The 288,358-nt window shown below is 36.8% G+C and overlaps 3 protein-coding genes across 5 annotated transcripts; 2 read left to right on the forward strand and 1 right to left on the reverse strand.

Annotated features, from left to right (window-relative positions):
- Positions 1-49,980: 49,980 nt before the first annotated feature.
- LOC140154997 (uncharacterized) lies at positions 49,981-68,437 on the forward strand. The gene is made up of 7 exons (XM_072177666.1): positions 49,981-50,125; positions 54,591-54,895; positions 58,829-58,990; positions 62,934-63,106; positions 64,125-64,214; positions 65,075-65,123; positions 67,249-68,437. Exons 1-7 carry the CDS (start codon positions 50,098-50,100, stop codon positions 67,462-67,464), a joined length of 1,023 nt encoding a protein of 340 aa, XP_072033767.1. The 5' UTR covers positions 49,981-50,097; the 3' UTR covers positions 67,465-68,437.
- A 22,016-nt stretch (positions 68,438-90,453) lies between these two features.
- Positions 90,454-242,137, forward strand: LOC140154998 (uncharacterized). 3 transcript variants are annotated; one of them, XM_072177667.1, is made up of 9 exons: positions 90,454-90,831; positions 152,174-152,885; positions 175,028-175,300; positions 229,150-229,431; positions 230,319-230,456; positions 232,232-232,369; positions 233,817-233,953; positions 234,854-235,069; positions 237,117-242,137. In XM_072177667.1, the coding sequence occupies exons 2-8, from the start codon at positions 152,783-152,785 to the stop codon at positions 235,043-235,045; spliced, it is 1,263 nt and encodes a 420-aa protein (XP_072033768.1). In that variant the 5' UTR covers positions 90,454-90,831; positions 152,174-152,782; the 3' UTR covers positions 235,046-235,069; positions 237,117-242,137. The 3 variants fall into 3 exon arrangements, with proteins under 3 accessions (XP_072033768.1, XP_072033770.1, XP_072033769.1); XM_072177669.1 differs by having other exon boundaries at positions 90,454-90,753; XM_072177668.1 differs by lacking the exon at positions 90,454-90,831 and adding an exon at positions 143,876-144,061.
- A 27,122-nt stretch (positions 242,138-269,259) lies between these two features.
- LOC140154999 (transcription factor Sox-14-like) lies at positions 269,260-271,543 on the reverse strand. The gene is given in 3 exon segments (XM_072177671.1): positions 269,260-270,748; positions 270,751-271,161; positions 271,164-271,543. Coding segments are annotated over 3 exon segments (810 nt in total). The 5' UTR covers positions 271,357-271,543; the 3' UTR covers positions 269,260-270,542.
- Between the last annotated feature and the right edge of the window lie 16,815 nt (positions 271,544-288,358).

Consider the following 288,358-nt stretch of genomic DNA (forward strand, 5'->3'; position numbering starts at 1 on the left):
GAAACTCGTGGGGTCAAAGGTCACGCAGGGGTCATAGGGGTCAAAAACGTGATTTCAACTCAAAATGCTTCTTCTCCTACAGATTACGTATGACGATGACCCCACTTGCACACATGCATTACTATTACCCAGTGTCTATGGGGTCCTCACAGATTTGGGGTCAAAGGTCATTAAGGGGTCACTTCCGGTATAAAACGAAAAACCTTCAAAAATTTGTATTTGCTAACAAAAACATAGGACAGTAACGGTATGTTCACACATAAATTGTAATTACCCTGTGTATACGTGTTATTTTTGTATTTATGGTCAAAGGTCATTAAGGGGCCACTTCCGGTACAAAACGAAATACCTTTAAAATGCTTCTTCTCCCACACATTACGTAGGACAGTAACACCACTTGCATACATGCATTGTTATTATCCAGTGTCTATGGGGTCCTCACAGATTTAGGGTCAAAGGTCATTAAGGGGTCACTTCCGGTATAAAACGAAAATCCGTCAAAAATTTTTATTTGCTAAGAAAAACATAGGACAGTAACGGTATGTTCACACATGAATTGTGGATACCCAATTCATATGTGGTATTTTTTTATTTGGGGTCAAACGTCATTAAGGGTCACTTCCGGTATAAAACGAAAAACCGTCAAAATTTTTTATTTGCTAAGAAAAACATAGGACAGTAACGGTATGTTCACACATGAATTGTGGGTACTCAATTCATATGTGGTATTTTTTTTTTTTTTTCAAATGTCATTAAGGGGTCACTTCCGGTCTGAGACGAAAAACCTTCAAAATGCCCCTTCTGCCACAAGTAACATAGCAAAGTGGTGCCACATGCACCCATGCATTGACATTAGCCAATGTCTATGGCCGTTTTCATATATTTTGGGGTCAAAGGTCATTAGGGGTAACAACACGGCTGTGTTCGTGGGTTAGACCACAGCTTAGTCTAGTTCTTCTTTCTTCTTTCTGCCGACCATTACATTTGCTCTAGCACTTACATGCTTACACCGATTTTGACCTAACTTGGTCACAACCATCATTGACCATGCCCCTACATGTCATATGAAACTCGTGGGGTCAAAGGTCACGCAGGGGTCATAGGGGTCAAAAACGTGATTTCAACTCAAAATGCTTCTTCTCTCACAGATTACGTAGGACAGTGACACCACTTGCACACATGCATTGTTATTATCCAGTGTCTATGGGGTCCTCACAGATTTGGGGTCAAAGGTCATTAAGGGGTCACTTCCGGTATAAAACGAAAAACCTTCAAAAATTGTTATTTGCTAAGAAAAACATAGGACAGTAACGGTATGTTCACACATAAATTGTAGTTACCCTGTGTATATGTGGTATTTTTAATTTAGGGTCAAAGGTCATTAAGGGGCCACTTCCGGTATAAAACGAAATACCTTTAAAATGCTTCTTCTCCCACAAATTACGTAGGACAGTGACACCACTTGCACACATGAATTGTTATTACCTAGTGTCTATGGGGTCCTCACAGATTTGGGGTCAAAGGTCATTAAGGGGTCACTTCCGGTATAAAACGAAAAACCTTCAAAATTTTTTATTTGCTAAGAAAAACATAGGACAGTAACGGTATGTTCACACATGAATAGTGGTTACCCAATTCATATGTGGTATTTTTTTATTTCGGGTCAAAGGTCATTAAGGGGTCACTTCCGGCCTGAGACGGAAAACCTTCAAAATGCCCCTTCTGCCACAAATAACATAGCAAAGTGGTGCCACGTGCACCCATGCATTGACATTAGCCTATGTCTATGGGCGTTTTCATATATTTTGGGGTCAAAGGTCATTGGGGTTACAACACGGCTGTGTTCGTGGTCTTAGACCACAGCTAAGTCTAGTTAGTCTAGCCGAGCGGCGGCTAGACTCCTGTTTCCCAGTAGTTTCTTTCTTCTTCTTCTTAGTCCAGCCGAGCAACGGCTGGACTCTTGAATCCCAGTGGTTTCTTCTTACCTAGCCGGGACACCGGCTAGGTCTTGTGATGCTATCGGATCTTTCTTCTTTCTTCTTTCTTTCTTTCTGGCAACAAATTTCAAACTGCTTCTTCTCCTACATGTTACATTCTACAATGACGTCACTTGCACATATGCATCGGCTATATCCAGTGTCTATAGGATATTCACAAATTTGGGGTCAAAGGTCATTAAGGGGTCATTTCCGGTATAAAACCAAATATCTTCAAAATGCTTCTTCTCCTACATGTTGCATCCTACAATGACGTCACTTGCACATATGCATCGGCTATATCCAGTGCCTATAAATTATTCACAGAATTTGGGTCAAAGGTCATTAAGGGGTCATTTCCGGTCTGAAAGCTAAAAATATTCAAAAATCACTGTTTTTACAAATTACATAGCAGAGTGTTGTCATTAGCACACATGCATTGCTACAAACCAGGATCTTTGGGGTGTCTACAGTTTTGGGGTCAAAGGTCATTAAGGGTCGCTTCCGGTCAAAAACCAAAAATCATCAAATATGTTCATTTTTTATATCTCAAAACGTAACCAGACCAGAGTGACATAAACTTCATATATATGCATTAGTGTTACCCGATGAATGCACGGTATTTTTTATTTTTTGGTCAAAGGTCATTTAGACGTCATTTCCGGTTTTAAGTTAAATAACTTCAAGAATTTTTATCTCCATAACTAAGCATAGTAGATTTTTTTAATTTTAACTGTAACAATGCATTTTCGCGGTGTGTATAAGGTTTTTTTTATATTTGGGTCAAAGGTCATTAAAGAGGTCAAAACGTCAATTTTGCAAAAAATGTTTAAAATTACGGAAAAGTAGCTGTATTTCAGCCTATGGAAGATGGATAAAGCTCCTACATGCTACAGTGATGCACCATTAAAGGTGTGAGATGTCCATAATAGCCGGTAAAAGGTCAAACTTTAAGTTAAGACTGGCATTTCCGGCCCCGGCTAGGTCCAGATCTGTAACCAGATCTAGTTCTTTCTTTCTTTCTTTCTTTCTTTCTGTCAACATTTAACATAATTGGCTCTAGCTCCCTAATTATTTGACCGATTCTGACCAAACTTGGGCAAAGGCTCCACTACACCAGGCTTTACATTTGACATGACCCATTTGGGGTCAAATGTCACGCATGAGTAATTTTGGCTAAAAATGCGATTTTTACCAAAAATGCTTCTTCTTTACAGATTACATGGTAGCGCAATGAGACTTGGTCATCGGCATCGACTATAGTTGGAGTCTATGGGGTAAACACAGATTTGGGGTCAAAAGGTCATTAAGGGATTTTTTCTGCACATAACCAAATACTTTCAAAATGCTTCCTTTCCTACAGATTACATAGTACAGAGATGAGATTGACACATATGCACTGACATTAGCTGGTGTCTATAGGGTAAACACGGATTTTGAGTTCAAGGTCATGAAGGGGTAAAATAGGGTTGATTACTGAAAATCACCTTAAAGTTCACTTCTTCCTGCATATTAAGTTCTGTGATCATCAGAATAATGCCAAAATGACTATAGCATTGGGTGCATATAGGGTTATTATCAGATTTGGTTTGAACATGGGGAGGGTCTGTTTTGGGGTCAAAAGGGTAATATTTAAAAGTTTATCCAATTTGAATAAAAATTGTTATTTGTAATTCTAGTATGATTCAAAATATAATGGAGGTCTTTTCAAGGTCACCAGAGGTCAACCAAAAGGTCAAAAGGGGTAAAATTGAACATTTTATCCAATTTGAATGATTTAAAATGAAAATTGCAATTTCGCAAACCAGACACTTTCTAACGGTGATTGTAAAACAATTTGCCTAACTTAACAGCCAATATAACAGAGTTAGGCACTAATGCAGGCTACTCTACACACCGTTAAAAATCATAAGATGTATAGTTAGGCAAAAATGTGAGAGCATACTGCACTAAACGACAGAGTAGATCACAAGTTATTGATACTGTTACATAATCATCTTATAGACAGCTATTCATAGAAGATAATCTATGAATGTAGATTGTCCCGCTTTGGTAAACAGATAATTGTCCTTTCTATTCAGAGGTTCTATTTACTCTTGGTCAGTCATGCATGTTAATAATACTAAAGAAACTGACTTGATGCACTTTATTTAAATCCCATACAGAGTGCTTGCATGGAAGGTCATTAGTTCAAATCATCCTCCAGACACGCTCCAGAAGATATGCAAATGCATGGAGTACAAAAGAATTACTTTGATCAATACCAGTTACACAGGTGATTGGTATTGTGCTGCATGCATTTGCATGTCTTCTGGAGCGTGTCTGGAGGATGATTTGAACTAATGACCTTCCGTGCAAGCACTCTATGGCACTGACCGATTACCATCACATTATTAATTTTCTAAAGTCGGACCAGGAATAATAGACAAAGGGATAGGCATCCTAGTCTGCTGCCCTCTTTCGAAATATGTATCCTAGGTCTCACAATAGGCGGATTAGCGGCCATTTTGTCTTCGACATGATTTTATTCACGTGTCCTTATATTTTAGTACACAAATATATAAGTTAGCAGGTTTACTATTTTAAAATTATATTTTGAGTATAAATAGATCAAATGACGATGATTGTTTAGGTATTATATGCTTGATAGAATTAAACTGTTTGACCAGCTAGTATTCTCCTCCGCCGTCAGTGTGATTCCAGACACTCCACGTACCGTGTTGCGAAGGTGGAGGAGACTAAAGCTGTATTGACGAACACGCATGCGTTAAAAAATATGTAGCCTAGGTCGAACAATAGCGTGACGTAGTTTCCGGCATTGTTCCTATGCACTTTCACCCTCCTGGTCGGACGCCATGGTACATTTTTCTATTGCAACACATTGCTATACATGCTATGAGCTCTCGTATAAGGTATGTACATTTTGGCTGTGTTCTTTTTATACCGTCTTTCAAGGAAAACAACAACACGATTACGCCTTATTATATTAATGTTAGAGATATGTATGTTATAAAAATCACAATAATTAACTTCATTATGACTAAAGAATTAGCGTATATGGGATCGGAGGCACCAATTTCAAACACTGCATGTCAGATAAATGTGAAGTCACTTCAAGGTCACGGCTGGACTTCGCAGCCTTCTGAGGATGCAATATATCTAGTTCTTCTTCTTCTTCTTACACAGCCGTGACGTTAGTCACGGCTGTGTCTTTTTCTTACAGGTTCTTACAAGCCGACGACGAACGTCGGCTTGTACTGTCTTCTTGGCGTTCTTACAAGCCGACGACGAACGTCGGCTTGTACTGTCTTCTTGGCGTTCTTTCTTTCTTTCTGTCGACCACATTCGTACGTATAACTCAGTCACGGGTTGACGTATTTTTACTAAACGTTGTCAGAAGGACCGTTGGCATTGCCCGCACATGTCATATGACTTTGACTTGCATCTGACCTTTGACCTAGCTACAATGGTCAAAAACGTGATTTTTTGCTTTTTCTTAGCAAAACGTGACATTTGCGTGATTTGCCACGTTTCGCCCTAGCTCTGCTATGCTTTGACCGATTTTGATCATACTTGGTCACAAACACCACTGACCATGTCCCCACATGTTACATGACATTGAACTCCATTTGACCTTTGACCTGCTCACAATGGCTAAAATGCGATTTTTACTATAAAATGTATCTTCTTCCACAAATAATTCTTTCTTCTTTCTGTCGACCACATTCGTACGTATAACTCAGTCACGGGTTGACGTATTTTAACTAAACGTTGTCAGAAGGACCGTTGGCATTGCCCGCACATGTCATATGACTTTGAACTACGTGTGACCTTTGACCTAGATAAAGAGGTCAACAATGTGATTTTTCTTCAAAATGTATCTTCTCCTACAAACAACATGCGATGATGACACGGTTTGGTCACATGACTTGTCTATGGTCGGTGTATATAGGGTGTTCATTGATAAGGGGTCAAAGGTCATTAAGGGGTCATTTCCGGTTACAGTCTGAAAAACTTGCAAATAATATTCAAAAAATCACCGTCTTTACAAATTACATAGCAGAGTGTCGCCATTAGCACACATGCATTGCTACTAGACAGGGTCTTTAGGATGCCTACAGTTTTGGGGTCAAAGGTCATTAAGGGGTCACTTCCGGTCAAAAACCAAAATTATCAAAAATGTTCAAAAAATTTGTATCTCAAAAGATAAACATACCAGAATAATATAACCAATATACATGAATTAATGTTCCCTGATGTATGCATAGTATTTTTATTTTGGGGATCAAAGGTCATTAAGGGGTCACTTCCTGTTTTTAGCTGAATAACTTCAAGAATTTTTATCTTAAGAACTAAACATGTCAGAATTTTTTAATTAAAATTGAAACAATGCATTTTGTTGGTGTACGTTAGCATTTTTTTTCATTGAGGTCAAAGGTCATTAAGGGGGTCAAAAGGTCAATCAAAAATTTAAAAAATCAAAATCCATGTATAAGTTCCGATTAAGCTGAAATTCACCAGGAATCTTTCTTATGACATCCTAAGCGCAATGCAAGAGCAGTTGACCCCATCCGAGACCTAAGGGTCAAGTTATAGGGGTCAAAGGTCAAATTTCGAAATTGGTCCAATCGAGCTCAAATTCAACAGGAATTATTCTTACGACATTCTAAACATGTTAAAAATATTTATGACCCCAAAGGTCAAAGTTTAGGGGTCAAAGGTCAAATTTCTAAATTACTCAAACTTGACCCATCAACAGGTCGGCTTGTGTGTCATGTCTCGCATGACAATTTCTATATAGCTCTTGTTTCTTCTTTCTTCTTTCTTTCTTCTTCTTTCTGCCGACCACTTCATTTGCTCTAGCACTTACATGCTTACACCGATTTTGACCTAACTTGGTCATAACCATCATTGACCATGCCCCTACATGTCATATGAAACTCGTGGGGTCAAAGGTCACGCAGGGGTCATGGGGGTCAAAAACGTGATTTCAACTCAAAATGCTTCTTCTCTCACAGATTACATAGGACGGTGACACCACTTGCACACATGAATTGTTATTATCCCGTGTCTATGGGGTCCTCACAGATTTGGGGTCAAAGGTCATTAAAGGGTCACTTCCGGTATAAAACGAAAAATCTTCAAAAATTTTTATTTGCTAAGAAAAACATAGGACAGTAACGGTATGTTCACACATACATTGTAGTTACCCTGTGTATATGTGGTATTTTTTTATTAAGTGTCAAAGGTCATTAAGGGGCCACTTCCGTTACAAAACGAAATACCTTTTAAATGCTTCTTCTCCCACAAATTACGTAGGACAGTAACACCACTTGCATACATGCATTGTTATTACCCAGTGTCTATGGGGTCCTCACAGATTTGGGGTCAAAGGTCATTAAGGGATCACTTCCGGTATAAAACGAAAAACCTTCAATTTTTTTTTATTTGCTAAGAAAAACATAGGACAGTAACGGTATGTTCACACATGAATTATGGGTACCCAATTCATATGTGGTATTTTTTTATTTGGGGTCATATGTCATTAAGGAGTCACTTCCGGTCTGAGACGAAAAACCTTCAAAATGCCCCTTCTGCCACAAGTAACATAGCAAAGTGGTGCCACATGCACCCATGCATTGACATTAGCCAATGTCTTTGGCCGTTTTCATATATTTTGTGGTCAAAGGTCATTAGGGGTAACAACACGGCTGTGTTCGTGGGTTAGACCACAGCTTAGTCTAGTTACACAGCCGTGACGTTAGTCACGGCTGTGTCTTTTTTCTTACAGGTTCTTTCTTCTTTCTTCTTTCTTTCTGCCGACCACTACATTTGCTCTAGCACTTACATGCTTACACCGATTTTGACCTAACTTTGTCACAACCATCATTGACCATGCCCCTACATGTCATATGAAACTCGTGGGGTCAAAGGTCACGCAGGGGTCATAGGGGTCAAAACGTGATTTCAACTCAAAATGCTTCTTCTCTCACAGATTACGTAGGACAGTGACACCACTTGCACACATGCATTGTTATTATCTTGTGTCTATGGGGTCCTCACAGATTTGGTGTCAAAGGTCATTAAGGGGTCACTTCCGGTATAAAACGAAAAAACTTCAAATTTTTTATTTGCTAAGAAAAACATAGGACAGTAACGGTATGTTCACACATAAATTGTAGTTACCCTGTGTATATGTGGTATTTTTTAATTTAGGGTCAAAGGTCATTAAGGGGCCACTTCCGGTATAAAACGAAATACCTTTAAAATGCTTCTTCTCCCACAAATTACGTAGAACAGTAACACCACTTGCATACATGCATTGTTATTACCCAGTGTCTATGGGGTCCTCACAGATTTGGGGTCAAAGGTCATTAAGGGGTCACTTCCGGTATAAAACGAAAAACCTTCAATTTTTTTTATTTGCTAAGAAAATCATAGGACAGTAACGGTATGTTCACACATGAATTGTGGGTACCCAATTCATATGTGGTATTTTTTTATTTGGGGTCAAATGTCATTAAGGGGTCACTTCCGGTATAAAACGAAAAACCGTCAAAATGTTTTATTTGCTTAGAAAAACATAGGACAGTAACGGTATGTTCACACATGAATTGTGGGTACCCAATTCATATGTGGTATTTTTTTATATGGGGTCAAATGTCATTAAGGGGTCACTTCCGGTCTGAGACGAAAAACCTTCAAAATGCCCTTCTGCCACAAGTAACATAGCAAAGTGGTGCTACATGCACCCATGCATTGACATTAGCCAATGTCTATGGCCGTTTTCATATATTTTGGGGTCAAAGGTCGTTAGGGATAACAACACGGCTGTGTTCGTGGGTTAGACCACAGCTTAGTCTAGTTCTTCTTCTTTCTGTCAACATTTAACATAATTTGCTCTAGCTCCTTTATTATTTGACCGATTATGACCAAACTTGGGCACAAGCTCCACTACCCCAGCCTTTACATTTGACATGACCCATTTGGGGTCAAACGTCATGCATGAGTAATTTTGGCTAAAATGTGATTTTTACCAAAATGCTTCTTCTCCTACAGATTACATGGTACAGTAATGAGATTTATACATTGACCTTGGCTATAGCCGGGGCCTATGGGTCCTCACAGATTTGGGGTCAAAGGTCATTAAGGGGGTATTTTCGGCACATAACCAAATACCTTCAAAATGCTTCTTTTCCTACAGATTCTATGGTACAGAGATGCGACTGACACATATGCATTGACATTAGTTGGTGTCTATGGGGTCCTCACAGATTTTGAGTTCAAGGTCAAACAGGGACAAAAATGGTTGATTACTGAAAATCACTTTAAAATTCAATATTTTCTGCATATTACGTGCTGTGATCATCAGAATAATGCCAAAAGGGCTCTAGCATTATGTTCATATACGATTGTAATCAGATTTGGCTTAAACATGGAGGAGGGGTCTGTTTTGGGGTCAAAAGGGTAAAATTCTAAAGTTTGTCCAATTTAAATGAAAATTAGTATATGTGATCTTGATATGATTCAAAATATATTGGAGGTCATTTCAAGGTCACCAGAGGTCAACGAAAGGTCAAAAGGGGTCAAATTCTAATATTTGTCCAATTTAGATGAAAATTAGTATATGTGATCTTGATATGATTCAAACTATATTGGAGGTCATTTCAAGGTCACCAGAAGTCAACTAAAGGTCAAAAGGGGTCAAATTACAAAGTTTATTCAATTTGAATGAAAATTAGTATATGTTATGTGGATATGATGCAAAATGTGGTGAAGGTCATTTCAAGGTCATCAGATGTCATTTCAAGGTCACGGCTAGACTTCGCAGCCTTACTAAGGATGCAATATATCTAGTTCTTCTTCTTCTGTCAACATTTAACATAATTTGCTCTAGCTCCTTTATTATTTGACCGATTATGACCAAACTTGGGCACAAGCTCCACTACCCCAGCCTTTACATTTGACATGCCCCATTTGGGGTCAAACGTCATGCATGAGTAATTTTGGGTAAAAATGTGATTTTTACCAAAAATGCTTCTTCTCCTACAGATTACATGGTACAGTAATGAGATTTATACATTGACCTTGGCTATAGCCGGGGCCTATGGGGTCCTCACAGATTTGGGGTCAAAGGTCATTAAGGTGGTATTTCCAGCACATAACCAAATACCTTCAAAATGCTTCTTTTCCTACAGATTCTATGGTACAGAGATGCGACTGACACATATGCATTGACATTAGTTGGTGTCTATGGGGTCCTCACAGATTTTGAGTTCAAGGTCAAACAGGGGACAAAATGGTTGATTACTGAAAATCACTTTAAAATTCAATATTTTCTGCATATTACGTGCTGTGATCATCAGAATAATGCCAAAAGGGCTCTAGCATTATGTTCATGTACGATTGTAATCAGATTTGGCTTAAACATGGAGGAGGGGTCTGTTTTGGGGTCAAAAGGGGTAAAATTCTAAAGTTTGTCCAATTTAAATGAAAATTAGTATATGTGATCTTGATATGAATCAAAATATATTGGAGGTCATTTCAAGGTCACCAGAGGTCAACGAAAGGTCAAAAGGGGTCAAATTCTAATATTTGTCCAATTTAGATGAAAATTAGTATATGTGATCTTGATATGATTCAAAATATATTGGAGGTCATTTCAAGGTCACCAGAGGTCAACTAAAGGTCAAAAGGGGTCAAATTACAAAGTTTATTCAATTTGAATGAAAATTAGTATATGTTATGTGGATATGATGCAAAATGTGGTGAAGGTCATTTCAAGGTCATCAGATGTCATTTCAAGGTCACGGCTAGACTTCGCAGCCTTACTAAGGATGCAATATATCTAGTTGCACAGCCGCCATCGGCGCTGTGCATTCTTTTTACCGCGTTCTTCTTCTTTCTTTCTTCTTTCTGTCAACATCATTAAATCAGCCATCGTAGCCACATGCTTTCAGCCATGTTGATCATAGTTGGTCACTAGGACTATTGGGTGGTGCCACAGATGTCACATGATCAACTTCCGATCAAATGTCATCCACTTCCGGTCAGTGGCAAAAACCATGATTTTCACTCAAAATGCTTCTTCTTCCACATTTTACATAGCACCATGACGTCACTTGCACACATGCATCGCCTATCACCAGTGTCTAAAAGTCCTTCACAGAATTGGGATCAAAGGTCATTAAGGGGTCACTTCCGGTAAAAGTATGAAAAATTTGTAAAAAATATTCAAAAAATCACTGTCTTTACAAATTACATAGCAGAGAGTCGCCATTAGCACATATGCATCGCTACTAGCCAGGGTCTTTAGGATGTCTACAGTATTGGGGTCAAAGGTCATTAAGGGGTTACTTCCGGTCAAAAACCAAAATTATCAAAAATTTAAAAAAAATTTATCTCAAAATGTAAACAGACCAGAGCAATATAACCATCATACATGAATTGGTATTACCTGATGTATGCACGGTATTTTTATTTTGGGGGTCAAAGGTCATTAAGGGTTCACTTCCTGTTTTTAGCTAAATAACTTTAAGAATTTTTATCTCGACAACTAAACAAAGTAGAATTTTTTAATTAAAATTTGAACAATGCATTTTGTCGGTGTATATAAGGTTTTTTTTCATTGAGGTCAAACGTCATTAAGGGGGTCAAAAGGTCAATCATAAATTTTAAAAAAATCAAAATCCATTTATAAATTCCGATTAAGCTGGAATTCACCAGGAATATTCCTTATGACATCCTGAGCAGTATGTAATATTTTGCGGGGTCAAAGGTTATTAAGGGATCACTTCCGGTTATCAACAAAACCGCCTGGTGGCTGTGCTCGCGGTCGCAGGTGACCGCAACCAATCAGATCTCGTTTCTTCTTCTGTCAACATTATCATAATCGGCCATCGTAGCCACATGCTTTCAGGCATGTTGACCATACTTGATCAGTAGAACCGTTTGGTGGTGCCACAGATGTCACATGATTAACTTCCGGTCAAATGTCATCCACTTCCGGTCAATGGCCAAAACTTGGATTTTCACTAAAAATGCTACTCCTCCCACATATTACATAGCACCGTGACGTCACTTACACACATGCATCACCTATAGCCAGTGTCTAAAAGTTCCTCACAGAATTGGGATCAAAGGTCATTAAGGGGTCACTTCCGGTAAAAGTCTGACAAATTTGTAAAAAATATTCAAAAAATCTCCGTCTTTACAAATTACATAGCAGAGAGTCGCCATTAGCACACATGCATCGCTACTAGCTAGGGTCTTTAGGATTCCTACAGTTTTGGGGTCAAAGGTCATTAAGGGGTTACTTCCGGTCAAAAATCAAAATTATCAAGAAAGTTTAAAACATTTTTATCTCAAAATGTAAACAGACCAGAGTAATATAATCATCATACATGAATTAGTGTAACCTGATGTATGCATGGTATTTTTATTTTGGGGGTCAAAGGTCATTAAGGGGTCACTTACTGTTTTTAGCTAAATAACTTTAAGAATTTTTATCTCAACAACTAAACAAAGTAGAATTTTTTAATTAAAATTGGAACAATGCATTTTGTCGGTGTACATGTGGGGTTTTTTCATTGAGGTCAAAGGTCATTAAGGGGGTCAAAAGGTCAATCATACATTTAAAAAAAAAATCAAAATCCATGTATAAGTTCCGATTAAGCTGAAATTCACCAGGAATATTCCTTATGACATCCTAAGCACTATGTAATATTTTTGCGGGGTCAAAGGTAATGAAGGATCACTTCCGGTTCTCACAGATTCGGGGTCATAACTCATTTGTCACTGCTGGCTGTGCATGCTCGCGGTCGCAGGCGAACGCAATCAGATCTCGTTGCACAGCCGCCATCGGCGCTGTGCATTCTTTTTACCGCGTTCTTCTTCTTTCTTCTTCTTCTTCTTCTTTCTGTCAACATCATTAAATCAGCCATCGTAGCCACATGCTTTCAGCCATGTTGATCATAGTTGGTCACTAGGACTATTGGGTGGTGCCACAGATGTCACATGATCAACTTCTGATCAAATGTCATCCACTTCCGGTCAGTGGCCAAAAACGTGATTTTCACTAAAAATGCTACTCCTCCCACATATAACATAGCATCGTGACGTCACTTGCACATATACATCACCTATAGCCAGTGTCTGAAAGTCCTTCACAGAATTGGGATCAAAGGTCATTAAGGGGTCACTTCCGGTAAAAGTCTGAAAAATTTGTAAAAAATATTCAAAAAATCACTGTCTTTACATATTACATAGCAAAGAGTCGCCATTAGCACACATGCATCGCTACTAGCTAGGGTCTTTAGGATGCCTACAGTTTTGGGGTCAAAGGTCATTAAGGGGTTACTTCCGGTCAAAAATCAAAATTATCAAAAAAGTTTTAAAATTTTTATCTCAAAATGTAAACAGACCAGAGTAATATAATCATCATACATGAATTAGTGTTACCTGGTGTATGCATGGTATTTTTATTTAGGGGGTCAAAGGTCATTAAGGGGTCACTTTCTGTTTTTAGCTAAATAACTTTAAGAGTTTTTATCTCGACAACTAAACAAAGTAGAATTTTTAAATTAAAATTGGAACAATGCATTTTGTCGGTGTACATAAGGTTTTTTTATCATTGAGGTCAAACGTCATTAAGGGGTCAAAAGGTCAATCATAAATTTAAAAAAATCAAAATCCATTTATAAATTCCGATTAAGCTGGAATTCACCAGGAATATTCCTTATGACATCCTGAGCAGTATGTAATATTTTGCGGGGTCAAAGGTTATTAAGGGATCACTTCCGGTTATCAACAAAACCGCCTGGTGGCTGTGCTCGCGGTCGCAGGTGACCGCAACCAATCAGATCTCGTTTCTTCTTCTTTCTGTCAACATCATGTCAACATCATTAAATCAGCCATCGTAGCCACATGCTTTCAGCCATGTTGATCATAGTTGGTCACTAGGACTATTGGGTGGTGCCACAGATGTCACATGATCAACTTCCGATCAAATGTCATCCACTTCCGGTCAGTGGCAAAAACCATGATTTTCACTCAAAATGCTTCTTCTTCCACATTTTACATAGCACCATGACGTCACTTGCACACATGCATCGCCTATCACCAGTGTCTAAAAGTCCTTCACAGAATTGGGATCAAAGGTCATTAAGGGGTCACTTCCGGTAAAAGTATGAAAAATTTGTAAAAATATTCAAAAAATCACTGTCTTTACAAATTACATAGCAGAGAGTCGCCATTAGCACATATGCATTGCTACTAGCCAGGGTCTTTAGGATGCCTACAGTTTTGGGGTCAAAGGTCATTAAGGGGTTACTTCCGGTCAAAAACCAAAATTATCAAAAATTTAAAAAAAATTTTATCTCAAAATGTAAACAGACCAGAGCAATATAACCATCATACATGAATTGGTATTACCTGATGTATGCACGGTATTTTTATTTTGGGGGTCAAAGGTCATTAAGGGTTCACTTCCTGTTTTTAGCTAAATAACTTTAAGAATTTTTATCTCGACAACTAAACAAAGTAGAATTTTTTAATTAAAATTGGAACAATGCATTTTGTCGGTGTACATAAGGTTTTTTTCATTGAGGTCAAACGTCATTAAGGGGTCAAAAGGTCAATCATAAATTTAAAAAAAATCAAAATCCATTTATAAATTCCGATTAAGCTGGAATTCACCAGGAATATTCCTTATGACATCCTGAGCAGTATGTAATATTTTGCGGGGTCAAAGGTTATTAAGGATCACTTCCGGTTATCAACAAAACCGCCTGGTGGCTGTGCTCGCGGTCGCAGGTGACCGCAACCAATCAGATCTCGTTCTTCTTCTTTCTGTCAACATTTAACATAATTTGCTCTAGCTCCTTTATTATTTGACCGATTATGACCAAACTTGGGCACAAGCTCCACTACCCCAGCCTTTACATTTGACATGACCCATTTGGGGTCAAACGTCATGCATGAGTAATTTTGGCTAAAAATGTGATTTTTACCAAAAATGCTTCTTCTCCTACAGATTACATGGTACAGTAATGAGATTTATACATTGACCTTGGCTATAGCCGGGGCCTATGGGGTCCTCACAGATTTGGGGTCAAAAGGTCATTAAGGGGTATTTCCGGCACATAACCAAATACCTTCAAAATGCTTCTTTTCCTACAGATTCTATGGTACAGAGATGCGACTGACACATATGCATTGACATTAGTTGGTGTCTATGGGGTCCTCACAGATTTTGAGTTCAAGGTCAAACAGGGGACAAAAATGGTTGATTACTGAAAATCACTTTAAAATTCAATATTTTCTGCATATTACGTGCTGTGATCATCAGAATAATGCCAAAAGGGCTCTAGCATTATGTTCATATACGATTGTAATCAGATTTGGCTTAAACATGGAGGAGGGGTCTGTTTTGGGGTCAAAAGGGGTAAAATTCTAAAGTTTGTCCAATTTAAATGAAAATTAGTATATGTGATCTTGATATGATTCAAAATATATTGGAGGTCATTTCAAGGTCACCAGAGGTCAACGAAAGGTCAAAAGGGGTCAAATTCTAATATTTGTCCAATTTAGATGAAAATTAGTATGTGTGATCTTGATATGATTCAAAATATATTGGAGGTCATTTCAAGGTCACCAGAAGTCAACTAAAGGTCAAAAGGGTCAAATTACAAAGTTTATTCAATTTGAATGAAAATTAGTATATGTTATGTGGATATGATGCAAAATGTGGTGAAGGTCATTTCAAGGTCATCAGATGTCATTTCAAGGTCACGGCTAGACTTCGCAGCCTTACTAAGGATGCAATATATCTAGTTACACAGCCGTGACGTTAGTCACGGCTGTGTCTTTTTTCTTACAGGTTCTTTCTTCTTTCTTCTTTCTTCTTTCTTCTGCCGACCACTACATTTGCTCTAGCACTTACATGCTTACACCGATTTTGACCTAACTTGGTCACAACCATCATTGACCATGCCCCTACATGTCATATGAAACTCGTGGGGTCAAAGGTCACGCAGGGGTCATAAGGTCAAAAACGTGATTTCAACTCAAAATGCTTCTTCTCTCACAGATTACGTAGGACAGTGACACCACTTGCACACATGCATTGTTATTATCCAGTGTCTATGGGGTCCTCACAAATTTGGGGTCAAAGGTCATTAAGGGGTCACTTCCGGTATAAAACGAAAAACCATCAAATTTTTTTATTTGCTAAGAAAAACATAGGACAGTAACGGTATGTTCACACATAAATTGTAGTTACCCTGTGTATATGTGGTATTTTTTATTTAGGGTCAAAAGGTCATTAAGGGCCACTTCCGGTATAAAACGAAATACCTTTAAAATGCTTCTTCTCCGACAAATTACGTAGGACAGTGACAGCACTTACACACATGCATTGTTATTACCCAGTGTCTATGGGGTCCTCACAGATTTGGGGTCAAAGGTCATTAAGGGGTCACTTCCGGTATAAAACGAAAAACCTTCAAATTTTTTATTTGCTAAGAAAAACATAGGACAGTAACGGTATGTTCACACATGAATTATGGGTACCCAATTCATATGTGGTATTTTTTTATTTGGGGTCAAATGTCATTAAGGGGTCACTTCCGGTCTGAGACGAAAAACCTTCAAAATGCCCTTCTGCCACAAGTAACATAGCAAAGTGGTGCCACATGCACCCATGCATTGACATTAGCCAATGTCTTTGGCCGTTTTCATATATTTTGTGGTCAAAGGTCATTAGGGGTAACAACACGGCTGTGTTCGTGGGTTAGACCACAGCTTAGTCTAGTTCTTTCTTTCTTTCTTCTGCCGACCACTACATTTGCTCTAGCACTTACATGCTTTCACCGATTTTAACCTAACTTGGTCACAACCATCATTGACCATGCCCCTACATGTCATATGAAACTCATGGGGTCAAAGGTCACGCAGGGGTCATAGGGGTCAAAAACGTGATTTCAACTCAAAATGCTTCTTCTCTCACAGATTACGTAGGACAGTGACGCCACTTGCACACATGCATTGTTATTACCCAGTGTCTATGGGGTCCTCACAGATTTGGGGTCAAAGGTCATTAAGGGGTCACTTCCGGTATAAAACGAAAAACCTTCACAAATTTTTATTTGCTAACAAAAACATAGGACAGTACCGGTATGTTCACACATAAATTGTAGTTACCCTGTGCATATGTGGTATTTTTTTATTTAGGGTCAAAAGTCATTAAGGGGCCACTTCCGGTATAAAACGAAATACCTTTATAATGCTTCTTCTCCCACAAATTACGTAGGACAGTGACACCACTTGCACACATGCATTGCTATTACCCAGTGTCTATGGGGTCCTCACAGATTTGGGGTCAAAGGTCATTAAGGGTCACTTCCGGTATAAAACGAAAAACCTTCAAAATTTTTTATTTGCTAAGAAAAACATAGGTCAGTAACGGTATGTTCACACATGAATTGTGGGTACCCAATTCATATGTGGTATTTTTTTATTTGGGGCAAAGGTCATTAAGGGGCTACTTCCGGTATAAAACGAAAAACCGTCAAAATTTTTTATTTGCTAAGAAAAACATAGGACAGTAACGGTATGTTCACACATGAATTGTGGGTACCCAATTCATATGTGGTATTTTTAATTTAGGGTCAAAGGTCATTAAGGGGCCACTTCCGGTAAAAAACGAAAAACCTTTAAAATGCCCCTTCTCCCACAAATAACATAGCAAAGTGACACCACTTGCACACATGAATTGTTATTACCCAATGTCTATGGGGTCCTCACAGATTTGGGGTCAAAGGTCATTAAGGGGTCACTTCCGGTATAAAACGAAAAACCTTCAAAAATTTTATTTGCTAAGAAAAACATAGGACAGTAACGGTATGTTCACACATAAATTGTGTAGTTACCCTGTGTATATGTGGTATTTTTTTTATTAAGGGTCAAAGGTCATTAAGGGGCCACTTCCGGTACAAAACGAAATACCTTTAAAATGCTTCTTCTCCCACAAATTACGTAGGACAGTAACACCACTTGCATACATGCATTGTTATTACCCAGTGTCTATGGGGTCCTCACAGATTTGGGGTCAAAGGTCATTAAGGGGTCACTTCCGGTATAAAACGAAAAACCTTCAATGTTTTTTATTTGCTAAGAAAAACATAGGACAGTAACGGTATGTTCACACATGAATTGTGGGTACCCAATTCATATGTGGTATTTTTTATTTGGGGTCAAATGTCATTAAGGGGTCACTTCCGGTCTGAGACGAAAAACCTTCAAAATGCCCCTTCTGCCACAAGTAACATAGCAAAGTGGTGCCACATGCACCCATGCATAGACATTAGCCAATGTCTATGGCCGTTTTCATATATTTTGGGGTCAAAGGTCATTAGGGGTAACAACACGGCTGTGTTCGTGGGTTAGACCACAGCTTAGTCTAGTTCTTCTTTCTGCCGACCACTACATTTGCTCTAGCACTTACATGCTTGTACCGATTTTGACCTAACTTGGTCACAACCATCATTGACCATGCCCCTACATGTCATATGAAACTCGTGGGGTCAAAGGTCAAGCAGGGGTCATAGGGGTCAAAAACGTGATTTCAACTCAAAATCCTTCTTCTCTCACAGATTACATAGGAGAGTGACACCACTGGCACACATGCATTGTTATTATCCAGTGTCTATGGGGTCCTCACAGATTTGGGGTCAAAGGTCATTAAGGGGTCACTTCCGGTATAAAACGAAAAACCTTCAATTTTTTTTATTTGCTAAGAAAAACATAGGACAGTAACGGTATGTTCACAAATAAATTGTAGTTACTCTGTGCATATGTGGTATTTTTTCATTTAGGGTCAAAGGTCATTAAGGGGCTACTTCCGGTATAAAACGAAATTCCTTTAAAATGCTTCTTCTCCCAAAAATTACGTATGACAGTGACGCTACTTGCACACATGCATTGTTATTACCCAGTGTCTATGGGGTCCTCACAAATTTGGAATCAAAGGTCATTAAAGGGTCACTTCCGGTATAAAACGAAAAACCTTCAAAATTTTTTATTAGCTAAGAAAAACTTTGGAGGGTGATGGTATATTCACACGTGAATTGTGTTTACCTATTGTACATGTGGTATTTTTTCATTTGGGGTCAAAGGTCATTAAGGGGTCACTTCCGGTCTGAGACGAAAAACCTTCAAAATGCCCCTTTCTGCCACAAATAACATAGCAAAGTGGTGCCACTTGCACCCATACATTGACATTAGCCAATGTCTATGGGCGTTTTATATTTTAAGGTCAAAGGTCATTAAGGCGTCAAAACACGGCTGTGTTCGTGGTCTTAGACCACAGCTAAGTCTAGTTCTTCTTCTTTCTGTCAACATTTAACATAATTTGCTCTAGCTCCTTTATTATTTGACCGATTATGACCAAACTTGGGCACAAGCTCCACTACCCCAGCCTTTACATTTGACATGACCCATTTGGGGTCAAACGTCATGCATGAGTAATTTTGGCTAAAATGTGATTTTTACCAAAAATGCTTCTTCTCCTACAGATTACGTGGTACAGTAATGAGATTTATACATTGACCTTGGCTATAGCCGGGGCCTATGGGGTCCTCACAGATGTGGGGTCAAAGGTCATTAAGGGGGTACTTCCGGTACATAACCAAATACCTTCAAAATGCTTCTTTTCCTACAGATTATATGGTACGGAGATGCGACTGACACATATTCATTGGCATTAGCTGGTGTCTATAGGGTCCTCACAGATTTTGAGTTCAAGGTCATACAGGGGGCAAAAATGGTTGATTACTGAAAATCACTTTAAAATTCAATATTTTCTGCATATTAAGTGCTGTGATCATAAGAATAATGCCAAAAGGGCTCTAGCATTATGTTTATATACGATTGTAATCAGATTTGGCTTAAACATGGAGGAGGGGTCTGTTTTGGGGTCAAAAGGGGTAAAATTCTAAAGTTTGTCCAATTTAAATGAAAATTAGTATATGTGATCTTGATATGATTCAAAATATTGTGGAGGTCATTTCAAGGTCACCAGAGGTCAACCAAAGGTCAAAAGGGGTCAAATTACAAAGTTTGTTCAATTTGAATGAAAATTAGTATATGTTATGTGGATATGATGCAAAACGTGGTGATGGTCATTTCAAGGTCATTTCAAGGTCACGGCTAGACTTCGCAGCCTTACAGGGATGCAATATATCTAGTCTTCTTCTTCTTCTTCTTCTTCTGTCAACATTTAACATAATTTGCTCTAGCTCCTTTATTATTTGACCGATTATGACCAAACTTGGGCACAAGCTCCACTACCCCAGCCTTTACATTTGACCAGACCCTTTGGGGTCAAACGTCATGCATGAGTAATTTTGGCTAAAATGTGATTTTTACCAAAAATGCTTCTTCTCCTACAAATTACATGGTACAGTAATGAGATTTATACATTGACCTTGGCTATAGCCGGTGCCTATGGGGTCCTCACAGATTTGGGGTCAAAGGTCATGAAGGTGGTAATTCCGGCACATAACCAAATACCTTCAAAATGCTTCTTTTCCTACAGATTCTATGGTACAGAGATGCGACTGACACATATGCATTGACATTAGTTGGTGTCTATGGGGTCCTCACAGATTTTGAGTTCAAGGTCATACAGGGGACAAAAATGGTTGATCACTGAAAATCACTTTAAAATTCAATATTGTCTGCATATTACGTGCTGTGATCATCCGAATAATGCCAAAAGGGCTCTAGCATTATGTTCATATACGATTGTAATCAGATTTGGCTTAAACATGGAGGAGGGGTCTGTTTTGGGGTCAAAAGGGGTAAAATTCTAAAGTTTGTACGATTGAAATGAAAATTAGTATATGTGATCTTGATATGATTCAAAATATATTGGAGGTCATGGCAAGGTCAGCAGAGGTCAACCAAAGGTCAAAAGGGGTCAAGTTCTAAAGTTTGTCCAAGTTAAATGAAAATTAGTGTATGTGATCTTGATATGATTCAAAATATAATGGATGTCATTTCAAGGTCACCAGAGGTCAACCAAAGGTCAAAGGGGTCAAATTGCAAAGTTTGTTCAATTTGCATGGAAATTAGTATACGTTATGTGGATATGATGCAAAATATGTGGTGAAGGTCATTTCCAGGTCATCAGAGGTCATTTCAAGGTCACGGCTAGACTTCGCAGCCTTACTAAGGATGCAATATATCTAGTTAACATTGTTTATATAATTTTATTATTTTATCTTGTATGTGTCTTTTTTTCATGATTCTTTGTTTTTATCGTTTCATTTTAGAGTAACTCAATCCATTCAATCAAATGTTGTAATGAACCTATTTGATTGTATAGGCATTTGTTATGTGTGTGAGACGAACTGTCGCGTGCGACAAGTCTTTCAATTCGCGCGAGTGTCCATGCCTATGCATCAGTGGTCATAAGAGGTATATCATTTTATTCGAAAGGGGGGGTCCCAAATATACGGGGGTCATAAAGTCTTGGAAGGAAATAATAGGAGGGGGTCATAAAATGTTTTATGACCAAAATGTAGGGAGTCACACGATGACCACAGAAAGTGTGTTATTTTATTCAAAAAGACTGATTTCAATACAATTTTGGGGTTTGGGATCATAAAATTTTGTTGCCGAAATTGGGGGTGCGCAAATTGACGCAGACTTTTTGTAAATTTGGGACCCCCTTCCGAAAAAAATGATAGCCCTCTAAGAGGATTCAAAAGATAACCTCTGCCCCAATAATCCGTAGCTATATTTGTTTGAAACTGTTCCACGGAGGATGTATCATAATAGGCTCAGTCTTCAAATGATATAAATAAAATTTGAATGAGTGAACGAACAAAATCATACAACGACCAACTGAATAGAGGCTGTGCGTATGACGTATCATCCCGTAAATATGGCGGACTACTCAAACAAAAGCATGATTGCATCTACCGCGACAGTTCGTCTCACACACATAACAAAATGCACTACGATCAAATAGGTTGATGACAACATTTGATTGAATGGACTGCACTGCGCCATGATTACGGGGAAGAAACCGGTTCAAATTCTTTGTTTGGAGCCAATCGATAAACCCAAGGCCTCTATAGCTATCATTGAATACTGGCTAGGATTCCACAACACAATGAGAACATGTTATAAGGCGCTTTGGAAGGCACACAATATCCCAATGGCTTTCCATATTATGTGCACTCAACAACTATTCAGTATCGAAGCCCGGTATCGAAGTTACGTAATGTTACTATGTCAACGGGATCACGCGAAAAAGGCAAAACAAAATAGCGTGATCGTAATGATCGCCATACAAACAGTGCTTGGTTCCGATACCATCACGGAGTTACGTAACTACTTCGTGGTCTGATAGTTATATGATCAATGGTCTGATCAGAGTTTACATCTTCTCTGGTCTGATCTACTTGGGTTCGATCCTTTTAAGAAAAGAAAAAATAGCTGATCATTTATAATGCATAAATGAATAAAGTAATGTAGTTACACAATTTGAAACATTGAGGCCGTTCTATTTTTCAAAGGTCATTTAACTGTTAAATGTAGTGGAATATATCACGCATTGATAGGTAGCAGGTGGAGCAAATTTTGTCAGCGGTTTTTGTTGCCGTTTGTTCGCAGTGCCTATTTATCTAAAAAAAAATAAGAAAATTAAAATCAAATTAAAAAAAATTCACAATATTCGTTCGTAAAATGGGGACAAAATCCAAAAACATTTCTTGACCGTTCTTCACATAAAAGTGGGGGCAGAAATCAAGATTCGAACAAGTACCATTCACCGTTCAAGGCGCACCCTCTACCGACTGAGCTAACGGGTCAGACAATAGAAGGGTGTAATTTTGAACTGAAGAATATTAAAAAAATATGAAGAAATTACAATGTTATAAAAAGATTTACCAAAATGAGTTAGGTATAACGTATGAATCGATTTGCAAATTAAGTCCAATGGCACTTTGAGAAAGAATACCTGAAGAAACCCCAAAACATTTGCTGCTCTAGTAACTAACCTCGTGACCTTAAGTATTGGGTCATGTCACGATATTTTTTTCTGAGGCATTATGTCCAGGTTGCTCAATTTAACATACACGTATCCTTAATGCTGTTGAGATTTTACAAGGATGGCGCTCTCACATTTCTAAGAATCCAAAAGCGCCATTAGGCGAACGTTTACGGTATTACAACTTTTACCCCACTTTTTACACGTTTATTTGATTGAAAACAACAACAGACACACTTTTTTTAAATTTTGTTGTTGTAGTTTTATTCACTTTTTATGCGGTACAAAATATTTTACAACTTTATTGTGGCTTTAGGCCTATAATAGGCCTATGACTTTTGTACGTGTTTGATATTCCGTAAAAGTTAAAAATAAAATATGATAACAACAAACAATTACAATAACAAAAACGGAATATTGAGTAATGCGACACATCAGAATCTCTTAAAATTTTACTTGGGATTCCTGTGGTGTAGGCCTAGCTATAACGGGCGTTAAAATGCCTATCTTTGGCGCGGACGGGCCGCTGTGGTGCCTCTCAAGCACCAACTAAAAAGAAAAAGCACCGAGTAGTAACAACATCATGTTTGCGGTTCAGAAAAGGACAATGAACATAAAAATGCAATATTTGTCAACACCAAAAAACGATAAATTAAAAACATTGCATTTTAAAGCATAATTATGAAAATTAGTACAAAACAGAAATCGCAATTATCATCATGTATGTCTCAATTTATTCTTCATTTCATAAAACTTCCTGATTATCTGCTAAATAATTGCTTGTCAGTTATTCTATGCTAATTTTAATGTTCTGATGTCCGCACATTTTAATACAGAGCATGATCTTTTTTTATACGGAAATTGTGCTTAAATAATCATGGTTTCGTTCGCGGCAACACGACCATGCACTGTGCAACTTATTCGCGTAACCTGTCTGTCTGTCCGCGCGCCCTGTCGCTCCTCAAACGCCGACGCGACGTCGCGACCTTGCCGGAAGCTCTGCTGCACCATGGAAACAAGACTGGAGTAAATAAAATGGCTACACCATGTGGATAAACATCTGCCGAATGTGCACGGATAATTTTGTCATATTGTATATTTTACCTTCTAAATCACCAAAAAGATGCCAATCTGCTGCAGTTGGACGCCCCTTCTCATTTTCTAACTTGACCAAACTTCACAAGTCACCGGATTATATATTTATGGAATAATCTTCAAAAATGGACCTAAAATCCGCTGTATTTTTCTAAATCGCGATTTTCTGCAAGTTAACTTTTAACCACTTTTAACCATTTTTGGTCCGCCATAGCGTCTAAATGAAGCATCACTGAGGTAAGTTGTTAAGTCAAACGTTTAGATATGGCCAAAATCTAGATAGTGTTTTTTCATTTTTTTAAATTAGGGCCTAGAACTTTTTTTATCACCCATGATTCAAAAATTTGGACACGGGTCACACGTTTTTACTGATTTTTTGCCTATATTTTAAAAACTAAGCAAAATTTCTAAAAAATAAAAAAACACTTTCTAGATTTATTTGTCTAAATTAATAAAATTAATGTTTTACAGTTTTTGATTTTCAAATAATTTTTTTATGGCGTACCAAAAATTTTTGGTCAAAAAGCCGTTTTTTGGGATTTTCTCGAAAATTGTACTTTTTGACCCAAAACTGACATTTTAAATGGATTTATGAGCTCATTTCCGTTCAAAAAATGTATACTTTTATATACTTTACATAAATAGTTTTCGAGTTATGAGGTGAATAATAATGGATAATTAGTGATCCTGTGTGCCTCCTTAATTATGTCGTATTTACAAAACATTGAAATGTCTGCATCACATGACGACGTATTTGCCGATCACCATATTGCGCAAGCCCAGTTTATCGTATCTGCAATTTTAAGAAGTTGCCGTTTCACATACTGACGTACTTGCGCGACGTATTTGCGCGACTCTGTCAATGCACGGCAAAATTGCTGTTTTGTCCTTTTCACATAGGCTACTGACGTATTTGCGTAACTGTTTCACTGACGTATTTGCGCGATGTATTTGTCATTTGAACGGCGAAATTGACATTAGTCCTTTTCACATAGTGACGTATTTTATTTAATATTGATTTTTGCAGAATAAGTTATGCTCTGATAAGTGAATTATATTGAAAATATGGTTTATTTGCATTAATATTAAACTGGTTTTAATCGACAATAATATTTTAATCAAGATTATGCAGCAAATGAAAATCGCTAGATTTTCAAGTTCGATTTTTCGAAATGCGTATTTTGCAAATACGTCAGTATGTGATACGGCCGACGAAATTACGGGATAACCGGAAAATTTGCTACCAGGAGTTTTCCCGTAGGGCCTACTTTTACGGGGAACGTTAAATTTACGGAATTTAAATTTTACTTTGAGTGTGTTCAAGCAGGATTAAGAGGGGGTTAGAGAGCAGCTTTGAACAATACATGGCCCTCCGACATGCACAATACATATTTGACTGTACGTGGCATTATGGTATACACCAATCCGAGAAGCGTTTACTGTATTTGGCCCTCTAGTGACGGCAACACAGATGTATCAGAGCGGGAGATTTAATTCGTAATTCAATACGCATGATTGTGTATTGAATATCACTGTTGTGTACAATTCCCGGGTACAATTCTGTATATCACACAATAAATAATGAATGGAACCCCCGACCTCGGGACACCTCAGTTTTACATCGGGGACACCGCAGTAATGGCGAAGTCGGATAGGTGTATATGTCAGTGCAATGTATAGGGTGCCTACCATTTTTCTTGTATAGCCGTTGGGTTTTTCCATTTATTTCCATTTCCTATATAGAACCCCTAAGTTTATTTCAGAAAATAAAAGATTAGATTACCATAAAAACAACAGTAATATTTGGCGGGGTTCTATGTAATTTTTACACAGATTTTTCACGATCTTTTCAGTATTCATTTTTTTGGCGTATATAAAATTCTCTGACTCCTAAACGACATCACGAATCGTTACATTCATATATTCTTTTATACATAGGATGCTTCAGTTTTTCAAATATTTCATTGAAAACCCTCCTACTTGGTGATTTCAAAAAGGTAATCAGGCTTCCTTACCATGTGTAATAAATTTGCATGAACACATTCTATAGAAACTCTTGCAGTGTGGCATGGGCCGCTGTGAAAAAGCCCAATAGTGCTCAATACAAATGCTACTGAATTAAAATGTCAACCGAATATGACGGGACACTCAGTGGACGGGACAGAGATATGGGAAGCTAGGTCCGATTTTAGAAGCAGGAGGAAAATCAGAGCACCCGATTGTGAGGACGAGCATGGTTCGGCAACCGAACTCACATGTGGCAACTTGGTTGAACCCGGGACTCAGTGGTGAGAAGCGAGAAGGCCACTACACTAACCCGTCCGTATTATTTTATGGCATTTTAATGTAAAGTGTGCTGAGGCTTGTGGATCAACGTCTAGGCATTGTGCCTGTGCGTAGCGTAATATAAATCACGGCGCTTTTTGAAGCAGCGCCCGCAGGCGATGCTTCCCTATTTAATTTCACCGAAATGGCTTGCATACGATAGGTGATATGCCTCAACTTTTGTTGATACACCATTCAAAATACATACGATAATCGAGCTCAAATGCACATTCTGTATTTGCTATGAGTTTGTTTTGTATGGCAGTACATGACTGAGAAAGAGATTAACGTTATTGGTCTTTTTAACAGTCATTTGTAAGGGGTTTGTTTTACATATGTCAGTAACTGACTGAGAAAGAGATTACATAAGAGTGAAACCCCCATAATGCATTGCGAGTCAAGGATACTAGCGACTGATCAACAGCTGTTACGTCATCATTTTGATGTTGGTCGTCACTCAGCATGGTCAGTTGATTTAATTAGTCTTATCTTTCACAACTCCCGTATTTTGCGTGTGAGTATAGGCCTAGATGTAGTTCACACAGTATTCAGTGAAATAAACGAATTCACGGAGTCGACAACAGGGCTGTCAACTTACTTTGATAGAGGACGGGAGTAAAAACTTTGATTAAAAAGTGTTATAAACACAAGGAAGAGCAAGGTAATCCGAAATATTCAATTCTCATGATCATACACGATACAAAATACACGTGGGGAGGGGGTCTCCCTGGTTGGAGGTATACGGGGATGTGCCACGGTTTTAGGGTATGGGAGAGCGGGGAGTGTTCGCCCTATATTTTTCTGACCTGCCTAGCGATGTCAATTTTATGGTTAGGGATGATCTGATTAGCCCATGTGAAAGCCCTATGTCTTAACTATATACGGCCACAATCCCTGAACTATAGGCCTTACAATAGCAACAGGATAGAGCAAACAAAAAAGTTTTGCAAAGTGGCGAACTTGCCCCATACGGTGAGTTCGCCCTAATCACAAATAAAAATTCCTTTAAAAAGGAATGTGGCGCCCAATGTGAACTTGGACGTGATATGGTGAATTCCATGGTGTGTAGATTTGGTATTATAATGATTTTTCTAGGGAAGAGTAGAAGATGATCAAATGCAAGAGAAATGTGTTTGATTGGGGAAGGTGTTCTGACAATCCAAATATAAACTTAGTCCACCTCAAATGACCTGTAACAATTTGTGATTGACATTACTTAATTCACCTCGGATGACTTTGATATGACATTCAACATTTTCGCGCTTACACCAATCATATATCCATAACAATTTAACTCTTATACAACTTCCTGTCAACTCTCTAATTTAAAACTTTAAATCTCTGTCTGTTTGCCTTTTCTGTCTTGTGCCATTTAGTACACTACAGTTTGTTACAATAATTAAGATAAGCAAACATTGCTGGATAGATAACAGGATTTAGTTATTTACTTAATCCAATCATGGAGTAACCGCTATATAGATTCTATGGTAATTAGCAAACAAAAGCCATCAGTTTAAGAAAGCTCGTTAATTGATCTTAACACTATGGACCATAAGAGTCTCATCCCAATGGCATAGTCCAATAACCTCAATTACATAATCATAGTGCAAAATTTGACCTCAAGTTGCAGAGTATGAGTTTGTGTACAAAGGATGAATGTACAAATGTATTAGGGTTTAAGAACTGTTCCCATGATAGATGAGCATGTTGTGGATCCTAGTGTATGGTCAAATGTCACCGTCTATCGGGTTCTAAGGCACACGGTAAACTGGTTGAACGCATACAAAGGTCAGGATTTATTTGGTGTTTTTATAAATCCTAATTTTGTATTTTAAACAAAGAATATACGCTCACCATTTTATCCCGTGCATATCAGAAAACAATAATAAAATAAAATCCAAGCAAATTGTGGTTTTATTTCTGAGCTGGGCATAATTTTAGCAAAACAATTGCGAAGGCAATCTAGCAAGAGTGAAATTAGAAGCCGTTCACAAAGACATGCCTATACATAGTGTTAAGAGGGCGCCACAAAAAGGCTTAAACATTGCATAGCAATAACATATTAAATGCAAACATTTACAGGGCATTCATTATCTTCTGGGGAGTCATGAATTTGTTGCAGGGGTCGGGTCAGGGTAAAATGTAGGGGTCCAAAGTGGGCTTAAACGTATATCATGTTTACAACTTCGGGGAGATTATGGATTAGGACATAAACGGTTTTATGAGTAATACGGATACCACATAACTTTAAAAACATGCTTTTCAGTATAGTTTTACCTTGTTTAATGGTATAATTATAAATATTTTGCATAATACGCTGATGGGGCAGGTCCGGTAAGTCCGCCCGGGGAAGATATAGGGCGAACATGCCCCATCCTCAAAAGGGCGAACGTGCCCCTTGTGTACATGTTGGTATTTTCTTCAGGGTATGCAAAATACAAATCGAATAAGGAGTTTATAACTGCATTAAATCTTTGACAAATCCCATATGTTCCCAATACAGATTTCCATTAAAACCATCTGTATTTATGTATCAATGATAATACACCATTATTAATGCAAGAAAAAATGACGTTTTGGTGTAATTTTTTTGTTTTGGCTGCAGTTCGATGAACACGTCCCTATATGTGGCGTAGCTAATATGAGAAGTTTATAATGACCTATATGTCACCTAATTTTACCATCACTTAATTCCCCGAAGTGCTGAGAAACAAGGGGTGGGCGAACCTGCCCCTAGGGCGAACACTCCCCGCTCTCCCCTACCGTACCTTTTCAGCGATTTTGGTATATGATTATGGGTGGGTTTTAAGTGCATTGCACCAATATTTAAATGATAAATCCTTGGCGCTGCTTAACCCTTTAAAAGGGTTTTTTTTTTTTTTTTTAATGAAAGAAATTCTAGCAATCAAGGTGTCATTAGGTGGCCGAACCTAAAAAAGGTGGCGGCATCGGGTATGACTTTTAAAAGGAGCCATCGGGTATATTCAACTTCAAAAAAAAGGCTTGCTGACAGCCGGGATTGACAGGCATATAAGCATACCGTAACTCAAACAATGTAAACGAAGTATAGAAACAATCTAAATTCTACCAAACATTTAGCAAAGCAATGCTTTTTTAAACACTTGAAACAAATTGAGAAACACCTGGAAAGTTATAAACTCATAAATAAATTTGTTTCGGAGAATGAAACGTTACATGTCCAGTACAAATTATTGCAGATTTTAATAAATATTTTGAAAACATTTGGGCCCTCGCCATCACTGTTCATCATTCAGGCAAAGATTTTTCTTTCTACCTACAACACAGTAAATATAAAGACTGTAAATACAAATGAAGATGCAATCTTAAGCAAATTTGGTAGTTAAAAAAATTTGGTAGTTAGTTGAGAAAAGTGCTGGTCATGATGGTATGAAATTATTTCTCTAACGATTCAATTTTTTACCCTTTGGTTTTTTACAATTTTGACATTTTTCGTCAAAAGTTACTTTGCTCCCCAGCCACCTATGAAAAAACCCTGGATATACTATACCGGTAGATTAAGTAGTTTAAAATACTAAAAGGCCCAAATGCTATGTAATTTGCTCTCAAACAGGTTATGTTTTCATATAAATTTGTTATCTATATAAATAAAAGGAAGTCGCTAAATCTTGTGCACGAATAGACTCAGAGATGATTTCACTTTCAGCTCTGATTTATTCGTACATTGATCAGGGTACATATTGCCATTAAACCATCTGAGGTTCATTTTGCAAAAATTGATGGTAACTAAGAGAATAACATAAAAACTCTGTCGTGTTGCTATGCAAAATCGCATGCAGTGGCATTGTGGGTAATAAGGACAGTGTGAACCGCGTAATAATATTTCCATTAAAAAACCATACGCAGAGCAACGTTGCCCTGTTTTCTGCCAACTGCGAGGTGGCCAAGAAATGATTCAGGCTATCTAGATGCACAACATCGCGTACTTTAAGAATGATCTTACGAGCTTTTCGCCCCTACGCAGAGCTACGCACCCCATTTTCCGCCACTGCACCGAAGTTGGCAGCCAAGAGATTAAGGCTACGTCGCGTGAATTTTATTATTTACTAGCGGGACACCCGCGCTACGCGCGGGTCCCCGCTAGGTGAGTAAATGGGAGCGTTCACTAAAACGGGAGGAATTACTGAACAGGTAGAATCATTGAAAAGGTAAATTTCATTTATCTGAGTCTGACCCTCGTTAAGCCTAAGTTTCCATTTTAGCTTCTTTCTTTCTTTTTAGTTTCTTCTGCATGGGCCAATTTTGTTCCATTTTTTAAAAACATTTTGCTGCTAAGCTTGCAAATTTCCGTTACCATGTTTTTTATTTACTCAATCCGGTTCCCATTATTTTCTAAATCTGTCCTTTCTTACATTTCCCTGTTGACTTCATTTTTTATTTGCTGCTTAGCTTGTGATTTCCCGTTTTCATATTATTTATTTAGTTCTATCCTCAGTTTAATAGCTTTTTTAATTTAAATCATCTAATTTTATTAGATTTTATTATTCTTTCCTTCTTTAGCCTATTTTATTCCCGTTTTCATTTTCTTACTGTGACTAACTATAGGCTAACCCACATACTCGTAGGCCTACCTGTTTATCCTCATTTTGTTTTCTTTTTTAATTACAGTAGGCCTACCTCTTCATGTTGTTTGTACTTTTTAACACACATCTTTTCCCCGTATTTATTACGCCTTCGGTCGTTCACCCGTATTATCATTCATTGCGCGACATGGCGTAGTGCTGCGTTACCCGCGCGCTATCGCTGCGCTACGCGAGCGGCTTGGCATTAGATACGCCCGTACGACGCGCACGGGCTAGCTTGACAACTGACTCCCTTTTTTGTTTACCCAGCATAGCAACGTACCACATTTTCACTGATTTTGAGGCCAATTCTTGACCGTTTTCAACCAAATAAAGTTTAAACACGTTCCCGTATATTCATCGATCTCCCGTATGAATTTGGCGACATTTGGATCGAAACTGACGGAGCCTTTATAGCATACATAGATAGATACATACAACATTTTCCTATTTATAGTAAGACTAGCGGGATACCCGCGCTTCGCGCGGGTCCCCGCTAGATGTTCACTATAAGAGGAATAATTACTGAACAGGTAGAATCATTGAAAAGGTACATTTTATTTATCTGTTCACCCGTTATCATAATCCCGTGACCCGTCCATATACCTTTTTGTCTTTTATTTTTCCTTCTTTCCGTATTTCCGTATTATCATGTCCACTGGTCTCTGGCTCGCTAGTCGCGTGGCTCTGCGCCGTTTACGCGAGAATTGGCGTAGTGCGCATTACGCACGCGACGCCGACGCGCTGTCTGCCAGCTGCAGTGACGCGTAGGCTGACAACCGATTTTCATAACAAAAACCCCGTTTTTACTCATATTTTCACTCTTTTTGCAGCCAATTCTTGACCGTTTTCAACCAAATAAAGTTTAAACACGTTCCCGTATATTCATCGATCTCCCGTATGGATTTGGCGACATTTGGATCGAAACTGACGGAGCCTTTATAGGCATACATAGATACATACATAGATACATACAACATTTGCCTATTTATAGTAAGATTCTAGGCCTATAATGAATCGTCGTTTAGTTTTACAGCCACATTCATACGGGAGATTGAGGAATATACGGGGAACGCATTACACTTTATTTGGTTGAAAACGGTCAAGACCAAGAATTGGCCTCAAAATCAGTGAAAATATGGTTAAAACCGGGTTTTTCCCGGGATTTTTGTTGTCAAAACTCAGTGGTAGCGCGTACCGTAACTAACTGGCAGCAGGGGGTTGGCGTTAGTACGTCGGCGTACTGAGCAATGTGACGCGCACGTACGGGGTGCATAATATGCACAGACCAACTTTCCGTGCCAGAGAAATAGGAAAGAAAAGAAAGGAAAACAAAACTGAAAAGGTAGGCCTATGGATGGGTCGGGTTGAGGATACGAGAGGAAAGAAGGAAGCTAAAAATGAAAGAATAAATAAATAAATAAATAAATAAAAAAATAAGAAAATAAATAAATAAATAAATAAATAACTCATGTAAAAAAACTAAAATAATGAGAACAGAATTAAATAGATAAAATTCAAACGGGAAATCACAAGCTAAGCAGGAAATATGAAAAATGGGAACAAAATGTAGAAAAAAACGCCAAAACTAAAAGGAGAAATGTAAGAAATGGTAGATTTATAAAATAATGCATGGGAACGGGGCTCAATAAATGAATAACATGGAAACGGAAATCACGAGCTAAGCAGCATGGGAACAAAATAGACCTATGCGAAAGAAACTGAAGAGAAAGAAAGGAGCTAAATGAATAGAAAAAAAAGAAGAAGACAAAAAAGGTAGGCCTACGGGTAGGCCTATTATACAGGTTATGATTACAGTAACTAAATGAAACGGGAGCAAAATAAAGAGGGAAAGAAAGAAACTAATCAGGAAAATTAAGGGAAAAAAGAAGTTAAAATTAGAAACTAATCTCGAAAAATAAGAAAAATAAATAACAACTGAAGGAAACGGGAAATCACAAGCTAAGCAGCTGATAAAAATGAAGCTATAAAGGGAAACGTATAAGAAAGGATAGATTTAGAAAATAATGGGAATGGCGTTAGGCCTAGATAGATAAATAACATGGAAACGGAAAATCACAAGCTAAATAGCATTTTGTTTTAATGGAAACAAACTAGGCCCGTGCAGAATAAACTGAAAAGAAAATGGAAATGCAAGAAGGGACAGGTTTAGAAAAATAAAATTTACCTTTCAATGATTCTACCTTTTCCGTAATTCCTCCTGTTTTAGTGATCGCTCCCATTTACTCATCTAGCGGGGACCCGCGCGAAGCGCGGGTATCCCGCTAGTTAATAGATAAAAACAGAGATAAAAGATATACTTACTCGGAGCAGACTGCTGATTACAAGAGCTGATGACGGTTTACGTAGTGAAGAATGTGTTCATCTGATAGAGAATTGCGTTAGGACTATATTTGGTACAAAATATGATATCAATATCCTATAGTAACAATATTCAGCTATAGATATGATATGCAATCATCCATAATAAAAGACTGCCGTAATGGATTTCATTATTGATTTGATGAGATTCCATCACGAGTTTGTTTGTTTTGCTATTGCTATTTCTTTTGTTTTAACTTGTACTTATATATAGGCTTATATGAGTAACTATGAAACACTATTTCAATATAAATATTAAAAACATTATTGTGTGAAAAATCCAGAGAGTTTTTTGTCTGTCTACGGTCCGTCCATCGTTTCGTCTTTCTCATTTTTATTTAATTGCCTCAATTGCAATGAGTAATTACAAATTGAATAAATATATAAGTTATAAAAACAGTCTCGTTTCTTTTTATGCTTTTATATTAGCTTATGTGTTTATATATTAGATTTTTTTGTTGGTTGGATGATGATATAGGGTAACAAGACCTCTCTGGTAGTGCAGGCCGTAAGTAGGCGTTGAGCGCATTTTTTGACAGCAGATGATGCGTGATGTCGCAAAGGGCCTATAATGATTTGCAAATCACACCGTAAATTCTACCTTGAGTATATAACAAACAAACAACAAACATGTAGTAACAAAAAAAATATACCGAATGAAATTTCTGACTTTTATGATGGTATCATCAGTAGATAACAAAATATTGGCAACCGTTCTTACTTACTTTCTTTGTATTTTATATAAAGAATACTATCTTGAGAAGATAGCGGAAAAAACAAACAACAAACATCAAAAACAAAACTTTCCTAACAGATGTTTTCTAAATTTGTGAAATATTTTCTGTTGTTTTATCAGGCCCGCAATGCTATCTTCAGAAGATAGCCGTATGCGCACGCGTTGCGAGAAAATGATGCAGATCGTAAATAATGCAAGCCGTAAATGGGCTCGCGCGTGTTCAGAGAAGATGATGCATGTCGCAAGGGGTCATTTGCAAATTGCACCGTAAATGGTATCTTGAGTAGATAAAAAACAAACAAACACACAAACAAACATACAAACAAACAAACAAACAAACAAACAGACAAACAGACAGACAGACAAACATAAAAAAAATATACCAAATGATCTTTCTGACTCGTCTCATGCTAAGTCTTACGATTTCCTTCTTTTTTTTTGTATTATTTCATTAAGTTTAAAAATGCTATCATCAGTAGATAGGCCTAACAAAATATATTCAACCTTTCTCAATTTCTAAAATGACAGTACTGAAAAACTTTTGTTCACAATCCTAAGTCAGAATATTATTAAATTATAAATTGTGTACGACAGCATTTCGTTTATTTCAATCAATATTTTGCTCTGTTGCTATCTACTAAAGATAGCTCAAATTTAATGCATTTTGCGTGATTAGTCCGCCAGAACAGATTTATTTTTTCTGCACATAATTTCATAAAAACCATCTCAGGTTTAATATAGCATCAAAGAAACGTATTTCAGACACACATTGGCTGAAAAATGAAACAAATAAGCTCAATTTCGACGTATTACGGGGACTATTTTACGGGTTGCACTTTTTGATTGCGAAATCTTATACGTCAGTGGTGTGCCTTCTTATCTCGTTCAGCAGATAAAGACGACAGCCAACTACGAGTAAATTTGAGCTATCGGCAGTTGATAGCAAAAACACACGAATTCAACATGCGCCAAATTAAAAACAACAGATAGAGAAATCTTATAGCTCTGTTTCAAAGTTTGTTTCAGCGTCATACGATATTCCTTTCTTGAGATATTTCAATTTTAACGTTCACCGTGCAAGTCAATGCATTAGCTTAATAGACACCGGGTACCAAAATCGAGCAAATTGCGGCATGTCTTGCGACATTTTCTTTCTTTAAAAAATCACGGTTAAATTCGTGTTTTTACTATCTTCTGTAGCTTAAATTAAATATGGTGTAATTTTGGTCTCCAATTGTGCTATCTGCTGGAGATCAAGTAAACATTCAAGCAGTTAGGCTTGCGGAGTGTTGCGACATTATTTTGAAAAAGAGTAGGCCTAGTCCGTACGTCATACAAAGCGTAAAATGGATGTGCGCATAACGCGTGGCACCAAAGTCGCGCGTTGTTTTTACGCAGTCGCTCGCGCCATTCGATCAATCTGCAGTAAACAGCAAAACCAGCATGAGAAACAAAACAGCAGCTTTGACTAAATGAAATGACAAAAATTTTGTTCACAATCCCAAGTCGGAATTAATATTATTAAATTAGAAATTGTGTACGACTGCATTTTGTTTATTTTAATCAATATATTTCTGCTTCATGCGCTAAAGATAGCTCCAATTTAATGCATTTTGTTATTTCCTATAACGAAATAAATCGATGTTTTTACTGTTGTAATAGTGGTGCTATCTACTAAATATAGAGAAACAGGCAGATGCGAATTATAAAATCGGCATTTGGCCTATATGCCAAGCTATAAGAAAAAAAGGGGGAAAAGAGGTAAAAATAGAGAAACAGGCAGATGCGGAAAGTGATGAGTCTGTAATATCGCTTTTTAACTTTCTAATCGGGACTGATGTAATAGAAAGAAGAAATTCGCCGCTACATGATGAAGTAAAAATTTAGAGAAAATAATGTAAAACATTACTTCCAGAGTAGAAAGATGCAATGAATCGGGATGAGATTCTAAATATTATCATCAGTACCGGTAGGCCTAGATAAAGCGAAAACAAATCCTAAAACGCGCACGGTTACTCTGCGCGAATTAAATGGTTATTTTTTATGTTTATTGCTTGCTATCTTCTATAGCAATTTTTACAGCTTTGTCATTTTAACATTTCTTTATAGCTTTGCATTCGGCCTAATGTCGATTTTTCTCTAAGCGCGCAGCCCCGGTCAATGCAGTTTTGCCATTTCGTGCCGTACTGAATCATATCATGTACAACGCGTGTTAGGCAATGTTTTTCTTCTTCATTTTTTTTTTCTTCTTTTTAAATATTATTATTTTTCATGTTTTTTTCTTTTTATCTTCTGAAGATAGCAATTTTGGTCAACTTCGTCATTTTAACATTTCTCTATAGCTTTGCATTCGGTCTAATGCCGATTTTTCTCTAAGTGCGCAGCCCCGGTCAATGCAGTTTTGCCGTTTCGCGCCGTACTGAATCATCATAGCGCAGCCCCGGTCAATTAGAGATTCTTAGTCAGTGGGAGTGGTCTAGTTCGTAAACACATTTTTGATTGGACAATCGCAAGATTTCGGGTGCCGTTTATCAGGCCGTAGACGACCCCACGTCATCATGCGTCTTGATAATGCCTTACACGCTTGTAGAGGTGCGCGTATGTATTGCGCTGTAATGCGTAGACTAGTGCGGAATACGCGACGCGCTAGCAGTACGCGCAGCAGAATACGTGAAGTTGTAAACAAGTTTCGTTCATTTTATAATGAGGGGAGTTTTTATGACGGTAACTTAGTTTTTGCTTTAAAAAAATTGTTTACAGTTATTAAAATAATATTTAACTGACTAAGAATGAGAATAAACGATAGGAATTTTTATTTTGCCTATCCTCTACCTATGATAGACGACAGGCAGGTCCCATATTTTTATCGTAGTGGATACCGGCTGCGCCGGCATCCACTACTCAAAATATTGGACCTGCCTGTCGTCTATCACACGGTAGAGGATAGGCAAAATAAAATTCCTATCGTTTATTCTCTAAATAAACGATAGGAATTTTTGAGTAGATAGCGGAAAAAACAAACAAACAAACAAACAATACACATCAAAAACAAACTTTCCTAACAGATGTTTTCTAAATTTGTGAAATATTTTCTGATGTTTTATTAGGCCCGCAATGCTATCTTCAGAAGATAGCCGTTTACGGGCGCGTTCCGAGAAAAGGATGCAGATCGTAAATGATGCATGCCGTAAGTGGGCTCGCGCGTGTTCACAGAAGATGATGCATGTCGCCACGGGTGATTTGCAAATCGCACCGTAAATGGTATCTTGGGTAGATAAAAAACAAACAAATAAACAAACAAACAAACAGACAAACAGACAGACAGACAAACATAAAAAATATACCAAATGATCTTTCTGACTCGTCTCATGCTAAGTCTTACGATTTCCTTCTTTTGTTTTTGTATTATTTCATTAGGTTTAAAAATGCTATCATCAGTAGATAGGCCTAACAAAATATATTCAACCTTTCTCAATTTCTAAAATGACAGTACTGAAAAACTTTTGTTCACAATCCTAAGTCAGAATATTATTAAATTATAAATTGTGTACGACAGCATTTCGTTTATTTCAATCAATATTTTGCTCTGTTGCTATCTACTAAAGATAGCTCAAATTTAATGCATTTTGCGTGATTAGTCCGCCAGAACAGATTTATTTTTTTTGCACATAATTTCATAAAAACCATCTCAGGTTTAATATAGCATCAAAGAAACGTATTTCAGACACACATTGGCTGAAAAAATGAAACAAATAAGCTCAATTTCGACGTATTACGGGGACTATTTTACGGGTTGCACTTTTTGATTGCGAAATCTTATACGTCAGTGGTGTGCCTTCTTATCTCGTTCAGCTGATAAAGACGACAGCCAACTACGAGTAAATTTGAGCTATCGGCAGTTGATAGCAAAAACACACGAATTCAACATGCGCCAAATTAAAAACAACAGATAGAGAAATCTTATAGCTTTGTTTCAAAGTTTGTTTCAGCGTCATACGATATTCCTTTCTTGAGATATTTCAATTTTAACGTTCACCGTGCAAGTCAATGCATGAGCTTAATAGACACCGGGTACCAAAATCGAGCAAATTGCGGCATGTCTTGCGACATTTTCTTTCTTTAAAAATCACGGTTAAATTCGTGTTTTACTATCTTCTGTAGCTTAAATTAAATATGGTGTAATTTTGGTCTCTAATTGTGCTATCTGCTGGAGATCAAGTAAACATTCAAGCAGTTAGGCTTGCGGAGTGTTGCGACATTATTTTGAAAAAGAGTAGGCCTAGTAGTCAGGGAGTGAAAGCAATTTAGGTAGAATTAATTCCTCAGTCGACGATTTTTGTACCGGTGGATGTAGAATATATTGTAGTATTGTATAACAAAAATCGACTAAAATCTACTTTGGGCAAAAAAAATTACAAGCCTTTGAAAATTGCACTTATTCTAACTTTGAGCAAGTTTAATTCCGAAGAGGTAAATAAAAAATACTTTTGCGAAGCGTGGTCGCATCGGCTATCGCGACGGCATTACTCGCTGATACATGAGCGTCAAATTGCGTATATTGCGCATACACCGTGTTCCGCGCTGACTCGCATTTTATTATATTTATCCTTCCGCTGACACACGGCACGTAGCATTAATTGCATATATTTTGCCTTTCATTGACGGTGGACTGTTTACGTTTGTTTTGCCAATGAAATGCGGATTATAAATTGGGATCTTCAGCATTAATAGCTTACAGGATATTTCAAACGTTTTGTATTTAGTATTAGTGTAAATAATTATAAATTATTATGCACCTACGCTGCCTGCTATAGCCCTAGGTCTATTATTTGAAAAAAGAAAAGAAAAAAAAAAACACGTCTCTCGTCCTCGGCTCTAGTCCGGGTCTTTAAAAACAAAAAAAGAGGAAGAGCTGATTTTTTATTTCTTACAAAAATGATCTCAAAATTTGTGCAAATAAAAATAAACTTTTATAAATTTATCTGTCTGGAAAAAAAGACAAGGGCTTAGTTTTTTTTGTTCTGGGAGGGTAGGGCCTCTCTAATTAGGCTAGCTAGGCCTATGTGAGCACAAAACCTTCCATGATGTTGGATTCTTTTATTAAAAGGTATAGGTATAGGCCTACGGTCCACTTAAAAAAGTTTTAAGTGGATCGTAGGCCCAGGCCTATTCCGTCAACTTTCGCTTAGAAATAAAATAATATTTGAGCAAGATTTAATGATAATCCGCCATCGATTGTCAGTGACTCAATTTCATGGAGCGATAACATTTACAATCAACCCCCCCCCCATCATATTGATCTAGCGACGCCCCTGCGTTCACGTTTAATAACTCTTGCATACATTTCTTCCCGAAAACAAAATAACATTAAATCACCATAAGGACCTATTAAACTGATATATCGGATGATATTGCAAACAATTATTTTAATCAACAGATCAACATTTAGGCCTATAGTACCGGGTGTCCCAAAAAAGGTTACATGTAGATTTTTGAAAATAATCTAAGTTAATGTTAATAAATATAAATGTCCTTTTCATGACATAATCTATGTACCCTCTACTAGTAACCCTGTGAATGTCAAGTTCACAACGTGCGTATTTAGCCCGCATTCTACGAATTCCTGAGCAAGCTGTTTACCACCATGTTTACATGCTATAACGCAACAAGAGGTTGGCGCTGCCCGCATACGGCGCACAGTGTATTTGGTGGGCCATTTAAGTAGGTCCAGTCATAGCATGACAGGCGCAGTATATTATTCTGTTGAATAGATAATTTGTTCAGTTTTATTCCGAGAATTCAGTCAACAAATGGACAATATTCTTAGAGTATAAAACACAGCAGTGATTTCAACTCAACACAAGCCAAAGTCTAAATGCAAATTGTTATTAATTTCATTAAGTTGATGGTAGGAGATACAGCGTGTAGAAATGCCTTCACCAAAAAACGTGTTCTTCTCTAATGACCATCTTCCTTTTACCACCAAGAGTGACGAAGTTCTACAAAAGATATGCAATATTTAATTCTCAATATGGTTCTTTAGTGCAATAAAAAGAAATACGAGCAAATAAAAAGCAATAAGCAAAAATAGAAAACAAAGATGTGCCTGAGTTTAACTTTCGTTGTACGATATTTTGATGATTGGTCACTGTTGATACCCCTGTCTTCTTGCGCTCATAAGTTAAGTTGCTTTTCAGATACGGAGCTGAAACTTAGCAGCCAATTACAAGAAGGATGAATAAATAATACCTGAAAAAATGACAGTGTTTTGCCGTACCATCGCAAAATGCGGTTCACTTTCTACATGTAACCTTTTTATGGGACACCTTGTATAATCATGGATAATGGTATAGGCTAAGTATCAAACACATGCGATATCACATGTGTAGGCTCAGATATACAATGACGTAGGCCTATAGTCATACTATTAGGACGTCAGTTTATAATACATTAGGAAAATAAAAACACGATAAATCTACTGCATTAGCAAAATAATTGCATATAGCCAACCAGTTAGTAGGCCTAGACCTAGACCAAACTGTTAGCAGACTAAATGCTTGTCGGACAAAATCATAGGTTTGTAGACCAAATGGTTTGTAGACCAAATGGGTTATTAGACCAATCTAATAATGGTTTTAGACTTATTAGGTACCGGTATTAAACTAAATGGTTATCGAACCAACTGGTTAAAAACGGAATAAAGGTACACGGAAAGAATGCAAAAAAGAGGGAATATGAGATAGAGAAAGCCAATCCACGGAGATATACTTTAGGTCTAGATAAACTATTAATTTCCGTTGTATGCTTCTTATTATGTCTGATATAGGCCTACCGATCAAGTCTGGCCTATACCATGTAGGCCTAGGCCTATAATATCTTTTTCATAACAAAGTCCCATACTTTTTCTACAGAAAACAATATAGGGCCTACATTCTTGTCGACCGTTCTGATAAGTTTGTATTTATTTAGGATGTAAGTGTTAAGCCCTATGTGCTTATAGACCTATATAAGGTTTAAATTGATTAGACGTTTAGTAGGCCTATAATATAATGACGTATAGGCCTAGCTTTAATGACTAGGCCTAATTACAATTAATTGATGAATGACATCAATGTATTTTATACATAAAATGTATTACAAATATTTTTTTTTTCATATCCATTCAACAAATAGGGACATTTTAATTCAGGTATGACAAACAGGTAAAAGTTGCAAAAACTTCAAACATGATTATCTCAAAATGGCCATTTTTGTGATATGCCACTATATCATCCGAGCTGTAGACATTGTTTGTCTTGGATCCGAGCGACAAGTTAGATGCACAAGGTGGCGATCAATTAGACACCGACTTCGTGTGGTGTATGATGTGACGCTCTGGTTTACGCAGTATGCAACGCCAATATACGCTCACTTGTTGCGCGAACGCAAATACAAAACAGTAAGCGTGGACGCGTTAACCATGCTGCGTAAATGCGGCTTAATAGTCGGAAACGTTCGTGATTTGTGTATTTTTACTGTAAAATAGTGATTTTCAAATGCCTGTAGATTTTTTTGCCCAGGGTGGATTTTGGTCGATTTTGGATATGTGATAGAAAAATTGAAGCCACGTCTACCAGTACCAAAATTGTCGATTGAGGAATTAATTCCAGCAGACAGCCTTTCCAGAGCTCTCTCTCCCTCACTATAGTCCGTACGTCATACAAAGCGTAAAATGGATGTGCGCATAACGCGTGGCACCAAAGTCGCGCGTTGTTTTTACGCAGTCGCTCGCGCCATTCGATCAATCTGCAGTAAACAGCAAAACCAGCATGAGAAACAAAACAGCAGCTTTGACTAAATGAAATGACAAAAATTTTGTTCACAATCCCAAGTCGGAATTAATATTATTAAATTAGAAATTGTGTACGACTGCATTTTGTTTATTTTAATCAATATATTTCTGCTTCATGCGCTAAAGATAGCTCCAATTTAATGCATTTTGTTATTTCCTATAACGAAATAAATCGATGTTTTTACTGTTGTAATAGTGGTGCTATCTACTAAATATAGAGAAACAGGCAGATGCGAATTATAAAATCGGCATTTGGCCTATATGCCAAGCTATAAGAAAAAAGGGGAAAAAGAGGTAAAAATAGAGAAACAGGCAGATGCGGAAAGTGATGAGTCTGTAATATCGCTTTTAACTTTCTAATCGGGACTGATGTAATAGAAAGAAGAAATTCGCCGCTACATGATGAAGTAAAAATTTAGAGAAAATAATGTAAAACATTACTTCCAGAGTAGAAAGATGCAATGAATCGGGATGAGATTCTAAATATTATCATCAGTACCGGTAGGCCTAGATAAAGCGAAAACAAATCCTAAAACGCGCACGGTTACTCTGCGCGAATTAAATGGTTATTTTTTATGTTTATTGCTTGCTATCTTCTATAGCAATTTTTACAGCTTTGTCATTTTAACATTTCTTTATATAGCTTTGCATTCGGCCTAATGTCGATTTTTCTCTAAGCGCGCAGCCCCGGTCAATGCAGTTTTGCCGTTTCGCGCCGTACTGAATCATCATAGCGCAGCCCCGGTCAATTAGAGAATAAACGATAGGAATTTTAGAGTAGATAGCGAAAAAACAAACAAACAAACAAACAATACACATCAAAAACCAACTTTCCTAACAGATGTTTTCTAAATTTGTGAAATATTTTCTGATGTTTTATTAGGCCCGCAATGCTATCTTCAGAAGATAGCCGTTTACGGGCGCGTTCCGAGAAAATGATGCAGATCGTAAATGATGCATGCCGTAAGTGGGCTCGCGCGTGTTCACAGAAGATGATGCATGTCGCCACGGGTGATTTGCAAATCGCACCGTAAATGGTATCTTGGGTAGATAAAAAACAAACAAATAAACAAACAAACAAACAGACAAACAAACAAACAAACAAATATGAACTATAAAAAAATATACCAAATGATCTTTCTGACTCGTCTCATGCTAAGTCTTATGATTTCCTTCTTTTTTTGTATATGTCATTAGGTTTACAAAATAATGCTATCATCAATTAGATAGGCCTAACAAAATATATTCAACATTTCTCAATTTCTTTGCATTTTACAAATAAATACTATCTTGAGTAGATAGTGGGAAAAACAAACAAAGACAAACAAAAAACATCAAAAACAAACTTTCCTAATAGATGTTTTCTAAATTTGTGAAATATTTTCTGTTGTTTTATCAGGCCCGCAATGCTATCTTCAGAAGATAGCCGTATTCGCACGTGTTGCGAGAAAATGATGCAGATCGTAAATGATGCAAGCCGTATTAAGTTAGACTCGATCCTGCAGTCCTCGAATACTCACGCACGGCCGCTCCACTGTGCTGTAATAAGGCAACGTGAAGGATTGTGGGTAAAAAAGGCGCCGCCATTAGAGGCCAGAAGGATTCAGGCTAGTATTAAGTGGGCTCGCGCGTGTTCACAGATGATGCATGTCGCAACGGGTGATTTGCAAATTGCACCGTAAATTGTATCTTGAGTAGATAAAAAACAAACAAACAGACAAACAGACAAACAAACATGAAATATAAAAAAAGTATACAAAATGATCATTCTGACTCGTCTCATGCTCAGTCTTATGACTTCCTTCTTAAAAAAAAAAAATTTCATTAAGTTTACAAATGCTATCATCAGTAGATAGGCCTAACAAAATATATTCAACCTTTCTGACTTTCTTTGTATTTTACAAATAAATACTATCTTGAGTAGATAGAGGAAACACTAACAAGCAAACAAATAAACAAAAATCAAAACAAACTTTCATAACAGACGTTTTCTAAATTTGTGAAATATTTTCTGTGTTGTTTTATTTAAAAGCCCGTAAATACTATCTACTTTCCTAACAGATGTTTTCTAAATGTGTGAAATATTTTCTGTTGTTTCATCAGGCCCGCAATGCTATCTTCAGAAGATATCCGTTTGCGTACGCGTTGCGAGAAAATGATGCAGATCGTAGGATGCAAGCCGTATGTGGGCTCGCTCGTGTTCACATAAGATGATGCATGTCGCAACGGGTGATTTACAAATTGCACCGTAAATGGTATCTTAGGCCCGTAATGCTATCAGAACAGAAGATAGCCGTTTGCGCACGTGTTGCGAGAAAATGACGCAGATCGTAAATGATGCAAGCCGTAAGTGGGCTCGCGCGTGTTCACAGATTATGTATGTCGCAACGGGTGATTTGCAAATTGCACAGTAAATGGTATCTTGAGTAGATAAAAAAAAAACCAAACATACAAACAGACAGACAAACAAAAATACCAAATGATCTTTCTGACTCGTCTCATGCTAAGTCTTATGCTTTCCTTCTCTTTTTTGTATTATTTCATTACAAATGATATCATCAGTAGATAGGCCTAACAAAATATATTCAACCTTTTTCAATTTCTTTGTATTTTACAAATAAATACTATCTTGAGCGGAAACACCAACAAGCAAACAAACAAACAAACAAAAAACATCAAAACAAACTTTCCTAACAGACGTTTTCTAAATTTGTGAAATATTTTCTTTGTTGTTTTATTTAAAAGCCCGTAAAGCCTTCTGCGAGTTCTGAGAAAATGATCATTAGAGAATGAATTTGGAGAAAATCTTCCGATAATTACAAACACTCGCTGAGCAGCAAGACCTTCCTCTAAGCTTTTAATCCGATAAGCTGATTATCTATTTGTTTTCATGAATTGGAAGACATTCTTTGATGTATTACTGAGATCAGTCATCTGAAATTACTGGAGCGTGAGCCACCCAGGCTGGTGGATCAGCATAGTATTTTATTAACAGAAGGTTTTCTCCAATTCGTTTCCTAATGCATACTCTGCGCTGCTTTTTATATAATATAAGATTTTGAGAGAATTATACATATCTTTATTTAGCGCTTTTACTAGATAAAAACTGATATCAAAATAAGTCAGTTTTATTGGCAGTCTTCTTTCTGACTATAATGGACTTTATTATTGATTTGCTTAGAATTGTTTATTTGCTTATTTGTTTTTATTTTTATTTTTACAGTTTATGTTCTGTTCTTCTCTAATGGAATTGATTTTGAGCTGTATGCATGGGTATCGTTGTTATGTGAAACAATTACGTGAACGGTTTCATTTTTTTCCTGCCTTTATTTATTTCCTTTGTTTTTACATCTTTTCAACAAAAAAGAAAAGAACAAAATGGGTGTTACGCTCGTATAACATGTATAAGGGCCTGGTGTACTTCTGTGTCTTATCTGGGCTTCCGGAAAAATCACACAACACAAATCGGGAAACTTGAACTGCTACGAAAAACACTTGTGAGTTTTACAAGCTTCTATTTTGAGTGAAAACATTACAAACATTTACATCCAAACTGGGATTCAAACTTTAAGCAAACTTTTAAAATTATGTAAACCTAAAAATCATGCCAAAAGTTATGCTTTCCTCTTAAATTATCATGTACAAATATGAGTCGAGCAAATGTTATAATGGCTTTCATCAACTTGGGGGTGGGGCTTGTCCACCCTGACAGAGAGGGCTGGCTACGCCCCTGGATATGACTACGCTGCCATTTCTTCGTTTGCAATGATCATACTTGGCCAGTTTTCTCTTCTTAATCATTTTCAAAAGTCCTCTGGCACTCCGATGCTTTCACTATAACCCCCTCCTTTGCTTTCCATTGTCAGGACAAAGTAGCTAAGAATGAGACATGTAGGCCGCCCTTGCCTATTGAAGGCTCTGAAAAGAGCCGTTGACTGAAGACTGTCCCTTATCAAAATATATTTTCTACTCGTAAAACGTGTTTGTTCTATCTATTCTTTTTGTATTATTATTGTTATTATTATTGAATTTGTGTGTTTTGCTATCTACTGAAGATAGCTTAAATTTAATGCATTTTGTTATTTTTATCTCCTGAATGAGATAGACAGATATTTTTAGAATCATGTTTGTAGTGCTATAGGGCCTATATCTACTGAAAATTAAATCAAAAATTCATGTTCTGATTTTCTTTCGGTATAGGTAGTCGATGACAAACCTAATTGTTTGAACAACTTTAATTTGATTTGGTTAATAGTACGTTTTCCGCCTTTCAGTTTATTTTGGGCATTCGTATTTAGTTTATAGGCACATGAATACTGTGAAAGAATAATATTAAAATTAGTGTAAGACGGTATTTTGAATATTTCGATCAATTATCTCCAAACGTGTTTGCAGCCAGTCTTTTCGTATTATTATTGAATTCATGTGTATTTGCTACTCTAGCTAAGATTAATGCATTTTGTTATTTTTCATCTCTTAACGAGGTAGAGATATGTTTTTAGAATCGTGTGCATGTGTTAGTGGGGCTATCTACTGAAAATCACTTTAACATTTCTAAGTGCATGTTGCGATATTTTCTTTTGGTATGGATTAAATTCATGCGTTTTGCATCATCTGAAATAAAGGCATGTTGTCTCCTTAACGACATACATTGATATTTTAGAATCGAGAAATTATCTGCTGGTGCTACAAAAATGTAGGCCTATCTCTAAGATCAAATTAATATTTAAATCATGCAGTAACGAGCTTGAATGATGTTTTAAACATGCAAAACTATAAAGATAATCATTCTGAACGAGACTTTATGAAGAATTGAAGTTCAGGTACGTAAATTATAGGTGGCTACATTATTATAGATAATAGGCTAATGCTGGAAGTGATTTACTTTCTTTCTTTCTTTCTTTCTTTCTTTCTTTCTCTCTTTCTTTCTTTCTTTCTTTCTTTCTCTCTTTCTTTCTTTCTCTCTTTCTTTCTTTCTTTCTCCCCCTCTCTCTCTCTCTTTCTTTCTTTTGCTCTTTCTTTCTTCGCTCTTTCTTTCTTTCTTTCTTTCTTTCTTTCAATCTTTCCTTCGCTCTTTTCGTTCTTTCTCATTCTTTCACTCTTTCTTTCGCTTTTTTGCTTTTGCTCAGTTTTGCTCTTTTTACTTTTCTTTCTTTCTTTTTTTGTTCTTTTTCTTTCCCTTTTTCCTTTGCTCTTTTGCTGTTTCTCTCTTTCACTCTTTCTTTCAGTCTTTCGTTCATTTGTTCTTTTTTCTTTTCTTTTATACGTTGTTGTTGTATAAATGTTCCTTCAATGTTCCTTCATGATGACACCACGGAATCACTGTAAAATGGCACTTGAAAGTTAACCTCAGTTTACCTTATTTGGTCAAATTAATATTTGCAGAACTGGTTCGAGGTCAACTAAAGTTAGCCGAGCAAGCAATCGATCTATTGAAAATAACGTTACTGTCGATGTCATGACTTTGGGCGTTACTTTTGGGCGCAACTGCAACTGCGTCTACCTCGCAAGGAGATTGCATGATCATCATTTGCCCACATAAACCTCCCTTCGCAGTTGGCCTATAGCTACATAAAATGCCACTTGAACCTTTCTTTTTCATCCGCCATACGTTCGACAGATTTGATAGTTCTCTTAGTGGAGAAAATATTCCACGCATGTAAGTTACTGGAAGTAGGCCGACATCGTATAGGTCCCTAATAATTTTCCAGTAGGGATAGTGCACTTACGTCCACGGGAAATTCACCGTGACCTTTCCAGCCATAAACCCGCTTATTGAAGATTAAACCGATGTATGCAGTACTAAACCATTATATAGTAGTGTCCAATGCAAATTTATTGCACCTGATAATATTGATCAAATGAGCGACCGAATTGTCCGCTACGGACGACTAATCCAATCGATAATGACGCTATTGACGTGTACGAGCGGAGCTCCACTGACCGAGTTTTGGGATATTTTTCACTGGTTTGCAGCTGTTTGCTGTCATTTACTCATCAAGGCGGACCAACGTTCTTATAAGGACTATGCCAATTATTTAAATATTGACATGTAGAGAATAAGCCATTATTGATTGACAGAAAGTACTAAATTTGTACCTATGACGGTTTTTATGACACCAATCTTCCAAATACGACCAAAAATGGCTGCCCGGTGAAGCAAAATGTGCATTGGAATAACACGGCGAGTTTGGATAGATGGTAGGATTTCTTTTTAATAAAAATGTATGTTCCCCCGTTATTAAAGCTTTTACCGGGTTGAAGATTCAGATAGGCCTATTTGGAAAAGAATAAGTATTTGAAACATAGAGCAAGTACTAAAATCATAGCTTTTATACTTTTTGATATGTGATACTAACTAGTTCATCCCATATAGCTACAACACAGCGCTACCAGTAGGGTTCAATTGCCTATGAGTGCCCCTTTGTTGTGTGCATAGGCCTACATGTAGTTAACAATAACTGCATGATGGCCTAAAATTAAAATAGGCCGAAGGTCAATTTGATACTCAGCTTACGGAAACATAAAACCAGTGCAATCAGTAGGGCCTAGGCCTAATTCAAACTCATGTTAGTTTCTCCATATAATCGACGGTCCAAACTTGTCCATAAATGCTCTTTGGGGTTATGCCTCAAAAAAAAGGGGGGGCAAGAACAATATTTCTAAAAACATTTTTTTAATGTAGGCCCTACTGGGTGGGTGGGGGACTGGGCACTGTGAATTTTCGGAGTTAAAACTTTTTTACTCCGTACGGTAGTCAAAACACAACAATATGATCAGCACTAACTGCGGCGAACTTGAGGTATCCAGATCTTTTAGGCTGTTTCAGCCTATTGTCGTTTTCATCTGACATCACAATATCACTTTTGCCCTGATCTCTTTCCACAATATGGTATCCATAAAGGGTATAGACCCTACACGTATGGAAAGCTCCTGTAATAATTTATTTGCACGGAGCGCGACATTTTTTACATGAACGCTACCAGTTTGGAATCGAAGGTTAATTTTTGTACTTAAACGCGGGACTTTAATTCATATACGGGTACCGTAATTCTCAATTATAATTATAGTTAAATGCGCGCCAAAGTTTTTTATCAATATTTGACCCCCTTCTATAAGGAGTCAAACCTTTTTGGTCCTCCCCTTTTGAAGACCTAAAACTTTTTGACCCCCTTAGGCCTAATGCCCAGCACCCCCCCCCCCACACACACACACAAAGTAGGCCTATTTATGAATACTCCCAAGGATTCTCGAGTAATAATATACCCCATATACTATGGTACTCAGTCCCTCCCGGTACTCCCTAAAAGATTATGGTTGTTTGAACCAAGCTTGTTTGAACCAAATAGACCATCTTTTTATCTCTATGTTTTGAGTCAAAAATAAAAAATTAAATAGTTTGCAATTCTCGGTTTTGGATGCAGGAGGAAAACAGGAAACCCCGGGGGGGCCACTGGTCATTGACAAGGGGGTATCATGCGTGGCCACAAAGTTTCAAATAGCACCCAAAACAAGTATTTACGAGGTCTGAAAATGCACCCCTAAACAAGTATGACAAGTGCAATTTCATACCCAAAATAAGTATTGACATTATTTTTGCCCCCATTAGAAGCAAGTAAATCAGTCATATTTTGACTCTAAAACCCTTCATGATAACTGGGAAAACGCAAATTCAAAAGTTCATAACTTTTAACCCTTTATTACATACTACATTTGTCTCAGAGGACCCTAAACACTGATTTATTGTACATGGTATACCCTTTTTCTCAAATTTCCTTGTTTTAGATACCCTATTCACGATACGTAAGTACAGTGCCTGATCATGAAAAAAGACCCTTTTTACTTGAATCTTTGGCCACGCATGATACCCCCTGGTCAATGACCAGTGGCCCCCCTGGGCAGGAAACTCATTGAATGAAATTAAAAACTGATACGCCCAATTTCCAATAAATCGATATCATTGACAATAATTTTAAATCTGTTCGGTTGACGCCAGTGCAGTGTAAACGAAGTAGAAAACGGACGCTCTGCATAGCGTTAGTACGTGGCGGGCATAAGCTTACATACATAGTGCAAACAAACCTCCACTGAAAATGGATAGCAAAATTGACATGAGTCTTGGTAAGAGTCCTATCATTTCTTTATATGATATTGTTAAGCCTGTGGCCATGGTGATACTCTGCCTTGTGTATCGCCCGGCCTCATTTCATCGTGAGTAGTACAATACGTTTTTGAGCCGTGAGGACTTGCATTTTGCTTGTTGTTCTTGTTCTCAAGACAAGTCAAGTCATGCAAGTTGAACTTGTAAGTTGTAGCAAGTGCCATACGCATGCATAGGGTGTCTCCAGTGTTAATTGTTTTCATTATAAATGTAGCAAAATATTAATATTGTCTATTGACAATAATTAACCTGTTTGACCTCTATCATCATTATGCACTTATCAAGTCTTTCCCCGGCCCTGGGGGACCCGGGACATAGCAGGGAACATGCCGGGACGTAGCCGGGGATGTACACAAAATCATTGCTCCGCAGGCGGGGAAGTTAGCCGGGACTTGGCCGGGGATGTACAGTAGATCGTCCCCGCTATGTCGGGCCAATCATTCATGTTAGTGGGGGCTTTTGCAGGGGTGTACAATTTTTTTTCCCCGCACTGCCGAGACATAGCTGGGACTTTCACGAAGAAGTCACACCATTAAAAAACATCAGTATACCAAGAACGGCCGATTTTGCATACTCATCTGTAATGCGCTATTTTCACCATTGTGGCGCTACAAAGGAAACTGAGGAATGTGGTAATTACTTGTTTTAAGTAACCAATATTATATTAAAACCAATTTCGTGCATCTATAAATGAAAGTCTACTTTTTTAAAACACTTTATTTTGTTTAAATCCTTATGCGCCTGCATGTAAATTAAGGCTCAAACATGTTGATGTCTTTAAAATTATCGGCATGCACTATTAAATCGGCCGTGTCATATACGATCACTGCTATCCAAATAATCCAATCGATCTTTTTTTTATTAGACCTATATTATGTCGTCATTCAATAAGCGACATCGGGTATATCGCGGCTGCGCTGCAAACTTTAGCACGTGCTATTAAAGTCGTTGCCCACTCGCCCACTACTGACAAAATGCAATATTATTGCCCTAAAAGTTGAATTAACTTTGAACTTTTCTTCTTCTTCTTTTTATCTATTCTAGGCATGTTCATAAAATTTTGAAATTTAATAAATTCATCTAAAATTGCTTTCATTAAAAAGAGAATCAAAAAAAGAAAAAATGAGGGGTCAATCATGTATGTAGGCCTATAATTGGCAATGTTATGAGGAAAAGTATGCTCGCCTGAATGTCCCAAAATGGGCCAAATTGTGTGTCCCAGCATTATCAATGGCTTCCTATGTCATAACATGTGTGTATGTACTTTATGGCTAAATTTTTGAGCATGAAGGGCCATTTTACAAAACTTTCGCAAATGTTTCATGAAATGTGGCTTTCATTAAGTACTTGATAGTATCAAATATTATTCAAATGCAGATTTAAAAAAAAAAAATCATGCTACATTGGAGTTTTGAGGGTCAAAATCCAAATTTTCTTCATTTTCCTATTGGATTACACAGTTAAGACAGGATCTTGGTGCACAAGTAAGCTTAATGAAGCCCGCCCTCACATGTTCAAAATGTGATCATGTCTATCTATGCCCGTATACCGTATATTAAACTCTGCAAGATAGGCCAGGGCATAGACGGGATTGTACATTGTTTTAACGCAAGTCCCGCCCATGGGGTCGGGATTGTGCCGGATTGTCACACTGTAGCCCGCTAGCGGGGGCCGAGTCATAGCAGGGGATGTACAGAAAATTTATGCCCCGTAGACTGGGACTTTAACGGGTCAGTGCCGGGGATGTCACGCTGGCAAAATGTACTTCCCCGGCTAAGTCCCCGCTAGTCCCGGGTCCCCCAGGGCCGGGAAAGACTTGATAAGTGCATTATATTCATACATTGCTCACCTTCTTATTCTTCTTTCTTCTTTTGGTTTTAGTTGGTATGCACAATGTGCATATCACACCAACTGAAATGACCTGGTGACTCGCATGAAGATTTAGTGACTTGAGAAATGCTTTGTTGCGTTGACTTTGAAGGCTTCCACTGTCTTAAGGTTCATTCATACTACCAACGCATTTGCGATGCGTTGCTATGCGGTGCGTTGTCGCACCGCATCTACTGCATTGCGATATCGCAATAAAGTTAAATACATTTTAACCTGGAAATGCGACGAGTTGCGTTTAGTTGCGGCATATGTAATCGATATATCGGCATCGCAAAGCAACGCATCGCAAATGCGGTGGTAGTATGAACGAACCTTTAGAAACCTTTGTTTTCAATTTCATATCATATTTTCATTTTGTGACGAAAATGATTACAGTGCATCTATCGCTGCACATGCGATGTTTGCACGCCTTAGGAAGAAGATAATGAAATGTGTAATTTTCAATCAGTTATGAATTATACATGTCTACTTGTAAAATGTAGCCGTTCTTCCGTGAACGGCTGTCTACTAAACTACAGCGTCAATAATTCACCAGCGAATGTTGTCGGTTTTCACTCATTGTTAAAAATGTGACATGCACATCCCGGATGCACATCAATTACAGCCCTCGAAATGGTCTACATGTACTTTGTCGAACATTGAGGAGAAACGCCATGAGAAGACTCACATACATGTACGACAAGCTTTGAAGCTCAACAAGTACCCTTATCATGCTTAAGTTGAATAAGTTCTAATTAAGTTTGTCCATGACTTTACATCCTGACCTGCCAGGACTGACACGACTGCGGACTGACGATTCTAGGCCTAATGTTACAGTCATCTTGCCGTACGTACATAGCTGGGACCTCTGAAGCTATACGGTACCGTACGCGAAGTTCTTCGGAAGAAAAACCTTTGTGTTTACTTCAAAATGACCAATACGCTAAAACAGCAACTTGTACACCCCAAGGATCCTATTCCCAAGGATCTCCAGCCAGTAGCTATCTATTCTATACCTTGTGTATCTTGTGACCAAGTTTCATTGGTGAAACTGGCAGAACTTTGAGGAAGAGAACTAGTGAACACCAAAGAGACACTGACTCTGGCAACACACAAAAATCAGCAGTCGCTGAGCATGTGTGGCAAATCCAACACACCATTGACTGGGACAATACCAAGATTTGAACTTGAACACCAAGTGGTCTGAAAGGAAGTTCATGGAAGCTTGGCATATATCCATTCTACTCCAGACAATTCAATAGGGACAAAGGAGTGGACATTCCTCCTGAATGGAATAGATTATTCAAAAGGACCTCTGATCAAGTTAATTAGATGTTTGTTTTCCACAGGAAGTTTTCCCTTTTTTGACTCATTGACACTTCCTGTCAATCATTTTGACATCCCCATCTTGACACTTTATGTCAATCACTTTGACATGTCCTATTGACAGTTCCCCTAGTGTAGGCCTATATAAAGGCGCATCTCTTGTTTATTTAGTTGCTCTGAAGATGGCACTCGCTAGAGTTCCGAAAGCTAAAGCTGAGTGCAAGGTGCAATAATGCAAAAAAACAATTTTTTGAGAACGAAGTTAAATATTTCAAGTTTTCAAAGTTTACAATGCTACATTTGTTCGTAACTTGTGAAAAAATAAAGTGAATTGCATTTAGGGCTCATATTGAAATACCCTACCACGCTTTCACACAGAAAGAAGGCAGGATTCCTCGCTAAGCCCGCGCCTCAGGAAAGCTCGGTCATAAAACGGATTATAAAGATGGATTATATGCATCAGTGATACACCCTGCCTTTTGAAGTGGTCCATGACGAATGGGAAGAAAACAAACTGACTATGGCTCATCGCACAACCCAGAAAAGCATGCTCCTAATTTAAGTGGCTAATTGCAGTGTTATAATCATACAGGATTTTAACAAAAGAAGGCTAGCATAGGAAAGCTGCAGGATGGCGCACACCTTCCTGTGTAAGGGAATTTCAATATGAGCCCTTAACATTCTTTTTTTATGAACCTTTTTATTTCGAAAGCTGATTTTGCTATTTGTCCACGAAGTATCTGAAAATTGGATGAGAGCTGACACGTTACATTAAACATGTTTAAGACACATAGATTTTAAGCTGACTGAAACTTAGCATTTAGCTTTATTTCTTTATAACTTTCTCTTCATGTTCTTACAAAGTTTGTCTCATTTACTTTAGTTTCTGAATCCTTCATTCCTCACACAACTCCAGCTCTGCCCTCCACTTGGTGACCCTGCATGGCAATGCATCTCTGGGCTCTATACCCCATAGAAATAACAGCCCTAGCTGACATCCTGTTGCAAATGCCCAAGTGATTCTTCTTCTCTGTTGCTGTACAGACGCCGTGGTCCTGGTCTGTATACAATGTCCTTCAAATGACCCCACAAAAAAATCCATGGGTGTCAGGTCCGGAGATCCTTGCTGGCCAGTGCCCATGCCTGAAATTTAGGAGCAAATTATTCTTAGCCCAGATTTCTTCCAAAGATAATTGTATGATTTGGTGATTTTCATCCTCAAATCCACAGATGACATCATCAAGATAGACCGTAAAGAGAAGAGGAAACAGATCAAGGGGCAGCGTCAACAGAAGAGTGTACCCAAGAGGGGCAAACAACAAGCCCAACGCAAGCCAAAAGCTACTGGAAACCAGCAAAACAGACAAAGAAAACCACAGAATGTTGTTTATGGGTCAAAGGTCAAACAAAACAGAGGACAGATTGGGGGTTACAACAAAAAAGTTGGTGGCACGAACCAGGGAACAAAGAAGAGGTTAAGTACCACACAACAAAAAGCTGCACTGCTAAAGAAGAAAGCAAAACAGGCACAGCGGGTAAGTTCTACTTATATGTACCATATTCATTCCATTAACCGCTTAGGGCACTTAACAAAGTCATTTTTGGTGAGCTGAGTGAACCAGGGGTAGTGCTAGAACTAAACACTCCAGTGTCCGCAGGGACCCCCAACTTGCAGTAAATTAAAAAGTAGGGGGTCCGGAGTTTGGTGAGTCCGAGTTGCACAAATGCAGCATAAATAGTATGTCTGCAATAAGCCAAATCGGCATTAGAAGTTTGCAATGCATTTTTAGGACACTTTGTCCTTTGACCTTTCACGAAAATTCCGAAAAATTGGTTTTTGTGCATACAAAATATAATTAAAAAAAGTTTTACTAGAATAAAAACAAATCCAAAAAATATATTTATTATATAAATTAATTATTTAAATATTTTTAATGATAACATTATTACAATAATAAATAAATAAATAATAATTAGAGCAATTTCCCCGGTATGTCAGAGGTCAAAGTGTCCCAAACGTGCTCTCAAAAACCGGAAGTCACAATGGCGATTGGGCTTATAGCGCTAAATTGAAAAACTGGGGGTCTGCAGGGACCCCTGAACTTGCAGAAAATTTAAAAACGGGGGGCCCAAACCAGGGTCTTAGCTAGAAATTGAGGGTTGCCCGTCATTTGAATAAAATTGCCTGTCCTAATTTGACCTTTAAAACATTAATACCAGACATCTATAACCCATTGGGGGTTCAAAGAGTTAAAATATATGCTGATATGGCCTTGTTCTACAAATTGGGTCTACTGTAAAGGTCAATTAGCTTCTCAAAACATACAATTTATAATATAGCATCTGTCAAAGGCATTAATTTTGCCTGTCCCAGGAGCAAACTCCCCGTCTAAAATGACGGCCAGACGGGTGGCTAGCTAAGACTCAGGTCCAAACTCTATTTTGGTGGGTCCAGGACCCCAAAAAGCAACCTAGCGCTACCAAAAGTCACTTGATGGATGCTTACAGGGGCATAGGCAGTTAATGGAGCGAATACGGTAATTACTAATCACTATTAACATGATTAACAGTTTTTGTTGGGCAATTGTGTAAATTATGAAACCAAATTATAGCAAAATGGTCAAAATTTGAAAATTGTTAAAAAATATGTGGAAGGTGTTATATCAAAGGTTATAGTCTGCAGTTTCTTGAAATAACACTGAATTAGATCAATGTTTCACATCTTTTTGATACTGAAAAACCAAATATGGCGTGTCGGACGTTTACTCCCAAAATTGTAATTTACAATAACGCAAAACTTTTTGAAATAGCTAAAGGCTGATGAAAACATCTAGCTGTGTGATCTTCATAGGATCAACATCACATTCTGATAATTACAATGTATTTAACTGAAAATTTGTGAATTGTTAAGACTACAAATTTCAGAATTGAACAGAAATTATTGGAAAAAAAGACAACATCCTATAACTTATAAGTTGGAGCTTTTGGGAAGTATTGAAATATTTAAAGATTAAATATGAAAAAAACTTAATATTCATAAAAAGAAATTGGACATAAAACATGCCTGATCCTAGTAGTATTGCAAACTTGGAATCAATTTTTAGGATTTCAATATTATTTTGCACCACCAATTAGTAATGGTATTTCAAATTTAAGTTAGAGCACAAATGCATTGTTTTAGCTGTGACCCATTGACCCATTGTTTCACACATTGGTTTTCTGCTCAATAATTGAATTTTGATAGAATAGACTAGAACAAAGAAATGTGGTGTTACTAAAGAATTTAATAGCAGGGTTGTACATGCAGGTTAGAATTAGTTTGCACAAAAAGTAACTCAGCTGTTATATATGTACGCTTATAGATTCAGAACTAATAATTGTTTTCACAATATTTTAACATAAAAAGAAGAATGATTTATTTACGCGCATTTTGATACCCCATTTGTTCAATTTTGTTCAATATTGACAATACAGCAGTGTTTTGAAAGAAAAATACCCTAATTTAAAAGTTGCAGTTATTTGTATTGATTTGAAGTAAGCGCGGAAATAATGGCAGGCTTTACGTGTTTACAGTGCTGGCATTATAACCATTGATCGCTGTAAACTGCAACTTTTAAATTCGGATATTTTTCTGTAAAAGCACTACTGTGTTGTTAATATTGCATGACATTTGACGAATGGGGTATCAAAATGCGTGTAAATAAATCATCCTTCTCTCTATGTTGAAATATTGTGAAAACAATTATTAGTTCTGAATCTATAGGCGTATTTATAACAGCTGAGTTACTTTTTGTGTAGACTTTACATACTGCATGTGTTTTAACAACTTTATTGTAATTGTCACATGAACTGTGTTGACAGCTTGTACAATTTATATTGTGTAACATTGATTGGCTCAATTAAAGGTGTATTTATAATTTCAACACCTTTTTTCAGTATGGATTGATATAATTATAACAATGACAAAACCTTATTGCCAATATTTCAGTTGGTTCCGATTTTGTGTTTGCAAGCTATGCATAAATACATTACTCCTCTCCATATCATGCATATAGGCCACTGCATTGTAATTACTGTCTGTTGACAGACAAAATACAAATTGAAGCATTCTTTCAATGGCAAACAACAGAATATATAAGTTTATGTGCATACATTTTGTAGTTCAACGTTTGTGATGGTATAAATATCTCAAGTTTCTTGGAGGTAAGGGAGGGGAAATGCAAGTTATTGTTCAGTTGCGTACAAACATGTACCTTATGGCATATTTCTTGAGTACCCTCTGATCATGATGTGGGTGGGGGTATAAGAATATGCCAGATGAAATATTAATAATAAATGAATACAATTTATAAAGCGCCTTTATAATGCAAAACAAAACTAAAACGCTGAACAAAATAAACAATACACTAAAATATACACTTAAATATATCTTAAATTTACATCAGTAACATCATACTAAAACCATTAAAAGTCAACCACAAGATTAAAATACACTAAATACACATACCTTAGATTTACATCAGAACATCATATTAAAAAAAAGGATTATAAGTCAACTGCAATAATATATAGGCCTAACTTATGAACAACTTTCACCAAAGCTGATACAAACTGAAAACGTTTTGTATTTAGAGTTTAGACAAATAATGGCGTTATAACGTGGACAGAGGTGGGATTTTATTTCTTAAATGAGTAAACTTGACACAATTGTTAGTTTAGTGTCTGTGATGCAATTTCTCTCAGTAGAATTCAGTGTAAACCATAGAGCCTTGAATGTAAATATTATCTCAGATGTGTGCACATCTGCAGTGCAAATTAAACCATATTAAGGGTATGTGCATAACATTATTATATTATATGGCAATACATTGCTCTGATTAAGCATTTGTTTGTCATCATGAAGATCTATCATACACATAATATACTTCATATACTATACTACACTTGATTTAAATTATTTGTAGCATAAAGCCTTACAGCTGCTGTTACTGGAGGCCTCATGGACTATATTGGCAATGCAAGGAAGCCATTGAAAAATCTCTCGAAAATATTTTAGTTTTGCTGTAAATAGAAATACAAGAGGTTTAACAGCCATATCTCCAAATCAGTATTACCAACATTTGTCTAATATTGTTTGTCTACCTTTTTTTCAGGGGGGTGCTAAGACTGCAGTAAATATTACATTATTTTTGTTGTTATGTTAGAAACTATTTTAGCTCTTCTTTACATCTTTTCACTCTTTCATTTTCACTCAGGCTTTTTTTTTTTTTGTAATTAAATGTAGGCCAATATTAAGAGCATACTCCCAAACCAAAAAACAAAACAAAACAATAAAAAACATCAGACAATGGGGTTATCTATAAACAGACATGCTCAATATACTCCAAGTGGACTATTGAGCAGTCTACAGAATTCAATTGCATTGTGCACTTTTAATTTAAATTAACATCCCTCCTTTCTCATTTCAGGTTGGTAATCAGAGGATAGTGCCAGGCAATAAAAAACGACAGAATCAAAAACAGCAGAGAGGCGGTGGTGGTGGTGGTGGTCAGCAAAAGCGTTTACAAGCTAAAACTCTACAGATCAAAGATGCAAGGGAGTTGCTGGTCAACCAAAGAAGGGGATTACAGGTATAAATAATGAACTGTTATATTCTTTTGGAGTTCAACTCCACTATATTTTCCTCGCCATATAGGAATCATAAATCTGTATAAAGAGAACACACATTTTTGTAATTCCTGGCCCATGCATGAGAAAATCTATAGAGATGAAGGCATAACACAGTTGATAGTCATGATGATGTTGTGTACAAAAGATGAGAACCCTTCAAGAATTCCAGGGGCTCTCGCATATTAAAAAGGCCTGCCTTATTTTGAGACCTCAACATTTATTTATGATTTTGACCTTTGAACCAACAAAAAGCCTTATTATGGATTTACATCATGATCATGCCGGCATACTTGTATTTGACAGTCAATTTTGCTTCAATGTGACTTTTTCATGATTGATGAGCATGGAAAGTGCCCGGGGGCCACTCGAATGGTGAAGGGGGGTATCAGGCGCGTCCGTAAATTCACGTAAAAAGGGTATTTTTTCAGACTAGGGCACGTTACGTGCGTAACGCGAATAGGGTATCAAATCCATGTAAAATTGGTGTAAAAGGGTATGTTTTTGGAGCTCTTACGTACTTAAGGTAGTTTTGCCCCGGGGTTTTGCCAACGGACTCAATTCTTTTGACACTAGACACTTAACCCATACCAAACTGGCAAAAATATACATCATTTTTCTCCCGACCTTCGTTGATGCATGCACATTAAAAATTATTTATTAGGTTTACGGAAACCATCTTGTTGTAGCCTACAACAAGATGGTTTCCAAATAATTTTCTCCTGCACATTAATATTTTAATAACCATCTAATACTATGTCTTCTGAAGGTATTCAGTTAACTATTTAGCTCTAGTGGTGCAAAAGAATAAGCCTACAAGATGGTTTCCGACTGCGTTATTCTCCCGACTTTCGCATGATGCATGCACATTAAAATAATTATATGGCTAGGACTACAAGATGGTTTCCGAAATAATGTTCTTCCGACTTGCTGATTTTTCATGCACATTAATATTTTACTTAAAACCATCTGATGCTATGTCTTCTGAAGGTATTCAGTTAACTATTTAGCTCTATTGGTGCAAAAGAATAAGCCTACAAGATGGTTTCCGACTGCGTTATTCTCCAGACTTTCGCATGATGCATGCACATTAAAAAATTATATGGCTAGGCCTACAAGATGGTTTCCGAAATAATGTTCTTCCGACTTGCTGATTTTTCATGCACATTAATATTTTACTCAACCATCTAATGCTATGTCTTCTGAAGGTATTTAGTTAACTATTTAGCTCTATCGGTGCAAAAAAATAAACCTACAAGATGGTTTCGGACTTTGTTTTTCTCCCGACTTTCGCATGATGCATGCACATTAAAAAAACTATATAGGCCTACAAGATGGTTTCCGAAATGATTTTCTTCCAACTTGCCGATTTTTCATGCACATTAATATTTTTTATTAACTATCTTACTGCTACACATGCATTGTCTTCTGAAGGTATTTAGTTAACTATTTAGGTCTATTTGTGCAAAAGAATAAGCCTACAAGATGGTTTTCGACTTTGTTTTGTAGTGACTTTCTCATGGTGCAGCACAGGCACATTAATATATTTTTCTTTAACCATGCATAGATAACTGCTATCATAGTATTCTAATTGACATTGACACTTGACTGTTTTAATGATGTATTGATCAATGATTTTCTGAAATTAGTGGGTTGCCAGTCCTATTCATTTAAATTAATAATTGATAAATACTAAAAACGATGTTTGACCACTTTACTGATGTCCTATTAATTCAAAACCTGGTTGTTTGTTTTTTCGCAATTTAGCCAGTTGCCAAATTGAATAAATTAATAAATTTAGGACTTACTTTTTTAGGGATTTTGCCAACTCAAATTTTGAGAAAACATAGTTGTGCATCCTTAAACTATTGTTTTAATGGAGGCTACTACTAGGCCTAGTACTATAGGTAAGCTCTGTGAATAAGTGACTTGTGATTAAAAAGCAAGCTCTTGGAAACCTTATAAATTTCTCTGTCAGACGGCAGAGCTCTGTCCAATTTTTGCTGAACCATGAAATGGTATCAGCCTATAAGTGTGTATGTTACTAGGTTACTAACTAACCATTTGGTCTGAAATGGACATATCTCTAAATGCCACGAAGGTATGACCCCATGAGTGGTGTCATATGAAAGAGGAAAACATAAGGAATATAATAAAAATATTTCCAAACGTCAGAGGTCATCCAGGGGTCAAAAAAAAAAAAAAAGGTCATTTAAACCAAAAATGCTCCGATTGAGCTTAAATTTAAATGCAATGATCCTTATGACATCCTAAACATGTTGCAAATAGTGTAAAATTCATTTAAGGTCATTAAGGGGTCATAAAGGGGTCAAAGGTCAAGTTGTTCAAAATGCTCCAATTGAGCTGAAATTTAAACGCAATGATCCTTATGACATTCTAAACATGTTGCAAATATTGTAAAATTCATTTAAGGTCATTAAGGGGTCAAAGGTCAAGTTTTTCAAAATGCTCCAATTGAGCTGAAATTTATATGCAATGATCCTTATGACATGCTAAACATTTTAAAAACATTTTAAGAATCATTTAAGGTCATTGAGGGGTCATAAAGGGTCAAAGGTCAAGTTTTACAAAATGCTCCGATTGAGCTGAAATTTAAACGCAATGATTCTTATGACATTCTAAACATGTTGCAAATATTTTAAAATTCATTTAAGGTCATTAAGGGGCAATAAAGGGGTCAAAGGTCAAGTTTTCAAAATGCTTCAATTGTAGGTATAGGCCTACCACAATATACTGCCGAAGCCACATGGTTCAGCTATGGTGCGGTTATCGCTCTAGTTTCAGAAAAGCTTTATTTTAAAGAGCTCTATCTCTTGATACAGTTCATATGTACGTAGGGGGCTCAGTTTTCAAGTTATGAACCTTTGAAGTTGAAACTTTTACATTCAACATGTTCAAACTTTTCATAACATGCATTTATTTAATAAAGGATTAAGCAAAAACACGTTTTTGGTCCAAGTTATTTCCAAAATTGACCAAGGCAACAGCTTCTTACTTATTTTATGGTTAAAAGCACCTGTTTCTTAGTGTTGTTTAGGGGTAATAATTGCATCAATTGTTTAGGGGTAGAGAAAAGACAACTACTTGTTTAGGGTAGCAAATCACGCTACAATACTTGTTTAGGGGTGCAAATTTCAGTCTCAGCAATACTTGTTTAGGGTGCTTTTTGTGAGTCCACGGACGCGCCTGATACCCCCCTTCACCATTACAGTGGCACCCCCGGGGGAAAGTGTACAGTTGTTAGGCATTTGGCTCAAAATTCATGATGTCTGACAGTTTAAAATATTTTTCACATCGAGAAAAAGTTTTTCTTTTTTCTTTTTGAAATTAGAATTTTTGTACTATAGCTTTTAGTCGGGTTTTAAAGAAATCTTCATATTTTTGGGCCTCACTCTATTTGGGCAATTCCATGTGAAATCCATACACCCCCTGTGGAACATATCACCTTAATCCCCCACACAGGGGGTGTACATGTAGATTTCAAATGGTTTCACCTATTCAGGTAATCCCATTTGAAAGTCACACTCCCTGTGTTTGAGATTAAGGCCATGTCTTCCATAGGGATGGATTTCCACTGTAATATCCCATTTGAGCTCCTTGTATGCTCCTTAATCACTTTCATCTGTTTATATATCATCTGATCATCTTTTTATCATCTCAGCACAAGATGCAAACGGTCAATATTTGTTTTGTTGTATGACATGTAAGTTCTTTATAATAATGCATCATATAATGCATCAAATATAAATGATATTTGTTTTGATATCAACAGGAAGTCTGCATGTTACTGAATAATTTTATTTGATGGAGTGTGTTATTTACCTGTCATTTTTGATAAAAGAAAATTTTATATTCATCTTTGTATATGTGCACTATTGTTTTCAGGTTCAAAGCCAAGCAAGAGGAAGGGGGAGAGGAAGAGGGAGAGGGAGAGGTGGTGTAAATAGACAGCAATTTGCAGTGACAGGTAGACAAGGAATGGTAGGGAGACAAGGAATGGTTCAGCAGCAACAGCAGCAGCAGCAACTACAGCAAGGCCAACAAAACAAAAGAAGAAGGTATGACACAAATTCAGTGAATCATGTAATCATGATTGTTATACCTGGTACTAAGTACATTTTCTGTGTTTTATTTTTCAAGGCACATGATGGCCCTGAACTGGATCCTGTTTCATAAACAATAAGATATTTTTTATGTTGAGCTTTATGAAACAGGACCCTGGGCAATGAATTAAACTGAAATATGCCATATGCATTGCACACCATACAAAAAAAGGGGAGAAAAAAAAGGAAAGAAGCACTCAAAATTTACTAGTGCATCTTCTATCTGGCTTGTGATCATGGGCCAAAATAGTGTATAATCCAAAATGTTCTAAAATCCAAGCCCTTTTTGGAGCAAGAAGACTTCACACAAAAAAAACCCAGTATACTTATGCATGACAGATAAATGGATAATACCAGCCCAAAATTATACACACTGAGAAAATACAGTCATCTTTGTGTAACCCCATCAAAACCGGACGGACGTTTTAATATACCCCTCTGACAACCAAGAAAACTGGCTACACCTGTTGGATAGGTGCAATGCTCAATTATAAAGTTTGAAGCAGTCATTTCATATTGCCAAACTTCTCCTACTCAAATTCTCCTAACAACAACTATGGCGCAGTTTACATTTGGGAGAGCGAGCGAGTTGCCACAGATGTTGCATCCTCGCCTTGTACCACTGAGTCCCGGGTTCAAGCCCTTCATGTGCAATTGGGTTTTCCCGCAAGTTTTCTCCGGGATCTCTGTTTTTCTCCTGTTTTCAAAATCGGTGATTAGTTGTTTGGTCATCAAAAACTTCCTTCACCCAGTGGAAATTGGGGAGCTGAACAGATAATTGGTGGATGTTACAATCCATGTGCGGGTCAGTTTGCACCAGGTTCGGCTGCAGGTGACCTAATTGATGCAATCTGATTCTGAAGATTCACCAGTGGTAGTGAAATTACAGAGCCTTGAATCCTCTGGATAAATGCGCTCTATAAATTCAAATTTATCATTAAATTTTATTATATTTTATTTGTGCTGTTTTCAGGTGGCGTGGTAACAGAGGAGGGCAGCAGCAGCAAGGATCAGGACCAGGCATGCTCACCATGACTATAGCGAACCCTGTTGGAGCACCAAAGTATGTATCCTATAAGCAAGGGATGTGTGGTGTTAGAGCCTTTTGTTTGAGCTGGTCCCATCAGGACCCAAGCGTGTCTCCACACGGAGCGGCCGTTTAAACAAACAAACAAACAAACAAACAAATGATCCCTCCAACCCTTTACTGTATTGGACTATTCTAGTTGAAATCCATATGCCCCCCTATGGAAGACATGTCCTTAATCTCCCACACAGGGAGTGTATATTTCAAATGGAGTCTATTATATGTCCCATTCAGGTAACCCCATTTGAAATTATCACTCCCTGTTTAGAAGAATAAGGTCATGTCTTCTATAAGGGGTATATGGATTTCAACTGGAATAGTCCATATTTACAACAAAGCAAGCAAGAACCATGCACATTTAGATTGACTTACATTGCAAAGGATTCATAGAATGCAACCCAATTCTTGTAAACACTAAACAGTAGTTTGTTCAAGTCCCGCATTTGTTAGATTTCATATATTAATTAATAATTAAGTTCTCTATGTTTGGGCACACTTAATTCCGTGCAAATCCATTAGAAGACACAATCTCAAAGATAGAGGTTACCTTTCAGTTTTCTTTATATTTTGTTGACATTTCTGAAAGAAAGTGGTTTAGGGTATTACCCCGATTTATCAACCATTATAAAGTGTCTTCAGTACAGTTTCCCGATTTTTTGGTCCTTGCAGATCTTTTAGAAGTTCCAGGCATGTAACTTGTATGGACAAATCACAGTGACAGATTTGAAAAGGGGACATTGGATTGGAATATAATATATTGGATATAATTTGAATTCATGTTACACTACACATTATACCGTCTAACAACCCTGTTAATCATGTTTTTGTTCCAACAGACCAAAGCCAGTGAAACTCAACCGTAACAAAAATCTGAAGCAACCACAGGTAGGTATTAGCAAATATTCACAGAGTGATTAAACCCTGCTTAGACATTTACAATTTCCATGAGGCATTCTAATTCAGTTGGTGCATCTTGTCAAGAATACACGCAATTTGATTGTTTTTCACCTATCCATTATGACACGATAGCGGATAGTCATATAAGACAGTGAGTGCGCCGACACGCAACGGCGGCACGCTTGTAGATCCTCAATGATTGCGCGATAATCAGGGTTTTCTTTAACGCACAAAACACGCGTATTTACGCGTTCAGGCACTTTTCCGACTCCTTCAAATCCATAGTCCCAAAGTCCAATGCGTACAAAATCTTGAAAACGTACGCGTTCAGAAGTTGCAAAATTTGAATAGAGAAACACCCGATATTGTGCATTTATTCTAGGCTTTTGGCATTTAGGACCTACTCCCGATATGTAGGGCCCGTCACATTTTGTCAGCATCAATCCATGTATGTTTTAGTGATTGCGAGTCTCTAAAATTGTATAGTGTCAGTTTGAAATCTTACAAATTGTGCACTTTGGGGGCTGAAATGGCCAAATATGAGGTTAATTGGGTCAGAAACCCACATAGCTCCACATACAGGCGTCAACATTGGGGGATGATTATATGGACCATCTCCCTGGCAAAATATTGTGGGAGATAATAATATTATAAAAATACCCCTTGGACAATGTTTTTGACTCCTTCAGAGGAAAAATTCACAATTAAAAGGGTAAAAAATTTTTGAAAATACCCCTTCAGCAAAATGCTTAAAGAAAACCCTGGCGATAATACGTTCGCGTAATACACGTGCCCAAATTACGAACGCATTTCTGCAGCTTTGATGTTCATAACGGTTTTGTTCATAGCAAGTTTACTTTAAAATTATACTTTAACTGAATTAGAATGAGAATAAAAGATAGGATTTTGTCTTTTTGCCTATCCAATATCGTGTCATAATGGATGGGGTGGCCATCTACTCAAAACATTGGCCAACCCATCCATCTGAGGAGTTGAAAATTACCATATTTTACCCAATAGAGGCCTGCATGCTTTTATCGATTAGCTCAAAGGATTTGAACAGGTGTCCTTCACCGTAATCATGACGCAGTGCAGTCCATTCAATCAAATGTTGTCATCAACCTATTTGATCGTAGTGCATTTGATATATGTGTGAGACGAACTGTCGTGGTAGATTGCAATCATACTTTTGTTGAATGCATGTGAGTAGTTCGCCATATTTGCGGTATGATACATCATATGCACAACCTCTATTTGGGTATGTTCATATTTGCCTGTTGCCAAGCTATATTTTGACCCAATAACCCTCAAAATGATCCCATAGGGTTGTACCGGTGTCAAAATTTATATATTGCTTATTGCTTTGTGCCACTGATATAATAAAACATTTGTGTCTTGGTAAAATAAGATTAGCTCTTTAGTTGGACAGAATCAGCATCAGTTAGTTAGTCCTTTTTCTTTTTCATGTAGCATTCTAGGATGTTTAAAATCCCATTGAAAAATGAATCTTATGTTGGTAATTTGATAAGATGTATAAAACCTCAATTCACATTCTTTATTATCAAAATACAAGAAAATGTAGGTTGCCTGAGACGCCCGGGGGGTACTCAAATTTGATTTTGGTAGGGACATGCCGCTGAGAATTTGAAAGTGGACCCATAAATATACCAATTTTTCAAGAAATTTGGACCAATTGATATACCAAAAGTAACAATTTTCAGCCAAATTGAACCCAAATTGTCTTAGTTTTTCCAAATTTCCCCATTTTTTTGGGCTAGATTGAGGCAAAATTGGGCTATTTTTCGGGGAAAAAAATGAAAATTTAGAAAAAGAGGTAATTGATATACCAAAAGACCGAAAATGCTACCCATATTTGCGGCACGTCCCCGTATGGCCATTTGTACTAAGTATCCCCCCTGGGCTGAGACGCCTGCAGACAACCTGATTAAGTTGTGGCAAACAACTTATTTTACTTTATTGTATCTCATATATTTTACTAAAAGTATTATTGTTTGACATGAAGTTATAAAAAAACCTTGCAAATATAGAATTGTGATAAAGTAATTTATATGTTTTGCAGCACAATTTTAACATTTTGTTTTTCTCTCCTCAGATGGGTAAGGCCAGTTCACTTAGTGACCGATTTGGACGTATTCACGCATTAAAGAACGCAGTAGGACAATCCAACAGAGGGGGAAGACAAGGAGGACAGAGAGGACGGGTGGACAGAGAGGACGCGTGGACAGAGAGGACGCGTGGTCAGAGAGGACGCGGTGGTGGTGGAAGACGGAATACTGGAGGAGCTGATAGAACTGTTGTCATTTTATAACCTTGGCATGTTTTTTTAAAAATATTTGGGCATGTTTTATGTCATCAAAACTGTACATCAGGATTTTGTTTCTTAGAAGGGACGTGCAGAGATATTCTGTAATATATTGTTTACTCTACAAATTGATCAATGAGCATAAGACATGGTCTACACTAGTGTGTGTTTTTCCTGTCAATTACTATCTTGTTACAATCGTATAGTATTTTGTGTTCGCTCAATGTCATCAGTATACAACAATTGTGTCGTCATTCATGAATGATTACAATTTCCATCATTGGGCTGGTTCGTAGCATGATCGTGTCGGAATTGCCGATGAAATTACCTGTGTGTATGCATTTTGACATTGTATCATGTTTACTCAATTGATTTTGTAATTGCCGGGGCTTGTGTATAACCAGAAGTGATTACGACACGATGACAAGGTGCTGAGTGTGTACACGCTCTCATCATTCATATTATCATGTCATAATTGGGAAATTACGACATGATGACAAAAAATACTAGTGTGGACTGTGTCTAACTTGATGGAATAGCTTATGGTGTTACATGAATTGGCTCATTGGTGTTGCATAGTGGTTTCTACTTGTGTATATGTGTTGATAATGGTTTGTGAATTTTGACTGCTTTGCATATGCTGGAAAAAAAGTTCTTCACTTTAAGGAACCAATAGTGTACTCACTGGTATACCTTCACTGGTGGAATACTTACTTCATCTGTTACAGACTGTTATGCATGTAAGAATTCTGTTGAATAGTTTTTGTTACAAAATCAGAATATGCTGATTATTGATATTGTCCAAACCATCTTTTTAGTAGGACCAGGCTCATGGTGTACCGATTGTGTATTGCTGTTGTGAACTTCACTTGATGGTACCATTGTACCTCTACCTGTACATGTATGGGAAGGCAAAGGTGTATCACATATGTAGATGCTGTATGTATAGGACATAAAATGATTTTAAGCCCAATCACACTGTACTACACCCCCTGATCAATTTTGTGACAAATTTTACATTTTTCTCAAAAAATAACTACACACTGGTAACAAAAGTTATGTATATTATAGGAATCCAATTACTTCACTTAAATTTCAGTGATTCAAGACAAGTGGTTCATTATTGATGTTAAGAAATGAGGTACATTCTAGCGGTACCTCTTTTCTTATCATAAATAACATACCGCTTGGCTTGAGTCACTGAAATTCCAGTGTAGTAAATGGATTCCTTGCCCCTGTAATATGCATAACTTTTGTTACCAGTGTGTTATTATTTTTTGAGAAAAAAATGCAAAAATATTCACAAATTTATGAAGGGGGTGTAGTACCACCTTAAAGTGTGAATATTGTACTGAATTGTTTAGACAGTGATCTTAACTACAGGTCGTGATTTGGCATGAACAAGAAGTGTATTATATCACAAATTATCCATGAATCAAAGAAACATGGATTTAAAACAAGATCAAAATAAAAGCGGTGCTAGAGTGTGTTTTTCAAACTTCACCTTAACTTTTTTATGAATAGCATCATTTGTAAATATGTAAGAAAATGGGAAGTATTGGAATTTGATTGGAATTATACATGGTTTGTACTGATAGCACTGTCAATGATGCACAAGTTAGTTGGACAATAAATGATGCCTCAATGTAATGCCTAATATTTCTCTATGGTCATTAGAAACAAATGGCATATATTTCTAATGGCATGTTGTGGATAGGGTGGCTAAACTTATAGGAAAAACCAGCGTATCGATAAGTTTTGAGAAGAGTAGGATATTTTAAGTTTTAAGAAGAGTAGGGCATTTTAATACCCTACTCTTCTCGAAACTTATCGTTGCGCTGGCTTTTAAAAGCCCTGACCATCCCAACTCATGTGTTCATGTTCACATGGATCCCAATAGAATAAACTTAACAAAAGCAGGCATGATAAATTGAAACAGATTTCAGCAGGGTTTTTTAGGTGACCATGTTTTACAGCCTATTTTGGAATTAATACAGAAAATAGTGAAGCAACATGGTTTCCAGTGTTTCATGTCCGCAAGAGGCTTTTTTGGGTTATCCAGGGTTGTCAAACCCAAACAAATCAAGTCAAATCAAAATCAGTACAAACAAGGTACAGGACTGACCATTTTGGTGTAAAAGCCTTCACTGTAGAAGCGGGGTATGTGCACACCCGTCACTGCACGCATTTGACAAGTCTGTCATGTGCAGTGGGTTGAAGGTACAGGATATACCAAAAAGGTGGAGTGGCTTAAGTATTATTAGTAGAGTTGATGATGACGGTTTACTGTACAGATCACCCATAGAGTGTGATGTGGATTCCATTGAATTAACCAACATGAAAGGATGAATAAATATTGTCCATATTCTTACAGATGTTTAGTGATATGACATCCAAGATGTCAAAACTGTGTTCAATTTGTCCTTGAATTAGATTTTACCAAGTGTGTGTACATTTATATTTGATTAAAGATAACTAAAATTTGTGCATTTTAAAGAAATAGAAAGAAAGAACAAATGTAACCCAAGTCATTTCTTACAAGATTTTTATGATGGTTTTTGTATTTATTGATAACAATGTATCTGAAAAACACTTAATTATGCAACATTGGTCCTTTGACAAATTCTGGTTATACGTGTGAGCACAAAGATTACGGCTATTGTAAATCGGATCATTACTCCATCTGAAAACATGTGTACGCTACACAATTGCAGTACCACAGGCATACATGGAAAACATTATACTTTAACAGCTACCACCATTGTCTTAATTAATGACATTTTGGTCATCACTCAGGTTTAATCAGAATTTAGAAATCGCCAGGTCAAGCATGAATAATGTACTTTTTTGTGATGGGGAGTTTATTAAGACTGTGCATGCAAGAGAATATTTAGGCTACGCAATTCCAATTCTGCACACAATTTTGATAATTTGATGTTTGGGAAGTCAACCTTTAAATTTCAGTAGTTTTTCACACACTTTCATTATTTCATTTCATATATGTGATGCGATCAAGCAAAATCGGTCGGAACTCAGAAAAACTGATTTTGAGATATAGCCAAACAATTTTGTTTCCTCTTGTTTTGGAAACTCCTTAATTGATCATATCTTTGGAAATGGTTGCTCAATTTTAATGGGGTTTTCTGCAAAATGCAGCTTTGTAAATGCTTTTTACTATCTTATAAGAAACTGAAAATTTAATATTTCCAAGTTCCGACTGATTTTGCTTGATCGCATCACATATTGGTGTACGTATTGATGCATCTGTAATTTTGAATTGCACTATTATTATGATATTGGATTATAAAGCAACAGTTAAATGTCCATGTGATTATTTCCAAATTATTGACTTGCTTTTCCTTATAAAACAACAGTAAAGTTAGATCTTGGGAGTCCAGTAGATTTGATCAATGTTTTCAAAAGTGACATGTACATGCAGACACTTAATCATTCTCTTTCTAACTGGTGTATGTTTTTGTTAGTGGTCATTGTATACCTTGTATACATTGCACAGTCAATACCAAAACATTTTGCCAAATTTCCATGTGAACATAATGTATTTTTGCAAGTTTTATAGTATGCTTGGTACATATTTTCTATCATATAAAGGCAAACCTTGTCAATTTGGGAATATATCGACTGCTCAGTGCTAGAAGTGGGTAAGTGCAATAGTTGCCCTGTGAACATTGGGCAATTTACACACAGTATATAAATGCATAATTGCATATTGTACTTATATACACATGGCAGCTACACATGGCAGCTATTGCACTTACACACTGGCACTGAGCAGTTGATATTCGAAACAAGCTGAGATGTTTGCACTGAGGCTGGTTTTAGTGCACATTGTGTAAATTTGAAATTTTCATCACTTTTTCATATTGTTCATTTGAGACAGTAGATGCTGCTTGAACAATTATTATTTGCCCATCTGGCTTTGTAATTAAACAAGTATTTTGGTGATGTTGTCAAGAACATCAGTTTGTTAATATTTGTACTTGCAATGTTCCTCTAGTTACACACTTTTAGTATAAATTACCGGGATAAATTAGAAGGAAGAGGAATATTGCACCACTTCACAAAACTTGGTCGTAAACTTACAACAGTAATTTGTCATGCATGAATAGTCTATTAATCTTATTTGAATACATGTATGTACATTGTGTGATATGTTCATTGCGTAGGACATACGACTGTTGTAAGTTTACGACCGAGTTTTGTGCAACGGGCCCTGTATATTTGTATACTTTAATACTGATTTTCATGATAATTTGAAATAATTTTGATACATTTTACTTTAATTTTGACAGTTTTTGATCCCTGACAACCCCTGGACCATACCTGTAAAATGTGTGTCAGTGTTGAAAACACTTTGTGAAAATTGCTTAGAATACAAAACATACAGAGCCACTCAGCTCACCTTTTTGCAAAGAAATAATGAGGAACAAAACAGAGACACAAAAACATGTATGTTTGATGTGGCATTATGATGTAATTCTGCTGATCATGTCAGATGGAAAAGTGTACATTTTTTTTCATTTCTTAATGAATTTTTTCAATATGTTGCCTTCTAAACATGCATGCATGCACAAGTTGTACTTTTATTATAGCTGTTCTTTTTCACCCCAGTTAATGCTTACAAGGGTTTGCTTCCATGTATATTTCATTAAATCTTGAAGATTAATGAAATTTACTGTGCCAACTTAAGCTACATTACATGCTAAACAATTCACAAAAGGACGTTCACTTCCATGTGTCTGGCTGTAGGTTTATATCTAATAAGATTGTTAGTGTGTTATTACACATGGACCATCTACTACTGTCTGTCCAATTAACTTAGAGTCTTGGTTTTTATTATTTAAATATATATATATGTTTTTGAAACAAAGTCATGAAAGAATAGTTGTTTAATAGTGACCTTCAGACCTAAGATATTTTTCTAGTTCCAAAGATAATTGGTAACATTATAACCACAAAGCTATTTAAATTTGAGCAACTTCACTGCAAATTTGAAAATGATCTGCAAAACATAAGGTATCAATACCGTATCATTTATCAAATACATATTTTGACGGTTCAATTATTTTACTTTGAAAGTAGAGTCCTGGGTTGCAACAGTCAAGTAAGAAAAAACATTTTTGATCAATATAGTACACTGGTAGATAATTAGAGGCCGTTGTCTCTTTTTCTTTAGAGGACAAGCAGAACATTTCTTTCATGGCTGTTTTTAACCCATATATTTTTTCAAAATAATAAAAACCGAGTCTCTAAGTTAATTGAAGAGACAGTAGTATATGATATGTAGCAGTAATGCAATCTCTACACCTGTTGTACTTGGATAATATTGTCTGCACACCTGTTTAGGAAATGAACAGGTGCATGTATTGTAATTGATGACCATGGCAGTGGTACATTGACATGCAGTAAATGGCTCTTTTGTCATTGGACAATTTCATGTAGAGAGAGTATGCATATCCATTTTGCACTTTGTATTTTATCAATTGTCATTTTACTCAAATTGTGAATACTAGTATTTCTGAGCCATGCCTATTAAGGTAATTGCAGGAAATCAACTTGGCCACACGTCCAGATGTTTCATACACAGAGCTTTATAGCAGCAGCTTAGGTAACGGTGTGAGAAACTATGACGCTGTTCTTTTTTGTGTACAAAGTAGTTTTGTTCTGTTAATAAATAATAAGGGGTCTTATTATTTTTGATAACAATATTAACAGAGCAGAGTAGACTTGGTTACAGTTTAGTAGACTTGGTGAATTCTTTTGCTGTAGTATTAAGCTTCAATTGGTAATTTTGAATTATATTTATTCTTGTTTTTATATCATTCTTTTGATGCATGATGTAAATATAGTTTGATTTAAAGGTTTATGATTTGACTTTCAATTTTAGTGATTTATGTTGTGTTTAAATTAAATGATTTAATCAATTTCTTATCACAATCAGTTTATTAATTATTAGATGCATGTTATGTTAATTATTTCTAATGCATCTGCATAATTTTCAAGAAATATTCATAAATATAAATGTGGTATTCAATACCTTAGTGCAGTAATTTTGTTTTTAGTAAGTATTGTCTTTTATGTTATATTCTGTTGTGAATGTCCCTCAAACTCTATTTCATATTATTTTTAGTCACTGTGAGTGATGGTTCTTTTTATGCACTTTCAATATAAAATGTAGATGTTTACTTGAGTGCTCACATAATACTTTGATTATTGTCAAACAGGCAGGAAGTGTTAGGGTTTTGTATATACTAAGGCTACAATGTAGACACACTTTAAGAGCTATAGAATTTGACCTATGTGTTCTATATTTTGCGTATAAAAGAAAGCAGGTAATGTACAGGGCATGAATTATTTTTCTTAATACTTTTGATGAGATGTCACAAGAACATTCTCCCATTGAGCAAAAAGTTCTGCCTGTTAGGATTGATCAAAGTTAAGTTTTAGTCATTGATACGTGGCCACTTCACAAATGGGCCAGAAAATACTACCAGAATTTGATATTGATGTAGCAACACTGCTGCAAGTATTACATTGAATCAATGCTCAAAAGGACATTGCCACGGTTCTGGGACAAAGCTAGGTAACATTAGTAATCAACACTGTGCCCTCTTCTCTTGTACGCGAAGCAAGTCGTATGTTATTCAATATCATTTCAAGGTCTATACTTTAGGTCTTGTTTCTTGGTATACAATTAGAATATTCTTGCTTCATTTATGTGAGAGAGGAAATAGTGTTGGCTGCTCACATTACATAGCTTTGTCCCAAACCCATGTAATGACCAGGCCCAAAACATCTCTTGTTTTTTAAAGTAATTTTTGTATCTCAGGTTTATGTATATTGTTCAAAGTTGAATGTAGAAATAAAGCATGACAGTCTAGTCGAATACAAAACGTGAATAAATGTTGATTTATTTATTCTAATTTTTTTAATAATTTACATCATCGTATTGTGATTACTGTTATCTGGTCAACCAGAAAACGCACTTTTTGGTTAGACTGAATCACCAACGTTGCGACCAAAATCTGAATGAACTAGGGGGTTCTGTGGTCAAATGCACATACACTACTTCTTTGACTCCCTTTTGAAACCACTAGGGTTGAGGTTCAAAATGATGTCGTCAATATCAAAACTGTGACCATCGAATTCTACAACGTACTCAGGAATTGGCCTGACATAATTCACTATAATACAATACTGAGTTGGAAAAGCCGGAATATTTTAGGGTTTATAGCAAGAAAATGCAGCGTTTGTTTTCTTTAGCATAGTGTCCATCTGGAGATTCAAGGCTGTCATGTGGTCACCCCGGGTGGTCACAAACCAAGCACCTTGGCCTTAGTGATGTATAATAAATAATTAGTTTGTAATTCTCAACATAATTTTGAAAAAGCTTATAAAAAGCTTTTGAAATGGCTTATAACACTTGGGGAATTCCAGTTCAAAGTTTAGCAAAAACCAAAATATGAATTTTTGAAAAATCCCAAATAATTTAGTCATTTTGGCTCAATGTTAAAACAATTCATAATTGAAAAAGGAAATGAGATTGTTGATCAATTCTTTTAATATGAAATTCAGTTTGGAAGGTCTTAAGACTGACACACTAAACTAATTACAAACTGGCACACGCATTAATAACAAAATCAACGAAACTTAAATGGGCATATAAAAAGTGTTATTCTCAGAATTTACTTTGTGGACTTCGCACGTTTTGCAACTTAACTTTTCTATTTAGAATTTCAGGGACACATGGCTTTACTGATGTAAGTTTGCATAACATAAAAACAGCATAAGCTTCCCATTATAATGTAAGCATGTAAGATGGCAACCTGTCGCAGTCACAGGGATTAATACAAACTCTCCGAAACAACAGCAACTTTAGGATTAATTGCATTGCTTTTAAGATATTTGTCCTCGATATCCCGGATCTAGAGATTAGGTTTACTATAGCACTAACAGTTCTTATTTGTTGATGCCATTTTCTAGGTTCTGTTCTTTGTAAGTCCTTGTCAATGTCACGTTTCACAAAATTCCCAAGTTTTCTCCACTGATCTGGTCTTGTTCTTTGGAAGTGAGATTTGACGCTCAAGCTTTTTTTTATATGGGGGTGTTATCCACGGCTTATAGTTGTTGTTTGCGGCGAATAAACGGCTTTAACCAGTCGGTAATAACCAGAATATACAATCTTCCTGGAAAACAATTTATGTGTAGTCCATAATGTTTGTTCGTGGGGTTTCAGAATGTGCTTGGAACAATTGAAAGCGGAACTGAAAAAAGTTACGAAGAACTGATTCATTGATAGTAGTTTGTGGGAACATATATTGTTCATTTTTAAATTTTAGGTTGGAAAGTGTTGTGTTTTATATGATAAAGACACTTTTATTGACTTTTGGGCATATATGTTGAAGTACGTGAAAATTATAGCATCTATTCCTAGTTTAATATAGTTTATTGCGGCATTCATGAAATGGGAATCTAAGACATGGGAATTTATTGTAAATAATGTGGTAGCAGTAAATGAACCGATACACATGACACATCACACAAAAATAGCATATTTCCGGGAAAAACAGATTGTTTTGTGTTGGTAATATGATATTGCAATAACAAAGCAGCATTGAAATAATCATGTCCTTGATGTGTCACAACAAAAGGTACTAATAATTTAGGTGAACTTTGGATTTGAACTAGGACTGAAATCAAGCTTTCAAGAATAACAATCCAATGTTTTAGCCACGAAGAACTGTGATACAGCGATGCGAAAGCAGAATTTATAATCGACACAATCGCCTTGAAAGAACAAAGTAATTCCCAAAATGCATTTTTCTGCAAATTATGCCGGCTCAGTATGTTTGTACAGAGGGTCTATAGTTAGATCAACTCGTAATCGGCGGGCCTTATGACATCGCGGATTATTCAATATATTTTATTTCGAGAATTGTGGCATATCTCCAGAAGCATCCCTTTATTAATTCAAGTCCTCTACTTGATCTACTTTCTATACGCACATTATAGACTATACAGGTCAACTATATCACTCTTAGCACGGGTTTACTTTTTGGCGCAGTGGTAAAAGCCTAACAAGTCCCGCCGATTACCAGCTGATCAAAGTATAACGATATAGGCCACAATTGAAAGCAAAACTGAAATGTTGATGAAGAACCGATTCGTAGATAGAGTTGGAGTTTGTAGATAATTTTGGCTATGTAAAACCGGTGGAATGAATAGAAAATGGGTTTTTTTTTCAGACAATGATTGACTGTATGATGTCACTGCAAATTACTCTCAACAATAATATTCAATTTGGATCACATACAGCTTATCTATGATTCTAAGTTTAATTGTGTGTGTAAATGTAGTCCCGCGGGGTCTGATACATTTTATTAATAGTCCGTGTATGAAGTGTGATATCTGTAAAGGCAGAATGTGAATGCAAACTTGATATCAACGTCGACTTTCCAGGATCAGGTCCCTCGTGTATAAAGTGTGCTATTTGTAACTGCATTATTTAAACGCAAGCTTTATATCAACATTGACTTTCCAGGATTAGGTTCTCCGTGTATGAAGTGCGATATCTGAGTAAATGCAGAATGTGAATGCAAACTTGATATCAACGTCGACTTTCCAGTTTCAGGTCCTTCGTGTAAAGTACCCGGGTAAAGTGTGCTATTTGTAACTGCATTATTTAAACGCAAGGTTAATATCAATGTCGACCTTCCAAGTTCAATTACTCCGTGTATAAAGTAAGCTAACTGTAAAGCTTGATATCAATGTCGACTTTCCCGGATCAGGTTCTCCATGTATTAAGTTTATTAATGTTGATTTGATATTGTATGATGTTTGCTATGTGTTCAATGCATACTTTAATGCAAGCTTGATATCAATGTTGACTTTCCATAATCAGGTTTTTCATATATTTAGTTTGCTATCTGCAAATGCATAATTTGAATGCAAGCTTGATATCTAAGTCGACTTTCCAGGATCAGGTTCTCCGTGTATAAAGTTTGCTATTATAAAATACACAATTTGGTATCAATGTCAACTTTCTAGGATCAGGGCCTCCTTCATAAAATTTGCTATATAATGCATAGTTTCAAGCTATAATGTGCGATTTGCACACAGCGACACCCTTAATTTTCCTTGAATTTCTACTTTTTCACGATTGTAATACTCAATGATGTTAAATGCCATATGGAAGACTAAATCTGAAATACTTTAATTGCAGTAAAAATTTGGCGTTTTTTATATATTAAACCGGTATCCCGGTTTTATTCACCAACGCATTGATACATACAGTGGACGATATAGGCGCTGGAATGAAGTAGCGATTCTCTGTTTCACTTCATTTGTTCGGTCCGATATCAAAAGAGGACATCTGATAGTAAAACTAACAATTTGAAAAAAAAAAAATACAAATCGCACATTATTGCTTTAATATGTAAGCTTGATATCAATGTCGAATTTTTATAATCAAGTTTCCTATGTATTAAAGTATGGTATCTGTAAATGCATAATTTGAATGCAATCTTGATATCAATGTCGACTTTCCATGATCAGGTTTCCCATGTATTAAGTTTGCTATTATTAAATGCATAATTAGAATGCAAGCTTGGTTGCAATGTTGACTTTCCATTTTCAGCTTCTCCATGTATATATTAAGTTTGCATTCTTTTAATGCATAATACATGTATATTAATGAGGACTTTCCAGGATCACGTTATTCGTGTATAATATTTGCTTTCTTCACTGCTAAAATAGAACGTAAAAGTGATAAAACGTATGCACACTCATCGACGTGAAGTAATGGAAACAATATATGCACTTGGAGAAGAATGTATTATGTTCAAATCAAAATCAAATCAAACCAAATCACATAGGTGTTTGATGTGTGTGTGGTTATGGTGGTTGATGTTAAATTTTCTCAAAAAACATTGTAGGCCTATAATGTTCTCTTCTAGACCTGGACAATACCAACAACTATCACACTAATATATTTCCAGCCCTTTTAACACACATTTTATTTTCGTTTCTTTTCCAACTTAATCATCTTTTACTGCTTCTTTGTGGTATTTTTTATTCTATAAACTGTATATTTGTGTGAAAATTGAGGGCGCTATTTACTTATATATAAAATTCAATTTAGCCAAATTATACAAACTATGCCTACAATTTTGTTTCGTTGTTATTTATTTCTCTTTTTCTGATATTTTAATGCCATTATACCAGTGTCTACCCTATGTAAATCGGAAAACATGATTTAAGATAAATCATCTTTTCTTCTTTAAAATGACGTAGTTGTACATGCTATAAAGCAACCGTGTGTGTGTGTGTGTGTGGGGGGGGGGGGGGGGGGGTTCTGAGTGAGTCGGTGTGTTTTATCACGAGTATATTTTAACTAATAATTGAACAAACATTTGACAGTAGATTCCTATATTTTGACACGGTTGCTCGACACAAGAAATATTTATACATGCATTATGCAACATTCTGTTTATACAGCAGATATGACCTTTTACTACATTTTCTTTACGAATGCTGAAAAAATCAATTCTGTCTGCAGTAGACATGATGCCACATGGATGTAACATTCACTTTAAGGATATTAAATATCTTTTGCATATCATGTTATTTGCACTAAAATCTTATTAAAGTGCGCAAGGCTCTCAACTGTAAAGCTTACTATTGAATTCATGCCATCTATTTGCACATGATATTTGAACATCTGCACTCTGTCTGTAGCTGCCATTACTTCGTATGTATTCTATCTGTACCATTATAGTAGTCATGATAGTAGACATTATATCGCTAGATTTCGAATTAACAAAAAACAGACAACGTCCATATCATGTAATCAAATGCGATGCTCACCTTCATCCCTCCACTCGTCCCCTATCAAAATAAAATTTGCTCAAATTTTAAGCTTGACATATAATTACTTTAGATGGAATGAACAATAAAGTGGTCTCTAATAAACAAAATGATATTTCGTTATAAGTCTATATGTAATGCGCATCAAAAGATTCATCCTTCTTCTAATTTTTTTTAATTGTTTCTTGGTGATGTTTTGCCATAATAAGTACCACGCCGATTGAATAATTCAGAATGGCATGACTATTAAATTAACAACCTTACTATTTATACCAGCAGTTGGGAACCATTAGCTATTAATTTAACCAACATGAAGAACTAGATAATTATTCCGTTTATTTCTTATTAGTTTATATATGTCGCTCTTTTAAATCACTTATGGTATGGATTAGACATTAATGTGAACAAATAAAGTACACTATGGGGAATGATTTGTGTATTACATGGTGTCATTATTTCCAGATGGAAATCTCTTAGTTCAAGTAAAGTGTTCTAAAATGTTCATTTTACGGCTAATTAATAGATCTTTAATCTGTTAATGCATAATTTGAATTCAAGCTTGATATTAATGTTGAGTTTCCAAGATCAGGTTCTCCGTGCATAAAGTTTTCTATATGGAATTGTAAATGCATACTTTCAAGCCATAATGTGCGATTTGCAAACAGCTACGCCCTCCATTTTCCTAGAATTTTTACTTTTTGCAAGATTGTAAAGCCCGTACCCTGTGAAAGACTAAGCATAATATTCTTTATTACAGTATGAATTAGGAGTTCTTACAGTGGGCGATATGGGCGCTGGAATGAACAAGCAATTCTATGTTTTACCTTATTTGTTCGGCCCGAATTTATTTTGTTTTATTATATTGTTTTAATTTGTAAGCTTGATATCAATGTCGAGTGTACATAATCAGGTTTACAATGTATTAAGTTTGCTATCTGTAAATAATTTGAATGCAAGTTTGTTATCAATGTCGACTTTCCATAATCAGGTTATCCATGCAATAGGTTTGCTATTATTAAATGCATACTTTGAATGCAAGCTTGATAGCAATGTTGACTTTCCATTTTCAGGGTCTGCATGTATTAAGTTTGCATTCTTTAAATGCATAATATATTAATGAGGATTTTCCAGGATCATGTTATCCGTGTTTAATGTTTGCTTTCTTCACTGGCATAATTTGAACGCAAAAGTGATAAAACGTATGCACACTCGTACTCATCAACGTAAAGTAATGTAAACAATATATACGCTTGAAAAAGAATATATTATGTTCAAATCAAATCAAAACACATTTGTGTTTGGTGTGTTTGTGGTTGTGGTGGAGGGGTTTTGTGTGGGGTGGGGGTGTGTGTGTGGTTCTGAGTGAGCCGGTGTGTTTTATCACGAGTATAATTCGAGTGAATCTTAATTAGTAAATGAACAAACAATTGACGATGGATTCTTATATTTTGACATGGTGGTATATATGGAATATTAAATGTCTTTTGCATATCATGTTATTTGCACTAAAATCTTATTGAAGTGCGCAATGCTCTCAACTGTAAAGCTTACTATTGAATTCATGCCAGCTATTTGCACATGGTATTTGAACATCTGCACTCTGTCTGTAGCTGCCATTACTTCGTATGTATTATATCTGTACTATTATAGTAGTCATGATAGTAGACATAACGATGGATTTCAAAATAAGAAAAAAAAAAGTTTTTTAAAAAGACATAGTCCATAGCATTGAATGTGATGTTTGCATCATTGAGCGGGCAAAACCCCCACTCATCAAAAATGAAATTTGCTCTAATTTTGTCGTAGCCCACTCAAATCTTAAGCATGTCATATGTTTAATTTGGATTGAATGGGCGACAAAGTGGTCTCTAATAAACAAAACACTGTTTCGTTTTAAGTCTATATGTAATGCGCATCGAAGGATTCACCCTCCTTTTAATTGTTGTTTTTTAATTGCTTCTTGGTGATGTTTTGCCATGATAAGTACCACGCCGATTGCATAATTCAGAATTGCATAACTAATTGGCAACCTTACTATTTATACCAGCAGTTGGGAACCATTAGCTATTAATTTAACCAACCCGAAGAGCTAGCTAATTTAGTTTATTTCTTATAAGTTTATATATGTCGCTCTTTTAAATCACTTATGGTAAGAATTAATTAATATATTATCCAATGTATAATCCATAATCAGGTTTTCCATGTATAAGTTTGTTATCTGTAAATACATAATTTGAATGCAAGTTTGTTATCAATGTCGACTTTTTCCAGGATCAGGTTATGCATGCAATAGGTTTGCTTTTATTAAATGCATACTTTGAATGCAAGCTTGATTAAATGCATACTTTGAATGCAAACTTTCCATTTTCAGGTTCTCCATGTATTAAGTTCTTTAAATGCATACTGACATAATTTGAACGCAAAAGTGATAAAACGTATGCACACTCGTACTCATGAACGTAAAGTAATGTATTTTTTTTTTTTTTTATTTTTTTATTTTCCATGCCAATACATACATATTATTACACACATTTCATTGGTTAACATGTCACTAATTAGGCATGGCGGAGCTGTCCAAAAGGCCAAAGGAGGCCAGAGGTGGACAACACCTTCCATCTTACATTACATTACATTACACCTATGTTAAAGCAAAGTACGAGGGAACACAAGGACAGAACACATAAAATTATGCCGACAAACAATTGAAATTACCATCACATAACTTAAAACATGCCATTATAATAGTGTATTGATAAGTTTTTTGAATAAATATATGAAGTATATGAAGTAGTTTTAAATGATTTGAAAATTTGTACCTTACTCATAGAGACTTATTAAATCTGATTTAAGTTTGGATTTAAATATGTTAGTAGAATTAGAATGTTGTGTCTCATGAGATATTTTATTCCATAAAATGGGACCCGATGATCTTATTCCTCTGGATGAGAAAGCCGTCTTATTTCTAACCAACTGGTAATCGTTCTTTCGTCTTGTGTTTATGGTATGGACATTTTTTCTTTTCATAAAATAACATTCAAATAATTTTGGTAATAAATTAACAGAATGCTTGTACATAAAGATTCCAAGATAATATTTATACATGTCAGAGACAGTGAGAATCTTAAGACTCTTGAATAGTGGGGCTGAATGAGCCCTAAAATCACTCTTAGAAATGTTTCTTACGACTCTTTTCTGTAATTTGAGTAATTTGTCTAAATAAATCATATGTGTATTTCCCCATATCAGAATACCATAGCTCAAATACGGCATTATCAATGAAGAATATATACAATACATTATTCTTTTAGGAATAAAATATTTTAACTTATGCATTATACCTACATTTTTAGAGATATTGTTAGATATTGCTTCAATGTGATATTTAAAAGAAAGATTTTCATCCATTATAATGCCCAAGAATTTCGTTCTATTTACTCTTGGAAGAATACTTCCATCGAACATTACGTTTGTATTGCTTTTGAAATGAAATGTTTTTTGAGGTGTACCCATAATCATAAAGTTTTTTTTTGAACATTTATTGATAGCTTATTCGCTCTAAACCAGTTTGTAACTTTTCTTAGTTCGATATTAATCATTTCTATTTTGTCTGTAAGATTTTTGTGAGAATATAGGATGGTAGTGTCATCCGCAAACAGAACGAATTTCAGAGTCGATGATGTAATAATAATATCATTTACATATAATATAAACAACAGAGGCCCAAGAATTGAACCTTGAGGAACCCCACATGTGATATTTTTCAATTTAGAATTACATGAATTATAACACACATACTGAGACCTATCACATAGGTAATTTTTAAACCATTCTAAGCATGTTCCTCTAAAGCCATAATATTCAAGTAACATAATATTCATGTAAACACACGCTTGAGAAGAATGGATTATGTTCAAATCAAATCAAATCAAATCAAATCACATTTGTGATTGGTGTGTTTGTGGTTGTGATGGAGGGGTGTTGGGTGTGTGTGTGGGGATGGGGTGTGATTCTGAGTGAGTGGGTCGGTGTGTTTTATCATAAAATATTTTTGAAAATTTTGTTGTTATTTGTTTCTCTTTTTCTGATATTTTAATGGTATTATATCAGTATCTACCCTATGTAAATCGAAAAACATGATTTAAGATAAATAACGCCACCAGTGTTCATCTTTTCTTTAAAATGACGTAGTTTTACATGCTATCAAACAACCGTGTGTGGGGGTGTGTGCGTGGGGTGTGTGGGGGTGATTCCGAGTGAGTCGGTGTGTTTTATCACGAGTATTCGACTGAATCTTAAAACTAGCATATTGACGGTGGATTCATATATTTTGACATGGTTGCTTGACACAAGGAAAATCTATACATATGCATTATGCAACATTCTGTTTATACAGCAGATATGGTCTGTTACTACATTTTCGTTAGGAATGCGTTAAAAATTCAATTCTGTCTGCAGCAGACATGATGCCACATGGATGTAGCATTCACTTTAAGGATAATTAAATTTGATGCTCACAACATGGAGCGGGCAACACCCCGACTCATCAAAACAAAATGTGCTCTAATTTTGTCATAGCCCACTCAAATCTTAAGCATGTCATATGTTTACTTTAGATTGAATGGACGATAAAGTGGTCTCTAATAAACAAAAAGATATTTCGTTATAAGTCTACATGTAATGCGCATCAAAAGAGTCACCTTTCTTCTAATTGTTGTTTTTTAATTGCTTCTTGGTGCTGTTTTGTCATAATAAGTATCATGCCGATTGCATAATTCAGAATAGCATGACTAATTGGCAACCTTACTATTTATACCAGCAGTTGGGAACCATTAGCTATTAATTTAACCAACATGAAGAACTAGAATTCAGTTTATTTCTTATTAGTTTATATATGTCGCTCTTTTAAATCACTTATGGTATGGATTAGAAATTAATGTGAACAAATGAAGTACACTATGGGGAATGATTTGTGTATTACATGGTAACATTATTTCCAGATGGAAATCTCTTAGTTTAAGTAAAGTGTTCTAAAATGTTCGTTTTACGGCTAATTAATAGATCTTTAATCTGTTAATGCATAATTTAATTTGAATTCAAATTTGATATTAATGTTGATTTTCCAAGATCAGGTTCTCCGTGAATAAAGTTTTCTATATGTAAATGCATACTTTCAAGCCATAATGTGCGATTTGCTAACAGCTACGCCCTCAATTTTCCTAGAATTTCTACTTTTTGAGCGATTGTAATGTCCGTACCCTGTGAAAGACTAAGCCTGAAATGCTTTATTACAGTAAAAATTAGGAGTTCTTACACTGGACGATATGGGCGCTGGAATGAACTAGCAATTCTCTGTTTACCTCATTTGTTTGGCCCGAATTTATTTTTAAAATGCAAATCGCACATTATTGCTTTAATTTGTAATATCAATGTCGAATATACATAATCAGGTTTTCCGTGTATTTTAATAATTTGACTGCAATCTTGATGTCGACTTTCCAGGATCAGGGTTTTCTTTAACGCACAAAACACGCGTATTTACGCGTTCAGGCACTTTTCTGACTCCTTCAAATCCCTAGTCTCAAAGTCCAATGCGTACAAAATCTTGAAAACGTACGCGTTCAGATATGGCAAGAATTGAATAGAGAAACACCTGATAAGTGATATTGTGTATTTATTCTCGGCTTTTGGCATTTAGGACCTATACTCCCGATATGTAGGACAACGAAAGGCTTTATGGACCGGCATTTCACAATTTTCAGCTTTTCAACTGTTCAAATTTAAATTTTACACAGTAATACTAGTGCCAAAATGGTCCACCAAATCGCTTCAATTAGGTCTTCATTTTGCAAATATTTCCAAGTTCTAAGGGGGGGGGACATCACCCTGCGTAGTTGATAAACAAATGGCCACTTCCACTTCTGCTTTCGACATTTACCAATTTATGTTTAACACAATTTATAGGCCTACCATAATAGGGAAAACTTGCCGTCCACGAAAGACTCCATGGACTGCTCATTTCACAAATGTTCGGCTTTTTTAAACTAAAATTTTACACATTAATATTGCCAAATTGATCCACCAAATTGCTTCAATTAGGTCTTCATTTTGCAAAAGTTTCTTACTTCTCAGGGGGCATCTTTGAATATTATTATTTTCTTCTAAAATTGCCCCCACCCCCTTCTGACTGCTCTAGATCCGCCACTGCTCCAAACAGTGGCGTAGATTTCTTTTTTGACTCGGGGGGGGGGAGGGTGTGTCTTGAAGTATAGTGAATCCAGCACCTTTTGGAGAAAGAATAAGTTTATGGTACAAAAAATTTGCCATTTTGAAGCTAAACTGTTGAATATGGTGCAAAAGTGGAATAAATTCGAGAGAAGCGCGCAAAAATGTGCACTTTTGGGGCTAAAATGGCCAAATATGAGGTTAATTTGATCAGAAACCCACATACAGGCGTCAACATTGGGGATGATTGTATGGATCATCCCCTGGCAAAATATTGGGGAGATTCCCCCCACCACTAATCCGGATCTACGCCTATGGCTCCAAAAACACACATATTGTCAAAAATGTCTTCAAAAATAATATTATAAAAATACCCCTTGGGCAATGTTTTTGACTCCTTCAGAGGAAACATTCACAATTGAAAGGGTCAACAAAATTTGAAAATACCCCTTCAGCAAAATGCTTAAAGAAAACCCTGCAGGTTATCCATGCAATAGATTTGCTATTATTAAATGCATACTTTGAATGCAAGCTTGATAGCAATGTTGACTTTCCATTTTCAGGGTCTGCCTGTATTAAGTTTGCATCCTTTAAATGCATAATATATTAATGAGGATTTTCCAGGATCATGTTATCCGTGTTTAATGTTTGCTTTCTTCACTGGCATAATTTGAACGCAAAAGTGATAAAACGTATGCACACTGTTTTGCCCTAATAAGTACCACACCGATTAAATAATTCAGAATTGCATGACTAATTATCAATCTTACTATTTATACCTGCAGTTGTGAGCCATTAGCTTTTAATTTAACCAACCTGAAGGCCAGCTAATTTAGTTTATTTATATGTCGCTCTTTTAAATCACTTATGGTATGGATTAGACATTAATGTGAACAAATGAAGTACACTATGGGGAATGATTTGTGTATTACATGGTGTCATTATTTCCAGATGGAAGTCTCTTAGTTTGAGTGAAGTGTTCTAAGATGTGCGTTTTCAAGACTAATTAATCATGTTAATAGATATTTAATCTGATAAATCTCGAATACCAAATTAATGCTCCGATATTGATCAAAGTCTCTTAGTTGAAGTAAAGTGTTCTAAAATGTTCGTTTTACGGCTAATTGATAGATCTTTAATCTGTTAATGCATAATTTGATTTCTAGCTTGATATTAATGTTGATTTTCCTAGATCAGGTTCTCCGTGCTTAAAGTTTCCTATATGTAAATGCATACTTTCAAGCCATAATGTGCGATTTGCTAACAGCTACGCCCTCAATTTTCCTAGAATCTCTACTTTTTGCGCGATTGTAATGCCCGTACCCTGTGAAAGAATATGCCTGAAATGCTTTAATTACAGTAAAAATTACGACATGGGCGCTGGAATGAACTAGCAATTCTCTGTTTTTCCTCATTTGTTCGGCCTGAATTTATTTTTAAAATGCAAATCGCACATTACTGCTTTAATTTGTAAGCTTGATGTCAATGTCGAATATACATAATCAGGTTTTCCATGTAGTAAGTTTGCTATCTGTAAATGCATAATTTTAATGCAAGTTTGATATGAAAGTCGACTTTCCATGATCAGGTTATCCATCCAATAGGTTTGCTATTATTAAATGCATACCTTGAATGCAAGCTTGATAGCAATGTTGACTTTCCATTTTCAGGTTCTGCATGTATTAAGTTTGCATTCTTTAAACGCATAATTTATTAATGAGGACTTTCCAGGATCACGTTATTCGTGTATAATGTTTGCTTTCTTCACTGGCATAATTTGAACGCAAAAGTGATAAAACGTATGCACACTCGTACTCATCAACGTAAAATAATGTAAACAATATATACGCTTGAGAAAGAATGTATTATGTTCAAATCAAATCAAAACACATAATGTGTTTGGTGTATTTGCGGTTGTGGTGGAGGTGGTGGGGTGTGTAGGGGGGGTGTGTGTGTGTGGGGGGGTGATTCTGAGTGAGTCGGTGTGTTTTATCACGAGTATTCGAGTGAATCTTAACAATTGATGGTGGATTCTTATATTTTGACACGATAGTTCGACACAAGGAAAATCTATACACACATACACACATGCAACATTCTGTTTATACAGCAGATATGACCTTTTACTACATTTTCTTTACGAATGCTGAAAATTCAATTCTGTCTGCAGTAGACATGATGCCACATGGATGTAACATTCACTTTAAGGATATTAAATGTATTTTGCATATCATGTTATTTGCACTAAAATCTTATTAAAGTGCGCAATGCTCTCAACTGTAAAGCTTACTGTTGAATTCATGCCAGCTATTTGCACATGGTATTTGAACATCTGCACTCTGTCTGTAGCTGCCATTACTTCGTATGTATTCTATCTGTACTATAGCAGTCATGATAGCAGCCATTATAACGCTGGATTTCAAATTAAGAAAACAAAATGTTTTTAAACAGATATATTCCATAGTATGTAATTAAATGTGATGCTTGCAACGTTGAGCGGGCAACACCCCCACTCATCAAAATAAAATTTGCTCTAATTTTGTCATAGCCCACTCAAATTTTAAGCATGTCATATGTTTAATTTGGATTGAATGGGCGACAAAGTGGTCTCTAATAAACAAAACACTATTTCGTTTTAAGTCTATATGTAATGCGCATCGAAAGATTCATCCTTCTTCTAATTGTTGTTTTTTAATTGCTTCTTGGTGATGTTTTGCCATAATAAGTACCACGCCGATTGCATAATTCAGAATAGCATGACTAATTATCAATCTTACTATTTATACCTGCAGTTGTGAGCCATTAGCTATTAATTTAACCAACCTGAAGAGCCAGCTAATTTAGTTTATTTCTTTATGTTCATGTATGTCGCTCTTTTAAATCACTTATGGTATGGATTAGACATTAATGTGAACAAATGAAGTACACTATGGGGAATGACTTGTGTATTACATGGTGTCATTTTTTCCAGATGGAAATCTCTTAGTTTGAGTAAAGTGTTCTAAAATGTTCGTTTACAAGACTAATTGATAGATCTTTAATCTGATAAAAACTCTAGAACGCTCACCACTCGCACAACATCACACAAACCCCTTATACATCCCCAGACCGGTGACGTGACCTACACCCACTTACTTACTTACTAACACCTAATAATTAATTTCTCTGAATTAAATTTTCAGTTAAGTTTCATAATAAACGAACCAATTAAGTATATAAAATGGCAATTTATATATATCTAAAATGGTCGGGCTCAAATTTAAAAACAAAATAAAAATTAAAAATGCTCCGATTTTGATCAAAGTGATCTCAAATTATTCCTGAGATATAACAAACTATTCTTTGTTTAAAATGTTGTTCCAATTTGAAACCACTTTGATCAAAATCGGAGCATCAAGAATTGAAATTAGAGTCCTACATTAGCGGCCATTTTGAATATATGCAAATTACCATTTGCACTATGTTCATCTTTGTCATTTTGGGATTATGTTGTTCAGGAGGATGTTTAGGGTCACTAGTAAGCAAAAACATTGACGTTCCAATTTTGTCAGCTCAAACGTAAATTAACTCGTCTATGAACAGATTGCATTACTTTTCATGGGAGAAAAAAGAGGTAATCTGGCAACATACATTGTCGGAATGATCTTCACCATAATCGTTTACTTTTACAGCTATAAGGCGACATATTTTGCAAAGCTAAGGAACCATAATGAATTGCTGTGTCTGTAAATACAATCGAATTAGATGTAACTATTCTGTAAGAATTTGTATATTGCACTGAGGCGTTAATCTTTGAGTACTTTGTTTTTTAACCCCCTGAGCACTACCTGCCGATCTAAAATTACCTCTGATTGGTCAATTACATGATATCTTCACTTAAATCACCAATCAGAATGGAGCTTTACAAATAATTCACCCCCATTTTTTGCGTGGTGAAATTATTCTAACAATGTTGCTGATTGGGCCAATTGATAATGAAAACCTCTTTTTGGCCAATCGGCAGGTAGTTCTCATGGAGTTAAAGATATTTTAGTGAAAGAGTGTTGCGTGCGACTTGTAGCTGCTTTTACCATGTTTACAGGTACTGCCAGACAATTGCATCGGCTCGTTGATCTCAACTAGCTCAATACGTAAAGCCCTACTTCTTCATCTGTAAAGATGATAACTGAATCGCCAATAATGACCTCATGATTAGCCAATGAGATGGAAGATCAATAATTTGCTGGAAAGAACACTTCAGTTCATTGGCCAAAAGAAGCAATTGGTCATCCCTAATGTTTGTACTATAAATTTGGTGTTTGCTTTAACCCAATCCGCGCAGATTTCAAGTGCAATCGCCATGTCCTTGCATTTTAATAAAATTTCAAATATGCTGAAAATGTATAAAATATTTTCAATAGCGTTTTTGAAAATCTAAAAACATGGTATCTGCTGAACATGCACCTAAAATTAGAAGTAGGACAAATGTTCGTACATATGGTTCGTTCATTTATTATCTATATCTTTTTGGGGTGATTTTTGTACGATGTTACTCGTTCTCGCACGCATAGCATTATTACTAAACATCGCCTGAGATCTTGCACACGTCACTTACAAGAAAAAAAAAAAAAAGCAGACGATAGTTTATTTTCGCGGTTTTTTCTTCAATACATACACATAAATATTATTGAATTTAATAAACTAATCAATACTTACATTAATATAATTATTAACAGTATGTCATTACATATTTTGCATAAGTCAATCAAAGTGAGATGGCTTGATTTTCATTGACAATATGTAACACACACTAGCAAAAATTTGTGCGTAAAAATGAACGACGCATTAATAGATTCAAGCTAGCATCGTGTTTTTTCATACCAGTCTACTTGTCGATGTGACCGTAGTGGTGCGACGTGCCTGGGTGATGTCGTGATGCTATTATATTTTTTTCTTACAAGACATTGTGTGTTGCAGCACCACAACGAATGTGCACGGATAGATTAAGCTGCTGCTGCTGCTACTGATGTAGTGCAAAGCTTTTTGCACGGCAACGTAGCTCAATTCTGTGCAATACAGATTTGTACAAGGTGCTTGGTTTATTTCGTCTTTAGGTGCTGGCAGCAATAAAATAAGTTGCAAACCACCTTCAAGGACGAGTTACCCAAACCTCACCTGACAAGCTTCAGGAATATATTGACATCAATCCAGGTGAGCTGACCCAAGCAAGCTAACCAGCTTCCGTAGTCAGAGGCATCTTTTAGCCTATTTTGCCAATGCAATAACGAGGTAAGATATTATTACGTAAATTTTAGCTTCAAATTCCTCACCGGTACAATATGCTAGCATATTTTAACATCAGGTCATATTAAAAACAATACGGATAATAGTAATGACACATATTGACCATATTGGATATTATGCATTACCCAGCGAAGCGGGTTGAGTAGCAACAAGCAATTGTTTCTATGGTTAATGCATGATCATTTGTGTACACATACATAAGGCTAAGATGGATAGACCACCATCTTCAGTCGACTAAATAGATGCAATTGCTCGCGGGTATAATCATAGCACACAATATTAGTAATTAGGGTGGAAGAAGATGGTAGTGAAAGGTTCTTATTTGAGCAAAGTAGGTGAGGATAATTTGCGATGTGTGTTTTAAAAAGACAGTTGACGAAAATGACATAATTAATTAGGATGCAATCGGGATTTGAATTCATTGTAATTAATACCTGACAGATTGAAGCATGTATAATTAATTTATGTCATTGTTCGCAGGAGATGGTTGATATAAAAGATGTGAAATCAGATTAATTATAATATATTTGTTGTAGATGGCTTTTGCTGTAGATTATAAAATCTTTGCCAATGACGATGATGACGATGGTATTGATTAAGATGATGATGATAACGATGTCAATAATGATTATTATTACCATTATAATGACGACGACGAAGCCCGGCGACGAAGATGATAACATTAATATTAATGTTCATTTTCTTTCTATACAGAAGAGCTGCGCAGCTCATAAATAATGATAGGATATATTATTGTTAATGTAGGCTTACCACTTCGTGCCTTGGTACAACTACCTTGGCACAACTCCATGCCATGGCACATAAAAAGAACTTACTAACTAAAATTATTATTGTCATAGTCAAGACGTCGGTTTAAAACATTTTCTGTGTCACACATAAAATGAAACAAAATTGAATGTATACATATTTTGAAACACTGAGTTACGCAGATAGTTTATTACCACGATGCTGATTCTGATGCTGTTGCTGCTGCTGCACTCTCTAAGAAATAAAGGTTTTAAAAAGGTTCTAAAGTTGTCCCCTCAGAACCAATGGTTCCAAAACCGTCGAAAATGGCCCCAGAATGGGATACCGAACCGTTTTTGGTTCTTTAGAGAACCTTTAAGGGTTCTCCAAAATTAAAGAACCTTTTTGAGAGATTCAAGAGGGAGGGTTCTCCTGAGAGGACAAAAAAGGTTCTATTTAGAACCTTTATTTCTTAGAGTGTGCTGCTGATGATCACGATGATGGTGATGAAGATGATAATGATGGTAATAATGATGGTGATAATGATGGCGATAGTGATGCTGATGGTAATAGTCTGCTAACAGTTTTTTCTACTTGAGACATTATAGAACCAGGGATATGTAGAAATAACATGTTGACCAAACTAATTCAAAACCATTAGGATTGCACAATATAATACATAAAAGTAAAGTCTTTACATGCGTTAATGACATGACAGCATCAAGGGTCTGCATTGTTTTTGACACAGACTGATTATTAACTTTAGCCTACATGATTATGTCTAATTATATTTTAATAATTAATGTATTATAATTATGATGATGACGACTTCGACGATGCTATTAAAGAACACCAGTTCTCAGAAAACTGCACAGTGCACACTCATATTATAATAGTGCATGGCAATATTCTTGGTAAAGTAGGTTTACCACTACGTGCATTGACACGTGAAAATAACATAGTGATAACACATTAATGACGGTAGTAAACTTGCCTCAGCTCATAGTTGCACACAGTGAATTAGAATTTCATAAACTGCTGCATGCGTCGGTTGGCAATCTCTGTGTTTGCATTATTAGCTAAATTATTTTCTATATTAGATGTGCAATAATACAGTACAGTTTATCTTCGTTAGTTTTGTTTGATGGTGATAGTGAGTATGATGGTGATGGACATGGTGATGGTGCTAATTGTCTTTATATACTTGAAACATTGTAAAATTAACATGTTGATTAAATACCATCAGGATTGCACAATATGATACATAAAAATAACCTACGAACAGTAACATGTTGACCAAACTAAATAAAAGACCATCAGAATTGCACAATATGATACATACATAAAAGTAACTTACTGATGTAGGTTAATGACATGATAGGCCTAGTAACTAGTGATGCATTATTGTTGACAACGACCAATCATGCTAATTGCTAATGTGTATATTCATTCAAGTGGAGTAGCTACACGTGTAATGATATAACACTTTTACATGTCTAATTATATTAATTATTATAATGATGACGGCATCGATGATGCTATATAGACACCGGACACAACGTATTCTATACATGTATTATTCTCTGAAAAGCTGCACAGTGCACACTTATGTTATAATAGTGCATGACAATATTCTTGGTAATGTAGGTTTACCACTACGTGCATTGACACATGAAAACAACATAGTGGATTAATACATTAACGACGGTAACTAGGGTAACCTTGTTTAAGCTCATAGTGTAGTTGCACACAGTAATTTAGAATTTTATATTAAATCTGGCTTGGAGTCTCTGAATTTATTAATAATTATCATGATATTGACGACGACAACGACGATAATATCAACAATCAAATTATTTTCATTTCATTTCTACTCAGAAAGACTTACTATAATTCCATTATTATTAACATGATTAATGAGAAGTTGCCGCTCCGTGCGCTGGCACATATGATGCTGAGTTGAATGGCAATTGTATAAATGTATGAGTTTAGGCCCACCATTCTCTCGGTTTGCTCATAAAATGGACTAAATATGAATGTATACATTTAAATATTGAGAGGTGTTTATTATGATGATGATGATCTACTCAAAAAGGTTGCTCATAATGTGCATACTGATCTTATATTATTGCTAATGTAAGCTTACCACTCCATGGTTTGACACCTAAAAATAAGTGCTAATTTACCATTCTCTGCGTTATACATAATAAAAAAGAACTGACTTATACACATTTTAAAGATGCATTTATCAGAACAATAATGATATCAATAATAATCACCATCATCATCCTAATCATCACCATCATTATATTTTTCATTTTACAGATTTTAATAAAAAATATCCAAAGACGTTACTGTAATTTTCATAATAAAGCAATGATATACTGTGGCGTATTCTGATGGTTACTATGATTAAAGTGATGTCAAAAATCATTTGCCATGGTCTTAGCTTACGTTTGCATCGACCCAGAGCATCGACCCAGCCATGTGTTTAATTGGTAGCCAGCGATAGGCCGGTTTTTCTCACCTCAGATTTTGCGGTCATTTCTTGTTAACGATCATATCAAATTTGCATCAAAATACAATCAGCTTGTTCTCGGGAAGTTTGTATGGAAATACGAAGACCTTGAGAATTTGTTTTACCTGCGATGCTGAATCCACGTATTGGAAGTGACGATACAAAATGCAGAAAATTATCATTTAAATTATTATATTCAATCACTTTGGGCATATGACTATATTATAAGTACGGATTCATTAATGATTAATGGTTACACTACACCTTTCACTCGATGACACGTACTCAATTATGAAGTAAAATGAAACACTTTCAAACCTCAGTATGGTGCTTAATATTCGTCATAAAATATCTGAAAATTCTGAATAAAATTTTCTTGATTAGATATATGTTTCAGTAGCTTTATTAGCTATTCCTGACGGAACTAGCTCTGGTTGAGTTGAAAATTTCATTTCCTGTCCAACTATTTTGGATATGTAGTTTGATACTTTAAGTGCACGATGATAAATGCGAAAATCCAAGCTGGCAGAAATGGGATGAAAATGATATTAGGAGTAGGACTCGCAAACAAAAAAGGAAAAATATTTTACTTAAAATTTGCGAGCGTACCTAGAAACTACCTTTCGTATTGAAGATATACATTTTCCCCCAAAAAACCCTAAGCAATTTAGATCTTTTTGTGAAAAAATGATGGACGCCTTTTCCTCCGAGCTACATACATTAATATCAATTTTTTTTTTAAAATCAATTTTTAATAATTTGTCATAAAATTACGCCATTATTTGTCATAATTATTGTCATATTTGTCACTATATCATGAATTTCAAAAAATCAAAATTATTTGATATCAGAAGGACATTCCTCGTTGTCAGAATGCAATTTGGTGTGTCTGATGTGCTCTCATGTCCCATAAAAATACTGTGCGAACGTTGCTGTGCAATTCCTTAACTAATCGTATGAATCTACAAAAAATGCTTTGCACACAAACTTTATCTAGCCAGAAGCCGATGCTATAAAACATCTTAACCCTATTTCAGGAAAGTGTTTTATTGGTCCATCTACTTGTAGTTCTCAAGCTCAGTTATGAATAGTCCATTATACTGTACATTGCTACAATATTTATAATGGATTAATTTTGTAGTACGATTTACTAGAGGTCAAACCTTCGGTACCAATAAACCTCAATTCACCATGATCATGATGATCTCAATTAAAATAATTGTCCAGTCATTCTGCTCTTCTAATGAAAGTGACAAATGGTGTCATGTGGTGTTCACTGAAGGAGTATAACACCTACCCACCACACATACACACCCCACCCACCCCTATTCCCACACCACCTACACCCCCACATACCCACCACCCACACACAACTGTCTCCATTTCATGTACATTATGATTGAAGCCAGTTTTTACAAAAAATATTATCTGACATTTATTAGTTATCCCTATGAGTATAGCTCTAATCATGATTTGAATGTCGCAATTAGTCTTTAACTGCGTCATTGCTCATAAGTTTCAATACTATACATGTACACACGATATAAAATGAATGATATTAATGCGAATATAAGAATATTTTTACATTTTGAACTGTATATCATTAATGAAATGGCGACTCTGTGACTGACAATGATGGACTAGATCTACAAGTACATCTATATTAGCTATAGGGCTTATTGATCAAAGTTAATTCAATAGTTTATACATCACTGCATGTCCACTTCACCAAATGAAAGAGTATACTGTCGTCAAAACGTCAACATGGTCAACGAATTGTACACATATTTCTAAAAACAATCAAGGCGTACCTTAAAAATTAAAATTGTTGTTGTTGTTGTTGTTGGTTTTAATTCATTACCATCGGCAGTACTTACCATCCAGACCCAGAAAATGCTTTGGTACAGTTTAACAATATGCCTGAAACATTTATTTGCGGTAATGAACATTTGATATAGTATTAAATTGGTTATTTTGAAAAAAAAATTTGATAATATTTGACACAAAAACTGCTACATCTGTTTAAAACGACTTAAAAAAAGCTGGGTTCGTTTATTCATGGACAAATGGGAATGCTTGAAAGACCTTTGATAAATAATATACATTGCTTTATGGTTGAGAACGCTTTAAAAAAAAAGAATTCTTTGTGAGTTAAGGGCTGGGGTATGGACAGTATTTATTGTGGGACATTAGAGCACATCAGACATATCGAATTGCATTCTGAATACGAAGAATGTCATTCTGATATTAAATAATTTTGATTTTTGAAATTCGCAATTTAATACACATTTTATGGCAAATCATTAAAATTGATATTTTTGATATTTAACAGTACTTGAAGTAAACTTTATAAATCTGATGATTTATACTTAAAGTGTATGTAGGTGGGATGAAAAGCCGACGATCAATTGAAAATTTTGACCTTTCGTATTGAAGATATGGATTTTTTCCCAAAACACCAAAAAAAAAAATTAGGTCTTTTTGGGAAAAAAATCCATATCTTCAATATGAAAGGTCAAAATTTTCAATTGACCGTCGGCTTTTCCTTCCTGCTACATACACTTTAAGAATATGTCATTAGATTTATATAATTTACTTCGAGGACTGTTATATATCAAAATTTGAAAAATATCAAATTTTTATAATTTGTCATAAAATTTGTATTATATTGTGATTTTCAAAAATGAAAATTATTTGATATCAGAAAGACATGCTTCGTATTCAGAATGCAATTCGATAGGTCTGAGGTGCTCTCATGTTTCACAAAAAATACTGTCGAAACGCAATAAACGCTCATTTTAGATCCCTTAAGGAACCCTCGATATTGTAAAACGTATACACATTTTTTATATTTTCTGCGTTGTCCGCTCGTTAAATTCATACGTGCAGGATCATCAATACTGGCATAATAAACGATCTCCCTCGGTCATAGGAGAGTGATTTTGAATAGTTGGACGATATTTGGGAGCCCCTGTGGCACACGCAGTGGATGGAACCCGGCAGACACGCAATTCCATTAATTTCAAGTGACCCCCTACACACGTCTGTGGTAAGATATTGGTACCTCGTTCGTCTAACCAAATGTCTCTGGGCTGACGTCGTATGGGGATCGCAACCTCTTTTTTTATAGCCTACCGAGCGCAAAAATCGCCAAACTCCAGCGACTTCAGAATTCTGTTGCCAGATTAACCCTAACCCTACCCGAGGTTTTTTGGCTATCGGAAGGGAAAGAAGGAACGAAAAAGGAGAGAAGATGAAGAAGAAAGTCACTTGGCACCCCTGGGATTCGAACCTCGGACCCCTCGCATGCCACGCAGAAGATCCCCAGCATGTAGCTACACAGGTGACGTTGGCCCGGCCAACGATTCCCTGGGTATATATGACTTGGTCTGATTGCGTCATCAAGTCCCGTGGAATCCGTGCACGCAGAGCGGTTTTAACAGTGAGCTTTAGTGAGTCCTAGTTCTGTTAGGGTTAACAAGGCATATAGGGAAAATATGCATGGTCACTAACCCTAACCCTACCTGAGGTTTTTGGCTATCGGAAGGAAAGAAGGAACGAAAAGGAGAGAAGATGAAGAAGAAAGTCACTTGGCACCCCTGGATTCGAACCTCGGACCCCTCGCATGCCACGCAGAAGATCCCCAGCATGTAGCTACACAGGTGACGTTGGCCCGGCCAACGATTCCCTGGGTATATATGACTTGGTCTGATTGCGTCATCAAGTCCCGTGGAATCCGTGCACGCAGAGCGGTTTTAACAGTGAGCTTTAGTGAGTCCTAGTTCTGTTAGGGTTAACAAGGCATATAGGGAAAATATGCATGGTCACTAACAAGGCATATAGGGAAAATATGCATGGTCACTAACCCTAACCCTACCGGAGGTAGTTTGGCTATCGGAAGGGAAAGAAGGAACGAAAAAGGAGAGAAGATGAAGAAGAAAGTCACTTGGCACCTCCGGGATTCGAACCTCGGACCCCTCGCATGCCACGCAGAAGATCCCCAGCATGTAGCTACACAGGTGACGTTGGCCCGGCCAACGATTCCCTGGGTATATATGACTTGGTCTGATTGCGTCATCAAGTCCCGTGGAATCCGTGCACGCAGAGCGGTTTTAACAGTGAGCTTTAGTGAGTCCTAGTTCTGTTAGGGTTAACAAGGCATATAGGGAAAATATGCATGGTCACTAACCCTAACCCTACCTGAGGTTTTTGGCTATCGGAAGGAAAGAAGGAACGAAAAGGAGAGAAGATGAAGAAGAAAGTCACTTGGCACCCCTGGATTCGAACCTCGGACCCCTCGCATGCCACGCAGAAGATCCCCAGCATGTAGCTACACAGGTGACGTTGGCCCGGCCAACGATTCCCTGGGTATATATGACTTGGTCTGATTGCGTCATCAAGTCCCGTGGAATCCGTGCACGCAGAGCGGTTTTAACAGTGAGCTTTAGTGAGTCCTAGTTCTGTTAGGGTTAACAAGGCATATAGGGAAAATATGCATGGTCATTAACAAGGCATATAGGGAAAATATGCATGGTCACTAACCCTAACCCTACCTGAGGTTTTTGGCTATCGGAAGGGAAAGAAGGAACGAAAAGGAGAGAAGATGAAGAAGAAAGTCACTTGGCACCCCTGGATTCGAACCTCGGACCCCTCGCATGCCACGCAGAAGATCCCCAGCATGTAGCTACACAGGTGACGTTGGCCCGGCCAACGATTCCCTGGGTATATATGACTTGGTCTGATTGCGTCATCAAGTCCCGTGGAATCCGTGCACGCAGAGCGGTTTTAACAGTGAGCTTTAGTGAGTCCTAGTTCTGTTAGGGTTAACAAGGCATATAGGGAAAATATGCATGGTCACTAACAAGGCATATAGGGAAAATATGCATGGTCACTAACAAGGCATATAGGGAAAATATGCATGGTCACTAACCCTAACCCTACCCGAGGTTTTTGGCTATCGGAAGGAAAGAAGGAACGAAAAAGGAGAGAAGATGAAGAAGAAAGTCACTTGGCACCCCTGGATTCGAACCTCGGACCCCTCGCATGCCACGCAGAAGATCCCCAGCATGTAGCTACACAGGTGACGTTGGCCCGGCCAACGATTCCCTGGGTATATATGACTTGGTCTGATTGCGTCATCAAGTCCCGTGGAATCCGTGCACGCAGAGCGGTTTTAACAGTGAGCTTTAGTGAGTCCTAGTTCTGTTAGGGTTAACAAGGCATATAGGGAAAATATGCATGGTCACTAACAAGGCATATAGGGAAAATATGCATGGTCACTAACCCTAACCCTACCCGAGGTTTTTTGGCTATCGGAAGGGAAAGAAGGAACGAAAAAGGAGAGAGATGAAGAAGAAAGTCACTTGGCACCCCCGGGATTCGAACCTCGGACCCCTCGCATGCCACGCAGAAGATCCCCAGCATGTAGCTACACAGGTGACGTTGGCCCGGCCAACGATTCCCTGGGTATATATGACTTGGTCTGATTGCGTCATCAAGTCCCGTGGAATCCGTGCACGCAGAGCGGTTTTAACAGTGAGCTTTAGTGAGTCCTAGTTCTGTTAGGGTTAACAAGGCATATAGGGAAAATATGCATGGTCACTAACCCTAACCCTACCTGAGGTTTTTGGCTATCGGAAGGGAAAGAAGGAACGAAAAGGAGAGAAGATGAAGAAGAAAGTCACTTGGCACCCCTGGATTCGAACCTCGGACCCCTCGCATGCCACGCAGAAGATCCCCAGCATGTAGCTACACAGGTGACGTTGGCCCGGCCAACGATTCCCTGGGTATATATGACTTGGTCTGATTGCGTCATCAAGTCCCGTGGAATCCGTGCACGCAGAGCGGTTTTAACAGTGAGCTTTAGTGAGTCCTAGTTCTGTTAGGGTTAACAAGGCATATAGGGAAAATATGCATGGTCACTAACCGTAATACTACACGAGGTTTTTTTGCTATCGGAAGGGAAAGAAGGAACGAAAAGGAGAGAAGATGAAGAAGAAAGTCACTTGGCACCCCTGGATTCGAACCTCGGACCCCTCGCATGCCAAGCAGAAGATACCAAGCATGTAGCTACACAGGTGACGTTGGCCCGGCCAACGATTCCCTGGGTATATATGACTTGGTCTGATTGCGTCATCAAGTCCCGTGGAATCCGTGCACGCAGAGCGGTTTTAACAGTGAGCTTTAGTGAGTCCTAGTTCTGTTAGGGTTAACAAGGCATATAGGGAAAATATGCATGGTCACTAACCCTAACCCTACCTGAGGTTTTTGGCTATCGGAAGGAAAGAAGGAACGAAAAGGAGAGAAGATGAAGAAGAAAGTCACTTGGCACCCCTGGATTCGAACCTCGGACCCCTCGCATGCCACGCAGAAGATCCCCAGCATGTAGCTACACAGGTGACGTTGGCCCGGCCAACGATTCCCTGGGTATATATGACTTGGTCTGATTGCGTCATCAAGTCCCGTGGAATCCGTGCACGCAGAGCGGTTTTAACAGTGAGCTTTAGTGAGTCCTAGTTCTGTTAGGGTTAACAAGGCATATAGGGAAAATATGCATGGTCACTAACCCTAACCCTACCTGAGGTTTTTGGCTATCGGAAGGAAAGAAGGAACGAAAAAGGAGAGAAGATGAAGAAGAAAGTCACTTGGCACCCCTGGATTCGAACCTCGGACCCCTCGCATGCCACGCAGAAGATCCCCAGCATGTAGCTACACAGGTGACGTTGGCCCGGCCAACGATTCCCTGGGTATATATGACTTGGTCTGATTGCGTCATCAAGTCCCGTGGAATCCGTGCACGCAGAGCGGTTTTAACAGTGAGCTTTAGTGAGTCCTAGTTCTGTTAGGGTTAACAAGGCATATAGGGAAAATATGCATGGTCATTAACAAGGCATATAGGGAAAATATGCATGGTCGCATATAGGGAAAATATGCATGGTCATTAACAAGGCATATAGGGAAAATATGCATGGTCACTAACAAGGCATATAGGGAAAATATGCATGGTCACTAACAAGGCATATAGGGAAAATATGCATGGTCACTAACCCTAACCCTACCCGAGGTTTTTGGCTATCGGAAGGAAAGAAGGAACGAAAAAGAGAGAAGATGAAGAAGAAAGTCACTTGGCACCCCTGGATTCGAACCTCGGACCCCTCGCATGCCACGCAGAAGATCCCCAGCATGTAGCTACACAGGTGACGTTGGCCCGGCCAACGATTCCCTGGGTATATATGACTTGGTCTGATTGCGTCATCAAGTCCCGTGGAATCCGTGCACGCAGAGCGGTTTTAACCCTAACCCTACCTGAGGTTTTTGGCTATCGGAAGGAAAGAAGGAACGAAAAAGGAGAGAAGATGAAGAAGAAAGTCACTTGGCACCCCTGGATTCGAACCTCGGACCCCTCGCATGCCACGCAGAAGATCCCCAGCATGTAGCTACACAGGTGACGTTGGCCCGGCCAACGATTCCCTGGGTATATATGACTTGGTCTGATTGCGTCATCAAGTCCCGTGGAATCCGTGCACGCAGAGCGGTTTTAACAGTGAGCTTTAGTGAGTCCTAGTTCTGTTAGGGTTAACAAGGCATATAGGGAAAATATGCATGGTCACTAACCCTAACCCTACCCGAGGTTTTTTGGCTATCGGAAGGAAAAGAAGGAACGAAAAAGGAGAGAAGATGAAGAAGAAAGTCACTTGGCACCCCTGGATTCGAACCTCGGACCCCTCGCATGCCACGCAGAAGATCCCCAGCATGTAGCTACACAGGTGACGTTGGCCCGGCCAACGATTCCCTGGGTATATATGACTTGGTCTGATTGCGTCATCAAGTCCCGTGGAATCCGTGCACGCAGAGCGGTTTTAACAGTGAGCTTTAGTGAGTCCTAGTTCTGTTAGGGTTAACAGTGAGCTTTAGTGAGTCCTAGTTCTGTTAGGGTTAACAAGGCATATAGGGAAAATATGCATGGTCACTAACCCTAACCCTACCTGAGGTTTTTGGCTATCGGAAGGGAAAGAAGGAACGAAAAGGAGAGAAGATGAAGAAGAAAGTCACTTGGCACCCCTGGGATTCGAACCTCGGACCCCGCATGCCACCACGAAGATCCCCAGCATGTAGCTACACAGGTGACGTTGGCCCGGCCAACGATTCCCTGGGTATATATGACTTGGTCTGATTGCGTCATCAAGTCCCGTGGAATCCGTGCACGCAGAGCGGTTTTAACAGTGAGCTTTAGTGAGTCCTAGTTCTGTTAGGGTTAACAAGGCATATAGGGAAAATATGCATGGTCACTAACCCTAACCCTACCTGAGGTTTTTGGCTATCGGAAGGGAAAGAAGGAACGAAAAGGAGAGAAGATGAAGAAGAAAGTCACTTGGCACCCCTGGATTCGAACCTCGGACCCCTCGCATGCCACGCAGAAGATCCCCAGCATGTAGCTACACAGGTGACGTTGGCCCGGCCAACGATTCCCTTGGTCTGATTGCGTCATCAAGTCCCGTGGAATCCGTGCACGCAGAGCGGTTTTAACAGTGAGCTTTAGTGAGTCCTAGTTCTGTTAGGGTTAACAAGGCATATAGGGAAAATATGCATGGTCACTAACCCTAACCCTACCCGAGGTTTTTTGGCTATCGGAAGGGAAAGAAGGAACGAAAAAGGAGAGAAGATGTGGTGGAAAGTCACTTGGCACCCCCCGGATTCGAACCTCGGACCCCTCGCATGCCACGCAGAAGATCCCCAGCATGTAGCTACACAGGTGACGTTGGCCCGGCCAACGATTCCCTGGGTATATATGACTTGGTCTGATTGCGTCATCAAGTCCCGTGGAATCCGTGCACGCAGAGCGGTTTTAACAGTGAGCTTTAGTGAGTCCTAGTTCTGTTAGGGTTAACAAGGCATATAGGGAAAATATGCATGGTCACTAACCGCGACCCCCGTCGTGTAGGGGAAGAGGCCATCTGGGTGGTCGGAAGGAACGAAAAAGGAGAGAAGATGAAGAAGAAAGTCACTTGGCACCCCTGGATTCGAACCTCGGACCCCTCGCATGCCACGCAGAAGATCCCCAGCATGTAGCTACACAGGTGACGTTGGCCCGGCCAACGATTCCCTGGGTATATATGACTTGGTCTGATTGCGTCATCAAGTCCCGTGGAATCCGTGCACGCAGAGCGGTTTTAACAGTGAGCTTTAGTGAGTCCTAGTTCTGTTAGGGTTAACAAGGCATATAGGGAAAATATGCATGGTCACTAACCCTAACCCTACCTGAGGTTTTTGGCTATCGGAAGGGAAAGAAGGAACGAAAAGGAGAGAAGATGAAGAAGAAAGTCACTTGGCACCCCTGGATTCGAACCTCGGACCCCTCGCATGCCACGCAGAAGATCCCCAGCATGTAGCTACACAGGTGACGTTGGCCCGGCCAACGATTCCCTGGGTATATATGACTTGGTCTGATTGCGTCATCAAGTCCCGTGGAATCCGTGCACGCAGAGCGGTTTTAACAGTGAGCTTTAGTGAGTCCTAGTTCTGTTAGGGTTAACAAGGCATATAGGGAAAATATGCATGGTCACTAACAAGGCATATAGGGAAAATATGCATGGTCACTAACAAGGCATATAGGGAAAATATGCATGGTCACTAACAAGGCATATAGGGAAAATATGCATGGTCACTAACCCTAACCCTACCCGAGGTTTTTTGGCTATCGGAAGGGAAAGAAGGAACGAAAAAGGAGAGAAGATGAAGAAGAAAGTCACTTGGCACCCCTGGATTCGAACCTCGGACCCCTCGCATGCCACGCAGAAGATCCCCAGCATGTAGCTACACAGGTGACGTTGGCCCGGCCAACGATTCCCTGGGTATATATGACTTGGTCTGATTGCGTCATCAAGTCCCGTGGAATCCGTGCACGCAGAGCGGTTTTAACAGTGAGCTTTAGTGAGTCCTAGTTCTGTTAGGGTTAACAAGGCATATAGGGAAAATATGCATGGTCACTAACAAGGCATATAGGGAAAATATGCATGGTCACTAACCCTAACCCTACCTGAGGTTTTTGGCTATCGGAAGGGAAAGAAGGAACGAAAAAGGAGAGAAGATGAAGAAGAAAGTCACTTGGCACCCCGGAATTCGAACCTCGGACCCCTCGCATGCCACGCAGAAGATCCCCAGCATGTAGCTACACAGGTGACGTTGGCCCGGCCAACGATTCCCTGGGTATATATGACTTGGTCTGATTGCGTCATCAAGTCCCGTGGAATCCGTGCACGCAGAGCGGTTTTAACAGTGAGCTTTAGTGAGTCCTAGTTCTGTTAGGGTTAACAAGGCATATAGGGAAAATATGCATGGTCATAGCCCTAACCCTACCCGAGGTTTTTTGGCTATCGGAAGGGAAAGAAGGAACGAAAAGGAGAGAAGATGAAGAAGAAAGTCACTTGGCACCCCTGGATTCGAACCTCGGACCCCTCGCATGCCACGCAGAAGATCCCCAGCATGTAGCTACACAGGTGACGTTGGCCCGGCCAACGATTCCCTGGGTATATATGACTTGGTCTGATTGCGTCATCAAGTCCCGTGGAATCCGTGCACGCAGAGCGGTTTTAACAGTGAGCTTTAGTGAGTCCTAGTTCTGTTAGGGTTAACAAGGCATATAGGGAAAATATGCATGGTCACTAACCCTAACCCTACCTGAGGTTTTTGGCTATCGGAAGGGAAAGAAGGAACGAAAAGGAGAGAAGATGAAGAAGAAAGTCACTTGGCACCCCTGGATTCGAACCTCGGACCCCTCGCATGCCACGCAGAAGATCCCCAGCATGTAGCTACACAGGTGACGTTGGCCCGGCCAACGATTCCCTGGGTATATATGACTTGGTCTGATTGCGTCATCAAGTCCCGTGGAATCCGTGCACGCAGAGCGGTTTTAACAGTGAGCTTTAGTGAGTCCTAGTTCTGTTAGGGTTAACAAGGCATATAGGGAAAATATGCATGGTCACTAACCCTAACCCTACCCGAGGGTTTTTGGCTATCGGAAGGGAAAGAAGGAACGAAAAGGAGAGAAGATGAAGAAGAAAGTCACTTGGCACCCCTGGATTCGAACCTCGGACCCCTCGCATGCCACGCAGAAGATCCCCAGCATGTAGCTACACAGGTGACGTTGGCCCGGCCAACGATTCCCTGGGTATATATGACTTGGTCTGATTGCGTCATCAAGTCCCGTGGAATCCGTGCACGCAGAGCGGTTTTAACAGTGAGCTTTAGTGAGTCCTAGTTCTGTTAGGGTTAACAAGGCATATAGGGAAAATATGCATGGTCACTAACAAGGCATATAGGGAAAATATGCATGGTCACTAACCCTAACCCTACCCGAGGTTTTTGGCTATCGGAAGGAAAGAAGGAACGAAAAAGGAGAGAAGATGAAGAAGAAAGTCACTTGGCACCTCCGGGATTCGAACCTCGGACCCCTCGCATGCCACGCAGAAGATCCCCAGCATGTAGCTACACAGGTGACGTTGGCCCGGCCAACGATTCCCTGGGTATATATGACTTGGTCTGATTGCGTCATCAAGTCCCGTGGAATCCGTGCACGCAGAGCGGTTTTAACAGTGAGCTTTAGTGAGTCCTAGTTCTGTTAGGGTTAACAAGGCATATAGGGAAAATATGCATGGTCACTAACAAGGCATATAGGGAAAATATGCATGGTCACTAACCCTAACCCTACCTGAGGTTTTTGGCTATCGGAAGGGAAAGAAGGAACGAAAAGGAGAGAAGATGAAGAAGAAAGTCACTTGGCACCCCTGGATTCGAACCTCGGACCCCTCGCATGCCACGCAGAAGATCCCCAGCATGTAGCTACACAGGTGACGTTGGCCCGGCCAACGATTCCCTGGGTATATATGACTTGGTCTGATTGCGTCATCAAGTCCCGTGGAATCCGTGCACGCAGAGCGGTTTTAACAGTGAGCTTTAGTGAGTCCTAGTTCTGTTAGGGTTAACAAGGCATATAGGGAAAATATGCATGGTCACTAACCCTAACCCTACCTGAGGTTTTTGGCTATCGGAAGGAAAAGAAGGAACGAAAAGGAGAGAAGATGAAGAAGAAAGTCACTTGGCACCCCCTGGATTCGAACCTCGGACCCCTCGCATGCCACGCAGAAGATCCCCAGCATGTAGCTACACAGGTGACGTTGGCCCGGCCAACGATTCCCTGGGTATATATGACTTGGTCTGATTGCGTCATCAAGTCCCGTGGAATCCGTGCACGCAGAGCGGTTTTAACAGTGAGCTTTAGTGAGTCCTAGTTCTGTTAGGGTTAACAAGGCATATAGGGAAAATATGCATGGTCACTAACCCTAACCCTACCCAAGGTTTTTGGCTATCGGAAGGGAAAGAAGGAACGAAAAGGAGAGAAGATGAAGAAGAAAGTCACTTGGCACCCCTGGATTCGAACCTCGGACCCCTCGCATGCCACGCAGAAGATCCCCAGCATGTAGCTACACAGGTGACGTTGGCCCGGCCAACGATTCCCTGGGTATATATGACTTGGTCTGATTGCGTCATCAAGTCCCGTGGAATCCGTGCACGCAGAGCGGTTTTAACAGTGAGCTTTAGTGAGTCCTAGTTCTGTTAGGGTTAACAAGGCATATAGGGAAAATATGCATGGTCACTAACCCTAACCCTACCTGAGGTTTTTGGCTATCGGAAGGGAAAGAAGGAACGAAAAGGAGAGAAGATGAAGAAGAAAGTCACTTGGCACCCCTGGATTCGAACCTCGGACCCCTCGCATGCCACGCAGAAGATCCCCAGCATGTAGCTACACAGGTGACGTTGGCCCGGCCAACGATTCCCTGGGTATATATGACTTGGTCTGATTGCGTCATCAAGTCCCGTGGAATCCGTGCACGCAGAGCGGTTTTAACAGTGAGCTTTAGTGAGTCCTAGTTCTGTTAGGGTTAACAAGGCATATAGGGAAAATATGCATGGTCACTAACAAGGCATATAGGGAAAATATGCATGGTCACTAACCCTAACCCTACCCGAGGTTTTTGGCTATCGGAAGGAAAGAAGGAACGAAAAAGGAGAGAAGATGAAGAAGAAAGTCACTTGGCACCCCTGGATTCGAACCTCGGACCCCTCGCATGCCACGCAGAAGATCCCCAGCATGTAGCTACACAGGTGACGTTGGCCCGGCCAACGATTCCCTGGGTATATATGACTTGGTCTGATTGCGTCATCAAGTCCCGTGGAATCCGTGCACGCAGAGCGGTTTTAACAGTGAGCTTTAGTGAGTCCTAGTTCTGTTAGGGTTAACAAGGCATATAGGGAAAATATGCATGGTCACTAATTAGCCCTAACCCTACCTGAGGTTTTTGGCTATCGGAAGGAAAGAAGGAACGAAAAAGGAGAGAAGATGAAGAAGCACCCCCGGGCTTCGAACCTCGGACCCCTCGCATGCCACGCAGAAGATCCCCAGCATGTAGCTACACAGGTGACGTTGGCCCGGCCAACGATTCCCTGGGTATATATGACTTGGTCTGATTGCGTCATCAAGTCCCGTGGAATCCGTGCACGCAGAGCGGTTTTAACAGTGAGCTTTAGTGAGTCCTAGTTCTGTTAGGGTTAACAAGGCATATAGGGAAAATATGCATGGTCACTAACCCTAACCCTACACGAGGGTGTTTGGCTATCGGAAGGGAAAAAAGGAACGAAAAAGGAGAGAAGATGAAGAAGAAAGTCACTTGGCACCCCTGGATTCGAACCTCGGACCCCTCGCATGCCACGCAGAAGATCCCCAGCATGTAGCTACACAGGTGACGTTGGCCCGGCCAACGATTCCCTGGGTATATATGACTTGGTCTGATTGCGTCATCAAGTCCCGTGGAATCCGTGCACGCAGAGCGGTTTTAACAGTGAGCTTTAGTGAGTCCTAGTTCTGTTAGGGTTAACAAGGCATATAGGGAAAATATGCATGGTCACTAACCCTAACCCTACCCGAGGTATTTTGGCTATCGGAAGGGAAAGAAGGAACGAAAAAGGAGAGAAGATGAAGAAGAAAGTCACTTGGCACCCCCTGGGATTCGAACCTCGGACCCCTCGCATGCTACGCAGAAGATCCCCAGCATGTAGCTACACAGGTGACGTTGGCCCGGCCAACGATTCCCTGGGTATATATGACTTGGTCTGATTGCGTCATCAAGTCCCGTGGAATCCGTGCACGCAGAGCGGTTTTAACAGTGAGCTTTAGTGAGTCCTAGTTCTGTTAGGGTTAACAAGGCATATAGGGAAAATATGCATGGTCACTAATTTAGCCCTAACCCTACCCGAGGTTTTTGGCTATCGGAAGGAAAGAAGGAACGAAAAGGAGAGAAGATGAAGAAGAAAGTCACTTGGCACCCCTGGATTCGAACCTCGGACCCCTCGCATGCCACGCAGAAGATCCCCAGCATGTAGCTACACAGGTGACGTTGGCCCGGCCAACGATTCCCTGGGTATATATGACTTGGTCTGATTGCGTCATCAAGTCCCGTGGAATCCGTGCACGCAGAGCGGTTTTAACAGTGAGCTTTAGTGAGTCCTAGTTCTGTTAGGGTTAACAAGGCATATAGGGAAAATATGCATGGTCACTAACCCTAACCCTACCCGAGGTTTTTGGCTATCGGAAGGGAAAGAAGGAACGAAAAAGGAGAGAAGATGAAGAAGAAAGTCACTTGGCACCCCTGGATTCGAACCTCGGACCCCTCGCATGCCACGCAGAAGATCCCCAGCATGTAGCTACACAGGTGACGTTGGCCCGGCCAACGATTCCCTGGGTATATATGACTTGGTCTGATTGCGTCATCAAGTCCCGTGGAATCCGTGCACGCAGAGCGGTTTTAACAGTGAGCTTTAGTGAGTCCTAGTTCTGTTAGGGTTAACAAGGCATATAGGGAAAATATGCATGGTCACTAACAAGGCATATAGGGAAAATATGCATGGTCACTAACCCTAACCCTACCCGAGGTTTTTTGGCTATCGGAAGGGAAAGAAGGAACGAAAAAGGAGAGAAGATGAAGAAGAAAGTCACTTGGCACCTCCGGGATTCGAACCTCGGACCCCTCGCATGCCACGCAGAAGATCCCCAGCATGTAGCTACACAGGTGACGTTGGCCCGGCCAACGATTCCCTGGGTATATATGACTTGGTCTGATTGCGTCATCAAGTCCCGTGGAATCCGTGCACGCAGAGCGGTTTTAACAGTGAGCTTTAGTGAGTCCTAGTTCTGTTAGGGTTAACAAGGCATATAGGGAAAATATGCATGGTCACTAACAAGGCATATAGGGAAAATATGCATGGTCACTAACCCTAACCCTACCCGAGGTTTTTTGGCTATCGGAAGGGAAAGAAGGAACGAAAAAGGAGAGAAGATGAAGAAGAAAGTCACTTGGCACCCCTGGATTCGAACCTCGGACCCCTCGCATGCCACGCAGAAGATCCCCAGCATGTAGCTACACAGGTGACGTTGGCCCGGCCAACGATTCCCTGGGTATATATGACTTGGTCTGATTGCGTCATCAAGTCCCGTGGAATCCGTGCACGCAGAGCGGTTTTAACAGTGAGCTTTAGTGAGTCCTAGTTCTGTTAGGGTTAACAAGGCATATAGGGAAAATATGCATGGTCATTAACAAGGCATATAGGGAAAATATGCATGGTCACTAACCCTAACCCTACCCGAGGTTGTTTTTTGGCTATCGGAAGGGAAAGAAGGAACGAAAAAGGAGAGAAGATGAAGAAGAAAGTCACTTGGCACCCCTGGGATTCGAACCTCGGACCCCTCGCATGCCACGCAGAAGATCCCCAGCATGTAGCTACACAGGTGACGTTGGCCCGGCCAACGATTCCCTGGGTATATATGACTTGGTCTGATTGCGTCATCAAGTCCCGTGGAATCCGTGCACGCAGAGCGGTTTTAACAGTGAGCTTTAGTGAGTCCTAGTTCTGTTAGGGTTAACAAGGCATATAGGGAAAATATGCATGGTCACTAACCCTAACCCTACCTGAGGTTTTTGGCTATCGGAAGGAAAGAAGGAACGAAAAAGGAGAGAAGATGAAGAAGAAAGTCACTTGGCACCCCGATTCGAACCTCGGACCCCTCGCATGCCACGCAGAAGATCCCCAGCATGTAGCTACACAGGTGACGTTGGCCCGGCCAACGATTCCCTGGGTATATATGACTTGGTCTGATTGCGTCATCAAGTCCCGTGGAATCCGTGCACGCAGAGCGGTTTTAACAGTGAGCTTTAGTGAGTCCTAGTTCTGTTAGGGTTAACAAGGCATATAGGGAAAATATGCATGGTCACTAACCCTAACCCTACCTGAGGTTTTTGGCTATCGGAAGGGAAAGAAGGAACGAAAAGGAGAGAAGATGAAGAAGAAAGTCACTTGGCACCCCTGGATTCGAACCTCGGACCCCTCGCATGCCACGCAGAAGATCCCCAGCATGTAGCTACACAGGTGACGTTGGCCCGGCCAACGATTCCCTGGGTATATATGACTTGGTCTGATTGCGTCATCAAGTCCCGTGGAATCCGTGCACGCAGAGCGGTTTTAACAGTGAGCTTTAGTGAGTCCTAGTTCTGTTAGGGTTAACAAGGCATATAGGGAAAATATGCATGGTCAGGCATATAGGGAAAATATGCATGGTCACGCATATAGGGAAAATATGCATGGTCACTAACCCTAACCCTACCCGAGGTTTTTTGGCTATCGGAAGGGAAAGAAGGAACGAAAAGGAGAGAAGATGAAGAAGAAAGTCACTTGGCACCCCTGGGATTCGAACCTCGGACCCCTCGCATGCCACGCAGAAGATCCCCAGCATGTAGCTACACAGGTGACGTTGGCCCGGCCAACGATTCCCTGGGTATATATGACTTGGTCTGATTGCGTCATCAAGTCCCGTGGAATCCGTGCACGCAGAGCGGTTTTAACAGTGAGCTTTAGTGAGTCCTAGTTCTGTTAGGGTTAACAAGGCATATAGGGAAAATATGCATGGTCACTAACCCTAACCCTACCCGAGGTATTTTGGCTATCGGAAGGGAAAGAAGGAACGAAAAAGGAGAGAAGATGAAGAAGAAAGTCACTTGGCACCCCCAGGATTCGAACCTCGGACCCCTCGCATGCCACGCAGAAGATCCCCAGCATGTAGCTACACAGGTGACGTTGGCCCGGCCAACGATTCCCTGGGTATATATGACTTGGTCTGATTGCGTCATCAAGTCCCGTGGAATCCGTGCACGCAGAGCGGTTTTAACAGTGAGCTTTAGTGAGTCCTAGTTCTGTTAGGGTTAAGCTCGCTTACCAAGAAACATGATCACTTTACTCCAATTCTCTGTAATCTACATAGGCTGTCAGTTAAATATCGCATCATGATACAAATAAAAGTCTAATTCTTCACATATAAATGTATTCATGGTCTTACTTTTCAATAATTTGTTGTAGAAGCCATAGTTGTTATGTTCTCTAGCTAGTGGTCGGAGGCAAATATGTGATAACATACCGTATGAAATCTACGTAGCAATAATCACAGATTTGTTCATATGGGCGCTATCATCTTGGAACTGGCAACCAGCGGTGGTTAAGGTTGCGAGTCGTAATGATTGTAAGCCTGTTACCAAACTGCCTAAATCAAATATCACCACAATAGGCAAAATAAAATAGGCCAATTAGCTTAGTAAATTGACCAAATAGGTAAGAATTTGAATATTTCTATACTGTATCACTCCATTCATGTTTTAAACAGTTTAGCAGTGTGAAAAAAACTTTACAGGATGTTAAGAATGTTGAACAAAAAGAACCCTTTTTCTGGAATCTCCAAAATTAGAGTCGCCTCTTTTGAACAGCAAAACCCTTTTTCCCGATTATCCGACTAGGGTCAGTCGGATGTGGACAATCAAACAAGTTTTTTTTCCTAATGTACTGATTTTGTTGTTGTAGTTGTTAAATTCTTTGCTTCTGTTGTCTAAATTCTTGTTCTTTGTAAAAGCACTTAGGGACATCAGTCTGAAGCGCTCTATAAGCATGATAAGCATGGTCTGTTGTTGTGGTTGAAAACTAAATCTAAGGATTTTTACTTCAGTTTTATTTCACGTCTATCCTCCTACGTGGTGCCATCAACTGAAGAATTCGGTTTAATAAGAACGCCTCTCCTCTTCCTTTTTCTCCGGGGAGACAGTTAATAGACGAATAAAATGCATATGCGAGCACTTCTCCCTTTGTCAGAGAAATATATAGCACACTTTTAAGCATGTTATTAGTTTATCTTTTGCGAACGATGAAACTTGTGAAATTGACGAAAATGTTTCAACTTATAAAAGGAATAGCTGAAACTCATTTCCTGTGGGTTTTATAATAAGCGCGACAAATTCAGAAATGATCTTCTTTTTTAAATTTGTTTGGTAAATTTTTTTTCAAGTATACATCACAAGTGAAAACAATATCACAGAACAGCTGCATTTATTTACATAAGTGTTACATAATATCTATGATATTCGTTACTGTAACCTCAATAAAAGGAAGAAAGATATCAAGATGGGATCGATCGTAGCATTATTATTTACATTGATATACCATGACACTCTTCTCCAATTCATGTCAATGAATACCTACTAGAGCGGCTGTTGTACCGCAAAGCTGGACCCAGCTAAGTGCTTCATCTAACTTTTAAAAGGCGTTTGGGAGTGTAGGCTCCGGTTTCTTCTTCTTACCTAGCCGGGATCCGGCTAGGTCTTGTGATCCTATCGGATCTTTCTTCTTTCTTTCTTTCTTTCTTTCTTTCTTCTGGCAACAAATTTCAAAATGCTTCTTCTCCTACATGTTACATCCTACAATGACGTCACTTACACATATGCATCGGCTATATCCAGTGTCTATAGGATATTCACAAATTTGGGGTCAAAGGTCATTAAGGGGTCATTTCCGGTATAAAACCAAATATCTTCAAAATGCTTCTTCTCCTACATGTTACATCCTACAATGACGTCACTTGCACATATGCATCGGCTATATCCAGTGCCTATAAATTATTCACAGAATTTGGGTCAAAGGTCATTAAGGGGTCATTTCCGGTCTGAAAGCTAAAAATATTCAAAAAATCACTGTTTTTACAAATTACATAGCAGAGTATTGTCATTAGCACACATGCATTGCTACCAACCAGGGTCTTTGGGGTGTCTACAGTTTTGGGGTCAAAGCTCATTAAGGGGTCGCTTCCGGTCAGAAACCAAAAATCATTAAATATGTTCATTTTTTTTTATCTCAAAACGTAACCAGACCAGAGTTGCATAAACTTCATATATGCATAAGTGTTACCCGATGTGTGCACGGTATTTTTATTTTTTTGGTCAAAGGTCATTTAGACGTCATTTCCGGTTTTAAGCTAAATAACTTCAAGAATTTTTATCTCCATAACTAAGCATATAGTAGATTTTTTTAATTTAAACTGTAACAATGCATTTTCGCGGTATGTATGAGGTTTTTTATATATTGGGGTCAAAGGTCATTAAGGAGGTCAAAACGTCAAATTTGCAAAAAATTGTTTAAAATTACGGAAAAGTAGCTGTATTTCAGCCTATGGAAGACGGATAAAGCCCTTACATGCTACAGTGATGCACCATTAATGGTGTGAGATGACTGATCAAAGGTCAAAGATTAGCATTTCCGGCCCGGAACGCCCGGCTAGGTTCAGATCTGTTCCCAGATCTAGTTTTTATTGTATCTTTACCCTTTTCTCTTTCATTTGACACCCGGGTCACACGTTTGTTAGTTTATGAGACGTTTGATTTAAAAAATACCCCCAAAATAGAGGCAATTTTAAAACTATATTCAGTTATAAAATATGATTCAGTAAAAATGACAGCCACCTAGTTCAGTTTTGTAAAACATTCTATTATGTAGTTTTAACGAAACCATAATCTTACATACATCGAAGTGTCAACTATGGTGGCCACTTCATGTCATGTCTCCAAAAACGTTTACGTCAAGGCATCTTTATTTAGATACCGGATATCAAAATTTGCCAGTCATGTTTTGCTATGTTACATCCGGGACCAACGGACTTCATTAGGCATCTGATTGGTGATGACACACATTGAGATATTAGAATAATTAAACAGAATGTGACCTTGAAAATCAAATGCCGATTGATCAAATACCTGACTTGATCAAAACAATTTCCAAACTTTGAATGCGTCGTTTCGTCGTTTAACAAAATAGCATTCTAGTTAAATCAAGAAAAATATGACATTTAAAATCCAATTGTAAGACGAATAATTGGTGTTAGAAGACAATAAGGTAGAAGGTGTACCATTTCCAAACATTGTAAACGTGGCAGTTAAAGCAGGCAATATACCAATGTTTAAAAGGGTATTCTATTGAACATGATTAAATTCGAGCACAATTTATTTTGTTACACGAACAGACATGGTTGTTTGTAACAACAAGGTAAGCGTTCAGCAAACCAACCTAATTATTTACATCAGCAATGAATGACCTCTAATGCAGGTCACTGTTCTCAGATAGCAACCTGTTCTCTGCGTACTAGATTGGTTGCTAACACAAGATGCCCAAAGAGTGCAAGCAATAAATCCGCCAATAATACAGCTGATATATGATTTAATACACAATCCTAATCTCTGTCCACTTGTCCCTGATCCAGTCTAATATTTCTTCTACATCAAGGCGTGAAATATTATTTCTAATTTGCGTCATCTGTGGGCTGTTCTTTCTCTCACAGTGATAAACAACTGCGTGTGATTCTATGCTCGTTTATTACATTATTTAATAGCATCCGACAGATAACAAATTTATGAAATGAACGTATTCATGCACATAAATGTAGGTCTCAGTTTCATATTTTTCTCCAGAATGACAAGGTCAAAAACTAGGCATGTTGGTTGTTCGATTTCTTTTGAATGCATTTTTCAAACATGTTTTAATTTTATCTTTTGCCGGCTTGCGAACAATGAAACTTCTACGTGTGAAAGGCTATCTGACACGCATTCCCTGTGGGTTTTATGAACAAGATACATTCAATGACGATTGTGTTTCTTTTTCTTTCTTTTTTTCTTTTTTTGGTAAAATTATCAGGTTTGTAAAGAATTCTACGTTTATATACATGTAGTGTGTAATAATAACGAAAACACAACCGTCAATACGAAATAGGAAATCAACTATGGTGACCACTTAATATGTCATGACTCTAAAAACGTCATTTTACGTTAAGGCATCTTTTTGAATACCGGATATCAAAATTTGCCAGTCACGTTTTCCTATGTTACCTCCGGTACCACCAGACTTTATTAGGCATCTGATTGGTGATGACATACATCGAGATATGACTATCATAATATAATTATTAGAATAATTGAACAGAATGTGACCTTGAAAAAATTGCATCCTAGTCAAATTTAAAAAAAAAAAGGATAATTCACGTGTTCGACAAATAATTGGTGCTATCAAATATAACAAGACTTAATAAGGCGTAGTAATCTGATATCACAACAGAGATTATCAGACAATTGTTTGTAGCTTCAATGTATGCGTCAGATAATCAACCCAATTACATTAACTGCACTAACGAGTCCAATGATCGCTAATGAGATCTAATGAAGGTCACTGTTCTTATAACCTGTTTTAGTGGATGCTAACACAAGATGTCCAAATAGTGTAAGCAATAAATCCGCCAATAATACAGCTGATATATGATTTAATACACAATCCTAATCTCTGTCCACTTGTCCCTGATCCAGTCTAATATTTCTTCTACATCAAGGCGTGAAATATTATTTCTAATTTGCGTCATCTGTGGGCTGTTCTTTCTCTCACAGTGATAAACCACTCCGTGCCATTCTATATTCGTTACGATTCAGAATCGGGTAGAATACAAATTTGTGAAATGTATGTATAATGCACATGTTTTTAAGAGAATATACATATACATTTAAATAGATTAATCGTAAACTCTAACAATATCTCAAAATATATCTCCAGGATTACGTTCAAAACTAGGCATTTTTAAAAGCCATTACTGGTTAGAGTACAGATTCCACTTAACCACACCAAATTAAACCATGAGAACGTCTTTTAAGATTAAAATTATTTTGACACTAAAGTCAAAAATTGGATAGTAGTCAAGGACGTCATGTTGGGTATACAGCACTTGAACAGATAATGCAAGGAATTACACGATGACGTCAGTAGTCATTTGTCAATATCTATTTTAATTTATATAAGGCCCTTTTTAGAGTTGTAGCTTGATGTTACCTTATCAAATGTTAAAATATTAATTTTTAATATTTAATTATGCCTGGATAAATGACAACCTTCACACATGCATCTTATCAAATGCTAAGACACAAGATATGTTTTATCAGAGAAGTGCCACTTCCCTGGTTTTTATATTTTGGTCCCTGGAATAATGAATTTTTATAAAATATCACGGATGTAAAAATCATTTTTTGTTTATACTAAATGATTTTTTTTGCTTTGTACTGTAAAGAGTGCATAGTAATACATCCAGAGGTTGAGAAATGATGTTGGCAAAATGAAATATCAAAATGGAGAGAAACGGTGTTATTAAAAATACATTGGTTGAAAAGTGCGAAGAGTGCATTGTAAAATTAAAAAACTAAATATATTGCGGTGCATAGAAGTATTTTGGTGAATTCAAACTATCATACATAGTAGTTTTGGGCTACACAATCCATTGGAGAGGGGAATGTAAAATACCGTAGAAACCCGTCTGCAAGGAATAGTAGCGACTGTGATGATAGCATATTTCACGCTAGCGCCCTCCACAATATTATATCATTATGGAATTTGAGCAAATCATTTACCGACACAAGCAGGTATACAATGTATTATTTTATCTTTATTTCGCATCTCACGAGCATAGCTCACTTGGCAAGGCATAAGACTTTGGTTCTTTAGATCGGAAGATGGTGAGTTCGAGCCTCATCACGGTCACACAAACTTTTATAAACAAAATATTGTTCAAACTTTTCATTTATATTTTCTTGCATTTTCTAAAGACTCCTTTCGTGATCATTTTTTTTTCATATTTAGTTTAATTTATTCTATTGTTTTTCTTTTATTGTTTCTTTTCTTTGTCTTTTTTTCTTGTTTAATTTTATTTTTTCTTTGATTCATATAATATTGGCAGGATAAGGAGAGGAGGGAACTAAAGACCCATTCAGTGATTTGCTCATCCGGACGATCGTAAAAATCATCAAAATTCACCTTTGTCATTGTCATAGATGTGGTAACATAGCCTGCTAGTGGTTCAGCAGAAAACCGTGTGACACATAATATACATTTGGCTACATTTTATTATAAATACGAATTTATTAAACATGGTAACAAATATTCTCTAGCAGATCGGTTATACGATGGAACTGGTAGGCATAGGCCTATTATAAATTCGGGATATTAAATATCTTCCTGACGAGACAGATCTGCGCATGTGGTCAAAGACGATTCCTTACTAGCCACAGACCGTCCGCTGAAATTAGTTGAACATGAACCATTCGCTATGGCTGTTGGTCGGATCTCTCATCTCTCCACATCGATTGTGACCTATAATCCCCGACATTGCCCTTATGAATTCACGTCCTCCTGTTTTATTTCAATACGCTGGCGAAGTTACGTAATAATCGGATTAACTACCATAGCAATAGGTGAAAACAATTTTTGAATATACCGCGTTATACACTGATACGTTCAGGCGGTACCTCTTCATTGAACCATATCATGCTGCACCTGTAAGATTAGTATCTTTGAAAAGACCAGTATTGTATTCAATCTATGATTGCAGACATACACATTACAGGTGATGAGTGTAACCTGCTTGTAGCGCAGCGCGATATGTTCAAAATTGTTTTCACCTATTGCTATGGTAATTAATCCGATTAATTACGTAACTTCACCAGCGTATAATGGCCGAATAAATTCTGACCATCACTTGGCTTGTTGGATTCGTCTATACTACAATTCGCTGTCGAAGTGACGTAATAATCGCAATAACTACCATCAAGCAGATTGCACTAATCACCCGCGTATGTCACCAAACATAGATTGAATACCACTCTTTTCATAAATACTAATCTTACATGGCGAGTGATTAGCATTTCTTTGACAACTATGGTTCAATGCATAGGTGCCACGTGAACGATGAAGTGCAGGGCTATATATTCGAAATTGTATTCATCAATTGCTATGGTAGTTAATCCGATTAATTACGTCACATCGACAGCGAATAGCCTATGAGTATGGGTTCAAGTGGAACAAAAAATAGTGTATGTCCATTGCTAGCTATGGTAATTAATCATGTTAGTGTTTACATCACTACTTCGGTGAAGACAAGAGAAGTGTGCATTCTCTACCAACGCCTGTGATATAACAGGTGCAAGCGAAACAAAATTGAATGACCAGAATAGTTTCCTTTGTCAGATGAATTGATTGAAGTTTTTGAAGACACTCTATTCTTGATGGGACAATAGATTCAAATATGGAATAATTATTATTCCTCATCTATTTTTTTTAATTAAAAAAACTGCAATTGTGGCAACAGAACAATATTTATTTTGATTTCATTTCAAGTAGAAAACAAAATCGTGCTTAAGCCAAAAACGCACCCTACCTACCATTCCTCAAGAATTGGGATGGCACAAAGGTGCAACATAGGTTTTATTGCAAAGACGAGGACAGACAAGTAGTTACAACACATCTGTCTAACCGTGGGTTTCGCTATTATTTAGAATAAATGCTTTTACTAGAATCTATAAAACCACAAAATTACTAAAAAAACTATTAAAAAAACCAAAAAAAAAAAACAAAAAAAAAACACACCTAAAATTAAAAGTAGAAAGGTAGATTTGAAGAAAGATAAAAAGAACATGTCAAAAAGTTAAAATTAAACGAGAATGAAAAAACGGAACTGGTGCCCGGACCATGCTCTCTTCAGCATTCTTCAGTTCCAAAGTCTGATGCTCTATCAATTGAGCTATACGATCCTGATATACGAAACAGTCGTTATGTCAATACAATTGATTGGTGTTACAACATATTTAGATCGAATGCATAGCCACCCAGTGCCAGTATATATTTGCTCAAACTCCAAATACAAAAAGCAACCAATTTTATTGAGGGCGTTTCTTAGGTATATCCTTGTAGACGGGGTTTTACGGTATGTTAAATTCGTTTAATATATTTTACTTGCGTAATTAACCCGTATCACTGGTCTAATTAAAGGACCTTATTAATAGTCTGTCCTCTTCTTGTTTCCTGAGCTTTCGTCTCACATGTCAGGCTTGCAATTTATTTGAGAATATGTCGAACACGCACAGTCACCGTAATTGATAACTTCACACCTTTAACACTTTCTTTCCGTGTGCAAATAGCTTTCCTGATCTGTGATCTACGCACTGTTTGTGTGTTTTTATTTCTTCACTAGTTCATCTGTTTTCAGTCGTTTCTGTGTTGCATCTTCAATGACAGAATTCACGTGTTCTTTTTCCGGTGTTGTAACGAGAGCTACCTGATGTTTTCATAAATGTAGCCATCATTTGCACAGTTCATCAGTGTTTATCTGTCTGCACCTGTCTGTCAGTCCTTTTTCTTGCACTCCCACCTTGTCTCGTCTTCCTCGTCTGCAATCTTGTCCCATAATCTCTTGCTTCAAGGGTGGCCAATTCTTTTCGAGCTTTGCTCCTTTCGGTTTACCCACCATGTAATTATTATCTTCTATTTCATTGTATTTGTACAAAAACATTGTGAAATAAATGAAACTGAAACTGAAACAGTTATTGTCGTTTTCCCACCAATTTGCACAATAAATATAGTTTTGCTGAGCACCCATTGAACTTTTTGAAATTGTTTGCTTCGTCAGCAGTTATGCTTCGACTATATTTATAAATACTCATTCATAAATACTCACGTGACCACCTCCGCGCTGCCATAACAGCATGTAGACAGTAAGTCTCGAAGTGACCTTCTACATGCAGGTGGTCTTCCTGTACATTTAAGTGCACAGGCGGTAAACAACATGAGACTACTGTGCAGCAAAATTCCGTCGATAAATTGTTTTCCGTCCGCAAATACTTTCGAAATGTTGTTTTTATAACATATTACAAATTCGGAATCCCCCAATGGGTAATAATTTTGCTATTCAATTAATACTTTAATTTGATGATATTTATCTAAAGAGCTCCTATCCTTTTCAATGGCATGAGGATTTTGTCACGCTTGCTGGTCTTGGTATGTCGTGCCCATGGTCACGTGCGCATTTATAAATATAGTCGAAGGTATAGCTGATCAGATTGGCAAATATTAATTTATTTCTCATTTTCTTCTTCATATCATTATTCATTCGGATTTAAAAGTCACAGCAGAGCAGTGTTATGCTACTTACAATGGCTGTTGATGCAGTTGAACTGTTTGTTTAATTTCAATGGGGTTTTCTGCAAAATGCGGCTTTGTAAATGCTTTTTACTATCCTACAAGAAACTGAAAATTTAATATTTCCGAGTTCCAACTGATTTTGCTTGATCGCATCACAAATGTGTCCAAGAATAGTAAAAGTAGTCCATAAAACTTTAAGCACTTAAAATCCCATTTACATTTTTACATGCCTTTCTCCGTAAAATTAGCAACAAAATCCCCCCAGAAAAAAGAAATCCTGGCTATACCTAACTGTGCCGGAATTATATTGATCGCTTTTAGCAAAACCTATTGAATTCATTTACCATTCTCGCAGTTTTCCCCAATAAGATGTTCATGATAAGGTGTGTAAACCTAGGCGGAAATAACTAGTACGGTTTTGTCACGCACCACATTTTTCGCAATCAAATAAAATCAGGTAAAAAGCAAAGGATTGAACACTTAGAATTTTATGCAGACTCTATACCTATAACAACAACAAAACAAGTAAATGATACATGTATACAATATTAATGACAACGTTGAAGAAAATATTCCCAAGTCAGAATTCCTTGCAGATTTCCCGCCTTCACAATCTTTGACTTAGTAATACGTGAATTGCATGATCAGATTCGACTGCACGCTATGTTGTGTATAATAATGCTGCCGACCAGAGGTTATAGCCGGGATTTATACCAATCAAATGGCTACTAACCCATTTAACACTTTTAACATTTCAGTTTGAGAGACCTGGTCAAATTATAGTAAGGTCTTTAGGGCTGTATTGAAATAATCGAAAGGAAAAAGGATTTTCATCTATAAAAATACATCTTGCTTAAATGAATTGTAGTATATAATTATGTTATGTTCCCCACAAAGGCAAAACTCATTATGTTTAGACATAATTTCAATATACAGACATTCCGGAAACATTAAACTCTACGTGCCAACTCTAAATTAATCAATTTTCTAAGGATAATCGAGACGCAGTATATAATAAAATGACAACTTGCTGTATATTCCCTATAATTCATAATAATGGTATCATTATGTTTTGATATAGTCTGCTAACACAACGTATGCAGAAGAAAGAGATACATCATTTATCATGTTTATATTGCAAAATGACTCGGCACGCTTCAGAAATAACTGATTTGTATTAATATCTATAATGTTTTAATAACATTCTTCCTTTTAGGCATTAAGTGGTCATGACGCATTCAATATCCATTATATTACATTTTGAGGTTGAGCAACCTTCAAATTCACATTTAAGACTCATGTGCATCATCGTTTCAGGTACGAATGCAAGGCTACTTTATACTCAATAATCCGGTTCAGTTTTCGCATTGGCCTATCAGCGCAGAGAACCACGTATACAATCAATGTGCAATGTTCGGCATCTCTCTCACCACCCAATTCAATGTCGATAGAAACATCAGATCCCGAGTCTTCCAATATTGATTGAAGGATGCAGGGTGACGAAGGAAAGATGACATAATTTATCTTGGTTTACATCCGACATACCGTAATTCTGTGATTTATGCATAGTAGAGCGATAATAAGGCGTTCCATCATATTGAACATCTACTATTTTTGATAATAACTTTTTAGCCCTTGTTAGCCTTCAGACATTTTTGTACGGTTAACGGTTTCATCAACATGGTAAACTGTCGAAAAGATCTTGTTTGCATCTTTACAAGGGGTAGACACTTGTAAAATGGTATTAGAACATCAGCAAACAGACTAACAAATGACAAGGGAATTTTCAAAAAACTTTTTATCGTGAAATAAGGCATAACTCATAATTATTTAGTTAATTCAAATTTAAAATATATGTAAATAGCGCCCTCAATTTGCACACAAACGTACAGTTTATAGAATTATAATTAGCACAAAAAGCAGAAAAAGATGAATAATTTGATATAGATACGAACATCTACGTTACCAATTGCTACAAAATAATATGTATATATACAGTTTATTATTGTGATAACTGTTGATATTATTCGGGTCTAGAATTGACATTTTAATAATGTTTTGTTACAAACAACCGTGAAATAAATACTAAACAATAATGATAAAAGTTGATGGATCACAGTATAGCTCAGTATAGCTATAATAACAAAGTGACAGAAAATTAATGTCGATATACTTATATATATAAACTCATAAGGTAGTTTCTTCTACTTCGTCTTATTTAAGCATACAAATCAGAAACAAAGCCAATTGTAATTGAGTTCTTACATGCCACAATTTCATGATTTAGTGCTTCAATACTTCTTTTTCAATGCATATATATGAAGGGTTGAGATTAAGCACAATGGGTATCCTACTCATTTTGCCGAATTGCGTCTAAATACCCTCTATAATTCACCACATGCACATCTCCACCCATAGCAATAATAACCTCCAAAATCTCCAAACTGTAACCCGTTACCCTAACTTCCTTGAAAGATGTATAATTATCGCCTACAAAACGGTATACTGGTATATAGTATGCGAAATGTGCAAATTCGATCCATGGTGGAAACTCCACTTCAACATTGCTGCTATGCATGCTTACGTGCCCATCATCAAGTCACGTATTCTTACTTTTTCCATTTGTTCCTGGCTGATCCTTTGTGGCCAAGTCAGGCTTAATGTCATGCATGTATACATACGAATGACCCGTAGACATGAACCAAATCCCACTGAGTTCTGCTTCTGACAATTACGTCTTTACGTCCATCACATCTTTACTTCACCCATGAAGACAAATCCGCCAGTAGGGGTGGACTGATTTATCTCCATGGGTAGGTAAAGACGTGATCATGGTGATGGAAGTATAAGAGTTTCAAAGAGTAATCACAGTTGGTAGAAGTTAAAGATGGCTGAGGCCGGTACCTCCGATTGCAGTTGGAATATTTTTTTATTGGTCACAGGTAGGATAACGGGTAGATTGCTTCATAGGAATACCTCATTAAATGAAATATGATGTCTGTACTTTAATAGCATTGGGTTAGATCTTGTACTTTCCGTATTGATTGGACATTGTGGGTATATTATAACCATGATCAAGATAAATCAAGATCAAGATTAAAATCACAGAGCAGTAAAAACCAATTTACCATTTTACTGTGAGCTCAATTAATTCCCTTTATTTATTGAAATTTGTACCTATAAATTGAATGCTTTAGTGTGTTTGTGTCTTTTCAGTGAGAGAGTGTGTGATGGGGTGGGGTAGGTGTGTGCGTTGTGTGGGTCGGTATTTTGTTGACGTGTGTTACAAAAACGCATAGTATTTCCAATGATGACATATAGACAACTAAGAAGACATGTATACACTGAAACCAGGTTGAGGTCAAAGCAGGCAACATTAGCCACACTTTCCTTAAATTGACATATAACACTGAGATATCAAAACAGTAAATTGTCTTGTAATATTGAGATAATATGGAGGAACAAAAGTAGTAAGAGGAGTCACGATAAAGACTACAGTTCCGATGCACTAGCCGTGTCTCATACGAGTTATATCCTTATTACACAACTACGACTCATAAATTTTAAATTGGCATATGTCAAAATCCAGGGCAGCATTCAACCTGTTCTTCACTTCTCTAACAGAAAGACCTATATGTGCTATAAAGCTATCACAATATTCCTCTAGAGCGGAATAGAATGTACCGGGTACCTGTCAAAGATCCAGAATCGTATGAAAATTATCAACTTTTATATCAAATTAATTTTTTTTAGAGGTAATGGAAACGAGAACAAACATGCATAGTGCTGGAACAGTGTAGTTTCAAAGGATCTCACAACTCACCACTTGCTTGAGGGGTTTGGTGGACTGGTTTTGTCGTAAGACAAGTATGTTCAGAATCAAAATATGTGTTTTTCTGTTATAAAGGTAAATGTCAGATCGAAGTAGTAAATATGCGAAACTGGTATTTTGGAGACATTTATTTGGAACTAAAATACTTTTAAGTATTTTAGTAAATTTGTAATGCTAGTGTTGAATAATGGATAGGAAATGGGTCACGTAGTGACAGAGAATTTATGCATTAGAGTCAATTATCCACGACTCACTGATTTCAACAATCTTCAATATTGCTATTTTTGTATGAACTGTTATTTCATATTTTGCTGAGTTTCAAAATATCGCTTTTGTTTCTTTATTGGTTTTGTGTTCTTAGTGTATTAAACCACTCAGTTATGTGTGTTTAAGCACTAGGTGAAATTTAAAGTTTTATAAAATATCAAATTATGTAAAGTAAAAGAAGCACTGTAAGGTTAAGATAAATGCTCTAAATCGTTCGATGTTTCATTTCTAATTGTGTAGCGATTGTGTCAAATTGACGCTTTTCGTTCATTTCCTCTCATTAGTATCACTACGCGTCTTCCTTTAAAAAATCAATAGATGACACATTTGTACAAAAAAAAAAGATATCAAAATCGAAGATGTGAGCATAAACACAGGTATTAGTTTCATAATAATAAACAGTCTGTGTAGGATTGGGTAAACAAGTAATCTTCATTATGCAACAAGGATTGTTTTCAATTCTGATATGGAATATGAGTTACTTTTATATATAATTTACCACAGACAGATTCCATGTATACATGGTATACAGCAGATTGAAAACAATACGATTTCGATTTGCATTTAATATTTTTACATAATCGAAAATTGATTACTGTTGAGAAATGACGTAAACGCGAACCTCAATTGTCTTACCAATCTTTCTTCTTTTTTAAATTTGCCCTATTAATCACAATCTTTTAAAACGCTTCTGCTATGTGACATCTTCTTATTGTCAGTATCAGGAGTGTGTTAAATATTAATGGCGTTGTCGCCATAATAATTGCCTAGCACATCACCAACCCATCCACCATTATACGGTAAGAAACTATTGGGAGAATACCTGGTCTATGATTTATTTTGAGTTTTCCCTTGAATTTTCTTGATTAATAATTGATCAAATCCAAAACCGGCTCTCCACATGCTTACGCCGCCAACAAATAACTGAGCTTGTTTCTAGCCAATGTTAAGATCCATCGCAAATTAACTCGGCAAAGTGTAGGTATATTTGTTCTTATTAGACATACTGATGTTAAAGATGTCACAAGAAGGAAGTTGATATTTTAATTAACTTGAGGGAGTTAACCGTTCTTGCGATACTTAATAAAACGGATGAGAATTCCGTGTTTAACTTGACTGTATGTGTCAGTGAACGCAAACAAGCTAGACCCTCTTGGGATCCTTGACCGGATTCTTATAATGTCGATATCATCTATCTACTGGTAGCATCTTTCGAAAGTTTATGCAAATACCTTCAGTGTATATTATCCGACATTCTTATTCAATGGGTGCGTCTTGTAAAGAAATCACGTAATTTGATTGGTTTTCTGGTGTATAATATCTCACAATAGTTGATAGTGATATTAGTCAGGGCGCGCGCCGCCACGCAACGGCGGCACGCTTGTTGCTCCTCAATGATCACGCGATAATGCGTTCGCGTAATACACGTGCGAGAACTAAGAATCCACTACTCAAAATATTGGCCAGCCCATCCATTATGACACGATATTGGATAGGCAAAAGACAAAATCCTATCATTTATTCTCTAAATCACTATATCCACGTTCTATTCGAGTCACAACAACAGGGGCGTAGCCAGCTTTTTAGTCAGGGGGGGGGGGACAAAATAAAATTTCGGGGGCACAGACGAAAAAAAATTACAGTTGCATCATACAATACATAGAGACAAAAGGCTTTATTGAGATGATGTGCGCGCGTAGCGCGGAAAAGTTTGGTATTTTACACTATTTTTGCCCATATCAGGATAGAACGGCTTTATTTTTGCAAAATTTTGTATTTTCGGGCTGAATTTTGGTAGAAAAGGGCTCCTTGCCCTTTTTCTTATCCTTTGCCCTCCTGATTTAAAAGTGATTTTCTCTTTTATTTTTTGTCAGAGGGGCACTTTTTTCTTTTATTTTTTGTCAGGGGTGGCACTCTGCCCCCCCCCCCCTGCTGGATACGCTACTGCACAACAACATCACATACTAACTTTAGAGGCGATTTGAGTGCATTACGAGATAAATGGCAAAGAAGGTGGTTATGTCCATGCAGTTTCAAGACTCCACAACATTATTTCACTATGAAATTTGCACAGATGTAGATAGCCCCCTCAGTTTTCATGATTTTGTGACTTAACCCTTTTATTACGAGGACTAAACTTGAATAATGAAGAATTGTGGTCTGTCTAGCAGAATATGCGTCAGTGGGTGAAGTGGGTCACTTCGTTTGCTATGAAATCACTTTGATTAATCACTCTTTTAGACCATGAGGTCGTTGATGACTCAATTAGTGAAACAGGTTAAATAAAAGCAAAATAATTTCTTTAAATTTGATGAATAAATAACTGTTGTGTTATTTGGCGCTGGTAACCGTAGTTGGCCCATTCCATGTCAACTCCAGGGATGTGCACCGCAGCACCTCTTCAATTTTTTTCTTTTTCTGTGTGGTGGTAGATATTGATGAGAAAGTAAAATTCCGAAAATTTGAGCTTCATACTCCATTTCGTTTTCCCGTGGCATCAATTTGAAATTTAGAGGGGTCAGCGTAAAAAATGTGTCGCAACGCGAAAGACGATGTTTGGAGGTCCATGAATGTATAAAGGGAACCATTTACAACTTTGAAAAGTATGTATCCTGGGGTACTTATTTGTGTAGAATTCAAATCTGGCATCAGAAAACTTGTAACTTCTTTACTTTAAAAGATATAGGGCCCTCAAAATGCAACTTCGTCCATCCGGGACCAACTTTGGGGGGTCAAAACTCCAAAAGTAAAAATAATTTTATGGTCCATTTTTTTGCTAGTCAGAGCCCTTTGGTAGGACATTACTCTTAACTAATATTGAGCCTATTAGAATATTTTTAGCTGAGATATTACACATGCAAAACCCCAATTGTACATTTTTTGTACATTTTGACCCCCCTGAAAACCAATGTCAGGCATTTTGATCCACCGTCAACTTCAGGTATGTTGAAAATATGTCCTTGGACAACATTAGTTCTTTGCTCACCAATATGTATCCAACTCTTTAACATATATTAAAAATGAGTTGCCTAAATAGTGGGAAGAGTGCATTGTAAAATAACCACTAATGTGTTACGGCGCATTGAAGTATTTTGGTGAATTCAAACATTATAGTATACATTATAGTTTTGAATTACGCAATCCATTGAAGTGAAATGTTAAGAATTTTCAATTCAGTTGTGTGTATTTTACTTGTATAATTAACCCGGGTCACCGATGAAAGGATCTCATCAATATTCTGTCCTCTTCTTGTTTCGTGAATTTTTGTCATTATTCAAGAGGTTATAGGACCTCTCACATGTCAGGTCTGCTAGTTGTTTGAGATTATATAGAACACGCACAATCACCCTAATTAATAACTTGAACCCTTTCTTTCCGTGTGCAAATAGCTTTCCTGATCCATGATCTACGCACTGGTGTGTTTTCATTTCCTCACCAGTTCAGGAGCTGTTGTCAGTCGTTTCTGTGTTGCATCTTCAATGACAGAATTGACGTATTCTTTACCCGGTGTTGTAACAAGAGCTACCTGGTAGTTTCACTTTGTATAAATGTAGCCATTTTTCACACTGGTATGTCGTTATCCTACCAGTTTGCACAATAAACAAACTAGATTGGCTGAGCACCCATTGATATTGTTTGCTACGTCAGATCGGTGAACATTAAATATTTCTTTTTCTTTCGTATATTATTTATTATTATTATTATCTCTCTATATATTGTCATTGTAAATATACTTTTTTGGTAAACTACCTTTATATCATGTTTATTATTAATAACCTTCGGTGTAGTTTCACCTGTATGTACTGCAATAATTAACGTGAAGCATTACATAGTATCCGCTTTTTCCATATTTGACAAGTCTCTGTTACCATAGTAACATATATTCTCTATTCATTGATGGTGATTTGTATATTCCCACTGTTACCTATTGAAACATTACATGTAGATATTAAAGAGAATAGAAAGCTAATAGTTTACTCCACCTTAAGGCTTAAGAGGTTAATGGTAACCTATTGGGTATTGTACTTGATATGCCTATTTATGAAAATCATATAAATGCACTATTAAAATGGAGTTGCTCCAAGTCATTCGCCAGGTGTGAGAAATAATTCCGCCTGAAATATTAAGACGCTCATAAAACGTCAACTCCACAATATTAAGCTATAAATCTACATGTACTTTAAAGCCCTGTTTGATTGTAATATCAATCACATTTAACTTTTATATTGTCCTAGGTACAGCTAACCTAATATATTAAAGAAAAGTAACAGAAGGTTTGGGAAACCCGTTGGAACGTGATATGAATGTAATATCATTGTTTTCGTATTGCAAGCATGGCCCAAATACATGTAAGAGAATAACGAAAACATAAGCTAGTGTATAAATTCCAATCCTTTCCCCCCAAATTGTCTTTCTTTCCCAATTAAGCTGGATCAACTTAATTCCATGTTCAGAGAAGTGCCTTCTTTCTCGTCAAGGAAAGATGTATCCAACTATTAATCTATTCGGACTGGTAGTGAAATCTTTGTCATCTGTCATGTAATTTATAGGCATATGCAGAGAGGGATATCATGGGATTATTTCCACAACAAAGCATTGAACCTGGGACCTTCTGCATCAGAGACAAATGCAACTGCCCTCTATAAACGTGTACTTAAAACCGTGCCGATATGCTTGCAAAACGCCTAATGTTATGTATCAGCACCATTTTAACCATGATCATCATGAAACATAGATGTATCAATAGATACATAATTTCCATGGTTGAAGCTAATTGTATGAGTATTGATTCTTGACGGTACATTCACTGATTATATTGATACTTGATATATGACGAATATGACTATACCTCAAGGTCAAAATTACTAATGGTCACATTAGTTCTGATTCTGATAGGTATTCTCAGCGCATCTCATCTGAAAGCCACTGAGAAGATGTGGTTAGTAAGATATAGTTACCTAATGTTGTCTATCCATCGTCTAAAAATAGACGCTCATTCAGATTTGAACGTCTATATAAATCGAAAATAAACATTCAGTTGTTGTTGTATCAATATATTAGCTATTATTATACGTTGAAAATAGACTTGTGTTGCAAATACATGCTCTAAGCATGGCGTTATTCTGTGGTACACAATTAAAAATGTGTTCCAGAAGGCAACTATTCAAAAGGTTACTTGTCTGAAAATGCTATAAAATTAAAATAACAACATTGCAAATCTGACCAATCCCCTCCCCCCCCCCCCAAACAAACCCAACCTTTACCGACCTGTGCCGGTGTTATGTTGAGGTGCAGATCCATACAACTTTTATTGTAAAACCTATTGACTTAATTTACTATTCTCGCAGTTTTTCCCAATAACATGTTCACGATAAGGTGTGTAAACCTAGGCGGAAATAACTATTAAGGTTTTGTCACGCACCAAATTTTACCCAATCAAATAATATCAGATAGCAAGCAGAGGATTGAAAATTTTATGCAGACTCTATACCTACTACAACAAAAACAAGTAAATGATACATGTACCATAAATATGCTAATGACAATTATCGCACACAAAGACACTTCATTTTGAGTGACCTGGTCAATTGCTTTTATTATGATTTTATGGTGAACATAATAAAAGTTAAAAGGAAAAGGATTTTTTCGCATCTAAATACATCTTGTTGCTGAAATAAATTGTAATATGCTACCCTTAGTGGTCTTAAAATCTATTCTAGACTAAACTTGCAATGTCGAATTCAACACATTGAGATTCCAGTAACATCAAACACTGCGTACTAAACTCTAAATTAATCATCATTCTAAATCGAGACGCAGTCGCCAGAATGTAAAAGCATATGATAAAATGCCAACTTTCTGTATATTACATTTAATTCATAATATAAATAAATGGTATCATTATGTTTTGATAATAGTCTGCTAATACAACCTATGCAGATACACCAGAGAAGAATGAGATACATAATTTATAGCAAAATGTCGCGGCACGCTTCACAAATGAGTGATGTATTAATATCTATAATGTTTTAATAACATTCTTCCTATTAGGAAGGGATCACGGTGCACTCAAATATACATTATATTATATTTTCAGGTTTTCTTAACCAAGCACAACTTTCAAAATCACATTTAAAACTCTTATGCATTATTGTTTCAAGCTGTTTCAGGTATGAATGTAAGATGAGGTTATTTTATACTCAACTACATTTTATAATCCGATTCAGGTTCGCATTGGCCTATCAGTGCAGTGCACTACATACAATCAATAAGAAATGTTCGGCATCCCTCTCAACACCCAATTCAATGTTGAGAAAAATATCAGATCCCTGAGTTTTCCAACATTGATTGAAGGGTGACTAGGAAGCGAAAACTGGATAAGATAACATAATTTATCTGGCTTTACATCCGGCTTATTTCTGTGAATTATGCAAGGCAGAGCACTAATGAGGCGTTTCATCATGTTACCTTAATAATAGATTTTTAGCCCTTGTTAGCCTTTAGACATTTAGTACGGTTTCATCACCATGGTAAACTGTCAAAAAAGATACTAAAGAATTATGATAAAGGCTGATGGATCACAGTATAGCTATAATAACAAAGTGAGTCGTGGAAAATTAATGTCGATATACTAGTGCCTTATGTAGTTTCTTCTACTTATTATAAGTCTTAATTTAAAGCATACGGCTCAGAAACAATTAAAGTCGAGTCATGTTGCCGAATTTCATTATACTTTACCCTCAATAACCCACAACACGTACACCTTCACCCACGGCAATGTTCAAAATATTCCTATGAATTAAACATATAAATATTTTATCGCAAAAATGTAACCTTTAACCTAACTTGTGAGCAGTATAGTATTCATGTAAACGGTGGATAACGCTTCTACCACATTGGTGCTATGTGCCTTTATTCCCTCTATCAAACAAAATAAGAATTAATTTACATTATATGTCTTCAGGTAAATAATGTAGGTGTAGGTGAATAGTAAACATAAATGAACATTGACAATATCAAGTATCAAAACAAGTAGGCGTAAAAGCACGCCACGTATTGCGTCATTGCAACTACCTGGGGGACGGTCACCTGCCGCTTCGCCCCCAATATATTCGACCCAAAGCCAAACAAGTGCTAATTATTAATGACTCGATATCAAAACAATAATACGATAAAAATGACGAGCAGTGAATGTTAATATACCGTCGTACCGTAAATGTTAAGTTAATGACGTATAACCAATATCTGTGGTATAACCAAGATGAAGATAATATTTCATTTTTGCTTAAAATCACAGAGCAGTGACGTGTAATGTGTCTGCGGTCAATGAGTTCCTTTATTAATTGAAATTTGTCCCTATTAATATTGAGATGTGTGTGTGGCTTTTGAATTAAGGGTTAGGTGGGTGTATGTGTTGTTTGGGTATGTGTTGTGTGATGTGGAGTGGTGGGGTGTGTGCGTCGTGTGGGTTGATATTTCTATATGTGTTTTACAAAAGCGGAATGGTATTTCAAATGATAACCAGGTTGGGGTCAAAGCAGGCAACAATAGCCACACTTTAAATTTGACATCTAACACTGAGATATCAAAACAGCAAATTGTCTTGTAATATCGAGATAGAGCAACTACAGTTCCTATGCACTAGCCGTGTCACTATGAGTGATATCTTCATTACACAACTACGACTCATAAATTCTAAATTCGTGTATGTTAAAATCCAGGGCAGCATTCAACCTTTGTTTGCTTCTCTTACAGAAAAACCTGTATGTGTTATAAAGCTATTACAATATTCCTCCCCCAAGAGGAATAGAGTACACCTGACAAAGATCCAAAATTGTAAAAAAATGACAAAATGTTGATAGCTTTTGCAAGCTAGATTAAGCATTCATAGTAATGGATTAGTGTCTTTTGAAAGGATCTTAAACTTGCTAGTAGCTTGGGAGGTTTGGTTGGAGGTTTTGTTTTTCATAACAGAGGTTTACTGCCACATCGTAAATTCAAAATTCACTATTATTGCCATCGATTGCAAAGTAAAGCGATTTTAAATTTCAAGTTAAATGATGTCTTCAGATATTTAAAGGAAAGGCCAATTCTTTCGGTGTATTTAATCAAAATAAACGATGCTACAGAATGAATTGAAGGATACAGATCTTTTGTAAGGTATAGCTGTAAAGAATAGATTAATACACAAGTAAACTGAATGTCATCATAATTCCTTACATTTACTTATAATGTCTGCAAAATAACAACGAATACAAGCATGGCATGCCTCTTTGATTCTGTATGCGTTTGCTATATTGTTTGTTTAACCGTTCGGTACTAGCGGACACATGTTTGGGTACTGATGGGACCAAGCTGGAGCAAAATGCACAAGTCAATCTGAAAGGCTTAATATATAACTTAGGTGTACAATTTTGTTCTTAGCCCGTGGGTCGAGAAATAAGAATTCCTATAGCCTGCCTATTTCCATGCCCCGATAAGCTCCGATACAAAGGCTGTTACTTGCTTGTACTTATTTGGCTGAGTGACCTACCAGGAATGAGATTGTATCGATATCTAGATATATAAAACACAGTGATCAAATCTTTCGTATTGGGTAACAAATGTTTTGTACCGGATTTTTTAATTCCTTTTATTAGGTGGTCCGAAGGAAAAGACCTTATGACATTATTCCGTCAGTCAGTCAGTCAGCGTGTCCGTCCGTCCGTCAGTCAGTCAGTCAGTCAGTCTGTCCGTCAACAATTAATATGTAAGGCTTTTTAGTCTCATATAAACAGTTCAAATCCTATTGCAACCAACCTTGGGTTACAGCTTCTGCATTATGGGTGGTGTTCAAGGTCATATACTGAGATCAACTTGTAAATAGGATGAAAATTTAAAATCTTGTCTCACATGAACAGTTTACATCCAGAGATTGCAACCAAACTTGAAAAGCCAAATTTGCATTATGGGAGCTTGCATGTAATAGTGGTGTTCAAGGTCATAAACTGAAGTCATAGATCATTTGAGGTCAACTTGTCAAATTGGCAGGAAATGAAAAAAGGGTTTCACAAAAAATGAAAAAATAATGTTCATATGAATATTTTTTATTTACTATCTACCCATATCTTCGGACGACCTATCTGGCGCGCCGTCCCTATTTTGAGGTTCGCGACTTGATAGACAACACATTGAAGTGAAACATCCCTATTGTTTAAATAAGTGCTGAATAATGTACCGGTACCTAATATTTGTTGTAGCTCCATTTGTTAAAATCCAAATTTGATTGACAGCTCGCAAATTCCCCAAAATAATATAATCATTGCAAACATGCAAAAGTTACGCCTCATGTACAATATCTATTCTGACTAGAAAGGAACGCAGCTGAACGTGATGTCAGATATATTTATATATATATATATAAGCTGAAATATTTACCATTAACTTTCGAAAGATGTTACCAGTAGAAAGGCATGATATTGGCCTATACGATTACGGTCAAGGATCCCCAGAGGGTCTACCCTGTTTCCGTTCACTGACACATACAGTCAAGTTAAACACGAAATTATCATCCGTTTTATTAAGTATCGCAAGAACGGTTAACTCCACGTCAATCTTCAAAACATGTCAAGTTTATTAAAATATCAAGTTCCTTCTCCTGACATGTTAAACATCAGTATGTCCATTGAGAACAAACATGCCAACACTTTACTGAGACGAAGCTTAGCATTGGCTAGAAACATGTTTAGCTATTTGTTCGCGGTGAAAGCATGTGCACATCTGTTTAGGATTACCATATGGAAGAAGTATTTTCGTGTTAAAGAATAATTTATTGTATGACTGGATGAATACACACATAAAGATCAATTATCCAATCAATTATTAATCAAGAAAATTCAAGGGAAAACTGAAAATAAATCATAGACCAGATATTTTCCCAATGGTTTCTTACCGCATAATGGTGGATGGTTTGGTGATGTGCTAGGCAATTATTATGGCGACAACGCCATTAATATTTAACATACTCCTGATACTGACAACAGGAACATGTCGCATAGCAGAAGCGTTTGGAAAACTATAAAAATGCATAATACAACGATGAGTGAAGAAAGTAGATTGGTATAAAGCAATTGAGGAAGCGTGTACGTCATTGAAAATTTGTTACAAAACAGTAATCAATTTGCGATATATAAAAATATTAAATATAGATCAAAATCGTATTGTTTTCAATCTGATGTGTTCTGATAAAATAACACTCATATTCCATATCAGATTTGAAAACAATCCTTGCTTGCATAAACAAGATTACTTGTTTACGCACCCTACACACACAGTGATTATTATCTTCAATTTTGACATTTTATTTGTACAAATGTGTCATATATTGATTTTTAAAAGGAAGATGCGTGGTAATACTGATGAGAGGAAACGAATGGAAAGCGTCAATTTGACATACTATAGTAATTGCTACAAAATTAAAATGAAAGATCTAACGATTTAGAGTACCTATCTTAACCTTACAGAGTTTCTATTACTGCACATAATCATGATAAATTGATATTTCATGAAATTTTTAATTACACTAATGCTTAAATACACTTAGCTGTGTTTTTCAATTATAAAATACATTAAGAACACAAAACCAGTAAAGAAACAAGAGCGATATTGTGAAATTCAGCAAAATATGAAACAAGCAGCTGTTGCAATTATTTTAGAATTTACAAAAATAGTTCAATTTAAGATTGCTGAAGTCAGTGAATCGTGGATAATAAGTACTAATGCAATCACTAGATGTCATCACGTGACCCATTTACTGTCAATTATTCAATACTGCCATTACCAATCTTTAATTTTAGTACCAAATAAATGTCTTCAAATACAACTTCAATCTCACATTCCCCTTGATGGTAGGAATTTACACCTATTTTGATGGTGACATTTACGTGGCAGTCTGGAGCTAGGAAAGTAGGCAGTTGTGTTGTGGTTGGTGCTAGTGTTGATAGTGGTGTTGTTGTTGGTGGTAGTGATGATGGTGGTGTTGGTGTTGGTTGGATTTGGTGTTGATGTACGTGGTGGTATTGGTGTCAGTGGTGGTGGTGTACGTGGTGGTGCTGGTGCTAGTAGTGTTAGTGGTGGTGGTGGTGGTGGTGGTGGTGGTGGTGGTATTTAGGGTTTTCATATTTTACACGAACAACGTTTTCGTTGGGTACGTAACTGTATAATAGAGTAAGAATAAGCTGCAGAAATAAAACGACAATATCGCCTTATATTACGCAGCATGAAAACAAATCAGGGAGAATGATAGTGTGTCTGGTGGAATGTGTGTCAATGGTCGAATTGGCGTCATTTGCTAGGGAGTAGGGAATCACTTTAAACTCTTTTTGTAGACCATGACGACTCAATCGGTGAAACAGTTTAAAGAAAAGCTACAGAATTTCTTTAAATGAAAAAAAACCAAACTATTGTCTTTTCAGTAACCATAGTTGCTGTTTTCAGAATGTGAACTAATTTGCTAAGTAGGCCTGAAAACATCTGTCTGATATTCAAGCAACATTGAACATGGCACTGGCGTTAAAGAGCGAAAACTATTTTAAGCTTCGTTACACGTGGTTTCTTTACCCATCATTTGTTTTATCTGTTTTCGTATCTTGCACTTGTCTGGGGGAACACACCTGTATTCTATTCTATTATTCCCATTATTTTTCCCCATAGTTCATAGCAACACCGGAAATATTGAATAGCACTGTTGATGTTTATTATGAATCATCCAGTCGTAGAATTAGAATGTACTGGACTGACCATTCAAATTTCACGGGACTTCATCTGGCAATTGCAAAGATTCCGGTATTGATCATAATCGGAGACTGCATGGTCACGTGTAAATTGGCAAGGAATATTGACAATAAATCCCATGCATATGAAAGTTGGAATCTCAGACCGCCTCGTTTGTTGAGGAGAGGTCATCCCTTTTTTGGTGACATGCTACAGTTTCATGCTGCTAGGCAGCACTTCATCAGTCTAGAACATTGCTTCTAATTCTTTCCTGATATTGCCGCCGTTGGCGGCGCTAGAAGCTAGTCGAAAATATTCGGCTAGAAATAGTTCCATTCATCTCTATTCATGGTGTTTACCCCTCGTCGTCTGATCTAAATTACCTCTCTAATCTGTCAAAACACCATAAACATAGATGAGAGGAACTATATCTTTCCGAATATATTTTCGATCAGCTTCTAGCGCCGCCAACGGCAGCAACTTCAGAGAAGAAGAAGAAGCAAGGTTGCCAGACTGATGAAGTGCGGCGTAGCAGCATGAAACTAACCTGGCAACAAGGTGTGTAATCAAATATGGATTTGATAGCATGAATTCCCATCAAACAAGCAAAACAGTTGGTAAAATTTCACAAATAGTCGATCCTCCGTTGTCCTAATCGTAGCACGCTGGGAGGAAACCAATTTTAATAAACGGGAATTATAAAATAAAACGGTCAGTCTGAAAATATTTTCAACGTATATAACATCATTAAAGGAGAACGGTCTGATTTTTCATCACATATAATATGAAACATAAGTTTACAAAATGTAAGAATGACCACTTACTGGAGATGTAATGTTTAAAACTGTTCATGCTGTGACGTCAATCGGGCCCGATGTAACTAAAGTTAGAGGTCTGCATTACCAATGCAACTTATCCTGTCACACCTGGTAGAACATTCCGACCAAACCAGTGAATACAATGGTGAATGTATTGAAAGACAAATACTTATTGTGTACTAGATCAAGGCCAGAGGATGATTTAAGCACTTCCCACCACGCCACGGTGTTGACTTGCAGTTAGCACAGCTGTGTGAGTGAACATGACTCCACTGCGCGCACATTGCATTGACGGGCATGGTTAAATTTGAATTTGGACTGATATATTTACAATAAAAACGCATTCAAAATGCTAGTCGATTTCACATTTTATATTACCTACAGAAGGTGTGAATTATCCTTTATGCGTACATCACTTTTGTTCTGAAATCGACCAAGTAATAATGACACACGCACAATTCTTAAACAACATCTTTTGCACAGAATTCAATGGGATTTGAAAAGTAAAGTGGCAGTTGAAACTCTAGTGATAACACGTTTGCAGTGCATGATGGGGCTTCCTTAAATCATCCTCTGGATCAAGGCCTGGCTGGCGTCAGAGTCATACAATCAAACACAATTGGGAAGCTTCTTTTGACAAAACAATGAGGGATCATATAATTATATTTAGGAATGTTACATACATTAATACACAAATAGTAGTGAGTTTATTCATGCACAAATATTTGTGAAGTTTAGGTTCCCTTTAAAATATTTATAAAAAAAGGGTTATTATCAAGTATGCTACATTTTAGACTAGAACTAATATCCCATGGCTGAGAGTAAAAGCTTGTAAATATCGTTGCATTCAGTTGTGTAGAAGAATAACATGACGTTGCCCTTTACCTGGTAGGGTTTTTTTATATATAAAAAAAGGAGGGAACGAAAACAAACAGACAACAACTTGTCACTTTACGAGGCATTCTTTCTCCTATGCAACTATATCATATCGATAATACAATGAGTAAGAGCTACGGCGGTTCTCTGTCTGTATACAATTTCAATTTAACGATTACTTTCTTTTAAATATGGCTGTTGTAGCCTGAAAGCGTCCATATTTGTTACATCTTGTTCGGGGTATAGTTCTGTTTTAACGATTTCATCCGGATTATATTGTATCAAGCTCATAATCTTAATAATTATAATGAAACATGTCGATCTTTACTGCAGGAATGGCAAAATCTAATGACCTGAGATCTAATGAGAATTTATATCTTACAACATGGAAATCATCTTGATTGAATGGATTTTATGAATTATACAAATTAATTGTACTTAGGTGATGTCAGCAGATCCTTTAATATAATTATTATGCAAGAATTGACTCAATTTACTCTTATAATACGATGCGCGACCTATGAACTAGTATATCACCAAAACCAATTTGTTAATGCATTATTAATCATAATTTGCTTATGCTTTTGTGACACTGCCAGATTTGGGTTAATATCTGCTCTATATTCTATACATTATTAAGCTTCTATCAATTCAAAATAGTGCGATCCCGGGAGTGCGATACGTATGAAAAAAGTCCAGACTTACCATTATTGTATCTTACCATTACGATTGTACTCATAGTGGGTATATACGAAGTCACATCTATTTACACTATTGTCTTTAATATTGTTTGCATTTCATTTCTTTTATTCTAAGTTATGTTATTGTATTTAAATTTACATGAGTACAAAGACTGCCTCCAAAGAAAAGCAACGCAATCAAGATGGAATGGAGTCAGGGAACTTGAACAAAGAGAGCGACGTCTGATACTGAATGAGATGTGTAGAGGTCAAACAGACAGAGCAGGCATTGGTTTCAAAAATAACCAGAAACTATTAAGGGACATGAAACCCCAAGAACACAGCAAATGCCTCACTATTGTGGTAAAAGACGTATATAGATGAAGATGACATGCTTGTGTACCTCTAAGGCTTCGCCAAGCAAGGACAATATCTCAGATGGGACTCTGCCATGCAAGTAGAAACATCTTGGAAGAAGCTCCTGTATGTATGGACACCAGAGCTCCTATCATTCCATGTCAATACCATCCACGACCAACTTCCATCACCAGCTAATTTGAGACTCTGGGGAAAGACCAACCTTGGATCCTGCCATTTATGTCATCATAATAACTGTACTCTATTCCATATCTTAAATGGATGCAACTATTCTCTGCAGAGTGGTAGATACAACTGGAGACATGATCAGACACTGAAAGCTGTAGCAAATGGGATAATTCCTTTAATTGAAGAGGCAAATCAGACGTCGTATATCCCCAGAAGATACCAACTAAACTACGCAAAAAAAGTCTCTTTATGGTTAGAAAATTTACCCACTATTAAAATCTAGGAACAAATTTTGTCCGCTTGCTAAACAATCGAATGCGGGGGATTGTCCTTCGCATTTTGACACCTCAATCACCACCCTACGACACTCCTGAGAAAAGATATGAACGTTTAAGTAACACGAGGTTGAAAAATAAAAATTGCAAAGAAGCCTATTCAATGGTTTTAGAGCTGATTCACTGATCGAAAATGGTTTCATTATTCCCGCCTTTTCAATTTGAATTTAAAGCATTTTCCTTGATGCATGTTGGATAATCCTTTGCTTATTGTGCAGATGAATGATCAAAGACAAAGGTGAGTGGGTACTAAGACATTTACGTTTTGAGAGATGGGTTTGGAAAGGGGATTCAAAACAGGTCATGATTACAGCAGTTTGGAAGATACTGTATGTTCAATATGTTACCAAAACAGAAGGAATTGACACTTGAGTGGCCCTCCAGAAGCCCTGATCTAAACCCCTTGGAGAACCTTTGGGATCAGCTTAAGAGACGAGTCAACAAGAAGATAAAGGCAGATACAACTCTGGTGGGATTGCGTCGCATCGTTATCAATGAGTGGAACGGGATTGAGCAAGGTAACATTCGACGCCTCATTAGGAGCATGAGACGCCGCGTGGCTGCTGTAAGGGAAGCCAACGGTGGACACACAAAGTACTGAAAGAAAAAAGAGATCAATCTCAAGTGAAGCTGGAAGTGGCAGTATGATGCCTGATATGTGCTCAGCAAGTAAACAAAAAATGTTATCTGCATGTCTGTTTGTTTTTTTGTGTGTGTTCTTTTATGCTGAAAACGTGAATAGGCCTTTTTGCAATTTTGATTTTTCGACCTCGTGTTACTTAAACATTCATATCTTTTCTCAGGAGTATCGTAAGGTAGTGATTGAGGTGTCAAAATGCCCAGGACAATCACCCGCATGCAAATATTTAGCAGGCGTACACAATTAGTCGATAGATTTTAATAGTGGGTAAATTTCCTAACCATAAAGAAACTTTTTTTGCGTAGTGTATATGACTACTATCAATTTCCGTACTGCAGATGGTGTAACCTACCGGTATCCAGCACTGCCTCTTTAAAAAAGATATACAACAAACCTCTTACAGAAGGCCAATGACTGGGAATTCCTGATGGATGAGGAACATAAGCAAGTAGTATATTTCCTGCCATAATCACAGAGACTGCAAAACGTCCTGATATCACCATCTATTCTCATCATTGAGCTTACAGTCCCAATGGAAGAAAATCTGTAGCCGACTGCGAAAATAGAGGTATCTATAACACATCACTGACAAAAAACATCGCTGCTCTTGGAGTACCAAGTGGAAAGAGACGTAACATCATGGATGTGGCCTCTAAAACTGTTCTCAGACCCAGCTATGTGATATAGTTATGCCGTCAAAACAAATCATTCCGACAGATAGACCTGATTCAAAGCTGGGAACCGTCTCCAATTGAAGATAAAGAAGACGTACCAGCACAAGACACTCAGACCTAAATATGCCAAATGACACTTCAACTGATAGTAAGACTAGGTTCATGTGACCAGTCATTGTCGTTAATGACATTGCACATCCCAGCATCCCAGTGCAAGCTCTGCTCACCTGACTCTAGCTCAAGGGTGTGCTGGGTAATATAGTTGCATTGACTTGGCACGCTGGTTTACGCCACTCATACCAGTTGTTCCTAGCCTGAAAGTAAGACGGAGTGCCAAATCTCTGATGATGGTTTAATTACATCTACCTCTGAGGGGAGCGGGACGGTTGGGATCCCTCAAAACCGGTTTAACCCACCAGAGTCTGGTCCTAAGTACAGAGACCTCAGATAATTGTTTGATGCCTACCCAAGACAAGAAAATATGCAGCTCAAGAAATACTTCCCTAGAGTACCTTCAAAGAGGCATTATAATGGAGTGCTCATCTGCATTAGGGTGAAATAAGGCTCCAACGGTAACTGCGTTGGTGCTCTACCAATGAATTACTTCTCGCGAATAAAAGTTTGGGATTGTTTGGGCTATGCATATTTTCGGCTCGGAAGCTCAGTATGGGGGAAAATTAAGTTTTACGGTGGTGGGTAATTAGTGGGCATGCTTTTTAAAGCCGTCCAATTCTTGGCTTTAATAACGCGAATCGAAATCTTTGGGCCAAAAATATTTGAAATCCTCCATCCTTTAAATGCAAACCATGGTAACAGTATCTGCCGGAGTATCAGTCACTTTACACAAAAATGAGAATGAGCTGAGAACAAGGACACCTCGTGTTGCTTGCGTTACGTGCTCCAACACGTATAGTAACACAGCCACCGTGAACCAACGGTGTGTCGTTATTAATATTATCAGATTCCGGGGTAAGCATGGTAAGTCCGCCTCCGTAATTCATTGACTGCATCCAAACCGATTGAGTAGGTTACACTTAGCCTTGACATGTTACCTAAAGCACCGTATTTCCTTGAATTATATTAATGAGCTTATACATAAACAATCTCGTTCCCACTGTCATGTGTACTTCATATTGAATTATGACCATGCCTATTCTTGTTCGGCGCCGACTTCCTTTTCAGATTTGTATTAACAAGAACATTGTGAATCATCGACTGCAAATCATATATTTATATTCATTATTTGTTTGCTTTAAGTCAATTATCCATCTATATTCATATTTATATGCATTTATCAATATTTATTTTTAAAATGATTGTTTTCAAAGTGCCAAATTTCCATTCCCTGAAAGATTTGTGTCTCGAACTGCACTCATGCGAATCTCATTGAAATGGTGTTCTTTAAAATTGAGTTATAAATGATAAATACCGTGCAGGAAGCTTTAAAGTAAAACGGTGATTCGAGAATCGGTTTTCCTATAGTGGAAACCATGGTAACAGGATCTGTCGGAGTACTAGTATCTGTCATTTTTTCCACAAAAATGAGAATGAGCTGAAAACAAGGACACCTCGTGTTGCTTGCGTTACGTGCTCCAACACGTATAGTAACACAGCCACCGTGAACCAACGGTGTGTCGTTATTAATATTATCAGATTCCGGGGTAAGCATGGTAAGTCCGCCTCCGTAATTCATTGACTGCATCCAAACCGATTGAGTAGGTTACACTTAGCCTTGACATGTTTATACCTAAAGCACCGTATTTCCTTGAATTATATCAATGAGCTTATACATAAACAACCTCGTTCCCGCTGTCATGGCTCCACAATGTGTAGTAATATCGGCAACATAAACCTACCCCATAACGTGGGAGTTAAATAAAAAAAATACCCTAGATGTAATAAAGTCATTCCCTAATACTTTGGGCAGATAGATGTGAAGTTTGCGAACTGTGGCTTCAGGGGATTGGCATGCGATGTGCAAACATTCAATCCCGATCGCTCGTCAAGTTCCAGCGGCAGCATCATCATAGTTCTCATTCATGTGTGTGCTTCATATTGAATTATGACCATCATTGCCTATTCTTGCTCGGCGACGACTCCCTTTTTACATTTGTTTTAACAAGAACATTTTGAATTTCCGCCCTGCAAAGCGTATATTTATCTTCATTATTTGTTTGCTTGAAGTCAATTATCCATATCAATATTTATATTTATATTTTCAATATTTATTTTGAAAATGTACGGTAATTTTAAAATGAAAACTTTCATTCCCTGAAAGGTTTGTGTCTCATTCAAATGATGTACTTTGACGTATGAATATCGTGCAGGAAGCTATAAATTAAAACGGTGATGTGAGAATCAGTTTTAAATGTTAATAAGTCACAATTAGTTATGTTTAAACGCGGAACAATTGAGATTCGGTCGATAATGTGCCTACATTATTAAGAATAATATATCAGTTTGTAACCATCCATCGAAGTTAATACATTGTGCACACTGGTAATATAGTAATTATAGGTTCAAAAGGATGAAATTTAATGCTTTTCAATACATTTAGCGATCAAGATCAAACTAAGCAATATATATTTGAAGGCATTCTTTATCCAAAGAATCCCATGAAAATTTGCATGCAAAAAGTATTAGTAATTCGTTAAATATTTCGCCTATATTTGTGCACTATTCATCATATAGAGAGACAGAGAGATTATAGTGAGAAGGGAGAGGGATGGAGAGAGTTACTCGTTAGTACGGGAGTGAGTACGAAATAACGTTCTGTAATCATACACATATTACGTGTAGCTGCAGAAGTATGACGCTGTAAGGTTTCCATGGCTACCAAAATAAAATATGTAGGCGGGTTAAGTGTCATGACTTGTCTGAAGTAATACCTATACGTATTTTATGGACTAGAAGCTTATCTTGTATGAAAATTATATGGAAAGCCGTGTTTCTTCATATCATATGGCTTTGCAGGCAAATAAGGTCCTGCTCAACCTGTGTGGATGTTATTTCTTGTAATAAATTGGTGAAAATGCTTGTCTAGGGGCTTGTCTTTATGATGTTTATCATCTAATCTAGTTAGACGAGAGTGTCTGCAGTACATGGTACGACAGACGGTAAGTGCGAGTAACATGTAAGTCTTTTACTTGTAGTGTCTTCTTTGAAGCTTTTGAACGGAAGCCAAACTCTAATGATGTAGGTTTGACATGTCCTCTAAGGCTATAAATTTAAATACAGAAGTATCAACTCGTATCGGAGAGGTTTGTTTCCTTGCTGACAGGTTGATGTTGGTCAGTCATGCAGTGTACGCAAACAAATTCTTTACTTTGAGGAAAGATATATACGTTTTAGCACATTTTGCGTTTAAAATTACATATAATTCTAAAAAAAACACAACTATAATACATGAAGAATCTGATCATGGTAAGTTGACATTGATATCACGATTGTATTCAAAATTTGCATCTAATGATAGAAAAATGTATACACGGAAGAACCTGATCCTTGAAAGCCGCCATTGATATCAAGGTTGTATTCAAAATATGCATTTGTAGAAAATACAGATACACGGAGAACCTGATTCTGGAAACTCGACATTGATATCAAGATTGCAATTAAATGATGCATTTTAAGTAGAGCATACAGTATACATTATCTTGTTCTTGGAAAGTCCACCTTGTAATCAAGTGTGCGTTCAAGTATAGTAAACATTATACACGGAGAACCTGATTTTGGAAAGTCGACATTGATATCAAGTTTGCAATTAAATGATGCGTCTTAAGTAGAGCACACATTCTACATTATATTATTCTTGGAAAGTCCACATTGCAATCAAGTGTGCGTTCAAGTATGTATTGATAGTAAACATTATAGATGCAGAACCTGATCCCGGAGAGTCGACATTGATATCAAGCTTTTGATCAAAATGATACATATAAAAGAAGGCACACATGATATAAATTATCTCATTCTTGGAAAGTCCACCTCACATTGCAATCAAGCGTACGTTCAAAGTATTATGTTGATAGCTAATTTTATACACGAAGAACCTGATCATGGAAAGTCTACATTGATATCAAGATTGCATTCACATTATGCATTTATCAAATACGTCAAACAGTATACACAATAATACATGGGCACACACACCCATCAACCCACCTAATAAACACCCCTGTACGCATACGCAAATATACGGCATTGTCGAAACACTTATACCGTCAGTATAATTATGTGCTTCTAAGCTAGACAAAGTACCACAATTTGAAAATTGTCATAAAACCAATCATCATCTAATCACTTGCAAATTATATATTGAGACACATACATTGGTTTCTATCATGTATCATTATCTGTCTCTAATCGTCTCTATTGATTGTTGAGTACTATTCACAAAGTTACACAATCATCCCATCTGATAGCAATTTGAGGGTATCTCTTACTCGATTTGAAAGATAATTTTTTTCCAAGATTTGTTTTGATGAGAGATTTTCTTCTCAGATTACGACACAATTGCCGTAATTGTTTGTGTGATATATTTCATATCTGTGGTTATATTATAGATACAAAAATGATTAGTCATGACATTATATTCTCGGACCTGTGTATACTTGTTAATGTAACTCGAGTTAAGGTTCTACTGCTATAGGTTTGAAATTGTGCATGTTGTTCACAAGCATATGTTGTACTTGTATGTACATTCTAGTTAATCAATGTGTGATATGACAACTGAAGACTCATCTTGATAGATGCCAACTTATGTTCGGATTGATAATGTACTCTCATCATGTTAGATGCCAACTTGTGTACGGATTGATAATGTACGTGTAGGTTTATCTGTTAATCATAAACAGCTCTATACACCTACGTGTCTAAGTGATTGTACGGATGACGTAACGATGCTGTCATTATATGATAGCTGAATTCTTTAAATTATACGTTGAACCCGCGAATGTCGTCATTTTGCTTGGTAGCCATGTAAGCGTAGGCGTTAATTCGTACGAGCACCCGTTTTATCAATGCTATGCAATCTGTGTTGTAAGATCAAAAAATCTCCTTAAAGCAATATGTTCTTTTACGCAGCAGTGATAAGGGAACTTTATTAAATTTATTTTGTATTTGGTATCGTTAATCTTAATTCATAGAAACGATTTTTACATCTGACGAAGCATGATTCTTGCATAGATAATAAAAAACTCTTCAATCGAACTTTTAATTATTTGCCAACCATTACAAATCGTCAAAAAATAATGCAAATGTAATTTCTAAAATAATTACAACATTACTGATAGGGAGAAGGTTATTTAAATTTAAATTAAAATTTATTTGGGTATTTTTATCATTTTATGGTTCACTATTTGATTTTTAAAGTAACAAAATATTTGAGTCGAAAGTGACACGATCAATTGTTGTTATAATCAAGTACAATTGAATTGTATCACATTATAAGTTAGGCTCCAAAGCTTTTGCTAATATAATTTTCTTTCACACTGTAGCTGTCTTTGTATATGTCAATTCACTTTGTATAGCGTTTGATTCAACAAATTGAGAATGCCTCGAAGATTCCTGGGCACACAATAGAAGAAAAGTATATGCATCATAAATATGATATAAACCAACACAATGCAAGCTTACCCTACCTGTATACGCATCTGTTACATCAACATATGATTATTTTAGATGGTGCAACAAAAATGCCATAAAATTTACAGTATCTATTGCCTTTTATTGACTTTACGATGATTGTGTCCTATTTTGTATGTGTGTGTAAAAAATTTACTTTTATATATTTATCACTTTTTGAATAAGAAATAGCGATTAAAAAAGAATAGTGGTGGGCAATACTGAGGTAAATAAAACGTCAGATGAAGAATTTGCAATAATATTAGAAATGGAACGATCGAGAGAGCAGGAGACGTGAGGAGCACACAATAAAACCCACTTCTTACATACAATAGAGTAGTTTTTAATATATCGAGTTTATTTGTAAATAAATACTACACAATACTATACTTCAATAACGTGGACAGATTCTAAATCAGAATATTATGAAGTGCAATATCAGCCCCATTTATTCCGTTCACTAATACGAGTATATATGACTTCAGAAATAACGAAGCATCAAACGTGTTCTTCCCCTTGGTTGCTTCAATATCTATCATGCTACAGTGGGTCCGGTTTTATTTATATGGTTATCCGAATGTAAAATACGAATAATGGTTTGCACTTTTGTTAAAAATTGGAGTATTTGTGTGTTTGTGTTTGGTTTCAAAGGAGAACAGGTACGACAGACAAGGCAAGACAGAATCACAGTGAGTGGAGAAAAATAATGGGTATTCCATTTCAAATGGAGTCACCCATTTGACATTCACACTCCCTGTGAGAGAGATTAAGGTCATGTCTTCCAGAGGGAGTGTATGGATTTCAACTGGAGTAGCCCAATGTTGTTGAGCCACTCCATATTGAAAAAAAAAACCGAACCGTTTTTACTTAACACCATTTATCAACTTTACCATGTGCGTGGTTAAGCATGTAAACATGTTATTATACGCCCAGTAAAGTAAAACGACATCTCCAAGAGCAAGATGTACTTTGATTCGTGTCATATGCAACTTTGAGAATCTACTGCAGCGTTGTCACAAATGTTGAAAATGGCTGGTTTTAGCCTATGTTGTTAATGTTTCCCTACACCACTAGTATTTTTGATACCGACAGTATGGAGAGATGTTGTTTCTGCATCTTTTAACTCTTATTGTAATCAAAGCGCACAGGCAATTCCACCTCAACGGCTTTCTTTCATTGGTATTGGTTATCGATCAACTTGCGCAAACATCAAAAAGTTAAATTTTATAAAATTATTCTAAAACATCACTACTTACCAGTTTCACCGGGTTCAGCGTGGAACCGTTGAAAACTCTAAATACAATTAAGAGAGTTTGCGAAATGAAGTTTGAAAATTTACTTTAAATTTAACGGCAACTGCACCCCAGCAAACACAAAAACGTTTTAAATAAGTTATATTTTGGCTTTTGGTTTAGGTAAAAACGTTTTAATAACATTAAAATGTGGGGTTATATAAAGGTCATGATAACGTTTTAAAACGTTTTGTATGAAAACACACTACAACAATATTTTTAAATCTTTTCAAAAAATGTTGTTGTAAACTATTTTGCAAACATTTTTGCCAAATATTGTGTCAATACTTAAATAACATTATGTTAAAATATTTGAACCCAGCAAACACAGAAATGTTCTTAAAATGTTTTTTTTTCAAAACCTTTTAATAACATTTAAATGTCGGGTTATATAAAAGTCATGAAAACGTTTTTAAAACGTTATTGAAAATATTTTGGGCAAAATATTTTTTCAACCCCAAAATAACATTCTGTTTAGAATGTTTTGTATCAAGTTTTCAAGAATGTTTTTGGAATGTTATTAAAACGTTTTAATACCCTTTATATAACCCGACATTTAAACGTTGTCTGTAAAACATTTTTGTTTGCTGAGCAGTAGATTATCAAAAATGTTTTTTAAGGTTATGAAAACGTTTTATACTCTTAATATACCCTTTATATAACCCGACATTTAAACGTTTTCTGACAACCTTTTATAACCTTTTGCGACTGATGTCGGAAACGTTTTATGTTTGCTGGGACTTATATCGATTGGATTTCTTGCTCAGTTTTACTTCAAATGCAAACGTCTGATTGGTTACTGCCCCAATAACGTCTTGTCGCTTAAATTCGGGACATATGAATCAATGGGCGATCAAAATAAGGGCATATTTAAGCGACTGCTCCCATTTGTTTGGTCAATTGGGTTATTGGTCACACTTCAGGAAAAAAGACTACCATAGGTGCTCCGTTTGAATGAACATGAATGGACTCGCAAGTCATCAACAGGGATTATGTCAAGAGCCCGCGATAATCTCCTTATCATATCATTTTTAATCTCGATATGAAGTATATATTAAATACTATTATATAAGGCTCAATTATTAAAGTTAACGTTAGCTTTGTTAATTTCGTATTTAAACCCAAAGCGTAATGAAACACCAATTTTTTCTTTCTTTCCCCACCCTCTTTAGCTCTCTCTCCCATCCCCCATCCTGTTACCAACCCCCCCTTCAATAGCTAATTTTCAACAATTTGTGGCACGTTTTTACCCAAACCAAAAGTGATTTCCAATAATTGATCTTTAACTAGATAATACATAACTTGTAATTTTGTACTGCAAGAGGAAATATTTAAACTATTGTTCTTAAATTGACGCATTTTCGTGCATATTTTATAGGTCTGTCACACTACGACGGACTGGATTAACGTACATCACCGAATACAAAAATATTTTATTCGGTGGAAAAATCACCAGTCCGGCAGAAGATTCGGTGGGATTTTGGGTCCGATTCCCGTTCGTCTCTCCATGCGTTGTGGCCGCTAATAACCCTGCAGGCGTCTTATATCCGATCGTTCAACGTCCGACAAATGACCGGATTTGGGGGTCCGATTCCCGTTCGTTTCTCTATGCGTTGTGGCCGCTAATAATCCTGCAGGCGTCATATATTCGATCGTTCAACGTCCGACAAATGACCGGATTTGGGGGGTCAACGTCCGACAAATGTACGGATTTTGGGATCCGATTCCCGTTCGTCTCTCTATGCGTTGTGGCCGCTAATAATCCTGCAGGCGTTTTATATTCAATCGTTCAACGTCCGACAAATAACCGGCGAATCCGTGGCATGTGGCACCAACAGGGACGTCCACACTATCAGAAAAGTGGGGGAGGAGAGGGTGTTTGAGAGGGTTTTTGACCCCTTAGAGGCAGTGACGTAGCAAGCACTTTTTCAGAGGGTGAACAAAGTGGGGAAGACAACTTTTAAGGAGGTAAATTTTGACGAAAATGGTCAAATATTGGCTAATAAGTACAAAAGGGCTACAAATCTGATATATCAGGGCAACCAGAGTCCGGGGCAATAGAGGTGAGAAACCTTTGGACAATGAAGGCCCAATTGAAGCCATTTGTCATTGTTTAGATCAATTTTAGCACTATTATTGGGTACTATTTTAGTTTGAAACAGCCGCAAATTGGTGAAACGAAAGCCTAATTAAAGCCATTGAAAAGTTTTCACAATTATTGTATAATATAAACAATTGTTTTAAAAATAACACGTGGATGTCCATAGCAGAAGCAAAAAGGAAGACTTGTCCATTTTTCAAAATGAAGGTCCAATTGAAGCCATTTGCATGGGGACTGTAGGGCCTATTAGGCCTGGGCCTATTGTGTAAAAATTTAGTTTTAAAAATGGAAAATTTGGACACTTGTTTTGGTGCATCATTTTTACACTATTATTGCCTTAAACAAAAAACTAAGAAGGCCCGAACTGAATTTGCAAAATTTAAAATGTTACACTGATCCACTGACACTTTAAGATATAAGACTTCAGACTCGTAATTTCAGGTAAAGCATGCATGGATTGATATGTTAAAGTCAGTAATAGACCTAAGTCCGTCTTAAATACTGATTTTGGTGACAAAATGGGAGTACAAAATGTCACGGGCCCTACATATCGACGGGCCGGCAGTGATTTTCACAGGCTTTTGGGCCAAGGAACGACATTTAAAGCACTGCCTATAATAATCACAGGCCTATACTTAGGCTTACTATAATTATACTATCCTGGGCCTACTCAATAACATACAAATTAACCTTTTCCATGTTTTCTCTTCTTTTTTCTTTCTTGTCAATCACTAAAACTGGTAGGAATTTGATATTGCGTCCTCTACCCTTCAGAAAGTGCCCCTCCCTCAACATGCTCAATACCACTTACATGCATAGGCCTACTAAATTACGTGCAATTTAACTTTTTCTCTCCTCTTCTCTCTTCAATTTTTCTCACTTTCTTTTCTTTTTTCTCTCCTTTCCCCCTTTTTTCTACTTGTCAGTCACTAAAGTACTGGGGAAATATGATATTGCGTCACACACCCTTCAGAACCCCCCATGATTGATGCACATGTTCGCCATAGGCCTACATCCGGCACAAGCGCCTGCGAAACCTTGCAAACACCTGCGGTATATAAACGAAAGAATAACGAACAAACCCAGGGTATATATACAGAACTGTACGAACACACATCGGACAACTTCCGAACATGTGTATTCGGCACACTCCGTTTCAAACTTGAAACGTATTGTCGACGGACTAAACAATCATCACCTAACACGAAACGCATTTGGCGGATAATAGCAGGACATATGAAGAACATAAAACGAACATTGACGAACACTAACGGATTTGCTAAAATACCATCCGTTTCTTATACGGAAGACCGATCCGGTGTAGTGTGACACTAACACGGTCTGGGTCAACGTACATCACCGAATGCATAAATATGCTATCCGGTGGTGAAGGCCTCACAGGAACGTATTTGCAACGAACACGGGCCGAGTGCAACGAACAAAGAACGAACATGAACGAAAGGAGAGCGAACAAACTCCGGCAATATTCAGCACCATACGAACACACATCGGATAAATACCGAACATGTGTATTCGGTACACTCCGTTTCAAGTTTTGTGCATGCCGATGGACTTAACGAACATCACCTAACACGAAACGCATTTGGCGGATGATAGCAGGACATAAAAAGAACATAAAACGATCATTGACGAACAACAACGGATTTACTAAAATACCATCCGTTTCTTGTACGGAAGACCTATTCGGTGTAGTGTGACAGAAGCATTACTGCTCACTATAGATTTTTGGGTTCACTTCGACTTAGAGGCTATCATGGCATAGTGGTTTGAATAGATAAGCCTCTAGACGTTTGTGCTTTTGAACTGCATTTCGCAAATTCTCTAATATCAATTGTAAACACCCGCCGAAAATTTTAGACGGAGACAAAAACTTGTCGAGGTATAACAGGTAGCCTTTTGTGTGTAGTCAACATGGTCAAATCTGTAGAATTCAAAGTTTCGTCTTTCTTGCAAAGCGAAACATTGTTTTCCGTCCCACACATATACATCTATATTATGTTGTTCATTCCATCAATATTCAATTCAACTTTATTTCCATAATACAAATACAGACAATATGATACTTAGGTGGCTCAAAAGCGCTACATCGCCACTCATATCAGAATTTACAGGGATAATTTCTTAACTTGCTCAAAAGTCAAACATTGCTCAACTTAATTATTTTCATACATCTTTCTTTTTCTATTCGCCAGGTACCCGGTGGCTAAATTGTAGAATTCTATTACAATGGAATTGACGATGCGGCTACTGGTCTGTCCAGTCTTTTGTTTGCGGCTCTTTTACTAGTACCCACAATACAAGCCCTACAAGGCATTCCTTCATTGTCAACGTCCTTGAGAGGATTTGGAAATGGAAGGAGGTCTCTATCCCGAGAGGAAGAGCTTGTGAATGCTCTTCAATTCCTTGAGGAATATGAAAGGAACCTCGGCGATACCAGGGTGGATGTTGAGGAAGATAATTGGTCACCCCGTCAGGCTTTTCCATATTTGAGAAGAGATGATTCCGATGAAGATATAGTACCTGATGATATATGGGAGGAAGATGAGCAAGAAGACACAAATCTCGGAGGAAATACAGAGGAATTTAAATTCTTCTTGCAAAATCTACTTCAAGGTGCTAATAGAAACGATGTGATTTCTAACGGATATAACAATCCTCAGAGGTCATCGTACAACAATCAGGATGTATTATTTTCACCTGTTGATACAGACTTGGAGGACGAGATTGAGTTAGAAGTTGCAATCGAAAAGTTGAAAGTAAAGCAGAAAGAAGAAAAGCTTTGGGAGGATATAATTGGAGATATGGTAGCTGAGGAAATATTAGAAGCAGATGAAAGGGAAGATATAAAGGAATTGATAGACGCGCAAGAAGAAGAGGCACAATTGGATGACGTTCTTGAAGAGGGTAAGTTATTTGTATACAATACTGCATGACAACCAATTAACGATTAAAAATGATTAACTGCTGTATTCCCCACAATTGCACGTGAAATTCAACACAAATTACCGAAAATCACTTCCTTTTTTGTACGTGAAATACTATCCTCGAAAACATAGCAACAAATCTAAGTACTCTTAACTTTACGGTCTGCAAGGAAGCAAATCGTCATGCCTTGCAGGTGCTCTAGTAATATAGTTTGTTCAACACATACATGTAATGTCTTAAGGGGCATTGTTTACAAACCGCGTGCAACGAGTGTCTGTCGTCCCATTGGCGTTCCAAATCTTGTGTCCCTTGGTGTGTCTGCAAGTAGGTCATAATTATGTTTACCCATCATTGCAAAATATGTGTTATCGTTGTTTGCGTGACCATGTATGGAGTAATAATGAAATTGTCAAAGAACAATGACTAATATGGCACTCTGACGCCCAAATGCTTGCTAAACGAATTTCTTGTTTTCCCACGATGCCTCTGATCCTGTTTTAGTTTATTCATTTTGCTAATTGTTTTTTATGACAATAAAGCCAATAATAATAATGTATTTGGAAATTAATATGGCGGACAATACGGAATCTTGTGGATGGTGAATTTGGAGATAAAGCTGGGTGTCATCTCAGGAAGAAGATTTATATAAAATAAACACAAATTGCTACGTATTTTGGAGATTCAGCACCCATTTAAGTTAGAGCAGAGCAACATCATACGACTTCTTAGCAAGTCAAAGTATAGGATGAGCGGAAATAACAATCATTTTCACTGTTCATTTAGATGACATATCATCATATCCAAATTCCTGGAGGCCCAGATTGCACATTTCCCAAGTAGCTACCTAAAGAGACTTGTACTCAATTTCTTATCAAGAACACTATGAAAAAGGCTTATGATTGTAATTAACGCTAACAACCTTAGGAAACGCTTCTAAACCCCAAAAGTGGTATTAACATGCATGTTCATCGCTGTTACACATATGCTTTACTAACATTCTATGCCTTTCGTAGAATCCACTTGATGATTTGTATGTGGGAGTAAATTATAGAGTAGCAAGGAAAGATTACTTCTTGAGTACTCTCAAGAGGGAACGTCAGATTGGTTTCGGACAAATACTCAAAGCAAATGATCAAGGTTGTGAAAGATTCTTCATTAAATTGGAATTACTGACTTATTATCTTGTCACTATCTGATAGGAACTTGTCATTTCATTCAAGGAAGTACAATGTCATGGGAATTTGAGTTAAAGATCAACTGAGTAGTATAATAAACAAGTCTTCATTGGCTATTAACGTTGAAAAAGAATTCGTGGAATTCATGACAATATCATCATAATCATGATTATCTATTCCAGAACCACCTTTGTCCATTTGTTTTCTCAATTACATGTTACTCATTTCGGTAACAAATGGACGGTTAATTATGCCCTCCATAAGAAAATGTAAGTGACTTTGGGGTATATGCATGGTCACTTGCGTCTAACTAACTGTTCAAGTGGCCATGTATATACCCCAAAGTCACCTGCACTTATTATGGAGGGCATACTTAACCGTCCATTTGTTGCCGAAATGAGTAACATGTAATTGAGAAAACAAATGGACATAGGTGGTTCTGGCTCTAAGCCTTCGATTTATAGACACAGTGTTTCACACGGAGGACCTGGTTTTGGTAATATGACATTGATATCAAAGTTGCTTGATAGAAAAATAGTGACAAAATCCATAAATATACGTTTATTGCTTACACTTCCAACAAACACAAATCACATGCCCTCCCCACCCTACCCAACAAACTATGCTCACACTACACCCAACAGCCACATGTATACAAAGTATTATATCCCTCATTAATATATTCTCGTTCATTAATTGGTTAAACGAGTATCATGTGACCAAAAATAGTTTTGCTATTTTGCAAACTTGTTAACAAGCCGATTGATGAGGGAACGGGGTACTATTCAAAGTACTATCTCCCGGGGAAATAGTTTTACTATCTCCCTCTGAGCGAGTCCCGGAGCGCGTATGACCTCATAACCGCGTCGCAGTTCCTAGTGGTCAATGCAACTCGCCACATACGCGGGATATCAGTACCGGCTCCGGGGTATTAATGTATGAATTATAGCAATTCGTTTTGTCTTGCGAAGCACACAATTAAGCAGCACAAACATGACAGAAGTGGAGCTAAAATACGGCGGTTTAATGGCATAATCTGAGTTACATCAGGATCAGTATCTTAATATTGATGGTGAAATAACAGGGAACATGTTAACATGGTTAGGCCTACTCGTTTCACGGCGGTATTGTAGAGGTTGTCACACATTTTCACGGTAAGCTTTAGCCACTCAACTGTGTGCGTGCTTTGTGCATTCAATCAAAACAAAGCAAGGCCGGCGTAGCCTTGACTAGTCCTAGCCTACATTTATGCCTAGGCCTATGCCTTGTGTTTAATGAACAAAGAATATATTAATGAAGGATATAAAACAAATATTTACTGCTCTAAATTCGGGATCTGGTGGAATCTATTGGTCCCCTCGGTGAACTGGAGACCGTGAGCCTACTATTTTCCCTCGACCTGGCGGTCTCGGGAAAATAGTAGGCTCACGGTCTCCAGTTCACCTCGGGGACCAATAGATTCCACCAGATCCCTCATGAGCAGTAAATATTTGTATACTATTCAATGAACAAAAAAGAAATATAACACCATCGCACATAATATAATTAACCAAAATGACAAATCAAAGATATGTTGTAAATCTCCTAATATCTTTCCTGTCCGCACAACGGATGTGGATTTGTATTCAGAGCACTTGGCGTATATTTGATTGACATTTTAGTATGCAATACCTAGAATTGAATCATGTAAATACATCAGTATTGATATAAGCCATTATAGATTCTATATTTGCAAGGTCCCATCTTATGTACGGACACAACTTATTCTTAAGTATATAGTTTGGTATTCATGATTTGTCCCCTTAATGATGTTTTGAATTATACATTCAGGATTTAAAAAAAACCCAAATAAGCTGAAATTTGTAATGGGATCAATTATTCCCGTTATTAAAAATATTAATATATATTGTTTCTTCATATTGGTCCTTAAATTATTTATTATATTCCATTATATACGTGCAGGCCATCTGTAAATAAATGCCTGTAAATGTTAATGCTCACTACACTGTAACAATACAATCGAATGCTGAAACAATTCAAAGTTAATTCTATATAGTTGTCCAAATGTTTCCCGGCAAATAAGCAATAAGTGTTGTAAGTTTTACGCCATTCTCATTGTATTTTTAGTGGAATATGAAATTTTAATTTTAATTTTAATTTTAAAGGTCCGTAACCCGATCGACAGCATCATCCCCCCGATTTTTCTCATTGTTGATGAGTTTTTGGTATCATTTAATAGATTATATTTTTCTCATTACCATCCTGAAATATGACGATCCAATTTGATGTATTTTCGGAGAAATCATGAAACAAACAGGCTATACTGGTAACCACCTTCGACATTCTGGGTAGGAAAAAATGATTCCGTGAATAGGAGCCGTTTTACTCCCATGCCAATTCGCACAAACGGAAATAGTCCGAAATAATGAGGGCGCTATAATGATAAACGCTTAAAACAAAAATAAAGAAATACATAAGGGATGAAATAAATACAAAACAAGACCTTATCTTGTTAAGTGTGATACGAGAAATATGAAAAAAATATGAGAAAAATGTCCCTACTATAAAATTAATTAATTAATTAATTAAAAATATTATTAAAAAAAACATTTTTTCATCAAAACAAATCCTAAAATAAAAGATAAGTGTAAAATGTACGTGATGATAATATACAAAATTAAAAGGAAATGTATCAGGGTCAAATGAAAATAAAAAGAATGAGATATTTTGTCACAAGAATGATGAGCGTAGTGGTATGGCGAAGCACTCGACGGGAGTGTTGTTTCTGGATGCCGGACCACAATGCAATGCATGCGTACCAACGTATTGGCTTAAAAATTGTGCTAATTATTCACTTTTACGCTGAAAATGTTCTCGTTTTCTCACATATATGCATAAAGGGGACAATATTTGAAATTGTATGTACGTTTGAAGACAATCCATATCCTAAACTGATAGGGTTACCCCCCTTTAAAAGTACTTGTTGGTAAAATTGTTTGTTCTTTTAAAGTAGCGTTAAAGTTTAGAATGCTTACCTTTATCCACTGACTCAGGAATGAATTTTAGTTAACAGGGGCCTAAATAATCACTTTTCAAATATATTTGTTTTAAATACTATTATATATGTTAGTGAAGTGTATTAGTTTGGACGTTGATTTTCTTTAAATTAACTATAGGCTAGACTTACAACTCTAAGAATAGGTTTCTCAAGTTATATTTTCACGGACGTTTTAATAAGAAATAATTATGCAAGCGCACAGTTAAGAGATAAATAATGGGGCTAGTTCTGGTCTTAGAATACGCTAATTATGCGTTTTCGATCAATGTTAACACCTTATTAGGCCTAAAAATAAAATTGTTTGATTGGCTCGTCCCGCCCTGTATTCAACATTGAATCATTAGACTTTGAATCCTTAGACTTGTATTAAGTCTTAGAATTTTGTGACTACAATTGTATGTCATATGAAACCATTCGAAATTGCCTGTTTTGGACCTTTTCCCCTCAAATTGTGACGGTATTAAAATTTAATTTTAATTGCCATTTAGAACTAGGATTAAGATTTAGCTATGTTTTATTCGGCAAAACAAGAAAATAATATTTTAATTCCAAAAAAAAAAAAATAGAGCTGTATTTTCTGGAATCAGGAGTAGGCCCGAACAAGGACATTTGAACACAATGTGATCAGTATTTCTTTTCTTTTTTTTTTTTTTCTTTCTTTTTTTTCACTTTTCTCTTCCTGCGGTGATGTTTACTGTTGTCTTTGTATTCTTATTCCTATAATGTTCCTTTCTTTGGTCGAATATATTCATGTCCTTCCCCTTATTAGACCCTGAAAATAAAAGGGTGGCGAAAGACTTTATGCGACATTTTAATTCGTATACAATTCAATCACTTTTTAGAAACACTTCGTCTGAATTTAGAATAGCAGTTTACAAATCAAAGAATGTTGCAATCAATATGCAGGAGCAGAGGAACATTTCACAGTTGACATCGATTTCTGAGTCTTTATCAAGCATTAAGACTGTGCATGAGAGACAAGCGTTATCCCACCGCATTCCGTTCAATATATAAGGACAAATATCCTGAAAACATGCATTTGGTCATTTAAAGACTTGTGAATAATGCTCCAAAAACTCGCGTTTGGTTGATGTGTCATTCTTGTCTTTGTTTTCTTTTCTCTTTTAAAAATCCTATAACTTCAAGTACCTTCTATAATATGAATATCTTAATTGTGCTGTATAAATTTGTCAGTCTGGGTGGCCGGAACTACTTGAGTGAGACATGGTGCCCAGGGTATTATTTATAATAAAATAAGTTACGTATTTGCATGTAAAATTCAAGAGAAAGACAACCTATTAGTAATCTCGTAAAGATAGCATAACAGACAATCAATGCATAAGAGAATTGTTAAGACTTCCTTGACATGTCAGCATCACCCATGTAACGTTATAAGATGATGATTACCGCGTGACGGTGGCTGAAGTCTTGAGATAAAAATGCCTTTTGTACAGGTAATTAGAAATAAAAACCATTAAAGCAAACAAGGGAATAGAAAGGTTGCCTCTATTAAGGGGTCGGTCACTCACCTTTTCATAGTATTTTTGTGAAAAAAATATCGAATTGCATTGTAAATATGAGGAATGTCCTTCTGATATCAATTAATTTAGATTTTTTGAAATTCGCGATATAATACAGATTGACAGATGAGCTGTACGACATTTAACTAGTCTAATTAAGATTAACATTAATTTATTATTTACTTTTATACAATGTACATATAAGTGGAATATAAAATATTATTGAAGAACCATTCTTAAACACTTGAGAACGTTCCTGCAATCTTATTGGTTCTTACCCAGCTTTACCCGTGTGATATGACACGATATCACACGGGTCAGCGCGTGTGCGCCAACGCGATACGCGTACTCGCTATTTGGACCAATCGGAGGCGCACAGCAGCAACGAGACTGATCGATTTTAAGCCCTAGGTAATTCCTTGCAAAATGTAGGTTTAATTTGATTAAAATTTGTATGATATTTTTATTTGAATTGAAGTGTTTAAGAATGAGAATAAAGGTATTGTTTTTAGCCGCTGTCGTGCATCTATCGTCTCATATAACACGGGCGACATCATTATTTTTGGCGTAAAACAACTCGGCTTCGCCTCGTTGTTTTACTTAAAATAATGCGGCTAAAAACAATACCTTTATTCTCTAAATATTTAGAAACAATATATTACGTTTAACAACTGAAATAATTGATTACATGCAAATGACAGCTTATTTGTTTTCCTGGATGCTATATTATTCATAACATCGTTCATAAAACAAGTTGTGAGTATCCCAAATCGTGACCACCAAATTACTGAAGAATAAGTTATATAACATACCGTATAAGATCCTAACAAATATACAAATCCATATGGATTATATCAATAGTGATGTATTTACATGATTCAATTCTATATATTGCATACTAAAATGTCAATCAAATATACACCAAGTGCTCTGAATACAAATCCACATCCGTTTGCGAACAGGAAAGATAGAAGATTTACAACATATCTTTGATTTCGTCATTTTGGTTCATTTTTTATGTGCGATGGTGGTATCGCACGCCGTTGTATGTTTCCTTTTGTTCATGAATGGTATTTTACATACATTTGTGAGTTTGGCAAACGTGTGGGCGTATAGTTTCTGAGGTAGGGTGGGGAGGATGCGGATTATGTGTGGGGAAATCGTAAGTAATAAGCTTATATTTTAAAGGATTTTGTCACTATGTTTATATCAAATATTTTATATAATTGTTTCTTTATATTGGTCCTCCAATAATCCATTTCTGCGTAAAAATAGATATCAAAATTAATGATAATCTTAAGAGTAATCAAATTCGTGCAGCTCATCTGTTAATAAATTCTTGTAATTATTAAAGTACACTGTAACAAAAATAAAATGCAGAAACAAATCACAGCAAATTCGACCGTTTGCCAAACTAATGTTTCCCGGAAAATATACAATGTGTAGTTTTACGCCATTTTCATTGTAAATTTAGTGGAATATGGAATTAAGTACTTGTTGGTAAAAGTGTAGGTTATTTTAAAGTGACGTAGATATTGAGAACTTCCCTTTATTTTGTTCTGAAAATAAAAGGGTGGCAAAAACCTTTATGCGGCACTTTTATTTATACATAATTTAATGTGTAAATAACACATTTCGAACTTACTATTTAGAAATACTACGTTTGAATTCAGAATAGCAGTTGACAAATTAAAGAGTGCTGCAATCAATATTCATAAGGAGCATTTCACAGATGGCAATAATTTCTGAGTATTTATCAAGTATTAGACTGTGCGAGGTACGGTTGTTTTATGTGATTATTTCTTGGTTTTTCTATCAAAACATATGATTTTAATTCTAGACCTGGATAATAAAACCAGCTTTCAGACTAGTATGCATTTTACGTTTTAGCTTTTTGTAACATTGATTTTCTTTTCTTCATAAAATTATTCATCTTTTTCTGCTTTTTGTGGTAATTTTTGTACTATAAACTTTATATTTATGCGAAAATAGAGGGCGCTATTTATATATTCAATTTAATTTAGCCAACAAATATGAATTTCTTTCATTTCATGATAAAAGAAAGTTTTTAGATAATTTCGTTGTTGTTTGTTATCCATTTTTCGGTGTTATAATGGCAAAAGTGTCTACCTCTTAAATAAATAGCGCCATCAGTGTCCACATAATAATATGAGGAATAATATCATAAAATTCTATATTTAGTCACGTCAAAGACTGCAATAATGCTCCAAAAACCCTTGATGTTTTGATTTTTTGGTTTTTCTCCTGCCCCCTCTCTCTATCTCATATTTCAAAACTCCTTTAGGAGCAATAAATATGATATTACAACTCACTTCCATACCATACCGTACCTTCTCTATGGAGGTCTTATTTTTGCTGTATAAATTTGCCAACCTATAGATAGCTGGAACTACTATATATATAGTAAGTCGTGGTGCCAAGGGTATTATGTATAATAAAATAAGTTACGTATTAGTATGTAAAATTCAAGAAAAGATAACCTGTACGCAATCTAGTAACTAGAACACAACAGTCAACTATTGGATTAGAGAATAGTTAAGACTTCCTTTGGTAATATTTCGGTATCTCCCAAGTATCGTTATAAGATGATGCTTCCCAAGTGACGATGGCTGAAGTCTTGAAGAAAATACAATTTTGTACAATTAAATGAAAAGAAAAACCATTACGGCAAACAAAGTTCTCATTCTCCATATTGTTCTTTCTGTCTTAAATCTTTGGTGTACCATTCAATTTCAAGGCATTCCCTTCACGAGTGATTAAAAAAAAATTGTTGATATTAATTTCTGAGTGTTTTTCAACTGTTAAAACTTGTTTTGTGAGACGAGCGTTCTCAGACTGCATTTCTTACCAGGTTAAACATGTTAAAAGATGATTTGAAAGGCTATATTATACAAATATTGACTGCTATGAGGGGCATGGTTAAAATTATAGGTCCAAGGTGATCTCAAAACCATGACTATGCCCCGAGGCGTAGCCGAGGGGCATAGTCATCGTTTTGAGATCACAGTGGGCCTATAATTTTAACCATGCCCCGAATAAAAAGCAGTCAATATTTGTTTTATATACCAAATCTTAAGATTCTTGTCATCTGTTTGGTTAAAAGCATCGATTTTGGGAAGAGAAATTAATAGTTTCAATGCGAACGGCACACAGATTACAATCTACGATTTCTGCGTAATTATAGCGCGTGAAAACATTAACGCGTGCGTAATATCATTTTACGCTGGGAAAAACGCGCAGTTTGATCGTGACGCACGTGACCGGTCCATAGTTCATTTCCATGGACCGGTCCATAGTTCATTTTGCGGGCATAGTTAATTCAATGACTGCACTTTCAACCAATCAGATGACAGGAATCTATATATGAGGTATATAATTGGTCATATTCAAAACATTTGCAGATAATCATGATATTGCTCCAATAACCTTGTTTCAGTCGAAGCTGAGCTTAGATTCTCCCTTCTTTTTTTAAATTTAGAGCAATGATATTACAACTGACTTCAAGTACCTTCTATCCTAAATGGCTTGTTTTCCCGCTTATTTTTCCTGTATAAATGTGTCAGTCTATGTAGCCGGAACTACTTCAGTGAGTCGATGTGTCCAGGGTATTATGAAAAATATAAGAAACTACGTATTTACATGTAAAATTCAAGAGAAAGAAAACCTGTAAGTAATCTCGTTAAGATAACACAACAGTAAATCAGTGAATTGGAGGGTTGAAAAGACTTTCTTAGTAGACATCTCAGTATCGCCCATGTATCGGAATAATATGATGCTTCACAAGTGACGATGACTAAATTATTGAAGAAAATAGATTTTGTACAATTAAATAAAAAGAAAAACCATTACAGCCAAAAGTTTTGGATTAGAAAGGTTACATTTGTAATCGAGCAGTATTCTATTTATTTATTTATTTATTTGCGCTTTAAGTTAAAATGCGTATTGTTGTTGTTGTTTCAATTAATCAATTATAGACTATGGGGCATGCATCTCTACGGCCCTTGGTTTTCCATTTTTGTAGTCCCCTCTTGGGCACTACATGAAAACACAACAAATCAACAGTAAAGATATGTCTGAATTGATATCCAAAAAGAAATGAAATATCAAAAAAGAAATGAAATTTCTTCTCAATTTATTTTTAAAGTTACAGCTATTTTAATATTGGACATTTTTGGGCAAAAATGGAAAATAATCACGAAAAACACATTTTTAACCCCAAATAACTCCTAAATGTGCCAAGTAAAACGTGGGAACTTTTTGGATATTAATTCAGACATATATTTACTCTTGATTTGTTATGTTTTCATGTAGTGCCCAAGAGGGGACTACAGAAGTGAAAGATAAATGCTCATGCCTCATAGTCTATTAGTTTCATGAAACTCGCACTTCGCTTCATTCACTATTATTTACTGATCCTTCTCTTTCGTCGTGTATTCTCATTCTCACATATTGTTCTATTTCCTCTGAAATCTTTGGTGCAATATTCATATTCAAGGGCATTCCCTTCACGTGTGCTTAAAAATGTTGACTTTAATTTCTGAGTGTTTTTCAAGTATTAAAACTTGTTTTGTGAGACGAGCGTTCTCAGACTGCATTTCTTACAAGGTTAAACATGTAAAAAGATGACTTGAAATACAATATTTGGTCATATTCAAAACATTTGCAGATAATCATGATATTGCTCTAATAACCTTGTTTCAGTTGAAGCTGATGCTTAGATTCTCCCATCTTTTTTAAAATTTAGAGCAATGGTATAACTGAATTCAAGTACCTTCTATGAATTACTTATTTTCCCGCTTATTTTTTTCTGTATAAATGTGTCAGTCTAGGTAGCCGGAACTACTTCAGTGAAAAATATAAGAAACTATGTATTTACATGTAAAATTCAAGAGAAAATTCAAGAGAAAGACAGCCTATAAATTTCGTTAAGATAGCACAACAGTAAATCATCGAATTAGAGGATTGAAAATACTTCCTTAATAGACATCTCAGTATCACCCATGTATCGTTATAAGATAATAAATACTTATCGCTTGACGATGGCTAAATTATTGAAGAAAATGGAATTTTGTACAATTAAATGGAACAAAAAAAACACCCCATTACGATAAACAATGTTTTGGAATAGAACTTTGAAAGTTGAACAATGTCTGTATTTAAATTTTGGTTAGAGTGATGAAACCTTTTACATAATATAAACAGTTAATTCATAGATGATCTCCTCGGACAGCGAAAATATTTAAAATAGCAACATTTATTCCTAATAATTACTTGGGAAAATCTCGTTGCATCCCTAGGGAAAGACACATAGAATAAAAACAATCTAGTAGAGATGCTAATTTGCTAATGTGCAATGAAGCTTAACACAACTGATCGCCATCTTGAGATATAAGAAGTAATATAGTGACCTGTTGAAGCCAACTGTAAGCTACGGCGGTAGCTTGGTCATTTTTAATTGCAAATTAGAATGAAAATTTATTCTTTACTGTCAGCAAATTATAATACGGTATTGATAATGACATACTAAAAGAACGATGCATGCAACCGATAGTAATGGTTGTATTCCCAGACCTTGTTATGAGATAAGATGCAAATTGGATGACGGCTAATTTTGAATAAATAAGTCAGTTGAATGCACACAGTCAACGTATCTCTTATATTCTATACCTCTTCAATATTCAATATTTCCTAGAAATTTCACACAATCAAAACGGCTTCTTGTATAGCATTGCTACATTCGGCAACTTTCGCGAAAGTTGTGTTGGAAAGGTTCTATGCAAAACTTGTGCGAACGCGTTCGAACGTTTCAAAGGTTTTATGTACTTTTTAAAGTACATACAACCTTAAAGAACTTGTCAAAAGCGTCATATAAACGTTGAATGTTCGTTATTTCGAATCGTTCCTACAACAGGAAATTGTAATGCTCAAGATTAACATGATTTGTTGAGTGAGAAAGTCTCCCTTTGGATTCCTATAAATATTTACAATGGTATCTATTTGTATAATACTATACCACCAGCATCACCATAACGGAATAGGATGCAACTTTTATGGAGTATTGTAAGCACCACAAACTCCATGGTAACAATTGTGATAAGTGGTGATTGAACTAGAATACCGTGGATGCACTTTGACAGGAAAAAGAAATGAATATTTATGGATCCATAAGGGGAGCTATAGCGTTGATTAAAATATTCAAGAATAGCACGTTACTGTTATTTTTAGATATTATGCTATCTTGTTTTTTTTGTACCATAAAAGTCATCATTATTGTTTTTGTATAGTATCATTCAAAATGTTGGTAGTTGTTTTGGAGAAAATTCTCCATTACCACGAATGAATTAGACACAGTCTGTTACAGCACATTGACCCAAGACTTGCCACCCTAATTGTCAATTTAGATTCAAAATGTTGGTCGATTACTCTGGTAATGATGTCGTTTTCGGATCTGCCCGGTTAAACACACATTTGCCGTGTTTTACTATAGCCAATTCGATTATAAGACATAAGCTTTCAAACTGCATGGTCTAGAATTATATACTTATAGATGCTTTGATAATATTAGTCCCTGCTCAAATCAGAGAGAACCATCAAATATATGTTTTTCTTTTTCAATTCCTTTTACGTGTCCGTAGATTTCCGGGAATTGAGGAAGCTGTTTGTTAAAAACGATGCGATTAAATCTATCTTTTAAATTGATGCTTTGTGTTGTTTTTGCTAGAATAACAAATATGGAGCTCTTGCATAAATGGGACAAGTTATCTTCACAATCTGTTATTAGTATTGATACTTCTGTGACTAAGCATTTTTCTGTACTTCGATTGGCTGAAGGGCTGTATACGATCATTAACATTTTAACTATCACCATCATTGAAACAAAAACCAGTAATAATACGTTAATGTGTAAAATACATATTAAAAATATGCAAGGTGGTTACAATTTTAGTCAAGAAACATATGGAAGAAGCTATCTTTACAGACTGAAAAACAATTGAATTATTAGCATGATGGGAAGACATTGACTATGACATACAGCCCCTCCTTGACTTGTGACTTTACAAGTGGCCCTCTTTTAAACAAGACTAGATGCTTGGTATATATTAATATCACCATGATCACACATTTGATTTACCAAGTATCTTACGGTTCTCATGTTACGTTGTTTTAGCATGTAGAACGGCCACAATCCATAATGATGTTTAAGTTCTAATAAGCTGTCGAACCTTGTGTGACGTGGATTTCGTAACCCGCTGGAACATCTGTGCTACCATTAGTCAATTCTATACCAGCATTAAACCTCGTACCAATAAAGCCTTTTTGGAAGCTCGAAGATATGTACAGTCTCTCTAAAAACAAAACCAGTATATGTATTGTACAGGGATGCAAATTGTGCGGGAGCGGGGAGCACCGCTCCTAGGAAATGACAGTCAAAATTGAGGAAATAATGCCTTGAGAAGCAAAAGTAGAAGAGGGAAACAGATATCAGCAAAAGATAATGAATTAATAGGTGAAGCAGTGAAGCTACTGAATGGAAGAGAGGAAGACACTTGTGCACAATATTGAGGAATTCACATGATTATTCAAGAAATAAGCGACTTAAGTATTAAAAGAGGAAGGTGTTGGTGTTAGATTGTGGATATGGGTAACAATGCATATTGAGGAAATTTACAATTTATCATCAGAGGAGGTATTCAATGTAATTTAACAGCAAAAAAAGAAGTTGGGTGAAGGCAGGTGGTAATAGAGCACATATCTGAGGAAATTTAAAAAGTGAAGGCAATGAGGATTGTATGGGGAAAAAAAGAAGTCATATAGGAATTCAGTGTATCAATGCTAAAAAAATGTGCCAGTGAGGAAATGACGACATGGAAAATTATGAGGGAATTTAAAAAGAAAACATAAAGCACTGAACAAGTTGTAAAGGATAGTGAAATGGGCTATTTCAGATGTATTCCGCACCCCCAGCTATGGAAGACATTTAAAAAAAATACAATTCCAGCTGGAATTGAGATGTGTCTAGAATTCCAGCAGTCATTTTTAGCAAAGATTCCGGCTGGAGGGTATGGAAGACATTGAGATTAGGTGAAACTCCGGCTGCTAAAATAAACGAAAAAACAAGAGTGGGGATTGTGAAAGGCCATGATGTGCCTATGGAAGACATTCACATTTCTTAATATTCCGGCTGGAAAATGGTCAAAATGCTCCAATTCCAGCAGAACCTTCACTTATGATCACCATCTCGATTAACCTATGAAAGACATTTACTTGAATTCTGGCTGGAAACAAAAATGTTCTAATTCCAGCTGGAACCCTATGGAAGACATTTACATTTACGTGAATTCCGGCTGGCCATATTAGACATATTACCACAATTCCAGCAGTGTCTTCCATGGGCCGGGTTTTCCTGACATGTGAATTCCGGCTGTCAATTTAGCCCCGAATTCCGGAAGTGTCTTCCATAGGGGGGGGGGGTGCGGAATACATCTGGAATAGCCCAATGGACACATCAACATTAAGGGAACTGCTGGAATGAGCGTTTTGAGCGTTTCGACAGCATTTTTGTGGGACATGAGAGCACATCAGACCTATCGAATTGCATTCTGAATACGAAGAATGTCTTTCTGATATCAAATAATTTTCATTTTATGAAATTCACGATATAATACAAATTTTATGACAAATTATTAAAATTAAAAATACTGATATTTTTCAGTATTTTCACATTTTGAGATATAACAGTCCTCGAAGTAAATTTTATAAATTTAATGATATAGTCTTAAAGTGTATGTAGCTGGGAGGAAAAAGCCGACGATCAATTGAAAATTTTGACCTTTCATATTGAAGATATGGATTTTTTCCCAAAAAGACCTAATTTTTTTGGTGTTTTCAATACGAAAGGTCAAAATTTTCAATTGATCGTCGGCTTTTCATCCCACCTACATACACTTTAGGTAGAAATCATCAGATTTATAAAGTTTACTTCGACTACTGTTAAATATCAATTTTTAATGATTTGCCATAAAATGTGTATTACATTGCGAATTTCAAAAAATCAAAATTATTTGATATCAGAAGGCCATTCTTCGTAATCAGAATGCAATTCGATATGTCTGATGTGCTCTAATGTCGCACAATAAATACTGTCCAAACGTTCATACCCCTTCCCTTAAGAGGTAAACATAAAAAAGCTAGTAACCAACCATGGTAACAGAAATGGGGATACAAGGGTCAGCAAGTGGCTCCTACTAACCAGTACGATTTGAGGAAATTAAAGGGAAATAAATAGAGAAAAAATCAAACTACTTGAATATGATATGCAAATTTGATTCCCTATTGATGTAAGAAAATGAGGAAGTTAAAACCAAGGGCATGCTGTAAACAGATGCTAGTACCGTAGCGAATAATTCAATCTTTGTACCTTTCAAATGATATTGTTAATGAACACTCAGAAGAAGAAAGACCAAACGCAAAAAAAAGAGGTGTCCAGAGTTTCTTGATAAGGAAAAGTTATCTGAAGGGGGCAGAGTGACCAAAAATGAAAGAGAAAAGTGCTCCCTCTGACAAAAAATGAAAGAGAAAATCGAGGAGGGGGGAGGCAAAAGAAGGGGAAAGGAGCCCGTGCTGTCCCAGCAAAATTCACACCAATCACACTTTCCCAAATAGAGCCCTTTTTTGAAAGTTCGAAGACTTTACATGTAGAGTCTCTTTAAAAAACATCCTGTGATGTTGCCATTCTCATCTTTTGAAGTGCAGAACAAACCTATTTTATGTCTGGTATGATTGAGGAAACCTTGAGCCTAAAAACCTTGCTCCTGAGGAAGAAATCACAATTTGCACCCCTGGTATTGTATGATGCAATTGTAGTCTTTTTTGTCTGTGCCCCAGAAATTTACCCCCCGCCCCGACCCTATACAATGATATATCAGGTGGTTGTCTGAAGGCTTTATTTATAGAATGAATCATTTATGAAAAGCGTATCTCCTCTTTCTGTATGAAATAATCAGGGGTCTCGTAACTTGCACGAATAGTTAAAAAAAGCAATAGCTGTATTATTGGCACACCGGGAACTTGTATCTATCCCAAACACCGAAGTCTTATATCAAAGGAATGTGACCCGATCGACAGCCTCATCCCCCATTCTTCATCAAAGTGAAATTTTGGTAACAGAAGAAGGCTCATATTTTCTCATTACCATTCATATCCAAGGCATTCCCTTTACGAGTGCTTGAAAAAATGTTGACATTAATTTTCAAGTGTTTTTCAACGGTTAAAACTTGTTTGGTGAGACGAGCGTTTTCAGACTGCATTTCTTAAAAGATTAAACATATTAAAAGGTCAGTTGAAGCTGATGCTTAGATTCTCCTTCTTTTTTTTTTTTTTTAATTTAGAGCAATGATATTACAACTGACTTCAAGTACCTTCTATATAAATGGCTTATTTTCCCGCTTATTTTTCCTGTATAAATGTGTCAGTCTAGGTAGTCCGAACTACTGCAGTGAGTCGATGTGTCCAGGGTATTATAAGAACTACGTATTTACATGTAATATTCAAGAGAAATACAACATATAAGTAATTTCGTAAGATAACACAACAGTAAATCATCGAATAAGTGGGTTGAAAAGACTTCCTTAGTTGACATCTCAATACATTTTTAATCGAGCAGTATTTTAATTATATATTGATTTATTTGTGTTTTAAGTTATAATGCATATTGTTGTTGTTGTTTCAATTAATCACTTAGTTTCATGAAACTCGCACTTCGCTTCATTCACTATTATTTACTGATCCTTCTCTTTCGTCGTGTATTCTCATTCTCGCATATTGTTCTTTTTCCTCTGAAATCTTTGGTGTAATATTCATATTCAAGGCATTCCCTTCACGTGTTCTTAGAAAAATGTTGACATTAATTTCTGAGTGTTTTTTAAGTATTAAAATTTGTTTTGTGAGACCTCGAGCGTTCTCAGGCTGCATTTCTTGCAAGGTTGAACATGTAAAAAGATGATTTGAAATACAATATTTGGTCATATTCAAAACATTTGCAGATAATCATGATATTGCTCTAATTAACCTTGTTTCAGTCGAAGCTGATGTTTAGATTCAACCATCTTTTTTAAAATTTAGAGCAATTTTATAACTGACTTCAACTACCTTCTATGAATGACTTATTTTCCCGCTTATTTTTTCTATATAATGTGTCAGTCTAGGTAGCCGGAACTACTTCAGTGAGTCGATGTGTCCAGGGTATTATGAAAAATAAAAGAAACTACATATTTACATGTAGAATTCAAGAGAAAGACAACCTATAAGTAATCTCGTTAAGATAACACAACAGTAAATCATCGAATTAGAGTATTGAAAAGACTTCCTTAATAGACATCTCGGTATCACCCATGTATCGTTATAAGATGATACTTATCGCTTGACGATGGCTAAATTATTGAAGAAAATGGAAGTTTATACAATTAAATGGAACGAAAAAAACATTACGATAAACAATGTTTTGGAATAGAACTTTGAAAGTTGAACAAATGTCTGTATTTAAATTTTTGTTAGAGTGATGAAACCTTTTACATAATATAAACAGTTAATTCGTAGATTTTCTCCTCGGACAGCGAAAATATTTAAAATAGCAACATTTATTCATAATAATTACTTGGAAACATCTCGTTGCATCCCTAGGGAAAGACACCTAGAATAAAAACAATCTATATAGTAGAGATGCTAATTTGCTAATGTGCCCATTAGGATGCAATAAAATGAGATGTGCAACGAAGCTTAACACCACTGATCGCCATCTTGATATATAAGAAGTAATATAGTGACCGGTTGAAGCCAACTGTAAGCTACGACGGCGGCTTGGTCATTTTTAATTGCAAATTGAAATGAAAATTTATTCTTTACTGTCAGCAAATTATAATATGGTATTGATAATGACATACTAAAGGAACGATGCATGCAAGCGATAGTAATGGTTATACTCCCAGACCTTGTTATGAGATAAGATGCGAATTGGATAATGGCTAATTTTGAATAAATAAGTCAGGTGAATGCACACAGTCAACGTATCTCTTTTATTTTATACCTCTTCAATATTCAATACATTTCCTAGAAATTTCACACAATCAAAACGGCTTCTGGTATAGCATTGCTACATTCGGCAACTTTCGCGAAAGTTGCGTTGGAAAGATTCTATGCAAAAGTTGTGCGAACGTTCAAAGGTTGTATGTACTTTTAGAACTTGTCAAAAGCGTCATATAAACATTGAATGCTAGGCACATTGTTCTGGGAAATGATCCTATTATTTTGGTTTTCAGAATTGTTTCTACAACATGAAATTGTAAGGCTCAATATTAACATGATATGTTGAGTTGGTAAGTCTCCCTTTGGATTCCTATAAATATTTACAATGGTATATATTTGTATAATACCATACCGCCAGCATCACCTCAACGGAATAGGATGGAACTTTTATGGAGTATTGTAAGCACCACAAACTCCATGGCAACAACTGTGATAAGTGGTGATTAAACTAGAATACCGTGGATGCACTTTGACAGGAAAAAATAATGAATATTTATGGATCCATTTGAAGCTATAGCGTTAAATAAAATATTCGAGAATAGCACGTTACTGTCATTTTTAGATTGCTTCTGGCTGTTCATAAATTATATTGTGCTGTCTTATTTTTTTTATTACCATAAAAGTCATCATTATTATTTTTGTATCTATTGTTATTCATCATTTTGGTACTTTCTTGTTTTGGAGAAAATTCTCCATTACCAGGATTGAATTAGACACAGTCTGTTACAGCACATTGACCCAAGACTTGCCACCCTAATTGTCAATTTAGATTCAAAATGTTGGTCGATTACTCTGGTAATGATGTCGTTTTCGGATCTGCCCGGTTAAACACACCTGTGTTTTTGCCATGTTTTTACTATAGCCAATTCGATTATAAAACATATATGCTTTCAAACTGCATGGTCTAGAATTATATACTCTATATAATATTATAGATAGTATTTGATCCGTCTGGTTATTTCCCATGGTTATATGCTTATCTGCAGATGGTCTGATTATATTTTCCCTGCTCAAATCAGAGAGAAGCATTAGATATTTGTTTTTTTCTTTTTCAATTCCTTTTACGTGTCCGTAGATTTCAAGGAATCGAGGAAGCTGTTTGTTAAAAACGATTCGATTAAATCTATCTTTTAAATTGATGCTTTGTTACTTTGCTAGAAAAACAAATATGGAGCTCTTGCATAAATGGGACAAGTTATCTTCACAATCTGTTATTAGTATTGATACTTCTGTGACTAAGCATTTTTCTGTACTTCGATTGGCTCAAGGCCTGTATACGATCATAAACATTTTAACTAACACCATCATTGAAACAAAAATCAGCAATAATACGTTAGTGTATAAAATACACATTAAAAATATGCAAGGTGGTTAAAATTTGAGACAAGAGACATATGGAAGAAGCTATCTTTACAGACTGAAAAACAATTGAATTATTAGCATCGTGGGAAGACATTGACTGTGACAAACACTCAGTGCTCGTGACTTTACAAGTGGGCCTCTTTTTAACAAGACTAGATGCTTGGTATATTTAAGCGTATCACACATTATTTGATTTACCAAGTATCTTACGGTTCTCATGTTACGTGGTTTAAGCATGTAGAATGGCCACAATCCGCAATGGATCCATGATGTTTCAGTTCTAATAAGCTGTCGAACCTTGTGTGATGTGCATTTTTTAGCCCACTGGAACATCTGTGCAACCATTAGTCCAATACCAGCATCAAACCTTTATCTACAGCTACAATGATATGTCAGGTGGTTGTCTGAACACTCAGAACTCTAGTCAACCGATGGCTATTGTTGTACAAGGCTCACTCAGTCATTTAATGAGGCAATACAAACGATCAAGTTTGGTGTTGAAATGAGCAAAAGTTTGAGTTACACCTTTTCAATGTAAAATTATTTTCTCGGGAGCGACTAGTGGTGCATTGTGAAACCAGAACCGCAAGTATGAGTTAGTATGTAATTTGAAAACATGTTGTTTTAATGGTAGGTCTCAATGTAAGATAGAAAACAGAACATGAAAAAATCAGATCACACACTTTTGGAATACTAAACCTTTAACCACCTTGAGGTGGTTAAAGGTGGTGAATACGCGGTAACATTCTCAGTAGTAGAAACAGGTCGGGTGAAGATTTGGTGATGGGTGACACGGCAAATTGGCCTACTACAATACAGCAGAAGCATTCAAAATCTGACCTTGAAGGTCATGAAATATATATTCTGGACCCGAGGGGGGGGGGGTTCTTCGAAAAATTTTGTATGGGGTGTGCCACGCAGACTTTCGGATGCTGACTTTCTCTATACCTACTTTTTGCTGTTTTTGCTACCCATCAGTATACCAATTTTCAAGAAAAAGCACCCAAAAAGCACCCAAATTTGCCATAATTGGGCGCTTTAATGGCATTGTTGCCCAAATGCGCCCAATTGGGCGCATTGGTATCCACTGAAAACCCACCCATCGATATACCAAAATCGCTGAAAAGGTACCCCAAAACCGTGGCACAACCCCGTATACCTTCAACCAGGAAGAACCCCCCCGGGATTCTGGACTTTCTCCTTCCCCACTAAATACATGAGTAGTGAATCGTTACCTAGTCGATTTTTGATAAATAAAAATGTTATTAATCATGATGAACGCATTCAGTTGAACTCGAAATTATACTGATATTTAGTAGGCCTACATCAAAATACTAGTATAAAATGGTTATGAAAAAGTTTAGGCTATATAATTATATTTGTGACAGTAAAAGTAAAGTATAGGCCCTACGTAGGCTTATATTATTGAATGCAACATATCATAATGGCATAATTATAATGACACTTCAATACTGAACAATTCTAATTTTAGAATCTGCCAGTTTATTATCCGAAAAACCGACTATGGACTTTCACTTTTAAGCAGAACTTTACCCCGGGACTCACACACAGTCAATCATACTTGTTTATCAATAAAATCTAACCACAAGACTAAGCATGGTGGTACAATACGCGCTAGATACATACGTTCATCCACCAGCACAAAAGCGCCGCATTCCCTAGATAGTTGTGTACCATGTATAGTTATAATGGTACCAGTACGCGTCGGGAGGATTTAAACAATAACGAGATCTGGGCGACCAATCACAAGCCAGATTCATTTTTAAAGATGCATTACATCATCACCAATTTTAGTTAGGCCAGAAATTGGCCTAACTCTCAAGGCAAATTCAGTAGTCCACTTGGGAAGCTAAACAAACAGAGGGCGTACGGTGACTGAAAAGATCAGTTGTGAAAATCTATCAATTGTGCACTCATTAATTAAATCAGAGTTTTAAGCTTAAATGTAATAGCCAGAGTAGTGCACAATTGGCAAGTGGACTACGGAGAAGTCTAATCGTTACCCTGCATTTACAGTCCAAAGTGAACGATCTGATGGAGGTGAGAGGAATGGATTAAAATGCAGGTGATGGTGAATTCGTGGTAATGCAAGGTGCTCAGTATAAGTTAATGTTATTAATGTAGTGGTTTAAGGTGGTGCGATTTAAGGCAAGATGGTATAAAGGCTTTTTTCCCTAGTATCGGGATTTCAGGTGATAGTTCCACGAGCGGAACAATTTTCGACTTTCAAATAGTCCTATTTTGCAGGTTATGTGAATTTTCATCTGCGAATAAATTCCTGATTAGATTAGTAAAGTAAATCCATATCAAGAAGGATAACTATTGAAGTGTTGTCCAAATGTTTTGTAAATCGGAATAAGAGAAGGGTTAATCGTGTCTTACCAGGCCCACGGCACTCTGTACAAACTGTTTTAACTCTTGTGGATTTAAAGCTAAGCTATATAGCACGAACTGGGTTGACGATGTTAACAAGATGAAATAGTTTAAGTAGAGCTTGTCAAGTTGCTGTTGTCATCGGGAATAAATGAATATTTTATTTCAAACACGTCGCTTTTTCGCACCCCCTGTCTACAGTTCAATTGTTTCACCGCATTCGCAATCAACTACATGGTACATATATTTTATATACAAATGCTACATGGAACACAGATCCTAGCCATCGCCACTCGTCATTAGTATACAGGTCCAGTGCTGGACGGGACAGACCCTCCATGACAATAACCAAGTGCACCCCAGTCACCATCCACACTCTGGAATGTTGCAGTAGTTGTTCATAATTCATTTAGCAAAACACACTGATATTCGGTGAATGGTCTGATTTCTATTTATTTGTTTATTTCTTAACCTTCTTTCACAATCTCACAACTGTTTTCATTAATTTAGATACAATATTTGAAGAAGCACCATGGTCCGAGATTGAGTCTTCTGAAGCTGATGAGAGTGATGTAGTTCCGTTGTCATGGGCAGAACCGGATTTAGAGGGCGAAGAAGAGTCAAGTCTAGTAGCCGAATTCGACACAGAATCGTTAACATCAGAAGATGACGATGAAGTAGAACGGGAAGCAGCGGTAATGTTACTTGAAGAGATGCTTGCTGAAGAGGAAGAAAAACAAAGACAACAGCAAGAGCAAGAAGAGATTCTCGAAATGGTTTTGGGTAAGTAGCTTTGAGTATAAATTCAGTTTGTGACTCTCACAGCATCCATTGTATTGTTTCAGCGTAGTACGACAACAATGATCATAAGACAACATAGACGTACGTTGACCCAGACATGTCTTACGTGCTTTGAAATATAAGAGGTTATTTCTGGACATTGCTGAACAGTAAAAAAATGACGAGTGTGAAATTGCTTCGAGTTATATTCTTCGCTTCCATGTACTGCTTTCGTATTGTTATCTGGGTATTATTATGATACATAAAACATACGTAGTACATACACCCCTACACCCCTACATACATAATACGTTTTATATAGCGTATTTACATCTAGAACAAATTGGGTTTTTTCTTCCATCTATATATCTGAACGTGTGTTTCTACATTATTACAGTTTTTAACTTTAGGTTCATTCAGTAACTAAATAAAACGACAAAAATCTGAATTTAAAAAAACATATATGGTAACAATGGTAAAACAATGAAAATTATGTATTAAGGCGTCATAGAAGCAATGCATTATCTGTTATAGTAATGGGCTGAAAGGGGCAGTGCATGGAATTCTATATTAAAGGAAGTAGCTATACAGCAGGTGTAGAAAGACCTTAGCACAAAAGATTCTATTGTCGTAGGACATGTCTTTCTACATCCAAGGACATTTTCCAAGGGAGAGCTTTTGTGTTTTCCCTATTGGATGTTTTATCACATTAAGCTTGATTTTACGTTTATCCTTTGTTAGTGTTAGACTGTTGTATTCATTTAGATACATCCCTGTTTGTCAATTGGAACCGTTTTGTCTGTTTATATAATGGAATGGAATCTGGAATTGTAGTGGAATCTGTCAGAAATCAGCTCGCTCTCAGTTCCTCAAGGCGAGATCATGGGGTCATGGGGTAGAGCTATTCTGGCCTATTTTGTAAAAAATCTGAAAGAACAACGGTTGTATATACCATGTTGTAACTAAGATTGTGCACTTTCTTATTGTCTTTATTCCACGTTTTCTTTAGAAAACTTAAAAACGACCAAATAAAACAAATAATTATTGTTAAAATTATATTTTTCGTTTTCATACAGTAGGCCTTATATAGGCCTAGATGAGTTCAGCCATTTTCTTGATTTTAAGATCGCGTCCAGTTATTGAATTTTCTGTTTGCAGGCATCACCATGCTACATATACCTCTGAATACCATGATTAAAAAAAGGAAATTATAGAAAATTTCTAATTTGCATCAACCCAAAATGCCGTTTAAAAAGGGCTCACATTTCATTACATTATACAGTTTTTTTAAAATTTTAGGTACATTCAGTAACTGAAAGCGATGACTAACCCATCTTCTATTTTAACATAATCATGGTAAAAAGTCAATATTTTGTAAGGCGTGATATAATATAGAAGCAGTGCATTTTCAGACATATTCATACTTTTATGAATGGGTCAATGTACTGCATTCAACGGATTGCTAAAAACAGCTACACGATATAATGTAGAACGACCATAGCACAAAGGACTCTATTGTCGAAGGGTCTTTCTACATCTGAGGGCATTCTCCTTATGTGGAGGCGATAAAGGTTTACGCATAAGTGAGACTATTGTTTAGTTAGCTTTGCTTAAGTTCTTCGTCGTCGTCATTGTCAACATCCTCTATTTTTCTGAGCAACCCTTTGAATGGTGTTATTATATAGTGTCTAAAATTAATGATGGCATATTGGCATATATTAGCATGAAACAAACGAGTTTAATAACATTTAATAACAATCATATTACAGAATAAAACGCGGAGCAAAAATTTCTACTACAGAAGTGGAAACATCTGCTAATTCTCTATCGCGGAAATTTCAGAAGCCATAAAATGCTAAATTATTCAGGAGCTTTAATACAGTGGCCTTGTTTTTTATGACATCCATAAAATGTTCCATATTTCCCAATGGAGGTAATATCTCTCTTCATATTCATTTTCTTAGAAATATAATACAAACAACACAATCAATATTCGTCTATATATCCTGTTTGAAATTCAAGAAGCGATAAGATATTTTCCAATGCACAGTCTATGTATCATGTGTTACGCACTGTTTGTCAAGTCCGCCTGAGGCATTTATGTTACCCCAATACACCAACCCAGAGACCAACCTATCTTTATTACTTTATAACTCGTCTTATTTTAGTTCATTCAAACGAATACCGAGAACAAACTGAATATTGCAAATAAAAATGTCAAGATAAACTTATTTATCGATCACATACGAGTTAATATTGGTTCAGTGGTTCCTGGGAATTAACTAGAACAGAGCACTCAGATTTGTACTTGTGTACAATGCATATTCAAAGATATCTGACTTGCATTAGCCTAATTATGCTGTGCATCCCAATAAGTAGGCAGAGCTTGCACAAAATAAGATTGAAGCCTATATTCGCCACTTGCACGGTTCCGCCATTATGCACTATATGCGGGAGAGCCTCGAACTGGCAGCATACATGAAAGGAAGAATTACGTAACCTTACACAGAATGTTATATGACTGGTTCAATTCCCATTCATGTATGCTGCCAGTTCGAGGCTCTCCCGCACATAGTGCATAATGGCGGAACCGTGCAAGTGGCGAATTGTTGCAGATGGGTTAGGTTTCAGATTGGTTTCAAACATTTATAGATATTGAGAGTGGCGGCGGAAGCATTAAAATTTAGGAGGAACGAACCGATTTGTATGTTGATAACACCAAAGATAGCACAAAATATTTAAAAATGGGGTTTATGCTATTGGTGTCCTTGCAAACAGAATTTGAACACTAATAAAAAGTAGAACAAAAAGCCCAAACCAACAATTATAAAACATAAAAAGAGCACGTCGCTAAAACTACAGATATCTTTCTAAAAATGAGCTATTCCAGTTGAAATTCACGCACCCTCTATGGAAGACATGAGCTTAGTCTCCCCACACTAGGGGTGCATATTTCAAATGGAGTCACCCATTCAGGTAGTCCCATTTGAAATTCACACTCCCTGTGTTGGAGATTCAGGTCATGTCTTTCATAGGGGTGTGTGATTTCAACTGAAATGTCCCATTCTTATCAGAAGGCCCATTAAACTAGCTCGCCATCCCTTTCTGTCTCTTGCCATACTTTGCCATACTTTTGTCAGTCTTAATTTCCTCTTAACGTCTAAAATCAAGTATATTATTGGGCGTTCTTCCCTACGGAGCTTCCACAACTCCCTTAATAGCCTGTTTTTCAATTCTGCCCGCTTTCTTCATTATATACCCAAGACGACGAACCTTTTTTGTATAATGATGCTCAATCCAGAGCCATTTTGTTCAAGACACATTTGTTTTTCTGTTGTCTTACCTGGACACTCTTATAAGTCGCCTATAGCACAGTATATGCGTTTCCTATTATGTTTGGTTAATGCCCATGATTCACCATGATGCATAAGTAGCAACGTTGGCAAAAACGGTTGCTCCTTGAAACTGTTGCTTAAGTATGGACAGACTGCTTTAATACTTGGGAAAATCAAAGTTGCAATTACCTGTCAGTTTTAGATATGATAATAACAGAGCATTTAATGCCATTTTTGAAAAGGGTCATCCTTCAGGGAAGTACAGCATCGGGAAATCTTACACACAGAATCACAATTGTATTTTCACATTTTTTTACAGATTCGTCAAACCAACGAATAACTTTGAAAGAAAATAGTATTATTCAACCATTGTTTATAATCGTAATAGAGGCCGTCAGCCTTTCGCCATCTTGTGGGTACAAATGATTCGCATGTTTATGCGTCGGACACTACATACGTAGAGCTGTATATAGAGCTCCAATTGTTAGTAGTTAACGTATTAACTAACGTATTTGAAGATACTTTTATATACGATATCAGTTTAGAGTTATTATTTTGGTAGTTTTGGCCGGTATCGGATGTTGGCGTATGGCGTGGTGTCAAACTTGTCCTTTCACCGTTGCAGTTAATATGCTGTCTGGTTCAATTGAAATAAAATAAGTAACTTCTGGGTATATTGCAGACGACTTTCAATACTAGTCGGAAGTGGTTTTAAGCACTATAGGTATAGTTGTGTAATAAGATAAGTAGTTGTGTAACAATAATAATCAAAAATATTATTATTACACAACTACTTATCTTCTCATTTTGCCAATTTAAAATGCCTTGATAGTTCCGACATTCAGCTCATTTCTCACGATCATGTGTTGGCATCAAAACGAGATAGGTAAATCCATTATTTTGATATTTAAGAATATACGATGTATTGTTGGTCGAAGCAGCAAAAAAAGTAGTTCACAGCATCTTGCGAATGGTAGTGAGCTTTAGCAAAAATTGCATTGCTCAATTCATAGCGAGCGTGTAGAAGAATTCAAATATCACAGATATACTTTTGTAGGTCCTGTGGTTCTTGAGTTATGTTGTAAAGAGGGCTGAAACAACAACACTTTTGTAAAACGTACATACCTCATTAACAACGATAAATTAAGCAAGCTTTCAAAGTATATGATTTGTAGAATGAACTTTTGTAAAACACCAAAGTGTTATTTTTCAATAATATATTGATTCAGATAATGAAAATCGATTTTTTTGGCTGCTTCGACCAACAATACCTCGTATACCCTTATACCCTCAATACTCTTACTCTTACGTATTTCAAAATGTCTGCATTATTGATGCGTCGTAAATTGTTTAGATTAGAGAGTGTCAATTTACGGATGTTCATCTTGATGAAATCTACATAAAATCAGGGCAAGTGTGACACAACAACCAAGGGGAGGAGTGAGCTTTTGTGTTTTCCCCATTGGATGTTTTATGGCCTGATTTTACGTTTATTCTTTGTTAGTGTCATGAGTGTTAGACTGTTCTATTCATTTAGATCCTGCTAGTCAGTTGGCAGAGTTGTTTCCTTGTTTATTGATGGAAATCACATCTTTCCTTATTGTCAACCAGTGGTATACGCAAGAAGGGGAGGGGGGGGGCTTTATCAGTCAGTCGGTGGAAATTACAGTCTGGGGAAATGCACGTAGTCGGAGGAAAATGTATGGGGCTACCAATTATGGACAAATGCTAAATGGGGGAAATTTGCAATAGCGAGATGGATCAAGTACTTTGTTTGTTTGTTTGTTTGTTTGTTCGTTTTATTTCTTCTTTAACCTGGGACACTCAATCAGTTGAAAACACAATTAATCATCTGTTCTTCCTTGAGGCTCAGGGATCAATACAACATTTACATAACATAATTATTAAGGTTTAAAAATACTACATACATTCAAATGCACAATAAAATTGCAAATTTAGATAAATACAATGCTTACAAAATAAATCAAATTACATCAAATTACAATGTAACTTTACAACATGTTTAAAATACTATTAATACTACATGTACAATGTGGGGCGAAAAACGCTTTTTACTCCGATCGACTTGGAACTCTCGGAGAATTTTACTGGGGTACATACTACTATTGTGTTAAAATATCAGTAAGATCGGAGCATGTTTCGCCCAGGCAGTAGATTTTCACAAAATCCCTAGATATTTGCTATTTCTTACTGTATAACTCTATAGAGAAATCAGTAGAAACAACCTGGGGAAAGTAGGCATTGAGATGACATCATAGCCAATATTAAACAATTTGGGAAAAGCGTTTTTCCCCCCACCCTAATGTACATACATATGCTAAAGCATATATAATAAAGAATTAAATATGGGGGACCCAATAAGCATTAAAACTACTTAAAAGATAAAACACTACAAAAATCAACCTATGAACCTGCATAGTATAAAACATTAATATTATTCAAAAATATTGATTGCAACAAATACAAACTAAATAATTCATTTCATGTCAAATACAAATAATTCAATATGGAAACTGATTGCACAAAATAGTAAAACGACGAATCTTTTTTGTATAATGATGCTCCATCCAGAGCCATTTTGTTCAAGACACATTTGTTTTTCTATTGTCTTGCCTGGACACTCTTAAAAGTCGCCTATAGCACAGTGCGTTTCCTATTATGTTTGGTTAATGCACATGATTCACCAAGTAGCAACGATGGCAAAAACTGTTGCTTCTAGAAACTGTAGCTTAAGTATGGACAGACTGCTTCAATACTTAAAAAAAGCAAAATTGCAATTAACTGTCAGTTTCAGATATGATAATAACAGAGCATTTAATGTCGTTTTTGAAAAAGGTCATCCTTCTGGGAGATACAGCATCGGGAAAGGCTACGTTATTCACTTACGTACAAAATCACAATTGTATTTTCACATTATTGTGCAGATTCATCAAATCAACGAATAACTTTTAAAGAAAATAATTGTTTTTTCTCTTATCCACACCACATACATCCCACTTACACCCATATTCCCCCACCCACATTTCCCACCCCTACACACACACAGTAATCGAACATGCGCTTAATTGCATTGAGAGGAAACATCTTTTTAGGAATGCAAGTTCACATAATATTCAAGCCGTCTATTAAGATGTCAGCAAATTTATTCAAATTTGAATCAAATAACACGCCCTTCTATATATAGCATCCTTATAAGAATTGTTTTGATGATTCATAAATGATTGTTCTGACTGTCCAAACAAAATTGGAATATGGTTGGTTGAAAACATTTCTAAGCCATATCCGTATCACGAACGAATGGAACAGCTTTTTCTAGTTAGAATCTATTGAGAGAAAAGCTTCGTTTACATAAACAGTGTGATTGAGTGAATAACTCTTCGGTTTCGTTTTCAGGATTTGGTCAAGTCGTCTTTATTGAACAGAATAGAAATTCAATCATGTACTAAACTAGAACTGTTGATTTGATGCATTCTAGAACTGCACTTTTTGCTGAAATTTGGAGAACAATTAAAATATAAAACATCCCTTTCTTAAGACATGTATATGTATTGTCCATGTAGTCAGTAGTTTCGGGTTTGGAAAACATACAACTCGTTTATCACTGGAAGTTTCTGAGACATGAAGATTTAAGGACTGTGAGTATGGGTTTTGATGATTCATAAATGATTGTTCTGACTGTCCAAACAATATTGGAATATGGTTGGTTGAAAACGTTTCTAAGCCATACCCGTATCACGAACTAAATAAAATTGACAAGCAAAGGTAAATAAACATTGGGCTTAGTTCCTGTTGAGGACGTGACTTATGCGCTTCAGATCACGGATGGACCACAATCATTCATCCTGATTAAAAGAATCCACGTCGTTTCCTTATCCACCATGTCCATAATACTGGACCAGTGCTATTACTAATTTAAATGTTAGTATTATCAAGTATAGGCCTATCTGGTACATAGAGCTGTATATAGAGTTCCATGGTTAGTATTTAACCTATTAACGTATTTGAAGAAACTTTTATATACGATATCATAGTTTTGAATAATTGTTTTGGTAGTTTTGGCCGGTATCGGATGTTGGCGTGGTGTAAGACTTGTCCTTTCACCGTTGCAGTTAATATGCTGTCTGGTTCAATTGAAATAAAATAAGTAATCTCTGGGTATATTGCAGACGACTTTCAATACTAGTCAGACGTGGTTTTAGTTGTGTAATAAGATAAGAAGTTGTATAATAACAATAAAAAATATTATTATTACACAACTACTTATCTTCTCATTTTGCCAATTTAAAATGCCTTGATAGTTCCGACATTCAGCTCGTTTTTCACGATCTTGTGTTGGCATCAAAACGAGATAGGTAAATCCAGGGCAGGCAGTAAACTGCAACCCTGGGTAGTGTCGTGTATACTCAAACAAGGCCTCAGGCCTAGGGCTTATTTCACATCACATCGAGAAAATAATGAGAAACCTGCAAATGGAACAGCTTCTTCAAGTTAGAATCCATTGAAAGAAAAGCTTAGTTTACATCAACAGTGTGATTGAGTGAATAACTCTTGGATTTCGTTTTCAGGATTTAGTCAAGTGTACTAAACTAGGTCTGTAGATTTGATGCATTCCAGAACTGCACTTTTTAGTGAAATTAGAGCAAAAAAGCTAGAAAGAGCAATTAAAATATAAAATGTTCTTTCCTTTGAAAAACATAAAATTTGATTATCCAGGAAGTGTGTGGATTTTAAGGAACGTTATCATGGTTATAGCATGTGCAGAGCAATGTCTTCATGACAGCAGCAGACAGCGTGCCTTTTAAAGTTTTTAACTGCATTAACAGCACTGTTTCTGTTTTCTAAAATCTAGGCTGATTTCTTTCCGTTTGTTGGATATTTCAAGTGGCTAGATGTAACGCAACCGAATACAATAGCAGAAAGTAATACGTATTGCAATAATAGATATCAAGCATCACAACATATTTAATGGGATTGACTTACTGAAAACACATAACATTCTATATTGTATGCTGCTGTCTATTACAGATAACGGATCTGTCTCACCTGTATCCATAGAGAGTAAGATATCGCACAATAGACTCAACTACACATATATAATCTAACGTGTGTTATTGACCTGTACACAAGTTTTATAACCTTATGTTAGACGGTAAAATTATTTTGATATTTAAACCCACAATATTCTTACTCTTACTCTTACTCTTGTATAGTGTCTGCATTATTGATGCGTCGTAAATTGTTTGGATTAGAGAGTGTCAATTTACGGATGTTCATCTTGATGAAATCTACGTAAAATCAGGGCAAGTGTGACACAACAACCAAGGGGAGGAGGGAGCTTTTGTGTTTTCTCCAGTGGATGTTTTATCACATTTGGCCTGATTTTACGTTTATACTTTGTATATAGACTCAACTACACCTATATAATCTAACGTGTGTTATTGACCTGTACACAAGTTGTATAACCTTATGATCGACGGTAAAATTATTTTGATATTTAAACCCACAATATTCTTACTCTTACTCTTACGTATTTCAAAATATAATAGAGACATTGCGATTTCCAAACGCAGACATCGGACGTACGTTGATCTATTCAAAACCACTCTCCTGTATCGAAGCGAGGTCACGTATTTAGCTATTTTGAAGATATTCCACGTGCGAAATCGACGTAGATACATCATTGAAAATGCACAAAATTTGTCCATTTCACAATATGTTAAAGACAGTGAACATACGAAGGAAAGTCTAATTATTATTATGATCATTTTTGTCATTATCATTATAATAAAGATACAGCGATGTGTTAAAAATTGACTAAATTTAAACGCAATATTCATACGCAGAGATTGCCCATTGGAATGTGTGTGATACTTTGCGTACAAAAAAATGACATTGCGATTTCCCATTTTGGATTCCAACGTAGAATAAAACGCAGACGCTACGTTGAAATATGCTGATTTTACCTCATGTCTTAGTCCATGCAACGCGCCCAATTTTCAGGACGAAAAAGTCTCATTTTGAAAGTAAAGTCATGATATATGGATGTAGTGATCTTTAATCTACCAAAATATATGTTTTTGGGCAACTATAATATTTGGGGAGCACAAAAAACAATTAAGTTTAATCAGCATCAGAGGATGATTTAAGGAAGCCCCGTCATGCACTGTAAAAGTGTTATCACGCGAGTTTCAACTGCCACTTAACTTCTCAAATCCCATTGAAGTCTGTGCAAAAGATGTTGTTTTAGAATTGCCCGTGTGTCATTATTACTTGGTCGATTTCAGATCTAAAGTGATGTATGCATGAAGGATAATTCACACCTTCTGTAGATAACATAAAATGTGAAATCGACTGACATTTTGAATGTGTTTTTATTGTAAATATATCAGTCCAAATTCAAATTTAACCATACACGTTTATGCAGTGGTCCCGGGCAGTGGTGTCATGTTCACTCACACAGCTGCTAACCGCAAGTTGACCCCAGTGGAGTGCTGGGAAGTGCTTAAATCATCCTCTGAATCAGCATGTAGGTCTAAATTTTAGTCAAAATCAAAAGCGGCCTGTTTGAATTAGGCAGAGACTCAGCTTACATTATTTTTTCAATCACTATACCCTCTATCGACCTAGATTAGATTAGATCAAATATTATAGTCTTCATTCCATCTGACTTATTCTCCTTCGTGACGAATGAGCACAATCTAGTTGGAACCGAGACTAGCAATATTTAACACCGTATTAACGTACGTAAAAACGTACGTAAAAACGTACGTGAAAACGTACGTTCCACGTGCTGCGTTTGGAACATCGCAATCTCTCTAATGTCTGCATTATTGATGCGTCGCAAATTGTTTGGATTAAAGAGTGTCAATAATATTTACGGATGTTCATCTTGATGAAATCTACGTAAAATCAGGGCAAGTGTGACACAACAACCAAGGGGAGGAGGGAGCTTTTGTATTTTCTCCAGTGGATGTTTTATCACATTTGGCCTGATTTTACGTTTATACTTTGTTAGTGTCATGAGTGTTAGACTGTTCTATTCATTTAGATCTTGCTAGTCAGTTGGCAGAGTTGTTTCCGCGTTTATTGATGGAAAATCACATCGTTCCTTATTGTCTTCCAGTGGTATACGCAAGAAGGGGAGGGGGGGGGGCTTTATCAGTCAGTCGGTGGAAATTACAGTCTGGGAAATACACGTAGTCGGAGGAAAATGTACGGGGCTACCAATTATGGACAGGGCCGTCGCTAAATGGGAGAAATATGCAATAGAGAGATGGATAAAGTACTATGAAGAAGTACAACTTTTGAAAACAAATGCAGTTGCGTAAAGACAATTACACAACTGTAAAATCACTGGCAGGTGACCATTAATAAGGACTCAGTGGTTATCATTGTGAGACTGGGGTAAGGTCCAGGTCGCTGCAATGGCAAGTGCCATATTCGAGCCCTGGACTGTATCCACCTAAAATAATGTGCGCTTTATTAGCTGACAAAAAAAAATTGCAACAAGTTAAACAACAAGTTAACATTTTAATTGTTAACATAAACATACTTTAAGAGAACAAAGGTCGCCAATCTATTTCCCAGTGCGTGAATGAGTACTATGCGATGCGTTACTTTGGAGCGGCAGAAGCATCAGTAATCATGCATTGCATGCTAGCCTGGCATATCATTATCCTCTCACTTTTAGATAGATATTCTATAAAACATTCCATAGTGCTACTATTGTTAAATGTTAGTACCATCAGGGATACCTGGTACCATAGAACTCCGTGGTTATATTAGTACTTACTTATTTCAAGACAATTTTATACGCAATACCAGTGTTGCGTAACTGTTGCCGGTATCTGACGTTTGCGTGGTGAATAAAGTAAGTTTCTAGATGTATTGCAGACGACTATTCAACACTAAGATGCTGCAATTTGTTTTCAAGTACTTGCTGTCCAGTCGTATAAATTACGTATACAACCCGTCTGCAACAGAACAATACAAAATACGACAACTTGTCTTCTCATTTTGCCAATTAAAAAGACCGTGATAGTTCTAACATTTAGCTCATTTTTCACGATCTTGTGTTGACGTCAAAACAAGATAGGTAAATCCAGGGCAGGCGGTAAACTGCAACCCTGGGTAGTGTCGTGTATACTCATACAAGGCCTCCGGCCTAGGGCTTATTTCACATAACATCGAGAAAATAATGAGAAACCTGCAAATGGAACAGCTTCTTCTAGTTAGATTCTATTGAGAGAAAAGCTTAGTTTACATCAACAGTGTGATTGAGTGAATAACTCTTGGGTTTCGTTTTCTGGATTTGGTCAAGTCGTTTTTATTGAACAAAATAGAAATTCAATCATGTACTGAACTAGGACTGTTGATTTGATGCATTCCATAACTGCACTTTTTGCTGAAATGTGGAGAACAACAAAAAAACATCCCTTTCTTAATACAGGTATATGTTTTTTCCATGTAGTCGGTAGATTCGGGTTTGGAAAACATACAACTTGCTTATCACTGGAAGTACCTGAGACATGAAGATTTAAGGACTGGGTCGAACAATCAACATGCATTAGGTCTCTTTAAATTTTGTGCATTGCAACGTGACAATACTTAATTAATAACGTAATTAATAACTTAATAATGTGGAGAACAACAAAAAAAACATCCCTTTCTTAATACAGGTATATGTTTTTTCCATGTAGTCGGTAGATTCGGGTTTGGAAAACATACAACTTGCATATCACTGGAAGTACCTGAGACATGAAGATTTAAGGACTGGGTCGAACAATCAACATGCATTAGGTCTCTTTAAATTTTGTGCATTGCAACGTGACAATACTTAATTAATAACGTAATTAATAACTTAATAAGGTTAATTGTTTCCTTTGATTAGTTAGAGGTGATGCATCCGAATACAGAAACAGAAAGCGATACGTATTACAAAAATGCTCAAGTAGGACGTCATCACATTTAATGGGGTTGACTTACTGAGCCACAAAGCGATCCATTGTGTTCTGCATTCTAGATGACGGATATGTGAATAGGAAGCAGTACACAATTGGTCTGACAGACGAGTCCAGCAGACAAGGGCTCCGTCTCACCTGTATCCATAGAGAGCAAGATTATCTTGCACATGGATTCACTAATGTATCGTGTGCTAACATGTGCACAAGTTGTATAACCTTATATTTTTGACAGTATTATTACTTCAATAATATTTAAACCCACTGCCTGAATTAGTCGTAAAAACAGGTAGAGTCAAGATATCAGAAATTATTTCCTTCTCGGTTGCTAATATCTTGTATTCTTTCCTTTTTTCTGATTTGTACTAATCGAACAGAATTCGGGTCAAATTTATTATAGAATCGTGAGATATTAACCTGATCATTTCAAAAATTGTTTCACAAGCAAGAGTCCATTGTTCCGACATAATCATGTTGACTGATAAATACTACCATGATCCTACCATTAATGCTTCGGCAAATTTAGGCCAGCTCCAGAAATTGAGGTTCTTTTGGGTTCATCAACCAACCATTATTAATTTATGTATACATCTCTGAATTTGGAGTATACTCGCTGACAGCTATTGCGCTGGCCATTTAAATCAGATACGAGAAGGGTTGTTTTTCCATACATTATTGTAGCTGATGTATTCATTCCCTCTGTGTTATTATACATTGATCATTTTCTAAGACATGCTTGAGCTTGTTTGAAATTTGAATTTTGAAGTTTATGACATATGTAATCGTGTCAGAATCATAACAAATTAATTGTGTTGAATTTGTAACAACAAACAACGGAAGGTTTCGATAATTATATCAACTGCAATTACTACAATGCCTATTATAATCAAATATTTACACTAATTTGTGGTACGTGCTTCATATTGAGGGATGCCATGAAATGCTGGCCAGGCGGGTACAAAATGATTCATTAAGTTATTTTAAGTAATTTGTAACTCATAGACAGATAAATATCAGGCTGTTTCGTTTTGCTTGTGTCATCCAACGTAATAATTCGTTGGTTAAACAATAGTTGTGATTCTGAATAGCTGCCAGTCATTAATTCACCAGTAAAACGCTTGTAATTGGAGATATCACAGCTAGTACCAGGAAATTGTCAAGGGCTCTTATTTTTGATATAGCCCAGGATTATTCTTTGTTCAATCAACTTTTCAAGCAGGAACAGCCTTTTGAGATGGAGCCATGTGGAGATCTGGGAAAGAGTAGAACAACCGTCACTGAACAAGAAAGGGGAACTTAAATTGCCTAAACGTGACCAGTTTCCTGAAGAAATCTGATGGTATCAGACAGATGCAACGTAATAAGTAGCAAAATCAATTACGTACCAGCATTCGATTAAATACCATACATTATTTTGTAGTACATGTATTGTAAAGATTTACAGCTACAGACAAACAACATTGAACTGTCCATATTAAAACGTTGCGTAGCAAGAGTTACCAAGCTTTGCTAATGTAATTTATCAAGTTCCATTCTTCTGAAGCATGAAAGGCCACGTAATTTATTTCATGACTAAAGTTGACTTCATGTCATTAGTTATGCGGGTAGCGTATTCTTACATTGTCCAGCATAACGATAATCATGATAATGGCATCATGACCATGTCTTCAATCACATATGTTATACAATATATTTCCGTAATAAAAAAAAAACCATATCATTGATTAATAACATTGTCATTTTCGTTTGACAATAAGATCTTGTCAAGCCGAACGGAAGGTACGGAGTATTCGCTATGGTTTTCAATTTCAACCGAGCTTTTACATTATGACTCGACTTCCACGATACTGTCAGAAATACAAAGGATAGTTTATGAAACATTTCTGAGTGCTTGAGACAAGACGGAAATTACATGCCTTGTACCATAGGTTACTTCAACGTGTGTTAAGATTTAGCTTTCATATTAAGTCGTCAAACTGCAAATGTTTTCTTTGCTAATTATTGATTTTTAGATGGTATCCCAGCTGAGACTCTACAACGGCAATTTGAGAATTATTTAATTTATTTTTATTTGAGAATTATTTAAAGATAAACTACATATACCGATTTGGAGGACATCAATTTATTTATTCCGTATCGGTCACGTGATCTAGATATAGTTAGAGGGAGGGCAAGGTGCGGTTTGTTGCAATGGCAATTGCCATATTCGAGCCTTGTACCGTATCATGGGAGTAAGAGACACATAAAATGCGCAGCAAGAAATGTTGCGACTGACTTTCAAATAATTAGCGATGATAAATTGTTCGAATAATTTGACATTTTTTTTATTTTTAACATAATCTACATTGCGGGAGCAAAGGCCGCCGATCATTTTTCATGCTAGCCCTAGCAGTCATTAATCTGTCACTTTTTATAAATTTACATAATTGGATCATCTAGCAATTACCTGAGATGATAATATCTTTGGTGTCTTGCATAACCGATCGTCATTTTAGAGTTTACGTTAGGGTTACGTTACTATGTCTGAAAAATTGGTTCTTAATTGTGGTGTTCCATAGGGGTCTATTATTGGCCCCAAGGTGTTTACTATGTGTTCGCAATATGTTGCTTGTATAATTTGCAGTCATGAGCTAGAATTTCGTATTTATGCTGATGATGTACAGATTTACATGTTGTATTTTATTTTTAATTTAAGATTCCTGGCCATGTAGCATCAAGTTATCATCCTGCGTACAGGATCTTCGAGTTTGGTTAATGAGCAAAATGGTGAAACTAAATGTCTCTAAGACCGAGTTCTTTATTTGATGCATCCACAAATAACATCACCAGGCTATCAGATAACAAAATACAGATTGGCTCTTTAAAATTGTACATCTCTCACCATCAAAAATGTTGGCGTCGCCTTTGCTACATGTACAGCTATGACAATGTTAGATCACATCTCATCTTTGTTGCAGGTCAAGTAACTACTTACTGTGAAACTTGGCTAGGGTACGCCGACATATAGATCCTTCCTTTAATGCAATGTCGACACGTGTGTCATCAAATTAGATTCTGGCAATGTACTCCTGGTTGGTTGCAAAGGTAAAGATCTTGCTCGATTACAACACCTAAAAAATTGGGGGTCGCATTATTTACCAAGTTCCTCGTCGTCATGGCACATCTCCTTTGTTACTTCTTGTCTTGTCATCCCTATGAGTAACAAAAGGACAGGCGATGGTCAGTGTGCCTGGCCCTAACAAGTTATCACTCACAGATCATCTCTCACAGTTAACAATTTCAAATACAGGCTTAAAATAGATTTGTTCTAATGTGTTTTTGCTGATGTATTCTTTTGTTAATGTTGTTATGTTAACCACGCCACATGAAAACGATAGAGTGAGACTCGATGCTTATAATTATGCAAAATTAATATACCATTTACGAAAGCTGAGAAAAGGAGGCTCAGGACCTTTAATTTGGAGTGACCCTGGAATTAACGTCCTGTTTTTGGCGACTGTACTTCATGCACGAGTACCTGAAACTGACACGATATCTCTGTGTCGGTTTAAACAGAATCACCTGACTACACTAAAAGAGTTATAATGTTTAATTTTCCGAATACGACGATTCATCATGCTCATATCCAATAGCTTTCCATTCGGGTAAACAAAAAGCTGAGCCAGCCTATATACCACAAAAAACAACAGGTTTATATGACACAAATCTTTGCAATATGGTAATTATGATCATTTGTGTCAAATTACAATATTATCTGTCGTTGATGAGTTTGAAACTACGATCAAATGAATTCACCTCATTTACTTTCTACATTTCCCTTTCTAAACTTCATATACAACGGTTGGTTAGAAAACGGAAAAAAAGCTATTTGATTAATTAACTGTATTTCTCAATACATGGAATTAATTTTTGAAGCACTTAAATCCTGGACCTATAAATTCACCTTTCAAAAGATGAGTAAATATCCTTGACCAATTCTATCCATTGTCTGCTATTTTGTTCATTACTAGCTGACAAGAACGCACTAGTATATAAAACAATTTAAAAATAGCATGTCTTGAGCTGTAGCAATTACTTAATGATTTTTGTTCAATGCATCAATTGCATTTTGAATGGGGTTGGAAATGTTATAGGCACTAATGATAACGCTCATTTATACTTGCTTATAGCCTTGAAAAACTTGCTCCCGTGTAATTGGGTTTTCGGTTAACATAGCTAAATAGCAGGTGGATAGGACGAATAAGTACCAGGCAATGCATCATAAGTTCTTACTCTATTTTTGACAGGTAACAGAGGAGTAATGATGAAGTGAAATTAAACTATTACTCAAAGCGGAAAATGAGCTCACCTGAGAGCTTTCGAAACGTAACACTGTTTCTTGTTCACTCGGTAAAGATGGACTGGTGAATGATGCTAGTTACTGGTCAGAGACCGTCAAACCGTGACGTGAGTCACGTGACATGCTCTGACGCAGTAAAGAGTTGTAAGCTCCGGAGAGTCTGTGGCGGCCCTGGTCTTTGTTCAAATCACTTTTACTGGTCCTGATGTGAATGGATTCCTTAACGCCCCTCCGGAACCAATCCGTTTCTCTGTCAAGTATCTTGACGTCTTTCCACTCAACAGAGGAGTAAGTTGGGCACAATTATTCACCGTTGTACTGAATACCTGACAGTGCATCGCTTCGTAACGAACAGTGTAATCAATTTACTTCAAGAAAGTATAAGGAATTGAATGAAAGCAGCATTCTTATAAGATATTTAGCTGTGATTAATTCTTAAAATACTTTGATTAGTTCATTATTATCGTATTTATAATGGCTGTTTATACGTTCTTTATAAATCGCAATTTGTAACTTTGGTAGCCACCAGGAAGCGATAGAGATTTGACTAATGAGCTAACTGGGTACTTGTTATCCTGGATAGAACTACACTGTTCATTGGTTGAAATAATTTGCTCGTTGCAAATTCAATGAACACACATTTTCTGGATCATTCTTTATCAATGAGATGACATGTCTATCAGCTGCTCATTTAATTATTACATCTACTATATTTTATTCACATCATTTTCCTTTGAAACAGCTCCAATATTTTGATAAAGGGGAATGGTCTATACAATCACCCCCCCTCCCCTATGTTGACGCCTGTTTGTGCGTTTCTGACCAAAGTAAGGTGCTGCATTCAATATACTATTAGTAACAATAAGCATTCTAGATTTTTTTCAACCCTATCCCCATGTCAAACAGAAATATGCCACTGGTCTTCTGCATGGATTAAGTGTGGGTGTTATTGTAGTTGGAAAATGGGTTGCGGGTAAGACTATGACCATAAAAATAACAATCAGCCTTTTAACATTTTGTCTCAGTATTTCACGCCCATACTAACAAACATATATCAAACAGTGGAGTTTGTACCAAGTTGTCTATGCATTTATTAGGAGCTGTGCAATAATATACGAGGCCCCTGGGGTAAACTTTTTAAATGGCGTGCCATAAATTGATTGTCCCCCCTTCTCGGTCGCGCAAAATATCTTGCCCCCCCTTGCACATGCCAAAGTTTGTGGTATATGATGCGGTATGACGCGGACGTAGCGAGCTGGAAATTTTGTATATTTGAACGTTTCGGTAGTGTTTTCTTAAGCTTTTTTAGAGTGTGTTATTTAAAAGGTGGCCCTAAAATGTGTGCTAAAAATGGCTTGGTCCCTTCTCGGCTTGCCAAAAATTGATTGTCCCCCTCTCGGCCTGTCATAAAATCTTTTCCCCCTCCACCGGCTCATAACAATTGCACAGCCCTTAAAAGACCCTTGAAAGTGTTCCTTTAGCAGCTGCGGTTAATGTTGTCTCTATGTCTGTCTATTCACTTCCAAAGCTGTATTACCTGTTTACACTATGACTAAGTACTTTTACCGCATCTTCAACATCACGGGGATGATCCCTTCGTATGTATGTGCGGTTAGTGGAAGGTCGTTGTTAACAACCATTGCTTATGTATTTGCTACCGCAGTTTCATCATTGATTACTTCCGTTTAATGTTGATGTTGAAATACGCGACGATTAAAAGCGCCGTGCTAAGGGGATAAACTGGAGAGATAACGGGAGAGATAATGACCAAAAGTTCATATTCTACTTTTTACCATGACATTGTAGTCCGTCTGTCAATACTGACATAACAGGTGTGCCGAAACCCAACGTATTAAAACGGCCTCCTATGTTGAATTAGGTGGGGATGTAAGAGGGCATTGTTTGACACCTATTGTTTTGAAATGCTAAGAGTCGCTAAGGGTTGTTATTACCATGCTTACCATGGTTACCAGGTTTGACATGTTCCCAAAAAAGCAAAATAAAAGAATTCAAAGCGCATATGGGTCAATCATAGCCTATGTCAATACAGGGGTCACATGTTAAATTTGCTCAAATTTAAAAACAGCAACTATTCCGTATTTGGTCTGTTTTTATTTGACGAACAATTTGAGACCATATTTGCTCAAATCGGAACAAACTGACCACATCTCATATCATACCCCTGCTTCGACCATTTTGCTTATAATTTAAGAACGGTATGTCGAAGGTAGGTCAAACTATATTTTTTTCTGAATCCTTGTGACGAGAGGAAATTGTACTTTCGTATGGTTTTAAACCAAATAATGCGTTTATGGTAGATTGGTTTTACTAAATATGGTTGGTTGAATACCTTTCTCAACCATTTCCGCAATCCGCAGTAATAAACTTGACAAGCAAAGGTAAAAACTTTGGTTAGTTCCAGATTATTTCGTGATTTATGGGCTTCAGATCATAGACAATAGATGGACCATCAGATGCAACATAGACATGATAGACACGATCATACATCCTGATTTTATAATGATGTTGACCTGTATCTGACGTTTGCGTAGTGCAAAACTGGCTCCTTTTACCTTTCCAGTTAATATGCTGACGGGTTCAAAAGAAAGTAACGTCTGCGTTTATTGCAGACGACTTTCCAACACTAGTCAAAATTGGTTATTGAAAATGCTACAATTTGCTTGCAAGAACTTCCTGTCCAGTTGTATACAAAACAAGCTGCCTGTCTTCTCAGTCATTTCTTCAATTAAAATGCCTTGATAGTTCCGACACTTAGCTCATTTTTCACGATCTTGTGTTGGCGTCAAAACAAAAAGGTAAATCCAGGGCGGGCGTAACTGTAACCCTGTGTAGTGTCAGGTATACTTAAACACGGCTTCGGGCTTAGGGCTGATTTCACATTACATCGAGGAAATAATGAAAGAAACTTGCAAATGGAACAGCTTCTTCAGGTTAGAATCTATTGAGAGAAAATCTTAGTTTACATCAACAGTGTGATTGAGTGTATATCTCTTGGGTTTCGTTTTCAGGATTTGTCGTCTTTATTGAAGAAAATAGAAATTCAATCAAGTACTGAACTAGAACTGTTGTGTCTCAGGTACTTCCAGTGATAGGCAAGTTACATGTCCAAACGCGAAACTACCGACTACATGGAAATTACATATATACAAGAAAGGGACGTTTTATATTTTATTGCTCTTCAAATTTCACCAAAAAGTGCAGTTCTGGAAACGGAGTATGGGTCGAGCTAGTTTTTTTGCATTTCTGATGTTTTCTAATTTCATATTGTAGGCCTCACTTAATAAATCCAGACTGATTTTTGGAGGTAAATTCTTTTCTTTGATTGATTAGCTGTGATGCATCAGAATACAGAAACAGAAAGTATTACGTATTACAATAATAAAGATGGTCAAGCAGGACATCACATTTAATGGGGTTGACTTACTGAACCACAAAGCGATCCATTGTGTTCTGCATTCTAAATGATATGTGAAGAGGTAACAGAACACAATAATTTGTCTGACAGACGAGTCCAGCAGACGAGGGCTCTGTCTCACCTGTATCCATAGAGAGCAAGATTATCTTGCACATTGGACTCACTTACACTTATATATATAATGATGTATGCTAACATGTGCACAAGTTGTATAACCTTACATTATCTCAATAATATCTATAAACCCAACTATACAAACAAAGTCTGAATTCGTGATGCACCGTAAAAGCAGATAGAGTCAAGATAAAGAATTTTACTGATCAATACGGCTATGCTCATTTTGATCTTGTTGATGGAATCTGTCAAATATTATTTCCTTCTCGGTTCACTCTTGTCTTTTATTCTTTCCTTTTTCTGATTTGCACTAATCGAACAGAATTCAGGTCAAATCTATTATAGAATTGTGGGAAGTTGACCAGACCATTTCAAGTCACGTTGTTCAGAGATAATCAGGTTGACTGATCAATAGTAACATGATCCTACCATTAATGTCACGGCTAATTTAGGCCAGCTCCAGAAATTGTATACATCTCTGAATTTGTACACTAGCTGATAGCTATTGAGCTGGCCACATAAATCAGATACGGGAGGATTTGTTTTTCAATACATAATTTCATCTGAGGTATACATTCCCTCTGTGTTATTATACATTGCTCAATATTTCTACAACATGCTTGAGCTTGTTTGAAATTTGATTGGTGAAGTTTGTGACGTATCAGAATCATAACAAATTAATTGTGTTGAATTAACATCTAATAACAATCAACGGAAGGTTTTAATAATTATATCAACTGCAAATTACAGGAATGCCAATTCTAATGCCTTCTGCACATCTCATTTAGTATCAGGTGACGTTCTCTCTGCTCTAGTTCCTTGACTTGATTTGCCTTCTTTTGGAGACAGTCTTTGTACAGAGCTACAGAGCTTGAGTGCTTCCATCTATAGAGTGTTTGTTGAGATGATACTTGGTGACTTGCATGGGCTATGCACTTTACAGAAGTGGTGAGCTCCCTTTTGAGTGGTTGTGCTTGTAGCCTCCAGATTCTCGAGGAACGTAATTGGGAAGTAGATGATGAACTCCCATGTCATTTTGGGTATGATAACGTTGAGTAGGCTGTTGTCCGTTGTTTTTAGCATATATGCCAGTTTGTCTAATGGCATGGTCTTTCAAGTCCGGGTTTCAAGTATTCAAAGATTAACTTGCCAAGAAATTTCATAATAATTATTATCGCTTTATGAGCATAGAAATGTCAAGAATTTTTCATCTTTTAATAATAATAACATGCTGCATAATACCAAACTTTGCTGATGCTAAGTTCCATCGCTCTGTCACGCAATTTTATGACTTCATGTCATTAGTTCTTCGGCTAACACAAGCTTATGTTTACCAACATTTTAAACAATTTGCCGCTGAAGGACTTGTTTCATCATGTGTATTTTGCAGTGGCGTAGCCAGTGGGGGTGGGGGGGGGGAGGGCAGGGGCCAGTGCCCCCCGCTCGTCATGGCCGTCGGTTCATGTAAGGCCGTCGGTAGACGGAAGGCGTTGTTGAAAATAAAAATTGGGTTAACAATAGACTATTTTTCACCCAGGGTGACAGGAAAAGGGGGAGAATTGTAAAGAAAATGCTGAAAAATTGTGAATTACCCATAAAAATTATGTGTTTTTTATGTTAAGTACCGCCTATTATCCTTTTTTTTTTTTTTTTTTGCTCTTCACTTTTTCAAACCAACAAATCACAACTTCCGTCGGTAAAAAATATTTTCGTCGGTACATTTACAAGTTGTGCCCCCTCGGTTCCAAAATCCTGGCTATGCCACTGGTATTTTGTATTTATGGAAGTATCTTTGCCTGTCGGTGAGTTCGTGCATTCGTACTGGGGTCACGGTGTGGGATACCTGGGGAGGGATGGTAGTAGGGGATGGGTGGGGTGAGTGGGGGTGTGTTTATGGGTGTGCGTGTAGGGGTGTATTTATGGCATTACTTCAACACATACGTCTGGTGTACGTATATGTTTAAAGCCATATTATAACATTTGCTGATGAGGACGCCTTCAATATTTGTTAAAATTCTGTTTTTACTCAATTGTTATGTACTTTAGTAAACTAACATACCCTGCAAAAATCAAGACTTTAAAAGTACTGTAGTTCTGTCGAAATTCGAGATTTTGAATAATCCGTAGGAAACGTCGTTTTGTCATTACGATGGAAATATTAGTCGAACGCGTAGATGATGTGCATAACACAGTACGTACATGGCGTGCGGGCAGTCGTGACATATCAAAAGAGCCGACACGACTCACTTTCGAATGCGCTGGTATTAAATAGCAATTTTCTTTGTATTGCCTCGCCTGTTAGGGCCCAAATCAAAGGAGGACATATCTGACAGTATAAACTAACATTTTATACCAAAAAATAATACAGTTCTATTTCTTACGGAAATGTTATAATATAGCTTCAATTCAGCACTAACGATGCTGCATAATACTGAATGAATGATAGTGCCATCATACCATGTCGTCGTGAAATCAATCACGTATGTTATACAATATATTACCGTAATAAAATCCCATATAATTGATTAATAACATTGTCATGGTCGTTTGGTAATAACATCTTGTCAATCCAAATGAAAGGTACGGAGTATTCGCTATGGTTTTCAATTACACCGAGCTTTTACATTATGACTCGACTTCCACAATACTGACAGAAATACAAAGGCTAGTTTATGAAACATTTTAGAGTCTTAGACAAAAATTGCATTATGCATTGTACCTTCTAAGCAATTTGATAATTTCAAGGTCAAATCAATTTTTTACAGGGGTCAAAATTCAAACTGAATCCACACAAATTCATCTGGTGGAGAGGTTTCTGTAAACAAATGCCTGCCATAAAGCCCCATATTGAAAATCATTGTTTCCCAGGAAAATTGCAGACATTAGACCAGACCCCGGGGCCAGACAGTAACATGAGTAGATTTATCACCTTGAAGGCGTGAATAGTCTTGCAACTATGGGCTAACTTTCCCCTAGGCCATCAAATATGACCTACAACTGGTATCTACTGGTCAGTTTAAACTCATATTTCCACATGGTTTTTTTTTCAAATTGTGGCTTTAATCTATTATCATGTCCACGGCATTCGGTACAAACTGCCTATACCGGGACCCGGGGGTTCTTCCTGGTTGAAGATATTAAAAATTGGTATACTGATGGGAGGCAAAAAGTAGTTATAGAGTAAGTCAGTATCCGAAAGTCTGCGTGGTATATCCCTGTACAACATTTTTCGAAGACCCCCCGGCGATTTGGAGGACATTGATTTATTTATGTCGTATCGGTCACGTGATCAAGATATAGTGAGGGGAGGGCACTCCATGTTTTTGCAATGCCGGGCTGCAATGGCAAGTGCCATATTCGAGTGAATCGTATCCACATAAAATGCGCAGCACGAAATGTTACGACTGACTTTCAAATAATTTGCGCTTAATTGGCGATGATAAATTGCTATACCAAATAAGTTGACATTTTAATTGTTAACATAAACCTACCTTGTGGGAGCAAAGGTCGCTGATCTTTTTTCATAGGTAATTGATCAGTCAATATATTCAAAACGATGACCGCTTTGGAACTCTTTTGGAGGTATAATAGCAAATAATATAATACTATTTTTTCTAGATTAGCTGAGATGAGAAGCTATGGATTGTTTGATTTCCATTTTTGATGTACTTCGTCACCTGTATTATACATCAAATGCAAAAAAAGGTATTGAACCATATTGGAGCATGGCTTTGGTATCAAATCCAGTCTTACAAAACCGATCGTCATTTTAGAGTTTATATTGCTAGTATGTCTGATAAATTTGTTCTTGTGGTGTTCCACATGGGTCTATTATTGGCCCCAAGGTTATTTACTATGTGTTTTCAATATGTTGCTCGTATAATTTGCACTCATAGGCTAGAGTTCGTATTTATGGTGATGATGTACAGATTCACATGTTATTATTTTAATCCTAAAGTTCCTGGCGATGTAGCATGCTCAATCATCAAGTTATCAACTTGCGAAGAGGAGCTTCATGTTTGGCTAATAATGAACAAAACGCTGAAGCTAAATGACCCTAAGACCGAGCTCTTTATTTGCTGAATCCACAAATAATATCACCAGGCTATCAGATAACAAAATACAGATTGGCTCTTTAAAATTGTACCATCTCTTACCATCAACAATTTGGGCATCGTCTTTGCTACAGCTATGACCATGTTAGATCGCATGTTTTTTGCAAGTCAAATAACTACTTACTGTGGAACTTGGCTAGGGTACGCCAATATATCATAGATCGTCAAAAAACACATATATGAATATATCAACCAAGATGCTCCCTTTAATGCCATGCTGGCACTTGTGTTATCACAATTAGATTATGGCAATGCACTCCTGTTTGAATGCAGAGGTAATGATCTTGCTCGTCTACAGTGTTTACAACATTGAGAGGCTGCATTGTTTACCAAGTTCCTCGTCGTCATTCTACATCTCCTCTGATAGATTTTGTTAGATTTGTTACCGCATCGCTACCTATATACCACCAAGAGAAGGCCTTCGCTCAACAAATATGGATACTACTCGTTTTGTTATCACCAGCAGTATCAGACGCGTAGGCGATGGTCAGTGTGTCTGGTCGATCCTACTCTCTGGAACCAGTTACCATTTACATCATCTCCACATTTGTAATTTTCAAATACACTCTTAAAATATACTTGTTCTAATATATTTTTGATGATTTGTTTTGCAATGCGCAATGTACAAATTCCTTGGAAGGCACAGATGTTATTTTATATTAAGCCCATTACAAGAAAACGATAGCGTGAGACTCGATGTTTATAATCATGCAAATTAATATAAGAAGATTACAATTCTCGAAAGCTGAGAAATGAAGGCTGAGACAGGTCCTTTCATTTTGACTGACCCTGGTATTAGCGTCATGTTTTGGCGACTTGACTTCATGCACACGTGCCTGAAACGGACAAGATATGTCGGTTTACACGGAATTACCCAACTACACTTTATAGAGTTCTAGGTCTGTATGCACAAACAAGTTAGACCGGGTCTAAAGTTAGACCTGGTCTAAGTGGAATTTAGACCAGGTCTAAATATTTAGACCCGGTCTAACTCCTTTGTACATACGGACCCTTATATAGAAAGGTTTCTATACAAAAACGATTCTCTTATAAACCATCATGCGCACAGTTTCCACCTCGATACATCTGAGCACACATTTTCGTCCAAGAGCTCTCAAGCAAGCAGTGAATTGTCTCCGCACAGTCTTTGATTACACTGCACGGTTGAGTGCATAGCTGAAAAATTGGCCTCTTTGATTGGTTTTTGTCGAAACCTCAAGTGTTCCCTTCATCCAATCAGAATTTTTTAATATCAAACAAAAGCTAGCACTTCCCCCTAAAACACCTTTCGTCACTAGGTCAACAGATAATGCAATTCAATGTTAATATAGCAAGGCGAATGTGGAAAATCTGTTGAAAACTACCTATCCAAGCACATTTTTTGACCAAAATGTACGTTTTAACAGTCAAAACCTCAAGTGATCCTTACAATAAATGAAAAAGCACACTTATATTGTCCATATACTAGCGTCACTTGAATGAGCAATGGTCAATTCTCTTTAAATTGCAAATCTTGTGCAAAAAGTTTTCGCCTGTTTTGTCATACGGTTGTAAATTCAATAAACTATGACTTTGCTAAAGAGCGCTTACACATTGATATGAATGTCTAATTGTCCGAGTACGACGATCTGTCATGCTCATATCCCTTAGCTTTTCATTCGGGCAAGCGACAAGCTGAGTCAGCCTATACTCGCAAAAACAGAATGACAGTGTCCAATGATAAACAACAAAAAATATTTTCAACAATGGTAAATATGATCATTAGTGCCAAATTACAAGTTGTTATCGTTCGTTAATGAATTTCAAACTACGATAAAAGAAATTCATCTCAATTACGCGGGTACGGTTAAATTGGTTTTAAAAATCAGAAAATAGCTATTTGATGTAATTAACGGTATTTGTTAGTACATGGAATTAATTTGAAGCACTTTTCACCTTTTAAAAGAAGAGTAAATATTAGGGTGATTCACAAAAAATGAAATTGGTATTTTTCAACGGGACACCCCTTCATTTTGTTCATTTTGATAATAAAATCATACCTGCAAATTATGAAAAAATTCAAAAAAAGTTTAGGGGTGCTACCGGTCAATGAACTTTTGTACACAAAGTCAATGGGATTTATGAGCCATTTTCTTTACAACACAAAAAAGCCATGTTAATTTTCCCTGATTGTGCCAAAAATATTTGATCATAGTGTGAGTAATGTCCTTAAAATAAATGCTAAAGAAAATTGTAAAAATGCTTTCCAGAAAATTGCATTATTGTGAACACTGTTACATTCGTGGCAAGGCAGTTGCTGGAACAGCCAAAATATTATGGTACTTGGCTAATATAAAGTTGTGTTTATGGGGCTCTAGTTCTTTCTTTTTTTTTAAAATGTTTTTTGATGTGTCAAAATGATTGAAATGTATGTAGGTTTGTAACTGTAAATTATGTTATTCAAGTGTTGAATGTGTGTAGGTTTGTAATTTTATGTAAGTGTAGTGTAATGTTTAATGTGTAATCCAGTAGTAAATGTGTCTTAGCCACTCTAGCTCTTGTCACAAGTACCTTGCACAAGGTGTAGTTTTGAACTGGCCACTATCCAATGTTGTGACCCCAATTTATATACATTTCTTTTCAACCATGGTGAATCTAATCCTTCCTGTGGTCATTCAATTCAAACAATACAAATCTTCATCAGGTATGGCCATAAATGACCACCCCTGATACAGATGTATGGATTTTGATAGTTACTATTACATAAGATTTCAAAAGCTGATCACCATTGGGGTAAACTAATATGTGAAGAATTTTAATCTTTTTTTTTTATCAACAGTTCAGTTCAATAAGGTATAAATTTGGGGTGCCTGGTGGGATTCCAGGGGATATCCCAGGGTATTCTTTTCTTGAGCTACACTCCCTCTGTCACTTTTGAAACATTTTTATTATTACAGTCAACTATGAACTTTAATTTGGTAAAAACCCATGTTTTCACAAAGTTAGGTATATCATTGAACATTTACTTCAGTTTTGCAAGCCTGGTAGACTTTTTAGGCCCTGAAATAAGCGTTTGAAATTTTTGACAAAAAATCCCATTGACTTTGTGTACAAAACTTCATTGACCGGTAGCACCCCCTAAACTTTTTTGAATTTTTTTCATATTTTGCAGGTATAATTTTATTACCAAAATGAACAAAAATGAATGAAAAATACCAATTTCATTTTTTGTGAATCACCCTTGTAAATATCCTTGACCAATTCTCTCCATTGTCTGATAGTTTGTTCATTAGCAGCTTACGAGAACGGCACTTGTGTATAAAACAATTTAAATATAACATTTCTTGAACTGTAGCAATTACTTAATGAAATTGTTTTGAATGCATGCAGTAATTGGATTTTTAATGGGGTTGGAAATGTTTTAACATGTTATAGGCACTAATGATATCGCACATTAATACTGGCCTGAAAGCATAATGTGTAAACTTGCTCCCGTGTAAATGAGTTTTCGGTTGAAATAGATAAACAGCAGGTGAAGATGACGAAAAAGTAAATGCATCGTAAATTCGTACTCTATTTTTAACTGTAACAGAGGAGTAACTTGGGCACAATTATTCATTGTTGTACTGAATACCTGACAGTGCACCGCAATTTCGCTTCGTAACGAACAGTTAGTGTAATCAATTTACTTCAAGAAAGTGTAAGGAATTGAATGAAAGCAGCATTTTATAAGATAATTAGCTGTGATTAATTCTTAAAATACTTTGATTAGTTCATTATTATCGATATTTATAATGGCTGTTTTTATTTACGTACTTTGAAAATCACAATTTGTAACTTTGGTAGCCATCAGGAAGCGATAGAGATTTGACTAATGAGCTAACTGGGTACTTGTTATCCTGGATGGAACTACACTGTTCATTGGTTGAAATGATTTGCTCGTTGCAAATGGAATGAACATCCATTTTCTAGATCATTCTTTATCAATGAGATGGCATGTCTATCAGCTGCTCATTTAATTATTACATCTACTACATTTTATTCACATCATTTTCCTTTGTATCCGCTCCAATATTTTGATAAATGGGAATGGTCCATACAATCACCCCCGTCCCCCTATGTTGACACGTGTTTGTATGTTTCTGACCAAAGTAAGGTGCTGAATTCTAGACGTTCTAGATTTTTTTCAGTCCCACCCCCCCTCCCATGTCAAACAGAAATACGCCAAGACTTTGACCATAAAAATGGCAATCAGACTTTCAACATTTTGTCTCAGTATTTCACGCCCATACTAACAAACATATTTCAAACAGTTGAGATTGTGCCAAATTGTCTATGCATTTATTAGGAGCTGTGCAATAATTATGAGGCCCCTGGGTTAAAATTTTCAAATGGCGTGCCATAAATTGCTCCCCCCTCTCGGTCGCGCAAAATATCTTGGTCCCTACCCCCCCACCCCCACCCCGCCTTTGCACATGCCAAAGCTTGTGGTATATGATGCGGTATGATGCGAGCGTAGTGAGCTGGAAATGTTGTATATTTGAACGTTTCCGTAGTGTTCGCTTTTTTAAAGCGTGTTATTTAAAAGGTGACCCGTAAATGTGTGATAAACATTGATTGCCCCCTTCTCGGCCTGCCATAAATTGTGTCCCACTCTCGGCCTGTCATAAAATCTCCCCCCCCCCCTCCAATTTACCACCGGCTCATAACAATTGCACAGCCCCTAAAATACCTTTGAAAGTAAGATTGATAAAGGTTCTTGTTCAAATCCAATAAAATGATACTACTCACTCAGAAATATTTCAATTCCTATCAGGAATCTTGTTCACTCTGGTACTGGTGTTTCTAGGTGTTTTTAGAACCGGCAACACTTCTGTCTGGTTTTGTTGACGTCACCAAACTTTCTTGTTGCCGAGAATTTATGACCTGGTCATAAATTTTGTCCAGTCTGTAAGCCCCCGCGTCTTTGTTCATGGTGTCTTTTCCTCTACTTCTAATCCAGATTGCTTCCTTTAGCCAGCGTGTTGTTTTGTCTGATTCTTGATCGATGACCTGAGCCTCATCCCACCCAATCACATGATTTTGGTGTGCAACATGTTCTGCAATAGCCGATTTGTGGATTTCTGAAGCTGATGCTTTTCTTTGTGACCTGGTGAAGCTCTTTGCACACACTTTTTCACTTTCTGATTTATGTTCCGTTAACCTAGTCTCAAACAAGCGACCAGTTTCCCCGATGTACGTTTTGGGGCAATTCTGGCACGGGATCTCATAAATAACTTCCGCCGATTGCAATGGGTCACGCTTGTCTTTTGGATGGACTAACATGTTTCGTATCGTGCGGTGGGGTTTCATGCTAGTGGAGAATCCGTGTTTCTTAAAAATTCTTGAAACCCTCTCCGAGAGGCCCTCCACATAAGGGATGACCACGAGGCCTTTACTCCTCTCCCTAGTGTCTTTGGGGGGTTTAACCTTAGGTTTAGGCTTACAGACTGGACAAAATTTATGACCAGGTCATAAATTCTCGGCAACAAGAAAGTTTGGTGACGTCAACAAAACCAGACAGAAGTGTTGCCGGTTCTAAAAACACCTAGAAACACCAGTACCAGAGTGAACAAGATTCCTGATAGGAATTGAAATATTTCTGAGTGAGTAGTATCATTTTATTGGATTTGAACAAGAACCTTTATCAATCTTATGAACTATGAACGATCCTGATGAATCTGTTTCAAGACCTTTGAAAGTGTTCCTTTAGCTGCGGTAAATGCTGTCTCTATTCACTTCCAAAGCTGTATTACCTGTTTACACTATGACTAAGTACTTTTACCGCATCTTCAACATCACGGGGATGATCCCTTCGTATGTATGTGCGGTTAGTGAAAGGTCGTTGTTAACAACCATTGCTTATGTATTTGCTACCGCAGTTTCATCATTGATTACTTACGTTTAATGATTAAAAGCTCCGTGTTAAGGGGATAAACTAGAGAGATAATGACCAAAAGTTGATATTCTACTTTTTACCATGACATTGTAGTCTGTCTGTCAATACTGACATAACAGGTGTGCCGAAACCCAACGTATAAAACGGCCTCCAATGTTGAATTAGGTGGGGATGTAAGAGGGCATAGTTTGACACCTATTGTTTTGAATTGCTAAGGGTTGTTATTACCATGGTTACTAGGTTTGACATGTTCCCAAAAAAGCAAAATAAAAAAATTCAAAGCGCATATGGGTCAATCATAGCCTATGTCAATACAGGGTCACATCTTAAATTTGCTCAAATTTAAAAACAGCAACTATTCCGTATTTGGTCTGTTTTTATTTGACGAACAATTTGAGACCATTTTCGCTCAAATCTGAACAAAGTGACCACACCACATGCCCCTGCTTCGACCATTTTGCTTCGACGGTATGTCGAAAGTAGGTCAAACTATATTTTTTCTGAATCCTTGTGACGAGAGGAAATTGTACTTTCGTATGGTTTTAAACCAAATAATGCGTTTGTGTTAGGTTGGTTTCACTAAATATGATTGGTTGAAAACCTTTCTCAGCCATACCCGCAATCCGCAGTAAGAAACTTGACAAGCAAAGATCATGGGCAATAGATGGACCATCAGATGCAACATAACACGATCACACATCCTGATTTTAAAATGGTGTTGACCTGTATCTGACGTTTGCATAGTACAAAACTGGCTCTTTTTACCTTTCCAATTAATATGCTGTCGGGTTCAAAAGAAAGTAACGTCTGGGTATATTGCAGACGACTTTCCAACACTAGTCAGAATTGGTTATTGAAAATGCTACAACTGGCTTGCAAGAACTTCCTGTCCAGTTGTATACAAAACAAGCTGCCAGTCTTCTCATTTCTTCAATAATGCCTTGATAGTTCCGACACTTAGCACATTTTCACGATCTTGTTGGCGTTAAAAACAAGAAGGTAAATCCAGGGCGGGCGTAACTGTAACCCTGGGTAGTGTTGTGTATACTCAAACACGGCCTCGGGCTTAGGGCTGATTTCACATCACATCGAGGAAATAATGAAAGAAACTTGCAAATGGAACAGCTTCTTCAAGTTAAAATCTATTGAGAGAAAGCTTAGTTTACATCAACAGTGTGATTGAGTGAATAACTCTTGGGTTTCGTACTGAACCAGGACTGTTATGTCTCAGGTACTTCCAGTGATAAGCAAGTTACATGTTTTACAAACGCGAAACTACCGACTACATGGAAATTACATATATACATGTCTTAAGAAAGGGGCGTTTTATATTTTATTGCTCTTCACATTTCACCAAAAAGTGCAGTTCTGGAATGGGAGTATGGGTCGAGCAAGTTTTTTTCATTTTTGATTTGTTTTCTAATTTCATATTGTAGGCCTCACTTAACAAATCTAGACTGATTTTTGGAAGTAAATTCTTTTCTTTGGATGGTTAGCTGTGGTCCGAATACAGAAACAGAAAGTATGACGTATTACAATAATAAATATTGTCAAGCAGGACATCACATTTAATGGGATTGACTTACTGAACCACAAAGCGATCCATTGTGTTCTGCATTCTAGATGATATGTGAAGAGGTAACAGAACATAATTGGTCTGACAGACGAGTCCAGCAGACGAGGACTCTGTCTCACCTGTATCCATAGAGAGCAAGATTACCTTGCACAATGGACTCACTTACACTAGTATCGTGTGCTAACATGTGCACATGTTGTATAACCTGACATTTTTGACAGTAACATTACTTCAATAATATCTATAAACCCGACTATACAAACAAAGTCTGAATTCGTGATGCACCGTAAAAGCAGATAGAGTCAAGATAAAGAATTTTACTAATCAATACGGCTATGCTCATCTTGATCATGTTGATGGAATCTGTCAAAAATTATTTCCTTCTCGGTTCACTCTGTCTTTTATTCTTTCCTTTTTCTGATTTGCACTAATCGAACAGAATTCAGGTCAAATCTATTATAGAATTGCGGGAAGTTGACCAGAACATTTCAAGTCACGTTGTTCAGAGATAATCAGGTTGACTGATCAATACTAACATGATCCTACCATTAATGTCACGGCTAATTTAGGCCAGCTCCAGAAATTGTATACATCTCTGAATTTGTACACTAGCTGATAGCTATTGAGCTGGCCACATAAATCAGATACGGGAGGATTTGTTTTTCAATACATAATTTCATCTGAGGTATTATTATACATTGCTCAATAATTCTACAACATGCTTGAGCTTGTTTGAAATTTGATTTGTGAAGTTTGTGACGTATCAGAATCATAACAAATTAATTGTGTTGAATTTCTAATAACGTATAGTAACAAACAACGGAAGGTTTTAATAATTATATCAACTGCAAATTACTGGAATGCCAATTCTCGCTATTCGCAATAAGGGCGCCGCCAGCGGATTTTGCGATGTAATCGTGATGTATCATGGAAAAGGTCGACATCAAGTCCGCGCAATACGAATATTACCATGCTATTACATAGGAACACGTGACAATATTTTTTAGTTTGTCAAAATAAAGGTGTTACACGCGAATCGATACTCAATAATACTTAATAATGTGATTTAAAATGTGCACAATTAATTTTTTCTCTATCGATTTGCGTGTAATACCGTTATATTGACAAACTAAAAAATATTGTCACGTGTTCCTATGTAATAGCATGGTAATATTCGTATTGCGCGGACTTGATGTCGACCTTTTCCCATGATACATCACGATTTTCCCATGATACATCACGATTACATCGCAAACCGCTGGCGGCGCCCTTATTGCGAATAGCGAGAATTGTAATGTCTTCTGCAGATCTCATTTAGTATCAGGTGGCGTTTTCTCTGCTCCAGTTCCTTGATTTCATTCCACCTGACTTGATTTGTCTTCTTTTGGAGACAGTCTTTGTCAAGAGCTACAGAGCTTGAATGCTTCCATCTATAGAGTGTTTGTTGAGATGATACTTGGTGACTTAATATTTTTCAAAATTCCGTTTTTTACACGATTGTTATGTACTTAAGTAAACTAACATACCCTGTAAAAATCAAGACTTTAGGTGCTGTTACTGCTGTAGTTTTGTCAAAATTTGGGATTTTGAATAAACCACAGGAACCGTCATTTTATTACTACGATGGAAATATTAGTCGAACGCGTACACGATGTGCATAACACATTGCGTACATGGCGTGCGGGCAGTCGTGACATATCGAAAGAGCCGACACGACTCACGTTCGAATGAGTGGCTCGCATTGACGACATATGCGCTGGTATTAAATAGCGATTTTCTCTATATTGCCTGGTCTGTTTGGGCCCAAATTAAAAGAGGACATTATCTGACAGTGAAAACTAACATTTTATACCAAACAAATACAATTCTATTTCTTATGGAAATGTTATAATATGGCTTCAATTCAGCACTAACGATGCTGCATAATACTGAATGAATGATAGTGCCATCATACCATGTCGTCGTGAAATCAATCACGTATGTTATACAATATATTACCGTAATAAAATCCCATATAATTGATTAATAACATTGTCATGGTCGTTTGGTAATAACGTCTTGTCAATCCAAATGAAAGGTACGGAATATTCGCTATGGTTTCCAATTACACCGAGCTTTTACATTATGACTCGACTTCCACGATACTGACAGAAATACAAAGGCTAGTTTATGAAACATTTTCGAGTCTTAGAAATTACACATATGCATGTACCTTCTAGGCAATTTGAGAATTTAAAGGTCAGATCAATTTTTTACAGGGGTCAAAATTCAAACTGAAATCCGCACAAATTCATCTGGTGGAGAGGTTTCTGTAAACAAATGCCTGCCTTAAAGCCCCCATATTGAAAATCACTGTTTCCCAGGAAAATAGGAGACATTAGACCAGACCCCGGGGCCAGACAGTAACATGAGTAGGTTTATTTCACCTTGTAGGCTTGGATAGTCTTGCAAATATTGGCTAACTTTCCCCTAGGCCATCCAATATGACCTACAACTGGTATCTACTGGTCAGTTTAAACTCATATTTCCACATGTTTTTTTTCTTTCAAATTGTGGCTTTAATCTATTATCATGCCCACGGCACTCGGTACAAACTGCCTATACTGATTTGGGGGTTCTGAAAAATTGGTATACCGATGGGTGGCAAAAAGTAGGTGTAGAGAAAGTCAGTATCCGAAAGTCTGCGTGGCATATCCCTGTACAACATTTTTCGAAGACTCCCCCGGCGATTTGGAGGACATTGGTTTATTTATTTCGTATCGGTCACGTGATCAAGATATAGTGATGGGAGGGCACTCCATGATTTTGCAATACCGGGCTACTATGGCAAGTGCCATATTCGAGTAAATCGTATCCACATAAAATGCGCAGCACGAAATGTTACGACTGACTTTCAAATAATTAGAGCTTAATTGGCGATGATAAATTGCTATGCCAAATAAGTTGACATTTTAATTGTTAACATCAACCTACCTTGTGGGAGCAAAGGTCGTCGATCTTTTTTCCTAGGTAATTGGTCAGTCAGTATAATTCAAAACGATGACCGCTTTGGAAATCTTTGGGAGGTATAATAGCAAATAATATAATACTATTTTTTTTCTTCAAGATTAGCTGAGATGAGAATCTATGGATTGTTTGTTTTCCATTATTGATGCACTTCGTCACCTGTATTATACATCAAATGCAAAAAAAAAGAAGATATTGAACCATATTGGAGCATGGCTTTGGTATCAAATCCAGTTTTACAAAACCGATCGTCATTTTAGAGTTTATGTTGCTAGTATGTCTGGTAAATTTGTTCTTGTGGTGTTCCACATGGGTCTATTATTGGCCCCAAGGTTATTTACTATGTTATTCAATATGTTGCTTGCATAATTTGTGACCATCCAGCACAACTGAGCCCTGAAGTCGCCAATCATCATTTTTGAGATATTCAACCAAAATATTTTACTTGAAATTAGCTTTAAAATGATGTATATCATGTCTATAGTACTTGACATTTAGGTAGTGAAAAATCAATAAAACAGTCAATAAATCCTTTGTTTCCTATTGTTTATTGTTAAGTTCAATGGAGCATATCTCAATAGTGGCACTGGAGACATCCGGGCTCAGTTGTGGTGGATGGTCACATTTGCACTCATTGGCTAGAGTCCCGTATCTATGGTGAATGCTGAAGCTAAATGACTCTAAGACCGAGCTCTTTATTTGCTGCATCCACAAATAACATCACCAGGCTGTCAGATACCAAAATACAAATTGACTGTTTAAAATTGTACCATCTCTTACCATCAAAAATTTGGGCATCGCCTTTGCTACAGCTATGACCATGTTAGATCACGTCTTTTTTGAAAGTCAACTAACTACTTACTGTGGGACTCTGGACTTGGCTAGGGTACGCCAATATATCATAGATCATCAAAAAAACCACAAATATATGAATATGTCAACCAATCACAGTTATCACAATTAGATTATGACAATGCACTCCTGTTTGGATGCAGAGGTAACGATCTTGCTCGTCTACAGTGTTTACCAAGTTCCTCGTCGTCATTCTACATCTCCTCTGATAGATTTGTTACCGGTTGAAACGGATCCGTTTTAAAATATTCTCCTCTATGTTTACAAAGCACTGTTTGAACTGCATCTATATTCCAAGAGAAGGCCTTCGCTCAACAAATATGGATACTACTCGTTTTGTTATCACCAGCAGTATCAGACGCGTAGGCGATGGTCAGTGTGTCTGGTCGATCCTACTCTCTGGAATCAGTTACCATTTACAACATCTCCACATTTGTAATTTTCAAATACACTTGTTCTAATGTATTTTTGATGATTTGTTTTGCAATGCGCAATGTACATATTCCTTGGAAGGCACCGATGTTATGTTATATTAAGTATATTACAAGAAAACGATAGAGTGAGACTCGGTGTTTATAATCATGCAAATTAAAGGAGGATTTCGTGATCCTAGCATCCTCTTTTTATGACATTTTTCAGTAGATATCCACGAAAAAAGCTTATTTCCAAAATTTCAGTTGATTTTTCGTTTGCGAGTTTATGCATGATTATGTATATTACACTGCTCCATAGACAATGTGTTGTAATTTAAAATTCAAATTTCACGATATCTTTGCTAAACGAATTAATCTGCAAGAATTTTTTTGTACATAAACATTGTGTAGCCAGAGGTTTCCAGTGATATAAAAATCTCAATTATTTTTGAGAAAAGTGGGGGGATGATGCTGTAGATCACGAAATGCCCTTTTAATATAAGAAGGTTACAATTCACGAAAGCTGAGAAATGAAGGCTGATATATGACCTTTCATTTTGACTGACCCTGGTATTAGCGTCATGTTTTGGCGACTTGACTTCATGCACACGTGCCTAAAACGGACAAAATATGTTCGTGTCGGTTTACACGGAATTACCCAACTACACTTTAGAGTTCTAAGTCCGTATGCACAAACGAGTTAGACCGGGTCTAAAATTAGACCTGGTCTAAGTGGAATTTAGACCAGGTCTAAATTTAGACCCGGTCTAACTCTTTTGTACATACGGACCCTCATATATAAAGAAAGGTTTCAATACAAAAACGATTCTCTTATATACCATCATGCGCACAGTTTTCACCTCGATACATCTGAGCACACATTTTCGTCCAAGAGCTCTCAAGCAAGCAGGGAATTGTCTCTGCACAGTCTTTGATTACACTGCACGGTTTAGTGCTTAGCTGAAAATGGGCCTCTTTGATTGGTTTTTATCGAAACCTCAAGAGTTCTCTTCATCCAATCAGAATTTTTTAATATCAAACGAAAGCTAGCACTTCCCCCTAAAAACACTTTTCGTCACTAGGTCAACAGATAATGCAATTCAATGTTAATATAGCAATGCGAATGTGGACAATCTGTTGAAAACTACCTATCCAAGCACATTTTTTGACCAAAATGTTGGTTTTAAAAGTCAAAACCTCAAGTGATCCTTACAATATTTTTCAAATTTTATGTCATTAAATGAAAAACACACTTATATTGTCCATATACTAGCGTCACTAGAATGAGCAATAGCCAATTTTCTTTAAATTGCAAATCTTGTGCAAAAAGTTTTCGCCTGTTTTGTCATACGGTTGTAAATTCAATGAACTATGACTTTGTTGAAGAGCGCTTACAAATTGATATGAATGTCTAATTGTCCGAGTACGACGATCCATCATGCTCATATCCCTTAGCTTTCCATTCGGGAAAGCGACAAGCTGAGTTAGCCTATATAATCGCAAAAACAGAGTGACAGAGTCCAATGATTCAACAATTTTCAACAATGGTAAATATGATCATTAGTGCCAAATTACAAGTTGTTATCGTTCGTTGATGAATTTCAAACTACGATAAAAGAAATTCATCTCAATTACGCGGGTACGGTTAAGGGCTGGGGTATGAGCGACCTTAAAGTTCCGGTATCTGGAGAGGGGAAGCAATGAGTTACCCCAAATCACAGCGGCAGGTAGTGACTGGGCCGCCGAGTGCTAATATATATTTATTTTGGAAGGTTCGTGTTTGTTTTAAATTTTTGGGCGTTTTTCCAAAATTTGATATTTTTGGTCATATTTCAAAAAAGCGACATGCCAAAGACAACTCTTTGGGCACATAGTTTGTTATTGTTATTGCAGTTCTTTTCCACATACATACGTTAACATTCGATTGGGTGATTTACTAATATTATATATTTTATGACTGCAATTTGGCGTTTTCAATGCGTTTTACACGTATCATGAAATTAACGCAAATATCTAGTCACGCTGCTTTTAGAATTTTTACCTGATCGTCGGCTTTTGCAGGCAACAGAATGCAGATTGGCTCACGATAGATGTCGTATTCCTCTATGTGGTTCACTCATTGATAAAATGAGTTTGCATTCCTTGTAACAACACACACATTGCCGTCTGGAAACCGGGTCTGGTACTGATTTTGGGACAGCCAATAGACTTCAGCGCCGTATCAAATCTCATAAAAACCACACGACTGACGACTATGTGTTTATGTTTCCCGCACGAAAGCTTGTGTCTACATCTATTACTATACTTCTTTGGAAACGTTGACCTTTGACCATTCTTTGTATAACGCCCTGATATGACCTTGATATGTTCGCTTGATTGGGTACGTTATAGCATCCATTTCATTGAGGTGTTAGCACTTGGTCAGTAGATAATACAGGGATACAATAGTTTAACATGGTGTGTGAGCATGGTGAAAGACTCATTATTGATTAGGCGCGGACATATCAAAGGCACAGGTCCTTTGCGTGTATAGCAGAAAATTATAATAGAATGTGTGAATAGAATGTTTGGAATTTTGCAACAAAATACTAACTGCATTCTGCATTATGTATTTATTTATTTATTTAGGCCTATGCCTATTTATTTATTTACTGACTTATTTATTTATTTTATTTATTTGGTATATTAGTTAGTAGGCCTAGTTAGTAATATTCCATGATAGGCCTACGTCGGTTTATTATTGATTGTTGATAACTTGACAACTTGATTGATTGATCGATTGATAGTCATTTCACATTATATTCCTAGTTTATAGGCCAATTTGAATAACATCGTACATTAGATAAATAGACCTATCAGTATTGATTTATTCTATTCAGCAATATCAAGGATTACTATCAAACTTCTCATAGCTGATTGTCAGTTGGCTCAGTGGTAACGCAGTAGGTTTTACAACACCGAGGTCCCGGGTTCGATTCCCACCTCTGCCTATTTTTTGCAAGGCTGAGAAAAAAATGAAATTTCTGGACTGCAAACTTATTTGGCGCGCGATCTGAGCTGGTCCTTTTCTGGTGGCTGTGTCTGTTACAGGCACACTCCCTCTGCATCCAAACCAGGTTCACGCTCATTACACCTCCCTTAAGTTGGTTTTAAAAATCAGAAAATAACTATTTGATGTAATTAACGGTATTTGTTAGTACATGGAATTAATTTGAAGCACTTAGGCTAAATCCTGGACCTATAAATTTACCTTTCAAAAGATGAGTAAATATCCTTGACCAATTCTCTCCATTGTCTGATATTTTGTTCGTTAGCAACTTACGAGAACGACACTTGTGTATAAAACAATTTAAAATTAACATGTCTTGAACTGTAGCAATTACTTAATGATTTTTGTTAATGCAGTAATTGGATTTTTAATGGGGTTTTAACATGTTACAAGCACTAATGATATCGCTCATTAATACTTGCCTATAGTCATGAAAGCATAATGTGAAAACTTGCTCCCGTGTAAATGAGTTTTCGGTTAACATAGATAAACAGCAGGTGGAGATGACGAATAAGTAAATGCATCGTAAATTCATACTCTATTTTTGACAAGTAACAGAGGAGTAAGTTGGGCACAATTATTCACCGTTGTACTGAATACCTGACAGTACACCGCAATTTCGCTTCGTAACGAACAGTGTAATCAATTTACTTCAAGAAAGTATAAGGAATTGAATGAAAGCATCATTCTTATAAGATATTTCTGCAATTCCTGTGATTAATTCTTAAAATACTTTGATTAGTTAATTATTTTCGTATTTATATTGGCTGTTTATACGTTCTTTATCAATCGCAATTTGTAACTTTGGTAGCTATCAAGAAGCGATAGAGATTTGACCAATGAGCTAACTGGGTACTTGTTATCCTGGACAGAACTACACTGTTCATTGGTTGAAATGATTTGCTCGTTGCAAATGGAATGAACATCCATTTTCTAGATCATTCTTTATCAATGAGATGGCATGTCTATCAGCTGCTCATTTAATTATTACATCTACTACATTTTATTCACATCATTTTCCTTTGAAACAGCTCCAATATTTTGATAAAGGGGAATGGTCCATACTATCACCCCCTCCCCCTATGTTGACGCCTGTTTGTGTGTTTCTGACCAAAGTAAGGGGTTGCATTCAATATACTATTAGTAACAATAAGCATTCTAGACTTTAATATTTTTTTCAACCCCATCCCCCATGTCAAACAGTAATACGTCACTGGTCTTGTGCTTTCGCATGGATTGAGTGTGGGTGTTATTGGGTTGGACAATGGGTTGCGGGTAAGACTATGACCATAAAAATGGAAACCAGACTTTTAACATTTTGTCTTAGTATTTTACGCCCATACTAACAAACATATCTCAAACAGTTGAGTTTGTACCAAATTGTCTATGCATTTCTTAGGAGCTGTGCAATAATTATGAGGCCCCTGGGGTAAACTTTTCAAATGACGTGCCATAAATTGCTTCCCCCCTCTCGGTCGCGCATTTTATCTTTGTCCCCCCCCCCCTTTGCACATGCCAAAGTTTGTGGTATATGATGCGGCATGATGCGAGCGTAGCGAGTTGGAAATGTTATATATTTGAACGTTTCGGTAGTGTTTGCTTTTTTAAAGGGTGTTATTTAAAAGGTGGCCCGAAAATGTGTGCTAAAAATTGCTTACCCCTTCTCGGCCTGCCATAAATTGTTTGTCCCCCTCTCGGCCTGTCCAATTTACCACCGGCTTATAATAATTGCACAGCCCCTAAAAGACCCTTGAAAGTGTTCCTTTAGCTGCGGTTAATGTTGTCTCTATTCACTTCCGAAGCTGTCCTGTTTACACTATGACTAAGTACTTTTACCGCATCTTCAACATCACGGGGATGATCCCTTCGTATGTATGTGCGGTTAGTGAAAGGTCGTTGTTAACAACCATTGCTTATGTATTTGCTACCGCAGTTTCATCATTGATTACTTACGTTTAATGCTGATGTTGAAATACACCACGATTAAAAGCGCCGTGCTAAGGGGATAAACTAGAGAGATAATGACCAAAACCCAACGTATAAAAACGGCCTCCAATGTTGAATTAGGTGGGGATGTAAGAGGGCATAGTTTGACACCTATTGTTTTGAAATGCTAAGGGTTGCTAAGGGTTGTTATTGCCATGGTTACTAGGTTTGACATGTTCCCAAAAAGCAAAATAAAATAATTCGAAGCGCATGGGTCAATCATATGTCAATTTAGGGGTCAAATTATGAATTTGCTCAAATATAAAAACAGCAACTATTCCGTATTTGGTCTGTTTTTATTTGACGAACAATTTGAGACCATTTTCGCTCAAATCGGAACAAACTGACCACACCACGTGCCCCTGCTTCGACCATTTTGCTTCAACGGTATGTCGAAGGTAGGTCAAACTATATTTTTTCTGAATCCTTGTGACGAGAGGAAATTGTACTTTCGTATGGTTTTAAACCAAATAATGCGTTTATGGTAGATTGGTTTCACTATGGTTGAATACCTTTCTCAGCCATTTCCGCAATCCGCAGTAATAAATTTGACAAGCAAAGGTAAAAACTTTGGTTAGTTCCAGATTAGTTCGTGATTTATGGGCTTCAGACCATAGACAATAGATGGACCATCAGATGCAACATAGACACGATCATACATCCTAATTTTAAAATGATGTTGACCTGTAGTTCAAAACTGGCTCCTTTTACCTTTCCAGTTAATATGCTGTCGGGTTCAAAAGAAAGTAACGTCTGTGTATATTGCAGACGACTTTCCAACACTAGTCACTGCTAGTCAGAATTGGTTATTGAAAATGCTACAATTTGCTTGCAAGAACTTCCTGTCCAGTTGTATACAAAACAAGCTGCATGTCTTCTCATTTCTCCAATTAAAATGCCTTGATAGTTCCGACACTTAGCTCATTTTTCACGATCTTGCGTTGGCGTCAAAACAAAAAGGTATTAAATCCAGGGCGGGCGTAACTGTAACCCTGTGTAGTGTCAGGTATACTTAAACACGGCTTCGGGCTTAGGGCTGATTTCACATCGCATCGAGAAAATAATGAAAGAAACTTGCAAATGGAACAGCTTCTTCAAGTTAGAATCTATTGAGAGAAAGCTTAGTTTACATCAACAGTGTGATTGAGTGAATAACTCTTGGGTTTCGTTTTCAGGATTTGTCGTCTTTATTGAAGAAAAATAGAAATTCAATCAAGCACTGAACTAGGACTGTTGTGTCTCAGGTACTTCCAGTGATAAGCAAGTTACATGTACAAACGCGAAACTACCGACTACATGGAAATAACATATACATGTCTTAAGAAAGGGGTGTTTTATATTTTATTGCTCTTCAAATTTCACCAAAAAGTGCAGTTCTGGAAACGGAGTATGGGTCGAGCAATTTTTTTGCATTTCTGATCTGTTTTCTAATTTCATATTGTAGGCCTCAATCTAGACTGATTTTGGAGGTAAATTTTCTTTGGTTGGTTAGCTGTGATCCGAATACAGAAACAGAAAGTATGACGTATTACAATAATAAAGATTATAATAATAATGTCAAGCAAGACGTCACATTTAATGGGGTTGACTTTCCGAACCACAAAGCGATCCATTGTGTTCTGCATTCTAGATGATATGTGAAGAGGTAACAGAACACAATAATTGGTCTGACAGACGAGTCCAGCAGACGAGGGCTCTGTCTCACCTGTATCCATAGAGAGCAATATTATCTTGCACATTGGACTCACTTACACTTATATAATGATGTATGCTAACATGTGCACAAGTTGTATAACCTTACATTTTTGACAGTAACATTATCTCAATAATATCTATAAACCCAACTATCTATAATAAATTACTGAGTTTGGCGACTTGGTAAGGCTAAAAACTTCTACGTTTTACATTATTTCGGAAAACGGATTTTTGTGTTGCGTAGAGTAAAGTTGTCCGCGCCCCAATAAAACGTCCAATTTTGTTTTTGTTTACGTTAAGGGTGTCAAATTATGTTAATTAGTTTCAAAGCCACTACCAGAGCACCTCCATGCTAAAACTTTTCAGGCCAACACAATGCACTAATGTTGACCAGAGAAGATCCTGTCATCGGTGTGAGGATATTATGCCTGTAGTCTCAACTATTACATGACACAGTAGAAGTATGCCTGTAGTCTCAAACACAGTAGAAACTCAATTAACATCTATTGTTTATTCAACTAATTTATCAACATTAGCATGTATTCTGTGTTTTTATGGAGAACCTATAGTCAACAGTAGAGTGTTTGTTTATTGAATTAGTTTGTAAGTGAAACTTTTGAAGGACAAATTAATCAGGGTTGCCAAAAAAATCATAACTTTATATGAAATAGAGTGTAAGGAAATGTGAATAAAATTGTTTCAGCTGCACAGTGGTGTAGCCAGGACTTTTTCAGAGAGAGAGAGAGAGAGAGAGAGAGAGGGGGGGGCAAGGAAAATTTCATGGGGGGGGGGGGGGGTGGCCAAATGGACTATAAGAGTACGACAAATTTATCCAAAATGGGCTAACAAATAAAAAGTACAACAAATGCATAGAAATCTAAAATATCAGATCAGCCAGCAGGCCACAGGGGCCAAGTGGATGTGAATAAAATTATGTTCATCTGCTCAGTGATGTAGCCAGGACTTTTGCAGGAGGCGGGGGCAGCAAGGTACATTTCAAGGTGGGGAACAAACTTGGATGAAAATGATAAAAAATGAGCTAAAAGGTACAACAAATTTGTCCAAAATGGGCTAAAAAGTACTGTAGAAACAAATGCATAAAAATCTTAAATAGCAGAGCGGCCAGCATCCCACAGGGGCAAGACTTCTCACAGAGTCACGGTGGATATGATATGGTGGCAAGAAGACTTGCTTCGATCATGATCTAATTGCAATTTCAAGCCATTGATTTATATGGAAAAGATACTAAATATTATACTTCTAAGTTCTAAATGATAATCTCCTCTCATACCATTAATCACATTAAATAAAACATTTACATGTACACAAAATATAACAAAATTTACCAACCGCGAAAGACCCTGATCGCGAAAGACGGGTGACCGCTAGTACAAACAAAGTCTGAATTCGTGATGCACCGTAAAAGCAGATAGAGTCACGATAAAGAATTTTACTAATCAATACGGCTATGCTCATTTTGATCTTGTTGATGGAATCTGTCAAAAATTATTTCCTTCTCGGTTCACTCTGTCTTGTATTCTTTCCTTTTTCTGATTTACACTAATCGAACAGAATTCAGGTCAAATCTATTATAGAATTGTGGGAAGTTGACCAGACCATTTCAAGTCACGTTGTTCAGAGATAATCAGGTTGACTGATCAATACTAACATGATCCTACCATTAATGTCACGGCTAATTTAGGCCAGCTCCAGAAATTGTGTACATCTCTGAATTTGTACACTAGCTGATTGCTATTGAACTGGCCACATAAATCAGATACGGGAGGATTTGTTTTTCAATATATAATTTCAGCTGAGGTATACATTCCTTCTGTGTTATTATACATTGCTCAATAATTCTATAACATGCATGAGCTTGTTTGAAATTTGATTTGTGAAGTTTGTGACGTATCAGAATCGTAACAAATTAATTGTGTTGAATTTCTAATAACATCTAATAACAAGCAACGGAAGGTTTTAATAATTATATCAACTGCAAATTATTGAAATGCCAATTCTAATGTCTTCTGCACATCTCATTTAGTATCAGGTGGCGTTCTCTCTGCTCTAGTTCCTTGACTTTATTCCATCTGACTTGACTTGCCTTCTTTTGGAGACAAGAGCTACAGAGCTTGAGTACTTCCATCTATAGAGTGTTTGTTGAGATGATACTTGGTGACTTGCATATATAGATGTCGTGACCTCTCCTTTGAGTGTTTGGTGCATGTAGCCTCCAGATTCACGAGGAACGTAATTGGGAAGTAGATGATGAACTCCCATGTCATTTTGGGTATGATAACGTTAGGTAGGCTCTTGTCCGTTGTTTTTATCATATATGCCAGTTTGTCTGATGGCATGGTCTTTCAAGTCCGGGTTTCAAGTATTCATTAACTTGCCAAGAAATATCATAATAATTATTATCGCTGTATGAGCATAGAAACGTCAAGAATTTTTCATCTTTTAATAATAATAACATGCTGTATAATAAGAGTTACCAAACCTTGCTGATGCTATTTATTAAAGTTCCACCCCTCTGTCATGTCATTAGCTTTCGGCTAACGCAAGCTTGGGGTTTTCGTGCATTCGTACTGGGGTCATGGTGTGGTGTGAGGGATGCCCGGGGAGCGATGGTAGTATATGGGTAGGGGATGAGGTAGGGGTGCGCGTGTAGGGTGTATTTGTGGCATTACTTGAACACAAACGTGTTTAAATTCATATTATAACATTTTCTGATGAGGACGCCCTCAATATTTTTCAAAATTCCGTTTTTTACACGATTGTTATGTACTTTAGTAAACTAACCCACCCTGCAAAAATCAAGACTTTAGGTGCTGTTACTGCTGTAGTTTTGTCAAAATTCGGGATTTTGAATAAGCCGCAGGAACCGTCGTTTTATTATTACGATGGAAATGTTAGTAGAATGCGTACACGATGTGCATAACACAGTACGTAAATGGCGTGCGGGCAGTCATGACATATCAAAAGAGCCCACACGACCCACGTTCGAATGAGTGGCTCGCATGCGACATATGCGCTGGTATTAATAGTGATTTTCTTTGTATTGCTTCGTTTGTTTGGGCCCAAATTAAAAGAGGACACAATTATCTGATAGTGAAAACCATTTTATACCAAACAAATACAATTCTATTTCTTATGGAAATGTTATAATATGGCTTCAATTCAGCACTAACGATGCTGCATAATACTGAATGAATGATAGTGCCATCTGTCATCATACCATGTCGTCGTGAAATCAATCACGTATGTTATACAATATATTACCGTAATAAAATCCCATATAATTGATTAATAACATTGTCATGGTCGTTTGGTAATAACATCTTGTCAATCCAAATGAAAGGTATGGAGTATTCGCTATGGTTTTCAATTACACCAAGCTTTTACATTATGACTCGACTTCCACAATACTGACAGAAATACAAAGGCTAGTTTATGAAACATTTTAGAGTCTTAGACAGAAATTACATTATGCATTGTACCTTCTAAGCAATTTGAGAATTTCAAGGTCAAATCAATTTTTTACAGGGGTCAAAATTCAAACTGAAATCCACACAAATTCATCTGTTGGAGAGGTTTCTGTAAACAAATGCCTGCCTTAAAGCCCCATATTGAAAATCACTGTTTCCCAGGAAAATATGAGACATTAAACCAGACCCCGGAGCCAGACAGTAACATGAGTAGGTTTATTTCACCTTGTAGGCTTGGATAGTCTTGCAACTATGGGCTAACTTTCCCCTAGGCCATCCAATATGACCTACAACTGGTATCTACTGGTCAGTTTAAACTCATATTTTCACATGTTTTTTTTTCAAATTGTGGCTTTAATCTATTATCATGTCCACGGCACTCGGTACAAACTGCCTATATCGGGACCCGGGGGTTCTTCCTGGTTGAAGATATGAAAAATTGGTATTCTGATGGGTGGTAAAAAGTAGGTATAGAGTAAGTCAGTATCCGAAAGTCTGCGTGGCATATCCCTGTACAACATTTTTCGAATCCCCCCCCCCCGGCGATTTGGAGGACATTGATTTATTTATTTCGTACCGGTCACGTGATCAAGATATATAGTGAGGGGAGGGCACTCCATGTTTTTGCAATGCCGGGCTGCAATGGCAAGTGAATCGTATCCACAGAAAATGCGCAGCACGAAATGTTACGACTGACTTTCAAATAATTAGCGCTTAATTGGCGATGATAAATTGCTATGCCAAATAAGTTGACATTTTAATTGTTAACATAAACCTACCTTATGGGAGCAAAGGTCGCCGATCTTTTTCTTGGAAGGCACCGATGTTATGTTATATTAAGTACATTACAAGAAAACGATAGCGTGAGACTCGATGTTTATAGTTATGCAAATTGATATAAGAAGGTTACAATTCACGAAAGCTGAGAAATGAAGGCTGAGGCAGGACCTTTATTTTGATTGTATTAGCGTCATGTTTTGGCGACTTGACTTCATGCACACGTGAAACGGACAAGATATGTTCGTGTCGGTTTACACGGAATTACCCAACTACACTTCAGAGTTCTAGGTCCGTATGCACAAACAAGTTAGACCGGGTCTAAAGTTAGACTTGGTCTAAGTGGAATTTAGACCAGATCTAAATTTAGATCCGGTCTAACTCTAAAACGAAAGCTAGCACTTCCCCCTAAAAACACTTTTCAACAGATAATGCAATTCAATGTTAATATAGCAAGGCGAATGTGGAAATTCTGTTGAAAACTACCTATCCAAGCACATTTATTGACCAAAATGTAGGTTTTAACAGTCAAAACCTCAAGTGATCCTTACAATATTTTTCAAATTTTATGTCATTAAATGAAAAAGCACACTTATATTGTCCATATACTAGCGTCACTAGAATGAGCAATGGACAATTCTTTTAAAAATGCAAATCTTGTGCAAAAAGTTTTCGCCTGTTTTGTCATACGGTTGTAAATTCAATGAACTATGACTTTGCTAAAGAGCGCTTACAAATTGATATGAATGTCTAATTGTCCGAGTACGACGATCCATCATGCTCATATCCCTTAGCGTTCCATTCGGGGAAGCGACAAGCTGAGCCAGCCTATATAATCGCAAAAACAGAGTGACAGAGCCCAGTGATAAACAACCAAAACTATTTTCAACAATGGTAAATATGATCATTAGTGCCAAATTACAAGTTGTTATCGCTTGTTGATGAACTACGATAAAAGAAATTCCAAAGTTTTAGGGGCCTGAGCTTTCGATCCTAGCAGGATCTTTATTAAAGGCTCTATTTTGTGGATAAGCAGTTTACAACAGCTCACTTTTTAAAGTTATAAAAGAAATTCATCTCAATCTACTTTCTACATTTCGTTATCTTCCTGTACAACGCGGGTACGGTTAAGTTGGTTTTAAAAATCAGAAAATAACTATTTGATGTAATCAACGTTATTTCTTAGTACGTGGAATTAATTTGAAGCACTTAAATCCTGGACCTATAAATTGACCTTTCAAAAGATGAGTAAATATCCCTGACCAATTCTCTCCATTGTCTGGTATTTTGTTCATAAGTAGCTTAAAAGAATGGCACTTCTGTATAAAACAATATAAAATTAACATGTCTTGAACTGTAGCAATTATTTAATGAAATTTTTTAATGCATCAATTGGATTTTGTAATGGGGTTGGAAATGTTTTAACATGTTATAGGCACTAATGATATCGCTCATTAATACTTGCCTATAGTCATGAAAGCATAATTGAAAACTTGCTCCCGTGTAAATGAGTTTTCGGTTAACATAGATAAACAGCAGGTGGAGATGACGAATAAGTAAATGCATCGTAAATTCTTACTCTATTTTTAACTAGTAACAGAGGAGTAACTTGGGCACAATTATTCACCGTTGTACTGAATACCTGACAGTGCACCGTAATTTCGCTTCGTAACGAACAGTGTAAATCAATTTACTTCAAGAAAGTATAAGGAATTGAATGAAAGCAGCATTCTTATAAGATAATTAGCTGTGATTAATTCTTAAAATACTTTGATTAGTTCATTATTATCGATATTTATAATGGCTGATTTTATTTACGTACTTTGAAAATCACAATTTGTAACTTTGGTAGCCATCAGGAAGCGATAGTGATTTGACTAATGAGCTAACTGGGTACTTGTTACCCTGGATAGAACTACACTGTTCATTGGTTGAAATAATTTGCTCGTTGCAAATGGAATGAACACACATGTCAGTTTCTAGATCATACTTTATAAATGTGATGGCATGTCTATCAGCTGCTTATTTATTATTACATCTACTATATTTTATTCACATCATTTTCAACAGTTTTATATTTTTCACTTATAAGTGAAGTTTTAACCTCAACCCCAAAAGGCATGCACGTTTCTTTCCTTCTTTCGTCTCAAAGATTTTTTTCTCATTACTACAGCGTTCGTTATAAATTGGTAGGCATATACAACTGCTGAATTATGTGTTTGTGCCTGATTTCAGTACCATGAGTACAGTGGACTGATTTCCCACGTCGTATGAACGTAAACACAAATATATACTTAAGGGGTTAATTAGTACGATTCGCCTGCGGGTCTTTATGGTTAAAGGCCTATCAGTGGACTTGTTCATTAGAAAAATCGTGAAAATCCAGTTTGTTTGCACCTTTGCTAATAGTTTAGCTGTGCTAACATAGCCTGCTAGGGGTTCAACCGAAAGCCGTGTATCAAAGACAAAATAAGACATTTGATATGAAATTGTAATATCTCTACTAAAGTACAGATTGTTTACTGGAATCACTGAATGGTTATCACACAAAAAGAAACAACATTGGTTTTGGGCAAGACTATGTGACTATTATAAGGGCAATCAAAATTTTCGTACTAACATTTTGTCTCAGCGTTTTACTGAGACATTCCAAACAGACGAGTTGGTGCCAAGAATCTATGCATTTATAAAAGATCTTGACGGCGTTCCTTCAGCTGCGGCCATGCGGTTAAATTGAACGTTGTCTCTATTCACTTCCAAAGCTGTATTACCTGTTTACTCTATGACTAAGTACTTTCACCGCATCATGAACATCACGGGGGATGGTTCCCTTATATGTATATGCTTTAGGTAAAAGGCCTGGGTGAAAGGTCGGTGTTAACAGCCATTACTTACGTATTTTGCTAACATAGTTTCATCATTAATTACGTTTAATTCTGATGTTGAAATACACGACGATTAAAAGTGCTATGCTTAGGGGATAGACTAGAAAGATAAGGACCAAAGGTTCATATTCTAGTTTTTACCATGACATTGTAGTCTTTCAATACTGACGTAACAGGTGTGCCAAAAGCCAACATATTAAACAATGAACAGCTTCATCAGGTTTGTAGATAAATAGATATACAATTTTATATAAAAAATAGACAGAAATCGACAGAATATTGATTGATGATCGCTTCTTCCGGTTGGACGAATTCCGACCACAGAGGGTGTAGAATTGTCACTCAGTAGAGGATCATATATGTGTGGGTCCCATCGTCCTTGTTCATGGCGTTGTGTCTTCTTCTCCGAATCCATATGGACTCCTTGATGCGTCTTATATTTACGTTACACTCCTTGCCAAGGATTTTTGAATTGTTACTATATATGCGATATCAGTTTTGAGTAATTGTGACAAGTTGGTATAATTGACGTTTGCGTGGTGCAAAACTTACTCCGCTTACCTTTCCAGTTATACTGACGGGTTCTATTGAATGATTCTGGGTATATTGTTGACGACATTCCAACACTAGACAGAATTGGTTATTGAAAATGCTACAATTTGCTTGCAAGAACTTCCTGTCCAGTTGTATAAATTCAGATTACAGCCCCCTTTGCAGCAGAACAATACAAAACAAGACTGCATGTCTTCTCATTTCTCCAATTAAAATGCCTTGATAGTTCCGACATTTGGCTCATTTTTCACGATCTTGTATTGGCGTCAAAACAAGAAGGTGAATCCAGAGCAGGCGGTAAACTGCAACCCTGGGTACGGTATAGTGCTGGGTATACTCAAACACGGCCTCAGGCTTAGGGCTTATTTCACATCACATGGAGGAAATAATGAAAGAAACTTGCAAATGGAACAGCTTCTTCAAGTTAGAATCTATTGAGAGAAAGGCTTAGTTTACATCAACAGTGTGATTGAGTTAATAACTCTCGGGTTTTGTTTTCATGATTTGGACAAGTCTTCTTTATTGAAGAAAAATAGAAATTCAATCAAGAACTGTTGATTTGATGCATTCCAGAGCTGCACCTTTTGGCAATATGTGAAGAGCAATTAAAATATAAAACATTCCTTTCTTGGACATGTATGTTGGTCCTTGCTATTGGCAGTTTAGCGTTTGGAAAATATTTAATTTGATTAATACTGGAAGCGTCTTGGCATGTGGATTTTAAGGCACATTATAACATGTGTAGAGTAATACAGCTAAATGCCTACATGACAGCAGACATTGTATGCATTTATGAGGTTTTTTTTTAATCTACATACCAGTACTGTTTCTGTTTTCTGACATTTTTTTCGTTGTAACCATGGTAACTTCCCAAGTCTAGACAGGTTTCTTTCCGTTTGTTGGATATTTCAAGTGGCTAGATGTAATGCAACAAATACAATAGCAGAAAGTAATACGTATCAAAACAATATAAAGAAGATCAAGCAGGACAACATATTTAAAGGAAGTCTCCGGCAACAGTAGTCCTTATATGTAAGAAAAATAATTATCAAGCACAAATCACGTGGTTTTATTTAAAACAAACTCATAGTGACCATAAAAACTAATAAAATGTCCGTCTCTTAACACGCGATATTCAAAATTCCCGGGCGCCGAAATTGTCGAGTGCAATGACGTCCCAGCAATGCAATGAAGGCTGACAACAATTGAGCACAAGTAACCATTACGTCATTGCACTTAAACAATTTCAGCGCGGGAATTTTGAATCTTTTATGGTCAATATGAGTTTGTTTTAAATAAAACCACGTGATTCGTGCTTATTTTTCTAACATATAAGGCATAATGTTATGATTGGCGGAGACCCCCTTTAATGTGATTGACTCAGACATTTGTCTCACCTGTATTATCTATAGAGAAGCTGTATAACCTTAAATGTTATTATTTTAATAATATTTAAACCCACTATGGAGTATTTCAAAATAATGTCTGCATAAGTTTGCTTGGATTTCAAAACGCGGAGAGCGAATTTGATCAATACGGCTCTTTAAAGGCATATTAAGTGATTTGCTCATCCGGAAGATTGTAAAAATTATGGTACCTCTGTTATTGTCATAGATGGGCTAACATAACCTTCTAGTGGTTAAGCCAAAAGCCGAGGTTAAAGACAAAATAAGACATTTTACACGAATCTGTAATTTCTCTAATTAAGTAGAGAAATTAGCTAGATGTATTTTAATGAGGTTTTAACTTTGATACCACTGCTGTTTTCCTTGTATTTGTTTTTGGTAATATTTAACATCATTCGCTGGGATCACTGAATTTTGGTTGAATCTCGTAAAATCACTTAAATCAAGGCACATGGGGAGGGGGCAGGGAGCTTTTGTGTCTCCCTCCCCAACTGCCGGATTTTACGTTTATCCTAATATCCTTAGACTGTTGTATATTCACTTGGGAATACTTGAGGACAGATTATTTTGACAAAGGGTTCTGTAGCCTTAAACGTGGTTAAAATCGAATGAACCTTTACAATCTGTTTTACTCATCTTGATGGCGCTATAACAAAATCTACGCCAAGAGCCTGTAGTTTCTGCTTGTTTATACGCTGTTTGCAAAGTACACCACGCACCAGTCATACATCTTATCTACAGATGCATGTTAATCACAACACGGTTACTGCAAATTAAAGATCACTTGTATACATAGCAAAAAACTAAAACACAAATACCATTTTACTCATGTAAAATCTGCCTGAAACATACTAGGAAGCAAGTTCATGCTAAATTCATTAGCATGTCTCTTCTTCTAAAAATCATTAAATATTCCTGGGTTGAAACGTGATACTATACTATGCAAAATAATCAAAACACATACTCATGTTTAATGCATTAAGGAGGTCCTATAGGGACCAATTCTTCTAATTAGCTAATTAACGTCTTACTAAAATTTTCAAATTATGTACTCCTTCACAATTCTTGGTTTAATGTCAAGTTTTGCATACATTAATTTAACAAGCAACGTTCTTATTGAATTGACGATTGGAAATCTTAAAAAGACGTGATACATTTACAAAGAAAACATAACCATCATGACAAAATTGATACTAAATACACTACCTTAAATGTGTCAAATGAAACACAGCGTGTAACTAAATCTGAATCAACAAAATGACTCTTATTTTCACTTGATACTGTGACGAATTGCTCTGCTGTAAAATGTATCTGAAATTTAATTTACTCACAAATTGAATTTGGAATCACTGAATAATTTACTCGTTTAAAAAATAAAAAATGAGAACGCTTTATGTTGGTGAGAAAAGAGCTTTATTAAAGTCTTAAAAACTAATCTGACATATTGTCTTCTCGTGTTTTATTATACCAGCCAAAATTCGTCAAACTACTCATCTATATGCTAAATTCGTAGCCATTAATACACTACATGTTTCTTTGGGTATTCATCGGGATTTTCTTGAGAAGACATTTGCTAAAAACACACACCCAAACACAGGCACATACTAGATATTGGTAAAACAAGGCAGAGATCAGACTTTCTTGGATTAAGATTTAAAACTTTGGATACATTGCATATGACGAAACATTATAATGCTACTAGCTTCTTTACTTTAAACGTCTTAGTTTCTCAATATTTGTATTCTGTTTTTGTTTGTTTGTTTTGTTTTGCTTGTTTGTTTGTATATTTGTTTGTTAGCTTGCTTTAATACTTGATTTTTGCTTGTATGTATAAAGTAGCATAATCACGTTAATTTAATACATTTCGTCATTTTCCATGAAACCTAACGCTCCTTTCGGACACATTTCCATATTACTCTTCATTCTATAGGCGGCGAAGAATCTTCAGTTGCAGAAGAAGAGGAAGAGGAGGAATCCAGTGTAGATGAATCTACCCAAGATGCGATCGAAAATTACTTTAGAGCTCTTCTGGCAAACAACCCCAACGAGGAAATCTTATTTGACGACGATGAAGACGAAATTGTTCTCGGTGAATCATCAGATGCAACTGATGATGAGGATTCTGACGAGGAAACATCTTCTGAGTTCGACATCTGGGATGCCTTGTCATCTGTTCCAGAAGAAGATACAGGCGAAATCATTCAAGCATATGGTATGATAAAATGAAACGAGCCAAATTGTAAAATATCTAAGATGTTTTTCATTGTTTGTTTTTAAATTAAAAAACCAAGTCTCAGAATCTTGCACAATGATATTATTACATTATACTGAAATCAAGTCGTTTTACCTCCGGAAATCTTTAAAGATTCCTTGCCGAGCTACTCTCTCCACCGCCGTTCAATATTTACGCCATTGGTGATTGGGTTTTTTAACGGGGCAATCCGATTTTTTTTGGGGGATGAGCGAGGAATATTGATTTTTTTTAGAGAACCATGTGGACGAAATGTTAAGCTTTAAATGAAGAAAAGGGGGGAAACAACATGTGCAAGGTAGAATCCGACCAATTTTGAGCGCACGTGGGGGGGGGGGGGGGTGATATTGATTGTCGATTTGTTTTGGTCAAAACTCCTACCCTCCCCCTGGCGTAAATATTGAACGGTCCCTAAACATGGTAAACGCACAGAAAATGTCACGACAATGGTTATGTTGTGATATAACGTGTCAAAGTTTATTTCGCTTGCAATACCCACCTATTTAGGGAAGTAATGAGGCTCGAAAATATCAGGATCATACATAAACCGTCATGATGTTTTAATAGGTCAGAGTGTATAAGAGCGAACTTGCAAACCTAGTTATTGTTTTCATCGATATTCCGATATCGTAGAAGGAAAGAATTGAGCGATGTTTGAAATTAGCTTGGTTGGTACATTATTGCTCAAGGAACGTCAGTTTACCGCATAGCAAGGGATATTACAATCACACTCAAAATCATCTTCATTGACCTTGAGGCTCAACCTTTTAGCCATGCAATTCACGATTCTATTACTGTATGATAGTAAATTAAGTAATCCATGTGCTAAAATATTTTGTTCAATACAGACGATTCAGAAGAACAAGAAGCAGCAAAAGATGATATCGATTATAACATACTCGTGAGAGAAATAGCTGATGAAATCCAAGCGGCTGCCGACGAGGTGGAAGAAGAAATGGTGGATGCCTTGAAGGATCGTCTAGAAGGTATAGATTTTTAGACCATGAAACAAAAGTATCAGGCGTAAAGTTGAGTAGGTCTACGGATTGGTCGCTTTTGCGAAGTTCTGGCTAAGAACGAAATACAGGGTGTAACAATAAAATTTGTACAATTTTGAAAATAGAATGACACAGGTATGCCGTTTATTTTTTGGTTTGATATTTATATGTCTATCAAGATAAATTCCTTAGCCACCAGATAAGCTTTGTTCTAATAAAATAGATGGTATACAAGTGAAGATATTGCCAATTATGTAACCTAGTCTTAAAAACGCTTGGGCCACTTTTGTCTACGTGTTACAAAAGCGACTGAATAGAGTTGAACCATGGACCAGTTGGATGGTACTCTTATGATAGGTAGTTTTAAACAATGGGGTATTCGAAGTGGTAGCAATGATTACATAATAGAATATCTCCTTGAGTTTTTGAAAGTCACAACTAAGCACTGACATAACAACCTCATTTACTAGAAATCATGGCTGCAGCTCAACAACTTCAACCCCCATTCACGTTGGAAGAGTGTATTTTTATGGTTGTGACATTCGGTAGCACATGGAGTCAAGCAGAAACCATAAGATTATTTATAGCTCATTTTCCAAACTCACGTCTTCCATCAAGGCATACAATTACATATAGCTATAAGAATTTTGTTAACAGAAATGCTGGCAATAGTGGTCGCCCATCAAGGCATACAATTACATATAGCTATAAGAATTTTGTTAACAGAAATGCTGGCAATAGTGGTCGCCCCAGAACAGCTAGAAGCCCAGCTAAATTTAATTTCAAAATTGTATTATTTTGTACTTATGGATGGAAAAACTGTTCTCAGTTTTACCAATGATGTCTCAGGGATATGAGAAATTACTTTATTTATAAGATAATTTGAAAGAAATTTCATGACTTCATTTATAGATTTTAAAGAAATATCATATTATAATTACGTTCATGTTAATTATATGAAGAAACGCCACTTATAATTCTTTTATGTCAGTTAAGTTGATGTTTAATGCACGATAAGCATATCTACGCGGTTCAAACTTGATATGCGCAAACATGGCAAAAGTGGCCCAACACATTTTCTGGACGATTTAATTAACCGGACATAACTTTTGAAGCCAAGCTAGTAAAGAGACCAACTAAACGTCTTCTTTTCGCCAAGATATTACTGATTGTATTGCATATAACATTTGTGCCATAACTCTTTTAGTAGTATTTCCTGAGAAGTCAAAATGCAATTGTATAAATTTTATTGTTACACCCTGTATTGGAAATAAGATGCCTTCTGTGTGTGAACTTCAAAGTAGCCTACTTTCACGCACATAAAGGCAGTATTACCAGGAGGGTGTTTCCGTGTTTGCAATATAGATTCGCATCTCATGTCATGATGTTCGTAAGAAAAGATAAAGACAAACTAACTTGGAAAAAAAAGTGCATTCAACATCCGATGCTTGGCATCCATGGACACTTGCACTTGTTTAAACGATGTCAAATGAACATGTCTGTAGATCCATTACGCAGCCATCAAAATCTATCAGTATCTCATGTTCTATATACGCTAGAAGACATTTTAATTTAAAGGAGAATTCCTCGTTATAACGACGTCGTATTGAATTGAATCGATTCTTTAACTTTTAGCTTTCAAAACATTAATTTGTCTGAAATAATCTCTCTGAAATACAGTGTCCCAAAGATTGAATGGGTGTATATTTTTGTCACCATGTGAAGTGATATACAAACGGTATTTATTACTCTTGTTTTTCTAGAAAATAATATGAGATATTTAGAAGAAGATCAGGAGTACGAAGACGAAGAAACCAATGATGCTTCCAATGAAATAAACGAAATGGATGCTGCAAATCTCTTAGCCCAAATGTTTTACCAACAACAAGAAAAAAGAACAGGTAACTAATGTTAGAATTAATTCATTCATTCATTCATTCATATTTTATATCACGACAAGCTGTATGAAATTAGAATTTCTACATTGAATTTTTTAATAGACATGATAAATTCATATGTCGATTTTCCAATATCAGATTCTTATGTGAAACATTTGGAAGTTTTAAATGAGTACTTTGAATGCAATCTTGATATCAATGTTGACTTTCCAGGACCGGGTTCTTCGTGTACGAGTATAATATGTCCGGTTCGTCATGTATAAAGTTTGCAATCATTTCATGCATATTTGAATGCAAATTTAATATCAATGTCGGCTTTCTAGGACCAGGTTCTCCGTGTATATAGTTTGCTATCATTGAATGAATATTTTCAATACTAAAGTTTGTTATCCTTAAATATTTTGAATGCAAGCTTGATATCAATGTAGACTTTCTAAGATTAGGTTTTCCATGTATAATGTGTGCGATATTTAAATGTATTCTTCCCGTGCAAGATTGATCAATATAGACTATCCAGGATCAGGCTATCCATGATCAGGTTCTCCGTGTATAAAGTTTGCTATCATTAAATGAATATTTTGAATACAAGTTTGATATCAATGTAGACTTTCCAGGATCAGGTTCTTCGTGTATAAAGTTTGTTATATTTTCATGTATACTTTTAATGCAACAAATTTAGTATCAATGTCAACGTTCCAGAATCAGGTTCTTTGTGATAAATGTTGCTATTATAAAAATGCATTTTTAGAATGCACGATTGATATCAATGTAAACTTTTCAGGATCAGATTTTCCCAATGACATGGATAAACGTAAAAGTGAAAACTAACATTTAAATAGGTATCTATTCTTTATGCAAAAAGCATATTATTGCTTTGATGAAATATATACTTTGAATGCAAGCTTGATATCAATGTCGACTTTCCGTGATCAGGTTCTCCTCGTATAAAGTTTGCTATTACTAAATATTTTGAATGCAAGCTTGATATCAATGTTGACTTTCCTTCATGAAGACTATCTCGATTATGATCTGTGTGCATAATCTTCGCTATCTTTAAATGCATAATTTGAAGACATTAATGTTTGCTAACATTAAATGCATATTTCGAATGCAAGCTTGATATCAATTTCGGCTCAATGTGTATAATTCTTGCTATCATTCAAATAAGTTGAACGCAAGCTTGATATTAAAGCCAGCTTTTCACACACATTGGTCCGTATTTTTGTTTGTATAGATGTTACAATAAGTTTATTTATTATCATGTAACTCACATTAGTCTCATTATAAACTAAATTTTAAACCGCTTTTAAACGTCTTTTGTATATAGCTGGATTTAAAAAATGGAGAGGCCAATAGCAAAAGACTTTTTAGTAAAGCCGTTCATTACTTACGTTTAATAATCGACAGGTGTATTCAAACATGCTTACACTCAATATATTTTGTCTTTCAGGGTCATCTACTTGTCCGATCAGAAGTTTAGTTGATGATTGCGCCTTTTTAGATATTTTTCCCGATGTTGATTATGATGGTAGATATAGAAATAAATTTCAGAGAGCATGTAATAGACACCAACTCTGTTATACTTGCGTAAGTAATAATAATTATCTTCTTTGCATGTCTTACCGAACTTGAAATGGATAGTTGACCTTTATATAATCCTCGACCAATATTATCAACATTATATTTGAGCCAGCTGTATCTGGATAATAAACCTCACAATGGCACATAAGTTTGACAACAATGGCTCAGAGTTTAATCGTAAAATAAAATAAATTCCTGCCTTTATTGATGGAAAAGAATCATGTTATGTTCTATCGAAATGCAAATGAACCCCGGTGTTTGATTTTGCTTATAATAATAATAATAATAAAGAAACATTTATGAAGCGCTTAAAACATAAGTCGCTAAGCGCTTTACAAAGTATGCCCTAATACAAAATTATACAACAAATTACAAGTACAACAAATATGATATACAATTATTTCATTTTAAAATATTTTGTTCTCAAATGAACAATAAATTCAGCTAGCGGTTACACAAGACAATTAAACTCGAGACCCTCCCAGCAAACACATAAATGTTTTAATAACGTCATAGGTCTAACCCTGATATATAACCGTGTTTTGGTTTTGGGCAATACATTTAATAACATTTAAATGTCGGGTTATATAAATGTTGTCAAATTGTTACTGCAGGGCCCAAAATATTTCTTATCGAAAATTTCTTCAAATTAATTATTTTTTGGCAATTAAATAGAATTATATATTAATTTTTTCAAAATGTTTTTGGATATTATTAGTCGTTTTTTACCCTTTAAGACTATAAACCCTTTACATAGCCTGACAACTTAACGTTTTCTGGAAAAAAGTGTGCTTGCTGGGCTTTACACTATAGAAAGTATTCTAACAGCTATTACAACTTCACTCTCGATCAAAGAAAACGTAACGATTTTTTGCTAACACTAGACTTAACCATTTTTGATTTCAGGGCGCCGGTTATGGTATTGAAGCTGGCCTTTGTGATAAGGTATTCGACGCCGAGATGTTAGCAGAGTGTGGTAGAGATGACGAGTGTATTAATATGGCCGACCAGTTCCTATTTATTGCTACCAACACACACCTAGAATGTCACAACCCCTGCACAATGTCAAGCAAAGTGTCTGCTGCAATTTTTAATTAAAGATTAATTTGTTACTAAGCATAGGTACGTATTTATAATAAGGACACTTAACTTTACAGATGGCACAATAGAGATTGTTACTCGATTCCAGAAATATAAAACACTATTTTGTGTTTGTAACATTATCTTGTTATGCTAAACGAAACGTAGCTAATTACTAATTATAGGTTAATGAACGCGTATTACTTGTTGGCAGAGAAATTAGACACACATAATGCGCGCGCGCTGATGTTGATGCGTCTAATGCACGAGCAACAAGTAATACGCGTTTATTAACCTATTTCATACACGAGAAGAATAAAAAATACGTTATTTTTCAGTTTTTATAATGTAGGCCATTATCATTAAAAATGTTGGAAAATACAAACAAATATAAATGCATCAACCCGCCCGAAAAATGAATCAATCCTACGCTACGCGAACGCGAGCGAAACACTGCGCGTAGTACGCGGAGTGTACAATATACACTATCAATGCATGTTTCGTATTTTTCTAACCGCTTTTCTGATTGGCTGCTTTGATACAGGAGTGTATGAAATCAGCAATAATTGGCAATAACAGTCCAATTTTAATATTTTTGCAATTTTAGGGAAAATGGCTCAGATATCATGCAAAAATATGCCCAGAGATCGCTCATAATTTTAATATTCTATGTTAATTTGGATAAACGGATTTAAAAGAGATTAGGAAATGAGTTTTCAAATAATTAGATTGCAAAAATCTAACACCAAGCATAATCTAGAAGTATCTTTGGAGAAAACGCAAAAGCTATGGTGATGAATGATTCAAGGGTCTAGCGTATGTTTTTCCTGGTGAAAGGTTTTGTAACTTACAAGCAGTAAGGTATAGCATTGTGAAGTGGCCACCCACAAAATGATCCTTGCACTAAGTCTCACAAGTAGCCGACAGTTCATGTGGCTTCGGGAAATCTTAGTATACTATTTCCCCTGCCGCACTTGATTGACAAAATCTAGCTACTTCACGTATATTGCCATCGTATAGTAATACAAAAAGGAGAAAGGTTTCCTCACAGGTTTCCATAAGTTGTTACATGACGTGATGAATGTATTGAACTGATTACTATGAATCAAACCGTAGAATCAAAAACTTCCAAGAGATTTGAACCAATTCTTTCAAAAACTTGAATGTTGAACAAGCGTCATTATTAAATATGTGAAACTGATGGCGCTACTTATCTTAAATCTTGATCATATATTTGCAAGGGTTACACATTTGTACACTGCATGCCATTAAAACAATATTATCCAAAAAATAAATAACAAAGAGCATGAAAATTTTCTAAATTTTTTTATCATGAAATGAAAGGACTAACTCATACTATAGATTTTAAATGTATATAAATAGCGCCCTCAGTTTTCACACAAATAATATACAGTTTATATAATGAACATTACCACAAAAAGAAAGGAAATTCAATGTTAAAAATAACTAAAAAGAATCTCGGCATATTAGCGTGAAAAGCTGTTGGTATTGTTCAGGTCGGAATTGAAAAGTATGTTTTATTAGAAAAGCGCAAGGGTTACACATTTGTACACTGCATGCCATTAAAACAATATTATCAGAAAAATAAATAACAAACAGCACAAAAATTTTCCAATTTTTTTATCATGAAATGAAAGGACTAACTCATACTATAGATTTAAAATATATATAAATAGCGCCCTCAAAGGACTAACTCATACTATAGATTTAAAATATATATAAATAGCGCCCTCAGTTTTCACACAAATAATATACAGTTTATATAATGAACATTACCACAAAAAGAAAGGCAATTCAATGTTAAAAATAACTAAATAGAATCCTGGCATATTAGCGTGAAAAGCTGTTGGTATTGTCCAGATCAAGAATTGAAAATGATATGTTTTATAAGATAAATAATCATAATAAATAATCCCCGGGAAATAATCACATCAATTAACTAACGGTACTAGCCCGGTTAATAACCATTTATGTTTTATTGTAACCAATGAGAATAATTGTATGCATTATGTATGAATTGAATGTAATCTAAATAAACGCCGTTTTTTGTCATTCTGATTTCTTTCAGGTGTTTTTGCATTCCATCATCATTCATTCACCATGTTACCGCATTCCATGGAAATCACTGTACCAACTGGTAGCATGTCATCATCTACTCCATGCTGTTCTCAAGTGGGGAACAACTAGTATTGGAGTAAACCGTTTACCCAAGTACAAACAACTCATTCGTATTTCATTGGTCACAAAAGTAGGCTTCAGAGCATTTGAGCAATTAGGTGCCTGCAGTTTCATAGCAGTTAATTAGGTACACCTTAAATATACAATAAAATGCTTTTTTAGGTAAATGGTTATTGAATGTATTGTTTAAGTGAAGCCATCAAGATTCATTTCTTGATTGAGCATCATTTTGCATGTTTTACATTTTTGTATTATTATCAAGTTACATTCTAAGTAATTTAAGGGAAAAAGATCTTGGTTTGGTTTTTTATCAGTTGTTTAAGAAATGAGATGAAAGCACTGCGTGATAGTAAGAGGTAGCTTCAAAAGCTCTTATTGGATGAACAGGAGATTGTTAAATTTTGAGTGTCAATGTGATAAGACAATAATTTTGTCTTAAAAATATGGCATTTCGTTATAGAAATACTCTATTGCTACTTTGCCAACCACAACCTTGGCGGAATGTCGTTGCCACACCAGCCCGTGCTGGTGTTCAAATAAAGAAATCGCCAGAGGTAAATATGTCACAGTACCGCATTATCTTTGTATAATAGTTGCAAAAATGCATGTACACTCAATTTAGACTCTCCCCTTCCCCACCCCCCATCTTTCAATGTTGGGAGACTGAAATGTAGACACGATGACGATTTTGTCCAAATCAACATTGCAATAGGGGAGCGGGGAAGGATGTTGGCCAATTAACGCTCAGGTGTGGCAACATTATTCGCCAAGGTTGCAGGTAACGACTGGTACTCTCTGTTAAACCGCACTACAACATCCTACGGGGTGTCTTAAAATGATTTAAGTATCCCATGTAACAGTTTCTCCGTATTACACGACCATCAAAGCGATTAGGATAATAATGTCTTTTAACTCTAACAACAAAGGTTCAATCCTTGCATATCTGTAAAATGACAAAGATTAGGGTATATGAAGTTCGATTGTACAAATATTATGATGTCTTTGAACAAGTTGTGATATGTATTAATTTTGAGAAAGCTTGCTGTTGTCACAGTACCAAGCTTTTGCAACTTAATCCTTAATCATTTTTTGTGAAAGACATTATATATCTTTTTGTACCACAAAAATTTAAGATAACATATTTTGTACTAACGAGCGGAGTTTCAAAATAGATATTGAAGTAACGATTTATAGTTAAAACATCAGCCTGTTATGAGGTACAAACAAATTTCGATGATCGAGTGTCCAAGTCCTAACAACCTAACAAAAGTAAGTTTGACGTTTGTGTGATTTACTTTATATAATCAAAATAAGTACGAGCGTATTATTTCATATGCAGAACTTGTTTTAAAATTAATAACTCATATTTAAGTACCAGCAGAATTATATAGAAGCAATATCAAAGAGCTAAGGGGCCGTGCAAAAAGTATATGTACCCCCGCGGGGTGGAGAATTCTCAAAATGTTCTGGCAACTTTGCCCCACCCTTTGGCCATGCCAAAAATAAATTGCACCTACCCCTTTACACATGGCAGATTTTGGAGAATCCAAATTTTAAACTTTCTGCACCTTTTTATGGCGTAATATCGAAACGGTGCCCCCAAAATGTGTGCCTAAAATCGCTTCCCCTTTTCTACCTGCAAAAATAATGCTTCTCCCCCCCCCCCTTCTAGTCGAAAAATCGATAACCCCACCACCTGGGGTACACATAATCATTGCACCACCCCTAATGAAGGAGCGGCCCAATTGCACTGAATACTGAATTAGTTATTAAATATTTGATATTTGCACATTCCAGTATAATTGTATTCAAATCATTCCAGCTAAAGGCAGCATTTAATTTATATTTTGGCATAAGCTTTTTACGTTTAACAAGGGGTTGCCTTGTTCTATTGTGTGTGTAGGTACTTATTGCAATTCCAAAGATATAATTGTGTCGATAATTTACTTAGTGTGTTTTAATTAGTGTGTGTATTAGTATATTTTAGAAAGTTTATACGTTGACATTGAAATAATCGAACCTTAAAAATAGCTGTTAATCAAAATACAACAAATTCAGTTCGTAAATCATGTAATGTAAGGTGCAACTTGGAACCTTTTGTCCTACATGAAGCACCCTTCCGAGTTCGCCAATGGTTCTTTATATGGTCAAGAACCCAACAAAGTTTCCTTATAGAACCAATAGGGGTTCTAAAGACCATTTTGGAGAACCTTTAATGATTCTTTGGATAGCATTTAAAAGGTGCCCCTGTAGGACAAGAACCCTTGTAGCACCCATTAAAGAGTGCAATGACCTCACTTCTGGCAGCTGCGCATTGTTGATCAATGTTAAAATATTGAGCATATGCGCAAAATCTTGATTCGTGATTTAAGCAACTGAGTGTTAAAAATTCAGTTTTAAGCACAGTTTACAAAACTTCGTCGTCTCATCCACTCAGTATTACATTCCCACATTCAAATGATTATGCAGATGATCAGAAATGACGTCATTTACGTTACTCGTAAATCACCACTATCATTTATAGTTTTCACCCGGAGAAAATAATATAGAAGACTAAAAGGAATATTTTGAAGCTAATGTGATCGCTATGATGGATAATATGTCAAACTAACAATTACCCTGAGATTACATACTAATCATTGTACTCTTTGTACCATCCATCCATCCATCGATATCCCTCGCGATTAGCCATATATAAACTTTGTAGCATGTATGTAAAATGTTCTATTTTTACACTTAATGCAGAACAGTGATATTAATTTATAATTGCCTACACTCTAATGTTCACTCTAATTGTGTGCTTGGATCAAGTGAATATATCAAACATTTCATGACAAAATCTACATCAACTAGCACAGTACTTTACATGTCTCATATAGAGGGAGGCAAATACGTACTTGGTACGTGGAATGACCCGTCTACAATTACATTTACTCACACTATGATGCTTTGCATAGTTAATGTATCCACATTGGACATATTATTGGACAATCTATGTCGATGAGCTATTAGGAAAATTGAGTCATCCTCTGTCAGATCGATAAACTAATCGATTTTGATAAAATTTGAAACTAATTTGACCAATCGAACGCCTTCGGCATATAGTTAATCAATAAGTAAGTTTTTTACCATAATCACTTATTATGGTACACTCTAAAAACCGGACTTTCGTGAACATTTAGTTGTTTTTTAATTTATACCGTGGCCTGAGCAGTCAACGCAGATTGTCCAATGAGATTTAAACGGAATGGTTTTTAGATATAAATGTGCTTATTAGGAAACAACTTTTCAATACTACTTTTATGTTTCAGTTAATCCTGAGTGTCTCGATGTATACGTTGCCAAAAAAAAGTAACCATGCATGCGTTTTTCTCATACGTTGACATTCTCGCATAAAAAAAAAACGTTCGCATTTAACATCTTGCTAGTTACGACTGTTACGTGTGATGCGGATGTGACGTGTGGATGACGTCAATGGCTATTTTCAGGCCATCAATATGACCAGTTGAGTTTTTGGACACGCATGCCCACACGATTGAATTCGAAACTGCGCATGACAATCACATACACTTTCATATGTCGTAACTTATACGATAAATTGGTGTAAATTTAGGATTTAAAAAAGGTATTGATCAGTAAATATTGAGTAGTATAAGAAAGACAATCCCAGACTTGAAAAACCAATACAGTGTTATTCAAAACATGCATGCATGCATTTTCTATTGACTTGACAAACAAAGAAAAAAAAGATATATTCGACAAATCGTGCAGTTATTTTGCTATGGGTTGGTCATCCACTGGAATAAATGAATCTCAGCAATAACAAAAATGTCTCAGCACGGCTAAAATGTTGATTATTATTCGCGCTCTGAAAATGGCCCTCGCTTGTTCCGAAAGCTCAACCCTTTGAAAAGGACTTCTCCGGGGAACGATTAAATCCTACTCAAGTTTACCGACCTAGAGTATCAAGTAATTTTGAATCTTATTCATCAATCTGTTACTTATGCTTCCAAATACACTTATCAAAACTATAGCTATATGTGGCATGTTCTTCAACCATTATTATGAATTAAGTTACAATTTATGTACAAGTCGATCGAGGCACTCACGATTAACAATATTCTATGCATGCACTTAATATGATCTATAATATGGTTCTTTAAATTCCGTGAATAAAATTCACGAATTAAGGTAGAATAAACCGCTTAATTTTTCGTGATATTCTGACATGTTTTTATTCTGTAAATTGCATGCCTTTGTGCCACTTATTTATAGTAACATGTAGTAGTCCCTATTTATGGTGCCTGTGTTGTACAGATATATTATAGACCATATATTTATCACTAAAGATTATATCATAACTATATTATATTCAGCCTAAAGATTTTGTTGCAGTAAGAGATGAATAATACCAGTAGGGAACAACATAACTGCTACTTAGCATGTTTATTGAAAAGGGTGAATTTTACACCCTTCTGATGATCATATCTTCTGAATTTCTTTAGATTATTTTATTTTTTATTTTCCTTTAGATACAAAAAACTGTTGAACAGTCACTTTCATGTTTTCTCCAAAAATAGGCCTATCCGTGACTTTGCACTATAAACTATTATCGGGTATTTTATGTTTGAGACTATGATGCGACATTGTCATTTAGGCGTGATCAAGTTTAGCTTCTGAAAAATTAGCCTGGGTACCAGAAGATTCGTGGCTCTTCGTTACTTCAATGACGCAGGAGCCACAAGTCGTCCAGTACCGAAACCATTTGAAACCATGTCGTGACCTTTGCTCCAGACAAACAAGACATTTTGCTGAGGAGAACGTCCTCGGTCTATTTTTTTTACACGAATGTAACGTACTTTAGTAAACTAAAATACCTTGCAAAAATCAAGGCTTAAGGTGCTGTAGTTGTGACAAAATCTGAGATTTTGAATAAAACGGAGTACATCGTTTAATATTAGTCGGACGCGTACGCTGTGTTCAGAACACTGAGTTCATGGCGTGCGGGAAGGTCATACACGTCAAAAGGACCGACGTCAGTCACGTTCGACGGAGTGGCTCGCATTGGTAACATATGCGCTGGTATAAGAATATCGATTTTCTTTGTATTGCCTCATCTGTTCGGGCAAAATTTAAACGGTGACATATCTGACAGTGAAAAGAAATCTATTTCTTATTGAAATGTTACAACGTGTTAAAATTAGCGTCACAACAATTTCGGCTCAAGTAACGGTATTGTTTTAAATTTCATTCGACTACCAAAAATTTCCCTCTGATTTCAGAAGTATTGACAAACCGATCTACGATTGCGTTTATATAAGACGTTGTACGTTACCGTGCGTTAAAGTCATAATGTACGATCTTATAATATGAATTTGGTTAATTTTTTCAAACCTGATTTTTTGGCATATTTGTAATGTTTACACATGTCACAACTTGCACCTAAATGGATTCAGCCAAATTTCTTGTGTTTGCAGGTAAACAGAGCACATTTCGACATAAAGTCATAATTTAGAATTATGACTTTATGTCCTCCCATAGAACTGCGTGTTAAACGGCCAAAATAACAAGCAGTGTTTCTTTCACTTTACCTCGTTATTTCAGCTCTAAATTAACAGAAACCATTCCCGATAATTATTACTAGTATTATTTCAGCATTTTGAGTATATAATGACAAATTTAAAATTTGAAGGAAATCGTACATTAAGCCTTTAATTTATGAAGTCAATTTGATGTAGGCCTAACCACAATCACATTAACTTGACAACACGGGTTCGCATACAAAACACTAATTCTGTCCATTTTTGAATCATAACCGTGAAAGCTGTTTTAACAGCTTATGTTAATGTTAAACATAACATTAACTGTCTTACACAGAATGACACAACGTGGATTTAATATTATTAGACTTTGGACCTGAATACGTTTTCTAGTCTAGCTACGCCGCCGTACTTCCCAGTTCAATACCATCCACGTTTTTCCCCTCAATTTAGTGACGCTAAAATACGGTAAATGTCGCATTTAAGACATATCATCACGATATGCTAATTAGAGTCGGGGGTTGCTAACCCTAACCCCAACTCTAAGCCTAATCCCTAACCCCTGGCCCTAATTAGCATATCGTTATGGCTTGCCTTAAATGAGACCGCTACCCAAAATACCGAGAGGTAAAATCGCCGAAGCACTTGCAAAAGGGGATGTTTTTAGAACTCTGAAATGTCTTGTGATGATGTTAGTTGCGACAACTGTTAGTTGCATGAAACATTCGGAGAGAATTAGTGCATCTTACCTTGAAAATCTGCCTTCCGTCAGCGAAAAAAGTTCTTCGGACATTCCTTCCTAACAATCGTCACGACAGGTCTACATGATCACACCATCAGATGAGATCTGCGTGTGAATGCTAATATGATACCTGTAATATTTGTTTTCAAACAAGTGACAGGTGGTAAAAAACGGGTTCAAAAATTATAAATGCCCTATGATCTTTTGATATTGTAAAGGGTCAAAATGTTTTAATCAGGCTCATAACTTTTCAAATTATCAAAAGAGTGGCTGTGCCGCTGGGTGCTGCAGATACTGCAACTGCATCCACCGACTTTTATGTAAAATGAAACCATGTTGTTGTAAGAGCTGCACAAATGGTATATTGTCATGGTAAGAAATCGCTTTGGTTTAGTATATTTGTTAAAGAATGGTTTACTAACTTGTGGCTGTATAATTAGTTTCATCTTCACTGTATGATCTGACGTCATTTATGTTTAAAACATATCATTTCAATAAAAGTTTAAGGCTAGTAAGAAACTGTGTGTATGTGTCAAAGTTTATTTAGCATAAGTTGCCAATAAATCACTGACTATCTCAAAATATGCCAATATCTCAAAAAGTCGTGTCACCATGGTGACCCAATTGGTCCTGCCCGAGACACGTGCGCGTACGACCCTGACTTTGGACTTGTACACAGGCAGAGTATGGTTTCTGGTCTAGCTATACTGTACTTCAAAATTCACGGGGTTATGCACGGTTGCAAAAGTAGCTAACCGTATTCATGGGGTTATGAAGCTCTCTTCAGTGAGCTCTATATCTTGGGCCATCTTCTGACATCTTGATCTGAGAGCTAGATATCGTCAGAGATTTCAATTTCTAAAGTAATTGCATGGAGTAATGCACCAATCAACGAAATTGATAGTTGGCACACTCTGACAACATGTTGGAACTCTTCATTGCCGCTCTAATAGTTCAGTGAAATTAGTATAACTATGTTTGATGAGAAGTACATACCTTCTCCTTTCCCCTTCCCTCCGCCATCCCCCTCAATTAATAATGTTGGTGAGACTGGAGAGCCCAATGGAAAAGGTGCGTTCATCAACATTTAAAGCTTTAATGTACGATTTCCGTCAAATATTAATTTTGTTATTCTTTATTTAAAATGTTGAAATAATATTAGTAATAAATGCCGGGAAGGGCTGCTGTCCATTTTAAATTGAAGTAACAAGCTAAAGTGAAAGAAACCCCACTGGTTATTTTGGCCATTTAACATGCAGTTCTATGGGAGGACATATTATCATAATTTATAAATTATGAAAATATGTCGAACTTTGCTCTGTTGACCTACAAAGACAAAAAGATTTGGCTTGTTCCATTTAGGTGCAAGTTGGGACATGTGTAAACATTACAAATATGCAAAAAAATCAGGTTTGAAAAAAATTAACCAATTTCATATTATAAGATCGTACATTATGGCTTTACCTGGGGGAGAGGGGGTGGCGATTTACATTTAGTACGCCAGAGTGTGCCAACGTTTGTAAAGGTTGTCATTCATCCAGGTTTAATAAATATTGAATTAAACATAAAACTGATCAACTGGGCTCACATTTACTTGAGAGGCTACAGTATCGCACCTAATCCAAGGTGCATCTTCAGACCGTCTGATGATCTGGCGGCAAAAGGTCGTTGACCTGTGACAAGGTCGTGTTGCCAGAGGTCGTGGATCTTGAGTCGAACTTCTTAGGAATGTTTTTGATGACAGAATTGTAAGCTCCAGCCAAGTTATGGCGAAGACCACCCCCGGGAGACCACCTCCCCTGTTTAGTGAAGGTTGTTCTTTCTTGCGTAAATTGCTTCTTTGACACCCCTTTCAAACCACCTTTCAAACCATCTGTTATAGACAGCGCCATGGGTTCACCTGTGTCACCGATCGTGGTCAACTTTTTCATGGAACAGTTTGAACGCACAGCTCTTGATTCGTTTACTGGCATGCCACCATAGCACTAGTTTCGCTACGTCGACGACTGGGTGAAGCTAAGGAAAGTTCAGCTTATCCCCTTCTTTGAACATATTAATGGTGTGAACGAGCACAACAAGTTTACCCGTCAAAGAAGTTAACCTACCAAAGAAGGAAAACTTGCCTTCCTGGACTGTTCGGTTCATGTCAAACAGGAGAAAATAGTAACTTATCGCACAAAATTTGCAATTAAAGAGAATTGGCCATTGCTCATTGAAATGAATCTAGTATGTGGACAATGTAAGTGTGTTCTTTCATTTATTAACATAAAATTTGAAAAATATTGTAAGGATCACTTGGGGATTTGACTTTTAAAACCTACATCTTGGTCATAAATTGTGCGTGAATAGGTCGTATTCAACTGACTTACAACATTCGCCTTGCTATAAACATTGAATTGCGTCATCTGTTCACGGTTGTTTGATGGGATCATTTATTAGTTTTTTAAACAAAACATCACGTACAACCAAATTTTAGGCTTAAAACAGTAATGCAAGGTTGCTCAAGCCAAGGCGGCTAACCGAATGCATGGAGAAATGCAAGGTTACTCAAGAAAAGTGCCCATTTTTTTGCGCTTCGGGCGACTTTATTCCAATTTCGTACCATATTTGATCAATTTACCTTCAATTATGGCAAATTTCTCGCGCGCTGCGCGCGCATTTGTACCATGAACTTATTCTGTCGCCAAAAGGTGCTGGATTCAATATACTTCAAGAATTTTTTTCCAAACCCATCCCCCCAGTGTCAAAAAAATCTACGCCACTGGATATATCTGCCAGTAAAGCCTTACATTTTATGGAAAAGAAATATTAATCTATTTTTATGGAAATGTGGCGGGACGGCCGATTGCCAAGAGCAGAGCACGAACGTCTCAATGTGGTTATTAAGATGGATACCTGGTTAACTGTAAGTTGGATATGATAGTCAGGTGGCTGGTTGACACCAGTTCCCAAAATGGGAACACGAAAAGTTTTGTATTGAGACTAGGGTAAGTCGTGGGGGCAGAACCCCACCTTCCGATACCTTTTACAAGCAGAAGTGCATCTAAATAATATCACGTATGAGTTCTCTTTCTTTAACTTCAACAGTACTTTATTTCCAGACTACAACATACAACACTCAGTCACACCCCTATCCTATACTTTAGCTTCCTACCACTACCTCTGCAATACTACACAGCTAGCACCCTCTCTCATCTGCAGCAAAAGATGAGAATCATAAGAAAAATGTGTTAATACAATTTAACATGAAAGGCCTACAAAAAATATCTAAGTTATTTTGGTACTAAATGAAAAATTGGGCATAGTAGCCCCGCTCAGCGCATGCTAATAGTAATGACACTTACGAACGCATGCAAGCATGTATTGGTAAAGTATCATCATAAAACCTATATACACATAATAAAACAATATGATTCCAACAGACTGTGTCCTAATCACATAACATAATAAAAAAATACATGACTCACCAAATAAAAATCCTCTCTTGTTTATAAAATATAAACTCACCAAAATAGCCTCCTCCCTAACACCACAGCACCCCTCAGACCCAGTTGACGTAACTCTAAGGAACACTAGTCTATAGTTGATACTCCACTCAGGATTAACCCCGGGCTTCTCGCAGGGCCGGCGTTAACCCCTACTTCTCCATATTAGTTGTTAATCCACTCAGGATTAACCCCGAACTTCTCGCAGGGTCGGCGTTAATCCCTACTTCTCCATATTAGTTGATAATCCACTCAGGATTAACCCCGAACTTCTCGCAGGGTCGGCGTTAATCCCTACTTCTCCATATTAGTTGATATCCACTCAGGATTAACCCCGAACTTCTCGCAGGGTCGGCGTTAATCCCTACTTCCATATTAGTTGATAATCCACTCAGGATTAACCCCGAACTTCTCGCAGGGTCGGCGTTAATCCCTACTTCTCCATATATTAGTTGATAATCCACTCAGGATTAACCCCGAACTTCTCGCAGGGTCGGCGTTAATCCCTACTTCTCCATATTAGTTGATAATCCACTCAGGATTAACCCCGAACTTCTCGCAGGGTCGGCGTTAATCCCTACTTCTCCATATTAGTTGATAATCCACTCAGGATTACCCCCGAACTTCTCGCAGGGTCGGCGTTAATCCCTACTTCTCCATATATTAGTTGATAATCCACTCAGGATTAACCCCGAACTTCTCACAGGGTCGGCGTTAATCCCTACTTCTCCATATTAGTTGATAATCCACTCAGGATTAACCCCGAACTTCTCGCAGGGTCGGCGTTAATCCCTACTTCTCCATATTAGATGATAATCCACTCAGGATTAACCCCGAACTTCTCGCAGGGTCGGCGTTAATCCCTACTTCTCCATATTAGTTGATAATCCACTCAGGATTAACCCCGAACTTCTCGCAGGGTCGGCGTTAATCCCTACTTCTCCATATTAGTTGATAATCCACTCAGGATTAACCCCGAACTTCTCGCAGGGTCGGCGTTAATACCTACTTCTCCATATTAGTTGATAATCCTTAGGCATAGAAGTCCTCCTGATGCACTGAAAAACAAACATCACGTGCACGGGACCATGACACATGTCGGTTGGAATCAATAATAAAGTAAATAATAATAAAAAATATACCACATCAACTCACCACATCCTTCCGTGAACGCTTAATTCACTTAAATATATTATGAATATTTAAATATACTCTTTCACACAACACATCGGCCTAAATAAGATTATAGGCCCTGAACATGACAATCTCCTAATAAAAACCTAATTATCTTGAAGTAGCATTTGGGTGTGACTTGTACATAAATACTATGATCTAAATGTTAAAGCCTCTATGATTTGAAACAAATTGTAATTTCGTTATAAAGACTGCTTTTGGTTGAGGCCAATGTTTGTATACTAAATAATAAGCACGAATAATGTCAAAGGTCAGGCAACATTGCAAACACATAATCATTTGTGAAAAGTGAGAGAGAGAGTGTGAGTATAAAATAATACAACGCGAAAATATAATGATCCCTATTTAATTATGCACAACATGCCACGTCTAAATTAATTAAATAAATCTAAGACCCGAAAATATAAAACGGGGAACCCCCGTATTGATGCAATTAGCACATGTACATTGTATATGCACTCAAGTAATGCACCTGTACTGTACACGCATCTTTGACCTCGAAGATAAGGCCAGCATCACCTTCGCACGTAAGCACCCACACAATGATGGAACCATATTTAATTACAAATATAAAATGATTCACAACACCAAACTAATTCAGCTCTTTCTCACTTTCCACTTTACCTAAAAAGCTGAAATGCACACCATAGTAAGGGCAAAGGTATGCTGTCTGGTTTAGGACCTATGATGATAAAATACTAGAATGAGAAATCATGAATTTGGAGGTGCATTTGAAACCATGAACGACACGAAATTTGGATGCAGCGCTATGCACACCGCTTACACGTGCGAAACAACATAGCCAAATCACCCAACTTACTCATGATGAAAATCGTCCAAAACACACTAAAAAAATGATCTCACGATCTCAAAACCACCTCTGCGCGTTCTATACACATACCCTAACTTAATTTGGAACGATTTACTTCCGAAACAATTTTTAATACTCTAAAAATAATGAAATTAAAAATACGACAAAGAAAAGCTGTATATATTCACCTGCAGCAAAAGATGAGAATGACATGAGGTCGCCCAGCCAGCCAGCATGTCGGACGCGCTGATTGGTTGACGGTTAATTGATTGAATACGTACGGCGCGCTAATTGGCTGAGGAGATAATTGATTGAATACGTACGGCACGCTGATTGGCTGACGGAGATAAGTGATTGAACCGCACATGGGCAGAAGCGCGGGTGATAATTAATTGAACCGAATATGCGCAGAGCGACCATAAATACGTACAAGAAATCCAATTTAAAGGGATACACGCGATTTGAGGGGGAAAATGAAATGGGAATTACCTAAAAAAAAATTATGTGTTGGCTTGATTTACCAATACCGTTTCAGAAACGTTACAATTATATGGCTTCAAACAGAATGGCCTTAGATTGTCATGATTGTGCTGAGTACAAAAACGTGAGGTAAAATTTTGAGATATAAATGTCAAGAAGGTTGGGCATAAGAGAAGTGATCCATTATGGCAAAGAACACAATACACAGATGGCAAAAGCCATGGGGCTCAATCGGGCACCTTTGTTTCCAATGGACATTTTATAGTGAAATGTCATTGTACAAGGAATACATTTAAAAAAATTCCACATAGCCCCCAAATGAAAAGTATTCAATTATCTTTGTAATCACTCAAAAAGCATTTGGTGTGAATTTTACATCTGGACTAGAGGCTATTAAATTTTTATGTGCTTTTTTATTTTACATGTAAAGCCTATGGGGGTGACGATTAGAAATGGATGGCAATATTAAAAAACCCTCATTTTGGGCCATTTTAGACACTAAAATGCCCATAAAAAAAAGAATAGCCTCTAGTTCGGATGTAAAATTCACACACAATGCTACCTGAGTGAGTACAAACATAATTAAATACATTTCATTCGGGGCTATATCAAAACAAAAAATGTCCTATACCCTAATGGTTATGGAACAAAGGTGCGGGGGGGCAGGGAATGGGGGCACAATAGCAAATGACCCCCCCTCCCTCCATGTTTCGGCAAATACTTCCCTGGTGCAATGTTCGGTATAAGGCTATACCTTTTTGGCTAAAATAGTATTTTTGAACATTTTACACTATTATCCTCTTCAAATTCACATACAAATAGGGAGGGCTAAATAATATAACAACTTTCGTATGAACAGTGCGTGCAGAGTGCAGACCACCACCACTCGAATATCATGCAGACGGCCTACTTTTGTAGAAACTTTTGAGATGCCAGTTGAAAAAAAATCATTCAACTTAAATGTTGTCCAAATTGATCCCGTGGCACCTTTGTGCATACTTTACACTTCAGTAAGCCATCGTCTAAATAACATTAAGCCTTTATACTTGGTTGATGTTTGGTGCACTGGTTCTACATTTGAAAGAAATGTTTTTTTCTTTATTTTTTTTTCTTGCTTTTTCAATTCGCAAATTCCAGTTTGCTCTGCCCCACTCGCTCTGACAATCCTGACCTGCCAGGGCCTGCAATGGTTTTAAGAATGTCGCCCTCTCTTGCTTTCAAAAGTAATTTCCTGGTTTATATAAAGCTCCATGGTGGAGACACATTTGGGTTCTGCCTGCGCATCATTTGGCAGGATGGAAGATGCGTGCGTTTGTAATTGGGTGTCTGTAAAAGATGTAATGCATCGAAACGGGTCGAAATGGGTGAAAGAAAAACAGGAATGGGTCCGGATCGGATAGAGAATATCAAATTTAGTCCATGCAACAATCATCTTCATTTCACACATTTCACAACTCACAATGACATCATGTAAACTTTTGATATATAATTTCAGCCTTCTAGTATAATTAAAATGAAACCCAATTATGATTCTTTAATTTACTAAGTGAACAAAGTGTACTAAAGACTAATTTTGAAACTGAAAATCAGACTCATCCCCATCAATATCTACTTTTGGGGCCGCATAGTTCTTACCATGGTTCTTCGGCATATTTAAAGGCACATCAGTCCCTGCATGCATCAGTGACCCAGGCGAAAGCGCCGAAGCAAAAAAAATTGTGGATAAATTGCCTCAAAATGAAGAATAGGTATTTTTGAAATGAAAAATTTTTGAAATGAAAAATGTGGTAAAAACGAGGACTAACAATAATGAAAAAGTTGAAGCCCCATTCAAATAACTAATTTCTCTACTTAGGTAGAGAAATTACAGATTCATCTTATTTTATCTTTAATACGTAGGCCTACACGGCTTTCGGCTGAACCACTCTATGACATGTATGACAAAGGTACCAAAGGCTCTATGACATCAATTATTAACAATAATGAGTAGGCCCCTAATGACAACGCAGGTACCAAAATCTGAATTTTTATTTTGAGCAAATCACTGAATGGGCCATTAAATGTTATTCAGTTCCTTTAAGGTTATACGAGGTATTGTTGGTGGTCGAAGCAGCCAAAAATTTTCATTTATCTGAATCAATTTATTGAAAAATAACACTTTGGTGTTTTGCAAAAGTTCATTCTACAAATCATATACTTTGAAAACCTGCTTAATTTATTTAGGTACGTTTTACAAAAGTGTTGTTGTTTCAGCATAACAACATAACTCAAGAACCACAGGACCTACAAAAGTATACTCTGATATTTGAGGTCTTCTACACGCTCGCTATGAATTGAGCAATGCGATTTTTGCTAAAGCTCACTACCATTCGCAAGATGCTGTGAACTACATTTTTGTTGCTGCTTTGACCAACATCGTATACGGTATTATTATTATTCAGTGTTAAGGGGGTAGGCCTACTACACCCCTCGTTAAATTTTTGCCTATTTTTGTATTTTTCTCAAAAACTAATAACACGTACAGTGGTAACAAAAGTTATGTATATTATAGGGGCAAGGAATCCAATTACTACACTAGAATTTCAGTGACCCAAGACAAGCGGTTCGTTATTCATGATAAGAAATGAGGTACCGCTAGGATGTACCTCATTTCCTATCACATATACTGAACCGCTTGTCTTGAGTCACTGAAATTTCAGTGTAGTAATTGGATTCCTTGCCCCAATAATATACATAACTTTTGTTACCAGTGTGTTATTATTTTTGAGAAAATGCAAAAATAGTCACAATTTACCACAGGGGTGTAGTACCCCTTAAAGACCAAAGTGTGACAACCGGGTGCAGAGATAATACTCAGGTGGATACACTGTACTGCCACACTGACAGGTTGTAAGAATGTCGCCCTCTGTTGCTGTTGACAAAATAATGATGTTAAAATGTAAAAAAAAAATACTGCTTTCATTTATTTTAATATATTTTTTCTCCAATTTTGAAACAGTTTCTTTTACAAAGAAATATTTCTATATTTCTTGAAACCAAATTTCTTCTTGGAAGTGCATCACATGCACACAGTGTTCACTAGTCTAAATAATTATTGAGACTGGAATCGGCGGGGAATCAGTTGTCGAGATCTAAGATAAATTGGTGCATACGAACCAATATGATGAACCTAGCGCTATTTATTGATGTTCAACGTATAAGTGACGTATATTTTATTGCTTATGTATTGGGGAAAATATGTAACCCTGGAAATAGGAACCCGTACCCAAATTTTATGATTTTTTAAACTATAAAACTATCAGGTGTACGACCCCCAGGTTTGTTTTATTGTATTCCTTTTTTTCTCATTCATGTGACACCACCCTGTGGGCAGACACCATTTGGCCCACCATGATAAAACCCTTTGACCCATGGCACCCATTATTGACCAACATATTAACCTTTGACTCACCATGACACCTCCTGACCCACCGGACACTCCTCATAGTGTTCCATACCCCTTCATGATACCCAAGTGACTCACCATGACACCCCATGACCCACTATGGCACCTACCCTGACGCCCCTTATCCCACCATGACACCCATTCACCTACCATGAAACCCATTGGCCCATTAAACATTTCGGGCACCCTTTGACCCATCCGTCTTTTACTTGGTGCAACATGGCACCCTTGACCTACGATGACACCCTAAACCCCTCGTGGATTCGCGGCACTTAAAAGGGCATTTCGTGATCCACAGCATCATCCCCCACTTTTCTCAAAAAAAAAATGTTTATATCACTGGAAACCTCTGGCTACATAATGTTTATGTACAAAATATTTCTTGCAGATTAAGGGCTGGGGTATGAACGTTTGGACAGTATTTATTTTGGGACGTCAGAGCACATCAGACATATCGAATTGCATTCTGAATACGAAGAATGTCATTCTGATATCAAATAATTTTGATTCTTTGAAATTCGCAATTTAATACACATTTTATGGCCATTAAAATTGATATTTTTGATATTTAACAGTACTTGAAGTAAACTTTATAAATCTGATGATTTATACTTAAAGTGTATGTAGGTGGGATGAAAAGCCGACGATCAATTGAAAATTTTGACCTTTCGTATTGAAGATATGGATTTTTTCCCCAAAACACCAAAAAAATAGGTCTTTTTGGGAAAAAATTCCATATCTTCAATATGAAAGGTCAACATTTTCAATTGACCGTCGGCTTTTCCTCCCTGCTACATACACTTTAAGAATATATCATTACATTTATATAATTTACTTCGAGGACTGTTATATATCAAAAATTTGAAAAATATCAAATTTTATAATTTGTCATAAAATTTGTATTATATTGTGATTTTCAAAAATGAAAATTATTTGATATCAGAAAGACATGCTTCGTATTCAGAATGCAATTGATAGGTCTGAGGTGCTCTCATATCCTACAAAAAATACTGTCGAAACGCAATAAACGCTCATTTTAGATCCCTTAATTCGTTTCAATATCGTGAAATTTCAATGTCGTTCTGGTATACCAAAACGAAATTAAAACACAAGCTATGGGGCAGTGCAATACACATAATCATGCATATTAAACTAGCAACCGCAAAATCGGAATCAACTGAAATTTTTGGAATAAGCTTTTTTCATGGATATCTACTGAAAAATGTCATAATAAAAATTCCCTTTAAAAGGGAAGGCCAGCCTCAATACAGAAGAGGTCTTGTAAATAGTTTGGGTCACCGCGAAAGGCATTTGTTAGGATCACGCTTACATCCATGTTACATGACAGTTCACCAAACCATCAATGGTGAGAACTTGCACACTGAAACAGCAAAAAACATTAACTCCTATAACTCCTGTCAACTCTTTAATTCATTACTCCAAATTGTTCTGTATTTTTGTCTTTACTGCTTTTTACCCATGCTTATTATTAAAATCAAGAAATACACTGCAGTTGTTAGTTAATTCGCTATGTAAACTCAACTTACATGCACATTTTATTTTAAAATGATTTTATATTATTTCGCAATGTATAGTTTACTATAAAGTAGATAGTGGCAAGCACATGATAAAGGACTGATCATTCACTACAATCTTCACTTTTAAACTGTATTTTTTGAATGTGTTGATTGTTAGTCCGAAACTCCTGCAAAGCTATGGACATGGCACCTTACCTACTCCATTCTGTAATAGTCTGCATTGTGTGTTTTCTCAGTCTTCAATCATTTTGTTGAATGTAATTTTATGAATCAAATAAAAAAGATAGAAAGTGGCCTCACTTTAGTTATGTGTCATTTTACAGTATTTATAATTTATAAAGTAAGACAATAATTTATTTATTTTCTATAAGTGCATGTCAAAATATGGGATATATTGTTCAATATTATAGCTAGCCCTAAAAACTTTATTTTCCATCGGATTTTTCCTGTTGAAAAGACAAAACTGATGTTAAAGATAGCAATAATATCATCAATAACATTTTGAGTCAATTTTATCCATAAAACGATACAGGATAGGATAGATAATTACTTTGACTTCAATGTGGTCCATATAATGAAGATTTTGATTCTACAACATTATTAGATCTGTTATCAACATATCAATTATGCACTCACAGGCAACCAAACATCATGCTATGCTCAGTAGTCAGTAGTAAGTGTAGACTTTTTCGGAGGTTGAGGTCAAAGGTCACAATGACGTCACTTCCGGGTCAAAGGTCACGATGACGTCACTTCCGGGTCAAAGGTCAACCGAGGTCAAAGGTCATCACGTGTCAAAGGTCACGATGACGTCACTTCCGGATCAAAGGTCAACCGAGGTCAAAGGTCACCTCGGGTCAAAGGTCATCAGGGGGTCAAAGATCGATTTGAATATTCATGAGCTGGGCGTGGCTAATTAGTATATATGAATATTCATGAGAAGGGCGTGGCTAATTAGAATATGTGAATAAAATTTTGAAAAAAGTTGGAAAAAAATGAAAAAATTTTGAAATAAAATTTTGAAAAAATTTCAAATAAAATTTCAAAAAAAATTTCAAAAAAAAAATTTCAAAAAAAAAATTGACAAAAAATTTCAAAAAAAAAATTCAAAAAAAAAAAATTTCAAAAAAAATTTCAAAGAAAATTTCAAACAAAAATTTCAAACAAAATTTCAAGAAAAATTTTAAAAAAAAAAATTTCAAAAAAATTTCAAAAAAATTATAAAACATTTGTGAAAAAAATAGAAAAAATAATTTTTTAGAGTGACCCTTGACCCTGAAGTGACCTTTGACCCGAAATGACCCGTTTTTGTTCTAGAAACACCGAAATTTTAAAAATAAGGGAAAAAATTTGCCTAAAATAACGCGTCGTATCGGGCGTGTTATGGAAGGTATCGGCGTCAAATTCGATATATACGGCAAGGGTCGAATTACGAGCTATCCGCGGGGGTCGAGGGGTCGAAAGGTCAATGCGCTTAAAAAATTAATTTTGTCTAGGGAAATATCGTATGTTTCGTTCTATAGCACATATCGAGGTAAAACTCCCTCATCATGCAACACGGAAGCGACCCTCGACCCGGAAGTGATGCTTGACCCGGAGCGACCCGGAAACGAACGTGTCCATGTACCCGTATAAAAATGACTTAACTAGATTATGATCGGTGTGACATAGAACTGGATTAAACCAGTAAGAACCGGATTTAGAACCGGATAAAACCAGTTCTCCTATCACCTCCCCACCACCACCATCACATACGACACCTGCGTTGCTCGCGTACTGAAATGCGTCAAAGCGTACCGAAATGCGTCGATTGCGTAATGAAATGCGTCGATTGCGTAATGAAATGCGTCGATCGCGTAACGAAATGCGTCGATCGCGTATTGAAATGCGTCAAAGTACATCGATTGCGTAATAAAATGCGTCACAGCGTAATAAATTGCTTAAAAATGCGTAAATTGCGTAACTATTTGCGTAAATTGCGTAATGATTAGCGTAACGCAAAACTTTAGTATATAAATCGGTCATTTTAAACCTATCGATCATTTTGATCCTAACTTCCGAAGAGTCAACATGAATTCCTTTAAATCTTATCCTTGCTCCGTGCGGCAGGACGTTCTCGCGCAAGTACGATCTTGAGAGACACAAGCGACACGTACACCTTGAAGAAGAAGAGGATGATGATGAAGACGAGGAGGAGGATTCCGACTCGGCAATCGAGGATGAGGTTGTTTCGGACCGAGAGAGCGACGAACTGGAAGACAACGAGGCTTATCGGGAATGGTACGCGGGAGCTAAAGAAGCCACGGAAGATATGAGGAGGGAAAAATACGAAAAAATACGTCGACAACGGCATGGATCCGGAGATGGCGAGGGAAAAGGCGCACCTGAAGACCGCGTGGGCCGTTAAACGAGACTTTTTCGATCGGTACCGAACGTTTCTCTGGCCACGCGCTGCTAAAAACGAAGCCGTTTACACGGAGATTGCGGATGATCTTGAGGAGAAAATGGAGAAAGGCATCGAGGTGGACAAAGCCGTGAAAAGAACGATGGCCAGACATCGCTCTAAATTTGACGGGCTGTTCCAGTACGATGACGAGGAGAATGACGAGGAATCCGCCATGGGAGGGGACGATGAAGATTAACCAGCGAATTAAAGATAATAAAGTAGAGAAACAAAAAAAAATCGACTCTTTTACTCGTTATTAACCCAATTTGTAAACCTCCTTTCGCGTTACGCATTTCATCGCGCGATCGATACAACTTGACGCAATATGTTACGTTTTGATATATTTCGTTACGCAATTTGTTACGGTTTTGATGCATTTCAAAATAAAAGACTATGATTCACGAGGTCGAAAGTTAAGGGCCGCCATTTTGAAATTGAAGTTCTGCCATTTTGTATCGGAAGTGCGCAATTTTGTACCGGAAATGATGTCATAGTTAAATTGCGTAAAGCATCACGTTATATTTGACACATTTTGAAATAATTCGTTACGCCTCGACGCATTTCATGCCGCAATGATGCATTTTAAAACAATTTGTTACGCTTTCACGCATTTTAGGACGCAATGACGCATTTTAGACGCAATTAGTTACGCGATCGACGCATTTCGTTACGCGATCGACGCATTTCATTACGCAATCGATGTACTTTGACGCATTTCATTACGCAATCGACGCATTTCGTTACGCTTTGACGCATTTCAGTACGCGATCAACGCATTTGTCGTATGTGATCCGGTTCTAAATCCGGTTCTTACTGGTTTAATCCAGTTCTATGTCACACCGATCATAATCTAGTTAAGTCATTTTATACGGGTACATGGACACGCTCGTGTCCGGTCGCCCGGTCAAGCATCACTTCCGGTCGAGGGTCGCTTCCGTGTTGCATGATGAGGGAGTTTTACCTCGATACGTGCTATAGAACGAAACATACGATATTTCCCTAGACAAAATTAATTTTTTAAGCGCATTGACCTTTCGACCCCCTCGACCCCCGCGGATAGCTCGTAATTCGACCCTTGCCGTATATATCGAATTTGACGCCGATACCTTCCGTAACACGCCCGATCGACGCGTTATTTTAGGCAAATTTTTCCCTTATTTTTAAAATTTCGGTGTTTCTAGAACAAAAACGGGTCATTTCGGGTCAAAGGTCACTTCAGGGTCAAGGGTCACTCTAAAAAAATTATTTTTTCTATTTTTTTTCACAAATGTTTTTATAATTTTTTTTGAAATTTTTTTTAAAATTTTTCTTGAAATTTTGTTTGAAATTTTTTGTTTGAAATTTTCTTTGAAATTTTTTTTTTTGAAATTTTTCTTGAAATTTTTTTTTTTTGAAATTTTTTTGAAATTTTTTTTTTTGAAATTTTTTTTTGAAATTTTTTTTTTGAAATTTTATTTGAAATTTTTTTTCAAAATTTTATTTCAAAATTTTTTTCATTTTTTTTCCAACTTTTTTCAAAATTTTATTCACATATGCTAATTAGCCACGCCCATCTCATGAATATTCATATATACTAATTAGCCACGCCCAGCTCATGAATATTCAAATCGATCTTTGACCCCCTGATGACCTTTGACCCGAGGTGACCTTTGACCTCGGTTGACCTTTGATCCGGAAGTGACGTCATCGTGACCTTTGACACGTGATGACCTTTGACCTCGGTTGACCTTTGACCCGGAAGTGACGTCATCGTGACCTTTGACCCGGAAGTGACGTCATTGTGACCTTTGACCTCAACCTCCGAAAAAGTCTACACTTACTACTGTAGTCCACTGATATGACCTCGTTCCAGTGATCATTCCCCGCTAATTACTAAATTGTTGACCATGTCATTTTTTTGATATGCTGATTGCTGAACAAGTTTATGTATATGTGTAGGCCTACCTATGATAACTTTTCAAGTCATAATTAATTCAAACATAACTTTGGCATTACTCAATCGTTTTCGTTCGTTGAAACGGCAAAACATACTTTCTTTTCCTTGCAAATCGAATTAGCAGACATCAAAAACATTTCCACCACAAGAAGTAAAAAAAATAATTCATACCAATAGAAGAAGGCTATATTCTTAGCTAATCTTTAGTGTACACAAATCCCATCTCAGAATTAGATACCAGCCCTATGGGCTGGCGAAAAGAGGATGCTAGGGTCACGAAATACTCCTTTAACATAGGCGTAGATCCCGGGGGATCATGGAGGACAACCCCCCCATATTTTGCCAGGGGATGCTCCATGCAATCATCCCCCCAATGTTGACACCTGTAGCCTATGTGGGTTTCTGACCAAATTAACCTCATATTTGGGCCATTTTAGCCCCAAAAATGCAAATTTGTTCACGCTTCGCGCGAATTTATTCCATGTTTGACCAAGTTTTCAACAGTTTAGCTTCAAATGGAAAAAAAAATCCGCGCGCTTCACGCGAATTTGTACCATAGATTTTGTATATTGCTAAAAGGCGCTGAATTCACTATACTTCAAAAAAAAATTCACCCCCCTCCCAATGTCAAAAAGAAATTTACGCCACTACTTTAGAACCAAGGATCCAACATTAAAATGGATTGAAAATGTGGTTCCGCGCAGCCCTGGGCTCCGCGCAGGCGGCATAGGACACGCAACACGGACGTACGAGGCTGGCGAAGATACAGGGCTGACAGCCCCATTCACAATACACGGTTAGCGATTATAAATGGACAATTAACATACTTGCAGTGGGGTACTTTGCAGAACCCCAACGGTTTTAGAGTAAGATAATTTTGCTTTGACACCTAACAAATTTAGAATTGTTTGTGAAGATTTCATGATTATGTGTTAATCCAATGGCGACTTCAAAATAGCGATATCGCATCCACCATCATCTGGCTCCGCGAAAATAATGAGTCGCGCCCTCATCCACACATCAATTATAACTCATCGTGGGGACGTTTTAACAAATCCAGGCTGCCGGTCAATCATTACCAGTGTTCGAATCACACCACATTTCGCCAAAATACATTCTAGAAACGCTTGCTGTTAGAATAAGAAAAATTTTAATGCTAATTTATTGCACATTCTAGGGAAGCGTGATTACCTTTTTAAAATAACCGAGTGAGAGGGTTTTCAAGAAAATATTTTTCCTGTCAAAACTGAAGCATCCTCTGCATAAAAGAAAATATGAATATTAACTGCACATCATATATAACGATTCGTGATACCCAATTGTGGCACATTTGATGTCGTTTAAGAAGCAGAGAATTTTATTTCAATTTTATATACGCCAAAATATTTTTTTAATTGAGCAAAAATAAGGATAGAAAAAAACGTTGAAAATCCTATGTGAATATTACATTAGACCCGGCAAAAGATTACTGTTTCGTTTTTATGGTAATCTAATCTTTTATTTCCTGAAAAAAAAACATTTGGGGTCTAAAATGGAATTTTTATGTAATTGATAAAAACATCGAACGTGATACAAGAAAATGGTAGGTTTTCCTCTATAGTATTTTACTGACCATGGAAATGTACTGAGACACAAGCACGTGTCAAAATCGATATAATGTATTGTCCATACAGACGCCCAGTTATCACTGTTTATTATTGGATTTTTTTTGTATAAAACACGCAGTTAACTTAATTGAGCGCTAATAATACACATAAATGTTTTTAGGCAAATAAAAAAAAATTCCAAAATATGGTACGTTTTCTGCCTTTGCTTGTCACGTGGTAGGCCTATGTTGAAGTTGCGATTATACCTTCAAATAAGTTTCAAATGAATTCCAAGAAGACAAATGGCCGAGTGGTCTAAGGCGCTGGGTTCATAGTGTATCCAAAGCAGTCCGCCGCCGCCGTGAGTTCGAACCCCGCCTCCGCCAAACTTTAATGAAGTAAAATTAAAATTGAAATTTTACTTTTAAAAAATTTCATATTGGGGAAATGTGACTGGCAGAATTTATGTATGGCGTGGAGTGGTGTGTGTTCGAATTAAGGAAAAATAAATGGTTGTCCCACGGACAACCAGATTACAATTTCTGGTTGTCCGTCTAAGCTTTTGGTTACGCTGATCATTACTCGTCTAAACAAGTTAGCGTGATATGCATGCATCGCCCGGTAGCTTGGATTTGTTCGGAAATTGAACGTCCCACGATGGGTTGAATCTGCTTTTAAAAAATTATGGCGTTTCTATACCGTGCAACTTTCGCGCTCGTCGGAAAATACATCCCTCCCCTCGCCCGCCCCTTGACGCCCGGCTTTTCATTTGGCATCATGATAGATCTGGAGGGGTGAGCCTGTGCCATTTCCAACACCATATCCACACCATGTCGATGTGTGCAGTACATGTGCCGTAGCCAGGACACGGGGCGGGGCCGGGGCACAGGGCATAGCCCTCCCCCTCCCCCTTCACTTGGCTGTTCGCCACCAACCCACCCACTTGAAGGCCTACGGGACCTTCGTAGGCCCCATATAGGCCTAATTAAGGCGCGTGTTCGCACCTCGTGTCGATTTCTGGTATCACGCGTGCACGCCGTGATGAACACTTTAAGTACCACCTACCAGCGTATCGGGGCCACCGAGCCAGGATTTTTTTGGGGGGGGTATCAAAATTATTTTACCGGGACCGGGATCTTCTCTGCAGGGACAAATGCGCGTAAAGGGCACGCGAAAATCCGAGCGAAAATTTGTACTTTTAATATTATGTTATTAATTAATGAGAACACTTGTGGGCAAAATCTAGCCAAAGGAAGGTGCACCGTTACAACTATCGGTCAACTTGATTTCCTGGTATTGGGAGGGGGTGGGGGAAAACCCCGGTCGTAGGGTGCGTCTCTGCCACCCGCCTATTAACCTGCTTGCTCATTCATGCTCATTATATACCCGGGATTACGGCATTATAATATAACTTTCAATTCTATAACATTTTGCTATTTCTAAATACTTTTTACTAGACTCAGATTTTCCCAAATCAGTGCTTCCACAGCTCTTGGCTGGTAAATGCACAGGCACGACCTGCTGCACTGAGTCTGGGCAGGCGCACGATATATTGGCAGCAATCGGGTAGTACAATCAACGCGATAAAAGTATACATAATAGGAAATTGCGGGATAAAAACAGCCATTGCAAACAAAGTTATTTTTGTTCACGCCTAAATTGCATTGGTGTCCCAACCCCTAGCGGGAGAGAATGAGTTTCTATTCAACCTATTGTGTTCAAATGACTTAAATCTGTACACGGTTTTCACAACCCTATTCATACACAAATCAATAGGCTGGTTCGGTCTCAATGCAACTAGACCCTCCCTCGGGTCCGTGGAGAACGACTGGTAATGTAGATTACATAGCATTAAAAATCAACCCAATCAATGGACTTTCGCGTTCACTTATAATACGAGTATATTTCTATAGTGCTGCATGGTTGACTGTGGTGGGTGTAATTAGTGGCGTCGATTTGTGGATGAAGAGGAATGGGTTTTGGCATTGAAGAAAATAAGGGGGGGGAGTTGGCATTTTTTTCATAGGGCATTACGTAATTATTTATTGTTACATTATCCAGAGATGGAACCGAACCGAGACTGGGGGCCAGTCTAAATGCAACTGATCGCTCTCAATAGAGCGGTCTGCGCGTGGGGCGACCAAACAAATAATTCTCCTCCGATCACCCGTGCAACGCTTTTGAATGCATTGTAATGAAAGCAACACAAGTCGTATTCAAAGTTACCACTCTCTATTGTATTTTGCAAAATTGGAAATAATTCAGCTTATTGAAATTCGTTTGGAATCCCAATGACAGAGTTGAATAGAATGTAAGCTGTGCGTGCATTCAGTCCTTTTGCCGTATTACTTTTGCTATGGTACATCCACGGGGTGCGATGCACGCAGGGCTTACTGCAGCATTGAGAAAGATAGATTCAGGAGACTATTCATACGCCACTGTTCTATAGGGCATCGTGAGCCTGTTTCCGTAGCCAAAATAGCTTAACAATAGAATGAATAGAACATTACAATAAGCTCGTGTACGGATTACACGCAATCTCAATGACAATTAACATATCTAAAAATCAGCTGAGATTCACTCCTCAAGAGAAGATGAATAAAATTATGTGGTTCACCATTATTAAAATGAAATTACAATTTTGATCACTAATAAGTGACTCCACTGTAGTGTTCAGTCCCAAATTTTATCTTTTTTTTCCTTTTTAAAATTAGAATATTATTTTGTTTACTTGTATGCATGGTATAAGTATAGTCCCGCCAGCCATCATTGCATGAATAAACACAAAAGAATCCAAACTGTGACACAATAGTCTTAATGATTGATCACCCTGAATGATAAGTCGGGACGATACAATAGATACACAATGTCGAAAGTCACACAAATACTCAATTTGAAAAGGACAAACATTTCATTAGTGAATGCATACCGAACGGGTCAATTCACCCACAAATTTCTATTCAATTCTCTTTTATACAACTATCACGATATGTCTGTTTTGGTCGACAACAAGATAAACCTAATCTGTTTGTCGCTCACTTCTGGTATCAATGTATTTTATTACCGACAAGAATATATTCGCAAAAATAATTTTCTTCAAATATAATTTTGGGCATTAGGCTAAAAAAAAAAGATTGTTTCCTGTAGCTAGGCAAATGTTGTATTCTATAGTCAAAATGTATGGTAAAATAAACAAACAAACGGACAAACAAACAAACAAAAACCCAAAAAAACAAACATATACCTCAGATTGCTTATTTTAATTTATTGACAAATCAATACAGAGTATTATTTTATAGATAATATAACCTTTTTAGTTTTTTCATTAATGTTCGGTGATTTCATATTGCTTGTATTAAGAAACGTTAAGTATATAGTACACAAAATGTGATCTGAATTGCTTTCTTTTCCAAAAGTTGTATAATTCCCATGTTTCATTCTTATTGTTATTTAAATTAAAGCCAGCATCAATATCTGGAAATTTACCACCTTTATGTCCCTAACAATGCCACGAAATACTTCATAATTATATTATAGAGCCTTGAATTATTTGCCATTCTATAGAGAGTAACAACTTCACTTTTATTCCCGGCTTTTATTCCCGGCTTTTATTATGGAGATACCATTATCACGAGTACTTACCTGTAAACCTGTTATAGACTTATTGTTGTCAATCAATCTTGATGGGCGATGACAATGAGATTGTATGATAACAACGCTTTCACCTTTTGTGTAAATGATATTACAATGGTCAAGGGGGCTGTGATAATTTTGATCACTTCCTCAATGCAGAGAAGATGAGTGCATTCTTTTCTAAGGACATTTTGTGTCTTGCGGTAAGATTCTTAGAAAATTGAAGCTACCCACTCCCACTTTCTGGGAAGTAAAGCATGCTTGTTGTCCAATTTGTGTTCATGATTGAGTTAACTAATTATTTAGGCCTTAAGGTGGTACTATACACTCCCTGATAAATTGTGTGACTAATTTTGCATTTTTCACAAAAAATAACTACACACTGGTAACAAAAGTTATATATATTATAAGGGCAAGGAATCAAATTACTTAATTACTGAAATTTCAGTGATTCAAGACAAGTGGTTCATTTATATATGTTAAGAAATGAGGTATACACTCTAGCGGTACCTCTTTTCTTATCATAAATAACGTACCGCTTGCCCTTGAGTGACTGAAATTCCATTATATAACAACCGGATTCTTTTCCCTATAATATACTTAACTTTTGTTACCAGTGTGTTAATATTATTTTTTGAGAAAAATGCAAAAAAAAAAAGGAAAAAAAGGGTGTAGTACCACCTTAAGGGCCATGTATATTCTCCAAATATTCGACATGGAATATTCGCACAACAAATAGGCCCTATTCGTTATTCAATATTTCATTTTCAATTCATTTTATCTTCCAACGAATGTCTGTTGACGGAAAATCAAATTTATGTGATGTCGAATGTTTGGTAGAAATAGTTATCGATTTTACGTCATCAAACATTCGTCAGAAGTTAAACATAACTGGATATGGAATGAGAATAGATTAAAATAACGAATACATATTATTGTATCAAATATTCTATGTCGAATGAATGATTACAGCGGGTCGGGCGCGGGCTCGAGATACTTCACTGTGAATGTGAAACGGACGCCTGGTTTTTGAACACCTGACGAATTTTTCCTCAAAATATGTAGGTCTGTCCACTTTTCTGTGTGCTTAAGGTTAGCAACTATTTTAAACTATTGCGATTTGGTAGTTCACAGCATCTTGCGAATGGTAGTGAAAAAAAAAAAAAATTGCATTGATCATTTATTTCATAGCGAGAAGAATTCAAATACATGTATCAAATATAGCGCCTGGTGCGTTTTGCTAAGTGTTCCAAAAGTGTCGCATAAAGGTGTTAAGGTGGTACATGTACTACACCCCCTGATAAATTTTGTGACTATAATTTTGCACTTTTCTCAAAAAATAACTACACACTGGTAACAAAATTTAAAAGGGACAAGGAATCCAATTACTTCACTGAAATTTCAGTGACTGATTCAAGACAAGTGGTTCATTGTATAATAGAAATGATGGCATATTCTAGCGGTACTTCTTTTCTTATCATAAATAATTAATGTACATGTACCACTTGTCTTGAGTCACTGAAACACCAGTGTAGTAACTGGATTCCTTGCCCCTATAATATACATAACTTTTGTTACCAATGTGTTATTATTTTTTGAGAAAAATGCAAAAATAGTCACAAATTTATCAAAGGGTGTAGTACCACCATAAGGAACACGTAGGGACCTACTGCTCTTTTATTGGAATGCACGTAGAATATCTTTGCAGAATACAGTTTGAACGCTATATGCTCAGTGCTCAATTGGGGAACGTCACAAACAAACGTGAATCGAAGTGAACTTGGTTATCTTCACGTCCCGGTCATCAATTGATGGTAAAACTGCATTGCTCTCACTGTTGCAGTGCGAAGACGTTTGAAATCAGAAATGGTTAACCGCGGGAATCAGATAGATTCATTTGAATATTTTCCCAGATACAATGGAAATGAATTAATTTTAAGTAAAAGTATAATTTAAGGGTACTACACCCTGCCCAATTAATGTGTCTATTTTTGCATTTTTCTCAAAATTATAGCGCATTGGGACAAGTAAGATATGTATATTATAGGGCAAGGACTACAACTACAGCACTGAAAATTTTATTTCAGCACAGACAACAGTTGTGGAGTTACAGTCAAAAATGAGGGAAACCAATATTTGATCCATAAATCAATAACTACTTACTTTGAGTTGCTGAATTTGCAGTACAGTAGTTGTAGTCCTTGCCCCTATAATATACATATCTTACTTGTCACCAATGTGCTATAATTGTTGAGAAAATGCAAAAATAGGCACAAAATTGGCCAGGGTGTAGTACCCCTTAATGTGCTCGGAATTGCTCTTTGAATGTGTAAGCCTATAAATAATTTAAATGGGTAAAAAGTATCTACCAAAAGTTATGATCAAAGAGCATGTTTCATGGAATCATTTCCCACAGGTCCTAATCACGTTAAGTATTGAAAACAACAACAGGGAAATATAGCCTGTGGAATCATTTCAATTTATATTGAATAAGGTATCCACTGGCTGTACACCAAGCTTGGATAAGCTGCTATTCAATGTAGAAAAATACCACACCTTTCCATACTGTGCATGCTATTCAGACCTGTTTGGCCCTATTTACTACCTTCAAGGACAGCTATTCAGTTTTAGCAATTCAGAAAAACCTGCTATTGTTATGCATAATCAAAGGTATTAACGCCATTGTACTGTTATGAATAGCGCAATGGTCTATGGTTACCAAACCTCTATTCATACCTATAGTACTGCTTTCATACCTCATGTATTTTTGATGATGTTGTTGTTTTCCCTCTCCATTGCTCAGCTCCATTCTATTCACATGACTAACACAACAATGTAAAAAATTGGGCAATTGTTATAGGTTTGTAAAAAGCGAGCATTTTTAATGGATTTTCAATAATCGGTCTGGACATGTTAAGCAGTCCTAAAATAATAATGAAAGTCTTAAAGTGTTCAAAGAATGTATTGGTTGTATTGTATATTTATATTGTATTGAATTCTCTATACAATATTTTTCTATGAAATATCGAATATTCACTTTTAAATTTACAATAGCACTTCTATAACTGAGCCGATCAAACACAGTAAAAATCAATTAACAAATTATATGCTGCTAAATTGTTGGCAAATTGTATTTTGAATGGTGCAAATTATGCTCATAATTTTTTTGGGAATAAAGCTGCATACCATGACATTGCCCAATTTAACTGTACTTACTGACAATTGATTACATCATACATTCTCACAGATAAAACAACAGTTTTGCAAGTTTTTACTATATATCATATTTTATTAGTCTTTTTCAGGAAAAAATGGTCCCAAACTGTGGGAATCTTCAACATTTCTCCCTTCGTAAATATCCACAGAACATAAGAATATAGAATAGAATGAACAGAACGCATGCGAGTCATCTACAATGGCAAACAGAATATATAATGTAAGTATGATGGGATAAATATAAACCACACAAATATATATGTACAAATTAAATACAATAAACTTTTATCTATAGTTTCTCACATCAAACTTACTGATATTTTGTTTGCCATTTAAGACGGACTTCATACATGGCAACAAGTTTGTTATTTTTGACAGAGTAAGGTAAGGTAATCATGGTACCTCATGTATGACTATTTGCATGTTTAAAAAATGCATGCATAATGAATAATTACTATAAATGTCATCTCAATATCCCACCAATGGGCTGATCTTTAGAAATGCTTCAAACATTGACATTAATTATTATTATTACTTTTAAAATTAATTGTGGTGAGTAACCCTTCCTATATTTTAACAGATATATTATTCATTGCCTTACATTTCTTGTTCAAAACTACAGAACGGTAACTTGCAAGCATGCCAAAAACACACAAGTAATTATAGAAATCGCTTTTTTAACCACTATAATCAGCATGAACAGTCCCATACTAAATTTTGAGCAGTACATTAAAATACTGCAGAATAAGTATGACAAGTTACCTTCAGTTCAGAACATATCGGTTTTGAACAAAAAATGTTTGCAACATAATCGTTATAAGTTTCTCAATTAATTAATAATAGAACTTCTTTCATAATTGGATTATATTATTAGTTCAGTCATACAAAATGATCATTGCGTTCCGAGTTGTAGACAATACTAAGAAAAGCCTTGATGGCCCTTTTTTTTAAATATTGAAAGAAGTGAGAAGATAAAGCATCCACCAGTTGTTTCAAAGTAAGTTTTGGAAGTATCGAGATTTAGTTTCAAGGAAAATACTTAACATGATTAACCAATAATCTGTGCTTGAAGAAGCAGAGTCGTTTCAATTTTAAAATGCCCTATTTTGAGGCAATGTATATCATCCAAAAAGCAGAAAACTATGTCATTTTACTATAAGAAACGCATTGTGAATCTTATGGCCTATTCTAACGCACACAACATACTCATAATTTGTAATCATAAATGAAATAAAATTTGACAGACATTTTTGAATAATCCCGACATTTGAGAGACTATGAACTGATTGTCTAGATATCGAGGTCCGTGTCGAACAATTATTCCCCACACCAAGAACAGAATTATGAAAGCAAGACTTTTTACTTACATATTTTAAAGTAAATAGATCTTTTGTATTTGTTTAGAACCAAGCAAACATTGCAAACATTGAAACAGTCTTTAAGTATCTGCCCAACTCATATGTGAGAACAAGATGAGGCAAGATTGGTCAAAATATCGAGTAAAATTAACTACAACAAGCCATACTTATTTGACTTGAACTTTTAAATTGCTGTAATTTGAAATTGCTGTAAATGATAGCAACAACAAGTCTATACCGTTTCAGTTATGGAACTACACCCTTACACAAAATTATTGTAAGAAAAACGCCCAGCATACCATTTTACTTGTGAAATGCTGTCAGTTTCATATCGTATTAGAAAACAAGTAAGCATTAACAACGGTAACAGATTAGACATTATTTATCCAAAATTTGCAGACTGGATAAAATTGTCCAGCCCATGTTGAAAACAATCCCCATTTACAGGGGCGGATCCAGGAATTTTCAATAGAGGGGGCGCCGAGCCAACACCGCCGCCGCCACGGCTCGGCGCCCACACAAAGTCAGGCGCCGCTCTTGAAAAATACACAGAGTCAGGCGCCGATCTGCAAAAAATAGAGGGGGCGCGCGCCGGATGCGCCCCCCTCTAAATCCGCCACTGATTTAGGCTATTAATTAGCAAGAACTATAACCACATTCAGTGATTGCGTCTTTTTACAATAGTTTAACGCATAACTTTCATTAACTTTTAGGAACATTTTACAATATTTCAAAACTTTCTAAATTTGACACCCCAGATTCGTTGGTCTACAGCACGTGCAAAATGGAGAACGAATTAGACGTCTAACATGACGCGGTCAACAAACGGTGTGCCATATCAGAAAACATGTAATGAATTTAATGAAATTGTAAAAAAATGGTAAAGAAATTGTTACTTTCTTCTCACGTGCATGTAATTCGAGGTACGAGTTGATAGTTCAAATGTCTAAACATTGTTTCTGGATAATTATGTTGCGTTTTGACCCCAAAATTTAAGTTTATTTCATTAATTAATTGTTATATGGCACGGTTGTGTTGACGTTACTTTCTTCATGTTGTTGACGCCAATGTCAAACACAATTTATCACTTTTTGGTGACATTAACTAAAATTACAACATATTAAAATTATTATTTCGAACTGTCAAAGTTTCCACTCGCAAAGTACAAAAATAACATGCTACCTACTATACATACATTCAGCATAAAGCTGCGTATTTTATACTATGTTTGTTCAATTTCAAAAAACAATAAGCCATAGGCCTATATGTAGTACCCTGACTGAAGGTAATGAATTCGTTTACCTGATTTTACAAAACATTGACATGTTTAACGAAGGTAAACTCGTTTTATACTGGAAAATAAGGAAAATACAATATTATAACAACATATTTATACATATATTATGAAACGCGCTTTCCCCACGTCACGATCATTTTGCTTTACAAAACAATTATTTCAAACCAAAAATAAACATCATTTTTGTTCAGGTTTTGTTGATCATGAGGTGAAGCACGCTTCAAGAGATTGCACGAAAGAAAAAAAAGTTGTAAAACAATGCTAAAATGTTCAACTAGTACAATTATTTAATAACAGGGAACATTGTTAGTTGCAAAATTCCGTTTTGCTATATCGTTAACAGTTAAGTTCAGCACCTTTGATCGAAATTTGGTCTGTCATGTTGAAGATTGAAGATGAAGACATCCGGAGGCAGACGAAAGTTTGCCTGTGTAAATACAGTCACCAGAAAAGTTAAAAGTTCTTCACTGCCATCGTCTTGAAACTGCATAGCAGGACGAAGTCAGGTCGTCGGGTATATCAGCAACCAAAGAGTCGTCCCAAATACCGCTTTGTCAAATAAAGTAGAATAAAATAGACAAGTTCTTGGTAAATGTTTCTTGATCATGTTTATATTGCAGCGGCGGGTCTTGTTGGCACTGGAACAGTTGGTCTTATTGAATGATGTGTAGGAGGGTAAGGAACGTCCATGTCCGGTTTCACCAAAATATAAGCTACAGGTCTTTGAATGTCCTGACTGGGCCATCCATATGGCATCATGTACTGCGAACCAAAACCTGCCATGCTAACATGGGGTGGTAGCGTCGAACCCGGAGTTTACCAAAAGGTGTACTATGAAGAGACGCGGGAACGGGATACATGTGCGGGCTTGGATACAGAGTTCCCGAAGCAGCAGCGGCTGCGGCAGCTTCACTTGCCGCCCTTAACGACTGTGCCGCTTCCAATTTAGAGGTTGAATGTTCAAAAACGGAATATGGGTGATGGTGGGCTACGGAACTTGGTAAGTATGACCGTACCTTTTCTGATGCTAGGATGTCGCTAGGTGACAACGGCGATGATGAGGAAACTGGTCCGTATGAACTGGTTGGTATACATGGGATTGGAAATGCGTAACGGTCTTTTTTCATCAAAGATTTTGGCTTGCGTCGTGGACGATATTTGTAGTCAGGATGTTCTTTCATGTGAAGAGCACGCAGTCTTTTGGCTTCATCGATGAACGGTCTTTTTGTTCTTCAGTCAAAAGTTTCCATTCTGCACCCAGTCTCTTGCTTATTTCAGAATTGTGCATCTTCGGATTTTCTTGTGCCATTTTTCGGCGCTGTCCTCGCGACCAAACCATGAAAGCATTCATTGGTCGCTTAACATGATCGCTGCCTTTTCCCATTCCACCGTCCTCCATCATGACAACGCTCTCCGACAACATAGTAGCAAATAAATGATCAATGTTTATTTTGTGAAGAAATCCAAGTCAATTCAAGTATCAAAATCAACTCCAAATTTTAACAGCATGCACTTGTATACGTGTGTACACAAACTTGTCTTTCACTGCCGAAAGTTGATGTCGCTGTTTCCGCAGTGGTGTCAAATGCTCGAATGAATCAGCAGCGGAGCGATCAACGAAATCACATGTATTTATAGTAACGCATGCGCACTAAGGACAGAGGAGGAGCTTATGCATATTTAATTTAATTGAAGAAGACTTGTGGCCAATCATCACTGTGTTTATTGATCGTTTATTTTGATTGGTGGATCATTGCGAAAGTATACTTGTGTTGTAGTTTCAGTTGTTGTTTCAGTTCAACGTGATATTATTAATATTATTTTTTAATTGAATAACATTTACACAGTCATGAATGAAAAAAGATTAATCAGATGTAAAAAAAAGAAGAACAAGACGAATAAATAGATAAAAAGATGCATGACAAAGACGAAGAAAGAATTACCATATCATGATATATTTAAGCGGAAAAAGTAAATCGTGATGTGCAGTATAGACCTAAATTATTTGGTCAATCAAGGTGGGACAATTTGAACGGCTGTAAATGGCAATCGTTTTATATAAATAATTAATACTTTGGACCACATGCAATTGCCGAAATGGAAACTATAAGGGGTCAGAATTTATTTGTTGCCAAGACAGTATTATGACATTTCGTAATTGTAAATTTAATTTTGCTATTTTAATCTATGAATATAATTTTATTATGAATATATTGTTTATATGTACAACGTTTTGTGGTTGCTGGCAAGAACATAACTAAGGGGCTATAAATTGTTTGTATCAAACCCATTATATATTTATCAAGAAGCTTCAAGTTCAAGGTGGGCAACATGACAGTAACATTTTTGTGCATCATTTTTGTCTCATATTCAGGCATTGCGTAGAGCTCAGTGGCGCGCCAGTCAGTGGCGTAGCCAGGACTATTTCAGAGGAGGAAGGGGGGGTAAGTGGGGCAAGGCAAATTTCCAGGGGGATTTTGACGAAAATGGGCTAAAATTACAAAAAAGGCATCCCACAGGGGGACAAGGGGGAAAGACTTGTCACTTCTCTCCTATTAGTTGGCCCAGTCACTGAAAATTGCCTTATTTGGGACTAAATTTCTTAATTTTAGGCACATTTTCAGATCCCCGCTCAGATACTTGTCCCAGTATCCCCCACGCCCGGGGAAAAAGCAGCCTGCCCGTGTGCCCGCCCAATTGGCAACTGAGAACAAGCTAAGTGACAATTGAATCAAGTGACAATTGGACAAAAATATTATGCAGGCACCCGAGTCTTGCTACGTAAATTCTACATGGAGTAGGGGCGAACTTGGGTCTGGACGAGCTAGTAATTGGCCAACCTCGATTCCATGATTGATGACATGGGCTCTCAACATCAAGAAGAGATGGAGTCGTCCTGATGGAGTTCACCCTTGTTTGTAAGTTTATGAATGTTCGTTCCGTGCAAAAACACGTTTGGATCCTGGCATGATCAAAATAGGGAAAGTAGCGGTGCCCATAGCCAGGTAAGGGAAGGTGTGCATGCTCCTGGTCATGATTAAATGCAGTGCGAAAAGCTGATTGCTAAAAACTTAAGCTTACATCACTGCACTCAAGTATGTACATACTATACTACAAAATGAAGAGTCCAGTGACGTAGCCCCATCCCCCGCCCGTCGGGAGTCTTGCCCCCCCTGGGCTGGGCCCCTGGGATGCTGACCGCCTGCTCAATTTAAGATTTCTAGGCCTCATTTTTACCCCATTTTGGACAACTTTTCATCAAATTTTGCCCCCCCCCCCTTCGTCCTGTGCCCCTTCTGAAAAATTCCTGGCTACATCACTGGTAGTCATTTGTTTATTTCATTGTATGTTTGGTGTGTGTGCGTTTGTAGCGCGTGCAAAACCAGGAGTTGAGTGTTTACAAACACAGGAATTCGAGGAGGTTAATCCCAAAAAGCAGTAATTCGAGGAGCTTCTCAAAGTGGAGAACCCTATAGGGGGTTAGGGCGTCTTTTTCTGGCATTTTGCCTTCAATTCGAGGAGATCCATAATTGTATTTGTGCTAAGTTCTCCTCACACACCTCCTCACATTCCTGTGAAAACTCCTCGTTTTGTATGTAGAGTGTGTACACCAAAACACACTTCACACACTATGTTTTTCTGTCTCCTCGTTTAGACTGCGCTACGAATATGAGTGTGTGTACATGTGTGTCTGTTTATAAAAATCTGTAGTAATTGACAATTGTTTTCAATTCTAGAATTCTACAGTACTGCAAATTATCGCGATTAATCCAACTTAACACATCGATGACCTGATCATGCCCTCTAGAATTGAATGATAAAATCTAGATTCACAATGTCACTGTTTTGTTCAGCCAGTAGGCTTAATTGGGTGGTATTGTATTTGTCATCTCTAGAATTTACTCATTGTTTTAATGAATGCAGTGGCATGATATACACACAAATGAACTTTTGTACTGCCATTTTGTAAATAGGGTGTTCATATCACGGTGAAATTGTTGTAAATATTGCTCAATAAGATGCAAGAAGAGCAATAAGAAAATAATTATGTGAATCAATTGCAAAAATTAGAAAATCCCATAGGAAAATTGCCGAAAAATGGCTTGTGTTCCCAGGGGGGCCACTGGTCATTGACCAGGGGGTATCATGCGTGGCCAAAGATTCAAGTAAAAAGGGTCTTTTTTCATGATCAGGCACTGTACTTGCGTATCGCGAATAGGGTACCTAAAACAAGGAAATTTAAGAAAAAGGGTATACCTTGTACAATAAATCACAGTGTTTTGGGTCCTTTGAGACAAATGTAGTATGGAATAAAGGTAAAAGGGGTTAAAAAGGGTTTTAGAGTCAAAATATGACTGATTTACTTGCTTCTAATGGGGCAAAAATACTGTTGATACCTATTTAGGGTATAAAATTGAACTTGTCATACTTGTTTAGGGGTGCATTTTCAGACCTTGTAAATACTTGTTTAGGGTGCTATTTGAGACTTCGTGGCCACGCATGATACCCCCTTGTCAATGACCAGTGGCCCCCCGGGCTTGTGTTCCCCCTCATCAGATCCGGTGCCCCCAATCATGGTCAGTGCCCCCCATGCGATGACCCATACTACGCCACTGTATGAGACAAATGACTGTAAAGTAAAATTGACCAAAATAGAGGCCAATACCATATATACTGTACAAATAATTTTTTACCTCTGAATCAGTGGAGGTTCTGGAGAGGCAGTTTTGGTCACAGGGACCCACTTCCCCTAATGAAAATAAGAAATTAGTGAAATGTGCATGTACTTAGGGCAAAGCATTTCAAATAAACCAAATTCAGATTTTTTCCCCCACTGAAATTCACTTTCCCAATTGACCCTTACCAATTATTGCCCCCTCCCCCACTGAACGGTGTGAATATATATTTTCCTCTATAGATAATGTTGTATGATACTAAAACTCCTCAGTGCCAAAACCTTTAGTTTCTATGCTGGAACATTTCATTCCCAAACTTTTAAGGTGACCCTATTTTGCACTGTAATACTGTGCATTATAAATAAATGTGTTTTGACATAATAATTATATGATATTCACTGCTGGTATGAGAAAGACCCTACATAATTATTTTCTACCAGTACCAATAATTACCTTATCTGTGGTCTGATGCAAGGGCCCCTCTTTAAAAAAAAAAAAGGGGGGGGGGGCATTTTTGGTTTCAAGTTGTAGTGAATTTGCTCCCTATTTTTGACAAATTTCAAAACTCTGGAGGAGGCATCCCCCGTCAGGCTCCCCAGAATGGTCAATGCAAGCAACTTCTTCTTCTTTCTGTATTGGTATATTAGGTTCCACCTCGTACAAATTTCCTTAACCTCAAGATCTTCATTTGAAATTGCAAGGAGCACCCTAGATCATATTGGGCTTGAACTTCATGAATAGTGAACATGATTATATAATTGCCATCAGCTATAGTGTGTTTATGATGACTTGTAGCCATTGATAAGCTTACTCTACTAATCCAATCTTTGGTATTCATGTTCACAAGTGTAAGCTCAACTAGGAGTATTATTACTCTGTGAGTAATAATACCATGACATTGTCAGTGAATTGATACTAACAAAAGCACTATTTTATTATGTGTTATTGTAAAAGATTGGCAAAATAACAGACTAATCTACCTGCAGGGAATAGATTGGAATACTGCTATACCTATGGTATTGGTCATGCAGGAAAATTGAGAATTGTATCATATTATTAAGGTTATTAATTATTTTAAACTGTTGTGATTTGGTAGTTCACAGCATCTTACGAATGGTAGTGAGCTTTGGCAAAAAGTGCATTGCTCAATTCATAGCGAGTGTGTAGAAGAATGAAAATATCACAGATATACTTTTATAGGTGCTGCGGTTCTTTAGTTACGTTTTCAACAACTCCTCCTATACCTTTGTATACAGGAGCCAACCGTTGTTAATCCGTGATGAATCCACACTTTTACTATAGCGTATACGCGAACGCGAGCGAGACTACGCGTTACGCGAGAGCGCGTAAAATTCGTCATGTTTGGAACCTGTGTGCGTATGCAAGCTTTACAAATTAAATTCAGTATTTTTCAGCGGCTAAACATTGCAGTTTTATTCTGTAGTTTTAACCCAGTTTTATTGCTGATTTTAACAGAAAAATCATCGAAGTTTTTGTAAGGCTGAGTGGCAATGATTAACACACTTTCACATACAAAGTCGACAACCACCATATTGAATCCACCGCAAACCACAAATACTTGGGAGTAAACATCAACAGTAACTTGGACTGGAAACAACACATTCAAAACATTACCTCCAGTGCTCGGAGTACCCTAGCCATCCTTAGAAGAAATATTTCCTCCTGTCCGTCTGATGTCAAATCACGGGCCTACCAAGCCTTAGTTCGACCAAAACTCGAATACTCTTCAGCTGCTTGGAACCCCCACCAACAAGATCAGGTGAACAGGATTGAAGCTATTCAGAGGCAAGCGGCGAGATTCGTCAGTAACAACTATGAAAGAACAATCCCTCGCCACACGGAGGCTGCTCAACCAGTGCTCGATGTTCTACAAGATCCATTTTAGCCTGGTCACCTTGGTCTGGGGCGGACATTTTATAAATGAATTTAGAAGAGCAGCAACGACATCACTTGCATTACATTCCAGATGTTAAATCTACATCATATGCAAAATTTGAGGAAAAATGAACGAGTCCGTTTTATTTTAGGGCCATTTATCTATAACTGATCTTTACATGTAGCCCTATGGAGAGAGTGCCCGTTGAGGAACAAAAATGAGATTTAAAAAAAACGGACACGTGCGAATTTTCTAAAATTTTCAGAGTATGTAGTATGAACATGTAGAAATATAGTCAAGTAGTTGCCCTACCTGCTCTTCTCCGAAAAAATAAAAAGTCCTATACCTCAATGATAATGAAACCTAGGTGTGGTGAACATATCATTCCCATCTTGTGTCATACCAGCTACCCGACAAGGAAGAGCAAACAATATCTTAAGCTACAATAACATCCAATCTCGTGTGAACACGCAAGTATTCGCTTTTTGTTCGAACCATACCCATCTGGAACCGTCTACCAACAACAGTGGTTCAAGCATCTTCTATAAAGCAGTTTCAGACGCTGGCCCTTCCAGTGCTGAGGGAGATGCAACCCACCTCCACCCACCAGAAGCTGTAGGCAGCCATGGTTTTTTACTTGCACCAATGTAATTTTTGAGCACCCGAGGCACTTCTGCACAGCACATTCTCCAAGGACAAGCGTCAGCTTACTTATGGAGTAATCATCTCAAGACTCAAAACTGACATTCCTCATGAAATAATCATGTGAATTATACGATCTTTAGCTTCTTGTCGTTGTTGAAAGGAAATCAAACATGTTTCACCGTTGTTCATAACCGTTTAACAACTCGCGTCCGGCGCGTCTGCGTGGTTTACTTCGCTCGGGCAGCTAAAGCTGCCCTCGCTAAGTAAACCACGCAGACGACGCGTCCGTATCGCTGTTAAACGGTGATGAACAACGGTGAAACATGATCGAATCCCTAAGTAAAGAGGGCTGAAACAAACACAATTTTTTAAAAAAACGTACATAACTCATTTACAACAATAAATTAAGCAAGTTTGCAAAGTATATGATTTGTAGAATGAACTTTTGCAAAACATCAAGGTGTTGTTTTTCAATAATATATTGATCTAGATAATGAAAATCAATTTTTAGGTTGCTTCGATCAACAATACCTCGTCTACCCTTAAGGTACGCTATTGAAGAACCACAAAAAGCTAGAACAGACACACATAGGCTTCCCTACACCAAAAAGCTTGTAAATTCCCTGCCCTGCCCACCCCACTGCAAGCCCACATGATGATATTACGGGGAAAAATCAATATCTGCCTGAATACGATAAAGATTGTGTTTTACTTTTAAATTTTATTATTATACCAAATCATAACAAAATTTGGTATTTTAGACACTTTTTAATTTGTGTGCATTATAAAGAAATGCACATGAATTAAATGAAATTTCAAATTTGGTAACATGACCAATCTTGTTGCTTCACTTATTAGTACATCATTCACAGTCAGAGCACTCATTAAATTAAAAATGAAACATATATGGCAAATGGGTCAAGGCTGGACAATGGCCTTTTGTTCTGTCTCCCTCGGAATTCTACATCGCCACCATCACCATGGTTTCTTCCCCATTACCAATAAGTGGACACCCCTTGTTTGTATTAGAAAGTAGTTCTATGGTTGGGAGTTCAAAACTCTGTCTCATAAGCGTCAGTTACCCCCATCAAGGACATAATTTTATAATATTTAAAGTAACAGTGCCCCCTCCCCCCCCCCCAAAAAAATAGCATCCCCAAATCTTGTACAGTTGATTTTTGGCAGGTTTTTGCTCCATTTAGTTACCGTACATCAAAAATACACCTATTAGGTCACACAAAAACATGCCCTGTTTTATGGCGGATGGACCTTCCAAGTAGGGGAAAGGCATCTTGTTTTAGCACATGACTTTCAAAACCACCAAAATCCTTTCTTTTTTTTGCACTCTTGTTTTTGTTTTCAAACCAATTTACATTTGAAATCTGAGATTTTGGATTTGTATTCACATTTTGGCATTTGTCTTTGAAAACCTCATGTGTGGGTCTAGCCACAACTCATTTTTTTATCAAAATAATTAAAATGAGAAGTTGACACATACAAAGTAAATGGCTAACAATGGAATACAATACTTTCTGCAATGGTGCCCATTCGATTGGTGACAAAATTGCACTAGAAACGATAATATATTACAACATAATAGTCATGTGGACTGTTCGCCTGTTGATGGCAAAATAAGAGGCGAAAATTAAGCAACATAGTAATTAAATTGCCATAGAGCAATTACTGCCCTATTTCATCAAACTTGAATGGAGAACAATGGACGAAGCATAGCAATATTGATGCATTTACAAAATGCAGTCATAATGGGAGTAATTTTGATATTAATAGTGCCCAATGTATAGAAATACCACGAATTGAGCCTTTTTTGTAACATGTACAAAAAGGACATAGGGAAGTGGGCGGGAATTGATTGTTTGAATTGTAAATGTTATAGGCTATCAATGTGGCTTTATATAACATTTCTTTTGTCAGTAGTGATGGTACTGGAGTCTTGTATTTGAATTTCCAGCAAAAAAATATTGAGATATTCATGAAGTTGCCACTTCTTGGGAAAAATCTGCTCATTCTTGTGATGTTTTTGTCATTGTTTAAAAGTGATTTTACATAACACTGACATTACTGTTTCCACTGTTGAAGAGAAAACATTAAATTCAGAACCTTCAGAACATTTCATATGTGACATAGAGTCAACCATCAAAACTAATACGGTAAAAGTTTGAAATACTAGTAACACCAAATCAAGTAAAATCTCTTCTCAATTATGATTCCAGCTTTCCCTTTTAAAGGGATTTTTATTTGAAACAATACATACTTAAACCGGAGTATGAAGGTGGTGTGAGCGGTTTAACTGAAACTGTATCCCACATATACTCAACAAATTTGCCCAATTCCAGTTTATGTGTAACTTAGGACATTTTGTAAACATTACAAATAATTATGCCAAAGAATCAGTTTTGAAAAAGATTAGCCAATTTCATATTACCGGTATAATGATAATAAGATTGTTCTTCATGGCTTTCTATTTGAGGAAAAATGCCTGGACAAATGTCTACAAAATTTGAATACTGCAACTTGAACCTTAAATGGCATAAAATAGTAGCAGAACATGTTGGAGAGCAGTTTGTAATATTTCAAGAGGGCATCATGGCAACTGCTGAAAATTTGAGAAGGGCACCAAGGCAATTTCTCAAAAGTGAAGAAAACACACACAAACATAGATTTTATAATGAAGGGGCAGGGCTGGGGCACCGACGACGTCAACTTCATTAGCGGGTACGGCAAGTGACTGCCTTGGGTAAAGGACATATTTTGAGGGCATTACTGCAGTGGGGATGGGCAGTATTGGGCACCCACGGCAAAATGCCATGGGTGCTGTGGGTTAATTCGAGGGCTGAGTCACTGTAGGTAATATCAGGGTAATATCCGTAAACGAGTGAAATTTCACTATTTTTATTTTGAGAATATTAAAGTCATTCTGAGGAGAGCAAGTAAGAAAATGTAAGGGAATTGAAATTTGAAACTCAAATCTCCAAATTAAATGCCTATTAATTATTGCAGGGTATTATAACAGTCAACTATACAGGAAAATGGGTACTCTCATAATGTAAAAAAGTGAAAACTCATTTTCCAAAAGAGTGAGAAGAGTGAAAATCACTAATCCAAAGGGAATGAAAATCACTCCTAAAAGAGTAACAACCACTTTTTCAAGGTATTAAGTGACATGACAAAAAAACCTCTACTCAGAAAAGAGTAATGTCCCTTATATAATACATTAAAGGAGTGGTTTTCATTCTTTTAGGTATGATTTTCACTTTTTGGAGTGATTTTCACTCACTTGGAGTGATTTTCACTCACTTGGAGTGATTTTCACTCACTTGGAGTGATTTTCACTCACTTGGAGTGATTTTCACTCTTTTGGAGAGTAAGTTGTTCACTTTTTTACATTCAGAGAGTACATGCTGGTGTGACATTGTAATTACCGTACCCCCCCTTTCCACTGTTCTGTACTTTCAGAGAATTCACCAATGATTATCATGAGAATTGAGAATGACATAATTTCTCGATTGATACTAATCATAGCATTTGTTTGCCAATTGATGATAATGGAAATGCTGACAACAATTAATGTATGCCTCTTCCATCACCATGATCATAAATAGGTCAACAAAATGTGTTGTAGGTGTGCAAAAACATGTATATCAATTAACATCTATTAAAACATGCTCAAATTTGATAGAATTTAAATTGGTATTATACATGTAAGACTTCAGAATGCAACTCCTACTTTTTTCAAATCATAGAAATTGGAAGAGACAAAATTGTGAGATCATGAAACATATCTGAAGTAGTCTGTTGCTATGTGTGACACATGTTTGTTCATGTTCAAACATATTTCTTTTTGGATCCATTATATATCTTCAAAGAGTTGTGATCAGTGGCCTAGCTAGGGATTGTGGCACCCTGGGGGTAAGGATACAGAATGACACCCCCATACCTAAAACAATTGCACACAGAGCAAACATTTGCACAAATACTATTAATTTGGTTATAATCAAGTTAAATTTTGGTCGTAAACCTGTCTTTCAAATGACTATTTAGGTTGAAATGTGCGCACATGATACCCTGGGATGATACCTGTGAAAATGTTGTCTTTCACCGCTTGGAAGGGGCACAAAATCGAATCGTGGCACACTGAATTGGTCGATTCGACACCCCCTAAGATAGCACCCAGGGCATACATGCCTCCCTTGCCACCTAAATATGCAACTGGTTGTGATGCACTTGAAGTGACTCTGCTATAAATTTGGATTTGACACTGAACATTTGATGCACAAAGAAATTGAATATTTCAAATTTTTGTCACACACAAACAAAATGTTTACTGGTTTCAAAAAAGTATTGCATTTCTTGAAAACTGAACGCAGGGTAGCATGGTGGTGATTGTCCATTTTCAGAGTGTCTGCTATGCCTTGAAGTAAATGATTTGATCTTCTAAGGTATTTTGTAGTGTCACTGTGGACAGAACAGAGTTACTGGTCAATCAAAGAGAAATGATAAAATCAAATTGAAATCATTTTCTAGAAAGGACAAACATTTCCCTTTTAAATGAATGACAGATATTGTTTCGTCGGTTCCCCGTAGGGTCTTTGATAAAGAGAAAAGAAAGGCTATTAGTAAACTCAGCATAGAAGTCCATACTTCATGTGGTCACCCTGTTGGATGTAGTAACTTAGTCTTAGGTCTATCTGATGGTCACCTGAAACAAATGAATGGCTGACCAGTGTACCTCGTGAACCCGACCTACTTTGCCTAGACCTATTAGTCTATAAACTTGTTATTTAATAGTAAGCTTGATCTTGATTGTCTTAACCTTGTATATAAAAACAATAAAACAATTTTATAAATATACTGGTAGTACATCCCGGAGGGCCACTCGCATAAATGGTCTGTACGCATGCGTGACCAAAAAAACAAGGAAAAGGGGGTGTTTTTTTAGGCAAGGCAAGTTACGCGACTGATGCATTGAGGGTCTAAAAAACAGTGATTTTCAAATATTGGTAGTTTTCTGAAACTGAACAACTTGTTTAGGGTACCTTTTCAAAGTTTTGGTATGAGTCCAAAAAGGGTACATTTTTTTCATTTTTACTAGCCAAAAAACTCATTAGGGGGTAGATTTAGACAATAAAAACTGCGCACCATCTATTTTGAGGTCATTGTGTGAAATCGGAGGGTTTTGTTTTGGGCTGAGGTATTTTTCCCGAGGCCCAAAACAAAACCCGACAATTTCACACAATAACCTCAAAATAGATGGTGCAAGGTTATTATTGTCATTCATTACCGTCGTATCTTATTGTGAACAAATCAAAATGGCATTTTATGTTATTCTATGCCATAAAACGCTGTTAAATATAACCAGTTTTAATTATTGTTGTAACCTACCCAACAAAAAATCGACCAGGCGAATATAACATTCGACCTGACAACAAGAGCTACCAATCACAGAAGCGCGACGGCATCGCGTAGGCGTGTGCGTTAAGCCATAACGCTTATACTGCACGCAGCAGAGAAGTCATTGTTGCGCGTCCGGAGTCATTGTGAGTTTTAATGACCGCGCACTCATTGCGCGGTCAGGCAATCAATTACTTTTGATTGGATCGCAGGCTTCGCGTATATTACCCGGTATATTAATGAGGTTATGAATTTATATTAAATTACCTTATTAAGGGCCTAAATTTGCTGGTAGGGTAAAACTCGTTTAGGGGTGTTTAAAGAAAATTTGGTCATGCATGCATACACTATCATACTTTAGTGCCCCCCCCTGGGTAGTACATGCTTAAGGTAGGAGCATCGGATAATAGGCCCATGCAGGAAAATAGCCACTATATGAAATCAGAATTATGTATCCATATCAAATATATAACCAATTTAAGAAAAGTCTTTACTCCACTTATTTTCTAAGTTTCAAGAAAATTGAAACATTTCTTATGTTTTTCTTTATTTTTTGAAAATTCCCTAATTTTTTCTACAAATAATTATTGCTAGCCTAGAGGGAATGTGATATGGTTTCCATAGTTTGTGGGATGGTTAATAAGCCTAATATCTAAATTCTCTCGCCAGTTTTTTTTGTTAAAGTGTTTATTTTTTGAGAAAAATCATTTTTTCTGTTTTTAAATTAGGGAAATCTAGAAACACCCATAACTTAAAATAGAAACACTTTATTACAAAAAGCTGGCGAGAAAAGTTTCTAAATTTAATAACCTTTCATATGACACCTTGTTTGTTAAAATTGGTCCTATGGTTAGCTCAGACAATAATTATGAAATTGGGTCATTCAGTGTTTCTAGATCAAATCAAGAAAATTTGAGCAAGTACTAACATTACCTTCAAATATCCCCTTTATTACTGGCCAATATATAAGAAAAAAGTCACTAATATTATTTTGGTAACATTTTTGTATTAAAAGATCCAAAAAGCAGTTCTATAAAGGGGATAGAAAGGAGAAAAAATAATATTTAAACATAGCATCCATTTTCAAACTTTAACAATTTTAGTGAACGAGGCTTAGTGTCAAAACCACTTTATGTACAAAGTCAATGGGGTTTCCAAATGATAAAAAATGGCATAACTCAAAAACGCTTTGTTGGCAAAAATTAAAATTTGGCAGGCAACTTTGTCTCACCCAACTACACATCCTGTATCATTTTAAACCAAATCTGTGCATGACACCGTAGCCGATGTTTCTACCTTAAAAGGATATGATTTTTCAATATTATGTTTACTGGTGTGAGACCTGGAAAAAGAAGCAAAGAAAACAAATTAATAAACAAACCAAATTAAAGCTATATTTTTTAACATTAAGCTTTAGAGGTAATACAAATGGTCTACAACATTATTAATCCATGCTTATAATTCTATATAAAAATATTCTTATTATAAATAAAGATGTTGAAAACTTTCATTATGTATTTTGAATTTCATGTGATGGTGAATTTTACTCTGACACTGTATTAATAAAAGTTCCTTTAAAAGGGATGTACAGGCAAAGTACGAAAATTTAAAAATTTCAGATCGCTTGGGAGGGCATGTGCCCCTATACCCCTATGATGCTACGCCACTGCAGCTCTCTGGATATAACACAGGTTTTGCATGGGGATTGCCATGGTAAAAAGGCCCTAGAATAGGGCTATTTGTACTAGATGGACACTCCGAGGGGGTGAATTTTGAAGCACGAGATGATTACAGTAGGCAATAGTTATCTGGGCCTGAAACAGTGAAAAAGATAGGTACCCATTAATTCTTGATGTATTTTAAACTTGAAATTATATTGCGATTCAAACGACTTTTTCTATTTTTTATCTTGATGGTGCATGTAACTGTGTTACAGTTTTATATTAGTTTATATTTCAGTAAAACGACTTGAAAAAACAGCTCTGAGCTAGGCAATTTTAGTTAAGCAAGGTTTATTTGATCTGAAATTTAAAATTTTTAAATTTTCGTACTTTGCCTGTACATCCCTTTTAAAGGAACTTTTATTAATACAGTGTCAGAGTAAAATTCACCATCACATGAAATTCAAAATACATGTCAGATTGACTGTGTTTTTGTTTGCACTCACAAAATGTAGCTTTTGTTTATAAATTGTATTCTTCAGTCTTCAGAATAATCCTGACTTTTTGCCAAAATGTAATACAGATAAACATTGTTTCAGTTTGACATAACCAAGAAATGTTTGTAGAGAACAAATCAAACATTGTTTTCTTGAGTTCCAAGCGGTTTGTGGCAACCTTGTTGGAAAAATGATTATTGAACTGGTTAGTACAAGTACTTTAGTTAGTGTAATCATGGTAATGGGAGTGGATCAATTGCTCAGGTCAATGAGTGGGTGAACACAATAGAATAACAAAACAATTTTAAACAATACAATTGTATTATGACAATAATATACTTACATATACCAACCAAAGTGGGTATTTATACAAAGATATTTCTCCTGAAGTGCAAACTCCTATTACACTTCAATGCTTTTGTTTTGTTCTCAAGGATTTGACTCATTTCAAGAAGTAAAGGTTATTCTTTTATTTATGGCAATCTTTTTATCCTCATTGTCATGTAGAAGTGACTTAGCGGCTTTGTTATTTTGCTTATAGTTATTCAATAATTAGATTTATTGTATGTATTGATTGACAGAATATAATATGCCCTCTTCACCTGGTGGGGTGAATTGTATTAGTTTTTTTTTTCAACAAAGAAACTATCAGTTCATTACCATTGCATTGAGAATAATATTAGAGAAAAATATTAAGTTAATTATGAATTTAAATTAAGTTGTCTGATAATATGGCTAGACAGGTATTTGCTGTTAATGAGACCTTTGCTCTTTAGGCTTACCCGCTTAGCCTATTCTACATAGCACTCATAATAATATAATATAATATAATATAATATAATATAATATAATATAATATACCGTAAAGATTTGCCTAATGGCATAATTGTGTTTTTATGCAGAAATTGAAAGTGCCCTCCCATAAAAATTTCATCAGCAAAAGAATAAAGGCACAGACCCTTAAAATCTTGTTGGGATTTTCAGAAGAAGGAATTCTTTATATTTACATGAAATTAACCCTGAGGCAATGGAGTCCATGTGCATTATTAGGCGAATCTTTACAGTAATATAATATAAATTATAATATGATATGATATGATATGATATGATATGATATGATATAATTAATATTATTACAATATGTAATGTAATATAATAATAAGAATAGATCAAACATTTAGTCAGTATTATTTTGTTTAAATATGCTGAAGCAATTTCACAGAGGTTTGTGTTATAAGCCAATGAAACAATTTTCATTTAAAATGGACTTATTTGTTTGATATTTTTTTTATACATACATGTATGTACCTTTTAACAATTAATAAATAAAGAGCAGAAGGTAGAATTAAATTTCTCAGATATTCTTACATGCTTACCGTACATTTTAATGACCAATCCAATTTGCTTGTTTTTTGTAGTGTTTTTCAAGTTGCTGTAAGTAAATAAAGGCCCAATATTAACTTGTCATTTAAATTGTGAGAGAAATCAAAGGAACTTCAAAAACACATAAAGAGTGAGACCCTCTTGCCAATCTCCATATTTATTTATTTTTATTTTTTTTGCTCTTTGTTTATTGGTTATGTTGTTATGCTATTTGTTTACTATTTTTATGTTTACAAAATAAGAAAAACAGGAGGAATAACTGATAAAATCTTTGCAACTGCATGACTTGTTTTAGTCATTTTTCCACAAGATAATCTCAATATTAAATAGATCAGCATTTCCATCCCGGATTTCCATTCATCAAAGCCATCATAATACCTTTACAAAAACAATGTTACAATCAGGCTTATTTATAGGAAACATTTGATTTTTGTGTACAAAAGCACTCATTGATAAGTCCAATACCATCATGCTGGGCATATGCTGTGCTGGATCACTAGTGATCACAGTGCTGTAACGCAGGGATTCAGTAGTCTTTCTTGTGATTCAATGAGCTTTGCTTCATACCGCTCATTGGCTTGTCTATTGTTTTTGAGTCTTGAGTGATTTGCCAGTCATTAATTTTAATATTTAATACAAAGATTGCTTAGTTGCAGAGGAATGATTAGTTTAGTGTGACAAGTTTTATTGTTTTAATGTGTTTGAGCTTGTCATTGTATAGAATAATGGATAAAAGACTCTCATTATATGATCAGTGTTAATTTGATTCAACTGAAGAAACTAAGTAAGATTGTAGGGCTTATCTCTTTAATTATTGGCAATTGGTTTTTTCTGTAGAGTGCCAAATACATAATTTTTTTTTAAATTTATGTTATTCATAGGAGCTAGTATGAGTTTCATGTAAATGATTAGCTATGATTTTCTCACTTTTTAGATGTTTTATCGAAGGAAGATTCCAACACATTTGATGAAATCTAATGCATGGAAGATGAAACATCCATAATATGAGTAAAATTGTGGACTTGTACAAGACAATCTGATATTTGATTACTTATTTGATTTTCATGATGAACTTAATTCAAATAGTAAGTGCTTGTTACTCTTTATTCTGATCAATTTGCTTTTATCGCTTAAATTATAGAATTCATTTTTTCATCTTTCCTTTCGAAGATCTATGTGTCAGTTTGTTTAATGAAATTAATTTCCTTGTTAAAATTGGAAAACTCAATAAATAACAAGTCCATAGACACATGATGCAGGGCTAGCGGCTCAAAATGCATAGGGGACTAAGGGTGATCCCCCCACACACACATCACATACAGATGCATGTTGTCAGTGACGAAAGGTACACACACAGGGCTACTTTCCATAGATTCCATTAAAAATAGCCTTCGTGATCAAAAAGTTCGCAATTTAGGTCCCTAGGCCTATTATAATACAAACCGCTTTGTTGGAACACCAGTGATAAATACACATTAGAATGGTAGAAAAACAACCCAAAATTTATTTTAGGGTCCTATAATATAATTTGCTTTGTACCAATATCAATCATATTAATACTAATATTGAAATGAAAAATGAAAAAAAAGGAAGTAGAAAAATTTGTGACAATCACTACAGAGGTAGCCAGTGCAAGTAAAGTGCATTAGCCTTGGTTCAATGTTGAAGACAGGTGCCTATATGAAACCTTTGAGGTTGCTTTAAGTGACCTAATTTGACAGTAAGTGGTGCACAATATGCTTATCTCAAGTTGGAACAATTTCTTGTCATTTCTTATCTCATCACCAGTTGTCATATTATTTTACCATCCTGGTCCGACACTGATTTACCCTTAATCCAAGCACAGTGCCAAGGGACAGCTGGGTCTTCTGGGGCGGTGATGCTATATCATCCGCGATTGATTTACCAGTCCGGGATATTATTCCTCCTATTCATGAGATTTGAATGTAGTTAGAAAAGAAATAAAGGATTGCTTCACTCTCTGTCTCTCTTCTACCTCCTGTTTATACATTGGCAGTTATTAATTTTGATGGCATAAACATGATAGCACGATGTGTTGTGGTATTTTGAGAAGCGCAATATGGTAGTCAAACCAGTAGCACCCACATTTCTTGCAGTTTGTTCAATTCTATGCAGACACCTAGCTCTAGAGGCTTTTCTTCACTGGGCTGCAGGGTTCATACCACCATATCTTTTGATCAAAACTGATTGGTCTGCCTCTGTGGAACATGGAAACAGGTAGAGGTGATCTTAGTAG

This window comes from Amphiura filiformis, chromosome 6 (genome assembly GCF_039555335.1).
Source record: "Amphiura filiformis chromosome 6, Afil_fr2py, whole genome shotgun sequence".
Classification (NCBI taxonomy): domain Eukaryota; kingdom Metazoa; phylum Echinodermata; class Ophiuroidea; order Amphilepidida; family Amphiuridae; genus Amphiura; species Amphiura filiformis.

What these genes read in the sequence shown, in the direction of transcription:
- LOC140154997 (XM_072177666.1), top strand. Translation starts at nt 50,098, where the DNA reads ATGGATAGCAAAATTGACATGAGTCTTG. An exon ending in ACCAAAGAAGGGGATTACAG is followed by an intron (nt 58,991 to 62,933) that starts GTATAAATAATG and finishes TATTGTTTTCAG; the next exon opens with GTTCAAAGCCAAGCAAGAGG. An exon ending in AACCCTGTTGGAGCACCAAA is followed by an intron (nt 64,215 to 65,074) that starts GTATGTATCCTA and finishes TTGTTCCAACAG; the next exon opens with ACCAAAGCCAGTGAAACTCA.
- LOC140154998 (XM_072177667.1), top strand. Translation starts at nt 152,783, where the DNA reads ATGGTAGCTGAGGAAATATTAGAAGCAGATGAAAGGGAAGATATAAAG. An exon ending in CTTGAAGGATCGTCTAGAAG is followed by an intron (nt 230,457 to 232,231) that starts GTATAGATTTTT and finishes TTGTTTTTCTAG; the next exon opens with AAAATAATATGAGATATTTA. An exon ending in ACCAACTCTGTTATACTTGC is followed by an intron (nt 233,954 to 234,853) that starts GTAAGTAATAAT and finishes TTTTGATTTCAG; the next exon opens with GGCGCCGGTTATGGTATTGA.